This window comes from Passer domesticus, chromosome 3 (genome assembly GCF_036417665.1).
Source record: "Passer domesticus isolate bPasDom1 chromosome 3, bPasDom1.hap1, whole genome shotgun sequence".
Classification (NCBI taxonomy): domain Eukaryota; kingdom Metazoa; phylum Chordata; class Aves; order Passeriformes; family Passeridae; genus Passer; species Passer domesticus.
Window position 1 is genome coordinate 29,792,933 of NC_087476.1, and position 245,283 is coordinate 30,038,215.

The 245,283-nt window shown below is 40.5% G+C and overlaps 3 protein-coding genes and 1 long non-coding RNA gene across 11 annotated transcripts in view; 2 read left to right on the forward strand and 2 right to left on the reverse strand.

Annotated features, from left to right (window-relative positions):
- The first annotated feature begins 267 nt into the window (after nt 1–267).
- SMAP1 (small ArfGAP 1) lies at nt 268–89,997 on the forward strand. Of its 4 annotated transcripts, none has more exons than XM_064412345.1 (11): nt 268–495; nt 28,940–29,073; nt 29,746–29,831; nt 32,798–32,873; nt 41,849–41,923; nt 46,088–46,168; nt 67,784–67,868; nt 77,038–77,165; nt 85,566–85,734; nt 86,371–86,702; nt 89,009–89,997. In XM_064412345.1, the coding sequence occupies exons 1-11, from the start codon at nt 378–380 to the stop codon at nt 89,141–89,143; spliced, it is 1,419 nt and encodes a 472-aa protein (XP_064268415.1). In that variant the 5' UTR covers nt 268–377; the 3' UTR covers nt 89,144–89,997. The 4 variants fall into 4 exon arrangements, with proteins under 4 accessions (XP_064268415.1, XP_064268416.1, XP_064268418.1 ...); XM_064412346.1 differs by having other exon boundaries at nt 67,790–67,868; XM_064412348.1 differs by lacking the exon at nt 41,849–41,923 and having other exon boundaries at nt 67,790–67,868.
- Nucleotides 89,998–90,110: 113 nt separating this feature from the next.
- B3GAT2 (beta-1,3-glucuronyltransferase 2) lies at nt 90,111–109,795 on the reverse strand. Of its 2 annotated transcripts, none has more exons than XM_064412350.1 (4): nt 109,659–109,795; nt 97,210–97,354; nt 90,634–90,782; nt 90,111–90,554 (listed from the first exon to the last, which is right to left on the reverse strand). In XM_064412350.1, exons 2-4 carry the CDS (start codon nt 97,352–97,354, stop codon nt 90,468–90,470), a joined length of 381 nt encoding a protein of 126 aa, XP_064268420.1. In that variant the 5' UTR covers nt 109,659–109,795; the 3' UTR covers nt 90,111–90,467. The 2 variants fall into 2 exon arrangements, with proteins under 2 accessions (XP_064268420.1, XP_064268419.1); XM_064412349.1 differs by lacking the exon at nt 109,659–109,795 and adding an exon at nt 108,386–109,299.
- A 5,534-nt stretch (nt 109,796–115,329) lies between these two features.
- Nucleotides 115,330–182,224, forward strand: LOC135296252 (uncharacterized). 3 transcript variants are annotated; one of them, XR_010358318.1, is made up of 5 exons: nt 115,330–115,527; nt 116,680–116,808; nt 137,476–137,623; nt 160,900–161,019; nt 179,160–182,224. It is a non-coding gene; the product is annotated as an uncharacterized LOC135296252 (long non-coding RNA). The 3 variants fall into 3 exon arrangements; XR_010358319.1 differs by lacking the exon at nt 137,476–137,623; XR_010358320.1 differs by lacking the exons at nt 160,900–161,019; nt 179,160–182,224 and adding an exon at nt 138,338–138,416.
- Nucleotides 182,225–233,205: 50,981 nt separating this feature from the next.
- Nucleotides 233,206–245,283, reverse strand: part of OGFRL1 (opioid growth factor receptor like 1) — a 14,959-nt gene continuing 2,881 nt past the window's right edge. For both annotated transcript variants that reach the window (XM_064412352.1, XM_064412351.1), the window contains exons 4-7: nt 242,538–242,616; nt 242,381–242,447; nt 242,103–242,248; nt 233,206–240,145 (exon numbers count right to left, since the gene is read on the reverse strand). In XM_064412352.1, the coding sequence (XP_064268422.1) occupies nt 239,386–240,145; nt 242,103–242,248; nt 242,381–242,447; nt 242,538–242,616 (1,052 nt within the window). In that variant the 3' untranslated portion in view covers nt 233,206–239,385. The remainder of the gene's footprint in view (nt 240,146–242,102; nt 242,249–242,380; nt 242,448–242,537; nt 242,617–245,283) is intronic.

Sequence of the window (245,283 nt, forward strand, 5' to 3'; positions counted from 1 at the left end):
GCGCCGGCGGACGGATACACCATCCTGTGTGACCGGCTGACCCCTTATGCCCGGGCACCGCTCCGTGCCCTTCTAAAGCCAGGACGGCGTTTTTTGCTCTTTGGGAAGCTTCGCGCAGGGGCGGCATCGCGGCGCGGCCTTAGGGACCCGGCGGACTATTTGTCACGCCCGGATAAGGGACTGCCGTGGGCAGGGTGGGCGTGTGCGCGCGCGCCATCCCGGTAGCGGGCGGGGAGGGAGGGAGGGAGGCGGAGGCGTCCGCAAGTAGTTCCGGTTGAGGAAGTCGGCGCTCGCGGCCGCCGGTTCCCGTGGCCGCGCCAGGGCAGGAGCGATCCCGGCCCCGCTCCAGCCCCGCTCCAGCCCCGCTCAGCCCCGCCATGGCCACCCGCTCCTGCCGGGAGAAGGCGCAGAAGCAGAACGAGCAGCACCAGGCCATCCTGGCCAAGCTGCTGCGGGAGGAGGACAACAAGTACTGCGCGGACTGCGAGGCCAAGGGTACGCGGGGCGGGGGGCGCGGGGCCCGGGCGCGGCGCTGCCCCGGCGCTCCCGGCTCGGGGCGGCCGCGGGGCCCGCTCGGGGCCGCGCCACGTCCGCAGGGGCGGCGGGACCGGCGGGCGGCTCCTCCCGACAGCGGGCCCGGGGGCGGCAGCGGCGGGCGGGCAGACAGACAGACAGACAGCCTGACCTTTCCGTGCGAGCCGCGCTCCGCTCTTCCGTGGGCTCGGCTGCAGCCGCCTCGTCCTCCAGGCAGGAGCCCCCAGCCGGGCTTTATGCAATGACCGGCCCAGCCCTTTCCTGAAGTTTCACGGCCGCGTCCGCTTCCTGCGCTGCCAGGTATCGATCTGGAGCGGGCTGGGGCCTTCGGGAAGGGACTGGCCCATGCCAGGGGGAGATGCCAGATGAGTTGAATGTCGGGTGTCCAAAACAATATACCCAGCCTTGCTGACTCAGCCAGAATGCCAGGCTCTGTTAATCTGGATGTCTGAGTCTGGTTAAATGTGTCACAGATGTGGCTTTGGCCATGAATGGAATTTTAAAGATTATATCACTGGCAAATCTTACAGTGTTTTAGTCTATTTTTTTTCCCTACACAAAAGTAGATATCTATTTGTGTTTGTATTTACCTTGGATTCTGTGGCTTTCAAATGGAAAATTGTAGCACATCCCCCTTTCATCTAGAGTCAATTTGTTATGATCTTATTCTAGGTAAGGTGGCTGCACAGTAAGTTATTAAGTCTAGAGCTTCCTGAATAACAATTGGGAGTTCACAGTGTATGATTAATGCCAGAGCTGCCTTGTCCAGTCCTTCTCCACATGAAGTGAAGGTGAAGTGTGAGTGAGCTTCGTTTGAGCAACCAGAAATGGCACTGTGTTTGTAAATCCTCTTCCCATCTCTGTGTGCCACTCCTTTTCACTGTGCACTCAAGTCATGCCAGGCACAATCAGAGAGGAGACTGTATTGTCCTAAAATAAACTCTTAGCAGTACATTATATGGATTACACCCAAGATAATGGGTCTTTATATATTTTGTAAATAACTCTGCCTAACCATTTCCTAACGGAGCTCCTCTTGCTCCCTGGCAGCTGGTTACCTTGTAAATGACTCTTCGTAACCAGTGGCTTTTTGGGAGAAGCACATTTCCATGTTTTATGTATTATTGGCACTTTGTATTTCCATGCTGAATGCTGCTTGGTGTTGCTTGCTGATGGAATTCCACATGTAAGTTGTTCTCTAGCATCGACCTCAGGCTGTGTTGCTCAAGATTGGAGTCCAGAATTCTCCAATTACTTGTCCTGTCTTCTGAATTTTCTCTTTCTAACTCTTGCTTATCAAAATATTTGTAAGTCTCTCTAGCCCTCAGTGCTTGGTGTCTTTTGCCCTTTCAGTCCAGCAGTGCTGACACTTTCAGCTTTCTTTTTCTTATATTTGTGTTAATGAGTGGTTTTATTCACTGTTGTTTTCTTTGGTGCCTTCTTTCATAACATCAGGCTTTGGTGTATCTTGAATTTGTTTTTTTTTCCTGTTCAGGCTCTGGAGGACCTACCAGTATCTCGACCAGGCTGTCTTCTGCTAGTGCATATTCATTCTGTTTTCAAATTTCTAGTAGACTATTTTACTTAGGTACCTACTAAAATCTGATGGCACTTTGGAAAGCTTCTTGCTTTTCTCTTTTGCTGTCTCTCTGTATGCCAGAAGCATGGCTTGCTTTCACTCTGTCTCCAGGAAAGCTGGCATGAAAATACTGGGTGATGCAATGTGAGGGACTTGTGGTTTGGCAGTTCCTCTTTTATTTATTCTATTCTTTCCTTCAAGTTTAAGTTGCATTTGCTTCATTCTGTTGTAGCAATTTTTATTTTCAATTTTGTATCATATTAGCTTTGTAGTGCTATCTGACTTTGCCTGTACTGTGTATGTTTGGGGTGTTTTTATAGTTGGAAGGAAGAGTGTGGAATGATAAACTTGCTTTAGTTGCAGCTCTTCTGAAGACACTTGACTGAGATGTGGCCATATATATGCAGTTTGTGGAGACTTCTTGAAGTTTAGGAAGTTTTCTTCTGGGAAGGAGGGTTGTGTGAACAGTGTTGAGATGCTTCCACTATATGCTGAAGTCTGGATTTCTGTATACTTCCAGAGTATACAGAAAAAAAGGAAACATTATCAGTTGTGAAGTTGAAAATCAAGCTTGTCATGAACATGCAGTGCCACTGTTGAACTCTTGCTGAAAGGCTGCAGCCAGCTGTTTTTTCCTAATGTGTTTCATGTTTAATCCATGGTGTGTGAGTGCTCATGACTTGCTGCTGTCTGGCAAAGCTGTAGTTTTGCTAGTCCTGGAATGCAGAGCTGTCCGAGGCAGCAGCTATTAACGTGGCTCTGTTAGCTGACCAGAGCCTGTCGGCATTCCCCAGCCTGTGAGGTGTCCTTCGCTCCTTGCAATGCTAACAGCATCCCTTTCATCTCTAGTCGTGTTTGTTATTGGTCTGGAGTTCCCTATGGTCAGTTCCACTGGAGAGCCTGTTGATCCTGGGTTCTGCAGAAATTAACATGAAGCCATTTGTCATTAACATGACAAAATGTTAAGGACTTCTCTTTCGTCAGTCCTAGTTCAGCGTGTCTTTAGTTTTTTTAATGTATTGTATTCTTTTTTTCTTTGCAATGTTGTCTGCTTTAGTTTCTGTTACTTTGCTCTCTTGTGTGAGCTTTGCTCCTTTGTCTGTCCTCCTTTCTGTTGCTCAGTAGGACCCTCCAAGTTCTGTGTTTTGTTTCTTTTTCTGTGCACCTAATTGTGGGGTAACATTAACTGAGTTGCAGTTGTCTTGCATCTTATTCTGGCAGTACTTAAAGACATTGTTTCAGTATGGTCTTTCAGATAGCTGTCAGTTCAGCACAGGCGCTTAACTGAAATTAATTCCTTTCTCTTACCCTAGATATCTCAGTATCTCTTAAACTTGATTATATTTACCCTGGGCTTCTTTTCAGATAGTCGCATCCAAAGGTTGTGGAAGTCTTGAGGATTATACTTGTATATCTAACTGCTATTCTTTGCGGCTCTGGGAATTCTTAAGTATCTACACATAATTTAAAATCTTACAAATATTCTTTTGACCCTAAAAACTGTATGTGTGGTCCTATTAGCATATTTACCACTCATTACTTTCATTGCATCTATTGTAATGCTACTGTTGAACTCTTCCTTCATATCAGTAAGACTTTTCTGCTGGCTTTTACTTCTTGCTTCAGAAAGGTGGTACAGGATCCTATCACTCCTGAGTTACTTAGCTTTCCTTGCCCACAGGTAGGACTGCCATATGCATTGCCTGCAAAGAAGTTTGAAGCATGCACCTTTTCAGTATTTATTGCATGCTTGCTCTGTGTAAGAATTAGAAAAGGTATTTCCTGGTCATCCTCAAAATAATCTTTCTGTCATTAGCAGTGGTCTTGTATCAAGAACAAACCTATCCTTTGATTTGTGGTCTGCTTCTTCAAATGTGAGGTATGCAGATACATTGGGTGGCTTTGTAAGGTGAAGAATACAGCTGAGGACACATCTGCCAGAGTAGCATGAAGTAACAATTAGGATTGCTGACCCTGGCAACAGTTTCTGGAAGTGATTTTTATTCTGTATTTGACTTTAGCCTGTTTAAATAGCTGCTATGAATCTAACTGTTGCTGCTAAATTGTGTTGGAAACTACCTGTTGTAGGGCCATACGGTAGTTGCCATATGTCACCTTCAAACTGTAAATCTTGCAGCCGTCAGAAAGACAAGATGATACTTCTGTGGGGAAGAAGCCTGAAAATTAAAGGTTCTGGAACTGTCTTTGCAATCACTGAGACTTTTGAATGAGTGAGGAGGCTGGGATGACATTTGACAAGGCAGTTCTTGTCTGTGTACTGTCTGTTCTTTACATCCCTATCTGAACAGCTGTCTGCATAAGGCAGTTGATGTCTTCCCAGTGTTATGTTACTAGGAAGAAGTTACAGTACTGTTTCTGATACTTGTAGGAAATAGTAGGGTATGTTGACAGTAGCTTAAGAGACCCTGGAGTTTTGAAAGAGAGGCAACTGAAATTCCTTTGTGATCCTTTTGTTTGTATAACTAAGTAAAGCTGGCAGGAATTGGAAGGATGTAGGAGAAGCTGTATCAGGTATGTAGACTATGCTGAAAGCTATTGTAAAGCATTTGAATTTTTCTTTTCATTGTAGAGGGAGGGTAATGCATTTTTAAAATTGTTGTTTCAATCCTGATATTTGAATCCCTTAAGGAATAAAACCTCTTAGAAATCTGCCAATTGAAGCCAAACAAAAAAACCTCAAACTGTTAACATCAGTCAGGGACCCTTTGACTATTGGGGCTATAATTTGCCATTTCTGAGTAGTTGGTACCTGCTTATAACATGCTAGAAGTCTTTTAGACTTGTATTCTTATTGCTTGACAGCAAGGCTGGTATTGTTAGGACGCTGATATTAAATACTGAATCAAGTACTTGGAAGTTGAAGTGTGTGATGAAGCACAAAAAGAGATTAGTTTCAAACATGATTAGGAACAGTAATCAGTCTTATGCTCCCCATTTACAGAGGCAGTCGCACTAGGCCAAGACTGATGGTGGCCTTCAGTTTACAGGCTTGCTTGCTCAGATGGACAGTCCTTTGATTCTGATGAATATTTTGTCCCCTTCTAAGAAAAAATAACGTGAATCTTCTCTGACATACCTTTTCTGTCTGCTGTGCTTGTATTTGGATGCTGTCTCTAATACCAATGGATTGACTACTGAAGTTTGTAAATTCATCTCCCTATCAAGAAAGCAATTACCTGAGCTGTCAAGTGCTTTAGATTTTTTAAAAACTGTAATCAAGTTAAAATAAGATAATTGGAAACGTGCAGACCTTGGTGTAAACAACTGTAGATGTTTTGGGCCTTCAGAAAAGGTGAATAAATTTCTGTATCAGAGGAAGTGTTCTGAGGTGGTTTTTCTGTTTTTTTCTTTTTCTTTTCTTTTTTTTTTATGTTTACTTACTTCATGCCTGCTAGTGCTTGAAGCCTGTTTAAATGATCTGTTACCAAAATCACAGTAGAAAGCAGCACACTGACACTACTGCTTGTTCAACCAGATTAAAATTGGTTTACTTAGGTTATAACATTAATGAGAATACTTTTCAGTGTTTATAGTTGTACTGTACAGTCATTGAATATCTGTACGTGACTGAAGACTTGGCCTTCTGTCTTGAGAGTGGCAGGTGTGGGCACTTGGGAGTGTGGAGAGAGACTCAACAGGACAGGCAGTGCTATGAACGTGTGTGCAGCTAGAACTTTAACTTCCCTAACACCTAACCAATCCCAAGCATGGTGTATCTTAGCATGGGGGAGAAAAGAAATACAGTTTAACTCCAGAAATATCTGGAGTATCCTAGATATGTTTACAGCTGTTCACACTCCTTTTTGTAGACATTCAAGTCTTGCATCTTAACTCTTCTATGGCTGGGAGACCAGCTTAAATATTTGTGTATGATCATCACTTTTTATGAAGCTGCCTTGCTGTTTACTTGTTTGATGTCTGGTCCTTTAAATGTCTTAATCTTGCCTGTATACTTTAATAGATAGTGTACATCTTTCTCAAGCAGATGGATAACTCTTACAGCTCACTGCCCTCAGCCTGTGCAAGGCATCAGCTTTTGCCTCACTGTCAGTGTAAGAAAGCTTTGTGACAGCTTGTTGACAGAGATCACACTAGGGCAAGGCACTGGCTACTGTACCTCCTCAGGTGAAAATCTTTTCTGTCTTCCTCCTCAGGTGGAGAAACCCCTGGGAGTACACTATGGGGAATAAAACACAGTTGTATGGTTCTGGAGGTCAGTTTCACGCGTCATCTCTGGTACAACTTCTAGCCCTGTATTGAAGTTCAGACACAAAGTACTAGCTTACTAGTCGCTGATGGTGCTGTATGGATATTCTGTACCAGTTGTTGCAAATAGCAGATGTTACTGCAGGTCACTTGGATCAAGAAATTGCTGGCGTTTCTTTGTGTGTTTCTTTTTCAGGGTTTGCATTGCTTCTGCAAGATAAGCTTGGGAAAGATCATGTGAGTCCAGCAGACTGGAATATGAATTGACAGATACAACTGGAGGCCTCTGGCTCTCCTGTGGGGCTTTGCAATATCCTTCCATAAGGAATAATGAAAGCAAAGCATTTTGATTCAGGGCTGTTCTTACTTAAACTTAGCAAATGAAATTATATATATTGAGCTCTAATAATAGTAAGGAGCTGTATCACTGGAAGTTCTAGTGATAATCTGGTACTTAGCTGCTAGTTTTCTGACCTTTTTGTCAAAGACAGTACCTTCAGAGACCCTTAAGGGCCAGAACCACTTTAGTCTCTCTTGGGGCTGTATAACCAGGATTTTTTTTCCTGATTTCCTGCTACAAAATAAAACTACCTCAATGCTCTAATTCTGTGTGCTCTTACCTGTTGCTGACATTGGTAGGATGAGACTGAAACTTAAGAATTAGTTGCTGTTGCAGCCCTGAGAAAGATAATTATCTCCCACATGAAAAGAGCCCTTAAGACTCCTCATTTGGTGGGAAAGAAGTACGGCAGCCTTAGCCTAGGACTTTGGAATGGGGTGTGGCAGTGTTGGGTGACACTAGTGGCCCCTGTAAGGAAGGGTGTTATCTCCATCTCCTGACTCTTACAGTGCAGAAAAATATTTTCAAATAAGTCACAGGAAATACGTTTAGCTTATAGTAGAAGAGGGTTATTTGCCAAGTTCAGGGCTTTTTACCCAAGTGGATGCAATTTCCATTCTTCATGACTTGAATGAACTTGACTATGTGAGACCCAATGCGGCAATGATGTGACTTAGAACTTAGCATTGCTTTGACAAGAGGCTGGATGAGGTGACCTCCAGAGGTCCCTTTCAACCCAATTATTTATGTGCCTACTAATAGAAATATTTGTGGGTCTTCTTATTTTTATTTTTTTTATGTTGCAAATATTTAGATTCTCTGAGGCATATTATACAGATGGAGAAATCCTTATATGCTTAGTTTGCTGCCCTATGTTTAGAAGTCATTGGCAGTCTAAGCTGTTTCTGTTGTGTGAACCATAAGGATGGGACAGTTCCTGAAAAGTGATTATTGCTATTGATGAGACCATGCTCTTGCCTTTTTAAAGTGCAAAACACTCCAGTTATTTTGATCAGGTCTACAGGTGTGTATCTTCAAGTGGCCCTGAAGCTGCAGTTCTGCCACCCTTCAGTGATGTGAAATAGCTGCTGCTGCAGGATGCTGTTGGTACCACTTGGTCTTTGCTTTGTTCCTGAATTTCCTTTTGCGTAATGGAATATTGATGTCTTCCATCTTTGGTCTGAATGCTATAAAGAAGAAAGAGCAACTGTGCTGTAGCCTGTATTATGTCCTTGTACATGAGGAAGCAATTAGATATATTAATATCTATGTGAGAAGCAGACTTTTAGGGAGGTACCCTTTCCTGGAAAGGTGACTCCCTCTTTAATTCATGCATCCTATAGGATTTAGGAGAGTCAATTATCAGCTGTTACTCAGGGAGTAGTCAGCAGTTGATTTAGCTCAGGTGTCACATTGTCTTGGACTGGCTCATAAGATTCATTTGAGCATGATTCAGCTTTACTTTAAGAACTCCGTTGCTTCACAGTGTCTCTTGTGGCCACAGCTAAATTCTCCTAGACATAGTGATTTTGCCTTGTGGACAGGCAAAGTTGTTCAGTGATACCTTATTTTTATGTTGAGGTGATTCTGAAGAGTTAGGCTGATGAACCCCTGACTAGTTAAATCCATCTTCACTGTACTGTCAGCAAGTTGTTTTCAGATATTATGGCAGAGTAAAATGAGTTAGGAGTGAGCTGTGATTTTTATTGGCATTGCTGAGTTGGATAGCTCACAGCTGGAGGACTGCCATGGGGTAGGTACAGGTGCTTAGGAAGGGCAGGCTGGGATGGTGGTAAAGGGGAGTTGCTGTGAGAGCAGTGGGATTGCCTGTAGCTTTACCTGGAGATAGGTGAGCCAGTTGAGAGCTTATGGGTCAGGAGTAGTAATGAGGATGTCCTCAGACAACTCAAGCCTAATGTTCAGAGGCTTTCTTGCTAATAGGGTCCTTGGGCCACCCTTATTATTTTCTGGGGAGAAAGCACAGCAGGAAGTAAGTAATCAAGAAAGCTTCTGGTGTGCATTGATGCCCATATCTCAATACAAGTGCTGGCAAAAAAGCAATGACAAGTTGAGAATGTAAAGGTTAGGAGTAGTCTTGGCTGCAGTGGTCATAAGATAGAAGAGTTCAGGATCTGAATTGGAGACATCAAAGCAAAAAGTAGGATTACAGCTGTAATCTTCAGAAAGGAAGATTTTTCTTCTCTTCAAGGATCTTGGAAGAATTGTTTGGAAGATGGTTCTGAGCAGAGAGAGCCAGGAAAGCTGGTTGACTACTTCTTTAAACTCTGGTGTGGCATATTGCAATGACTATATGTACAAAGGCACCAGGGGTCCTGCTTGAACAAATGAGGAGCTTCTGAAAAAGCTCAGACACAAAAAGGAAGCATATAACAGGTGGAAGCAGAAACATGTTGGCCCAGGGAGCCTGGAGACATCATCAAAGCATGCAAATGTGTCTAGGTCAGAAAGCCAATGTCCATGCGGAGTTTAATCTTACAAGGTGAATAGTAACAAGGGAGACCTTTACAGATCATTGGCAGAAAAGGAATGGAGAAAAATGTAGGCCTGCTGCTGAATGGGAGGGGAACTGCTCATAAGGGATGTGGACACAACTGAGACATTCAATGTAATCTTCACTTTGTTCTTTACTAGTTAGACGTGTTTTCAGCAATTCTAGGCAAGGAAGGCGTACTCTCAGTTAGTAGAGAAGGATCAGGTTTGGGATCACTGTACACAAGTCTGTGGGCTCTAATAGGATGCAGCCAGGAGTGAGATGGGGTGGCCAAGGTAATTTTGTGGTGACTATCATTAACTAAGGTCATGGTGACTGGGGGATGGGTTTTGGGGGCTGAACTCAAGCAAATGTCCTTACTATCTCTGGAGAGGGCAAGAAGGAATGTCTAGGGAACCACGGGCCAGTCAGCTTTGCCTCTGTTCCTGGAAAAGTGACAGACCAAATAATTCTGAAAACACATGGAGAAGAATGATGGGTAGTAGTTGGTATGGATTAATCAAGGGGTTGTAATGTGTGACCACTCTGATAACAGCCTTCCCCACTGAACCAAGCAAGATGACCAGCTTGGTGGATGAGAACAATGAGTGTTTTTTTTACCTTGACCTTTCATGAGGCTTTGGAAACTGTCTTGTAACCTCTTCTTTGGTAAGTTGATGAAATGCTTTCTGCATAAATACACAGTGAGGTTGATTGAAAATAGCTTAGAGGCTAAAATGCCAAGCTCAGGGTGGTGATCAACATCCTAAAGTTCAATGGGAGGCCAGTCCCTTTTGGTGTAGCTCAGGGTTTGTTATCAGGCCAGCACTGTTTAACATCTTCATTAATAACCTGTGTGACTGGATAGACCCCTCCCTTGGCAAACTTGATGGGATGCAAAGCTGGGAGGAGTGGTTGATAAACCAGATGGATGTGCTGCTGCTCGGGAGCAGGCAAGTGAACAAGTAGAAGAAATGAGCCAACAGGAATGTTATGAAATTAAACAAAGGGAAGTGCAAAGCTCTGTCCCTAGGGAGGGGATGTTGGCAGTGCAGAAGAGATACTGTGGATCAAAAATTTGTCACGAATCAGTAATGCACCCATGCCACAAAGAAGGCAAACCACATCTCGGACTGAATTTCCAGAAGAGAGTGGTCAGTGTGTGGGGGCAGGAGAGCCTTTCCTCAGCACTGATGAGACTGCATCTGTACTGCTGTCCTGTTCTGGGCTCCAGAAAGAAGCAGGGACAGACTGGAGCAAGTCTAGCAAAGTGGCATGAAGGGGAAGGTCTGTGTGCCTTACAGTCAAGTAGAGGCTGAGAGCGCTGAGATTGTTTAACCTGGAGGAGAGAAGACTGCTGGGGGGTTCTTATGCATGTGTATAAATAAATACCTGGTGACAGAAAGTGAAGGTGATGGAGGCAGACTGTCTGTGATATCTAGTGATAAGACCAAAAGGCAATAAATGCAAATTAAAACACAGGAAGTTACACTGAAAGATAAGGTTTTGTTATTGTTGTTTTGTTTGGTTTTCTGATGTTTTTTGTTTTCTTTTGGGGGTTTTTGGTTGGAGTTTTTTCTTTGTTTTGGTTTTGTTTGTTTTTCAGGAGTTTTTCTGTGTGTGTGTTTCTGGCTTTGTTTTTTTCTCCAGGAAAGGCTGAACAGGATCGGGTTGCCTGGAGAGGCTGTGGAGCATGCAATGTGGAAGCCCCAAAAATCTGACTGGGAACAGCCCAAAGCAACCTGCTGTGCTCTCTGTGCTCTGAGCACCCGGGCTTGGACTAGCTCATCTTCTAGGGTCCCTTCCAGTCTCTGCCACTTCAGATCCATTTCAGTTGTTGTACCACTTACAAGCTGATACGGAGTCCCACTGCAGATACCGTGTAATTTGTTTCCTCTTTCTCCCCAGTGAGCAAGTACCAGTCTAGGTCAATTTAAAGCAGATTCTTTGTTTAAAGTTGAAGTCCTTTATGAAAAAGTGATTAAACAGTAGTAAGTACAGACTGTAGTAGAGCTTTGAGTTTTCAAGAAATACAGAAATTTTGCTGTCCTGTGTACATCCAGAGATAAAAAGGACCAAATTGTCTAGTCATTTAAAGCAAATTGAGATGCTGTGGTAAAAGGGTTACTCATGTATTGTGTTTGACTGAAATGTTTAGCTGAGAGAACAACTTCACAACTTTAACTGCTCTGTAGAGCTGATAGAAAGTTGTTTAGAGCTAGTGTCCCTTGTGTCAGAAATTTCCCTGGATCTTAAAACTACTGGTTTGAGCTCCATATTATGCCTAACAACAATTTCCTCTGGAAGACTGGAGCAAAAAAGATTCTACAGACCTACGAAAGATACTATGGATTCCTGCTTTTCTTCTGTTCTGCCCTTATTTGATTCACGTTTGCTGGGAGCTTGTGCAATATTAGTTCTCTTAACATTTTTCTCTTGAATTGGTTCACAAAAATCTATTCAAACAAAACTGCTTTGTCTTAGTGATAACTTGGCAAATTTAAAATGTGAATGGATACATATATATATTCATCTTTGTTTACAGTAGACTCTGATTATGTGATATACTGCTAACTCCTGCTTATCTTCCCCTGTCTTGTCTTGATCACTTGTTGCTTTCCATTACATGATAAACTTGCATGTCTGAGTGTATATTCTCAAGGAACTCCTGCCCAGTGCTATGAAACAACCCAATCAAGAGAACTTGAGTTCCTGCCTTCTTTCCTGCTTATCCAAAATACTGATGGGATTTGTCTTCCTTTGACCAGAGAAGCCAGATGCTTTTCTGCTCTGAGGTAACGATCTGAAGAGGACGAAGAACTAGGAGGAACAGAGAACATCCTTGTGCTGCAAGTCTGTGATAGACGTGGATATAGGGAGTGCTGATGTTGTAGCTTATGGAGTTTGTGATGAGATTTACGGGGGAAGCTGGTCTCTGTGGTTTTGGTGTTTTGCCTGTCTCAGTAGTCCTAAACTGTCAGTTGCCCCTTTCCTCTATTCAGGAAAGGTGTTTGTTTCTGGTAGATGATGGAAGAAAAAGAGACTGTAGCTCAGTGCTTGCCGGAGTGGAGCTGTGGACAGCCGTGTGTGAGTTGGAGGCAATGTTGCCAAGCAACAGATTTTGGAGGTGTGGTTTGGTGAAGGAGCAGATCTTTCTCTAAAAGCTGTGTCAGGCTATGATTTTTTTGTTTAAAAAAAGAAGAAAAAAAATGGAGTAGGTAATTTTCTCTCTTGCATGGATGTGAAAAGGAATGCAAAATTCCACATTCAGCGATTGATTGCTATACAAGAATGTAATGCATTTTTACTGAAGTCTTTGAATGGAAATGAGTAAAGTTTCATAGTATAGGACTTCATTGGTATGATTAAAGTCTGTAGTAGTCATATAAGAAATTGTGCAAAAGATAATGGAAGTAATTTATCATGTAACCTGGTATTTCTGAATGCAGCTGAACTTGCAGATATGGCAGTGAGGGATGGTCAGAAATGGATGATCATTTGAAATAAGCTCCTGGCAGTGTGTGCTGAAGTACTTAGGGTTTAAATTTGTCATTCATAACAATAAATAGAAGCAACCAATATATTGATAAATAATGATGCTTTTATAATATAGGGGCTGATTATCCCATTAAGATGTGTGTGTATATATATATTATATGGGGTATTTGTTCAGTTGTGTATTATCTGTAGAATGACAGAAATATCCCTTTAAACATGGCAGATGCCACACTTTATGTGCACCCTTTAGATCTTCAGAGGAAGTGTGCTTGAGCACTTAAGCAGGAGTGAAACCAAAGAGGCATGTCAGTAAGACACTGAGTGCAGGCTTTTTGTGTTTGTTCTCATTGTCAAGTGATACCTGGTTTATCCTCAACATTAAATGCGCTGAGCTGCTGTACTGGGGTTCTCTGAGAGTGGGGTGACTTTCCATAGCAGCACTCATGGTGCTGTGCTTTGCAGCTCTGGAGGGGCATTGATGGCACACCAGTGTTTCAGCTGGTGCTGAGCAGTGCAAGTGCTGCATCAAGGCTGTCCCTTCAGCCTCCCCCCAAAGCCACTGGACTGGAGGTTTGTGAAAGTTTTGGAGGAGATGTAGCCAGGGCAGCTGATCCAAACAAACCTAAGGGACAGGCTGTAACAAGTGACAAAGTAAAAGCTAAGAGGAAGCAGGGGAATGGGGAGGTTTTGTTGTTAGGGTGTTTGTCTTCCAGAGCAACCAACTGTGTACTGACACCTCGCTTCCTAGGAAGTGGATATCACCTGCTGATAGGAGAATAAATATTTTTCTTCTTACTTCTGCATATGGTCTTTGCTTTTCTTTATTAAACTGCCTTTATCTTGACCCATGGGGGTTTTGATCTTCTTTTCTCCTCTTTGGTGGGTGCATGATGACCAGACAAGCTTTATGCACCACAACCTATTGAGGGTTTCTTGTGTGTTCTAAGTACAAAGTAACTGTCACTTTCATTTACAAAGACTGTGAAGCCTTGGTTCCATTTTCTAGGTGTTCTGCAGCATAGAGCAACTGCATAGTTCTGCAGTTTTCATTACTGAAAGAAGTAATGCTAACTACCCCTTGACACTTGTATTTTTCACTGATTTCTGTGGAGCTTTCTAGGTGTTCATGGAGTCCCTGCTTTAAAAAGGTTACTCCAAACATGTATTTATGAACATGAACACAAGGATTCTGTCGAGTGTTTGGTCTTAAGTGAAAATTTGAAAAATACAACAGATCCAAGATCTCATGCCTGAGAGGCTTGCAAAGTTTTGAGAGCAAATTTGGACAATCGAGAACATCTCAAGCAACCTTAATCCTCCTTTGAACTCATACTCACAAGTCAGTATTCCAGATTGAATGCAGCTATTGCTTTGGTATTGTATTCCGTTTCTCTTCTGGCATCTGAAGGAAATGATACTTTGAGGAAAAATACTGTGCAGCTACAACTTATTTTCTACACAAAATACAGAAGATCACTTTGGAAAAATAACTTGCACAAAAAACCCTCCCCACTTTCTCTCAATTTTTTAAAATGCAAATCTAGTTAAATCAGCTGTGAAGAGCACTACTTAAAAGCAAATTTGTTCTTCTCTTTCTCAGTCACATGTAGCTGATATAATGATGTCTGAGTATTGATGATTGTCTGTCGTGCTGGAATGTTTAACTGTTAGTTTGAATTATATTTAATTTAGTATCATCATGCAGGAGACCAGCATAGTTTTAGGAAGCAAGAAGATGCCCTTAGAAAACTGCAAAGCACATTTAAACCTTGAATGTGTAGCATGAGGCATTTGAATTGTGTATAAATAAGTTACTTTGTGTTTACAAATGACAGAATTTTCAAATACTGGACTGAGTTTTTCCTCAAAGAGTTGAAAGGTGAAATACACCTTAGACTTGTTCAGAACAGCTGAACAAAACCCTAAGCAGCATGATTTAATTAGATCTGATTGAGATATGAAGTTAATCTAAGTGACCTCAGGAAGTCCATTTATGCCTAGATTATAGTTCTTTTGTTCACTGACTGAGGAAATACAGATGTTAACACCTGCTCTTTAAACGATAGATCTCACAGAGCATAGATGCCTTCAGTTGTGTGGATTGGCTCAAACCTAGATTCAGGGAGGGGTATTGAAGCACTCCAAGGTGGGATCCACTTTCTGAGACTTGGGCAGAGTGCAGTATTGGGGTGTAGCTGCCCTGACGTGCAGGTCCTGAGCATTTGTGGGGAGGGTTTGTGTCTATGACACTGGAGCTTCAAGTGGAGAAAAGGTGTGATTCTGCCTGTCCTCTTCAGCCTGTTCTTTTCCTCAGTCTTCTGTTCATTTAGTACCCTGAGCTCCACTGGAAGTTCTGCTCTGAAGATTGATAATACCATTACAGTAAACTCAGGGGTCAAGACCAGAGTTGCATTTGTGAGGTACGCTGTTCCTGTGTGGATAGATAAAATGTAGGACAATAGAGATAGTGGTGAAGGTATTCTCACCCCTAAGGAGTTACAGCTGTGCCAATTATCAAGCATTAAGAACAAGCCTGCTTTTAATGGGCCACAGCTGGATCCAATTAAGAGGGGTATTGTAAAAGAGCAGGTTGGCTGGTGGAGAGGTGAGATGGAGTTTGTTGGCTGTGCTGAGAAGAAGGAGTCAGTGCTGTGAGGAGCTGCTCATGAAAATCACCAAGAAGGTATGAAACCTTTGCAGCAAGATGGCAACAGTTGGCGGCCCCGACGTGATCAAGGACCCAGAATGGTGCTGGCAGTGTGTGCAGCAGGATACAAGCTGTGTGACAGAAGTGGCAAATGGTATGGCCACAGCAGCAGGGGGTGCCTCAGCAATAGCATGGCCCCTGAGGAGTACGGGGGGTGGTTTGCTAAGTCATTGCAACACGAGCACTGGAACAACAGCAACATGGAGCTCTGAGAGGCAGAGTCAGGGCTGCACAGACAACATGTAAGAGAAGCCCTCTAAAAATGTATAGTGGCCATCTCCACAATAATCCGACATGATTGGGAGTGGGCTGTAGGGCAAGGTGCAGCTGGAGATGAAGCCCAGTGTAGCAATGAGAGCAGCAGGGGAAGCTGCCTGATCTGGACCTGACAGATTTTGACACCTTAGGTACGTGTGAGTTGCTGGGGACACAATGAGAAATAACATGGAGTGCCGAACAGATGGTTTGTTTGCTATACGTGGAAAGGAAAAAAAAAAGAAAAAAACAAAAAAGCAACAACAACAAAAAAACCCAAAAACAAACAAAACCTGTAAAAACCTGTGAAATATAGTGTCAAAAAGGGGGCAAGGCAGCTGCAGATTTGGCTGCTGCCTGGAAATCACTTTATAAGACTTTAAAAGAATGGAAAACAGAGCAAGACAAGAGAGGCTTGCAATGATCAACTAATACAACAAAATCTGTAGAAGGAAGAAGAGAGTTATTAAAACAGCAGTGGGGATTGGGGAAAAAGTAGCTCTATTATTTAGTATGGTGTATTTGTTTGCTAATGAAACATGTGCATTTTGTTTGTGATGCAACTATGAATCTTTGATTAAGCATAAGTTTAAAAGTTTATATTCCATAAGCATAAGTACACTTGACAGATGCTGGATCAATGTTGTTCAAAGTCCTGTAGCTATAAAGTTGTACAGCTGTGGATATTGTCAATATTCTAGAGATATAAATATAAAGGTTTCTGATTATATGTAATGTAAGTTTGGGTAATGAATCAGTATAAGAGTTTCTGATGATCTGTATTGCAAGTTTGGGCAATGAATCAAAAACTTTGTAATTAAAAGAAAAAGGGGGAATTGTGGATAGATAAAATGTAGGAGAATAGAGATGGTGAAGGTAATCTCACCCTTAAGGAGTTACAGCTGTGCCAATTATCAAGCATTAAGAACAAGCCTGCCCTTAATAGGCCACAGCTGGATCCAGTTAGGAGGGGTATTGTAAAAGAGCAGGTTGGCTGGTGGAGAGGTGAGATGGAGTTTGTTGGCTGTGCTGAGAAGAAGGAGCCAGTGCTGTGAGGAGCTGCTCATGAAAATCACCAAGAAGGTATGAAACCTTTGCAGCAAGATGGCAACATTCCTGTGCCTGACAGCTGTGGTATATTAGTGTTTGAGGGTGGGTTAATGAACTCTCTGTAGGTAAGACAGATGAGATGAATGGTGCAGCCTAAAAATCTACCTGATCTGTTCTACATAACCTGAAGAGGAAGTGAGACAGTATGTGGAGGAGGATTATAGATGAATGTCTGCAGTGGATGTGGATGCCGGTGGGATGGCAGAGAGACTCAGAATAGTAAGAAGAGGGAAAACTCATGGGTTGAGATAAAGACAGGTAAAGCAAAAGCTGTGCCCACAAGCGAGGCAAAATAAGGAATTAAGCATCAGCAGGTGGGTGTTCAGCCTTCTCCAGGAAAGCAGTTCTGTCACATGTAATGGTTATGTAGTTACTCACTCCAAATGTCTCTTTCTCCTTCTTACTCCAGTTTTTATTGCTGAGCACAGTGTTGTATGCCATGTCCCTTTGGTCAGATGGGGTCAGATGTCTCAGCTGTGTCCCCTTCTGGCCTCTTGCCCACCCCCAGCCTCCTCACTGGCAGGACAGTCTAAGAAGCAGAAAAGGCCTCAATGGTATGTAAGCACTGCTCAGGAATAACTAAAACATTGTTATGTGTTATTGGCACTGTTTTGGTCACAGATTCAGCATGCACCACCCTAGGGCTTTCTATGAAGAAAATAAACTCCATCCCCACATAAACAAATATAGCAGAGAGGATTGGTACATGAAACAATCTGGCTGGTCCTTACAGATTTCAGTATATTTCTACTGTCTAGAGGCTGAAATTTGGCACTTTACTTTGCCTGCTCATGGCTGCTTGAACAGGTGTACTTTTTGCTCAGTATAAACTGATGGGGTGGCCAGGCCTAGAGAGTGGTGAATGGAGTCACATCCTTCTGGTCACTCGTGGGGTTCCCCAGTGCTCAAACTTTGGTCCAGTCCTGTTTAATATTTCTGTCAATGATCTGGATGAGTGTCTAGAGTGCACCCTCAGTCAGTTTACAGATGATTTGGATTGGGTGGGGCTGTTGATTTGCTGGAAGGAGGCAGGAAGGCTCTACAGAGGAATCTCAACAAGCTCTATCCATGGGCTGAGGTCAGTTGTATGAAGGTTCAACAAGGCCAAGTGCTGGGTCCTGCCCTTGGGTCACAACAACGCCCTGCAGTGCTACAGGCTGAGGGCAGAGTGGTTGAAAAGTTGCCTGATGGAAGAGGACCTGGAGGCGCTGGTTGACAGCAGCTGAACGTGAGCCAGGGTGTGCCCAAGAAGGGCAGTGGCATCCTGGCCCATGTCAGCAATAGTGTGGCCAGTAGGACCAGGGCAGTGATTGTCCCTCTGTGCTTGGCACTGGTGGGGCTGCACCTCAAATCCTGTGTCCAGTTCTGGGCCCCTCACTGTGAGAAGGACACTGAGGTGCTGGAGTGAGTCCAGAGAAGGGCAGTGGAGCTGGTGAAGGGTCTGGAATGCAAGTTCTGTGAGGAGCAGTTGAGGGAGCTGTGGTTGTTTAGTGTGGAGAGGAGGATGCTTAGGGGAGCCCTAATAATTTTGCAGTTCTCTGAAAGGAGGTAGCCAGGTGAAGGTTGGCCCTTTCTCCCAGGCAGCCAGTGACAGGACAGGAGCAAGTGGCCTCAAATTGTGCCAGGGAAGATATAGATTAGATATTGAGGAAAATTTCTTATCTGAAAAGTTGGTCAGGCATTGGAACAGGCTGCCCAGCTCCACTGCCTGAAGTGCTGAATCATCATCCCTAGAAGAATTAAAGATCAGGTAGATGTGGTACTTGGCCATGTTTGGTTAATGGTGGACCTTTAAGATGTCTTTTCCAACCTTAAAGACTCCGATTCTATGGCTCTTGGATAAAGAACCTTCAGTCTTTGGTTTCTCTGCATCTTTTATCAAATTTAGGTTCTTGTTGGAGGGGTTATGGGAGTCCATTTACCTTCTTTGTTGTGTTTGAGAAAGCACATCTCTGGAGTCTCTGAGGACTGCACAGAGCTTGTACAGTTTGTGGAGTGTTTACTTAAGGATCTCTTCAGTTATATTTGGAGGGAAAAGGTAAAGGAAAGCTGATTAATGCAATTGCTAGATAATGTCTTGTAGAGAAAGGTTCAATCTTGTTTATGGTGAACAGGCTATGATAAGCCTGTCTTGCAAACAAATGTTATCTCTGAGGGTTTTTGTCATAGTTAAAGGAAGAACTTCAATTACTGACTGAAGGTTTGGTTTTTTTTTTTCTTAAGCAGGTGCTTATATAATCTTTATCCTTTGCCTGGGTGTGCAGAGGGGTTGTTACATCCTAACAGTGTAGTGTAGGTTTATAAATTTCTTTTCAGTGATGCTTTTAGTTAATGCTTAGCTATCAGCTTATGAAAACATTTTATAAGGGCTCACTGTTGCCCATTTTCCTTTTATTTCTGCATATAAAAGGAATATAAATTGTAAACTTAAAACAGTAAGTGGTTTAGCATTTCCTTGCTGACAAGGGAAAATTGCAGTCAAGACCTGCCCCAGAAGCTTCCTACTAATACTGTAATATGCTACATAACCTTGTCTTTTTTAGAAAGCACCAAATGCTGCTAACAGGAAATGACAGCTTGCACACCTTATTCTTGCAGCCTGAACTCTGACACAAGCAGTCTTTCTCTTCACGAGTGAGCAGGCAGGATAAAATTGGAGTGCTACCCCTTAGCCAAATTGAAATTTTATTTCTGAGGCTCTTAGGTTCTTGAATGTACCAGGGTGGGCACCCCTGTCATCTCTGATGCTTGGGGCACTGACTTTACTTTCTAAAGGGTGCTGTAGCACCCACAAGGCTGCTAGGAGTGCTGTGGCTGTGTCCTGTGCATGTGTTCTCCCTGTGCAGTCACTGACACGTGCTCAGGCTGTCCAGGCGTGGTTGCCAGCCAAGGGTCAGGAGCTGCTCTCTTGGCAGTTCAGAAGTTGCTGATGATTCTGCTTACCTGGCTGGTGTGGGGATGGGTGAAATCTCAGGTGTGAAGTACTTCCAAGTCAGGAATGCCAACTTTGGGAGATGGTGTCAAAGGAAGCTTCCTTGCAAAACACTCAGGTATGCTCAGATATTTTTATTAAAAATAAGTGTTTTAATGACGTAGGTGTTTTTTTTTAAATTCTGTCATCTGATTCCTAAGAGAAATAGGACGTCTCCGGGGGACAGTTCCCCAAAAAACATTGTAATCTCCATTTTCTTGTAATTTACGTGAGGAGGGATCAACTGTGTATTTGTGTACATAACTTAACCGTGAAGTCTAAATATTGTATTTTATTTCACAACTTAGCTTGTATGTCCTATAATCACCTATAATATTTAATAAAATTACTTTATTTTGGAAAATGAATTTGTTAATAAGGCAAAACAAAATTCTTTCACTTTGTCATCTTACTAGATTGCTTGTGCCAAATGGCTGTTAGACAAGGAAAAGACCTGTTCATTTCAAGAATAAGCTGGCAATACCTGTGTATCTCCAATAGCTAATGTAACCAACCAGTCCTCTGATTTACAAACTGCACTTGCATATTCCACACTTCATTTTCTGTGTAAAGCTTTTACTGTTTGAAATTACTTGGATGCATTCCAGAATTAAAGTTGTTATGAAGTCAGCCACTTGTTTTTGTGGCTTAAACACAGAGTTGAAGAAACATTTATTTCACTGTACTTCTTTTCTAGGTGGGGCTCTATACAACACTTGAAATTTCTTTGACGTGCTTTTAGCAGTTTTTGATGCTACAGAAGCAAGTGACTAAGTGAGCTGAAGGAAGAATTTAAACTGGTACATATTTCTCTCTCTGACTTATAGAGGTGGGACAGAGTTGTGCAGGGGAAGAGTTTCATTCATGGTACTTCTACTGAGCCTATTTGGAGTTATGAATAGGTCTGCACTTAATGGATTTTTTGATGGCTTTCATGAAAAATGGTTATCCAAACCAAAAGACAAACTTGGAGGAATTCTGTCCATGAAACTCTTTACCACCTATGAGACACTGGTTAAAAATAGCTAAGCAATGCTTCTAAGGCTTGTCTTCCCACTGTTCCTGCAGTATACCTTGAACCACATGAATCTAGCTGCTATTCATCTGGGCTCTGGAATAGTGTACTTGAGGTTTCTGCCTTCAGAGCAATTTCATGCTGTTGAGTTGGACTTAATTTAAAAATATGAAAACATTTTTTTAAACAGTTCTTGTTTGAGCTTCTGTCATGCTTTTCTAAATGTGGTAAATTTTAAGTTGTCAAATTCTGGTCTTGACTCTTTGAACACAGGCTTACTAAGCCAGCTGTGAAAGACTGCTAACAACTACCATTTATGCCTTTTGTTGCCTTTGTTTATATAAAAAAGTATTTTGCTGCATACTTTGACACCTTAAAAGCACATAGACTGTGTTTGTGTAGTTTTCCCAGTCGTAGGTATGGAAATAAAGCAAGGAAACCTCTTCTACTGTAAAGGAAGTTATACTTAATGTTAGAAGATGTGACTGACATGAGAACATGCTTCAGGCTATTTGTTCTGTTTAATCAGAAACTAATTCAGTGGCTCAAGTGACGAGTAAATAGTCCTTTATCAGTAGTCTCAAGACTTAAGGTTCAAGGGCCTTGAAGAACATTTCCTAGAATAAAGATTCTTGTACTGTGGTTCTTGCGTGATTTCCTTTGCTTCAAGATCTTTATGCGAGATTTTTTATTCTTTCAAAGGTTTGCTTAATTCACAAAGTCTCTTTCAGTGGACATTAACATTGCAATTAAGCTTTTCATATTGGGGGTGGTGGGTGCTATTTTCTTGAAGGATTTGTTTCAATCTGCCCACCCCATCAAGCCAAGGAGTCTGTGAATCAGAAATGGAGATGGTGGATCTCCCTTTTGTGTGAAAAGCTAAGCAACCACCAATGAAATTAGTAAGAGATGGTCTTTGAACCAACAGGATTAGACTTCAAAAACATGATAGTAAATTATTTGTTTGGAGCATTTCAGTATTATTTTGATTTAATTGCTGTCTCTAATGTGTTATATTTTGAGCAGAGTAACTTGGAGGAATGAATCTCTGTAAGTTCTGCCTTGTTCTTTTATTCTTCCCTGAGGAGTCACTGGAGAAGGGACTGTTTTGTGTTGACTCTGATCTTCTTGTATTGAATTGAATTACATAAAATACAACTACTGCTTACTTGGTTTTTCTTCTTTTCTCTCTACCTGCTGTGAAAGGGTGCTTGTCTGCTGTTCACAATCTTTATTTGTATCTCAGCTTGGAGAAGTTACAGATATTTTTGAAATATATTCTTTCGTAACTTGGTTGAAATTTCGAGTAGCAGAACACTTGAGCAGTATGAATTGGGTGTAGGAGTAATGCAAAGAGAGAGAGAGCATGGGTGTGCTTGGATTGATGCAACGACTGAGGCTTTCTTTGGCCAAAAGTGATAGGTTTTGGGAACTGACTAGCAACCACTCAAGATGAGTCAGGTGTGTAGATTTTCTTGTAGTTAATTCTCTGTTCCACAAGATGGAGCCAGTTCTTTGGGAAATCAAGTCTGTTAAACAGCCGCAGGATTTGGGGAAACAAATGAGAGTTAAAGTGAATTCACTGCACTTCTGGGTAAAGGACAGGCAGGGTGCTGTTGAGCGAAAAAAGGAATTGTAGTCTGTCAGAAGTCTTTAAATAAGTTGGCCCAAGATAAGTTTACTAACTTTGCATCTCTAATACTGTCTGTAGCACTCTGTTAAGTGTAATTCTTGGTTTGCTTCTTTATAGAATTTCTAACTGGTAACTGCAAGAATGTAAAGTGAAAACTAGCTTTGTGTTTATGTACCTCTATCATACAAACCATATTTAAAGCTAGTTTTGACAAGCTTTTTTAATTTAAAATTTTGTCTCAAAACTTATTAATTTCCTGGTAAGATGGTTTTATACATATATTGTAAAAGATGCAGAATTATTCACTGAGATGTAAAATGGTTGTCCTTCCCTTTAACAACATGTGTGAAATTGAAAGGCTTCATGATTGCTTTTTCACCCTAATTCAGATCTCTGAGTTCTCTATAAGTTAAAATGTTTCGTGAGAGGTGTCAGCACCTGTATTGAACAAAAGGAGTGTTTCAGTATTAACTGCAGTTACAGAATGCTGAACAGGTGGTAGGGTACTGATGGAGGGATGGAAAATCTGAATTGGTGTAATATGAAAAGCAACAATCATTGTTCGACTTTATAGTCAAATCTGCAGTGATCTTGTTCATTTGTGGAGGTCTCCCGGTTATGTCATGTTCAAATACTTTTCATTTTCTTTTGCCTCTTTATTTAGTTTGCTCTGGTCTCCATTGCTTGCTTTTTAATTTAGTTTTTCTTTTTTTTTTTTTTCTTAGCATGTTTGTGTGGCAGGTTCTCCTACTCTGGCCCAGTCTTTCCTGATAGTGTATAATATTTCTTGCTAATTTCTTACTGCAGGTGGAAGCAGAGTAGAGGATGGAGTGTTGACTGAGATGTTTAAAACAGTTAAAAGATTTTTTTAACTAATTAAATGGAAAGCTAAAGCAATATTTCACACTGTATTGGCTGCTTGGAGTTACTGTTACTATACTATACTGTTCCTATATGAAGCTTTCATGTTTTTTCTCATGCTGATAAAAGTACTTTTTCCTCAGTATTTTAAATGAACTGTACTGTGTAAGCCTTGTTTTGTACCTGATGCAGTACTATGCATGTGCTGTGCAAAATAAAACTTAAGCAGTTGGAGTAAAACTTAAATCATGGACATACAAAACTGATGTATTTTGTGTTTTATTTCCTTTGAAAATGCACTATACCAGCTTCAGCATTACAATTCCCAACATTATTCTTGCCCAAAGATGTTTGTCAGCTGTACTCACAAATAGATGGTTGTATTGTGTAGAAGTGCATTAGGCAGGTTTGTCAGCAATGTGTGAATTTTTATTGTGGCTTCTTCAATCAGCTTATTTCTAATATAGTGGAGCAGAACACATGGTCCTTTCTGAGTGAGTTAATGGAGCCAGAGAAGAAAGTGGTATTTGGGAGTATGTGCACGAATGTATGTATGGCTTTTTTAAAGCACGTGCAAGATGGAGTGCAGCTTAAATAATATGAAGGAGAAATCTGTCATCAAAAAATTGTATCCTGAAAAAAGGGAAGTGTGAGGAAAAAGTTGGAAAGATTTTGAAATATGCTGAGAGAAAAGCTTTAGCTTAACCAGAGAGTATGTAAAAATGATGCCTTTTTCACAAAATTCACACTTTGATGTGCACTTTAGAATGAAAGTGGCATGTGAGATTGGATAACTTTTTCGGCAATTTAAAAATTGGCTTGAAATCAACTTATCTGAAGAGTTTTATCTAAAATTATGTACATTTCTTTCAAGCTCTTTATTGCTTAAGTTTTAAACAGCTGAAGTTGTTTTTTTGAAGTGTTCACAGTTTTTTAATAGCTGTAGATATTTCTGTGAGTAGGGAGAATGTTGGTGCTATACAATAACTATACTGGCATAGAAGTCTACTGTAACTAGAAATAGTCTCCAGGATTTTTCTCAAATTCATGAGTTATCTAAAACATCAGAAAACTTAAAGATATAACAGGCTACGTTGTTTCTTGGTGGCTAAGAATTTATTTCATTTTTAGGGCTCAGATAGTTTCTAGCAAAGGACTCCTTAAATACCACAAATATGTCACAGTTAGTGCTGTTTCTATGCACCTGATTGAATTCTAATATATATTTGTGATGTCCCTTTGGTCAGTTGGGGTCTTGTGTCCCTGACTCTTCCTTCCTGGCCTCTTGCCCTATCCCTGCTTGCTGGGTAGGGATGGAAAAGCAATCCTTGACTGTGCAATCACTGTCCAGCTGTAGCTAAAGAATTACTGTTACCAGAACTCCATAGGAGCTGCAGTGCAGCAAGTTAACTCCATCCCAGCTAAGCCAAATGTTGAGAAATGTTGCTTGGTGTTTTTCATTTAACATGGAATAGCTAAGGCTCCAAATTAATTTCTGTGAAGCTGTATGATGGCTCAAATCCACCTTTCTGTTTAGCTCTTACAAGAAACTTGCACTTATGCTGTGTTTAAATTTCCAGTCAAAATTCATCACTCCTTTTTATGAAGGCAGCTGAATTGCCGTTGTCAGTAAGACTAAATACATGCAATAAACTTGTGTGCCTAAAAAAATAACCTCGTTATTTTAAGGATTCTTTAAATTGTATGTGACCTAATGCATTCAGAATCTTGTAATGATTTCTCTGGAAGACAGCACACACCTTCACAGCCACCTGCTAAGAATTGAAATAGGAATTTAGGTCTAACCAGTAGATGATGTAAAGAAATATGGCAAAGAAAGTTTAGTGTGAAGAAAAAAAAATAAATTATTCTTCTATTGGAAGCAGCAATCTGTCTTTGGGTTGCTGAAGTTTATTCCTTTGTTCAGCTGGGCAGTGTTCCAGAGACTTCACAGTATTCTAGTATATAGTCTAGTATATGTATTGGTCATTTACAGTCCTATAGCTTTTTTACTAAAATTAACTAAAATTTACTAAAATTAGTAAAGGATCTAAGAGACTGAAAATATTTTCAAGCAGTTGTCTGTATCTTAGATGACTGAAGAAGTAACTTCAAGTGTATTTTTATGTTGGAATGGTGGAGCAAGCTGCTGAAGTGCACATTGGCACTTCTAGTAAAAATTCAGATAGCTTTTAGAAGAACAAAATTACAATTCTATTAAAACTTACATCAAACATGACAAGTATTTCATGTTATTGTTGGCTGGCTGAAGTTGCAGTGTGTAGTGCAGTTCTTGGTAGGTAAGGTAGCATTACTAATGACATGTAAAGGTGTTTTAAATAGTATAAAATAGCAGTCACCAAAATTCTTGATGTCCAGTCTTCATTGCTGAAGCCAAATATTCATCTTCTTAATTGGCTAGCAATGGCTAGCAAAAATATGTTCAGCACTTTAACCAAATTACTCTTGAAATTTATTTTTTTTAAAGGAAACCAAATGTACCTTTAAGGACCCAACAAAAAGAAACCTGTAAATATTTCTGTTAGTGCAAAATATTTCCTGTATACAGAAATAAGGATCCTTACTTCATATGCAATTTACAAAAATGTAAATTGTTTATTGAATCACTTTGAATTACTGTTGAACATTTTTCACACGGAAAGGTTTGCACCCTAGGCTTTAGGTGACTGTTGGGTTAAGTCAAGCATAGTTGGTATATGTTGAACACACAGAAAATATTTTGTGACTTCTCTTGCCTAGTGTTTAACTGTGGTTATGATTGATTTGGATTAATGAAAACATTTTTTTATTTTAAGTGTTTAATATTGCATATTGTCATTACTCGGAATTAAATTCAGAGGTTACACATGAATATTTTTGTTTGGCCTCAGGTTTGCCTGTTATTCCACTGTTTAATTTGCTCCTTCATTGCTTAAATATATTTGATTTCCAAAATTTATTTCATAAATAAATACTAATTAATGAAATTCGAGCTTTTGGAAAAATAAAAACTGCTTTTTTCCAGGAGAAAGCCATCTACTTCAGAAGTTGTTTTACTTTTTGTTAACAAAGTTTCAAGTGTTTGTTAACAAGGTTTGGTAACAAAGTTTTTAACTACAATTAACAATCTTTCTTAGTTTTTTTAGAGTTGAGTCATGTCAAGTCCTCCTCGTAGGAAGACTTGAGGCAGGGCAAGTCTACAGGCAAATATATAGAATTTGCCTGTCTAGGATCTCATTGCTGGGGCAGCACCTGGATAATAGGAAATTCGGTTGTGTAAACACCCTATAGGGATAAAAACCTGGGCATCATACAGGTACTGTATTTAAACACCTTGTGTCCCTGTAGTAACCTGATCAAACTGGCTCCAGTTTTTAGAAGACACATGGGTTATACTTCAAGGGGAAAACTGGAGAAGCTGCTGGGTATACAAGACTTTATCTTATCTGTTTCTAAACTGTCATGGCTAGATGAATCTTTTGTACAAACTGAGATACTTCATCTACCTTAGTGGAATGGCTATGAAGGTTTTTTTATTAAGTTTCTTCTGGTGCACTATTTTAGCTGAAACTTGATTAATAGGTTGGAGGTAAATGACCTGCAAAACTCTATCCTGGAGCACTAAAACTAAAAGTGGTATAAATTTTAAGTGAGGCCTTCCCATAATATAGGTCGACCAAGTGTAAGAGTGAGTATTTTGTGTCTGTAATGTTTTATAGGGGGAAATAAAAAGGCAGATCAATAGGTTGCTTGTTGTTGAAGTATTTAAGACAGTGCAAACAGTCTCACCATTCTAACCTGACTAGTAGTAGTAACATAAAATTGCCATGTGGGAAAAGATGTATTAGTTTTGGTGAGTAATTCCTAGATCTTTTGACCCTTGAAATCTAATTTTGTCATAATAGCATTTACTTTGAAGGCTGCCAGTCATTTTAATGATTATGGTCTTAAAGGTCAAGCAGTGGACATCGAGTGTTCTGACTTTTTCAAATATTGAGCAAGATAAATTAAAAGCAAGGTGATTACCCAAAGTATTGCTAGCATTTCCATTAGTAAGAGTAGTGCTTCTTGCAGCAAATGTGGGGATCTGTGAATGTGTCTTGGGATTTTCAAATAACAATTCTAAAGAATGGAGTCTAACTGAAAGGATTTCTTCTGCCTCCTTGTTTTGGCTGTTGCTTGAACAGTGCTTAAACACTATCAGAACTTTTCTCGTTCTGTTCCCCAGAGTTTAAAGGCTGAATGTTGGGTGGGCAGGAAGCACAGCTGAGATGTCTGCTCACTGGAATTAATCATTATATCCCATGTGATAAAGTGCTCAAGAAACAAATGCTCAAGGAAAGGAAGAAGGGACAATCTTGCTTATAGTGGTGTCCAAAACAAATGTTGCGGGTGCTGAAGCTCAGCTTTCTAGGAAGTGACTGCACAGCTGCCTGGCCATGGGAAGTAATGAAGAAATCCTTCCCTTTCTTTTTTCCCTCCTTTGTATGCAGTTTTTGCTTCACTTATAAAACTGTTATCTCAGTCTGCAAGTCTTCTCACCTTCCTGCTCTTTTCTCCCTGTCCTGTAGGAGAGGGGAGTGAATGAGCAGCTTTGTGGGTGTTTGCCAGGTCACACCAACACAGTCCTAAGCAAAAGATCAGGAGAGGGAAGCATAAAGCTCTTCTGTAGGTCCCAGGAAGGTGTTCATAGAACATATTGATTTTGAAATGCAAACAGCTGCTGTTGCAGGAGTGGTCTTGGGGCACATTTGTCATACAAAAGCAGAAAATAACTGCTTGAAATGTTTTCCAACTCTTCAGTATGCATTCTTGCTTTTGATGGTAATTATTTAATCTTTTAACTCCTTAGAGCTCAGAACTAGATGGACTTCAAAGTAGTACTTTTAACAGCAGTGATGTACAGGGCTGGAATAAAATTATATATGTGTGTATAATTAGAGAATGAATAGTAGTTTTAAGTGAAAAATCCTAAGTGTCACCGTGGTAATTCAGGCTAGCATACTTTAACTATCTCAACGTGCCAGTACAGTTGAGAAACAATAGTGGTTAGTAAATGAGCCTGATTCTGTTAGAAAATCCATTTGGCTGTATATGGTAGTTTAGAAATCAAGGATATTGAACATAATCAGTTTTCCATCATTCTCAGATGCTTATTTTTATCAGCTGGTTTTGCAAATCTCTGTATAAGCATTTCCTAAGAGCTTGCATGCTACTGTTGTAGAGTCTGTACTATATGAGATATTTGTTGCATTAATACAAGATTGCTCTGCAGTTAATTTCAATTTAAGTACTGATGCATGTCTTAAGAAGCTTTTAAATGGAAAAAAAAGGAGCAACTTCTACTTCTTCTGTTGATGCTTCATCTGAGACATAGCCATAAAGATTATTCAAGATGCAAGGAAAAATCTCATTGCTAGTAAGCCAGCTTTAGAAAGTTTGTTTCTTGTATTGTTTTGGAGGTGGGGAGGTGGACACAACATACAACTTTGTAGATAAATCTGACTAGTTAATGTTTTGTGACATTATTTAGAATCAGAAATCTGTGAATAAAATTATTAACACTGGAAATTGTTAAAAGTGATAGGTATTCTAGATAGGCAGAGGTGAGCCTTTATTCAAGCCTGTTTGTTTTGTTGGTATAGAATTAGGCCAGAGAAAATCCGCATAGTATATGGAATTTTGGAAAGAATTGATTTATTTCTCCATTCCTTTTAGGACCAAGATGGGCTTCTTGGAACACTGGTGTTTTTATCTGCATCAGATGTGCTGGAATACATCGAAATCTTGGGGTTCATATATCAAGGGTCAAGTCTGTCAACTTGGATCAATGGACGCCAGAGCAAATACAGGTAAAATATCTTGAAATATGTTTCCAGTTTGGAAGGGATGTCAGGAGTACTTGTGAAAGGATTTGCATTTATCATTATGCCCTGTTTACATGTTTTACAATCCTGTTAGCTTTTGCATGTATCATACTTCTACTGTAGTGAGCCTAAGTTCATAAAACTCTCTTCAGAAGTTGGGTACCTCTCTGTATAATTTTAGAGGTATTCTACCTTACCCCAGGGACTCTGAAAGCTACTTCTTGCTTGTATCTAGAAAAAGTGTTGTAAGCCTTTTTAGTAAGGAACAGAACAGTAGCACTCACATCTGTGTGATGCATGTTTGTGTTCTTTTGGTGTATCAAGCACTGACTCTTCCAGGTATGCTCCTCTCTGAAGCCTCTTCCTGCCATCAGGCAAATTTTATTACTCTTTGTCTTCCCGGTCTGAAGAGCCACCCTGAGAGATCAAAGCTTGTCTTTCCCTGGATGGGTTAGTTTACACTGCAAACAGGATCCATGTTGCTAGCTCTGTCCATCAAGTCTGGGCCGGCAGCCTTCCTGTACCTAGGGCCACAGGGCGGTCTCCAAGTTAAAAACTTGTAATGGCCTTTAAGCACTCCACAGTAGCATTCTGATTGTTTCAGAGTTTAAACCATTGACAGGCATGAACTAACTGTTTTCTACCACTTTTCCCTAGTGCATGCAGGAAATGGGAAATACTAAAGCAAGACTACTCTATGAAGCTAATCTGCCAGAGAACTTCCGAAGACCTCAAACAGATCAGTATCCTTTTGTTTTGGCTTTCACATTGAAGTGACTTTTAATGCAATTGAGATGTTATGACTGTTTCAAGGAACTGCTACATTTGTCAGCTTATGTTATTTATTTCATTGATATTGTTGTATGAGAAATGGCAGTGGAAGTTGAGAACAGTTCAGAAAAGATTTAAATTACTTCAGTCATAGCAAATCTACTTTGTAATGAGATTTGGCAAGCACCATTTATTTTTGCTTTCAGAGGAGCTGACTTCATAAATTCCCTGTTTGTAGGAAGTTAGAGTGATACTGGAGAGCTCTTGAATATTTTCTTTGTCTTGAGTAACTGCCATCTGAAGTTTAGAAGCATTTGATCAGGAAATAATGAGCTGAATGACACAGTAAAATAAGCCATTGCAACTTACTCCAGTAAAGCATGGATTTCTTTCTCTAGGTGACTAGCATGGGAATGCATAAATAAACCCAAGTTCTCTCAGGGCTACCAGTTGTGTTTGTGTGTGGTTGTCACTGTGTACCTGGATGGGAAGGGTTGGAAGAAAAAACGTCTGCTGGCAATAAATAACTTTTCTCATTAAATACCTTTACTGAATCACTAGGATAGTACATAATGGCATTAATTTAGGTCTGGGGTTTTTTTTCTTGATTTAATGAAGTTACTCCTTAGGTAGGATTTGCTTCACCTGATCTTATTGTAACTCTTTAGTTATAATGAGATCCTAAACACCTACTCTGAAGTGAGCTGGGTCTTTCCCCAGCTACAGGAACTGATAAACTTTGTTCTAGCTTGATCTAAATTTGCTATATACAAAGATGATTCTGGTTCTTCTGTTTATTAGATACTACACTCGATATATTATAAAAGAAGATTATTTTTTTTGGAAGAGTTAGACTCCTCATTAAAAAATGCACTGGGGCAAAACAGATTGTTTAATGCAAAAGCTACTAGAATATGAAAAAAACTTACATCCTCATAAGAAAAGAATCAGATAGCACCATAGTATTCTAGCTGCTATATTCTGTAACTATTTTAGCCATATGATTGAAATATTTTGACTAAAACTTACTCAAAAATGGATCTTCAAGATGTGTATTTTTTTTTTTGCTGCAGCTAACTTTAATTCATTGGTGCTACTACAGAAGAAGTAATAATGCTTTAAGCTTTTCTTGTCAGATCAGACCAAAAGTCTAATTTTTAGACTTTCAAAATAATTTTTTTTTCACACTGTATGCCTTGAATTAATTATGCTTTTGAATAGTTGTAGACTAACTGGTGGACTTAACACAGACAATTAAGTATATTCAGTTGACTTTCTTTATAAACACTGTATTGTCATGAGAAGTGATTGCAACAATTTCTGATTTATTTCTCAATTTTTGCATAACTTTGGCAGCTACTTACTAACTTGTCATTCATGACAAGCTGTTGTCTTATGGATGTTTTTTGCCTTTTTTATTTGCCCATTGTATCAATACAAAATAGTAGTGATGCTTAGGATGTCATCAGTGTTCTGCTTGTGAATATTCTTATATTCTGAACATTCTTTTGGATAAATGTGAAAATATTTTGCATGTAATGATCAATTTTGTTTATGTTAATCTATATTTTTTAGATTTTGAACTTCCTATAGCACTGGAATATTCTTCTAGTTTTAAGGTAGTAAAGTGGAGACACAGGAGGAATGTGTTTGTGGGATCTGCCCAAAATCTCTTGCTAAAGATCCCTCCTCATTTCTGCTTCATAATTACAAGAGTGACCTTTCTAAGCATTTTTTTTTTCCTTCCCTAGTACTTGGCAGGGATGCTGTAATGCAGAAACTAACTTTTAGGATAATTGTGATTTTTTTTTTTTTGTATGGCAGCTTTAGTTTTCTGTTGAAAAATGTTTTTTTCTAATAACAAATTATTTCCAAGTAAATAATTTTTTCACACTATTAGTACTAAGCAGTTGTATCAAAAGGCTCAGGATGCCCTTTGCAATAGATATATATTTGGAAAGAGGTACAAAGCAGTGTTTTGATTTTTGTAACTTTTATGAAACTTTTGCAACTTTTATGTCTTCGGGTGACATTGGCATACAGTTTGAAACTATGATTTTTGGCAATATAATTTGATGCACAGAATGAAGGGACTGAGTGCTCTGAATTCAGTGTTAATCTTAGGACACAGTATGTGGAGCTAATTGTATCTTTCCATCAATTGAGGAAAAATGCTTTGGAAGTTTGACACAATGAGCCTGAGCTTCCACAGTTGCAGTATCAGTTTTTGAATGGATAATCACATTGCTGGACAAAGTAGTTAAAATTTATTCTTCAGATCCTAGCGAGCCAGCTTTACTAAATGTAAAGTATTCACATTGCTTTGGATGAGCTGCTTTATGAACCTGAGAGAATAATTGAGGAAAACAACTGGCTGTCTTTTTTGCATTTGAGATAGAGTTGTCAGTTCTGATTTTCTAGGGCAAGATGCTTGCTGCTATTTCCATCTTTACTTCAATATCTTTATCACTAGTTGTTTTGACTTTTTTTCCCCGTCCACAGGGATGTTTGTTTTAACAGGAGACTCTCATGGAGGACTTAGTGATCTCAGAGAGGTGTTTATGATCAGCATTTGATAAATGGTGTAACATGCAAATCAGAGAACAGGTACATACATTTCACCTCTTTTATGAAGAGAAAGTATTTTTTCCCAAGTTAAGATGGTGAACTATAATTATTTACCATATAGGAGTACCATTGTTAAGTATTTTCAGTCCTACAGCCATGTAGATTATAAATACCAGGTGAAAATGTCCTATTTGTGAAACACTGAGTTACTTATACTCTGTCATATTGTTTTCTTCAGAGATTAAACTGATTAATTTTGTGTAGTACAAAGAAGCTCACTTTGGGCACTGCATCAGCAGTTGTTCTATGTAGAGTGGTTGATGTTACTATTTATATGAATGCATATTTTCCTTAAACTAGCTACTTCCAGAGCTGTGGAATTTTTCATCAGGGATAAGTATGAAAAGAAGAAGTATTATGATAAAAATGCAGTTAACGCCTTCAATGTAAGTAAACACAGAAAGACCTCAGAGACTAATACCATAAAACAATGTATGTATGTTTGTCCTGTGAATAACACATGGGATATGATATTGTTTATTGGAAAGAACTGGTTTTGTTCTTTGAATAATCAGCTTAGGAGCAGCAATAGCTGTTGGCAAGTAAATGTATTTTAAATATCTTCAACATAATACTACTGTCCTGGACTTAATTTTCTGCCAGACCTTATTCTCGATTTTTAGGCATACATAAGCTATGAATGGTGTAATTTGCATAGAATAAATTGCATTCCAATAGCAGTGAAACAATTAGGGCATCTTTATGAATGGTGCATCTAAGTTACAGTAACAAGAACAGTTTCCTGTGCAATATGCTGTGTTCTTTGACTTCATTTATTCTTGAAAGCTTCTGAAATGCGAGTGGGAGCTTGCATTGCTTCTGTGTTTAGCAACAGACGGTTGCCATAGGTCAAGTCACAAGAGGTGATTTGGGATGATAAAACTATCCTTCAGGTAGCACAGACATAAAACTGGGAATATCGTTCCACTTCGGAATTGTACTTGATCATCACTTTGCAGCACCTGCAAATCCTTTTATATTCGTCATAAGGTTTTTTTGTACCCAACAATCCTGGAACTAAAGGGTAGAGGATGCAGAACAGTTTTGTCTGTAACCACCTTAGTCCTGAAGACTGCTAAACCTTTTGTTTGCTTTGGACTCTCGTTAAACTGCTTACACTCCTTTAGTTTAGCTCCTGGAACGCTCTTAAAAGAGCACAGCTTGCAATTACACAAACATCTTTCCCCAAGAATCTGAACTTGTATGCTTAAATAAATGACTTGATGGGCTTCTTCAGAATGGTTGCAATAAATATAAGTGAGGCAAATACGAGCCATGGAGAAATGCCCTGGAGTGTGGTGTTTTATGAAAGTTATGTCTGAACAGAATATTCATCTTGACTGACAATCTCTGTATTGAGTCCCAAATATTTACCAGGGTTGTGCAACTGGTAATATGGAGGAATAGTTGTTCATGAGGCTCATGATCTTAGTGGCCAAGAGAAGTGGCAAATCCTTGTTTTAGGTTTTGTGGAGTTACTAAGGATCTTCCAAAATTAGTGGCCTAGAGGGCTTCAGCTTTGAAGTAGATTATTACAGTTTATCAATAAAGAGGAAATGTGTAATTTTTAGAACCAAGCTTCCAGAAAGAGTAAAATCTATCTAAAATATGCTGTTCTAGCATATGCAGTAAAAACTGCTGGGGTTATTCCTTGAGACACAGGACTGCACTAAAGTATTTTTCTGGTTCACAACCCTAATAATTGAATTTGACACTGTCTATATGCTGCAAAGTTAAAAGCTTACTAAACTTGCACAGAGATTCAGGAAATAAAGTTTGAAGCAGTCATACTTTCTCGATTTAAAAAAATAACACCTCCTCTCTCATGCAATATAAAACCTGTAAAAAGACAGGTTTCTTCAACTATTGGTTATTTTTTATGCCTTACAAGTAATGAGGAAAAGCAGTGAGGTCACTGTGTTGAGAGGATAAAGGTTAGCTATATAGGTATCATCATAAACAATCTCTACAGCTTTTAATAAAAATAAGTATATAGGAGAATGCATATAGGAATCACCTCATTCAAGTTGGATGATGATTCAGCTGAAGTAGATTTCAAATACTTTCAGTCTCAAAAATTATGAACTGGTACAATCTATTCCACTACATGAAGTGGGAATATGTTATCACATCCTGACAATGTTTAGAGAATAGGAAACGAAGTTTCTGTATTTAAGAAAGGATGTGAATTATGTATGGAGCAGAAGTTTCATGTAACTCTTAAGTTCACTGAAGGAAAAGAATTATGGGTCTACATTTTTCATGCTTTCCTAAGACATTGTGTATAATTTAAGAAGTATGAACTTAGGCAACTGGCTAAAATGTGATGTGCATTTAAAGATTGTGATGGCACACTTTCCAGAAAGTTATCTTAAAGGAGATTAAATCTGTAACACATTTACTGCACTAAAATATGTTAGGTAGGCATCTTAAGATATGCACATTGGGGTATGAAAGGGCACATGAACATTTCAGTTTATAGTAGCTAGCATTCAGAAGCATTCAGTCATTATTGTGGAGGGAGGGGTTACTAGTTACCCCTCCCAAAAGTGCAGTAAACCTACTGGGGTTTTTTGTGGTCTATGAAAAACTTTGGAATCAACTGATAGGAAGTATTTTTAAAATATGCTAGTCAAGATAGGCATCAATAGGGAGCACTGAAATATCCTACAAGAATTATGACTTGAAGGCAGGGGTAGGGAAAGCAGGGTAAATTACTTTCAAGATAATTTTGTTAGAATGGGTTAAATTACAGATTTGCAGAAAAGCTAGGATTGGAAGCAATCCTTGGACTTCATCCTGCTCCAAGTAAGCGTCATCTAGAACAGGTTGTTGAGTCTCATATACAGTTGAGTTTTGAATGTCTTCAGGGCTGGAGACTCCAAGACGTCTCTGGGCAACCCATTCCAGTATTCAACCACCTCCACAGTAAAATAATGAAATAAATTTATTCTTATATTTCAATAGAGTTTCCTGTGTTTCAGTTTATGTTCAGTGCCTCTTGGTCCTGTTTCCGAGTGTCACAGGCAACTGTCTGCCTGCCTTAGTCTTTGTTCCCTACTTGTTCCCTACCCCCCAGTTTTCTTTCCTCCAGACTAAACAATCTGAACTCACTAAGCCTTTCCTTGCCTGAAATGTGCTCCAGTCCTTTAATCATTTTAGTTTGTCTTTGCTGGACTTGCTTCAGTGTGCCCTTGTTTCTCCTGTACTTGTGAGTCCAGAATTGCCCATGGTGAAAGCTTGTGTCTAGTTTGTCCACCAGGACCTCCAGGTGCTTTTCTGCAAATCTTCTTTCCATCCACTTGGTACTGAACCCATACTGTGCATGAAGTTACTGCTCCAGCATAGGGTGCAAGGCTTGGCATTTCCTTTGAACGTCAGGTGACTCCTGATGGCCCATCCTGTCAGTGCTGCTCTGAATGGCGGTGCGCCTGTATTAATGCATGAACCATTCTTCCTGTTTGTACCCTTTGCAAACCTGTACTCTGCACCACTGCATGGCTCATTACTGTAGAAGTTAAATAGTGTTTGCCTCAGTATCAGTGCCTGGGTGTACCACAGGTGACCGCCCTTCAGCAGCACTTTGCAAAGCAGTGGAATAAATTAAGGAGTTGGAGAAGCCAGACTGGATTTTCAGTAAGCCAGCTGCATTCCCAGTAGCTCCCACATGAAGGGTCTTGTTTTCCCCACTTTATAAGTACTTCACACTGCTGGACCACATAACTACAAGTTGCTATGTCCAAGTAAACAAAACTTTGCCAAAGATGAAATCTCTAGTGACTACCTTGCCAGTTTAACATGGATCATGAAAATGTAAATGATATTGCGTGCAGCAGAGAAGCCACTTAGGGGAAAAGAAGGTGTTGTTCTGAAGTGGAGGGAAATTCTCACTAAAGACAGTTTTCCTGAGAACAAATGAAGAAAACACTGGTTAGGCTGGACAGGAGAAATGGAGGGCAATTCAGTAAGAGATTAAAAGCATCTGTTTTGTTTATCCACTGTCAACATTTAACTAAGCCGTGGTGACTCTCTGTAATATCTCACAGAGGGGGTTGTTAAAAGGAGAAAATAAATAACCTAAAAAAAAAAAAAGTGGGCAACAATAGATATGGATGTTCTGGGTTACAGTTCTGAAAAAAAATTTTGTTCTTGAGTCTATTAAATATATCTCCATTTCCCAGAACAGTGTACAGTTGTGTCTGTGTTTGATGTAAATGTTAAAAACGTCTATAGGACTGGCTTATGCATAAGCTTCATCTATTCTACCATCTATACCATTAGGATGGTAACTCTGAAGAGATGGAGGAGTGCTGAGTGTTCACTTTATTCACAGAAGAGCAGTACTGGCTTCTTCCATAGGCAACCACTGCTCTGTTTTGTGAAACACGGGACTCTGGCTCTCCCTTAGGGGTGTCCACTGTTGCAGCATAGAATAAGGGAGTGTTGTGGTTTCATCCCAGTCAGCAGCCAAGGGCTACACAGCTGCTTGCTCACTCTGCCACCAGCAGGAATGGGAAGAGAATTGAAAAGGGTAAAAGCCAGAAAACTTGTGGGTTGAGATAAAGACAGCTCAGGCAGGACAAAAGCCATACACACAAGCAAAGCAAGGAATTAATTCACTGCTTCCCTAGGGCTGGCAGGTGTTCAGCTGTCTTGTGTAATGGTGACTTGGGAAGACAAGTCATGGCATCACTCTAAATGTCCCCCTTTCTCCTTCTTGCCCACACTTGATATATTGAGCATGATGTCACATGGTCTGGGATATCCCTTGGGTCAGTTTGGGTTACCTGTCCAGACTGTGTCTCCTCCCAACTTCCTCACCAGGCTGGCAGTATGAAAAGCAGAAAAGGCCTTGGCTCTGTGTAAGCCCTGTTCAGCAATAATAAAAATATTTCTATAATTAATCAACCCTGTGTTCAGCACAGATCCAAAACACAGCCCTGTACTAGCCACTTTGAAAAAAATTAATTCTACCAAAACCAGCACAGGCATTTAGAAAAATGCCTTGCCAGTTACCCTTAAGAACTTCCAAAAATTCATGGGTAAATGTTGTTAATAGTACATTAGTATTCTTATATTCCTTGCAGTATTCCAAGAATAAACCTCTTAAAAAATGTCAAGCAGTTGATTTGTGTGTTTATATCCATCTACTAGCAGTCTATAATTGCTACTATTTAAGATAAATTACTGATTTTAGTATTATCAACATTTGTTAGAGATACATAGTAATAAAGTCAAAAGTCTGCTGAAATAAGAAAAACATATGTAGCAGCTAAACTTAAAACCTGTTAAATGAAAGCAGAATAGCTCTCTTCATTTAGGCTAATTCCCTGCATATTGTGTGTGTATAAACTGGCCACTCGAGGGCACTTTTGTATTTGGTTCAGCCGCAGACTTCCTGAGTGGTTTGATAACGCACTCGTTCTTTAATGTCTTGAGTCTTCGGCGTGATAGCAGCCTGCATTTCATATTTAAATGGAAGCTTAGTGTAGGCTTACAAAGCTTCAACTTGAATCCTCTTTAATAAAAGGCTGAATAATACATGCATTACATCAGCGCTGGATTTTGGAAAAACTACAAATAAAAGTGAAAACTTTATGAAGTACTTACACCTTAATGATGAATATGTTTATGTGACTGTTACATAGCATCACAAACATGTCTGTACAAACTAAACTAAAATAAAATCATTCTTAGTTTTTGTATGTTCTGTTCATTTAGTTCTTGTTTAAAGCTTACTTTTTTTTTTTACTTTGAATAGTAGTCTGGTCAACAGACTACATCAAGACATTGGGCCAACTACTGTATGTACTTAGCATGTATTTGGGTAGTGCCACCACTAAGTAATAAAAGATAATACAGAAGTGTTTTAGGGAGGAAAATGGAGACAGGTAACACATTTAAATGTAAAAGGGGCTGGGAACTGGACTAATACTGTAAATCTGCAGATTTGTCTTTTCTGATCTTACATTTTTTATACACCAAAGAGTTTCTCAGTGAGCACACGTGAAACTGAAATCTTACAGTACTGTTGCATGTGTGTGTAATTTCTTGCTCAGCACTAAAGATAATGCTTTAAAGAGAGTATTGAATTCCATTGTGCATAATGGCTATTTTTGCTGTAACCTCTTTGTAAAAAGAAGTCTCAAAGCACAAACAATGGAAGTAAATTCAAGAATTGCTAAAAAATAAATGACTGCAAGTCTTCTGGTCTGAAATGTGATCAAAATCTTGTGGAGAAATGTGAAAACTTGAGACAGCTCCTTGCCATCATTCTTTGTTTTAGGCAGTTCTGAATTTCTTAATCAAAAGATGTAACTACTCCTAAGTTAAAAGTTTAAATTATGTATTCATATGCTAGTGGTCATTCTGCAGTACATTGGTAATGCACACAATCACCCAACTTTATTCTTTTTCTGTCACTATGTATGATTAGTTACAGAGGTCACCATTTGATACTTTAAGGTGCCAATAATCAAAGATGTCTTTAGTTGACTGCTTTTCTCTAGAGCATAGTGCAAACGTTGTCAGAGTAGATCAGTGTGTACTTTTTCACTTGGATTCTGGAATAGGGTTGGAAATTGCTTTTTGGATTTTCATGGAGAAATTTAGGTGGCTGTCAACCAGTATTGCCAGATCCTTTTCCCCCAGGAAAAGGAATGTTGAAATTTGTTGAAACCGTGTTGAAACTTACACTGTTGGTCTCAGGCCATTGATCTAGCCTGTCCAGATCCCTCTGTGGAGCCTTCCTGTCCTTCAGCAGATCAACATTGCTGCCCAGCTTGGTAACATCTGTAAACTGAATGATGGTGCACTCCATCCCCTCATCCAGATCCTGCATAAAGAAAGATGTTAAACAGGTCTGGCCCCAATACTAAACCCTGGGGAACCCCACTAGTGACTGGCCACTCTTTGGTTGTGACTCCATTCACCACTGCTCTCTGGGCCCGGCCACCCAGGCCCTGTGTACCCAGAGAATAGTGCACCTGTCTAAGCCATGAGCAGCAAGTTCCTCCAGGAGAATGCTCTGGAAAATAATGTCAAAGTCTGCAAAATTCTAGGTAGACAATATTTATGTGTTTAGCTTTGTCTAGCCACTCGGTTTGATTTGATTTTTTCATTCAGCTTTCCTTATCTGGTGCAGCCTAGTAGATAACAAATTCAACATGATGCAGTGGTGATAAAGCAGTTCAGCAGCTCAACCTTGTGTTGTTGCTTTCATTATGTAAACTTAATCTGTTCTTTATACATTGTAATGTGTTTTCTCTTAAAGATTAGTTTCAGTCATATGTCTTTTGTTCCCTGGCTTAGTTGAATATTTGCGTGTGTGAAGTGTGCTTTCAAGTGCTCTTTTTTGCCTGAAGTGGTTGTAGTGATGCTGGTTGTCTTTAAACATTATGCTTGGGCATTTCTCAACTTGTACATCCTGTTCCATATCCCAGGCTAGACAGCAACTGCTTTTCACTCTGTCTCACAGCTCTGTCTGACAGCTTGCATGACACCTCTTCATTAGTTCTGTGATTCCATTACTTCATTGGCAAAACTATAATAATTGCTTTCAGGCCTTCATAGAATTACCTTTTTCTAGGTTAGATAATCCTTTATATTATGAAGAGGATTTGAAGATTAAGAACTATTATGGGAGGATGGAAATTGCCAAACACCTACAGTGCTGATTTTCGCCCTAACCCCCAAATGAAATTCTGCCTTCTGTGTTCTGTGTGGCAAGTAACTGTTACCTGCTGTTCACCTGTGAGGGATATCAAGCTTAAATTCTCCTAAAATCTGAAGTATACAAAAGAATGAAAAAACTCCAAACCCAAACCAAAAATCCCCCTTGTTAGCCGCTTGAAAGATGATTATTCATTTTCAGAATTTTACACATTTTTATCTAATTGAAAACTCAGAAGCATGATATTAGAGTACATAGTTCAGTATATAGTGTAGTTACCTAATAATTTTTCCAGCGTTATTTGGTTATGATGTGTTGCAGCCGGAATAAACAGGATCCCAATGTTCCTATAGCAACAGAATGCTACTGTTTGTGAAACTGCATCATTGCAGCAGGTGCATCCATAACTGCTAATAACCCGAGGATTTTAAAACAGATTTAAAAATGAGAATTCTGTTTCTATTCCTGCAGGTAAAATTTAGTTTTAATATTTAAATCCATAAATATGTTTCCTGCAGCTCTGCACCACCTTCCAGCATAGACATAGGTTTTTTTGTAAAAATACTAAATATGTAAATTCTATCAATATTCCAGCTGTATAAGTAAAACAACTGGTAGGATTTTCTGTAAGAAATATGGGGTATTTAGACATGAGATATGATAGTGTTTTTTATCAGCTTTCAGTTTCCATTTAGTGTGAGCTACTTTTTTTAAACTAAGTAAAAACATGTCATTTAAATTGCTCATTTTGGTCCGACATAACGACCTACTCTGTTATAGCTTCATTTCTTCTAAATTTTCCTTCTAGATAATAGAGGTGATACAAAATAGTGTAGAAGTGTCAGCTTTATAGCTCTGAATATCTACATATTTGGAAAATGTATTTCAGTTTTGTTTTTATAATAAGGGAAATAGAAATATAATGTTTCTATTAAAGTAATCAGCTATGCATAAAAAAATTGGATAGGAAGATGTATGAAAATGCCTTTAGAGAAATCTTATTTTTTGAGCAAACTGTATTTGTTGCATATTTAAGTTACACCTTTTGGAGAATTCTGGAAGTCTAGTGGTGCTAATAGCAATTTTACGTACCAATTCCTAGAAAAGAAGTGTCACTTGTCTGAGATTCTTCAACCTGCTGCTAAGATGTGGCTTTATATTAACCTTAAGCTCTTTATGTACTTGGAGTGTTCTTAGAGAAGAGTTAATTAGAACTTTAATTAATGTATATCTTTCAGAGTTATTTTGCATTCCTCTTAATAAAAATATTCTGTTGCATTGAACAAGAACAAAGGCACTCTCTTCTCTCCCCCTCCTCTGGGACAGTCTGCCTTCATGCTTCAGGACATTAATATTTCAGTAGTTACACTGGATAAGAGTTGAACAATGGATGAAACCTAATTATTTTTCTTAGGCCTTTGATATGATCTTATCCGGGTTCATTTTCTTCATATTCTGTCCTAGTACACTTTCCTACCTGAAACGTTTCCTTTAAATATTGCACTCAGGAAAAAAAAACAAAACACCTTTGTGTCCTCTTTATGTTTCTTCTCTGTCGTGTAACCACTACCATCAATATTATTGAAAAAAAAATAAATTAAAATCATGTCTCTTAGCGGCCTCTACTGCCTCCCTTCCCAGCTGTTCTTGCTTATTTTCTTTCTCATTTCTTTCCTCTATTTTGTACAGATATCATCTGATGCTGCTCAGCCTTTGGCATCTTCTCCTTCTCTGCAAGCTGCTGCTGAGAAGAGCAAAGCAGAGGTATATTGGTTTTGGGTGTAACTCTTATCAGGTTACTGCTTTGCACAAATGTTTACATCTCTATAGAGTCATTTCACTGAGGTAACTTGAGAGTTTGAATTGCTGTTAATACTTCACACATTTGAAATACATCTCTCCTTTTTTCTTGGACTAGCTAAATGAAAAGACCCAGTACAATTGCAAAGTATGTAGTGTGGTTGTTACTTCTTGGTGTTTATAGTCAAAATTCTGGTTCTCTTCTGATTTAGTGTTGCAAAACTATGGAAAACTCACTTAATTCCCAGTTAATGGGCATGAGTGATACTGTCCTGTCTCATCAGAAATTGCTTCTGATATCTTTTTTTGTATTACTTGCTTGTTCCAGATTCAAAATTATCAGTATTGTTCCAGACATTTAGTTCATTCTCCTTGGAGATAAATATAGAATTAATTTGACTCATTCTGGTTTTAATATCTCTTCTGGCTGGGATATGTGTGTGCTAACACATTTATTGTTTAGATGGGTCTTTGAAAAGCATAACACACAAGCCAGTAGTAAATAAGCCATCATTTATATGAACTTTCAGTAAATGTCACAATTTACAACAATAATAAAAGGCATTTTTAGAATGTGAATGTCCAGTGTTAGGTTCTTTAGATACTTCACTCTAAATTGAGACCATACAATATATTAAATAATTTATGATGTGAACATAAATCAAGCTTTTTTTTCTTCTGAATACAAAAAAATTGGACAGAAGTTACAAATTATTTTAGTTCAGCTATATTTAAACATTAATTAAAATTTAAATGTCAGTGTCATGGACTAAGACCACAAGCCTTGTTGAATTTGTCATGTGTTGTGAGTTGTACCAGGAGCAGCAGCAGCCACTAAGAATAAAATTTGCCTTTACTTTCTTATCTACCTCTATCGCTGCATTCACATTTGAAAGTTCTTATTTTTAACTAGTATGCCATGTTATTAGAAATGAAACTTGGAAAAAAATTTAATAATCTTTGCTTAGAATTTAAGACCAGTATAAAGTCAATTTAATTTTATTTTCTTCATAGTGCTTTTTGACTGCTTTTGCAAATAATGAAGCACTTGAGTTGAAGTTCTGGCATGAATGCAACATCTGAGAAATATTTTTATTTGGTCTGAATTCATTTTTATCTAATGGAGCTGAGGCAGAAAGCTTGAATATTGAAATCAGGAAGTGTGAAGATGAAAGACTCGTGGGTTTTCAAGTCCACAGTGAAAATTAAATGAATGAAAATGAAGTTGCTGGAAGACTGTTTCTGTAGACTCTGTGAGGTTTGGAGGTAGAAACATGGGAGAACAGTTTATTTTAAGTCTTAATATATTCATTATTAAGCTTTCAGAAATTTGTTAAGGGCAACAAGAGGCATATATTTATATTTGGTCACCTTTATGAAGTATTTGCCGTATGAAACTTGCTGCAAATCCTCCTTGTTCTTGAAGTCTTGAAAAATAAATATTTCCAAATACTTTGTATTCCAAAAGTGAGGTTTCTTTGACAATACATATTTTTTAAAATGTTGAAGTCAAACTGGAAATCAGGACATAGTGAAAAAATGCAAAAACTTTAATTCTGCTTTCCCTTAAACATATTCAAGGAAATTTAAGGTACTGTGATTGAAAAGTAAGAGTATTTACATGACACTTCAAACAACCTTTCCTTGGAGGAGAGGAATCAAATCATAGAATTATAGAGTCATAGAGTGGTTTGAGTTGGAAGGGCTGTTAAAGATCATCAGATCATCTAGTTCCAACCCCCTGCTATGAACAAGTTGCTCAAAACCCATCCAGCCTGGCCTTGAGCACTTCCAGGGATAGAGGATCCTCAGCCTCCCTGGGCAATCTGTTCCAGTGCCTCACTATCCTCGCAGTAAAAAAATTCTTCCTAGTATGTAATCTAAACCTGCTCTCTTTCAGTTTGAAGCCATACCTCCTTCTCCTGTCACTGTCCTGCTAGAGTCCTAACCCTTTGTTCCTGAAGCCCCATTAGGTATTACTATAGGAAGACTGTTACAAAGTGTCTCCGGAGTCTTCTTTCTTCTCCAGACTCGCACAACCCCAGTTTTCTCAGCTTGTCTTCAGAGAGAGGTGCTCCAGCCCCCAGGCGTCTTTGTGGCCCTTCTCTGGGCTGCAGTGGGTCCCTGTCCTTCTGATGTTGGGGACTCCAGCTGCAGAGGAAGGGTCTGTGAGAGCTGAGCAGAGGAGGGAATCATGAGGTCCCTTGACCTGCTGGTCACACTTCCTTTGATGCAGTTGTCTTAAGTTTCTACAGAAGAAGAGATTATGTTTACTTAAATTATTCAACTTGAGAAGGTTGGAGTGGGATGTGGGAACAGAAAATGAAAGACTTCAAGAAGTTGTTGGTCTGACTGTGTAATTTGTGTGTATACTAGAATGCAGGTTGGTACTAGGGTCACTGAAATGGTAGTGGAAGAAAAGCTGAGCTTCATTGAGAGGCATGGGTATGCATTTGTAAACCTAGTTCAATAAGACTGCAAGTCTCAGGTTATTATGTGACCTCAAAATAAAATACTGCTTTATACTTGTCCCAGTCATACAGATGTTTTTTTAACACCTTGCATTACCACAGGTGAGGTACAGCATTGGCAAGGCCTCTAGTTTGGACCACTGTGTTCACTTTTGTGTTCTTTTATTCAAGTGAAAACTATGTTGGTGTCTGTTTCTTTTCATCAAAACAGATGTTCCAAATTTCCCTATTGGGTTTTCATGACTGTGGTCATTGCTTTCTGTTGCTTGTAAGCAGGTGCTTGGTGTGATAATCTGCTTTGCCAGTAGTGTTCAAGTTAATGCATGATGAAATAATTCACATGGGTTAGTTGGGACTTGAGTAGCGCAAATCCATCTGGTAAATATGGTGAAAGGTTTGAAAATGGATTACTGGAAGTTTTGAAGAATGTGTTACTTGGATCCCCCTGTGCCCAGTCACCTCCAAAAAAAATAACCACAAACAAAACCCCCAAGCCAACAAAAACCAAAACCCTCATCTGAGTGTTAAAACTTATTAAGTAAATAGCAGGCTGTAAAAATTTTTAAATTGTATATACTGGATGTTAAAAAACCAAACCAAAACAAAACAAAAAACCTCACAAATATTCCTTATTGACATAAACTATTAACTGTTTTATTTTTATACTGGAGCTGCACAGACAGATCTAGCCTCTCAGCACTCTGCCTAATATTGGGAAACTTGTAAACAGTAGTGTTTTCTGAAACAAGGCTGTTTTGAAGCTTTGAACAAACAGGGGTGCAAGTCTAATGGCCAAAAGAACATTTAGGAGCTACAGTTTCATTGTCTTTATTATATCCATTGTCCTTGTTCATCCATTTAGTGTTCAAATGTACTCACTAGTACTGTGCTGTGGGTGTACAGGTAAATGCAGGCAGACTAACACACTAACACTTTGTCAAAGCAATTGCTTACTTAGAAAGTCTGTATATTCTTCATATTATTGCTTAAGGCATATTTTATGCTTTGCTTCAGTCAGATGGGTCAGTAATTTTGGCACATTCATTCATTAAAAAGTGAAGAAATATCTGTAATGTCATTATGGTGCATTCAAAGTAAAGGAATCTTTATATTTTCACTTTCTGGAACAACATAATGTCTCATGACTCAGCTGGTCTGTCATATGGCCCAAGGCAACTTTTTTTACATTCAGGAGTATTTTTTAGGACTGCTAGATTGGCTTTTAAAAATTAGTACCTTTCTGCAGAAAGCAGCATGCAATTTACCTTAGCCTAGTTGGTCAAAGCAGCTGACATCCACCCTCAATGACAGAGGCTATCACAGTTAATGGAGATACTTGTACTTGTAGAGTATTTTTTCTCTTCAGCTCTGCTTAGCTTAGGAGAATCAATACTGGTTCTTTTTTCCTTCTGCTTATTAAGCAGAAAAACAGATGCGCAGGTAAAAAAGTGAATTTCTTGAATTTAATCTAAAAGTCACAGTATTTTCAGTATTAGTATTTGAGCAAAATTAGTCACTTCTGGAAGGAGAGCAGATAAAAGCATAAACTATGATTTAAAAGGGAGTAACTGAAGATCTCTGTTTATAGTCTGTATGGCTGTAGACATTCAATATGTTTGCAAATTGGGTACTAGCAAAATGGTTTTTCTTTTTGCAGAAGGAAAAAGAAAAAAAGAAAGAAGAAAAAAAGAGAGAGAAAGAATCAGAAAAACCATCAAAACAGTTAACAGCTGAAAAGGTAATAAGAGTTTCTTTTTTTCCAGTTATTTAAAAATGGCAAATAGTATTAGATATGTTCAGAGATATGGGGAAAAAATGAATTTGTATGTGTATATGAGTTGTAATCTTGTTAATCCACATGAATTGTTTGCTTGCGCTGTTGCTTGCATACGAAGGTTGGTTGACCATATGACAAGGAATGTATTTAGGAGAAGAGGGAAATGGGTTAAGCTTTGTTAAAGTTTAGACTCAGACCATAAATCTAATAAAGGATTTTAAGATCACAGAATAGGCCTGAGTTAGAAGGGACCCACAAGGATCATCAAGTCCAGCTATTAAATGCATATCAAGTATGGGGATTGAGCCCCCAACCTTAGTGTTGGTGGCACCATGCTCTGACCAGCTGAGCTAAAACCTCAGGGTCATGGACCACTGCTATTCTTGCGCAGAAAATTGTCCATTTTATTGAGTCCTGTGTTATCATCTAATACTGTCTCTGATAAATTAATCCATTTTAAACGTAGATGTAAAATCTGTAGAATTTAACTGTAACTCTAAGTAACTTAAAAATTTGCCGCTAAGATCATGTCACAAAACGTGACAAGCAAAGAACTTAAGATAGTTCTTTCCACAGCTATGTTAAAGTATAATGAGCAGCCTTAGCAATGTAGGTACAATTAAAATTTCATGTGCACTTTTGCAGAGAGTTAATATTAAATAAAAATGAAATGGGTAATTTTAGTATTAAATATATTCATTTCTTTTAATAGAGGCTTTGTCTTTCTGATCTTGTGAATCCATTAATATGTTCAGGTCTGTAGTGTAGCCTGCAGAATGCGTTGGAGTCTCCAGCTGTCAGTTTATTCCCACATAGTGCTGTGTTTCAATTATGAAAAATGTTGTGTGTTCACAGACTATGATTACAGATGTATTTCTAATTCAGTTTTCTAATTTTTACATAATAAAACAAGATAAAAATAGATATATGCATACTCGGAGGGGGAAAAAAGCCCCTCCCCAATACAAATATCATTTTTCTTAAATTAGAAAGCAAGTTTGGAATGAGTTAGTGCAGAAGCACATTTTCTTAGGACAATTCATGAAGCTTCACTGAGCTATTGTTATTGATATGGTATGAGGTTAAAGTATGTTTATGGATGACAATAAAAATATTAGAATTGTTGATTACTGAAACTTTATGGGGGTGTCCAGCCAAGTTAAATGTTTTATTTTGGTCCTTATAATAATATTCTTTAGTTCTAAGGGCTGAAAACATTACTGTGGTTTGGAAACGTTATCTTTCTAGAACCCAACGATCTACTTTTGGACTGGGAGAGAAGGTTTCACTTTGTAAGGATACATGAACTTTGTTATGTGGCTGGGAATATTTGGTAAAGTGAGGGGATGTGAGAACAGAGCATAGTTGCAGCTGAGGGATTATCCTACCACTTGAAATAAAAAAACAATTCTAATGCCACTGATTAGATTTACATTTGAAAAGTGATTAGATTGCCAGTTAATGATTCGACAAATAAAAAGTATTTTGATTATAAATGCTTGTACTACAAAATGTGGAATTTGGTAAATATATCTGTATTACATAATCATGCTGTTGTAACAGCCGAAAAATGTTTGATGTACTGCAGCATATTTTATTTTATTATTAAGGTGTCAGCATTGACTGCTCAAATGGAACTCATCTCTGTGTCATCTTTTTAATTTAAGACATTCTTCAAGCTTGGGCTTTTAAAGGATCATTCATTCAAAATAAACTGCTTTCACACTGTAAATTGTATATATTTTAAAATTCTAGTTTCTTTCTGTAATCCAAATGAAGGAGAACTGTATCATATGTTTATTTCTGCTGGACAGTGTTGGTGAGATAGAAAACAAAGGTTTTATTTTCATACATGGAATAATACATTGCTGCTTTTGCTGTGTGATTCTGCTTTAGGGAGCTGACAAATATTATTATTTCAGTCATAATGATACAGGGGAGTGCAGGCATCTTGACCATGGTAGGTATCGTGTTTTCAACAATTACATCAAGCAGTGGATGGTTATTTTTCCCAGTTCCTGGAGGAGAAAACAATATGAGAAGTCTGCACACTTTATATTTAAAGTCACTGGTAGCCTTTAGTACAGGCTTGGTTGATCTCCAGTCTAGTTTTCCTGGCTTGGGAAGTTAATTAAACATATGGGACAAGCAGTTTGCCATTCCGTCACAATTTTGAGACTTCTTTTAGATTAAGGTAAGTCAGGCAGTGTTTTAGCTATCCTATAGAAGAATCAATAAAGATGGAAAACATTAGAGGTCTTTGACTGGTAAAAACAATTCATATTTTTACTAGAGAAAAACTTCAGATCTATTCTCAAGTGCCATGTACTCCTACAACTCTTCAGTTCTTCGATTTTATCTTTTGTTGAGATAAAATTTCTTAACTCTTAAAACAAGAATATGCATCCAAAAAATTTAAAATGTTCACATTAAATTCTCATGTTCTTATCTCTGCTTCATAGAGCTAATTTGCTCCTAGATCCATTTAAGAGTCTTTGTCTTGTCACTGACTGATCCTTAGCCTTTAGCAAGCTAAATGTCTAGCATGATTTCTTTTGCATTATCAAAAGAAATAAAAGTTACTTTGTTGATTACCACACTTTGATAAACAAAGGCCATAATCTTTTAACTTATTTAATAATAGTGAGTTTTCTTACTGAAATTGCTTTTGAGTAAAGAATCATCATGTGCTTGAAGTGGGTTTCCAGGGAAATATTTTTATTGTGAGCATTCACTTTGGAGATTTCAGATGCAATGTAGAATTTCCTCAAGATCAGAGAGATCTACTGCAGAATAGTGAGTAGCAAGGATACTTGCTTGACTCTGTTTTTGTGGGTTTCACTTTGATGAGAATACTGGGTAATTTGTAATATAACAAGATCTTACTTCTGGCATTCACGTTTTCTGAAAAATCCCTTCACCCAAGATTTTTCTCCTGGGAAGCTGAGAAGCCTCAGAGAAAAAGGAAAACAATTCTTATCTCATTTGCATCGCTTCTGTTTTGCTCATGTGGAATGTGTTTGGAGATTTTTTTATCAAAAGGTGATTGTTTCATTGGGTTCTGCCATGAGTTGTTTTTTCTCATTAGCCAATCAGTGCCAAGCTGTGTCAAGACTTTGAAAAGAGTCAGAAGTTTTCATTATTGTCTTTTTAGTATCCTTTCTGTATTCTTCAGTATAGTTTAGTATAGTATTATTTAATGTAATATACCATTATAAAATAATAAATTAGCCTTCTGAGAATATAAAGTCAGATTCATCATTCCTTCCTTCATCAGGGCACCTCGCAAATACAACACTTACTATGTCAGCTATTGATTGAATCTAGTCCAGTGGTTAGCATTTTATCAGAAGCAGCCAACAACAAGATGTTCCACATCTGATCTGCAGAACTCTTAAAACACATGACATTGCCAAGCTAGTGGCAGCTGTAAGGTTTTTTTCAGTCTAACTGAAGAAAGTTAAGAAACTTGCATAAGTTACCCAGGGTCTTTCCTCCCTCTCTCTCTATGCTATTTCCACAATTGTAGATCTCAAGTTTCCTTAGTGCTTCTGCCTAAAAGAACCTTATCCTTACACTTACTTTGAAGAAACAGGGAAAATACTGCAGGAAAACTGTTGTAACAATTATTATGTAATTTTTCATGACATGAAAACTGGGGCCAGGTTATTTGAAGCTGAATGCTCACTCAAAGTCCAGCTTGTTTGCAAACAACAAAATGCAAATTTTAGCAATATTTAAAATGTGTTGAATTGGAGAAATAAATAATCAATCTGAGCTAATTGTATGCTTCTTAATGTTTCCTATGGGCCAACAGCAGGATAATAGCATAAGGCAGACTGTCATGTAGTGAAAGCAAGTTTTACGTGTTCAGTACAGTTAAGATTAAGAGATTTTAAACTGACTAAAAAACTAAGTCTCACATTGCAAGAGTGCAATGCATTTTATTAGTGGGGAGGGGAAGAAATTCTGTATTTTGGCCACCAATCTTACATGGTTTTTTGGTAGTTACATAAGAAAACCTTTAATTTGTAAGCAGGAAAAATTTAGACTTTCACTAGCCAATTTTAAACTTCATCATTCTGCCTGCCCTTTCATCAGCTGCTAAGGAGTTTTCCCTCGTTATTAATTACTCTTCTGCACAGCTGAAGGTAGTGAAATTTCACAAATCAGCCATGATTTTCTTTTTCTTTTTTTTTTCCTTTCTTTTCTGTTTAAGCTGACTGAACAAGTTCTCTGTTCAGGAGTAGAGTAAACCACTGAACTCCTTTTTTATTTCTTGCGTGAGTAGACTTTTTGTCATCCTTGAGTAATTGGTTCAGTTTAGAATTGTTTGGTGATTTAAAAAGTAATATGTAGCATAAGTATTCTGCTTGTGCATGAGAGAGCTCTCAAACCCTCATACAAGTTTTCTGAAATAAAATCTAACCTGTCTAGATGGTTAAGGTAAAGTTTCTTCTTGGAGCACAGAGGAGCACTTTAGGTGAACTCCATGCTATTCTTCATGCAGGTTGGAGCAGGCTCTGTGGGCACTCCATCTGTCTTATACCCGTTTTCCACTGAAAGGAAGCACAGAAAAATGGGAGATGAGGTGCATTTAGGACATTTGGGCTGAGTGATCAGGGGCATGGCTGGGACATGGCCAGTGTGTGAGCTGAGGAGACTGTATGCCCCAAGGATAGACAGGAGCTGCAGAGTGAACTGAGTAATATTGTTCACAAGCAATCAAAGAATATAAGGAATAATATTTCATTTAGTAAAGGCATGTGCTTTGCACTATTTATTTAGAACAGGGAAGTTAGACTGATCTGTATGAATGACTTCTTGAATTTCAGAGCAACCAGGACTGTTTAGTTTTTCAAGACATATCTGTTTATGTACTTCTGCAGTACAAATTCAAATAAAAAAGGCATCACTAGGTATGATGCTGTAAGGTCCTGGAATGCACCCACAGCAAAGAAGAAGAAAATTGGTGTGCCTAAATGTTCAGATTTTTGTAGGCTTCAACTATTTATGAAGTCTAATTTTTAAATAAAGAAAATGTGGTGTACCACAGTGCTAACAATCCAGAATTAATCCAGAAGTTATTTGGAAAACTGTCCATTAAAAACTTGGTTAGTATTTCTAATATCCAAAATTAGAAAGTTCAGCTAAGTCCATGACACTGAATGCTTTGGAAGTGTTTGGATTCAGCACTGTGTAGCTTTCTCTGCTGTTTAGTTTAGAGGTTTCACAGGAGTTGAGTACTGTTGTGAAAATATTGTAATGTTTTCTCTGTAAAATACTGCATGTTGAGGACCATCTAAGTTATGTAAGTAAGCCCCTTTAGGACAAGATTGTGCTGTACTGGGACAGTAAAGTTAAATTGTTAGGATATAAAGAACTTTATAAAGAACTATAAACTACTTTTTTTGTTCCACAAAGTACTTGTGCATTTGCAAACTCAACACTCAAAAATTTTTGATTAATATCAACACTCAAAGATTTTTTCATTTTGCTGAACATACCAGGATGATTAATGGTTCTGAAGGACTGCAGCAGTTACACTTGATTAACTGAAGTTCAAAATGACACTGTGAGTTAGTGTGTTTTATTATATTGCATTTTGAATTTGAAACTGGCTCTTGTTTTTGTATAAAGTTATTTCAAGTGACAGGAATGGGTCAGTTGGAGGTTATTTTTCAATGGTAGTATATCAAATGCTGTTTTTCTTCCCCAAAATGAAGACTAAATTGGCAGATTAAACTTGGCAGTTACAGTGAGCCACAGTCTCTCAGTCAGCTGGTACCAGGCAGCACCAGATGGCCTGTATTAGAGGTACAGACATTGGTTTATTTGCCTTTATAATGTACTGGAGAACCCCTTAAAAGTCACACTAGCAGCTTTTCCCCTTTGTATAGGAAAAACATTATATCAAATACTTATTTAACCAAATAGGAAGAGCTTAGCATAGCTTGTTAGGATGGTGTATTTGTTTTCCCCCAAAGAGAGCCTAAAACCCCCACAAAAATCAAACTGCTTGGACTAGTGAGGCAAAAGAAATTATCAGTCACTCTTATTTCTCTGGGAAGTAATTTTCTTATCCAAAGTATTACACGTTCTCATCCTAATAATTTTGTACAAGGAGAAATGAGTTGGAGCAAATAGCGCTGTAGTGTTCTTCACTTTTTTAGAGCTGAGTAGCACTGTAAGAATGCATGGAAGAAATGAAAGCCTGCAGAATAGTTAGTATCCACCTAAACACCAGTTAGGTGAAAGTGATCTCTTTAAATGTTTACTTTTAACTTGTAAGATTAAATGGATTCACAAATATTGACCTGAATGATAATTTAAATACAGAATCCCGTTATAAATAGTCTAAATGTTTTCTTTGTTTTGATACTGTATTGTTGATAATTTGCTAAATCACTTAAACAGTTGATAATAACATTTCCCTAGACATCTTAGCATTATTTGCCTGAGTGATTTACTTTTAAAACATCTTTTTCTTCTGATTTTTTTATAAAATGAAATATTTTTTAAATTGTAATAAAAAATAATATATATCATGGGAACAGAAAAACAGAAACCTGTTTTGTTCTCTGATTGAATACATAGTCTTATTTATGCTCTTAGTCCTTGTTTTCATTAATTCAGACTAAGCAGATAAGAATTAAACCTCAGGATTTAGGAGTATGTGATAAGGCATAGGGCAACCTGTTCCGCTGCCTTCTGCCCCCACAACGGGTGAAGAGTTTAAGGCTTCTCAGTCTGCATTTTACAGTCTGTGGACCTCTCCCACCTGGTTTTACATTTCTAATCATACCTTCTCAGTCTTACGGAAGAGATCAGATTATTTTGGGTTCTTTGGTTGTTTTGAATGCTAATCTGGAGGAAAGCAAATCAAATTAGATTCTCCCGAAACGATGCTATTCATTCCTTTTGCAGGCAACAAAGGACTTCTTCTGTTTGAGGATTGCCATGAAAAATAGTCCTACTTAATGGAATTAATCTGGCATGGCTCTTATTACGTATTTGCAGTTGTAGACAAAGAAATTAAGAAACAGATATTGCAGGTAGAAGCAATGAAAGAAACCCCCTTTTTGTCAGGAAAAAAAAAGAGAGGTTTTTATCTTTCTGATGTTGTAAAAGGAGTCAGCGTTCAGGAAGGGTATCACTTTTTTTTTCTTCAGCCATGTGTGTGTTTGCTGTATCAGCTTGATCCTCTCTACTCTGGTCTTGCAGCAGAACAGTATTTTAATGCAATTTTTAAAAAATCTATGCAAGTAGAATCTAAAAACAATGAGAAAAAGCTTGAGATGGGGCTGCTTTGGTTAAATTTGCTTTTGTTTAACTTGCCAAACTGTTTTTTACCAGAAAGCTAGTTTAAATTTCTTAGTTTTAATTGAACCTCTGTTACACTTTTGCTCCTTTCAGGTCCAAAACATAATACTGCCTTGGGTTTCAGTTGTTAAGACTTATTAACAGATGACATTTTCAGCTTGTGATGACCTTCATCATTTTTTCTGGTGACTTTGAGACAATTAAGACAACATTACATATACTTATTTGTATATTGAACAAAATTAAGTGGACACATTTAATACAAGCATGTATTAAATCAGCCTTACTCATAGGTGGATTCTGTCTTTAGGAACAAGATGTCCTGAGACATTTGAGACCGCAGGACCATGTGTGATTAAAACTGCAAATATACAATCTCATGTAAAAAGTTTTATAAAAATTACAGTACTAGTTAGGAGATTGTATACAATCAATCAAATGTGCAGGAACAAAACAGATGCATTTACCTAAGTGGTACTGATAAATGGAACTGAATGTAAAGATGGATAAGATGAAGCTGATAAGAGGAAAAAGACTTTAAATAATGTCACTCAAAATAATAATCTTAATCTTGTTTTGAATAATAGGCTTCCTTTGTTTTCCTAAAATAATGCAAGTACTGGAGCATGGGTGAAGCAATCAAGTGCTTTTGTGTGTTCTGTTTCATTTCACCATGCTTAAGCTAGAACGTGCTTAATCTCACTCCGGTGTGTGACCATCAAGGTAGGGCAATGGCATAGTGGGAAATCCTGTCAGAAGTGCAAATCTCACTGAAGAATAAAGATACTGACTTATTTTTCATAAAAAAAAATTATTTTAGATGTCACTGCCAATATTTAATCTCCAACATGAGCTTAAGCTTTAAATGCATGATGATGATAATATGCCATAAGATGTTTCAGCAATGTTCCAGTGCCATGCAACAACTTTGTGTGTCTTACAGCTTAAACTTTCAATTGACGTAGGTATTGATTGTGTGCCTTTTTTGCTAAAAAGAATATTTCTTTGGACTGTTGAATTTATTGCATTTTGATAGTTGCTTTTGGCACTGGAACAGTTGTGTGGAACCTTTTATGACTCTGGCATTTGTTGTACTGTTGCATAATTATGTCTTCACAAAGTTAACTTAAAGGTAGGGGAAAAATAGTGCTGTAGCTGTGGTAGAGGTAGAAGCAAGAGAAGATAGAAGCAGGGTCTTTCAGCACAATTGGAAGGAAATTGACAAGTTTCTCATGCTAGATAATTTTGTCAGATGAAAATTACCAGTTGCCTAGTTGTTCAAATAACCAGCAGGTCTTTAATTCTAAATTGCTTACATATATCAGTCAGAACTGTTAACCCATCTGCAGTGAATTGCCTCTTGGCTGTGTTAAAAAAAGAATTGCAACTAGATGAGCTTGTGTTTCAGTTTTACTTGAAATTTTTCTTTTATGAAGTAGGTACCTGAAGTTAGAAGAAAATGGGGCAGTTCTGAAGTTAGTCCCCAGGCATGCCACTGTACTGTTGTAAAATAAATCTGTCCTGCCTCTCTGCTCAGCAAGTATTGTCTCTCAACTTGAGAATATTGTACTTCATATCAGAGTAAGGTACTGCAGGCTTGTGGGCTAGGCAGAAAGTATATTTTGCACAGTGTAGTAACAAGGGTGACTTCTGTTCAAGAGAAAATAGAGATTTTTTGTCTTACTTATTTAATCCTCAGTTTACACTGTAAGTAGATATCAGTGTATCTTTTTCTTCGGTTTAAAAGTGGATTATTTTCGTTTAAATGAAGCAGGTTGGGCTGAATCTTAGCATAAATGTAGAAATGGATGACAGAACAAACAAATCAGAGGCCTTGTAATATCGCTCTGAAGGGCCAGTTTAAAAACTTTGGCATTTTTGAAGCTGTGAAGATAAAAACTGTAAAAGGCTCTTACAATTTGTAAGGATGATTTAAGTATGGTATTTCAGAATATACAGAAATTTCATATAGGTTCACATTTATTTAAACTGGAGGATTAGAAGCAGGAAGAAGCTTGACTTATTTCCAGTTGAGATGGAGGCTGCAGTGCTTAATGATAGTTTATGTTAAAGATTATGATGGTATGGAGAATGAAGACAAAGAAAATGGTGCTTGCCCAAGTAAAGAGAAATCCATTTTGGTATTGCATATGATTGGTTAAAATTACTTAGCTTTTAAAGTAATTGTTTCAAAGTGATTAACTTTGAAATGAGAGCAAAATTGAGGAATAATACCCTGACTAGCAGAAGAAATTAATGCAGCTAATGATGCATAAGTATTTATTAAACATTTCTTCCTCTCACTAAGTTCTGCATTTGTGAAACAGAACTATGTATATGTACATGAGGATGATAAAGTACTCATCAACTCTCTCCTAACTTCTCTAGTAGTTCAAGAAAGCAACAAGCTGATAGAGAAGTAATAAAAATAAATCTATGGGGCTATTTCAGCCTTGTTAGCTGTCACGGAGAGGGTTGAATTTCTGTGGAGCTAATTGAGAGGCTTTTTCAAATGCATCTCTAGAGAAATAGTGTGCTTAGACTCCATAAAGTGTTTGTAGTATACTGTTTGTGATAATGACAGAAATTATACCAGCATAGAGTATGAGTCCAACACTCCGAGTAAAATGTCCTAACTCAGAGGTTGTTTCTATGAAACACTATTCAGTGTGATGTTGTAAGACTGGCTAAAACATAAAGACTGTAAGAATGAGATGAACAACAACAGTGGGTGGAGTAATCTAATCAGTAAAAAGAGAGCCAGTGATCTGCTTCTAGTACATCAAAGGAAAGTAGTGAGGTGGGTCAAGGAAAAAGGTTCTTTCCCAGGAATACCAGGCAAGTAAGGGGTGATTGCATAACAGGGTATAGGATGCAGGATGCAGAGAGAAAAGAGCTGGGGAATGGGACACAGTATTGTACACAGCTTGTTATGGGATGTCTAGGTGACACAGACCAAACCAGGAGAATACAAAAATCAAGGTGGTGTAGCAAGCTTGAGGAAGCAGGGGGGAAGTGGATAAAAAGGGGCAGTCACATATGTGCTGGTAGGTGGGCAGGTTGCTGGGCAGTCGGATTGTCTGAGCCTTCACTTATAAGACAAACATACAGTGATTGCATCTGATGTGTGTTAACAGGTAGCACATTTCACACTGGACTAACCAGTGAGTAAGAGACAAGCACCTGGAAAGTTCTAAGGAATGAGCTGATTGCTGGCTAAGGGTGTAGGGACCTGATATTGAATGAAGTTTCACATAAAAAGCATTTTTCAGCAAAAAAAGCACTTCTGTTACAATTAACGAAAATACTGAGAAGCTGAATACTGAATAGGGATGGAAAACATTTTTTTAAATTTTTTTTTACTGTGAGCTCAATCAGTTACCATGCCTGAAACAGCTCATTCTTATCTGGAAATATATGAAAAAGGAATTACAAATAAATGCTCTTTAGTTCTGATTGGTTACAATGATGTTGTATTTTGTATTACTTGAAAGGTTTTTGAAAGGGAAGTTATAAAAGAAAATAGTTTAATGTGGAACTGGAACTAATATAGCTGCATTATTGTAATCTTGCTGAGGCTAATGAGTGCAATAGAAATCAAGTAGAAATGTGTAAGCTGAGTTCATATAACCATAATATGTGATTTGAAAACTGAAGGTGTATTTAAAATAGCTTACAAGATTATAAACCATGTTTATTGCATTTCACAGCTTGCAAACTGAGATACATTAAAACACTTTGACCTTAATCCGATTTATAGCTCTCATAACGGGACACTGGATTAGCTGTAAGATGGATCTTCCGAGGTTTTCTGCTTTATAGTGATTTCTTCTAGAAGATGCAAACCCCTGGTTTTATTGGATTAAAAGCAGAATTCTTCCATTTTATCTAAATCAAGTTCTATGACAAGATAATACAAAGTAGGAGGTGGGTTAAAAACAGCTTTTTCTCTGCCTTTTGTGTCCTTGTAAACAGGTCCTTGCTTTTGGGCTCAAATGCAGTAATTTCAAAGATTTACAGATGCAGGAAACTCTGCTCAAATCTTTGCCCCCAGAATCTCTGGAAAACTTGAATACCTCTGCACTCAAAATGTGTACCTCTCCTATTCGGCAGTCTTGCCATCCCTAGCTCAGCTTCAAGTTGCTGCATCTTGTGACCTTTACCTAGGAATCATCTTGCTATCTTTTGATGGTTTTTTCAAGTATCAGACATAGAAAAAAGAGTTTTTCCTCTTTTTTTTTCAGACCCTCTTCTTAACTTTTCCACTTTAAGAACCTAATATATTTGAATGTAAATGCATAGAACTATTGTTCCAATGTGGTTGTTGCTATATAGATTTAATGCATGAGTATAAGAATAAGGTTTTTTCTCTGATACTTTTCTGTAGTCTCAGAAGTAAGTATAAAAAGAAAGGCAACTTAATTGTAGGAAATTGTACTTCTACATGGTTCATACATCGTTTTGAGCGAGGTAAAAGGGCCTCTAGAATTGTCTGATGCGTTAGAAAGGAGCTAAACCAATTCAGCTAAGTACAAGACATAAAAGGTTTTAAGCCTTGGAATATATCGACTAAAGTAAATGAGATCTGAGCTAACATTTTAAATTCAGTTAAATACAATGTTAGTACTGCTTGTTCAATAAGTAAGAACAAAGGAATAGTTTTAATCCATTTTCACAGAAATGATTAATGTATTATCCTAGACCCAGCTGAAATCATATTAACGGAATAAGATTATGGTGCAAGGTCTGTTATTTCTGCTATGAAGTTTTTAATTCAAATTACTAAAGATATAATGCATTTTACATAATCTTGCCCAAGTATCTTGCTCTAACTGTGAAAATCTAATGAAATCCACATACCCAGGCTTTTCAAGTGAAGATAGTAGATCAAGGACCACTTTAAAAATTTTTCTTTTAGGTATGTATTTTGACTGAAGGACCTTCATGTGTACAGAATCATATTTAGCAACATCAAAAGGCAGTTTGGGTTTTTTTGTTTGCTTCGTGTGAATGCCTTAATTAGGCTTACCCAGGTGAGTGTGAGTAGTTTAGTGTCTGTGAGTGATTAACTGAAATAATCACAATAGACTCTTAAATAATCAATTTACATTTTCCCCTTGGCTTGGCTCTTTGATTTAAGATAATTCTAGTTTGATAAATAAGAATGATGGCTTTTTTGTTGTTGTTGACATGCAGGTTTTTCCTCTTGATTAGAAATGCATCAGAGTTTGATTGCAGAGTCACTGTAGTCTATGGTACTTCACAATGATACCAGCATAGTTTTACTTGTGTTTCATTATAGTGCGTCAGTTTTCTGGCTTTTTTGCCAGTTAGGCAAAGTAGGAATTCATCGCTTGCTAAAAGTATCCTTAGTTCTGAAAAGTTAGTCTGATTTCTAAATTTCTGGTTGCAAGTCTGAAAAAAACAAGTGCTGGTATTTTGTAAGAGGTAAACAAAAAGCATGTTACATTTTTAATGCCGTCTAAATAAAATATTATGAAAATACTAATTTTTACTTATTTTCAGGTCAGGTATGAAAGCTATAAAAATATTCTTTAAAAATTCTAGGATGTGCCTACATGGGTAATGCTGTAAATGGATACAGACTAAACTTTTAGAGCATAAGCATCAGAAAAATATCTACAAACCTATTGCAAGATATAGTAAATTACTAACATTATTTTCTCATATGGCAATTCTCAAATGTTTATGCTCTCCTGCAAGTTTTATTGCAAGCAGGTAATGAAGAGGGAAGGAATCCAATTGCTTTATGCACAGGGCATGCAATTCCTATGTATTAAGAGCAAAGGAGAGCTTTTGTTCAGTAACCGTAGAGGCGTATATGAGCTCTAGTGAGTAAACTGGAAATTGCTTTTAAGTAAGTTAGAAGTGCTTTTCACAAAATTATTTGATGTATCTTCAGCTTTCATAAGGCTTCTTGTAGTTAAGGTAGGGCATATGAGTTACAAATACAATGGTAATCAGATGCGTTTTAAACAGACTGAGTTCTAGATTCATATGAATTTTTCATTAAAGTGGAAAATTGAGGAAAAAATGTGAAGGAAAATGGGAGCAAATAAGAGGACTGGACAGCTGATGAATCTAATTTTTGACCATGACTGATATCTTGCTTGAGAGTAGGAGAGATATTTAGATTAGTAACTTATGACTGCTCTGGCTGTAGTGTTTTTCTACTTTAGAGGTATTAATCATGTGGCTTATGTCCTGCACTATGTATGCTGCCCCTTTAAATGCTCTCACACAGTGTAAATGAGAATAAGGTCAATGATAATCCTAAATGCTAGTGTTAAAATCTGCTGAATTATTTACATTGTCATCTTGCAGTAGTGAATTTGGCAAAATTCAGCTTGTTTTTAAAGTATTTGGTGTGGTTTTTATTTTTACTGAATGACATATCTTTTAGAGCTGTTAAACCCTTAAAATCTGTACATATGATGGTAACTTGCATAAGGTTACAGAAGCAGAAAATGGAAACTTGAATCTCCTGTTTATAAAGAAAAATAATCACAGTATTTTCACTGTGTGCTGGCACTTCTAAACCAGGCCTTACCAAAAAGGTTTGTACACAACTGTCAGTTCCAGTGCAAAATGCCCTCAGCTGCCTGTCAGAGGAGAGTATTCTGGGGAACAGGGATGTGCAGAAGAGTAGCCCATAAATTTAGACCATAGGCCCTAGAATGTATGACCATATTAAACAATGTTCTGAAAGGATACCAATGCCCATACTTATTCAACAAACTTGTGTTATTTTCCTATTTTACTACAATAGTAATTTTAAAAAGGCAGTGGGTTTGACTGCAGAGCAATGTATTTGATGCTAGATCTGAATATTCTTACTGTTTTGTCATTAAAAATGTAGCCCTTATCAGAAGACCTCAGGTATGTTATCTGTTCTGTCAACCAAGCAAGCTGATGTAAAGTTTTCTACTTCCCTCTTGTCTTTCCCTGCCCATCTCGTGCACCTAATAGCCAGATGTGTTTGTGCATGGTGCTGAAAGTTTGGAATGGATAAGCTTGATTGGCAGTAAGGGAGCTTTGGTTGCAGGAGCCATAGACCCCACAGCATGGTGTTATGTATGTGAATTTAACAGGTGTGTGTTTAATAGGTGTAGTCAGTCATGGCGGTACTGACCCTCCTTTTTGTCTTGCCCATATATAACCAAATCCCCTATGGGCAACATCCTGTGTGCTGTACTATGATCTCTGTATGGAGGAAGGAGGAGAATTGACTTGGCAATGCTTTCATTTTTTTTCTCTTTTTCTGAGGCAGAATGAATCTCTCATTTAATGGTTATCTCCAAAAATAGCTGGCTGAATAAAATTTGATTAATTACCCCACTGACACACTGGACTTCCTACAGTCTGTCACTTAGACTTCAGGTTTTACTCAGTTTTCTTCAGAATTCCATCTCCTGCAGAATTGCAGCCCAAGTTTCTGTGAGAAAGCATTACTGCCCATTCCAGGGGCTTGGAGTTTGCCTTTGGATGAGTCAACTGCAAAACTATAATACTCAAATCTTTGAAGCTTGTGTATGCTGTATGGGAAAACTGAATTTGGGAATTCACTGTAGTTTGCTGGGTGAGGTTTGTGTATAGATTGATTCACTCAACTCATGTGCTCCTTGCATCTGTTTGACAAAGTCCATAGAGTGCCAGAAAAAGGGAAGAGAAGGTGGTTGTGAAGAAAATCTACCAACAGGGAAGTACTGCTGACTCTTAAGTGTGTGTGTCTGTGTGTGTGTAGTTCTTGAATGTACTTAAGGAGCTGCTTGGAGGTTGCCTTGCTTAAATTAGTAAAACAAGAAATATAATTATGCGAAGTGAGCAAAACTAAAATGATACAGTTATCAAAGTATCACCATTCAGCAATAGCCAAAACCACCAGTATGTTATCAACAGTATTGTAGCCACAAATCCAAAGTATAGCATTGTATTGACTGCTGTGAAGAATGTGAACTCTATCCCAGCCAGACCCATAAAGGCAATTAGTTTGAAAAACACATAGTATAAAGGGCCTATCAGTTCCCTTGTCCTCGTCAAAGAAACATCTTTATTCACTAATAATTTGCTTTAGAGTAACATATAAGAGAGAGAAACGAGTCTGTAAAATCAACTCTAGAACTTCAGGTGTGAAGAGAGTAGTTAACACTGTTACTTGCTGATTTATTTGGTTTCATTTAACTCAAGAAAAGTATTTCACATAAATTAGGTTGAACTAGAATGGTGTAACTAGTAGTATATTGAGAGCAATACATTGTGAGAGCTCAATGAAGGTCAATATTGATTTCTGTAAAATGGAGCTTTCTTTTTTAATTTGAGACCTAGCAGAGAACTACTTTTTTTTTTTTTTCCCGGCCTGGCCTGTGTTCTTACCCATTTTTTCGAAATTAAACCTCATATGACTTCTGTTGTCGCACAAAATTAGTAAAGAAAGAATAAAGGAGGATGGCACAATTATGCAACATTAAATGTAGGTTTCTGAGTTAAAATATGATCTTTCATGATGGAATGGAAGACTCTCATTCTGTGTAAATTGTAAGTTTTTGACAATGGTGTTCTTTTCATCTTAAAAGACAAAGCCAGTACTGCACCAGAATAAACCTCAAAACTTTGGTACAGATTTTCATACCTGATAAACTGGAAATTTTCAAAACCTGATAGGCTGGAAATTACCTTAAAGTCTTAGAGCTGATGTTGGATAAATGAACAAGATTGATAGATGACTAACCCTGCAATTCTCTAAAGGTAGGGAAATGAGCAAGATTAATTAAATCATAGACAGTATCTCTATGAATTACAAGAAGACTGGCTGGTGAATGAAGGCATCATTTCAGTGTGAGATTAAAGTAGGCTTGTGCACTTGGTTGCGTTAAGATCAGAAAAGTTAGAGATGACCTAGTGTTCTCCACCGTTGCCTGCTTTTGGATTTTGTTTGTGATGGTTTCTTAGCACAGAACATCATAGTTGGCCAAGGTGCACTGTGGAGGTATATGGAGATTACCAGCAATAAATTACTGGATATCCAGTAATTTCAAGCCAGTTGATTTACAGTGATGGTGTCGGAGAAATTAGGTGAAGGTCCAAATACTAATTTCTGGATTTCCATTTTAATTAAGTAGGAAGGAGATGCTGCTTCTTATGTGTAAACATAATTTCTCAGTTGTTCATTTTGATAGAAGTAGAGTTATGAGGAGTTCATAAATATTTTTAAATATTTGCTTTTTAGATACTGAAAGATGATTAATCTTGTTGTATGAGGACTACTTACAGATCTGGTATTAGCACCATACTGTCAATTATTGTTTTGTAGATGTACAGCAGACAAGATTAAGGCATCACTTGATTTGGGTATAAAATTGAGAGTCATTCATCACTGGATTCTAAGAAACAAATGAGAGCCGGAGCTTGAAGAGGGAATTGTTTCCTTGATGGCACCTTTATCAATTATCAATGCCATCACAAAATCTTGTTGAAGTAAAGGAAGACACCCTGTGATGCTCCACCTTTGTCTGCCAAGCCAGTCACGACACTGTTAAAAGTGTTAGTTTGGTATGTTGGCTGATTTCTCCCATTAACATTCTTGTCCTTTATCTGCCTGGAATTGATTTCCAGGTTATTTGTTCCATTGCCTTCCTAGGTATTGAGGCGAGGCAACTGGGCAACCAGTTGTTCCCTGGGTCTTGCTTCTTGCCCCTGAAGAAACAAGAGTATAAGAAGAGTGGAAGGTTGAAAGGACTGCATTGGAAAATAAAACAATGAAAGATTATTATGTCCCAGTTACCTGTCATCTACAGGATTGCAAAAATTTATAGTGTCCATGCTGGATCTGAGTAATGAGTGTGTCCCTGTTCCTGTACTGAAAAGATGTGCTTAATAGGTGAAAATACTCGTAAGAGGTTGTAAAGTTAGTTCTTTATTTGCCTCCTTAATTTGGCCAAAATATCTAATACCTACTGATCAAGGGGCAATTTAAATTAGGTTTTGTGGCTCTTTTCATAACAAGGACTAAAGTTTTTAAGGTAAAAAACTCCAAGTCATGCTGATCATGTGGAGAATGTAAAAGAATCAACTCTCTGGAAACTTGTTCTGGCTTCAGCTTCTTTCAGTGATATTTGCAAACAAATGGTTTTCAATAATCTCAGAATAATTGAAGGCAGTGGACATTGCTTGCCTTCAGTAGGTCTGCAACATGAGAAGAACCCTGAAGGGTAATATAGTGGCCATTAGTGACAACTGTGAAAAATGGCCACGTAAGACCTGCATATCAAAGATGTATTGATGTTCTGCTGTTTGCAAGGACAGTATTTCAGAAAAATGTACTAGCAGCATAAAAACGATTTTGAATGAGAAGCTGTTAATTCATGACCTGAAGTAAATATATCTAGAAATTGCTATAACCATGTACTTCATTCACTAAATCCGCATATATTACTAAGACAATCTTGGATGTCATTAAAAAACAGTAGCCTCACTAACCTTGAAGGCTTCACTTGAAAATAAATGGACAAAATTGTGTATCTGTTCCTTGTACTTGCCTTTTTCATATCAGATTCGTAATGCTATTTTTAGTTTACTTAATGCTGCTTAGTCTCCTGTTTTTAATGTGGTCTTACTCCAAAGGGCACAACAAGGAAGAGGTTATCTAGTACTGGTGTCAATACTTAAAAATAATTGCTGTGGGATTCAAGGAGACTGGTAATAGAAACTGAGATGAATCTTAGTGCAGCAAGAGTCCCAAGCATTTGTCATGCTACCTTGCATCTCTACAAAATATGGTATTTTTAAATGGAACACAACACTAAATTAAACAGTAAGTTTAAGAAATGTCACTGCCTCGTTATGTAGGTTTTTTTCGTGTTGCACACTTCTGTGCTCAGTGAGTGCAGTACTTAACATCTTGAAAGGCCACTCTCTACATAAAACCTAGTCATGAATGAGTCCTATTGGGGCAAAACTGCTAAAAAGAAATTAAACATCACATTTCTCTTTATGATTTGTAGTAAAATTTTCTAGTGACTCCAGTGTGGCTTCCTTTTTGTTCTTGTCCCAAGTTTCAATACCTTGTTTATGCCAGAATTATATGGGCGGGAAGAGACCTCTTGAGGTTCTCTCCTCAGCCGAGAAATATGGCATGATCTCTGCTAGAGAGCACTTAAGGAAGCCATTGCTTGTTGTTATATCTGCTTCAGGTGGACCACAGTGCAGAATCTATGGGACTGAACAGAGAACAAGACTCTCAAAAGCAGCATGGTAGTGAGGGTCATTGAGGTATTCATGAAAGTAATTGCGTGCAAGTTTCTTGTTCTATCTCATCCCACTGGTGCCTTACCTAGTTTATGCCTAAGTGCAGGTGACTCTAGAGAAGTCCCTGTCTGTCTGTGGATCGTGGCAGACCTTTAGCACCAAACAAATGTCTTCTGAATTTGTACAGGAGCCCTCCTATGTGCCATGAAGCATCTTAAACAGAAGTAAAGGCATATCAAATTACAGAATTGATTGAAATCTCAGACAGGAAGATAAGAAATTCCAGGAAATGGTGCTTGTTATCGTGAGAGAATGGGGGAACAAAATAATTTTGCAGGTATCATTAAAGAGGAAGATCTTCTGTTTCAGATAGCTGCTGAATATTGCTTTGTGTGTCTGCTGTTATACAGATGAATTATTGGTAAATGTTAGGTGACTAATGTGTTTTTTCATTTTTCAGACTGAAGGTTAGAATGTTGGTGAAAACTGTGTAGCTGCAAAGATGTTGAATAGTGCTTTAAGGAGAAAATCTTTGCTAAGGAAACAAATGCAGTATTAATGGCTAGAAATATTTGATATACTGATGACCTTGAAAATAATTTTTGCAGCTTTTCTTAAAGTAATTAACTATGAAATAACCTTAAAATCTAGTAGTTTACATACTGGCAAAGGGAGCAAAATGGGACAGAAACTTTTGATCAAGAAATAATAGTCATGATATTGGAAAAGGGCATTTTAAAGGATCATATTTTTGTAGAAATGCATATTTTTATACCTTGTATCTCCATTGCCTTTCTTATTTGGAGACTGATGAAACAGAAGTATGCATTTAATATGTACTGAAAACGTTTATTTGACAAAGCAGAGGACCTAAGCAGATTATTCCTCCCATATTTTTAAAATTTTAGTTTAGATAATGAGATTAAATTGCCACAGTAGTAAATACCAAATAAAAGTAAGTGTTTTAACTCTTTCTATTTAGTTCTTATTAATGTATGCACCAGTGTTTGACTTCTGTGAAAAGTTTGCATTCAAACTGACCTGTCAAGCTTTAAATTATTTCAAACTTATGGTTTTAGGTAGTTATCAGAAATCTAATACAGTGTAATAAAAATTTGCACATTTAATATAATTCTAACGTTTTGTTCTTTTCAGTTGAAAGAAAGCATTCTATATTTGTATTTTTAAGCTATTTCCAGTTTCGTGAAATAAAGGAGCATGTCAGAAATGCTTCTTTTTACAACTTCTGTGACCCCTAGTGTTTCTTACAGAGAAAACTCAAATGTTCGAGGTGTTATGGCACATTCTGTTCTGAAGTACTTACTGTTAATTCTGATTAGTGTTTATAATAGTAATAATAATTTTGTTGGTTTATGGCATATTTACTGAGATATGGTCAGTTGTAGAAAACTGCATTTTGAATTGTCACTTTTAAAATGTCTTGATATGTTGTCATGGTTTACTTTCAAAAACAATACTTCTTTTGTGTTTGGAGTCCGTGTGCTATGCTCCAGATTATAAACACAGTGTTGAAAGTTACAATACACAATAGAATCAGGGAATTCATGGACTGTTTTTTCATCAGGCTATTTCCCAAACAGCTGGATCTTGAGCAAGATATGTAAAGTCAAAGTAAGGATTTTTGGCAAGAGGGAGCAAGTATTTCTCTGAGAGATTAGCAAGATTATGTGTGATTAGTCAGATTATGTGTGATGATACCTGTTTGTGGTACCTGCAGGAGTGGACTTTGGTTAATTGGGGCTCTTTTCTGAGGGTTTTCAGTGGGGATTTGCTCATGCAAGGGGAGTGTCTGTAGTGTAACAGGCTTCTGTTCACTTGGGCTGCCTTTGAATACTCTTGAGTTTCCTCACTGCTCTTTACCAACACCAAGCTCCATACTCTATCCCCCTTTGGCAGGAGAGAAAGAAAGCAGAGGAGTACCTAAAACAGATCTTTATACAACTGTGTTGAACTTTAAAGCTCCCCTAATGCTAAACATTAAGATTCAATGACTTCTGCAACTCAGGAGCCTCAGTGAAAGCCACGTTATGTATGTGACAAAGGTGTGAGTGAAGCAGGTTCTGTCTGGGTGTCTGCCCGGTGCCCAGCCTGACAGTGTCCTGCCACTGTTGTTGGGTAGTGTCTTCTAGTTAAAGGCTGTCATTGATCAACCAGTCCACTTCAGGTTTTTGTGATAAGTATGGAGAAAGGCACATTAAGTGCACATGAAGAAATGCATTTGTCATGTCACTACTATTAACCAGTTCATCTTCATTTTAGAAATTGATGTTTTGATGGATTCAGGGGATCAGCCTGATACTGGTGTGAGAAGAACTATAAACAGATTTATGAAGTAATTTTCATAATCAAATTCCACATCAATACCATAATACATTTTGAAGTCTCTGGGCAAGAGAAGACTAGAAATTCCCTTTTCAGAATGAGAAGAATGCTGTTATTAGCATTCAGGTTTATAAAGGAAAAGGTCATGAACTCAGGTTGTGTGCATCAGTGCTCAGCATCTCAAAATTCTACAGGTTCGGGAGATGTTCTTTATAGAAAGGTGAACTGATGTCATTAGTATGCTTCTAGTTTGTAAATTTAAGCTTTTACAAACTATTTTTTCACTCTTTTTGCTACAGAACCATATTGTTTGGTTGCTGAAATGAGTTGATAAATTACAGACAGCTTTTTGCCTATTGCATGATATGCAGTGGTTCAATTTAAGAATTCAATTTATTTTAAACTATCCTCAAACTTACATTTATTTTAAAATTTAGTATATTCCAGTGAACAGTAATTTTTTACAGTCATGTGCCAGTTTGACCGTAACTGCCACGTACTTCATTGCAAATCAAATTCATTATGATAAACAAATACGGAAAAGGACTTTTACTTCTGATACTGAAGCAGTGTCTTTAATAAAAATTTTTAAGCACTGAATCTTTTCAGACATGTTACTTGTGTTTATTTTTTTTCCCTTACAAGCCACAGAAGAAAGAGGATCAGCAATCAGAAGCTAAAGCAAGTCCAAAAAAGTCATCAGAACCCACTATTGACCTTTTAGGACTTGGTAAGCAATACATAATTGCTTGATTTAAATCAAACATAGATATGCAATTTTATATATTAATAGGTATACTTTTTGGTTTTTATGCTGTGATTACTAAAAGATTAATTTGAAAACCATGAGATCGCATGCATGAATTTAAAACTGTAAGAGAAAATGCCATTGGGACGTTGGTATATCACTACTTATGTTTTGCTAGGGAGAGTAATGAGATCCTGTGGGAAGGGGAAGTTATCAAAGTGATCTTCAAAGGCCTTGTGGATTGTAGATTTCATTGTTTATGGTACAAGTGTACTTTTTAATGAAAATGGTGAGGTCATCTGAATCATGTATCTGTAAAAGACTTTATATCATACATTTCCTATATTAGTTAAAAGAATGGTAAACTGTCAGACTGCAGCTGACTAATACCTTGTAAAACTTAATATAGTGGGCATTTCAGTGTTCTGTACTGACTGCAACCATCATTCATTTTTATCTAATCTACCTTTTTATTTTCTGACTGGCAGGTATCTATGGGTTTGTCCTGTAAATAAAGTAGTTTCTAGTAAAATAATTTAATTGACACTATCTGCCTATACTGTTGTGTATAGGCCATTCTCATAAAATATGTATTTCATTTATCTCGTGTTGCTCTAAAAGTGTTTTTTTCCACTTGATGGAATCTTAAAATGTAAATAGAAGAATAAAGTATTACAGTATTTTTATTTCCTTTTGAAATTCAGTACTAGGAAAATCTTCTACAAGTTGTGAATGGATATTAAGAGTATTCACTTTCTATTCATGTAATGGTTACTCTTAATTTTCTACATGATTTCTACATTATATTGGAGGAGGCTAATATGTCTTTTAAATGTAGTTCTAAAAACTTCATAGAAAAGTGGTTTGTTTTTTTAAAATTTTTTTTGTTTCAAGAGATGAATAATTTGACAAAACAGTAAGTGTTTTCTCTGTTTTAATATTCACATTCTCATCTAAAATGTGTGGTTTTTTTCCCTCTGATGTTGAGCTAACTGTAAAGTACCATTTTTGCATGGGTTATATGTATGTTGTCCATATCTCATTCCAAGTAATTGCTACTATAGGCGTACAAATCTTAATTAACACCGTAGAACGAATGTAGAATGAGCCTATTTTAAAAAAAAGTAATTTAGACCTGAGGGAAAGCTGATTCTCCTTTATTTTCCTTTAGCAGACCAACAACCTAATTAAAACCTAAAATTTAATCAATATGTGGTTCTGAGATTGCTAGGCTTCTGTATTCTGTTGGTCATGATTTGAAAAGTATCTTGGTAACACTGTTTTATGATACAATAATGAACTCAGATTACATTGGCTAACTTGAGATGTAATGTGCAATGAAAATAGTATTATAATTGGTGTTCAACGGCTTCCCTTCTTCAGTGAGACATAAAAAGGGCAAAGTTTATAATATGTATGTTAAACCCCCATAATTTTAGAGGAGGGAATGCTTAAAGATCTTTTAAATAACAAATTGAAAAGCAGTGTAATAAGCCAGTAGCACTTGGAATCCACTGAGCTGCAAATGAGATATTTGTTAATGAGAGCAGACCTGCATATTTCATTTGAAGAGTTGTCTTTTAATTAGCACCTGCAATAGAAGACTTCAGATAGTATTAAAAGAGAGGTCACATCAGCCCAGTATATCATAGAACCATAGAGTAGTCCAGGTTGGAAGGGACTTCAAAAGGCCTTCTGGTCCAAGGAGTCCATGGGAAGGGGAGTGTAGAGATTATCCAGCAGCCTATCTGTCTAGCATCCTATCTGGGCACACAGCCTGCACACCTCCAGTGCTGGGAACTCTGCCACATGTGGAGTTGTTCTAGTAATTGATCTCATGGTAAAAAATTTCTTTATTACATTGACAAACTTGTACCTGTTGCCCCCTGTCTTCTCTGTGTGGCTCTGTGTTTAGAAGAGAGAGCTGTGTCCTCCTCGTAGCTGCCCTTTAAGTACTGGCATGCTTGGGTGAAAGTCTTCTGAGCCTTCCCGTCTCCAGGGAGAAAAGACTGGCCCCTGCAGTCTTTCCTCACAGAGCAGGTCCTGCAGCCCTTTGCCCATCTTCATGCCTGTCCTTTGGCCCTTCTCCAGTCTGTATCTGTCTTGAATTGCAGGAGCCAGAATTGAACACAGACTCCAGGTGAAGCCTGGGAAGTGCTGAGTCGAATGGGATGATCACATCTTTGCCTCAGCAAGTAACACCCCTGTGGATACATCCCAGAATTTCACTCACCTCTTTTGCTGCAGTGATGCACTGCTGATTAAAATGTTTGATATGTCATATCAAATAATATTTAAATGGATATGATTGCTTGGCTTGTTCTTCTTACTGAGCAGACATTTTTCTAAAGAGGATTCATTCTCTTAGGACTTCATTTCTGCAAGTGGAGAATAGTACTAGCTTTTAGTAGGGCAGCTTAAAATCACTTGTGATAGCAGGTTAAGTAATTTTAATGGATCAGAATTCATGCTCGAATAATTTTGGCTTTCAGAACAGCCCAGCTTCTTGGCAAAGTATTTTCTTGAGTAACCCTCACTGCTGGCTTCAGCTATGTTGTTAGTCTCTGGGTCATTGTTCTTTTTGTCTCAGTTGGTTTTGCAGTAGTGACCTCATCAGAAGGTAAACTTCCTTAGGATTTATCCTACGAAAATTGTAGCTGGGCACTTTTCTAAAAGGAAACTCTCTTGCACTTTATTTTACAAATTGCAAAATTTTCAAGAAAATATGCCTTGGGGAATTGTACCTTTAAATCTTGTAATAGGAGAAGAGACATAATATTCCCAGTGACCGTACTGTCACATTTGTGTTTGCTCTGAGCCCTTTTAAATAGATCTATGTGGTTCTCTTGATTTCCTCATCAGGGGGTTGTTATTGAGATGCTGTTTAGACACTCGGTTTTTGATGATGAAACAACATTCATGGGTTTTGGCTTTCTGATTCAGAATAGATTTTAGTTCAGAACTCCTCATACAGAAAGGTGGGGAAATGGACATGAACAAGCTAAATGTTGTTATGCTCATTACGGGCAGCAGTGTCAGTGGTCTTGCTGTGCAACCCCAGATTCCTTCTCTCTCTTCCCAAGCAGTGAGAAATAACAGCCTGTTTCTGTAGACCAAGCCTGAAGCTGCTGTTTTAGTCATCTCTACAATTATTTGGATGTTACCCATGCTGGAAGAATGCCCTGTTGGAAACGTGGAGATCTAAAATTGACACTAAAATCAATAATACAGGATGTTATAAAATGAATTTTTAATAGGATAATTATGGGAAACAGTCTTTGGTTTGAAAGTCACAGTGTGTAAACCACAGTTCTTCAGCACTTATATGATTGGTGGTGCTGTATTTTCATCTCTCTAGTGTTAATCTTGTGCTCTGTGCTTTTTTTTTTGGTTTTTTGTTTGGGGTTTTTTTTTTTACTTACAAGGCAGATGTCTCTTCTTATGGCAGGTTGATGTAAATGATTTCTTAATATTTTGTTAAAAATATCATGTAGCTATACAAATGTCCATGGAATATTGGAATGTTACACAGGCAGTTTGTGATCATTGTGTTTGCCAAGTATGCCACATAGAAATTACTTTGACATAGAGAGGAAAAAAAAGGAAAAAATAGTGGTTTCAAATTATATTACCTTACAGAATTACCAGAAAGAAGAAAAGTGCATTTTATGTATTCTGCATTGTTTGCCATGTTTAGAAGTGCCCTTCAAAAAATAAACAGTTTCATATTCTGGATTAACCACTGTAGTTACAATGAATAACTAGAAGAAAACAGATTTATTATGGCATTTACTGAATTTGATGTCAGAATTCATCTGGCATGGTTGGAGGTAAAATATGATATACTAAAAGCTGCTTATCTGCTTCTGCATGGGAAATATTCTCTGAGAGAGTTCTCTGAAGTTTTAAGAGGTTAATAGTGATATGAAGTGTAGCTCAGTGTTGCATAACTGAGAAATGTACTTTTGTCAGGACTGTTGGGTAAGTGCCAAAGCAGCATGGTTGGTCCTAAGTCAGAAAGTTGCATTTAAGAAATAGTAAAGATAGATTTGTAAATACATAAATATCATATATGCACATACAGATCATAGACTTCTATAATAGGCATCTAGTCCAACCCCCCTGCCATAAGTAGGGACATCTTCAACTACATCAGGTTACTCAGAGCCCCGTCCAACCCAGCCTTGAATGTTTGCGGGAAGAGGCAGCTACCACCTCTCAGGGCAACCTTCCATGATCCTCATTGTGAAAAATTTCTTTCTTATATCCAGTCTGAATGTATCCTTTTTTAGTTTAGAACCATTACCCCTTGTTGTATCACTACCGACGCTGATGAAAAGTCTGTCCCGATCTTTCCTGTAGGCCTTTAGGTACTAGAAGGCTGCAATAAAGTCTCCCGTGAGCCTTCTCTTATCCAGGCTGAACAGCCCCAACTGTCCCCAATTTTCCATGCAGGAGAAATTCCTCTGATCGCCCTCATGGCCTTTCTCTGGACCTGCTGCACCAGGTCCATGTCTGTCTTGTGCTGGGGACGCCTGTGCTGGATGCAGCACTCCAGGTGGGGTCTCAGCCTGTTGGCCATGCTGCTTTGGATGCAGCCCAGAATACAGCTGAGTTTCTGGGCTGCAAGTGCACATTGCCTCTTCATGTCCAGATTCCATTCATCCTCAAGCCTGCATTTATAGCATGGATTGCCCTGACCTGGTGCAGAACCTTGCACTTGGCCTGATTGAACCTCACGAGGTTTGCATGGCCCCACTTCTTGAGCTTGTAAATATAGTAACATTTATAATATTGCTGCAATGTTCAGATTATGCTTAGGTAAGCAATATAACTACCCAAAAGGAAAACATTTACAACGACTTGAGGCGTTACTAACTTTCTGGCTTTCTACATTTTATTTGCAGAAGTATTATACAGAAATGGCCTCCATGTGAATGCTTTCTCCCTTCTGCAAAGGTTTTAGCAGTAAATAAAATTTTATTAATACATTAAATAATTCTGTAATAGTTTTGACCAGACAGACCTTATTTGAATCTTTCCCCAGATTTTTGTTAGAACTATTGACCTATTTCTCTCAGTTCTGCCTTTCTAGTAGTTTTGTGTAAAAAATTGTCATATGCATATTCTCTTTATTGAAAGTCCTGCTATGGCTGTCATAAATATAAAAATATGTGGGTGCTTAGTAACAAAGTTCTTGTAAACAGTTTGGTCCATAAAAAATGAGTTTCAGAAATCTAGAGTGTAAGACCACATCTGCTTTTTTGCTGTTTCCTCTCCTGCTGTCCATTTGAAGCCTTTCTGCTGGTCTTTCTCACTATCAGTGCAGATGAAATACCAAGGATTGATGATGTATATGAAAGCTATGATGCATATGAATAACAGAAAGCAGCACTGAATTGGAAATTATCATGTCCAGGATTCATAAAATCTATACAGAAAAAGAACTGTAAAAGTAAACTTCCCTGGAACCCTTCACTATATTATTGAATACAACCTGGTAAGCAGTTCCTGTCCCTGCTATCAAACTGAAGCAAGATTTCCTAATCTGAAGTCAGAAGCATCATCTACTGTTACAGTGTGGCAGACAGCAGTCATATGTAATATTGTCATAAACTGTAAGAAGAGAAGTTTTGGAACCACACCTAAGGGCAAGGGTGAAGAACAGCATCTATTGATTCTTCACATTCCCTTCTCTGAGCATGGAAGCCCTGCTTTGCATTTGCTCTCATTGCAGTGGTTTTTGTTACATCTGACATTTCATTCCTAGCTATGGATGTGTTCTCCAGAAAAGTGATGGAAGAACTGTTTCTCAAAAGCTAATTTCTTCAAAGTAATCCTGTGATGGCTGAAGCTATAAATTTCTCAAAATACTCAGACAGGCCCATGTAACTTAGTCTGATTGTTTACCTGTTCCCTGGAAAGGCTACAGCTGTGTTTCCTTCTGTCATATACCCACCACCTCTTCTAATCCGGTTTTAATGGTAGGTGGCACATGTTGAATGAGTAGTGATATACTTAGAATAAATTAAAACTGAGAACTCTGCTGAAGTATCTTTCTTATATTACAGAAATATTTTAAATTGAGAAGGAAAAGAGGAAATACATCCTAATCCATGACCTAGTGTGTTGAAGTTGACACTATCTATAATCTCTGTATAAGAACTGTGAATTACTGTGTTAAAAAACAAGACTGTATGTGCCTGCATGCAAATATATTTAAATGGAAACACTAATATTGCTACAAGTAATAAACCGGAGTGAAAACACTGTTAGGTTTTCTTCTGTATTCTGAAACTTAGTTCTTTCAGTAGGGAAGGGAGAAGGTTTTTGGAGTCTCTTTTTAATAGCTATAAATACTCCAACTATTACCTTTTGAGAAATCCGTAAAACAGTATCATCTATTAATACTATTCATACAGGCTTAAATCAGTGTTGTAAACAGTAATTCAAAATACCTGATTTCTGCACCAGTGGAGACAAAGAGGTATTTATTCAGTAAGAGATGAACCAAATAACATCCTTACAGACAAATCTAGCAAAAATCTGAGTTTTCGTAATATTAGTTTATGAGCAGCATGTTAAACACTTGAAAAATACAATATTTTTGCAAATGAGTTCTGTCATGACTGTTCTAAATATGTGAAGCGCTTGTTTCAGTAAATGATTGCATTTAAATTTTCAGTCTTCTATGTTAGACGTCTTTACATTCAGGAAATCTAAACTACTTTGGAATATGACAAGAAAGCTTTTTTTTTTTTTTTTTTAATAAATGTGCCTGACTGAGAAAATTAGAACAATAAATTATTAATTTCTGCCAGTCCTTTTGCTTGAAAATTATGCACAGTGCATTCCTATATTTATCTGAAACAGTGAACCTTTGGGGAGATGTTTCTGGCACTGCCAGTCTGCAGAATGACCTCAAAATAAGCTTATGCTTAAATGACCAGTACTTTTATCTACACACATCTCACAGGACTAATATGCATCAAATGGTGCAGCAGATTCTGTAAGGTCATTTTGCTGTCCACTGGCTTCCATTCATCAGAAATAAGGGAAAGAAGAGACCTTTGCATTAAGGTGTAAATAGCTCTGTCATAATCATAGTTGAGTTTGTAACTGCTTTTCAATATCAGTGCAACAGCATTCCCCAGCAAGTCAAATCACAGAAGAGTAATAAAACTGACTGAGGTGGCTACTTCACATTCCTCAAGTCACTCACTTTTTACTCGGCATAGAAGATGCAGTAGTGTCATTTCATTCCCATGGCCACTTCGCCTTCACAAAGGCAGAAGAAATGAGAAGGCATCTGTCATGGTTTGACCCCAGTTGGCAACTAAGCTCCACACAGCCACTTGCTCACTCCCCACATGGGATAGGGAAGAGAATCAGGAAGGTAAAAGTGAGAAAATTTGCTGGTTAAAAATAATTTAACAGATAAAGTAAAAGCTACACTTGTAAGCAAAGCAAAACTAGGAATTCATCCACCACTTTCCATGGGCAGGCAGTTGTTCAGACATCTCCAGGGAATTTGGGCTCCATCATGTGTAACAGTGACTTGGGAAGACAAATGCCATCACTTCAAAGGTTTTCCTCCTCCTCTTCCTCCTCCTCCTTCTTCCCACTGCTTTATTTACTGAGCATGTGTTGGCATGTGTTTGGTATGGAATATCCCTTTGGTAATTGGTGCCACTGTCCTGGCTGTGTCCCCTCACAACTCCTTGTGCTCCCCCAGCCTCCTCACTGGTGGGGTGGGGAGTGGGAGAGTCTTTGACACTGTGAAAGCACTCCTTGTCACTAATGAAAGCATCCCTATGTTATCTATCAACTGTGTCCAGCACCAATCCAAATCAGAGCCCCATACTGGCTACTGAGAGAAACATTAACTCTATCCTGGCCAAAACCAGCACAGCATCCGTGGGTAATGATCTTCTGAGTGGATTGTTTCAGAATGCAGTCTTATGATGTTAGTGACAGTGTACTGTTTTCAGCATACTGTACTTTAGTGTTTTTGGAATACTGACCCTCCTCTGATGTATAAACAGCTGTACCAGTCATGGCAGTGTTTCTTCTGCAGAGAAAGTTTTGATTTAATTCAGCTAGTTTGTTCTACCAGAGAAGTCTGACTTCTGCACTGAGATTGATTCATTTTAGACTTAACTTCTTCTATTGCCTATATAAGCTTTCTTAAACTTCCAGTTAGGACTATTCAGTCATTATAAAGATCAGCAGAATCTAGAGTCACATTGTATTTGTCAAGCGCTATGTAATGGCAACCCACTTGTTATGTTTAGGTATAAATTTATTAGCCAGTTCTTATGTCTTTTTCTTGAGCAGCTTGAAATCAAAAGATGGTTACTCTGTTCCTTAAAAACACTTCTGTGATATTTTTGTCCCTGTATCTTTTAAAGTACTTTATTGCAAATTCTCTTTAAGGCATAATTCTTTTTTTGTCATACATGCATCCCCTTTCACCTAGATCAGTAAATGTGTTCATGTGTTGAAGTGGCTTACAGACACCAAGGCTCGGAGTGAGAACCATAGGTTCTTACGGATCATTAGCTCAGTGTGCCTGGCAGGTGTGCCCATATGGACCTATAAAAAAAAGGGTGTGCAAAGTACTTTTGAAGAAGGGGAAGAGTGGACCTTTTCCCTAGTGCAAAGTTTATTTGTGTACCCTTGAGTAAATTATCATATCAAGAATAACTTCATGGATTCTAAAATGCGAATTTTAATTCTGGAGCACAGATGAGTGTATTTTGTCTGATACATGGCTACCAAATCTGGACCTTCTCAGTAAGACATCCATTTAAATTCTTACTACAAATGTTGGTGTGCAGAGACTCCTGAAAAATAAGTGGTGTGTACTGCTAAGTTGGTGTGGTTGTCCTTAGGGAAGTTTTAAGTGGGTTTTTTGTCATTGGTTGTTTTTTTTTTTGGTGTTTTTCTGAAGGACAGTAATGTGCCATCTTCTTTGGGAAAGAGGTCTTTACAAAATCTGAACAATATCACAGTCTGAAAAAATATCTCAGAAATTGAGCACATCTTTGATGGAGGCAGGGTAGGAGGGAATAAACAGCTTTAATTATTCTCATGGTGTTAAGATATTCATAATTTTCACTTTAAAAGTGATTCTGTTGCTTTTTTTCAGATGGTCCAGCTGAAGCATCTGTTACAAATGGAGGCACTGCTGCTGTCACAGCACTGAATGATGACCTGGATATCTTTGGCCCAATGATCTCTAATCCTTTACCAGCAGCTGCAGTACCTCCTGCTCAGGTAAAATTTATTAAGCGTATTTAGTTATGTGTTTGTGTAAATATTTACCTGCACATGTTTATTTTCCTTCAGGAAATTGTTCATTCTCGCAGAAGGAGTACACACTTCTCAACACATCTTAAGCACCTCATGACTAGAGATGCTTAAACTGTAACACTGATATTTTTCTCACCTCTTCAAGCTTCTAGACTGCTTGGATATAGAAGTAGATGGTGTGGTCTTTCCTTCTGGTTATCCATCTAAATTGGATTCTGTCTTACCCTGGTGATGGTAGTCATGTTTTCTTTTCATTTATATTCTTTGGTCTTCTTTTTTTAATAGGTATTGCTGAATATAACCTTATATTCTCAGGTTATTGGGCATCAAGTCATCCTTATTGCTTTGCAATGCTGATATTTAGGAAAGGCTGTAGCAGATGCTTCTCTCTTAGACCTGCTAAAATTTTGGGGTCTGAGGTTTCATACTCAAAATCAAGGACAGATATCAAGAAAAATTTATATTGCTACCTGGGCTGATCTGTCTTTTGTATCATCTTGGAACTTGTACTTGAGAGTAGCATAACTCCTGCACCTGGTCTGCTTCTTCTTGTAGATGTGATGATTTGGAAGCAAACCATCACCATGCCTGCTGTAGCCTGGAAAGGCAGCTTTGGGACACACAGAGAAACTACTTGAAGCTGCAGCTCTCCTAAAGTATCCATATGACTCAGGGTGTTGGTGATGCATATGTACCCAGACTGGTTCTGAGAGGGAGGTTTTGGAGTAGTGCTGGGGTAGCTTCTCCATCTGGGGTATTTTGTTAAGGTCATTTAGAAGCTTATTTTTGTGTAGGGCTTTCTGTCTCACACTGCTGAACCAGAAAGAATTGTGTGTATTCTTGAATTTATGATTCTGGGATCTGATTATGTGATCTGTACTCTCTTCATCCTTTAGTTTTCATAGTATGTACAATGGAAGACATAATGATGAAAAGGAGTTCTGTGTGCCTTAAAGCAGACGTTATTCAACAGATTTTGTTATCCTTTACTCTCCCTTTCCCTGCTTGCTGCTGGGGGCTGACTTTGTGCACCATCCTAGTGAAGGTTTCAGAGACTGAAACCATGTTTCTTTTTAAACATAATGCTACAGATAGAGCAAACTTCCCACCATGTGTTAAGCTACCCATAAATAGTGAGGAAGTAGCATGTATATTTGCATTTAGATTTGGATGTGTTTGCGAAAATTGCAAAGGAAATTGTTGGTGTAGATTTTCTTATCTCTTGTGGAAGTCTCTGGTCAAAGTACCAGGAACAGCAATATTTGAGTGCTTCTTGTCTGCTATTCTAATGCTTTATGTCAAAATTGATCCCTGTAGAGCTAGATGTGCAAAGCAGTAACCCCTTTCTAGCTTCCCTTAGTTTTTAATTTATTACATTTGTGTGTAGATTGAGTAAATTCAAATCTAGAATCGTGAAGTTTTCACTAGGCCTCAAAAAACAGGCCAATGGTAGTATTGTACATAATTGATAGCACTGAATTCTGGCTTTCCCCCTTTCCAGCCATTCTGAAGCTAGAAATGATGACTGCTGTATGTGGTTACTGTGTGCCCAGGAGAAAAGAGCAACCTAAGAAAGAAGAGAAAAGCCTTCTTTTGTTTCTGTTCCTTGGACATGTGATGTGACCTGCTGGTTAAAGAACTGTGTAGCTGAAGAATGCAGGAAATCCAAAAGAAGGCTAAATATTTAAGAGTGAAAAAAGCAAAGTGAAGGGTGATGATGACTAGTGATGGGTTAAATAATGGAGTAGCTACTAAAGCATGCTGAATTGTATGTATATATAACATTTTAAAGGCATTTCTGTGATAAAGATTTGGTCACTGGACCTTTTGTGAGAGGAATATTATGGCATGGTGTTCATCTTTGTGCTAATTTCTAGACTAAGTATGGTACTTACTAAATTGATTAAAAAGTGGTAGAAAGGACAATACTATTCTCAATATCTGGTGAGTATCACCTTGTTTATATACTAGAAAGCATTAATATATTCACTTGCTGTAAACAAACCTGTCCAGATTTGTAGTGACATTTTTATTTCCTCTGAGTGCTGTAATCAGGAGGAACAAACAGAACTTTCAACAAGCATTTTTTTATCAAGCACATGATCCTTATGGTGTGTTGCAAGATTTAATTCTTGGTTGTCTTCCATTTTTAATCAGTATCTCAAAGAAAATGTAGTGTAATCAGATAATCTACAGAGAAGGGACAGGAACACGGTAGCAGAAGACAGGTTTCTGATGGTTATTACTTGGGTTGCTTGCTAAAGTGGGGCAAAGAGAATATTGTTATTATCCTGGGTTTTTATTATCCTGAATATTATTATTATTATCCTGTTTTTCTTCAGGATTATCAAGACCAGGATGGTGGTGTCTAGTCTGGGAACTGAGACTAGGGAGAAGTTTCCTCTCATTTGGCAGTGCTATAAGTATCTTGTAAGATCTTTCACCTTGCAACATGGAAAAAAGTTGTATGGGATTCAGAGAAGAGTTAGGTGAATGCAGGGTGCCTTATTATGGGAGGGTTTAAGGACTTGGTCTATTTAAATTTCTTTAAGTAAATAAGAGGTGTGATTATAACGTGAAATTATTTTGTGTGAGGCTGTTATTGGTGAAGTGGGCATGAACTCAGATCAGCAGTTGAGTAACCCTAACATTCAGTTCCTGTGTTTGAAATTGGAAAAATTAAAGTGGAAATCCATGGCCAGACCCTAGCTTGGACTTGTTTTAATATCTATTAACATAATATATTGAAATTTTAAAAAATTAAATAGAAGAGGATCAAATGTGGAATAGCATGGCTTGCTTTCTCACTGAGATATTTACCATTATGTTCTGCATTGTAGGTGTGTCTGAGGTGCCACATTTGGATTTGAGAGCTTTTCTTTTGAAAAAGAAGAGAATTTATTGGTGCTCCTCAAACTGATCTGTATGACCCTTGAGTTTTCACAAGATTGCGTTTCTTCTCTATTTTAACCTGAAAGCCAGCATTTAATGCTAAATGCACTCTCTTTATGGCACTGTGGAGCACAGAAATGTCTGTTTGAATGCTTTATTATGAGACTGAAACATCATGATGTCTGCAAAACTTAGGATTTATGTCCACTGTCATAGTCAAGACATGTTTTTCAAGTGAAAACAAAAGCATTTGTTTCTCCTTTTTCAAATGTGACTTGAACATTGATGATCATGAGTACTTTGACTCTGCTTTCAGATGTGTCTTTATCACAGTTTTCAAAAATATTTAAAATGTTTCTTCCCACCATTCTGTATAGCTCTGTGCAATTATGCAAACAGTTGAATTTGTAAAGGACTGGTAAAGAACAATATGTGACAGAATAATTTGTTTTTTATAGAATTTTGCCTGTTAGCAAGTTCAGGGGGGTTTAAGAAGAGTTACCTTAAACAGCTCCTACAGTAGAACTAGATAAAAGGCATGTGCTGTAAATTATGCATTATTCATGGGCAGAGAAAGGAAAGAAGAACACTTCATATGTTTAATTATGGGGTTTTTTAATGTGAAATGGGCATAGCTAAATTATAAGTATTAGAATAGGGTTTGTTGCCAAATATTGTATAGGAACTGAGCAAAGGTCTAACATTTTTACCTATACTTAAAGCAATTTCCTAAATTGTTTTAGCCAGATGTTAATTTCAAATTTTGTATGGTATGTCTTCTAGCAAAAGTGTGATCTTCATTCTTCAGTGAAATTTGTAGGGAGGAAGAAAAGGGGAGAACTGTGAGGTATTAAGTTTGGAAGTATTAATTCAGTGAAATATTTAATATATGTCTTTTTCCAAGCAGGATACTCTAATCTAGTCAGCTTAAACTTGGATTTTGTGTGTGTGTGTGTGTGTGTGTGTGTGTGTGTGTGTCAGGCTGATTTGAATTGTACAGTATTGGGAGCTGAGAATCAGTTCAGTGGCTACAAAAGTGTACATTTCATAGAGATGGTGTAAGTTTTTCATGATTCATATCTGAAAAACTTTGGTGGCATGTTTTAGATAAAGAGATGTTCATAAATACTAATTTTTCCCTGAGGTCCAGTGTGTGTATCTAGCATAGTTGCCATAGATTGGCAGACAAGTTTCAACTTATTAATGAATTGTGGTGATGTTATTGTGTCAAAGTCCTCAGATTTTATATAAAAAATGTGTTATTTCAGAAATTTGCTTGGTGCTATTTAAACAAGGCAAGACTGGAGAGCTATGTAGTCCTATTCCAGTACAATCAGTTGAAATGCTTGTAGCTTGTGCTTACGTTTGCTTTACCCATGTCTATATTTTCAGGTATCTGAAAGCAAAAGTTTTATTCCTTCAAATGGAGTTAGAGCTATTCCAAACATAACTACAGGCCTGCACAGAGGGACTTGGGGGAGCTGGTGGGTGCAGATCTCAGGATGAGCTGGCAGTGTGCACTTTCAGCTTGGAAACCCAACAGTATCCTGGGCTCCATCAGGAGAAGTGTGACAGCAGGTCAAGGGAGGTGATTCCCCAGCTCTGCTACACTCTCATGAGAGCCCTGCCTGCAGTCTGGGGCTCCAACAGAGGAAGGACATGGACCTGATGGAGCAGAGGGGGCCACAAAGGTGCTCAGAGGGATAGAGCACTGGTCCTGTGAAGTGAGGCTGAGACACTTGGTGTTGTTCAGCCTGGAGAAGAGGAGGCTCTGGAGACACCTTACAGTGAGCTTTCAGTATTTGAAGGTGGACTACAGGAAAGATGGGAAGTCCAGTGACAGGACAAGGGAAAATGGCTTCCGACTGAAAAAGCTCAGGTTTGGATTAAATATTAGGAAGAAGTTCTTTACTGTTAGAGTGGTGAGGCTCTGAAACAGGTTGCCCAGAGAAGTTGTGGGTGCCCCCATCCTTGGCAGTGTTCAAGGCCAGATTGGACAGAACTCTGAGTAACTTGATCTGGTGAAAGTTGACCTGGCCATGTCAAGGGGTTGGAACTTGATGATTTTTAAGATCCCTTCCAACCCAAACCATTTATGAATCCATGATTATACTCTCTTTAAATGCCTTAGGTGGAGCACATTGAAAGAGCAGACATCATACTCCAGAACCAGAAGGAGTCAGCTGAACAGAGGGTAGAGGAACAAAAATTTATTTTGAGTTATAGAGAAGGGAAATCTGAAGAAGGAGTTGGAAATGGGACTGCAGGGAAGATAAATGTTTTCAAGCCTAGACAAGATGATTGCAAAGGAAATGTATTGCTTCTTGTGAGTACTGGACATGCAGCAAAAAATAAAGTTGAATTTTTAATCCTGTTGTGAGGTTAATTATATTCTTGGATATGATCTGAGAAAGTGATAGAAATCTTATTCTTTTTCAGATATTGCTGATAATGCCTAAAAGCAAGAGAACAGATGAGATTTCTTAGTGTGCTTCTTTGTGAACTGAATATAGTTGAGTGCTCATTTCCTCATTAGTTATTAACAGGAAATAACAGTTGATTATTTTTAATGGAACTGGGTAGATGTCTAAAAACAAAATATGCAAAATCAGAACAGGAAGAGTTGAAATAAACATCAAGTCCATTTACAGTGCAAAGATAAAAAGGGTAAGAATTGTATATAGAATTTAAGACCTTAATAATGTATTTAGTACATTGCTTACATGAGAATAATCGTGTGCTAGGCTGTGTTTTCCCTATGCAAATAGCTCTTCCAGTCAGCAGGGAGAAATTGAAAATATTGTGTGGGGCTATTATTTATCACCATACAAATGGAAAACAGTAGAGGCCTGGCTTTTCTACAGGCCATCCCTGCTTTCCTAGATATCAGCCAGAGCCAGAGACATGCCAGTAGCAGGAAAGTGCACATGTGCTTTTTTCTGTCCTACAATCCTTCTCTCAACTCCGTGTGTCACACTGTCCCACTTCCCTCTTTCATTTCCTCTGTTGCCACCTCTCTTTCAGTTTGTAGGAAAAATTCTGTTGCACTGATATCATGAAACTGCTTATCAGTATGATCCTTAAGCACCTGATGAGCATTTAGGTTTAGCATAATGACTCTCTAAGAGCACTGTGTGTAGGAAAATGATTATATGAATGCCAGGTGTGTTTTTATAGAGGTCTTGGGTAGCATGACAATGTTAGAGATACAAAAATCACGTCAGTGTTGGTTGTTTTTTACCTTGGATGCCACCTGCTGTTTTCTTGCCATGTATTTTGCATTCCCTTCCATTTATTCAGCTGATGAACACTTCAGGGAGTACTTGTCCGGTGCTTTGGCTCCTATGAGGATCTTCCAAAACCAAACCGAATGAAGAGACATTAAATGAACATTTAATCTTAGGTTGTAAACATAACATGATCAGACCTCCAGGCTTCCAGCTCTGCCTTCTAGAGAAAAGCAAATCCCTTCCTTGCTGCCTGCAGGCAGCAGAAGGGAAGCTCCCTCTGCTCACCACTTGCAGTGCTCCTGTGTCGTCCTCCCTGCAGCCTGCTGGGCACAGCTGTGGCACAGGGGCTGTCCCAGGCAGGCACCACAGGGGATCCATGTCAGCAGGGAACAGTTCAGTAATGGGCCTTCCTGGGTATATGCACAGGAAAACAAGTACTGCTCTTCAGGATGTGTTGTTAAATCTGATTCTGGTATTTTTAAAGACTGGTTATGTCACACTGATAAAGAATTGTCTCAAATAGGGTTTCCTACTACCCACTTAAATAAAAATTGATTTGCTTTGCAACCAGAAATTATTGTGAGAAGGAAGAAGCTTTTTTAGTATATACAGAAAAAAAATGGATAATTTAATTGTACACTGGCCAGAGAGGTTTCACAGGTTTTGGGTTTTTTTGTTTGCTTTCCCTCTGTAGTACTGTCAGCCCACTCTGGGTTGCCCACTTAGTCCTGTTGACTTTGGCCCAAATTGACTGTAATATAAATAAGCAGGTTTTTCACTTTCCAGAAAGTTCCCCCCCTTTTTTTTTTTTCTTTTTTCTCCTCTTCCCTTTCTACAGCAGTTTTGGAAATACTTCACCATCAACTGTGTGAATCTGCAGTCCTTTCTCTTCTGGTTTCTTGCAAATTTAGCTGGTAACAGAATTGTTCTGTGTTGTTTTGGGTTTTTTTCCCTAATCTATGGCACTGCCTTATGCTAGAGGTTTTAGCATTCAGAAGTCATATACTTAATGTGTTTTTTGAAGCTGCATATTGAATATTTGTATTGTGTTTGTAACAAATCCAGTGTGACCATAGTGGACTTTTCAGGGCTTGGTCAGCAGCACACCAGCAAAAGCAGCACATCCAAGATAGTTGCTTTAAGGAAGATTCTAAGGGTGTTCCATATCTGTGTATTTTGTGATGCCCTTTGTCTGTCTGCTAAACTTGGGTATTGGATCTCAATAAACAGACCTGGTTACATGTTGAGTACATTGACAGTGGTATTCCAAGGAAGATTTTCCTTTAGTATGGAGAAGAGTTGAAACTCATGCAAGCTGTGGGTGCAGTAGGTGTATGGGGATCACTTAGCTGGACTAAATAGGGCCATGGTTTAAGTATGATTTGCAGTCCTGGCTCTTTCTCATTGTGCATGCAGTTGATTTGCATTAGAAGTTCCCACTGGTATCAGGATGAGTTGTGTATTTTAAGGAATATAACAAGAACCTATGTATTGCCTGGTTCCCTTAGAAAGCCCCCATATGGAACTGTATGAGTATGAACAGCAGCATAACAGCACTGAGAGTCTGGATGTAATTTGTTTACAAAACATTCTATTGCAAGAGCAGTACAAAGCCTGACAGCCTGCCTGTATTTTAGTTTTTCATTTGTAGATTGCAGTAAGTTTTAGATAATTATGCATTCTCAATAAGCGAAACGTGCTTACAGAACTCTAAGCCAATTATGAACAATGTATTTTAGAAATTTTATTACTTGAAGCAGATAACAAAAATTTTGCCTTTTCTCCAAAGATACATTTCAAAGCACTTAATCTTTTGTTTTCGCTCTTCTCTAATCTATTCTGCCTATAAGAGGATTAATGAGATGTGAATTTTAATCTCCTTATTGATTTCCTAATTATTTTTCATAATCTGACTCCAGCTCTTGATTTATGCTTCTCACTGATGAAAAATGTAGAAGCAACAGGAATGAATAATCTGTATGTGTACGCCCTGAAGCTGGCTGAAGATTTAGTTTTCTTTGTTTTGTAACCTCCATCTGGTCTGAAGGTCTTTCCATATTGCCTGTACTGCATTTTTCTGTCTTTAGTCATACAACATATTTTTAAATTCCCATTCACTTACATTTAGTTTTCGTAAATTAATGAGGTTTTATTAAGTTGAGGGGCAAGCCTGTACAGCAAATATTTAACATCATCTTTTGCTAGTTTCTTTCAGTAGTCTGTCTTGTCTTTTATTTCCCAGAGCACTTCCACTAAACCAGCAGCTGCCACCTTGTCTGGAGCAGCCGGGGATCTTGATCTATTTACTGAGCAAACAACAAAATCCGAAGAGTCAGCAAAGAAACAACTCTCCAAAGACTCCATTTTATCACTGTATGGCACAGGAACAATGCAGCAGCAAAACGCTCCTGGTAAATAATGTTGTGAAGGTTTCTGTGCAGTCCTATTTTAATCTTTATCTATAAAAGTTACCTCCTACAAGTATAAAGCTAAGTTTGGGGACCTGCTAAATATATTCAAATGAAGGTTTTTATTTTCAGCTTTTACAAAACTGAGAAAAATTACTGAAATGTAATATGGATGCTAAAGAAAAACATATATGTGATTTTAATTTATTTATAGCTGTTCAAGTTATCAAGTGTACAATTTACTGAAAGATTTGTGAAGTTGGATTCTGCCATGCAATTAATCAGTGAGGGTGTGAGTCTCCAGTGTGCAGGCAGCAGTCTGTCAGGATCTCTGCAGAACTGTCAGAGCTTTGGTTTAGCTGTGTTTGTGTGAACACAAAGACCTCCAATACAACAACTGAAAGATTCTGGTTCACTGCAGGGATGCCAGACTTTCTTATCAATTTAGCTTGTGGTGAGTCCCTTTCCTTTGAGAGTTTCAAAGTAATTTTTTTGCTTTTACCAGAAGCTAAATTGGCAACACTGACATACAGATGTACAGAGTTATCCTTACAATTATTTTGGTGCACTTCTGACTTATGGGATGGGGGTGGAAAATCACGAGACACTTCTGCTGAAATCTTCCCTTCTCTGGTACAGGTATGTTCATGGGCTCGTCTTCTATGCCATTTACCACACAACCATCAACTCACTTTCAAGGCTTTCCAGCCATGGGAGTTCCTGTGCCAGCAGCAACTGGGATGATGGGAAACATGATGGGACAATCAGTGCCAGTCATGGGACAAAACACAGGCGTGATGGTAGGAGTGGGAGTGCCCAATGGATTTACTGGTACTGCACCAACTGGTGTGATGGGACTTCCTCAAACTGTCGTTGGACCTCAAGGTGGAATGGTAGGACAGATGGTCACACCACCACAAAATAAGTATGGATTGCAACAAAACCAACAAGCTCAATGGAACCTCTCTCAGGTAAAGACTGGCCATTCCCAGACAAGAGTGATTTAGGAAGCGTGATTCTTTTCAAATACAAAATGTGTGGCTGTAGGAGGAAGGTTAAGTGTAGCCAAGCTGAAGACTTCTGGACTGTGAACTGCTCAGAGGCACATGTTAACAAACCAGTGAATAGTTCAATGAAAGATAACTACTACGAAAGCAGAGAATAATTTTGCCAAGGTAGACCAAACTCAGTTCTCTGCTTCCATAGCTCTTCTCATCCTGTCATCAGAGCCAGCCAAGTAAAAAGCTTAGCTCAGGCAGAGTTAAAAAATTTGGAAATGAAACACAACCTTATAACTAAAAGCAGAATTTTAATTTCTCAAGGATAGCCATTAACAATGAATATTTCATTCACAGATTCCAGGATAAATTTTGGTGGAATGCGAAGTGCTTTCTGCTCTTAACATTTTCTTGTAGATAATTTGCTTAGGTGCATCTGTTATTTATCTGTAGCATTTCCATCCTATGTTTTAAACATGTTTCAAAGATTCTCTAGAAGGGTTAATGTACATGTAGTACTGTATTTGCAGATTTTCTAAGGAAACATCTTGAAATCAAGTATTTGAGCATTTATTAGGGCAGGGTGAGGCAGAGGGATCAGACTCAAATTATTCCCTTGGAGTTCAGTGTGGATAGCAACTATTCTTTCATACTATTGTTTGTATTATGATAACAATATAATAAATCCAAACTGCTTACTTAGTAATGCAGGAAGAGAACCTTAGTGACTGATTTAAATTGGATGATATGAATTTTTACTGTTCTGCTCCATTTTACAGTGTGAACATTTATGAAGGTAAACAGCATTGCCTACATGGATAAAACAGCTCCTGTTTGAAAATACAGGCTGTCATTCTGCTTTGAAAAGTAATTCTTAAAGGTGAAAATTTCAAAATATCAGATCAAAAAAATCTGCAGATATACTGGTGGCAGTCTTTTCATAGGTAGCTAGCTTTAAAAAGACTCATATCAGCTTTGAAATTAAAATCTTGCTTCTCATCAATTACATTTTAAAACTTGGCTCCTTGAACAAGTTCTTCACATGTTCCTGCAGCCCTTGCACATCAGATGTTGTCAATATGATGACATTCCACAGTCTGCAGAACTCTGATCTAAACTCTGACTAGTTGAAAGGGGGAGAGCTTGCTTTACCAGAGTAACATGTTTTATATAGTCTGCTGCTTAAGAATTCTACTCCAGAAGAGATGAACCACTGGGTAAAGCATGTTTTTATCAGCCTTTTTTTATATTTCCAGGTTCAGTAGTGGCTTGTTTTCTGCAGATACACAGTTCTGTGTGAAAGCATACAGAACTTAATTTTACCCTGAAATGCTAGTTTGCAATTTACTTGAATTTTTCACCAGTGTTTCAGTTTCATTTTGCAACCTGGTATTGTTCGCTCATGTATAAATAAACTCTGACTTTTACCTAGTGCTGCCTTTAGTTTGAATCAAATGTTACTTATCCAACATTTCTATTCATTGGCTCTGATTATTAATTGCTCCAAATGCTCTTTTGCTCCTAAACTCGTTTTGACATTGAGTATTTAAAATTACAGTGACTTTTGCAGACATTTGTAAAGACTACAAATCATTTTGCAGCAGCTCTGAAGTGAATGTGCTGAATTTTGAATTCTTTACCACTTTTAGCTAGATGTTAAATTCATGCAAATTTAATTTCATGTGGATTATTTTACTTTTGTTTAAGGAATTACAGAATTTGGGGTAGATTCTTTAGCAGGGGTGGTTGGATAATACTCATGTTTATAAATCCTCCTCATTCTTTGTTGATTGTCACCTAAATGGACAATTCTGTAAAAACTGAGGTAGTCAAGATTATGAAGTCTCCAAAGAAATGTTGCAGGGAAAAAAAAATCAGGAGCTGCAAGTGCAGACAAGACTATATTACTGGCTTTGCTGTTTCTTTATCACAGTTACTACAGTTTTGTTCGTTAGCTTTGAAACTGTGAAAGCAAACTTTTACCAACCAGCCACTGGCCGCCTCCTTCACATGCTGTCAGTTCTCATGTGACACATACACCAAGTGCTGCAGCCCATTAACTGATGTATGTTGGTGGTTGAAGGGCTCCAGAAAAGCTGGTAGTATGAGAAAAAGCTTAGGAACTTAGATAGAGTCAATATTTTTATTTAATGAGAAATATTTTTAGGGAAATGTACTTGTAACTGGGTGGCTGGTTGGCAGGACTGCTTTTGGCTAGCAGCATGCTGTGTTTCAGTGCCAGTGCTAACCAGGCTCATGTGTGTGTGTGTGCTTTGCAGATGAATCAGCAAATGGCTGGAATGAACCTCAGCAGTTCCAGCAACGTGATGGGCTTTGGCCAGCCCCCCAACACAGCCGCAGGATGGACTGGAAGCTCCTCTGGCCAGACTCTCAGCACACAACTGTGGAAATGAAAGTTGCAATAGAAATCTTTCCCAGAACAGCCACCTAACATTCCTTGTTCAAATACATTTACTTTTGCTGTTCCTTCCATGTACATATATATTCTTTTTCTTTTTCCCCAGCTGTTCAGATTAAGAATATAACTGACTGACCGTGTTGTGGTCTATATTGATTTAAATTTGATGTAGTGAAAAGCAGATCAAATATATTTATACTTCATTGGAAGCATTTTCGTACAATGCATATGATTTCATAGACCATATTAAGAAGCTGCTTAACCACATACTGATTTTTTTTCCCTCAAAATTCTAGATCAAATGTTTGCATATAAGGGATGTAGCTATCATGTTAGTAATATCCAAAAATATGAACCCCAAACCCCCAAAATTACCCAGTAATCCTGTAGAAGGTACTGTATGAACAAATGTTTAATCATATATAAATAGAATGTAAATGTATCACTGAGCAATGTTTTCTAGTGTATCAAACCAATTTTGTTTCATCATACATTTCACTGTGATGTTGTTATGGTGTGCATAACAGGGAATGTGGTTATTAAAAGAAAGATAAACCTGGATGTTACTGTAGTTCTACAAATCAATAGTATATTCTTCTAAAGATGAGCTTTTGATGCATTTGATGCATTTGAATTTCCTGTGATAAAGTCTCTGACCTGGCTCAGGAGGCAGGCGCACAGTGTTAAGAGAACTGACAGCACAATATGCATTCAAGGTAACTCAGTGTGAACAGATATATTTTGTCTTGCAGAGAGATCCAGGTTTATGACAGTGATTGTGTTTACATTTTATGGTGCCTCGTAATGATAAAATGTTATTTCCCTATATTAAAATGATAAATCCGTAAATGATTGTGGGGTTTTTTATTTCATTATTGTATGACCTGTTTGACTGCTACTTTTAATGAAGTAAAGCATGTTCAGTTTGGAGGATCCATTTATACAGATATTTAGACCAACAGTTTGTGAGTTAAAATCAGTTTATAATTACACCATTAAGCTGGATAAATACAAAAAGTATATACATAAATAATGATTTTGAAAATACTCCATTGCAGCCATGTTTATCTATGTGGAAACAGCATTAAAACAAAGGTAAGTGTCAGTTTATTAAGCTGAGAGTTCAGAAATGCATGCAGACAAGTTAGAACAAAGCACACCCACTTGACTTGCTTATTAGAGTCTCTGAAAGCTTCCTTTTGTTTCCACAGCAGTCTGTGAGGTCTCAGGCAGAAGCTGATGACTTTATCTGTCCCAAGCGGGACACGCGCTGGTGCGTCCACTGTCCTGCTCTTGCGTGGGACTGTCCCCCCTCACTGTCATACCTCAATGTTGACTGTGTCCAGGTGGTACTTTGGCTCGTTAGCTAGATTCACCTTCTCTGTTCGGGTGTGCCATACAAGAACCTAGAAAATACCATGGGTGTCAGTAAAGTCATCTACGGAGATGACACGAAGGCTTTTCACAAAGTGTGGCAATCGGTACCTTTGTGCAGTTGTTTGCTTTTGGCTCCAGTTCCTCCACTGTTGTTATCTGTTTCAGGAAATCAGATTCTTGCATTCCTGGTTGAGAACCACGACGCTTGAATACGGCTTTGGGATGCGACAGGATCACTTGAAGACTCACAGCAAATCCTTGGAGAGAGGGAGACAGGGAAAAAAGTTGAGAAAAACCTTTAGGCCGTACATTTTTGTGCAGTTATACTTATGCCTAGAAATCTCCCATGTTTTTTTTTTAAATGTGTAAATTTGATTAACAGACAGTATTTGGTAGGGTTGTACATCCTGCATTGTATTGTTTTGTTTTGATTTGCCCTTAATATACTATCAGATTTTTTTAACTGCACCATTCCTTCAACATGTTAAATCTTAATTTCTCATCATGTAGATAATATAAGCTTTCTTGCCTGAAAAGTCAGGTATTGCTAAAATCTGGGGTTATTCTTCCTTTCTACTTTTAATTAAGAAATAAACTCAGTTATAAATAAAATAAAATGTTTGAAATTTATACTGTACAAACCATTCTACACTTCAAGATGAGAGTCAAGAAGAAAGGTTAAAACACCTTACAACTGTGATATTTAAATAGCTTTAGCCTGTAGATTTTTAACAGCCTTGTTGAGGAAAGACAAGTCATACTAATGCTCTGCCTTGGGAATGACTTCAGCACCAGTAGTCTGCCAAGCAGTCTCAGCTGGTCTGAGCCTAGCACAGCATGGCTCAAAGGATCTATTCAGTGTACACACCTCTCTGCAATGCTTTTCTCTACCCACATGCATCAGGTTCCTTGAAGGGAGACTGCAAACTGAGAAATCACTGGTTTGAACAAACTCACCCTCTGTGAAGAAGCTGCCATGAATCTCTAATTTGTCATTATTTTACAGAACTCTCCCAGTTTCCTTCAGCAGTGCTCAGTCATACGTATGCTTCTTTAACTATGACTCAAAAACTTGACTGATAGACTTTAAAGAAAAATGACATTTGTAACTAACTTCTTTTGTGTGATTGCCAAGCCTACCAAAGAAATCCTTTCTTCATCAGTTCAGAGTGGTTCCAGCTGTCCCTTTATGACACAAATAGTAACGGTTTTGACATCAGTTCTGGAAAACTCTTAACATTTAATTCTAAAGCCACTATTAAAATTTTATCAGTTTAAAATTGAGCATAACTTTCTATAACTTAATGTAACCCTCTTTTAGTAGAAATGTCTTGCTGTCGTATTTTCCTTGAAAGTATCTGTGACTTCTATGGGAGCCTTTTGAAGAGGAAAATGTAAGGAGGTAATTACTATATAGCTGTAAAGAAAGGCACACTGAAACCACTTTATCATGGTCTTGCTTGTGGGAAGAAGACAGCAGGAAGTTTCTTTTTGTTTTCAGTAAGAATTTGGACCCTGATGAAGTCTATGGCTTGGGTATAAACAGGTCCCAGTTCACTGATGCACACAGACAACATTTATACCCTGTGTGTTTGATGTAGCTTTATACATCCTGTCCTGCCTGAGGTACAGAGTAGGTGTCTGCATGGACAGGGCTTACCCACACCCTGCAGTGCAGTCTTGCTTCTCACTCCTTGTGGCCTGGCCATGATGGAGCACAAGGTGGGCTCTGTCCCAGTGCTCTTGGTAGCCAAATGTAATCATTTGGGAAGAGCTGAGGGTGAGAGTTTAAACTCCCTCAGCTACAGACAGTATGTACAGCCAGCTTGCTGCACCTTGAAAGGGGAGCAGAGACTTAGTCCTGATGAACAAAATGGTCTGCTTCACTTTAGTGGTTTTGGTTAGGTTTTGTTGGCCTTTTTTCCTCACATAAAACAAACTGTAAATTTTGGATGCAACTGGACTTTAATAATTTTGGGGACCAAAAAAAAAATAGTTCTTTTGCATGGGAAAGCATTTTTGGAACCCTGATCAGCTGTGTGAGCTGCTCTTTCTTTTTAAAAATATTTAAGATTCAATCTGCCCATGCATAAAGTAGAAAATGAAGTAAACACCACAATTAGTGTCCTAGATTTTAGTGCACAGAAACAATCTCACTCTAAGCAAAAGAAACAGATTTCTGCTGTTTATCTTTGCAGTGTCAGTGTGGCTCCCTGGACCCATAGCCTATACTTATCCATACATTAATTTCTCATAATTTCTCTTGTTGCAAGGCTTGCTCCTGTATTGAGAAAATTGCATTGAGCTCTGAGGGTGGATTTCTCCTACACACAGATGTTCAAGTGGGCCAGGGCCCCTGCAAGTGTCATGTGCCCTTGCTACCATGCTATTTCAAATTATCCTTTATCCTTTGAGGATGCTGTGAAAACTGTTGGTGCCATCAAGTAAAAGTTAAATTACAAACTGTGTTGCAGGTGGCAAGAATGTGAGCTACTCTGCACTGACTGGCCTGAGGTTTGTTTCTGTGGTCAGGGTCCATTCAGTCTTTGTTAAAAGAATCTGAAAAAAACCCAAAAAGCAGCATCTTAAAAAGATTAAATAATTCAAGGAGACTTATCTCCTGGCTCTCTAGTTCTTCAGCTCTGCTTTATAATGGCTTTATTTTCACATCTATGACATTTTGTAAGATGGATTTGAGAGAAAACCACTTTCTAGTGACAACTTTAAGTTGACTTAATCATATGTGTCATTTTGGTGTCAGAAATAGAAGAGACAGCTCAAGTTTTGACCAGTCTGGCACTAATTATTTCTCTCAGTAGATAATGATTCTGGGCTAATAGATGAAAAGACAGTGTTGTTTTGAAATCTATCACTAAACAGGGATTTATCTGGGATTACTGTCTCCATTATAGCATAACTGAACAGTGCTTACATGCATACAGTTATTTTACTTAGTCATTATTCCTGCAAGGTCATACTGGGCTTAACTTCACATGAAATGCCACAAGACAATTTCATAGCTGGAGTGTGAAGAGGTGTTTAGGGGTTTTTTTTGTGTTTAATGCAAGGTTATAAATTAAATCTAATTGGCTGAAGAGCCACCTAGATAGGAATTAATTTGTTGGAGGACTTGATACCTGGGAGCAGATACTACATCTGTTCTTCTTTCAATGTAAGCTGTTTCTGTTAATTCACACCTTGACTTGTGTTAGACCAATGGCTTCTGTTAAAAGGCAGAACTATTTTTCTTCATCCAGTTAAACTTCAGCCAGGGTTTAAGGATTTTGTTGCCATCGTTAATGTCATTGCTTCCTGGATGTTCTAGGTAGGCTAGTAGCTGAAGGCAAGCTGGAAACTTGAGTGTTTATCATTTCTGGAATGTATAAATGCTAATGCTCAGTGCTGGTGTTGGAAGAGATGTCCTGGTTTCCACACAGATCAAGATCCCACCTTCAGCTTGGGCTCTGCAGCTTTTGGGTTCTGTTCTCCCTGTGGTGTACTTTTTGGCTTGCAATAAGGCAGAAATGTCTAACCAGGAGATTTTGTAGTTAGGATCAAAGGCATCTGCTGACATTAATTCACCATGAAAGAGGCACTTGATTATAAGCCCAATGTTTGAAGCAGTATTTATCCTTGGATGGGAAGAAAGATTGGTGTTTTGTTTTGGTGGGGAGTTTTGAGTGCTGGCTGCCATACCACTTAAAATTTTTCTGTTTGTGACTTCCAGCAGTAGCACTTTCAATCAAAATATGCCATGGTTTGCAGTGCCATGAATAGACTGGCATTTTGCACAGGGAACCCTAAGAAATATGAGGTGTACTGAAGATCTCATGACTATAGCAATATTTTAAGAAAATACAATGAAATAGTTGGTTGCTCAGGCCCTAGCAGAGTTGCCTAGGGCACCGTGGATGAGCTCTGGACCCAAAGTCGAAAATCTGCTGGCCCAGTGATTTACAGTCACGTATTAATCTCTGTGACTGAAGTAGCTCCTGGAATGTTAATGCAAAGCAAGCATCTGCCTTCTTGAACAACGTTCACATTAGGAGAATCACAATCTGACTTTCTTCTTGACTGATCCAAAATTCTGGCAGTAAGGAACAGGCCAGAAGTAAAACAACATTTAATATAGAAGACTTGAATTCAGATCCATACTAAGTAACACAGTTTTTCCTTTCCACCTTCTCTCTCGCTTTTCTTCCCCAAGGGTAAGCAAGTCTGTGTCAAACTCTAGAACCCACCTCAATTAAAAACTGAAGCAGAACTTTGGAAATACCAGAACTAATTTGTATGGTGTGTTGGTTGCCAGGCAAGAAGCAACAAAGGAAACAGCTACTTTGCTTTCTGAATCCAGTTTAGCCTTGGAGAATAGCAGTATCAGCCACAAATGTCTCAAAATAAATAACCAATGTTTAATGAACTGACCTAATGTGATTGCCATGAGCAAGTGTGTTTCAAAGAATCTGGGGAGGTTGGCCAGCCAGGGTCATTGAGCTGACCCCAAGGAAATCAGCAGGCTCTGAATTTAGCACTGTATTTTGCTGTCTAGAATAAGAATTTTATTTGCTTAAAGTCAAGAATGTGCTTCTTCTGAACAGCCACAAGTTAAATTTGTGATCCCAAACCTTTTAAGCCATCACTGTTCATACCCAGCGTCATGATCAAATTCTTGTGAAAATCACTGTGAAAGATTGTTCGCTAAACCAAAGGGTTAGTGAACCTTACCAGTGCATTGGGACACAAGCACAGAACAGTAACTGCAGACAGCTGATACATCTCCATATCAGTATCACTGTATGCACCTATCCTGTGTGCATGGCAGTATTTTAACAGACATCCTTGATCTTCCTTATGTGCAGCATTTGGTATAACCTAAGTTCCTTGAATATGGAAAAATGCCAACAATGGTCTACAGCCTGGACTTAGGTTTGGTAGCAAGTCCCTGGAGGTGTGTTGGGAAGTCAGGAGAGAAGGGCAAGGGTAGGAAATTGCATGTTGAATGCATCCTGTAGCCTGCACCTGCTCAGACACCTATGGAGTTCTGGACTTGCAGTTCTGGTCTGTTTGTGCCCTGAAATTGTATTCCTGAGGGGAAGATGAAGATGCAAATTTCACATCATTTTTTTAGCAGTCTACACTGCATCCATTTCTCTCCTTACTAAAATTAAAAATGAAATTCAATTTCTTCAGTATTTTTTGAAGACTAATAAAAGTTACCTTGCAAAATAGTAACTCTTTGTTTCTGGTTGTGCAATAACTTCCTGTAAGTTTGGGGGGGGTTTGTCTATATGGCCCTCCCTTACGTGACTTTTGTCAAAGTACAAGCAGGGAATGCTCCTAATGGACTGCTTTTCCCTCATACCAGTGATTTAGCCAGCATCTGCAAGGTAAACAACTTAAGGACTTTCCATGTGTATCTTCATGTCTGGGTTAGAATCCCTTGGCCAATGTTGTGTAGTGGCTTTCTGCCTGCTGCTGGTGAATTATGGACCACGCCTTTATAATGCCATCAGTAATCCCTTAACTGAGTCCAGTATCAATATGTGTCTGTAAATCCACAGGGACTGTTCAGCTGCACAGCTGCAGTCCCTGACACGCTGCATGGTTTTGGGCATTGAATACCTGCTTGACCCCTGAGGAATGCCTTTATGGGAACACCCAAATACTTATTTTTATGCCAGATCATACTATTGACTTGAAATGCCTCTATAGTGCAGAAAAATTCACCTGATAACCTTTTTGTCTTTGAGGTGATAACAACCATTAGTCCTCCTTTATTTACTCTTTTTAACCAGTTGTTAAAAAGTGTAAATACTGTACATATTTTTATCAATAATTTAAATTAATGTAACAGTACTCTGTTAAGATGAGAAAAAACTGGACACTGTCCTTTTCCCTCTTTCAAAATATTGGGGTATCAGGATTAAAAAAAAAAAAAAAGTGGCTATTTCTACCCTATTCTTGCCCTTGTATTCCTGCCTTTCCCTCCTGAGTACAGAAGATGTCTAAGTGCAAATACCATATCATCTGCTGGGAAACCAGCTTCTGCTGTGTCAGAAATTGGACCTGTGCACAGTGGTGATTCATGTGGCAGTTGTGAATGTATACAAAAGATTGTCTAAGCATGGACTGTCAGCAAGACTGAGCTGTGTGGTGTGCAAACTTCACTGCAGATGATTGATTAGATTCATTTTGAAGCTTTTCTGCCTTCATCTACCAGGCAACAGCTGTCAGTGATTTTTCCCCTAAGCCCAGTGTTTCAAACTATATCCATCTACAGTTATCACTGTCATTCCAAATAACCAATGCAACATGAATAATTTCATGATAAAGTAGCGTTTTACAAGATGAGGTCTAAGAAGGTCTGCATTTATGCTGCCTGGTTTAGATTGATGCCAAAATGACAGGCAGGGACTCCTTGCAAGAATTGCTAGGATGAATTAATTTACAATTAACTTGTTTCAGACAGACAATTCATACAACATAAAAGCCGAGTTGCCACATAAAAATAAAAACAAATTAAAGTAAGTTCAGATACCACCAAGCAGCAAATTAATTAGACAAGATGTACAAGCTTAGGATAGTTAGTGCCAAAGGGCTGCGCACTCTGCCAGCACCTCAGAAGTTTAAGAAGCTGCTTAAATGGAGAAATGGAAACATTTGTGTGCCGTGAGGGAGGCTCACCTGCCATGTCGATCGCGAAGGGCCTGTCGGCTCTCCAGCCCGTGTACCAGCCCACCACCTTGCCGTTCTCCACCACGGGCCGCTCGTAGCGCCGGCCGCCCACCAGCCCCACGGGCCACACGGACACCTTGCGCGTCGTCCGCATCTGCAAGAGGCAGGCACAGCGTCACTGCCTGCTCCCTGCGCTCTCCGGCACCGCTGCTGCGCCCAGCAGTCACCGAGACTGGCAATTCAAAAGCAATTCCAGCTCACACGCTGCGGCCCAAGGGCTGCGTGTGCCCACTCCGTTTCTGTGAAGTCTGCAGCTCTCTAGTCCATAGGCATCTCAATTCTACTTTAAATACCCTATTCGTGGTATCTTTTATACCAAGAGTTTTTAAAGCTGTGAAAAAACAGGAGGTTTTGTTCTTGTTTTTTTGGGTTTTCAAAGGCATAGTAGATCTTTTTTATCTGCGAGACTGCAGCATTCTGGCAGTGGGCTAACGTCTATAGATACTGTAGAAACCCAGTTAGAGAAAATAGAATAATAATGATTAATACACACTTCACTATGACAAGTACAATTAGTTTGGGACTTGTTAAAAATGCATTGAATAGAGGAAATTATGACACACAACTCTTTCCTACCTGCAGCAGACCTGAGGTGCAGCTCAGATCTATTAAGGATTCATGAAAAAAGATTGCTAAGGCTAAGTCCTTTTAACTTCTGTATTTTCCCTTTAAAAGCTCTGCTAAATTTCTGAGAAAGACAAAAAGCAGGCCAGGCAGGATGCTTATTATCACCAGCAACAGTTTTTCCCAGTGATGATAATTAACTAAATGCAAAACTGGAAGTGTGATCCTTATCTAGCATAAAAGAAGCCATAGGTATGAAAAAATTACTGTAGCAAGAAGTGACCATGATTGGGAGTCACTTCAAGAAGGGCATGGAAGTGCTGGGGCATGTACAGAGAAGGGCAGCAAACCTGGGGAAGGGTCTAGAAAGTGAGTTCTGTGAGGAGCAGCTGAGGGAGCTGGGGGTGCTTAGCCTGGAGGAAAGCAGGCTCAGGGGGGACCTTATCTCTGCAGCTGTCTGAAAGCAGGGTGCAGCCAGGTGGGGGTCAGCCTCTTTCCCAGGTAACATTGGGAAACAGCCTCTGGCTGTGCAAGAGAAGGTTCAGGTTGGCATCAGGAAAAAAATTCTTCACTGAAAGGGTGTCAGGCACTGGAATGGGCTTCCCAGAGAAGTGATGATGTGACCATCCCTGGAAGTGTTCAATAAACTGGATATGGCACTTAGTGCTATGGGTTAATTGATGTGGTATTCAGGCAAAGGCTGAACTCGATCTTGGAGGTCTTTTCTAACTGTAAAGATTATGAGTCTGATTCAATGACTTCACATAACTGGTTCAGTGGTGCATATTCTCCAGTAAACAGGAGATGAGATGACAAAAACCTTGACACACTGCTCCCCATGGGAAAATCAGACGGTCTGGCGTGAGAACTTGAGCAGGCAAGTGCACCAGCACAGCGACTTGCACAACGTAACCACACTGGTTCAAAAGCCACTGTTTTAACACTGTGCTTTAAATGTGGTTCCATTTAAATGAGAATTAAACTCTTTCAGTGTAATGTGGGCTTCATTTGATCTATTCTAAAAACAGTCTCGTCTTTTGTTGTAATTGAAACTTATTCCTTTGGGAAAGGTTATCCCTTTTTCCTTCCAAGCACTCTTCTCAGCAAAAACAAACACAGTTTTACATATTTGTAACTGCAGTCCCCTATCGATGGATGCTGAAGTAAAAGACAACCTTGGTTAAATATTAAACACTTCCCTCTCTCTCTGCCAAGGTGAAAGATTTATCATGCATATCATCAAGACTCACAGGAGTCACACCAGAAAAAAACAAAGACATCACGTCAGCGTGGTTCACATTTCTAAGCCAGAAGTATTAGCAGATTCTCAGAACTTTCACAGAAAGTATAAAATACATATTTAAAAATCCACAAAAATGTAGGCACACACAGAAGAGAGACATGCACCTTCTCTCCCTCCAATTATTTGTGTATCTTCAAATTTGTTTATCAGAAATTTCTCTCTTCCACCCTAATAACTGTTGCAAGCTGGAACACCTCACTTAGCAGAGTAGCAGCAGCTCACAGAGCTTAAGAGCAGGGTATGTATTCAGCTGGCAATATAGGGAATTCTTGTGATAAAGATTATCTCCAAGCCATTGCCTGCTTAATTGCCAGTGAGAGGCTGCCATGAATCTTTCTAAGGTTATTGATAAATGTCTTTACCTGTAACTGTTCTCCCTGCTTAAGTTTAACTTTCTAATCTCTCCCACTCCTCCCTGTAGGAAATGCAAAGTTAGCTATTTGGGTATGGACATTGGCCAAACCTTCTCATTAAGATCTTTTAGCCCTGGTTTTAATGACATGTCTCTTTTGCTTATTTTGCTAACAGCATGTTTATATAAACATCCAAACATACCAGACATGGACACAGGGAATCATCCTGTTGGGCATGTCTACACAGCACCATCAAGCTACGTTCACCCAGCTGTGCCACACCAGTAAATACCACAGGATAAACACACATGGTGCCATTAATACTTCCTGGAAGGTGTGGATACCTGAACAAATTATTAGTGCTCAGAATTGCAGCACTTTGGCCATCCTGTGCCAACTGTCTGTACCTAAACTCAAAATGCCACAAGACAAGGGCAGGCATACTCTGACTGCAAGAGAGTGGCCAGGGCACAGTGCACCCATGCCCTGCCTGTGTGCACAGTAAAAGTTTGGGCAGCTCTACTGCAAAATGAGCCAGGTTACACAGGACTTCTGAATTGGGTCAACAGCAGCCTCAGCATCTATGCTGGCAGAACCAGATGGATTTACATTAACACTCTGTGATACACAGTGTTTTGGAAAACCTTGTCAATGGAGAGTATCTCACTGACCTGGTAAAACCAGCATGAAATGACCCAAGAAGTTTTGAACTAATAATCTGGGGTCAATCTCAGTGTCTATGAGTTATGTCAGTAAAGCCACCATATGGCAAGTTTCCCCTTACAGAGTTCCTACTTCTGTCCTTGGGTGTCTTTATTCTTACAGGTTACATTTTTGAAGAATGACATAAGCAGGTGTCAAAAATACAGCAATTCCTTTAAGTAAAAGCTGAAAGAGCACATCTAGACCAGTACTTATGCTAATTCTGAAATACCTCACAGCCTTGGGATATGCTAGGCAGATGAAAGTAGGAATATTTCTTTTAATCTTCTGAGAATAGCATTACTGCAGTTAACATACTGATATGTGAAGGCTGTATTTATGTATGATGGGGAAAAAGCTATTATTTGGATTAAAAGGCCAGCTTGCACCTGGAATTTTATGCTGCTAATCATCAGGACACAAAAAAAGTGATTCAAAAATGTGTTAAATCTGAATAACTTTAGTGCTGTGGGTTATACAACTGCCAAAAATCCTAGGACTTACAAACAGCTTCCCAAATGACTGTTCTATCTGTCATTGTAATGACAGCAGTAGCACAAGCTGTGTTAACACTCAGCATTTAAAGTCCTGGTTGCTTACATGAATGGTATTCATCTTACACTTTACTCTCTGCAAGTCAAGCATCCGCTCTGTCCTAGTTAGACTTCTGTGGTTAAGGAGCAGAGATGGGAGCCCACTGGCAGGATTCATCCTGCCTGGCTTGGACAGCTCTCTCAAGGTAGAAGTGCTTTTGTCCTCCATTTACTTTTTGAAAGGGTGTCTTGGGCATAGATGGAGAGTGATGCTGGGGTGGGGAAGATGGTAGAGCAAACCTGAATGAAGTAGGAGGGGGAGGAGAACTGGGAAGGAGTGGGCAAGGAAATGACAGGAGAGATGAGTAACAACTGATCAAAGAAATACCAGTGAGGTGATGGGCATGCAACAGTAAATACAAAAAAAGCAGAATAATCACTGAAGAATAGCAATGAAATGCAGGAAATGGAGCTGAGCAATAAAAGACAGTGATAAAAGCATTGCTAAATTTAGCATCTCATTAGTCAATCAAGAAAAGCTGCTTAATGGGATGCGCTGGACTGATGGATAGGGAAGATACCAAGCCAGTAACAAAATATAAAAGCCCAAGGGGAATGAAGGCAAATGACAGAGAAAAGGAAGCATGGCTGCACTTCCTACAGTGAAAATGCTTCCAGACTGGAACAACAATCCTGCTGTTTTTGCAGCATGATGTCAATGTGTTTCTGTTTGGGATTCCAAGCCCTCTGCAAGGGCAAACCTGCTTCCACGCCTTGTAAGCTTTTTCTCCCTGTCATTTCAGTCCCTGTGTGATTTGTGATCTGTCCTGGTCAGGCTACAGGTTCACATCCGTGCTCACCATCCTACCCCACACCCCTGCTCATCCCAGTGGTATTCCAGCAGATTTCTATGCAAAATTCCAATTTATTCCTACCAAAGACAGGATCTAGAGCTCCTTCACTACAACAATTCCTCAGGACAAAATGTTATGGGTGAAAGCATAAGCACAGCCAGGTTCCCTGTCAGTTCTCACACAGTTCTCTGCACTACTCATAGGCCGTTTAAAGACAAATTCTTCTTCAACTAAACTTATGTGAGAGCCCTACAGCTCAGCCTGATGCTGTGCCTGTTCACTGAGGCTTTGGACAGAGCTCCTGCCCCCATTGACCTTCATTTCAAAGGAGGTACCCAGTCATAGAAAACCTGTGCCCGTGGCTTTTGTGGTTCAGGGACTGCGATGCTTAGGGGTTAGCAACTTCAAAAGGCAAGTTTGTTGTTGGCAAATCTGACTGTGAAAGGTATTCTCCTGGGAACACTTGTAGAAGGGATCTACAAATCAAAAAATTGTCATTCCTTGATGCAGCCCCTCTGCAGCTCTCACAGGTGATCTGCTTCACCATCCTCCCTGCTAGAAAGCCTTTTTTCCAAGCATCTGCTTTAAACCTCCTCTGCTGTTTTGTACACAATCTACATTGCAGAGAGAGGATAGTTTAATTCCCCCTTTTCTCCAGCAACATTTTATATATAAGGTACATGACTAATGTTTCTAAATTATACCAGCATCTTTGGGCACAAATGTCAATATTGCTTCCCTGCAGAAGAAAACTGTACCAAATTTAACTAAAGCAGTTTGCAGCCAATTTCTGTGGACTGGGACAACTTCCAAAACATTTGCTACTCATTTTACTTCTGGGCCCTTTTTACTGGTTGCCTCATTCTAGTCCCTATCATTCCACTGGGTTGTGTTCACTGCACCTCTGAAGAGCTGCTGACCCCATGTAATTAATTTCCTAGCGACAGTATCAGTTTCACAGGTAAAACTGCTGCTGCCAGTGCAGAAACAGAGAGTACTTGGTACTTTGTAACCAAGCAAAAACCTGTTTCAAATAGCCCTTTTTTTCTTCTTTTTGTCACTGTTTCCTCTCATTTTTAAGCTATTTCATTCCCTGCCAGTCTTCTCTAATCCAGCCTCTTTAGCATAGGTATTACATGTCTATGTGGAAGAAAAATGTCAGTGTGCATTTAAAATCTGTCATGTACTCCTAAATCATTTATATACTAGAAAGGTATTTAATGCACTGCTAACTCATATTTGGATCACTTTTTATTCTGAAAAAAATAACTAATGACTGCCAGCTAATATTTAATTCTGCCGAGACTACTGAATGTTATTTTTAAGACTATTATAAAAATCTGATTTTTTCAACCAGCTCCAAGAGATACAACAAAAGATTTTCATGTTTTCAAAGATAAAGAGATTCACTTATACTACTTTTAAATCTTTTGCACAAATATATCCATTAAAAAATACAAAGAAGTTAGCTTAATACAGTGTATAAAAATTAGAACAGTTATGTAAGTGTTATTGAAGGAGCACTAACCCTTCCCTAGTCAAAGCTGGAAAAAATAGTAAATATTCACCTCTTCTATAATGCATTTTTGAGTTCCCCTCAAAATATTTTATAAATATGATCACAGGAAAACTGAAGCCTGTGTGACATGCAATGCCTGCAAGTATTTCCGTTCTATTTTTAATAACAAGGAATTATTTTTTTAGGCTACTGAAATGGCTGTTAAAAGCCATTAGAATATCTGCCACCTTCATACATACCTTTTGAGAGTTAAGGGCAGGAACACAGAAAGAAAATTCTTACAGTCTGAATCTGGGGCTCTTTGAATCCTGAGCTACCTGTAAAGGGTACCTCAACCTGGGGAGAGCAGGATGAGCTCTGTCCTCTCACACCTCCTTTCCAGCTTCAACTCTACCATCATATTCAGGCACTCTTGTGCAAGCAACAGCTACAGCAAACTGAATTCTGGTCCACAGCTCAGTGGGCAATAGGACTAACTGCTGAGCTGCTGAAGTTTGGGTCTGGTTTCTTTACCTCAAAAATAACAATCAGGGCTGCGATCTACTCTGAACCCCACGCTGCAGGGCTGTATCCACATCACACCTTAGAGTGTGGATTTCTCTAAGGAGACCCAGTCTGCACATCCTCTCCTTGCACTCAGACAAGAGAGTGGAATGTGCCACACTTGCATGCACCCAGCAAATAGTGCCAAGAAATTCTGGCCATTGATGACCAGGAGGGTGGCAGAGAGGGGAAACATGGTTTTAGATAAGAGCACTTTAATTTCAAATATATCTCAGTTTAGATGTCTGAACAAAACACAAGCAAAAGTGTCAGAAATAACCTAGACAGGAATCTAAAAAACTCAGTATGTTTTTGAATGCAGCAAGCTCACCGAAGACCTTTACTCCTCTTCTTGTACTCCTCATGCTGCTCACCTTTGAAGGTTTCAGGGCAGTCTGCACAATCAACAGCAGAGTGGATCTCCAACACTAATTCCTCAATTTGCACACATATCCAAACACGGACCATGGAAGTGATGGCCTTTGGCCAGCTACTCGGCATATGGAAAATGCAGAGAAAATGCCTGAGACATAGAAACATGAATTCTGTGAAGAGTTAAGGGAAGTGGAACTCAGCTGTCTGTCTTCAGTTTCCAGTGCTTAGGTTAATCCTGTTTTCAAAATCTCTCTCTGAAGGTGGAATGCCAGTATTAGCTAAGGTTTTTTTTTCTTCTAGAAGTTTAAAATGTGAAATCAGCAGTTGCTAGGCATCAGTCACAATATTACAATAACTTGCATTCAGGAATAAGATGAAGCACAAATGCACCAGAAACTATAAGAATCACTCCAAAATGAACAGCATGTGGTAAAAAATAGAAGCTATGGTGAGTCATGTAGAAACATTTGTAAAACATCTTAAATATAACAGTTGGAATTTCAGGCCTTTCAGTGGCTTTTTTATGAAGGCAGGCTGACTTTTAACATAACAGGATTTTCAGAAAGCAGACTTGTTTTTGATGGAGAGATGCACAAGAAAACCTCCAAATGAACAGACCATACCTGAACAGAAAATACCTAAATTATTTCTGAGGTTTAAATCCCAAAATAATAAATGGCAAAATACAATATGCCAGAACCACAGGCATTAGAGTAAAAGCACAATTTTTCACCTGATCACCACTACACTCTCAAGCAGAAAGTGTAAAAGCCACGCCTCTACTCCTGGAAATATTTCTTCATCATTGTGAAATTCTTTAGAGTACTAAAAGGGATGCAGCAATCAGTGAATAGCTTGGTTTCCTCTCTGCAGCCTTTCCATGGAAGGTGAACCTTTTCTAACAAAATGCTAAACTGAGCCATTGCTGTAGCAGCAGAAGGACAAACCAGGCTCTCCACCTTATTCTAGAAAGGACAACTAAAACTGTTTAGACCCTGCCCAGTTGAACTTTGAGGACATAGTTTCACCAGTCAAAAACTGTCCTATCTACCCACATGCCATCATAGGTCTTAGGAAAAAAGATAAACAGCAGCCAAGGGTTCCAGACTTACTACAGAAGGTGACATTTTCCAGACTATAAGCTGGGGTTTTTTTCCTGATTTCCATTAAACACACTTAGCTTAGGTCTACTGGGCCCAGCTCACTCCACATCAAATATAAAGTACTCATTCCTGTAAGCACCAGGCAGAAGTGCTTTGTGCAGAGATTAGAATTTCTTCATCAAAAGCTCTCAGAAGTATCCCATGGCATTCCATGTCAAAGCATGTTCGTTTTTGATCATGGCCTCATGGTTTATACACTACAGCTCACAGAAAAGCCTTTGCTGACCTTGCTTTGTTAAAAGGCTCCATCTCCTGTAAGGACACCAGAGAAACCCACAGCAAAGGAGCTTCCTTAAACCCCAATCCTTGACGACGTGCAGTTCCCTTGCTCGCCTTCTGCTCCGCAGTCCTGCTTGTTTGACCTCTGAGCAAAACATTTTCCTAACTCAAATGTTCCTCTCATGCTGGCTTTCCAGTCCTAACCCATCTTACTTCCCATCTCCCCGAGGCCCCACTGGTGCCCTGGAGCCAGCTTTGGCTCAGCAGCAAGCATCACAGAGGGCAGAGCTGCTGTCCCACAGTGCAGCAGGTGTACAATGTGCACACCTGCCTGCAGTGCTGCTGGCCCTGGGGGCTGCACGCCCCTGTGCCCGTGTCAGTGACCTGCTGGAAGTGACACAGCCAGCACAGGATGCTGCTTGGGTGAGAGTTCAGAGCTCCTGTCTCGTCCTACATTTAAACTACTCCCTCCTAGTGAGCAGACTACAGTTTATCAGTTTTTCTCCTTGGGGAAAGCAACTGCTGGTCTGGAGAATTGTTCCTGGCAGGGCAACAAACTGAAAAAACTCCCTCTCAGGTATAGTTACCACCATTTTTATAACAGCAATTACTACCAGATTTCATCTGCAAACAATGCATTCTGAAGCTGTTCTCTTCATGCTTGGAGAAGACAAGTATAATTTACGTTCATAAATCAATCAATTCCTGAAGGGGAGATCAGGATTTACCACAGGGCTGTCAAGCCAGAATCCATGAATACATAGATTTTCTTTTATCGAGTCAAGAAGCAACCAGCCCTCTAGCAGTGCCTCGACTGCAAAATCAGGCTCCTGGCTCACTCTAAATGTAGCCTCCCACACGTAAAGGCGCATCCCCTTGGCAGAGTCTGCCAGTGGACTTTGCCAGGTCGGCAAGGCATTCCCACCCAGAGACCCTGCCAGCGGCTCCTCAGTGACCCCAAAACAGTCACAGGAACTCACAGCGGCAGCTGAAGCAAAAGCTCCTTCTCTGCTCCTGTAACTGAGAGTTCCCAGCTCCCCATTTCTCAGGGAAAACTCATTCATGCATGTGTGTCTGCCTGGGAACACCAGGCTCAGAACAAACAGCTCTTTCCCAGCAGCTCAGTGCAAGGGGAAAGGGAAGCCTTAGGGTTGCAGAGGTTCATGCTGGAGGTTACAGTCCTTGTTTGCAAGAGGAAACACAGGTTGCCTGTTGTGCTTGCAGATCTCAAGGTTAACCCTTCAGACAGCTTTATCCCTTAATTTTGCTGCATTTCCTAGCTAATTAGAGAGGTAATTTGTACCTTTCTGTTTCATAATTCACAGCAACTAGTAGAATAATGATAGAAATTTTAAAAGAATAAATGTGACCAGACTCCTTTTCAATAGCTATGGAGCAATCAAGAGAAATGCCAGCTAATACTGTTCCTTCAGCTTGTCCCTAACGTTGGTACTCGAAAAAAAAAAAAAAAAAAAAAACCCAAAAAACAAAACAAAACAAAAAAAACCACAAGAAAAAAAAAAAAACAAAAACAAAAAAAACCTCCCAAACAAACAGTATATATTTGCCAAATATCTTTTGTCCCACATTCCTCATTGTGTCAAAGTGTATTTTCTGTTTCTATTAACTGACTCCCTAGGATTCAGTCAAATTAGCCTTATTTCTACAAATACACGTGAGCATTCCTGTAACATCAAAGATGGGTATGTGAAATTACTCTGCATTATATTGCACTGAGCACAGCTATGAGAATTTTTTAAAAATCAATTGCAACAAAGGTTTAGCCTCGAGGCAAAGGTCCTTAAATTAGCAGCTTCAATGCTGAATGCCAAGTGGGCAAAAGAAGTAGGGCATCCCTGTTGAATGGGGAGCCCGCACCTGCCCACACACTGGAAATGGAAAGGGATGCGTTATGAACCTAAACACAAGCGAACCCAAGCATTTCTAAACCAGCTTTCCCTACGGGATTGCGTGCGCTCCGCATCTCCGTGTATCACGTTCACTTCAGCTGGCTGTGAAGCACGCGAGGAAGGGCGCAGCCAGCGGCAGGGGAGGGAGGGGGTTCGTTCACCTCGAGCACAGCTCTGTCCCCGGCACCGCGCACACACCGCAGCGCGCCGCAAGTGCTCTGCTGCCAACTCACTTTCCTGCTTCCTCCCTCACTTCCCCGCCAGGGTTACTCTCCTAGCTGTCACAGAAGATCTTTCTTCTACTGTTTTATGTCCACTTATTAAACAACCTCCTTCCTGCCAGGGGGAGCCCAGAAAGCAAGCTGGATATCCTCTGCCCCGAGCGTTTGCCAGTTCCCACCACAATGAAACAAAGCCCTTCACCAAGGGGAGGCAATGAAGGCAAAAACAGGTCCCTTCACAAAAGAGACTCCTGAAAGGGCGTTCAGTCGTTACACGAGCGATTTGCTGCTTCTAACAGCGAAAGGCTTCAGAAAGGCAACTAACTCCACGCGAAGAAGCCAGCTCTGGCTTAATTCATTAGGGCCAAGGTAAAAACTGAAGGATGGCGAGTCCTGATGTGAGTTTGCCCTACAGGGAGAGGGGTGCAGCCTGAAAAAAGGAGCACTTTTCAACCCAGTTTTGACAAAAACACAGGATACCTTAAAAAAACCTTAAACTTGCCTCGCTCGGCAGCAAAGTGAAAAAACAGCAGTAAAAAGTTGGGGGAGCATGGAGAGGAGGGACAAGAAAGTTAAAACCAAGAGAGCGGTGGTCACACAGAGGCAGCCCCGGGGAGCCCGGGTGAGGCACGGGCACTGCAAGCTCTCCGGGCGGGGAGAGGGCTCGACTCCCCCGTGCCCGGAGTTTTTGGTCAAGGGACACCGAGTTCGCCGCAAAGCGATGGGAACAGCCCGGCGCGGGAGCCTGGGGAGGGGGAACGGCAGGAGCCAGAGGGGAGGCGGGGAGCGGGCATGGGGACGCGGCGGGCGGCTGCGGGGAGCGGCGGAGCGTGGCGGCCGAGAGCAACCCCCTGTCCCGCACGCACCTCCTGGAACAGCTCCAGGCTGTAGGTGTTGTCGTCGTCGGCGAAGAAGAGCACGCCGGGCTGCGGGGGCGGCAGGTGCTGATGCCGCTGCCGCAGCCAGGCCAGGCCGGCGTTGCGCTGCTCGGTGGCGCGGGGCAGCCCCGGGCGCTTGTAGCGGCGCGGCGTGGGGACGTGCAGGTGCGTGCAGGGCAGCCCGGCGCCCGCCACGAAGCGGGTCACCAGCTCGCTGCGCGCCGCCGCGTCCTCCACCAGGATCCAGTGGAGCCGCGACACCTGCCGGAAGGTGTTGGCCAGGCGGGTGAGCTCGGCCTTCTGCACCGGGCGGCTGTAGGTGGGCGTGATGGCATAGATGGTGGGCAGCGCGGCCTCGGGCCGCCGCCGCGGGGCGGGCGGCCGCGCCCCGCCGCTACCGCCCTCGGCCCCGCCGCGGGGGGACAGCGCGGGCAGCGGCGCCCGGCTGCTGTCGATGTCCAGCACGATGATGACGATGAGCACCCAGGGCAGCAGCAGGAGGAAGCGGCTGAAGAGCAGGGACTTCATGCTGCCCCCGGCGCCCTCCCGCCGCGCCGCCGCTCAGCGCCGCCCCATAGACGGGCGCGGCGGGGCTGCCCCACCGCGCTGCTCCGCGGGGCGCCGGGCGGCGGCGGCGGCGGCCGGGGCGGGCGCCGGGCGCTCCTTCCCTCCCTGCCTCCCGCGGGCGCGGGGCCGCCGGCGGGGCGGGTCGGGGAGCCCCGCGGGGCAGCTACCGGCCCCGCTGCCGCCGCTCCTCTATTCCGCGAGCGGCCGCCCTTCGTCCTCCTCCTCTTCCTCCTCCCGCTTCGCCCTCGGCATCGCCGGACCGGGGCTCGGCGGGGGGCTCTGGGGAGACGCTCCTTCTCCTCCGCTTCCCCGGGCGGCTCTGGCGGTGCGCGGGGGCGGAGGGGAGGGCGGGCGGGAGGCGGGAGGGAGGGTCCCCGCGGCGGGGGCTCCCGCCCCGCCCCGCTCCGGCTGCCGGCCGCGGGCAGGGAGCGCCGGCTCGGGGAGCTCCGCGCTCGGCGTCCTCGGGGGCCGCGCCGGGCTCCGGCCGGCGGGGACGGGGCTCGGCTGGCCACGGGGTGCTGCTGCTCTCCGCGGCGGGCGACAACTTCGGCCGGGGCCGGGACGCCTTCCCCGGGACAGCGCCGGCCGCCCGACGGGCAGGGCAGGGTCCGTGTCCGAGTACTCACCCCTCGGAGCGGCGCAGAGCCGCTCGCTTCAGGGCTGCTTCGGTTTGGTTTTTGGGGTTTTTTCCTACCTCGGCCGAAGTAAGAAGTTGTAAATAAGGCGGCGGTTTGCCGCAGATCCCCTCGGTGCCCGTCAGTCGATGTCGCCCCCGGCCCCCGCCCCGCACCGCCCGCGCTCCCTGCGCGGCATCTCCCCGTTGTTCGGGCGTGCAGCTTCCCCGGAGACCACATGGAATTGAGAGCTCCTTCTTAAAAAACATACGTATATCAGAATTTCGTAATAATCTGCCTGTCCTTATTTTGAGGAAAAGGCATTCATCAGGTGCTGCAACACACATGAAATGCACAATCTAAAGCCTCTTACAAATCCTTTCCTCACAGGGAAGTTTCCGATGCATTTTTCAACACTCCCTGCTGTCATAACTAAACACTTCCTTACAGCTTGAATTATGCTTTTAAAACTTCATGCTGCATAAGAACACAGAAGCACAGCAGTAGAGTTTGCAAATTACTGAGTTCTCCACGATTCTCTGATTAAAACGTAGAGATCGATTGATGTTCTCACTGGCTTCTGAGCTATTTGAGATAAGAAATAGAATGATTCGTCACTGATACTTTGATTTTTGGTAGGAATAGCATGGCTTGCAGAAAAGGGGGATGCCTGCACGCCAGCCTCCTGGGCTTACACCACTGCTTTCTTTCCTGTTTTATATTCAGCCTTCACATTTGCATGTGTATAACAAATGTAGATAACGTGGACACTGTCTATCTATCATTCATATCTATCCCAAATCGATTTGTTATTCAAAAGGACACACACACACAGAGGACATCGATCTGACGTAATGTAAGCTGGAATTCATGAGAAAGTGAGGGCGACACCTGGCCAGGCACTGAACATCTGAATGAAGAAACATCTGTGTAGCAAAGAGATAATTAGAGTTAGCATGTTTAGTGGAGGAGTGGAAGGGTTATTATGTGATTAATGAAATAATATGGAGGAATGGAGCAAGCATAAATAGTTCAATATATTCAAATCAAGAACATCTCAGACACAACATTACAGCTGCCTAGTTTATGCTGGTGCTGTTTATCTAGAGGACGATCACCTAAACTGTGTCTTTCCAGTGACTGAGCACACCATTGTTTTCTCATTTCCAGTGCAATTCTATTTACAGAGATAATTTGTTCAAATAATGCAAACATGTGTATCAAAGCAACATACCAAGAAGATATTGCTTGGTATCATTTGCAAGTCAGCAATCATTTGGAGAAGTTAATTCTAAGCTTGCCACTTCTAGATACTCTATGATACCATGTCAGGATTCTTAAAAACTTGTTGGGACCTAGAACCTAGAAACTAAGGGTTACAAATGTATGTGTTTAATTGGCATTTTTTATAGCAAAACATATTAAAATATTTTTAAAATACTGTTTTTTCCCCTTTATATTACCTTTCATCCAAAAATATTATCTTTAGTTAACTTGTGTGTTGTATTCAGAGCCTATAGAGGATACTTAATAGTTTATGGCTGTAAGACCTTAGTAAAAGCAGAATAAGAATAGCTGAACATAATTGCAGCAGTTTAGGAAGGAGCACAAACAGTAAGCACCAGGGAGGTATCCCGATGAACTGTGATCTTCCATCTCTTTAATTGTATTCCTGAATGCTGGCAACTCTGTCTCTCTGTGCTTGCTAGCAAATACTGCCTTTACTCCCACCACGGCTGCTGTAACAGCAATATGAGACACGTGGTTATTTGATAACAAATTGCAATGAATACATTTTCCCCTCAGAAGCATTGTAACACTTTCAGGTGCCACAGAACAGGCTCGGAGGTCATGAGGCAGATACATCAGGTGTGATATCAAATAATGCAGCAGCATTTTCCCGTTAGCTTCACGTGCAGATTATTTCAGATGGAATGGTAAAAGATAATGAAGGCACCACATACAAGCCAACTGCTATTTATTAAATTGTTGTTTCTTGATAAGCAAGGCAGAATGTTCTTCCTCTGGAAACTGGAAGAACCCAGTCAAATTACCACTCCATTTGTGGGGGCAAACTGTCTACAAAGATACTTTTTTCAGCTGAACACCTTAGCGCTGGTTATTATAAAAATTGTCACATTTGATTTGAGGCCTCAGGTGCAACTCTGAAATAAAGGACGAGTTTCTAACTTGTGATGGATGGTACCAATCACTGTGTGACTCAGGCTGTTCCTATGGTTTCACACATAGTATGCAGCACAGTGCATATTCTGGGTAGTATCAGTGTGTGTGGGCAGGCATTTCTCTTTAGAATTTGGTCCAGAATTGTTTGTTTGCAGTAGTTTATGGTTTGGGTCATCTATTATGGTGCTGTGATTGCTGCCTCCATTCTCCAAAGATTTTTTTCAGAGATGTGTCAGGACTTGGCATCCAATTTTTCATTTGTTTTCAAAAAAAGCTACCTCTACTTCAATTTCTTGTGTTTCTTACCAGCAGAGGATGCGTGACTCTGGCAGGAGAATGCCTAACACAGTCCTAGAGAGCAGCCTGTGTGTGCAAGTGTGCTATGCACACCCATACTAAAGAAATCCCATCCCTAGGAATGCTCTCCTCAGGCCCACGGAGGCTTCCTGTTTCAAAGAGGAGCACACAGCAGATGCTGGCTGGATGCAGTCACAGGGGGTTGTGTAATGCTAGCCAACAATATTGTGCCCTGGCTCCTTTCTTCTTCATTGCTTTCAGTCTTTCCAATGTCTGTGTAAAAGGATAGGTGTGGCAGGGGAGTTGCCTTAGCTGTGCAATGGATGTACAGTTCCAGCATTCTTTAAACAATTTAAAACAATTCAGCTCTTTGCCTTTCTCCCCCTGCTGGGTCAGGGTCACCCACCCATCAGGCAGCTCTGTGCAGGGGCTTCTGCTGCGCTCCCATCCAGCCCCTCAGCTGGCCATGCCTGGCAGGGGACAAGCTGGCCAAGCCTTTTGCTTGCTCCATTGAATTTCCCCAGTTTCTGAACATCAGGATTTGCTAAAGCTAGGTACAATAAAAACTGTGTTGTTTGCTTTTGGTTTTTTCCCCCCAGTTATTGGAAAGTTGGTCTGAGTAATACAATAGCATTTGAAATAAAGCTATTAAAATTTATTGTTTCATAGGTTCTGCAGCTGATAGAACCATTACAGTCCCGTGGGAAGCAGAAGCAAAATCAGCTGGATAAACATATAAAAATGTGCAATTATTTTTAACTAGTGGATGAAACACTGGAGAGAAATAGTTTCTATTTCACATGGCTGTAATTGAATAGATGAAACCCAAGGATGGTTCAATTCTTTGGGCTGTTCCATATTTTTCTTTCAAAAGCAGTGATCGTTGGTGACTGGAGGTGGGTAATTAGCTCTGGCATGCAAAGGGGTCTCATCATCCTGGCTTCTGTGATGGGTAAATCCAGATGCCAGGTGACTCAAATCACAGCAGGCAGAAGACTAGCCTGCCTGTCTGAATGAAATATAGGCAGTGTAGTTTCTGTGTTTGCAGTTACACCTTTTGGCATTGCTCAGTCAATCAAAATGTGTAATTAGCCAAAAAAAAGGGCATTGAGGCTGCATCCCACAGGAGTGTCAGAGAACATCCGCTGTGTACTGCACACTGAAGTGCACAAGGCTGACCTCAGGGGAGTCACAGTGTATCCAGGGATTCAAATGGGAACAGATTTATTACACGTTAGTGAAGGCCCAAAAGACCAAGGTGTGAGCCAGGCATCCTGCTGAGAAGGTGATGTTCTGCCATGTGACAGGCACAGATCACACTCCGAGTGTCTGCAAGAGGTATCTTGCCATCAGCAAGGGGCAAAAAAGGTACAAAAAAATGAAGCTTCAGCACAGAGCACAGCAAAAGCATAATTTCTTCTGTCCTCTTCTGCTCCTTTACACTTATTTCAGCCTCATTAGACCACCTAACAGTTTTTCTAAGACAGCACATTTTCCTATACTATCCAGTTATGGGAACCCCTGAGAAGTTTAATCATCCAGCTCAGAAGAGAAAGCCCCACACCCTCACACAGGACACTGTGTCAGAAAACACAGCCTGTGGAGACTGGGCTGGACTTGCTAAAATAATGTATGAGGCGTCTGTGCTGCTCCAGAAACAGGAAACCAGCTGCCCAAGCTGACAGTGAGAAGTGAGACTACATGTTTATCTATGCATGTAGGCCATTTTGAAATAATTTTCTCTAGTTCTTTGTTCCTTTTCCTAATAAGCCAACTTGTTTATCACTATAGCAACCAGTGACAAATTCCTGGAAAGAAGAGCTGCAAATGCCCATTTGGACCTCTGTGGTCACGGGTGGTTGGTGCGAGCAAGGTGTCACACCTGCCCGCAGAGCTCTGAAATGCCGTGCAGGGAAAGGGCAGGGTGAGGCAGGCATGACAGGGTGTGACACAGTGTGAGGGGGATGTGCAGAGTGAACAGGGCTAAGCACAGCTTGAGGGAAGCCATCACAAAACTAAACATTTTTGTTTCAAGTGAAAATAAACCTGTTAAACACAAGGCAAAGTAAGTTTGAAGTGGAGAACTGAATCCTGAACTGGAAAGGCTGAAATTCAATTATCCTTCTGTGACATGGGCTCTGGTGATGAGAATTGGGAAATTGGTGTACAAATAACCTGCTCAGAAGAGGTCCTGCAGGCACAGGTATGGATGGAAATCAACACTCTCACCAAACATCTGCTGACAGCAAACACATCTGAAACCTGCACCAGTGACCTTCTTGCTGGCACTGAGCCACATTCCAGGTGACATCTCACAACTACAGCATTTGTTCAAGTGGCAAAGGTGTGGGGTTGAGCAAAACGTGTTGTCCAGAGACAACCCTCAGGGGCAACATAGTTACACAAAAATTAAAGCGTTTCTTTGCTTATCTACCTAGAAAAATTCATGCACAACCTATCCCCCCAACTTTCCCTCTCCTTCCTCCCCCCCCACCCCATTTACAAGAATATTAGCAGAAATGCAAACGCTTCATCTTCTTTTAAATCTGCCTTTTTGGATAATGTTGAAGAGGACCACTCTTATGCTGTTTGCCTGCCCCTCCCCTGTGTTCACTTAACTCATATCAGAAGCCCCTGAGCTCTCCTTATGTTCTGGTACCTACTCAGTTTGTTTATATTTTGAGTAAGCCCTGAGTATGAAGAGATGAAAGTTAAAAGCTGTATAAGCTGTATGGTTGGAAAAGGCTATTTGACCCTTGGTCTTCACATGGAGAGGGTTGATTCCTTTATTCAGTTTTTTTTTTTTTGTTTTGTTTTGTTTTGGTTGTTTTATTTTTTTGTAATATAATATTGTATTAATGAGGTAATGTTGTTGTAGCACCAGTGTCCTAGTGAATGTCAAGTGAGCTTTTAAGGAGACATATCTTCTAGTAGACTACATGATACAGTAAAAAGGAACCCAAGCAGATGAGTGTTCAGGCATACAAATTTTTCTTGGGGTCTCAAAGAGCCCTCAAAAAAATGCGCTCAAAAGATGAACAGTTTCAAGACACTCTACGGAATTACTCCTCACAAAGAAAATGTTTTCTTTCACGGTGTTGAGATTTTTTTCTAAGGACCTCAAGCTGATGGTTTGTGTTTTAGCTTGGTTTGGCTTGGTTTAGTTTGTTTTTTGTCCTTGAGAAGTCAAAGATTCTGCTCCAGTTTCTCTTGAAATCATAAAGGAACCTCCCACCTCTTTATGTTTCAGATCTGCTTGAGGCTTTATTGACAGAATGAATAGTTTTGGCATAACCAGGCACGAACTTAAACCAGCACTGCCAGATGCAATCAAACTTCTCAGCAAGCATGATTCTCCCTACCTGAAAACTAAATCAGTGCTGCGTGAATCTGTTATCTTCCATCTCACTGTTCAAAACCGGATCTGGGCTGACAGCAGTAACACTGAGACAGCTTGCAATCACCATGGTAAGTGGGTATTATATGACAAGGCTTGCAAACTCTCCTGCAAGGCAGCTGGGTGACATCTCATATTGTGAGCCCGCAGATAGGAAAGTTTCTTGTCTTGGCTAGATTTCATAACATAATATTTAATTCTGGATTGGCCCTTACCATACAGAAATAACTGGCTGACACTGCTCTGTTTTTTATAAAGATTTTCTTGAAAATAGGTGTTGAGGATGTATCTCTGAGGTGATAAGTGGTTTATGGCATCTCTGAGTGATTTATGGCATTGTAGTGTTTGAGCAGTTGGACACTGTCACATGATTTCAAAAACCTAGGGCATACACCTGCCTCCCCAAACTTGAACTTTGGGGAGCTAGTTGGAAAAACTGAGGATATCTCTTTATCTGATATTTTTATGTGTGTTGTATAAGTAATTGTATCAGATCCTGGGAGACATTAGGCACGCAATGTGAAAAGGCACATATGAAAGCGTGATCTCTGTCCAGTAACCCTATAGTCCCAAAACAACCAAGGATTTATTGTGGCTAGGGAAGAGCAGGCACCTTTCAAATAATCTCCTCCCTAAGCTCACATTTTTCTCCTCTCGACAGGCTTACCCGTGCAGATCCAATACAAAAAAGAGAGAGGACTTTGCTGCCTCCTGGTGCAGACTGTGAACTGTGGTTCTTCTAAGGCAGTGAAGATGGCATTCTTGTCTTGGGCAAGACAGGCCATGAAAAAAGGGTCACACTATATCAACACCAAGCAGAAACTCATGGGTGGGGAGTTACTTGAAACTCTGCCTCTTTTTTCCTCTCAAATACTCTAGATGAAAAAAAAGGGACAGCTGGCCTTGGTCAGCACCCAGTTGGCCTGCATGCCTTGTCAATATGTCTGTGGATTACTGCTGCCTTTCCATCTGTTCATGGCATCTTCTCCCATGCCGAAATTCACATTGAACCCTAGCAGTGGCCATGATACAGTAAATATAAAAGTTACACAGTACCCTTGCACTGAGCTCGCACACTGAGCTGAGATTAGCTGGGCTCAGCAGCCCTGAGGAACAGGCTCTGGGCTGGTGATATTTGTAGCACTGCCACTGAGCCACAGAGATAATATATTGCTCCTTCCCCCTTCACTCACCTTCCCAATATTTCCTCTCTGTCCCAGCAGGACGTCTCTGGAGCCTTCCAACTCAAGCTCAGCACAGTGCTCTGTGTTTGAAAGCATATGGCCAACAAAACAAAGAGCTTGCAGCTGGAATTTGAATGTGGCACAAACTGAATGGCTTTAAAAATCAAGGTATGTTGCTAGGAAGAAACAAATTGTAAAGGTGCCTGACACAAAAGGAAATGTAGACCAACCACTGGTCTCAAGCTAGGAGCAATTGTCTAAACTTCCCATGATGGTAATGCAGCCATCTCCTGATGCAGTACCTCACTGTGCTGATGGTAGCAAAGTTCTCCTGATATTTTACACAAACCTTGTGTTCATAGGTTACTGTCTCCTTGCAAATCAAAAATAGCTGACCACTTTCCTATTTTTAGTAACATTTTAGACAATTAGCACCCATACCTCCCCTTCATATCTGCTTTTCTACAGAAAACATTTTTTAATAATAATTATTCTTTAAACTCATAATAAATAAAGGTCTTTTTACTACATCTGTATATTTCCTAAAATGTGGACTTTAAGACAAGAAATATTGTTCTGATCAAGATCTTATCAGTGCCATACCAAAACCAATATTTCGCATCTATGCCTTTCATATGATAATTGGAAGAGTTAGATTATTTTTATTATCTGTTATTCCTATGGTAGTCTTCCATAGTCAGGTGTTCCATACATAATCCTACTCCCTCCTTTCCAAGGTGATATGGCTGTGTTTCTCAGGATTGTTCTTGTTCATGTCCTTTTTCCTTAGACTTTTCCCCTTTCCTCACAAACTCATAAAATGTTCAGTGATTTCTGTGATTTTTTCCACAGGAAAAGCAATTTAAGTAATTTCAGGTCATCCAAGTATTCCTTGAAAGATTATTTTCCTATTCCTAGACTGTTCTTTTGTTGTTAATTTTAAAGATTGTTAGCCAATAGATCATAGTTAATGTGTAAGGAAAGATTAATTCAGTCCTATTTAGGCTATAATTTTTGAAAATCTATCTTTAATATTTGCGTTAATTTAGTGTAATTGTAAAGATTTTCTAAATTTCCCTTTTCAGTACCTGCAAACTGTGTAAAACAAATCATGACCTTTCTCCTCCTCAAAACGTTCTGATTTTGAAAACTTGTTGTAAGCTGACTGTCACTCTGAAGTATGATCAACAAATTCCCCACAGGCTCATCACAGAAGGTGTGATGGAACATTTCTCATGAAAAGCTGGGATAAAATACAGCAGCAGAGACTTTTTCTGTAGGTTGCTGATAGGCTCATACACTCACTCCCTGGTGATTCGATTTGCCTTTGTGCTTGCAGTTGATGCACGAGTGCAGGAAAAGTGAGAATAATACTTCAGTCAGGATGCAGGAATGCTCATTGGATGAAAGAGCAGACCAGGGATGGGAGAGCTCTCACAACCTCCCAAACCTGTGGTACCTGGGATGTAACTTAGGAGGAAATTCCTGCACAGATCCCCCCAGAAGAGCTGCATAGTGCCTGTGACAGATTAGTGATGCAGATTTTGGCTTTCCAAGGGTGAGAGGATGTCCAGAAGCTGTGAGCAAACATGGGTCAGGTGGACTTGCAAACACTCAGGATAGCTTCAGGGGGTGGGGAATGGGAGGAAAAGGCTCTTCTTCATCACTAGGCAAAGGATGAGGACATGCTATTATTCCCAGGAGTTATTTTTTCCAAGGACAATTTGCCCTCGGGCACTTTTGTTTTGTTAATAAGGATGCAGCCAAGCTAAGCAATTTTCTCTAAGTCATTGTGTGCATTTCTTTCTCAAACCATGTCCATGGCAAATTATGTATAATTGGTCTGTAAGGCTCTCTGTGTCCTGCCTAATCTGCTGTTTACTGATATGGTCTTTATCAACACTGACAGTTCTTTTGGTGATGATTTTGTCACCTCTAACAGAATGTAAATAGTGATTATGTAAATAGCTTACACTCCTATTCACCATGTTCGAACACTTTGATTTCTTATCTCTTCAAGGGTGAGGACTGTATACAGAAATGAGGTAGCACGTACTGCAGGTCACTGGGGCTGGATGAAAGCACAATCCTGTGTTAGGGATGGGCCACCCCTGCTGTGCTCTGCAGGGCTCCCAGGTAGGGCTGTGACTTTAGATGGCACTTGGGGCTTTTTGTCAGAGAGATCAGTCCCTCCTTCAGAGCACAGGTCTGTGCCAGATGTTGGCATGCTAGGGGACTTCTCTGATAGGCTCAAGAAGCAGGTCCCAAATTAAAATATACCCTCATCCAATCCCATGTGCCAGTGTAATGATACCAAAGCTTTCAGAGACGTGCACTACCAAAATTAGGTATTTTCAAACAGATTTCTTGCCCTACAGCTTGCAATTCAGTACATATCACTGAGATACTATATGCAGAAACTTTGGGGGTTTTCTTTCCTGGCAAGTGGAACTTTATGTTTTAAGGAATATTATTCTTTCAGAAATCCTTAACCAGTTTTGGCATTTGAAAAGAGAAAAACATTTCATCCTTTTTGTGAAAACAAGGCAAAGTTGTATCTGTCACAACCTTCCTCTCAAATTACTTTTTGTAATTCTCAAGTAATCCAGCTTAACATAGTTCAGCTATTTGCCTGAATTTTTCACTAAAGATGAGATACAGTATAATTCTCAAATAGCACAGTTGAACACACCAGCTCTTCCAAATCTGCATGTATCTGTTATGTATAGTATAAAAAGAAAACTCTCATTAACTTGCTCTCTCAATACTGGATACTGGAACTGCACCATTTTTAAATCTATTTTTTGTTCTTCCATATTTAGTCCTGCTGTTATTCCAAAGAGGAGTGAAATTATTCCACTACTTCATAGAAATTTCTGCAGTGTAGAGGTTGAAAATGACCTCAATAAATAATTTCATCTAGTGATTCCCACATGTTTATAGCTAGTGGGGGATAACTTCACCTCAATTCTATAGCCAGTTATAAGCAACTGAACTCCAGGCTCATGGGCCACCAGGTAGCCCAAGATTTCAACACAGTTATCTTCAGTCCAGGAACATCTGCTTATTACCTCCTCTTGCAGATTTGGGTGTATCCTACTGCCACCTCTGCAATTCATACAACTCGTTCTGGCTCCTTCATTTTCAAGGTGATCCTTGAGGAGAGATTGAGCTCTGAGCAGACAAAGAGCACGGGCCACAGCCTGCTCACAGCCATCCCCCTTCTTCAATAGCTCTGGTCCTTCCTTGGCCAGGGAAGATGACATTCACCCACCATATCAGAGATTTTCTATGCAACTGTGAGCTGGTCAGAGGCTGCCACGCGCAAAGGTTCAGCCAGGCCTCACTGGCTTCTGGCTGGCAGCACACTGGACATACTATCCAAGTAATCAATGGAGGGTCATCAGAACAAGCATCCTTGATTTAGTCTATCCCCATCCTTGAGGCAAAATTGAACAGACTCACACCATCCTCATCTGCTCTTAAAAAACATTCAGTGTAGAGGATGCTGGTCACCTCTGCAGTAAGCAATGCTCAACTGGCCTTTCAACTAAAAGGACAATGTCTTATCTATATTACCTTCCCTCAGCAAATGAGATTACTTGTTTATCTGATGATTTTGGAGAAAGAGCACATATCTCATGCATGTGAAGATTCACATCATCCTTGACTTTCTAGACAATAGATTCAATTATTTCAGCAATTCCCAAGAAGTCACATGCCCTACGATATGTGTTGCTCCCCTCTGAGCTCTGTGATTCACAGAGCTACATTCTTCTAAAAATACCTAGTCCAAAAATGGACACAGTTTTCCAGCTGAGGTCACTAATGCCAAGCTGAGTAAAAGAACAAGTTCCTATATTTTATACCTGTTAATGCATCCCAGAAGGGTATTTGAATGTCTTACAGCAGCACTATATTTAGCACCAATTGCAATCTATTGTCATCTTCTGAATCCTTTTCTGCAGCAGATAAGAACAAACACATTAGGACAACTTCTACAGACCCCTAATTCTTGACTCATCACATTTAAAGACACACTGAATGACAAACTCAGACAGTAATTTGCAATCAGTTGTACATACACCTCATCATTTTATCTGAATCATTTTTCTTCAGCTTGATTCTGAAGACATTGTGTGGGATTATCAAAAGCTGTGATACAGTCAATGTAAATTCTGTCTGTGGTTCCTCAAGGTTTTGCTAGGTTTCTATTAATATTTTAGATTTTTTAGGATGGTGTCATGTGATTTGCTCTTTAAAAACCTGTATATTTTCTGTTTTCTTGGTCATTGACTGCTCAGTGAGAGTATTTCCAGGTACTGAAGTTAAACTCATCCATCACTGTATGTCTCATAGATTTCTTTCCAGCCTTGCCCTAAATATAGAGTTTTTTTTCACTTTTCACAGTAAAAACCTCCCTGTCCACCTGCAAATGTCATAAATGATCATTAACAGTTGAGAGGTTGCTCAGGATAAATCCTGAAATACTCTTGGAGAAATTTCCTCAGAACAAGCTCAAGTGAACAGAGCTAGCCTGTGCTAATCTATCCTGTCCTCTGGTTGCAATTAATTTCATGGATGCACCTGGTCAAAATTAACTTTATTTTGTGATTAATAAAGGAAAAAAGGAACTCCATGGAGTGTCCATCAATCATATTGCTCTTAAAATAGTATGCATTCTTAAGTAGATTTTTCAGAAAACCTCATCTACGATGAAGACCCCCATGAACAAACATAATTCATTGATTTCAAATTCCACCCTGAGCTCTGTCTGATAAATATGCTAATTTCACTATTATAACAAGATTGCAATGTAGAGATGGAGTCACAGTCACCAAATTCATCCATGAGACTAGTCCTTCTTCGATCACTATTTAAAGTTTGAATTATTTCTCTTTCTCAGAATCCTTTAAAGGATTAAGTATTAAATTATATATATTATTTTAAGAGCTGGATTTGCTAGTCCTTTCTCTCCTCATAATTCATTGCCTTCACTTCTACCTGTATTTATAGTGTGCATGAATTACTTTGCTCAGGCAGAAAGCAAGATTAAAATACTTTTGAAAATCAGTTAATATCTCTGCTTGGATGCATCACATAGCAATGATCATCCCTATTTTTTCAGCTTCCTCATGTTCTTGAGAGGTTTTTTGTGACTGATATAAATTTTACTCTTCTACATTTTTATACAGTTTTTTTAAAAAACGTTTAAACAAAGCTCCTCCTTCTTATGCCAGAGTTTTTTTCTCTGATAGATGCAAAACATCACCAGGGCATGCTCCTTTTGCTCACACACAGGTTCTCCATACAGGTGTGTATTCACAGTGCCAGGTCAGATGACAAGAGTAATTTTAATTTCTAAATGAAATTTTTGCCATTTGGTAGCTTGGTGGGGGCACTGCCACTGACTTTAACAGTGTCAGACCATCAGCCACTGTTTGTGCAAAGCCTTCCAAGAAACATTCCTGTTGTGTCATTCAAATGACTACAAGGTAAATACAGACATTTGTCCTCACTTGCTCACTATTTCATTTCAGGGAACAGGAAGTTTCAGAATGCACCAGGATGAAGGTCTCACAGCACTGGTTGCACATAAAGAAACTCCAGTCACAGCAAAATCTAATTTCAGAGACAATAAGTGACTTTAGCACAGAGGTAGAAAACTAAAGGAAGGTTGAGAAGGTTTTAAGCTCTTACAGAAAAGTAAGATACTTCCCTCAATGCTAAGTATGTTTTTTTGTGTGTTTAACAGACCTTTCCTCCTCAAAAAGTAGCTATGTGCTTTTTATACCTTCGAGGAACTGCTGCTTTAGACAGAAATGCAATAAACCAGGCATTTTCATTATGAAAATGTCACCTTTTCTTCAGCTGCTTATAGCTTTCTGGAAATAAAACTTGTGTGATTTCTTACCATCACAATTAAGAGGAAACAAACAAAATAGAAACAGACACTAAAGTGATATAAGGAACACTTGAAATATTTAAGAAGCAAAAAAAGAACCCCAGAAATAAAGGTGGTCCAGTCTCTCAGATTTCAAAACATAAAGTAAAGTAAGTTTAGGGACAGTGATACCACTTTTCTGACAAGAGGCTTCTTTGCAGAAGATTGCATGAGGTTAAATTACCTACCTGGTACCTCCTGAAAAAATTAAACAGCACTGGCTCAGAGTACAGCCTGGAAACCCAGGAGACCAAATTACTTCATCTGCCTCCCCTTGATGAGAAACTCTTCCGTAGTCATAGAAAAAAGAAATATTTAAAGACAACCCTTAAATTTTGCAGGGCTTTGCCTCCTTCTTGCTTCTCACCTTCTTCAGTGAGCCCTGGCCCAAGGAGTGTTCCTCAGACAGGGCTGCTGTGCTGGTCCCAGCTGTGCTGCCCTTTGCTTTGTCACTGTTGGTGACCCAAGAGGTGATGCCTGAGTGCAGAGCACTCAGACAGACACACAGCCCTGCCTAAGGGACACCTTCACAAGGAGAAGCCTCATCCTTTGCAATTCCCTATTCTGTTTTCCTGAGGTCTCGTTATCAAACCTTCCAAAACAGAGTTGTGCTCAATGCTCTTGTTTAATGCAGAGCATAAAAGGACAATAGAATTTTATTAAGCCCAAATATGAAATGCATCTGCACCTAAGCAAGAGCAGTCCTACCAGTCTTACAAAAAAACAGGCAAGTGAGTGCTGCACGAGTGCATTTTCTTCTCCTCCAGCTTCATCAGAGGCTGGCAAAGAGCTCCCTCATCTGTAGGTATGTCTGTCCCCTGCAGCTCCTCAGCACTCTGCTCTTTCCTCCAACAGCTGAGGACTCTTCCAGGTAACTGAGAGGCTCCCTGCATCAACTTGCAGAGGGTTTGGCCTTGCATGGACTTACATGTCCAGAAATGCAGACAGACTTTTACACTTGCACAAGGTTCATGGCAAGGTTGGGGTCAAAATAATTCACACTGAGAAATATGTGTGTGCCATAGTCAGGCTCAGTTACTCATTCCAGCCTCACACCAGAAAAAGATCTAGGGGTGAAACCAGGAGGAAGAAAATCAAATTAAACATCCAGAATAATACAATTTTCTTACATTGTTTTCTCCATGTCTCTGTCTTCCCCAAGCCACTTTTGTCAAATGCCCTATCTGATTGGTGCAGGATTGTTTGGCATGAGCATGGTCTGAAAAACAAACATTACCCCCTGGAGAATTTTGCTGAGAATAATAGATCTGTGTGGAGGTCTAAATCAATAGAAGTCTTTCTGAATGAATTTCTAGGAAACCTAGAAATATCACCAGTGACTTTGACTAAAATACAAGGTGCTATTGTTTGGAAAGCAATTTATAGTTAAGTAATTTAAATTTCATAGCAAGGAAGACCATATAGTTCTTCACCCACCGCAGGAGAGGGAAGATGGAGCTGTTCAGGGACTGAAAATACTAGCACATTTAGGTCTGACAGGGGGTTTTTTTGAGGTTTTTTTTGTTGTTGTTGTTGTTTTTGGTTTTTTTTTTAATGTATGATTTCTGGATCCTATTTCAATCCCAAAGGGATACCCTTTTCTGTCACACTTGAATTTCAGCTTTCGCATATTTTTTCTCCCTAAGGTTTATTTTCTGTCAGAGGATTACTTTCCCCTCTACCAAAAGCTTCTTTTAGGTTATCAGAGTGGGTGTTTAAGGTCTGCATTCTGTCACATCTTATTTACATGTTTTTAAGTGTTTGTCCTAAAGCTTAAGCTTAACTGAAGGAGAAATAAATGTAGAGGCTATACTACCATACAGTCAATTGAAATGCACACCAGGGATTCTTCCTCTTTTTCTACTATTAGGACTAGCATTTATGAAAGGTCTGATTCTCCTAACCTCAATTTTGCTACCCAGTGCCACCCACAAACCTTTCTTTTGAGCTTCAGCACCATCTTGTTGACACCTAAAGTGGGGATGCATCCCCATGTGCCAGAGCCAGGATTCAATGAACCAGTTTTACTCTTGCATCTCTTTGACTGAGTAGCTCAGCAACTACCTTCAGTCCAAACCCAGCTGAGATGCCTCAAGCCTTCCTTTTTCACCTTCCAGGAGCATGTCCTCTCCATGAGGATATATGCTAGTCATGTCAGGAATGAAGGGAGGAAAGAAATTGTCATTTCTATAACAAATTTTGATGTTCTATAGAATTTGTGATTTCTAGACTGACTGAAGTGATGCCAGCAGGTGGATGGCAGTGAGGGCAGGAATCACAGGGCCAGAGAGGGAGCAGAAAGGGATTTCCTATCACCTGGTGCTCCCACCTGATATGATGGGAAGTGTTGTTCAGAGCTCTCCCATGCTGCGCAGTTGCTGACCCTGCATTTCTCTTTCTAAAACTGAGGTTTCACTGATCACCAGGGTATTAAATAAAAGATGGGGTCTGCTTTCTCCAGCCATTTTAGTTCTTTCTTTTAGTTTATGAACTAGTATTCCTAGTGTTTCTCTTGGGAGACAGCCTACATGTCTACAGTGTGTTCAGGAGGAGGCATCATTCCCTTGCACCCTGTGCCTTCACATCCCTGCCCATTCCTCTGTGACCAGCCTTTCAAGGGGTTGGGCTGGCCAGGAGCACAGCAGAGGAGTGTGACCACAGCACTGGCTGCAGGGCCCACTGCTGGACCAGGATCCCCGTGGTCAACATAACTTGATGGCATACATGTACTCTGGGAGGGGGCTCAGTTAGGTCAGGCCTACAGCAAAGCCCTGTGATCTGAAGACTAAAGGCTGGCTTTACCACCATGCTGCTATGAGCTGTGTGTTGATGACTTTAAGTGTTAATTACACTTCCTTTTGTCCAGGTTTGATTGATACAAATTCATTTCGTTGATACAAACTAATTTGATTCCAGGGATCTCTTATGGGGGGTCGTCACAGACTTGAAAACCTTAGAAAGAAATTCAAAGTGTGAAAACCCATTGCAGCAGCAGAGAAAACAATTTGCAGGAAAACAGAAAACACCAGCAATAAAAGCAGGCAGGGGGAAGGGATGCAGCTCTCCAAGGCTCCCCCAGGGCACAGCGAGCTAAAATCAAAAGAGAAAACAGCATGCAGGACCAAATCCTGCCAGTGGCGAGTCCAACAAACAGCTGGAGCAAAAGGCAGCTCTTAGAAACAAAGCTGCCGCTTACCCTCACCCCTCCTAAGTATCCCCCACATGAAAAACAAGATACTATGAAACATTAGACAGTTCTGCTCTCATGAATTTCTCCCACACTTTTCTCTTGGGTCTGACTGTTTTTTTTACCCTTGGCAGCTTCCTCACCAGACCTGCTGTGCAGGGGCTGGGACACCAGTGGGGTGTGCCAGTGCATGCTCCCTCAGCAGCCTGGACAGGAATGGAGGTGAAAGCAGTGCAGAGGTCACAGCTCCAGCTGGCTTAACACATCCTTATACTCAGATTCTTTCTCTCTTCAGGATAGGAAAGGCAACTGGAGAGAGAGTATTGCATATCTGCTGTTCAGGTTGGAAAGGATCTTCAAGGATCCAGCCCTCCTGCTGTGAAAAGGGGCACCTTCCACTAGACTGCATTGCTCAATGCCCCATGCAGCCTGGAGCTGAGAAATTCCAATGATGAAACATCCTTGTACTTGGTTTTGTTGAACTTCATGAGGTTTGCATGGGCTACTTCTCAAACCTGTCAAGGTCCCTCTGGGTGCTGTAGCTTCCCTGCAGTGAGTCAGGTGCACCACTCAACTTCAAACTTGCTGACGGGGCATTCAACCCCACTGTCCATGTGTTAAGTTACCCACTTTTCTTATTGAAAGCAGCATTCCATTCACATATATGTAATCTTTACATATATGTATTTATATAGATGGGACTCCTCTTCAAAATGTTGTGCTGGTTTTGGCTGGGATAGAGTTAATTTCCTTTACAGTAGCCAGTGTTAAGGCCATGTTTTGCATTTGTGCTGGAAACAGAGTTGATTACACAGGGATGTTTTCATTACTGCCAAGCAGTGCTTGCACAGTGTCAAGGCCTTTTCTGACCCTACCTCACCAGTGAGGAAGCTGGGGCTACACAAAGAGTTAGAAGTGACATGGCCAGGACAGGTGACTCCAACTACCAAAGGAATATTCTGTACCCAACTCATGATGTCATGCTATATATAAAGTAGTAGACAAAGCAGGGGGAAGAAAAAGGCAAGGGAGACCTTTAGAGTAAAGGGGTTTATCTGCCCAAGTCACTGTTATACATGATGGAGCCCTGATTTCCCGGGGATGTCTGAACACCTGCCTGCCCATGGGAAGTGGTGGATGAATTCCTGGTTTTGCTCTTTTCCTTTACCTGTTAAACTGTCTTTATCTCAACCTGTGAGTTTTCTCACTTTTACTCTTCCAATTCTTTCCCCATCCCACTGAGGTGAGGGGCAGACCAAGCAGCTGTGGAACTTAGTTGGTGGCTGGGCTTAAACCACAACATTTCTTTTTGGTGCCCAGCAAGGGGCTCAAAGTGTCCACGATAATGACAGATTTCATTAGAATGTGCTGGATTGAATTTGTAGCTGTTCTTGCTGTTTAGCTATTAATGGGCAGGCTTCTGTGCTTGCCATGAGGCTCGCTTGCCTGACTGTGTATCAGAGCTGAGTGCTCGTTAGTGGCTGCTTTCTGCTTTCGCTGCTTGCTGCGCTGCTGTGCAGCTTATCATCTTACTCTGCTGTGCTTGGGAACATTTTGATAACAGCCTGGGCTGGCTGATGGCCAGGACATTGCTGCTGTTTCTGTGCTGCCCTACTGGACAGGCTGGAATTCTAGTGAGAGCTTGAGTTGAAGAGACTCTGACTAGTGGATGAATGAATGTGGGTGCAGGACACCTGGAATATCTGTGCTGCAGTAGTTGTACCTCTGAAGGGATGTGGCTGAGGGATGAGGCCACACCCAAGAAGGTACATGTCAGAGTGTCACCGGCTGTGACCAGTGAGGTCATGCTTGAACACCTCAAAGCATGTGGCCATGGATAAGTCGATGACAGTATTCACCATCTGAAAGTAGAGAATGGTACAGCAGATAAACATGGAGGCAGTAGTTTTCTACATCTAGAAAGTGCACAGAATGTGAGAATCTCCTACTGACGGCAGATGCACTTTTAACAGTGTTGAAGAAGGTTTTGGAAGGGCTATGAAGGTCATTGGGAATGCTGCTCTCAGCCCCAACTCTGTATTTTTAAGCCTCCCTGGGTGCTTAACATTCAGTTTAAAGCAATTTGTAGATGACCTGTCATTTGGCACTGTAGCTATATTGTTTTAGAACATTATTGTAACGGTAAAAAATGAAAAAAAAAAAAGGTGAAATTTTGCACTGGCATCCTTACCTTGGGAATTTGTAGTTGGAGAATTACAGCTAAGGATTACAAGCTCCCAATATGAATGCATATTTGAGTGTGTGCTTATAATATATACCCACAGAGGAATACACGGAAACAACATCTATTTTGGCAACCCTTGCACTTTTCAAATTAGATGCAGAAGAGTTATTCTAATTATTTAAAGGTCTGTGAGCCTCAGCAAATTGTATTGACAGAGCTTTCGCTTTCAATAAAAAACAGACCTGAAATGCTTTCGTAAATGTGTTGTTTTCATCAAAATTTTTATTTCACTGTTATTGACTTTCATATAGGGCAAAAGCTGTGCAGGCAGCCACATTTATGCACATCCTTATCCCTAGTCCCCTTCTTGCCCACCACAATGTTCCTGATTTCTCCCATCTATTAACACCCCCAACTCCTGACAAAAGGTGATCCAGCTGCACAAGGAGCCAAGTGCATTGGGCTAGCTTCTAATTAAAGCAGAGGCAGGGAAAATAAACTGAAGGAAATTATTTTGGAGTGCAAAGCATGAAACTGGGACAGGCAATATGAAGAGAGCTGAGTACTGGTGAAGCAGGAATCAGATGAGCTAGGATGATTGAAGCAGAGAGGAGCAAAGATTTTGCTCCAGATTGTCCTGTCATGAAATTGAAATATAGGGCTTTAAATTGCAAGGTAGGTGAGGCAGAATGAGATAAAAGGAAGGCAAGGGAGTAGTAGTGAGCAATAAGCCGTGCTTTGATGCACATGTGCCATAAGTGCATAAACCAATTAATGAAAATATTGCATTAGCATCTGCAGCAGGATTATTCTTTCTTTAAATCTGTGTAGAGCTATCCTGGACATGGCTGCCTCTTACCAGTTCGGTGTTGCTCATGTCCATCCAAAATTTCCATTAAGAGGAGTGGTACTGCTCTGGTTTTAATGAGTTTCCTAATAAAGAGATGATGACTGGCAGTGTAATTTCCCTTCTACACTTTGTGCTTTCATGACGGGAGTTTATTATTAACCTTACTACTACATTTTCTGTTATTTTACTCTGGTGGTTTAATTGTATTTCCACCTCAGTCATGTGCATTCATTTTCTAATAGTCTCCTTTCCCAGACTGCTTTCATGTGAGCAGCAGGGTTTTTCAGTTAAGTACTCTGTGATGGTTTTAGTATGCATTTCTTTCTGGTTTAATCTTTCTCTTTTTCCTCTCTGTCTGTGTATTAGTCATCCTTAATGGGGTACAGCACCTTGTGCTCTCTGACATGGAAAACAGGGACAGTGTAAGCAAACATCAAGGACAAAGCATAAAAATAACAGAGGCAGTCTCCGTAAAAGGGGAATTAATGACTCAGGCAAATGGATGCCACATGTTAGTAATTTTAAGGAAAGAAAGCATCAGCCATGCTTAGAAATGCAGATGTATTTATCGCCTTTCAGCCCCCCTATTTAGCTGTTACTAATGGTGTATTGAAAGGGAACAAAAGAAATTTCTGAATGCAGAAGCAAGGATGTCTTAGCAGGTGGTCTGGGGTAATGGAAATTTAGGGCACAAGCAGCAGATCTGATTCTTATTTTATTAATGCTGACATAAATCAGGCATGTGTATCCACTGAAGGAGTGAAAGAAGTTATGCCAAGGTAGGGTTGGACAGAAGTCAGTCGGGTCTCCCATATCCAATCTAACACAGAGCAGCAGCCCCCTCAGGAACTGCACCTTTGCTCTCACTAAATAAGACAAGATGGAAATAAATCTTTGTATTTCACTACAAAATACTAGGCTGTGTGCACAGACAACTCTTGGTATGTGAGTGCCAGCCTAATAATGCAAAGGAGCAATAGTGCAGTAACCCTAGAGGTACGGTCAGTGGTTTGGTATTCAATCAATAAAAATAATTGAGAGTCGACTCTTATTTACAGTCTGGCCCCTTTCCAACACCAACATTTTAGGGGAGCTGTACATTGGATCTAAATGAAAAGTAATTTGTCAGAGTTAGTTAGAGGTCTCCAATGTGAACAGGAATCAGGACCTTTGATTTTACATCCCGGTGCATGTTTCCATTTGGCATGTTACACGCTAACACTGTTTGCAAGGAGTGAGGGCAGTCATATTCATTTGCTCAAAAATTGTAGGCAGTGCAGAAGGCCTCAGGAAGCTGAAACAAGGCTCGAAGGGATTGCCCTGTGGCACAGGACAAGCCTTGCTGCTGATGGGGTTATGAGAGAGATCCAGAGCTGTCTTATAAATACCTTCATGAGAAGAAAATTCTGGGTGCTAAAGAGCTCTTTGAGCTACTGGGGAAAGGTATTCTAGGAACCACAGGCAGGTGGATAAAATGTAACAAAATCAAATGGAAAATGAAGCATGTCTGAAATGGCAAAGACGAATAAGCTTGTGTCGATGTGGGTTGAGATGTGGGTTGTGAACTCTCCATTTTTGGTTGTCCATGCTGGATGTCTTGCAAGAAAACATACGTTAGCAAGGAATATACTTAGAGTCCAGAAGAGGAAACCCTCAGCAAAATAAAGGGCTCATATTAAACGAATATTTGCTTAGGTGTTCTAAGAGCCTTGACGTTAACCCCTGTGAGCCATTTGCTCGGGCTGTCCATCACGGCCGGGTGCCCTAGAGCCAGACGGGCTCGGTAGTTCAGCCTCCGTGTGCCCGGCCGCCTTCCTTAGGCTCTCCCTAAAGCGGGGCTGGTGAAATCCTGCCTCAGAGCTTTGCACAGCGCAAGGCTGCCGTAGTTAGGCTCTCGCTAAAGCGGGGCTGGTGAAATCCCACCACAGAGCTTTGCACAGCGCGGAGCTCCATAGGCTTGCGTGCCCAAAGAGCTCCTCAGCCTCGGAGCACAGGAACCCCTGCTGATGCTGAGCACTTGGCCAGCATCCTTGCCAGGCCCTTGGCGCTGCTGTGCCGAAAGAGAAGCTCCAGCCCCACTTTCCAGGCAGTGCATGGAGCCCAGAGCCCACACCGCCCGACCTGAGGTCTTCAGCACTGTCTGCCACACCACCCTCTTCCCTCGACCACCTCCCCGGGGAGACTGATTGGGACACGTCCTGCAGCTTCCTGGAGTTACTGACAGCCCCTTCCTCACGCCTACAGCGAGACGAAACAGATGGGAACACAAATAAAACGGCTCCAAGTAAAACCCTGTCCGTGCCGGGCCGGGCCCCTCAGCCCGGGCGGGGAGGGGCGCAAAGGGCGGGCGGCAGCGCCACCTGGCGGCCGCGGCGGGACCGGCGGGGCGGGGAGCTGCGCGATTCCCGCAGTTCCTGCAATTCCTGCAATTCCTGCAGTTCCTGCAATTCCTGCCGTTCCTGCAACTCATGCAGTTCCTGCAACGCCTCCAATCCCTGAAGTTCTTGCAGTTCCTGCAATTCCTGCAGTTCCTGCAATGCCTGCAACTCCTGCAGTTCCTGCGCTGCTGAACCCTGTTGTGGGAATGGAAGTGGCGAGGTGAGGAGAAGGAAGGAAGGAAGGAAGGAAGGAAGGAAGGAAGGAAGGAAGGAAGGAAGGAAGGAAGGAAGGAAGGAAGGAAGGAAGGAAGGAAGGAAGGAAGGAAGGAAGGAAGGAAGGAAGGAAGGAAGGAAGGAAGGAAGGAAGGAAGGAAGGAAGGAAGGAAGGAAGGAAGGAAGGAAGGAAGGAAGGAAGGAAGGAAGGAAGGAAGGAAGGAAGGAAGGAAGGAAGGAAGGAAGGAAGGAAGGAAGGAAGGAAGGAAGGAAGGAAGGAAGGAAGGAAGGAAGGAAGGAAGGAAGGAAGGAAGGAAGGAAGGAAGGAAGGAAGGAAGGAAGGAAGGAAGGAAGGAAGGAAGGAAGGAAGGAAGGAAGGAAGGAAGGAAGGAAGGAAGGAATTTTCAGTCCTGTCACATTAAGGGTGGAGCTGCAGCCATGTGTGACCTGTGCCGCCTGCTACAGTGGAGCCAATGCTACATTTTGATCAGTGGAAAAATCAGTTATTAATCAGCAAAGAACTATTGATTTTCCAGCTGCTCTTTCCATAGAATAGGAAGTCAGCCATTGCAGCTGGGGAGCGCTGAACTGTGGAGTGCCAGCGGGAGCACCTCTGGCCCAAAGGAGCGAGTCGATCCATGTTGGGAGCTATGGGCTGTTTTGGGGTCACCGCTCAAATAGAGCAGCTCCCAGTTGGCAGGAGACATGGAAGTACATTTCATGGTTGTAGTTAACAAATTAGGGACAATTCACTGTTGAGCTGGGAAGCAGAAGGGAAGATGGGGCATACCCCTCCATGTAAAACCGTATGTTTGGTGGATGTTGGTAGTTTTCCAGTCAATTCATAGTGGCCCTGAGAAATGTATCATTTTCCTCTGATAGAATTCAGTTAGCAAAACAAGCTTCTCTCTTTTTTCTTTTTCTTTACTTTTTTTTTTTTTTTACGCAGTAGAAATATTCATAAGGTATTCAATGAGATAGAGTCTTCTGATTGCTTTTCTTCTCTGTATAGATCAATTGTGATGGTTCACTCAGGCAAACATGTGCTGATCTGGACCATATAGATTTGCCTATTTATTTTAGTTAGGTCTGTAATGGAGATTTTTATCACCATCTGCTGGGATTTGGGATTCTTTTTATGAAGCCTGACCAGAAACATAACATTCTGATACCTGAAATTCTTCTTTTATAGTATTTTCCCTAATTTTCCTGAGTAATATACTCAAGAACATCATTGAAATACATCCACAATGCTGAGCTTACGCTGACATTTACCCAGGAGAGTGTCAGCATCAGCATAGTGCTGCATAATAGAAACAGGGCAGTGTTCTTTCACACTTTTAAGTATGAAAATTATAATTTCATGATCTCGAATATGCTCTGCTTTGGATCAGAGTTTTAGCTGTCCAGCAGTCAGCAGAGAGTGAGGGCTGGCTCACATCTATTTTAGGTACCTTGACAATATGCACACAGTCCCAGTTACTCTGCATTTCTCCAACAGATCAAATTGTGGTTGTTCCTTCAGTCATGGTCCAGCAACACAGTGACAGCAGCAAAGATGTGAGCTCTCACAGCTGTCATTAAGAATCACAAGTTCATTTACTCACTACTGAAAATTTTATCTGAAATAATCCAATACTCTGCAACCACTCCATGAAACTGGAAAGAGACAAAAAGTCTCTTTGAAACCTGAGCTATGAAAGAATTACGCTGGAGCTTGACACAAAGAGCACTGTGCACAGTTCTAGTGATCACCATCAGGAGAACATTAGAAGGTAGGTTAGATGTTAAACTTGTTTGTGGAAGTTAGTGTTCCCAGTGTCACAATTAGTGTTGCCACTATGGCAAAAACAGTCCTGGTTTCATGTAGCACCAATGGCACATGCAGCCCTGCTGCAAGGAAAAACTGGTCAGCTTACATGGATTAAGTCCAAGTGAAATTAAAGCAATTTATTGGTTTATTAGCAGTGCATATTTAACCTCTTAGCAGTGACATATCATATAAACCACAGCACTAGACCCTTGCAAAATGTTAATAAAAGCCTGTAGATTTCTAAGCAAGCCCTTACAGCCCCAGCATTTAAGAGCTCCCTCCCAGGAGGGAGCATCACAGTGTGCATCAGTGTGCATCACAGCCCCCGTGCTTTGTGTGTGGGTGCAGGTGCCCATGTGCAGCCCTTCTGTGGGGCACAGGGTGCACCCGCTGTGCCCACGCCAGAGCTGCTGCCTCACCCTGCCCAGGGCAGTGCCCCTCACGGCCCCACTGCACCCCCAGGAGTGGCCTACCCCCCTGCCAGCCCGTGCTCTGGGACGGGGGCTGTGAGCTGCTGGGGATGCTGTGGGGCAGTGCCCCAACAAGGTCACTCCTCCTCCCCTGCTCCAAGGCATCTACCTGGGGTCTCCTTGTCATTCCCTGGTTATTGATTAATCAGGACAGTCATCTCCCTGGTTAGTGCTACCAGTGTCAGGTGCTCACTCTCAGGTGGTTTTGGGTGTCCCAAAAGCTGCTTAAATGGGGGTGCTGTGGGCCACCCCATCTGGGGATGTGCTCCTGGGTTTCCATGGCTGCCTGTCCCTGTGTGAGCTGGACAAGCTCACAGCTGACACTGCCCTTGTTTCTAGGTGCTGAAGGTTCAGCAGCTGATACTCCTTGCTGTCCTGATGTGCTGCCTCTGCTGGGAAAGGCCCTCACTTCTGGCAGGGGGTGCTGAGCAGGTCTCCCTGTCTGCTCCTCGTCCAGTCCAGGGGACTCCCAGCTGACTTCCCCATGGCAAAACCTTTAGAGACATGAAACCTTTGTTTTGCTCTGTTAGAAGAGTTTGCAATACAGCTAAAAAGGTCCACATTTACTGGTGGTTGGTTATATGGCCCTGGCCTGGAAGGCTATATGAGCTTCAGGTCCTCTCTGAATAGGGCTTCCTAAAAGACTGCGGGTTTGTTGCAAGTGTTTCTCTCTCTCCCCTGTAGTGATGTACTTCCTGTTTAGATAGTAGTAATCTATATTTCTAGGTATACTTATTTGTTTTCAGTCTAATATTTCTCTGCCTTTTCTTCTTTTTGTATTTTTTTTCCTTAAAAATGTTTTGAGGACAGTGTTCTGCTTTTATTTGGTTCATTCCTTTTCTATGCAGTCTCTCTCAAATGCTTTCTTCCTCTACTGTTTTCCAAACTGTGTCAATGCCTCTTGTGCTTGATATTTCTCATTTTGGGGTTTTAAAAAATTCTTAGAGATTTCTTAGAGCTGTTTAGTCTCAGTCACTGCCCAAAAGCAACCAAGAGTGTTCAGGTGGTGCTGGGGTGCTGGAGTGCTTTGTGCAGTCACACCCTGTCTGCTGCCGGGTGAGCCTCCTTGGGGCTGTGCCGGAGCTGATCTCAGCATCTCCTCTTAGTCTATAATAGTGCACAATAATGTTGTGACTCTCAGTGTGCAGCTGTTTGCATTTGACCAGGACATGGAAAAAGAAACAGTAATTTGGGAGCGCATTTTTTCCCTTTTTTTTTTCCATCTGAAGAACAGCAAGTGGTCCAAATTTAGCCAGCTGTGGCGCTTCTCTCTGGTGGCTCTGCAGCACAGCTTGATCAACAGAAAAACAGGGAATTGTAGAGAAAAATAAGTAGCACTAGTGGTATTTTCAGATGTGAGAAGATCTTTATGACTGTAGGGGTTCACTGTTCTCCAGCTCAGACAGCATTGACTTGTCCTTTACAGTGAAAAAAGGAGACAAAGGATGGAAAACAATATTTTTTGGGGTCCCTTCTTATGTTTCATGTGCACCCACATTTCCAGTTTTACAGACCGAACCAGATGGAACCAAGTCTTGTGTCAACTTCTTCCACCCTTTGAAAGATGTAAAATGCAAAGTCCAAATAAATCAAGAAAATTAGATAATAATCATGTTTGCAAAGTTGTATTTACAATGCAACTTCTATACCTCACTCCCTGCAGCCCTCCTGCTCTTATGTTTATACACTGTGTGAAGCTTTATAAAGCTGACATTTGGGATCTATCCCTGGAGGATTATCTTTGAAGCAACATACCACTTCTTAGTACTAAAGATATTTTCTTTTAACATCCTGCATTCATAATTCTAAGACACAAATAATACTATCAATATTAATGCTCTGAAGACATTTTCTTCTGTACCTGAGGATATGTTACTACCCACAGAGATAAGTAGAGTTTCATAAATGCATAAAAAATCTTAACTTTTGTCATCATGACATCTTCAGAGCTGTAATTGTAACAACACTCCAGAGCACAGTATTGTTACTAGCTGCCACAGAGCCAGAAGTTGCCTCTCAGGAAAAATTTACTCCACTGAATCATGCATCTCTACTCATGCTGAGAAGATACTGAACACATACACACACACATGTTTATGTATAAATAAATAAATAAATATATGTATATATATAAAAATAAATATATCAAAGTGTGGTCATTAATTTAAGTGAAAAGAATTTCCTCTTTTAAAAAATATTTCACTTTCTCTTAATGATAATGATAATAATTATAATAACAATGTGATTTAGGAAGAAATGGTTAAGTAGTTGTGTAAGGATATGTTTAGGCTTCTCTTGGCATAATGATTTTGTAGGCAGCCCTTCTGCATTTAGAATGTACCATTTATTCCTCTGTGTGCAGAAGAATGCTGCCATTGTTTTGTGTCTAGACACCCCCGTGTAAGAGGTGAATTATCACTCAGAATTCCTTGATCTGAAACAGATCTACTGAAATCCCTAGAAAATTTTGAGTAAAGATGAAAGAGTGACATTTAAATCCATTCATGGATAACTGACATGAAGGACATAGGCTTATTTTAATTATTTTCTGTTGAAAAGAGTGGATTTAGTTATGTTCTCATTCTTGGATGTAAAACTGGAGCTTCTTCACCAACCCTGCTAAAACAGTTCTACATGATAAAAAATAAGAATTGATAAAAAAATCAGGTCACTCATGCTCATAACAGAAGAAACATATTTTACAGGGCTAGACAAAGTCAGTGATGATAAACAGCTCTTTGTTATTCTTGTACACCTCTTTCTGTCCAAAAATGTTGATCTGAAAGAAGAGTTTGCAGTTTCTGGATAACTTTATGTGCCTCAAGTACAACAGGGATATTGTACTATTATCCACATTTAAAAAGAGTTGGGTAAGATGCTTAAATTATTTCCCTAACATTGAAGAAAACACTAGTGTCCCTTGCAACAGAGTGTTATTTATGCTTCCTTTATCTCTTTGTAATTTTGTGTAATGTTTGCTGTGGAGTCCTCAAGACTTTTCTTCAACATAATTCTTAAATAGTAAGTATAGTTTTTATTAGTTATCTAATTCTCTTTTAGATACCGCATAGAAATTAATAAGCAAGGGTACTTGACAGAGGTATTCTGCATTTTGACTATAAAATAGATAGAAATAATTGATGTACTGATTATTTATTTACATATTTCAAACAGACAGCAACAGAACTAAAGAGGGCACACTTAAAAGCCTTATTAAAGGCCCTAGGCAACAGATTTTTTCCTGTGGTGTATTTTTGTATGCTAACTGATTTATGGATAATAGAGCTGCATGAGGTGTTTTCAATGGAATTGAGGTCATTTGAAATTTACCTTGGTATCATCACAGAATAAAGCACCCTTCACCTAGACATCACCAGCTATAAACACTAAATCATCTGCAATGGGCTGCTGAGCCTGTGACATGCCTGTGTGTACAATCCAGAAAGGTTCTTTGCATTGTCTCCTCCCTTGAGACTGCCTTGGCCTCACTTTGTGGCTTTTGTTGGCTCCAGTGGTCAGACACAACTTCCTGATTTCAAATCTCATTTTTCCCTGGTTGGTTTGTGCCTTTTGTTGTCTTTGTACTAATGTTGTATTTTATCTGAAATAGCTTTTCCCTTTTCAGAGTTTACTCATCTGAGGTAGAGGAGCCTTGTCCTTCCTGCAGGTCTTGCTCAGTGAAGCAAACCAAGTTGCCCTGGTCCTCTCTACTAAAGACAGTGATGAACACTCTGTTCATCCTAAAAAACTCTCTCCTGTGCCTAGTCAGCTTAAATTCATCTTTCTTGTATGTAGGTGGTTGGAACAGTGTGAGACCCCATGGACAATGTGTGTTTTGCTGGAGTCACTACAACCTTTCACTTGCCTTTGTCGTGGCTGCAAGGTGTGGAGACGTCTGTGAATACACACGATCTTGTGTGCATGCACAAGTGTACATGTTCATGTAAGTACTCATGTGCCTCCACACACATCCACACATTGTTTTATGTGTGTGTTTCCAGCTGAGGAGCTCTCAGATTGCCGTGCATGTTTTTATTACTATTGCTGAAGTGCATGTCCTCATGTCCTCATGTGTTATGGCATTCTGTTGGGATTTCTCCTGTCCTCATGACTCCCTCTCCCTGTGTGACAGTCTCCTCCATACTGAGGACAGTGTACTTGGCAAGTTTTGTTACCACCTGTCCACTTTTCGCACTAATAATATTGCTAAAACAAAACCGGATCCAGTTCTTGAAAAACTTTGCTCATCATCATCATTCCAGCCCATCACATTGACATTCTCCCTTCAAGCATCCTTACACTACATGGCTTCTACTTGTTCTGCTCAAAATAAAATTATCTCATGTGTGGCTCTATAGCAGATGTTTCGCAGATGTTTCGATAAATTAAATATTGGTCTTAGTGTTGCATAGTAATAATAGTTAAAAATATCAATTATATTTTCTAAGAAACACTCTAGGCTCATCTAACATATATTGCATTGCTCTTCCATCCATTGCTCTTTCCATCCATACACATAGTTAATTAGTTTTTCTTCAAAACTTATTTCATGTTCTCATCTCTTTTGTTTAAGTTTGCTTAAGACCTCTACTCTCAAACTTATGACTGTATGAGCCCAGTCTAGCATGGACTAATTCTGGTTCTGGCTATCCTTCAGATACTGAGATGATGTCTACTTCCGTCCCTGTGTGTGAGTTACAAGAGCATATCCCTAATGTGTCTGTTGCCCATTAAAGAACAAGCAAATCTCTTGATGTGATCAAAGACTTAGATTTGTTTGTGGAGAAGCTGGAAAAGGCTCTGATGAAGGTCACTGTTTCTGCAGGCAGGCAATGAATGCTGGAGGTAATGGAAGTTGGGATGGACAAACCACACCTGTAATTTCTGTCATTAAGTTCATCGCATTAAACCTGAAATGAAAATAGCCTTTTCCCATGGTCCCCATCCCAAAGTAGTTGTCAGTCTTTTTTAACTGTGTTTATGTTTGTGCTCTGGCTCTGCTCCTCACCCCTGTGCTTCCCAGACACACAGCCTATGCACATGGCATGGGAGAAGGATGGAGCTTGGTGTGGTGGTGCAGGCAACACGACTGTCAGCACTGATAAAGTAGCAAACATTGCTGCTGAAGCAGTAGAAACCTTTAGGCTCAGAGCAGGGCAGAAGCTGCTCAGACTCTTTGGAAGGTCAGGGGAACACATATTTGCCCTGTCTAGCTGTTGGACCTGGACAGAAAATAGAGGCCTTTGATTCTAATGGGGATTGTAGCAGCCAGACACGGTGGTGGGATGTTGGATCCCACCAGGTGGAGAGGATCACTGCACCCACAGGAAGCTGTGTGGGGCCCTTTGAGAAAGTCTGCATAATGGTATCCCAAAAAGAGAAATGAAAGTGGATTCAGGAAATTAAAAAGCATACACAGCTGCTTCAAAGAATCTTATACCTTATTTTCAGCACATCTCTGCAGTATCAGTTGTGGTATTGGATCTGTCTGAACTCTTTAATTTCCCTGTTGCGGTGTAATGATGGTATGCTCCCCCAGTCAGTTCATTTTTAATCCTTTTTTTTGGCCTGGCAAGCCTTTTTAAATTTTTTTATAGTGCTTAATAATCATGTATGTTCAGTCCCCTAGGTGGTATGTTAATTCTTTTCTTTCATCTACTTAATTAGAAGATTTTGTTCTGCATAAAATATATGAGGCAGCTGGGGCAGGGTCTTATGAACTGGTAAGCATCCAATAGCTATATTAAGCACTTTCTTAAGGCTTTGAAATTGTCTTCAGATGGTAGCTGTTGACAAACCCCGAAGTGAAGCACTACTTGAATATTCACATTAAAACTGCCATTGCAGTGAAGTTAGTGATGCATGATTGCCTTAAAAGCAATGGATTCATATGGAGTAAAATGCCCCTATGAAAATCAATAACATGACTACCATTAGCAAGAGCATTACTTTGAAGATATTAAGGGCCACAAATCAAATTTGTTAGCTGAAGAGGAACAGTGGCTGTGTGTACAAACAAAAGGCAGTTGTGTCTGCAACACAGCATGTGGGGTTTATGGTCCTTTCACATATTCTCTCTCTTCTCTTAACAGCCACAGTGGTGGGATAGCATGGTGGTTACTTAAGGCAAATAACAGAGACAAAGGTGCTGCTTTGCTTCCCCCACCAGGTTTGGCCAGAACCTCTAAGTCCCTGGCACATGCAGGTGTGCAGGACTCAATGCTGTCACCCAAGACTGGCTCCCTGTTCTTTCCCATCCACATTCACTCCCATTTTACCTGGTATTGTCAGCCTAGGCCAGTCCCACCACTCACACGTAGGCAACCCCAGTTTCACAGGGGTCTTGCTCATCTGTATAAAAAATAAATTAAAAAAAAAATATTATATAAGCATTATAAAAACTGCTCCTCTCTTCTTGCATCCCCTCAAAGTCCCTTTGATACCGTTGCATAAAAGCCTCATCAGGACTGAGAGTTGATTCCATAGGCAAATGAAATACTGTATTGTGGTCATGTTTACAGTGGTACACAGGGAAATGGTACACATTTCAGAATCTTCCTGGGGTATGTGCCCAGAATTATAGAAAAAAAAGCAACCAAACAAAAAAAACCCCACTCCCCTTGGGTGCATTTTTATGTCTTTTACTCACAAAAATATGCTGAGTGCCCAATTCTGTGTATCACTGCAAGAAGTAGAAAGCTGCCTGTCAGTTGGGGCACTATTCTCTTTGCTCAAAGCTGACATAAATGATGATAAGAATTTTAACTTGGAAAAGAATGGAGCTGGATGGAAGGGACTTCTTTTATCCCTATGCCCGAGGATCTAATGTAAAAAAAGGGGAAAATCAAATAAACAATAGTATATCAATAATGGAAATACAGAAGATGAGAGGCTAGACAGTATAAAGAGTGAAAGTGCTAATACTAAGGAGAACAGGGGGGATAAACTGCTTCAGTATTGACCTCAATATAAAATAACCTCAGACATAAAACTATCATTACTCTTTAAGGAACAGAATAAAATATTGATGCTCTTAAAAAATTAGGAAATACCTAATTAAGTAAATTTTCAATTAACATGGTAAAATTACTATAGAAATATTAAGTTGGGATAGAGGTTCATGAATGATCCTTAAAACTAATAGTAAGAGGGTTTTTCTGAAGTTTGTGGGTGACAAGGTGGGAGTCATCCTCAATATGAGAAGATGAGGATATTAGGCAGAAAAAAATGCCTGTCCCAAATAGTCAAACAATGTGATAAACATCAGTGGAATTAAGGGCAATGTCATTTAAAGACTAGTGTGGAGAATTTGCACTAAAATAAATGGGATTTTGTCAGCTGGAAATGGAAATGGGTAGAAAGCACTGGGTCACTGAGCCAGTCAGGATGAATATTGTCATCAGTGTGTTCCAACCATGAAGGGCAAATCCAGGCTGAGGATATATATCCCTGATGACTTGTTTCCAGTGGAGCAGAAGTAGCATTCAGGCTGGTGGTGTCCCCATTCATGAAGGCTGGAGGAGCTGCAGAAGACAGCCCCTGGGATGGATGTGGTAGGAAAAGGGCTTGGATTAGTCCTTCCCTTGTGGTAGGGAAAAGGGCTTGGTTTAGTCTTTCTGAAGCTGCAAAGAGAAGTAATTATTCCCTGCAAGAACATCATGATGCTAAATTCTGGAGAAACAGGAAAAGAAAAGCCATTTAAGTCAAAGAATATAATTCACATAAAAACAACTAGAAATACACTTATGCAGGATAAAAAAATTATTTTTCCTTATCAGTGTACTGAGGATCTGGAATAGGATAGTGGTAATATAAAACCTGGTCATCATTAAAGCAAAGTTTTGTCAGCTCATGAAATATTTTGACCAGCATATTTGGCAAATTACTGGTGTTGTAGGCTCAGGAGCTCCTTTCCAGGTTTATATTCCTCTGACTGGCACTGCATAGGAATAGGTAGAGAGTCTCATATCCCAGAGGAGTCAATGCTGCTGGTTGGTAACATCAGATCTAGCCTTGTTGGTTAAAGCTCAGCCATCGTGGTCTTCTTCCTTGGAGCTGGGCTTGCTGTGGGAACTAGAAGAACAGCAAAATGGGTTCAATCTCATTTATCCACAACCCAGCTGCTGTTTATCCCTCTGAGACAAGTGCCAAGCACCCCTCCTCCAGAGCTGCAATAGTCTGGTACCTTTGTCCTCTGCTGTGTCTCCATGCTGCAAGTAGCTAGTGGGCTTTCTGTGGAGCATGTGCTATGCAAAGCATCCCAGCATATCAAACTTCCCAGAAATAACCCAATAAAATTGTCCAGGAGCTAGGTGAAAAATTCAGATCTGGAATCTCCTCTCCCTCACTGCTGGATTTCCCCACTCCAGAGTCAGCTCCTTTGGCATCACTAGAGCTTGGTTGGCCCAGCACTCAACTGCAGGGAGAGGGAGGAAGAGATCATAGACCTGTGCTGGTGCTGCAAGTGCCTGGCCTTTCCTCTGCAAGGCAGTGTCACCTCAGACTGCCATCATTCATGTCTGATTTCTTGCACATTGGAGTGTAGAGACAGACAGGTTGCACTCTGCTGCAGACATCCCTTCTGCCTTCCCAAGCCACGCTGGGAGGCACTCCGCCCTTCAGCCCCAACCCGTGCCACTGTCACTTGTTAACAAACCTGCCCCACTATTTAGTCGTCCTGGTTTTGGTGACATAAGTGAAGCAGGAAACAGATTTCAAATTATCATGGGGTGGGTTTTTTTTCAAACTCTTCTGAATTAATTGCTCCACCACAGGACACAGCAAGTGCAGTCATCAGGCTGGCAGTGATGCTGCAGCATTTTGCATCTGAGGACCTTTTTTGAAAAAACCCTAGTCATTACTGAATCCTGGCGAGGAGGGAGGGAAGACAGATTTAATAAATTTTTTTGTCTTCTAAAAAAAGTGTGATTCGTTATGTGAAGGCAGTAATTCTAACTGGTGTTATTGGTATGCGGCACGCAGGGATCTTAGTGCTAGCACATCTTTATTAATGTTGTTATAAAAGCTTCTACTGGGATCCTAGTTATCAAATGACTCTGACAGCAATTCATCCACAAAGCCCTGTGTTTTAATTTCTCACTATCTGAAAAGAAATGGGCTGGGTGGGTGGAAAGACTCCTATTTTCAGCTGCTTTGTCCTTTGCTTTAAAGCCTGGCACATTGCAAGTGTAAAGGAGGAACATGTAGGATTACAGCTGGAGGAATGCATCTTTGAAAAATAAATATCTTGCCATAAAAAGCATCTTACGAAGTGACAGGTACCATCTATTGATATAATGGAGTCTTTGATTCCCATAGTACCAGCCATTATAAGAAGCTGTACACAAGGCTGTGAGCCAGAGCCTTGAAAACCTCGTTGAATAGCAGCAGAGCCACAAATAGCAGCAAGGGATTTAATGGTAAAACACTTTACAAAGATTTTGCTGTGTGCACTGTGAAACAATAGAGACTTAATGAATTACTGGAACCAACAAATGTTTCCTTTGACACAAATCAGAGACTGATCAGGGAAGCAGCTAATTTCTAGGACTTCTTCCCCTCTTTAGTTCACTCTTTAGTCATGGTTATAAATAATTGCACAGGAGGTCCAGACCCAGCAGAATGTTTGAGCAAAAGTGATCAGCTAATCTAAGTAAGTAAAAAAACCCCAAATTTTTAATAATTTCTCATGGCAAGGCTCAAAGCATTTCCATATGCATGATGTTACAGTAGAGCATCATGTGAATGTAGCAAAGTGAGTGCTGAGTGAATTATGCATGAGCTGAAAGTGGAAGTGGGGAATGGTCTTGGTGGTTCTCAAAAAACATAGGCATGTGTATGTCTGAACTTTCCTTCCTCAGCTCATTGCTTAGCATTTGTCCAAGCAAATCTGTCCTCATATCTCTTTTATCAAATCCTGGAAGGACAATGGATTTTCTAGATTATAGCTTTGGGGGCCAAGCCTCTCCCACATGGATCTTTTTGTGTGGCTAGAAAATGCGATTTCAGCAACACTGTGGTGTGATGGCCCTTGTTTCTGAGAAAGATATATTGTTGCTTGCCTGCATCCTGGGAGGATAATTCCCTTTTATTAAAGATGCAGGATGATGCCATCTTTCAAAGGGCCCCTTGCCTATTTAGAGGTGAAAGAGGTAGTAAGTTGTGGGCTGAGTGAGATTGGCTCTAATTGCACGACCAACACATAAAACATATTTGCAAGGATGTTTTTTTCCAAACAGAAATTTTTTTCTCCCACTGTCCTGTTCCAAACACTTTTTCTTTCCAAAATGATACCAATCCCTCTAAGTTTTCCCTGTTGCAAATGCAAGGCCTTTTAAATTATGCTCTAATAAATGATGGCTTTTTTGTGGCTTGATTTGATAAGAACAAGATGTAGGTGTCAGGACTGAGGCCAAGCTGGGGTCCTGTCACAGTGTTAGTTATAAACATATATGTGTCTGTGCCAGCATTTTGCCACTTAGGTCAAGAAGTTTTCTGCTGGCAATTGCACTAGGGGCAGGTGTTCAATCCAGGAACTTTCATGATTTAACCCTGTAAACAAACTTGACAAAGCTATCTCAGGATTCTACACAAACAAACCATTTTGGAGTTGCTGTTTGACTGTCCCGGGTGTTCTCTTCTCTTACCTAGCTCTGTGTGAAGCCAAGGTTTCTGCTGAGGTTTGGCATTGACACTTCTGCCGTGGGTGACAGGAAACTGAAGCATTCACAGGATGCCTTGTCTGGGCACAGGAGAGACAAACGTGGGATCCCCTCCAGCCCTCCTCCTCCTGCTGGCTTCTCTCCTAGATCCTTTCACAGAATCACAAGATGGGTTGCGTTCAAAGAGACTACAGTGGGTCACCTGGCACAACTTTCCTGCTCTAGCAGAGTCATCCTTGAGCACATGGCACAGGATTATGTCCAAATGGCTCTCAAATAGCTCCAGTGAGGGAGATTCCACAACCTCTCTGGGCAGTTTGTGCCAGTGCAATGTCACCTGCACAACAAAGAAATTCTTCCTCATATTCAGGTGGAACTTCCTGCACATCAGTTTTTGCCATTGCCTCTAGACCTATTGCTTGGCACCACTGGGGAGAGCCTGGAAACATTGTCTTGACATCCTCCCTTCAGATACTTATTATAGACAGTGATGAGGTACTCTCTGTCATCTATTCTCAAGGACAAACAGGCCCAGCTCCCTCAGCCTATCCTTGTAAGAGAGATGCTCCAATCCCTTCATCATCTTTGTTGCCCTCCACTGGACCTGCTCCAGGATCTCCAGGTTTCTCTTTCACTGAGGAGCCCAGAGCTGGACACAGCACTCCAGATGTGCCTCACCAGGGCTGAGCAGAGGTGCAAGATCACCTCCTTTGACCTGCTGGCAATGCTCTTCCTGATGCACCCCAGGACACCATTGGCCTTCTTGGCCACAAGGGCACTGCTGGCTCATGGAGAGCTTGTTGTCCATCAGGATCTGCAGATCCTTCTCTGAAAAGGAAATATAATTTCAATAGAACTTCATAATGAATATGGATTCCACTTCAGCCCTATATCCATCATAGGGGGATTGAGAAGCCCCTGGGGGGCTGGGTTTGTGTTCAGGGTGAGACCAGCCCTGGCGCAGAGTCTGGAGAGCAGTGCTCCTTGGAGAAGGATTCTAGCTTGGAGGGCTGTGGCTCGGGTGTCCTGAGTGGCACTAAGCATATTCCTGGTATTTAACAACCTAAGAAATAATTACTAGCTGTCTGCAGACCCCCAACAACTCTAAATGGCTGAGGAAGTAAATAAGGACCAAAGGGCAGTAACGCTACAACAGTTTTGTTCAACAGCTCTCTACAATTAAATCCCCCTGTACAAAGGGAAGGCAAGAAAACTGGAAATGAGCTGGTGAGTGAGGATCCCTGCAGTGAGCCATGCTTTAGAAATCACAGACAGCCAGTGACTATGGAAACCTTACACTATCCTAACAGGAATAAATAATTTAGGAAAGACCCATATTAAAGACTGAATTTCTCTCCTGGGCTCAGACAGATAGATGGACTTCTTCCCTTGGGTAGATAATTCCTGTCTTGTTTAACAAAGTGCAGCCCCATCCGGCATTTCAGCAAGAAGTAGCACCAGACACACAGAGCTTTTCATCTTCTCAGCAGCCAGTGCTTCACCCACACAAAATAAAGATAATATTGAATTAACCTCATCTGTAGTAGAGCATGTGCAAACAAGCATGCTTTAGCTGCCTAGCTAGCGAAAAATGAAGGGTTTTTTTCAGGATAAAAATGTATCTAGTAAAACAAGTGCACTGGCTTGTGCCTTGCTGTTGGTTACATGGCAGTCCAGTTGAAGCCCCTCCTGCCATCGCTGCTGCCCCTGGCTGAACTTGAGATGGATGAGGATGGGCACCGAGGCATTGCTGAGTGCCTCTGTGCCTGCACAGCCCCCCTTGCCTGGCTCCAGGGCTCTTCTGCTCCTGGCACTAAAGGATACTTGTGATGGGGAAGGGGAGAAGAGGCCGCTGCTCTCAGGGAGTTAATATTTCATCCCTTGTGGCAGAGCAGCGGTCCAAGGGCAGAGGCCAGTGCCCACCATGTGTTGTCACTCAGGGATAACAGAACACCACCAGCAGTACAGTTTCTTTCCCAAAGATTCTGTCTCTCTGCAACACAATAGACTTACAAGCTACTTTTCTACAGATGAATTGTTTTTCTTGGACTACATGCATTAGTAGCTTCAGTGTGTGCTGCCAAATGAAGAGACTGGGGGGGGAAACCCTGTGAATGCCAAGCAATCCATTTTAAAAAGCCACCTGCATGTAGGAAATAAGGGATCCAGGAGTGCCTGAAAGCTAAATCTTACCAAAGGAGAAGGCAACATGTAGAGTTTCAGCAAATTCTTACCTCTGTACTGGTTATCTTCTTTTCTCTTTTGAATTGCCCCTTATATCCCTGTCCACCTGCCCTTTTCCTTTTCCTTTTCCTTTTCCTTTTCCTTTTCCTTTTCCTTTTCCTTTTCCTTTTCCTTTTCCTTTTCCTTTTCCTTTTCCTTTTCCTTCTCCTTCTCCTTCTCCTTCTCCTTCTCCTTCTCCTTTTTCCCCTCACATTTGCATCCTTAAAATAACAACCATAGTAGCAATAACAGTGCAAATGAAAGGAGGAAAGGTAGTTCTGGAAGGAGGGTGCATTTGACTCATCATGTAGCTCATTTACATGTTTTGCACTGCTCTGGGTTTCTCCAGCTGGACGCTTGCTGGAACAGGATGCTGGTAGCACTGGCCAGCTGCACTGAATTATCCCATTTTCTAAGTTTTAAGGCACTGCTGTAGTAAGAGCAGAGGTTGTGTTTTACGTATTACCTCCCTCCCATTTCCAACACACCCCATCCCAAAGGTTCTGCTTCTATTCCTCTGGGGAGTTAAATCCACAATGATCCTCCTCAGACAATAAGTATGGTGTTATTCAGGTCCCTGGGAAAGCAAGGAAGGGAGCAGCGGCACTGGGGGTTAAACAAATGGTGGTAGCATGAAGGCAATGGGAACCCGGAGAGTGGAAAGTTGCTTGGCCTTGGGGAGCAGTTTCTGTAGGCCATTTTGAGGTAAGGATGTCAGGCTGCTTAAATGGGAGCAGCTGTCAGACAGTTCCTCATCCCAGAGGTTTGCCTGTAATGTTGGACTGAATTTCTTGATTAGGAAGTCCATTGCTGTGAAGGGACTAACTGGGAGCTTACATTGCATTTTTATTACCTGCAAAAAGCTGTTAAAACATTTCCTCCTGCAATTCCAATTTGTGCAAAATTTTCAATATTCTCTCTTGAAGTAGATTAAACTGCATATAGAGTCCTTAAAAATCAAACATTGGGTAGTTTCCAAAGAGCCATAAAGCTAAGGTTGCAGGATGATAACAGTCATTTGTAAAAGTAAATATGATAAAATGAACAGCTGCTTGCATGAAGTAGCACCACAGACTTCCTAATGACTAGATCAGTTCATTTGGGGTTTCAAAATAATTTGAGTTCTGCTTGTCTGAGTGCTGTTAATTGATCAGAAAGTAAAGCTGATCACTGCTTGTTTTTCCCGTGACATATATGCTTTGATAAATGATTGCTTGCAACTCTTGCAGTGTTACTCATTATTGACTTCAGATACATCAGCTCGATGGATGGAAAAGATTGCTTACCAGAACCATTAATATAATTCTGAGGTTTTCTGAGGTTCTCTGCAGGACCTTTCCTCTATAACAAACTCCCATCAATGACCCAGCAGTTTTCAGAAAACTGCCAACTGTTTTTCATTATAACGTGTTGCAGGCAGTGCTTCCTAACAGAAGAATTTTCATGTGCTAATCACGTTCTTTTGGCTGTAGGTAACTAATAAATATATATCCTTGGATTTCGGTTGCTGGCAAAGGCTTATGACATTCTTGAAAATAGCACACACTTTTAGGTAACACTGGCGTGTCTGAAACATTAACTTCTGTTTTCTGGACTTTCTTAGCAACTCTGCTCTTGTGGCAGCCTCCAGAGAAGAGACACTTGACTTAGGAAACCCTCTCTTCTTGGAAGAGTTCTCATACAAGTGTGGAAAACTTGCAGAAAACACATTTTTCTAAACTTCAATGACACTTGAGAAACTGTTGGATGGAAGACTGGGGGAGGATGGAATGAAATAGGGACAAGGAGAAAGGAAAAAGAAAAAGAGGCACTTAAAAAGAGAGGTAGGGGGAAAACTGCTGAAAAGGAAATGAGATAAGAAAATATGAAAGGAAAGCAGAAGAAGATGAAAAAATAAGTAGCACATATGTTTATTTTATAGGAAGTTGGCTGACAGGCTGAATTTCTGGTCTGGTCAGGGAATCAAAATTATGGTGGGATCTGGATGAAAAATGAATAGCAAATATCCTAAATTAAGAACTCAAGAGACTGAAATCTGTTTGTAAAACTGTTTCAGAACAACAAAATACCATATTTTAAGACTGAAGTTTGTTGACAAATAATTTGCAAGCAGAAAGCAGGCTAAATGTCTTGCATAAGAAAGGACTAGAAAATACTTGCTCAGAAACACTGATGAAGTGAAAGACCGTGTTCTGTTACCAACTCTTCTCATCTCACATTTCATGTGAAATAATGAGATAAATAACTTTATGCCATTAAAATTATATCAGATTTTCCTCTCCTGAAAGCAACTGTACAGATATTTTTATGGCTGGTGCTGGTTGACATGATCCTTGTAAACTTCTGGCATGACAAATGGTAAATTTATTTTTCAGGAGTGACTTCAGCTCCGCTTGTGATGGGAATGTGAGGATGGGGTAATAAGAGGAAAGGCTGTGTGGAAATGAGGGTTGGTACCTGGGAGTTTTGGGCAGTACTGTTGTGAGACTTACTGACTTTATGCTCCCTGGAAACATGACATCTTGGAGGAACCATACAACTACTGTAACATTTATTAAGAAGACATGGTCTTTTCAAAGTGCATCTGAGAATTATAGTGATTTTCTAATAAAGAGGATGTTTGAAGAGAAAAGAGGAGGAGTATTGTATTTGATAGCAATATCAATCCCAAAACAAGTAATTGACTCTGCTGTTATCATCCTGGCATGAAAAGAAGCATCTTTCAGAGTCTTGACAACAAATAAAAAGTGCTGGGTTTAAAATTGGCTATTTTTGTTATTCAAAATTTATCAGAGGGGATCCTAAAAATGGGACAATCTCTCAGGACACTGAATTTACCCACTGATGCATTTGTGGTCAGGCGGGTGGTGCTGCAGGGAGCTAGGGAGCTGGTGACATTGGGACCAAGCCAGCAGTGGGGACTGAACTATGGAGCCAGTCCATCCCATACCTGGGTGCAGCCCAGCCACGGCACTGTGGGATGGCTCAGCCCATTGGTGTATGACAGTATCTAAGTTTGGGAGGGATAAAAACTGCCCCATGGAGCTCATCCAAAAGGATGCAACCTTAATACCTCAGAAATTCTTATCTCTTCTTTGTCTATTGTCTCATATTTTACCTTACTGTTGGTAATGGTAAGACAGTGCTAGGCTTTCCTACACTGGATATAGACTCAGGGCAGCAGTGTGGAATTTTCACCCTAAAATTAATCTGGGATAATTCCTGGGCATCCCTCATTGAAAGCCTCTTTCCCTGATTTTAGCCCATTTTTATTCTATCAGCTTCAAAGGAGATGTGCAGTCCTGACTGGCATCACTGGCTCTAGAGCAGAAATGCACCCCTCATTTCTAACAGAATGGTCTCCATATTTCATCATAAAGTCTTCTACTAGGAAACTGATTGCTTGCATGATAGCACTCTGATTTATAAAATCTGTGAGAAGGGGTATCTGTCAGAACAGATCTGTGGATTTTTTCTAATCTATAAATCAAGCAAAGCAGTGAGGAGGTGAGGAAAAGCTTTAACTCAGCATGATGTTTCCACAGAAATAGAAAAATTCAACACTGTAAACCACAAACTGATCTAGTATGTGCTGCATGCCAGGCTTTGTTACAAGGTGGGTTAGAGCTCCTATACATCTCTGGATCATGGTAGAGACAGGTAGCCACTCTGCTATACTTCAGAGAGGTTTGACATGTCAGTGGGGAGAAGGCAGCTAAAATAACAGCAATGTGCTTTAAAGACATCAGCGCTGCTGCCCAGATCAAGGGTGTATGCAGAGCAAATGGCAGTGACGGTGTTTAACTGGTTACCTTTTGTGAAGGTCTTTGTGTCTTTGCAAGAAGCTCTAGGAGGAGCAGAGGCACTCAGAGAGAAGGCAGCAGTATTGGTCCAGCAAGGGAAGCTCTGACTCAATATAACCAGGAAAATAAGAGAAAAAACAGCAGGAGGGTGATCATTAACTGCCTGGGCATTCCTTGCATTACTTTAGAGCCCACAGAAACAGAACTTAGCCAGGTCTTGGTGAGGAAAAAAAGTTGCATTGACACCATCTGACTCTATCACAATATTGTCTCATTGATGATGTTAAACTGCAGTCTGGAGTCTGGTCAACAGATTGGTTGAGCAAGTTGTAAGAGCTCAGAAGATCAAAAGCATAAACAGAGTGTGAAGAAGTAATGAGATTCAGATATCCTGGATTCCCACCATTAGCAGGATATTCCAGTTCATGGGTGGTTTAAAGCACTGCTGAATTCACAAAAACAGAGAAGTGTTGAAGTTGGTCTCTGACAATAACGTTGTCCAACCTCCTGCTCATGCAGGACCACCTAGACCAAATTTCCCAGGACTGTGTCCAGAATTTCCAAGGAGACTTCTCAATCTCTCTGGGCAACCTGTGCCAGTGCCTGGCCATTCTCACAGAGAAAAAGTGTTCCCTGATGTTCAGATGGAATTTCCCATGTTTTGGGCCTTCTGCCCCACTGAACACCACTGGAAAGAGCCTGCCTCTGAGCTCTTTGCACCCTCCCTTCAGGTATTCATACACATTGATGAGATCCTCTCTCCCCCAGGATGAACAGTCCCAGCTGTGTCAGTCCTTTCTCACAACAGAGATGCATCAGTCCCTTAGTGATCATCCCAAGGTGATGGTCACTTACTGCTGCAGAAGCACTGGCACTGCAGTATGGCCTAACATGGACAGGCTGCCATCTGCTACACTGCAAGGTAGGGACCTACATTTAATGTGTCTGAAAAATGAGCTATAGTTCAAGAGTTGCATGTCACAGAAGTGTAACAGTGTGCTCTGTGAAGAATTTCCTTTCTGCCTCTTGCAGTCATTAATTTCATGCATGGTAATCAAGGGCCTGCCTGAGAGAAGAGCTGAATTGTGATTCAGCCAGAACTTGTGCTCCATTATTACCATATGTTCTATTATTACCAAAATATAGAGCCTGCTCTGGAGTTAAAACTGTTTCTGTGCATCTGGATGGAGATAAATAATCAGGGGAAAAAGAGTACCTATTCAGTAACTAATTCTAAAAAAATCTGTGAATATTGTTTCTTCAGAAAGAATTCTTAAACCTGTTACATCTTGTATTCATGAAAAGATTACCACCAGCATGTAATTGAGATATATAAAATCTTAATCACTTTATCATTTATAAATATGATTTGAGATTTTCATTACACAAAATTTCATAAAATACAGGTGAATAGTTTATCACTTACATGATCCAGCCAGAAACAGATATTTCAAAGTGAATTGTAAAAGCTAATTTTAGTTGGACTTTTTAAACAGCAAGAAACATTTTAACATATGATCCTCTTAAGTTCTTCCTGATATTCCAAAACATAGACAAAATAAGTACTACCAGTTAGTTTGGGGCATACTAAATCTGAGAGAGGAAAGGGGAAATTCTGACACTGGCCACAAGTTAGTGTTAGGGTTGGTGTTCAGGGATCCACCAAGGCTACAGCTCCAGGGGCTGGGGCTGGAAAAGGTATAGAGCACGACACTGCACTAACATTGATCTCCACGTCTATCTAAACCAGACCCCCCATGGAGCCTGGGGCTTCAGCCTGCAAATTCAGGTTAGGGTTAAGGTTAGGCTTCAGAGAAGCAGAAAACCCGTATCTCTAGGGACACTGGGCCTGGAAAAGTTATGACATGGAGAGCATGGTACTGCACCAACATTTATCTCTCCACATCTTTCTCTTCTAGGCCACCCATGGAAGCTCAGGATCTGTCCGAAGCTGCCATTAGGGTTTAGGGTTCTGGTGCAAGGAGGGACCCATCTGCCTAGTAAAGGGTGCATCTTTATTGTATGAGCTTCTGCAAGCAGACAGTGGTGGCTTTGATTTGTCACTGTCTGTTCCCAGACAGAGAGTCTACCAACTTACAGCAGCAATCTGCAGAATATCAAACAGAAGAGACAAAATAATGGCTTTCCTTCACTTCATCAAAGTCTTTGGTCTGATCTTGTTACGCTTGCAGGAAAGGGAAGTGTACATTATATTTTAATGATTTTTTTTCTTGATAGCATGTTCTGTATAAAAAAGGTGTACATAGCACAGCCAGCTTTTAAACCATTACTGGTCTGAGTAGAACTTGATTACCAAAATACAATTTTAACCTAAAAGATAAGGAGGCGGCTTTGCAACGGCTCATACACTTACGTGTTTCATAAGTGTATGACTGTAGTTTATTTACCCGGATTTTCAATCTGATCAATATATTTCATGTTAAAGTTGACACTTACTCTAAGAGATCCCAAGCAAGATCCTTGAGAGAGACACAAAAGGAGAGGAGTGGGAGCAGTGGGTGCTACTGAAGACCATGGCAGAACTCCTCACTAGCCCTTCCTGAGAGGGGATGTGACCTTCTTATGAAGACTTTGCCTCTTACCAAGGCAGGAAACCAAGCAGATTTTAGGTGGAAATTGGCTGAAAACTGGGGAGGCTGACCCCAGGAGTCATTGTTAGCACCAGTAACCATGGATATTTACATCCTCTCTCATGTGCGTTCTTTCCCTAGCTGCTGTGCCTCCTTGAATTTCATTTGCAACACTGTAGATCCCATTTTGCTGTCTTTGGGAAAGCCTGTGACTCGTGTCCTCTGGGACACAGAGACTGCTTGATTTGTGACTTGACCTTGCATGCTGCTTGTTACGAAGAAGAAAGGCTGCAAAGTGGTGTGCTCTGAGAAGAGCTCTTGAATTCTTGCATTTCATAGGGATTCAAGAAGTGTAGATACCTGGTAGGGTTTATTGACCACATTCGTGGCAGCCCCCAAGGTGTGGGGTGGAGATGAGTTCTCTCATCTTAGTAACTTATGACTTGGTAAGTCCCCAAGGTACTGCAGAGGGTGAAGGGAAATCATGCTCCAAGAGGCAAAAAAAATGTATCTGTATGAACTGCTTTTAATTTGCTTCCTTAGGCCTTTATAGCACAAAAGGAAATGCTCATTTAGGCACACAATATTTATAGGAAGATTGCAAAATCTATTAAATACTTTCTGTTCTAAATTAAGATGGACCAAAGTGCAGTGTCAATTTTTTTTCTAGATTTTATATTTAATTAATTCTTTATTTGTCTGTTTATTTCTGTTTCTTGAATGTTCACTGAGTACATTAGGAAACTGTATGAAATGTATTAACTGAAAACATCCATCTCTGACAAAACGTTATGATATTAATTCATAGCTTCCCCCTTTACTGGAACTGAGGCATTTCTCATTTTCTTCATAGAATAAGTAAATAAGAAACAAAAAATAAAGAAAATACTATTTACAAATTATCAAATAACATTTCATCTAAATTCAGCTATGTGAAACTACTCATATATTTAAAATTATGTGCACAGTCAAGCACACATCTAAACTTAGGCCTAGAAAATATGTGCACTCCAAAACTCTCCCAAACCTGGATCTGTCTTTGCAGCCTGCCTGGTGCCCAGCTCCTTCCTTTCCTTTGTTCTGCCTTCCCCCCAGGAGATTCTCCTGACTGTGAAGGCTTGTGTGCTCCTGTCCTGAATTACCCCACAGCCTACTGAGCTGGAAACCCAGGATGGTCAGCATCTTGGTGGGTAATGCCCATTTGCATTGAGTCAGTGCCATCTCAAAACGTTTTCCCCAGTATGATTTTTCCATGTTTGCAGTGGATTCAGGCAACATGTGCAGGATTTTCTTTAAGGTATGATTAGACATGTAAAAAAGTGAGTGTGAACTGGAGGGTGACCTTAAAAATTTGTGGCACTGACAATCATTCCAAGAAGATTTAGAAATTCGAAATACCCCTAATATCTACCACTAGGTTGCAATCTGAGCTGAGGGGAGGTGTTTCTTTAAAGTAAGAAACAATGATGAACTGCATCTCTACCTAATGCTACTATTATTTTTCCACATTGAAATGCCATGTTGTCTCCCAATAGGAATGACTGATTAAAAAAATATGGCATTTATTTTTGTCTCCAGTTTTGAAACACATCACTTCTGGACTCATTCTTTTTTTTTTTTAACTTCTGTATGTGGGCTTGCTATTTAAAAGGAGGTGAGTGAATTAAACTTGGCACTTATTTCCCATTTGTCATGCCTGCTGCTTTGAGAAATACTATTTCCCTGCAGTTTTGAAAAAACTCTCTGATTAAAGGGGGTACTATTTTGTTTCTTTAACTGCAGTTTCCACTGACTCCTTTTATTCTGTAGTGTGCAGAAGATGGTCAGCATTTTCTTAGATCAGCATTTTACACAATTAGACAATGTGTTGGCTCATCAAGAAGGTGAAGGTCCCAAACCTCTGCCTATACTGATATATTTTGAAGTATTTGGCTAGTTCTGGTTGTGTATTTTGTGTATAACCCTTACTGTATGCATAATAAGAATATGTGAAAATTTGCACATTTAGAAGTTCTGAACTTCAATATTGCCTGTCTTAAGCAGACCTAATAAAAAGCTACTATTTGACATCTTCTCTTTCTTCCTCTCCTCCCTGTGGCTTTCATAATTAGAAGTGTTTTTAAAAGTGAAATGTGCATTTTCAGACAATATTTCTTAAATTATGTGTGTTTTGATGTTGCTTACATCCTCCTTTCCTGTTTGTTTCTGAATATTCAACTTTACTGCAAGTTTCCTCTTTCTCCTGTGCTTATGTTGTTTTTGCTTCCCAATCTCTATTGTAAACTATGTACCCTGGAAAATCTTTTCTTATGGTATGCACTGACATAAGTATCATAGATTTATAGATGAGTATCTGCCTACAAACTTACAACATGTTATCACTTTTCCTTTATCTGAGACCTTTGAGTAGGTATTCAGAAATTCTGAACAACCCATATGACTTTGGGTAGATGCCCTGAGGATGCATATCCAAATAGCTGTGCTATTGCTTATGCCGCCTCAAGCAAGTCACAGAAAGAATCTTAATATTAATAATAAAGTTAGATATCAGTGTCAGTCCTCAGTGAGACCTTGCTTGAGCAGTGAAGCCCTGTCAGGAATTTCCTGAGGGCAACAGCGAGGTGAGTCTGGCAGCACCAGCCTTGGAGGACATCAGGGATGGCCACTAAGCTGAAGGCTGCTTGACAGTGCAGGCGTGGGGGACTCTGACTGGCACCCTCTGCATGCTGGGCTGGTGCTCTGCCACCAGCTTTGGGCTCTGTCTCTGCCCCTCGGTGCTTTGCTACAGGCAGTGCAGCCTCCCTTCCCAGGGGAAGACCCAAATGTGAGCTCCTGGGTTCCTGTCCTGGGCCAGGCTGCCTGCCAGGGCAGGCAGAAGGGGGTTCAGGTACAAGCCTTTTCTTCTGGCACAAACTTCCCATAAACACCAGCACCTGGAGCGTCTCCAGGTGGCTGCCATGGCACCAGGTGCTCCACAAATACCCAAAAATACCACAAGTATCCCAAAAATGCTACAGCCATGTCCATCCCCCGGGTTAAGCTGGATGTGAGAAGCCCCACAATCATCCCCATCTGTGGGACACACTCTTTGGGAAACTTTCTGCTTTGCCCTGGGTCAGCAGGTTTTCCAGATGGATGCAGCCAGCAGCTTTCCCTAGTTTTGAAAGGATCCCAAAGAACAATCTTTAAACATTTCTCTTTCCACTCTTCTGCTTATCAGCTGTCTCACACATCAATCCCTCCTGAACTTTTGTCCTCTATTTTTATCACATACAATATTTGTCTTGACTTATGTAGAGTGCAGGCTGTCTCAGGAAAGGAATGTGCTTTATCTGCTTGCAAGAAATGGCTGTGGAAATCTATGGCACCATATAAATGCTTTGTAATACTAATAACACAAAATGTGTGTGAAGTTTGTGTGGTTTATGGTTAATAGATTTCATGGTGACTAAGTTCTTTCTATCACTTCAGATGACAAACACCGTTCTTAATGCTCTCAAAGCATCTCAAACCCCTCCTTCAGTTTCTTGTATTTTCATAGGAAGATAAGGCAATGCATCTTTTTTATTTTTATTTTTTTAACATGGGAGCCTGAGGGGAGGACAAAGTGTTGCATCTGAGCTGGATGTATCAGCAGAAATCACCCAATAGAATTTTTAAGTGTTAGTGATGAGAAAGATAGGAATCATGAGACAAAAAGCCTGAGGTCATGTTTTATTTATACCACTGTAAATCAGGAATCAATTTTCTAGTGAAAAATTGTCCAGCACAAAGTGTTATCAGACTTAGGCCCATAAAGACCTCAACTGTAGGCAAAGCTTGCAAAGGGCAACGAGGAAGAACAGGGAATTGTAGGAGAAAGAAAAGAAATATGAAATATCTATTACAATAAAGATGGCTGGAAATGTATATAATAAGACAAATTAATTGGAGCTGTATCTATTGCAGGAGGGGTATTGTATCTTTGGTATTGCCAAAGCATAACAGCCAAGAAAGATATGGACTTAAAAGTAGAACTTACAGAAAGGATAGGCCAGGTGATGTGGAAGTGTCATTTAGCCAAAGAATAATCTTATGTTTGATGAAAGAATATTAGAGCTTTATATGCCACAGAAGACACTGACCAAAGTTGTGATAAGAAGGAGAGACATATTAAATTTAGTTTTAATTGGTTCTCAATAGAAACTTACATGAAATTATCACACCTCCACAAGTTATAGCAAATCACTGCCACAGGCTGTTTTTCAGTAATTTTTCTGCATAATAATTTCTGTATAATGCAGCAGTAATTAAAATAATTTCTCTGCTTACTGAAGTATCCTTGCTCTTGTGTATTTTTCATAATTAAAGAACAGGCATGTCAATGGTAGATGTCCTTTATAATACAGTTTAGTATTACTTAGATACCCCTGCTCAAAGCTGATAACATAAAGGCAGTAACATGGAACATTTATTTCAGAATATATCTTCTCTATGCCTCAATATCAAGAGCTTATTTTTCTAGTATTTTGTGCCAGAATTCATCAACCAGATGTTTAAAAATATGATGTTTAAATTTTATGTTTTATAATTCCCAATGATAGGCTGTTGCTATTTGTTAAAACAAAACTACCTTGTTTTTTAGAAATTCTCCAAAAGCTCTGACTGACAGCACTAGAAATGTTAACTGCATATTTAAAATCATATTTATTGTAGGTAGAAAGTAATAAAATTTGCCTTTTAATCTATTCCATACTTGTTCAGGTATCTGTTTCTCTGTTAAGGTGCAGTTTTCATTTTCCATCCATTGAGCCTTTGGCCACTTCTTGGAGTCAGCAAACAACAGAGCTTACATGAAACACTAAACTGAGACAGTAATCTAATTCTTCAACAGACAGTAGTGATCTTTGCTACTGGCATTCTCAGAATCAGTGACTCTCTGGTGGGGGACACTAAGCTCAATATACAGTCCTGTTATCAGTCCCCTGAGCCAGACACGCCACTAACAATTTTTATTAATTTATGTCTGCATTATGGTACTACTGCTAATTATAGGGTCTACAAATTGTGGTTTTACTATCACTTTGCCCCCTTTACTACCTGCAATTTTCAGCCTGTCCATAACTCTTCCTGATTCCTGTTCTAAACTGGCTTTAACACAAGACCCCTTTCTTTTCATATACAGGCTCAAATTTTCCAGTTGTATAGTCAAAACTTCCTGGGCATTTTTCTGTCAGATTTATTTGCCTGTAGCACCTGATACATCAGAAATGCAGAGGAGGATTTATATGGACACTTACCCTTGCATGCTTCCAATTAGTGTTTACAAACTGGGATTTTACAGGGCTAATTAGATAAGGAGTAAGACATAAAGACACTTCAAACCACGGATAAGATTCAAATTAAAAGAATCATCTGTGACTTCTTTTGGACCATGACTTTAAGAGATTGTCATCCAAACTGATGCTTAGGAGTAAACAGAGAGTGTACCTCCAAGCAGCCAAATCTCTACCTGTAATAACTGAATAGATACTCTCTCTAAATATGCACCCTGTAGATAGACACACACCACGGCTCAAACAAATCCAGGGAAAGTAGAAAGCTGACGGGCCATCAGAAAACACAACATCAGTCTCCCAAGGGGTGTATTTGTAATAAACCTTTACCTCAGGTGCTCCTGTCTATTGGGAAAGCAAATGGAGAATTCAGTTCATTCACTGCCAGCACAGAGGGAAACTTATCTTAATCTTTGGGAAGGTGTTTTTATACACCAGTCTAATCCATTGTTGTCTCCCTGCTCCTACAGTGCAGCTTGTATCAATACATCATGCAGATTTTTTCCTTCTACAGCTCTGAAAGCAAGCTTCTGTGCACACTGCATTTTGATCTGAGGGGAATGACTTTTCCAGGAGGTCAGGACATTTTAAAATGTTTTTGACTTACTCTCATTCAGAGCAGTGGCAAGATGTCTGATCCCTGGGGAAGGAAGGTAAACCCCAGCATTTCTGGCAAAGAAATTAATGATGTAGAAATTAAATGCATAATAAACTTTAAATTTTCCTCCAGTGATAATTTTCCTGGGAAATCACATACTGTGCCTGGCCCATTCTTACATATGCTTTATGAACAGAAATGGTCCACTGTCCTCATCCAAATTGTACAGACAGGTGTCAGTACATGCAACAGCCATAAAGGGGCTGAATTATCACAGGGTAATAAAAAAGGTGTGAATGGGCTTTTTTTTTTTTTGGAATATTGCTACAATCAGATTTCCCCTAGCCCTGAGCAGCTTACATACATACATGTATTCCGACCTTGTGTCACCCCTGGGTTTTGTCTGTGATCCCTGCTGGTGCTTTCTCCATGGTTTTGGCTGCTCCCAGGCAGAGTCCCTGCCTGCTCTTTGGGGCTCTAAGGACCCCACACTGCTCTGCTGCTCTGTTCAAAGTCTCACTGCTGAGGAACCAGGCTCTCTGGTGCACCTTATCATTCTGCCACAGCACAGTGTTATCAAAGCAGGGATTTTCTGTGCCCAGCAAAGAAGGCACAAGCTGTGGTCATTAGCTCTATCAATATACCAAAGCAAGCAAAACAGTGCAGAACTACAAAGAGTGTTTGTTTTTCTGTATCAGAGCATTATGATAAAATATGCATCCTCAGTTATTAGATAGCTCATGAATAAATATATTATTATGCTAGGCATCACACGCTTGCTCTGTTAAATGCAGTCTCCAAGTTATTGTTCTTAAGACCATGAGTTTCAAGTTATGCGATGATTTTATGCAGAATCAGCTTAGAGGGAGAGGGAATTGCATGAGCAGCAAAAAAGTTTGCTCTCTGCTGGAGGTGCTGATTTGCATCTGTCCCTAAAGCAAAGATGACCTCTGGGAAATAGGGATTTTCTTTTTGATACAATTCCTGCAAGAAGAATTGCCTTGCATGCCTTCTGGCTTCTTCTCAAGATCACGGATTTGTGTAAATAAGGCGAGTCAAACTATATCCACAGTGCAGCTTGCATTGTAATGTAGAGATACTTCAGTAAGCTTTAAAAAAACTAGCTCAGCTCCTGAAAGCTGTCTGCTGCAGTTTAATCTGGTTGTCAGCTCTGTAGAGGTCTGCTGTGGGTAACAAACAGACCTGGCCTGGAGCTGAAATGCAGATTAAGCCAGGGCAGAAGGAATGCTTCCAGGACTTGGGGTAGCATCGTGGTGCTTATCCTTGAAGAAAACTGCACCCCTGACATCTTCAGTCCTTAGAGGCTGCCTGCATGGTGATTCTGTTCTGGAGCAAAGGCACAATGCCTCAGCACAAGACCTGAGACTTAGGTAGAGACAGCTGCATGTTAAGGTTCAGCTCTATTAATTTTCTCTTCTTTCTTTCAGGCTAAGGAGCACTGGCACATCAAAACAATAGGAAGCAAAGTGTTTGTAAATAAAGTAAGGTTAATGCAGAGAGAAGGAATTTATGTGCAATCAAAACAACAACAAAAATTAAAAAGCCAGGTGAAGCAGAGCACCTTTGATCAGGGTTCACATTTTTCTGTTTTTTAACATATGATATTTTGGGCTCTCCTATGCTTTTGGAAGAACTGCAAGATTATTGTTATCACCTTTTGTGAAGTCCTGCTTAAAAATTCTCCTTTTCCTCTGCATGGTATCAGGGCAGCAATCAGTATTGCTATTTTCTTGGACTGAATTATATGTTTGCTGTCTGTACTAGCCTGAGGAGGCTTTGTGAGTTATTTGCAACAAAATGTGTAATTTCATACCTCTTAATTCTTTCCCTTTAGGGCTGGAAAAAGGTAACAACCATTTCTCCACAATATGATCAGCAGCCTCACAGGTGATGGGGACACTGCTGTTCCCTGTGATCTCTAGTTCCCACCGTGGTTCTGCATTGTTTCTTTCTGACGCAGAGACGGGGTTTTCTGGGATTCTAAGTCATACCCACATTTTTCTTCAGGTTCCTTGTGGCACTGGAATTGGTTTCCAACTGGCATGTATCCTTATTTTGAATTTTCTGTTGGCTGAAACACAAGAGAGGACAACTTGTGCTTCCCTGCTGCTGCTCAGAAGTATAGCCGTAAGTACAGGCACTGAATTCGGACTGTGCTCTGCTCCCCAAGGCGCCTCCGTGGGAAAGGCTCTGTGCCCAGCCTGAATGAGTTCCCACTTTCCCTTGAATCGGGGCATTACAAAGATTTCTTATTTCTAAAAATTACAATTATTCTGGGTTTTTGTTTTGTCTCTAACCTGTGGCCCAAGCAGGTAGTCCTGGCTAGCTGAGCCCTAGGAGAAACAGAGGGAAGCAGCTCTTAGACAACTGGATTATATTGTTCCAAAAGCACAACTAAATGGATTTTGCACAAATGACTTGATTTTTTTCCCCCCAGTGTTACCAGTCCAGGATTTAATACATTCCTTGATCTCTTCTCTTTGGCACATGCAATAAACTTAAGCAAGTCCTTCTACATTGCTGTCCATCTAAGACTGACAAAAAAAAATGGAAATAAAAACGTTCACCGTTTCCTCAAAAAATTATAATACTTTAACATTTGCCATTTTGTTGCCTTCAACCCAAATTCTGCCTCCTTTTCAAGGTTTCTTTTTACACTGATAAAAATTCTGGGAATATGCTACCCCAGACACCTGCTAAAAGCCTTAATTGCCCTCTATATTCTCATCCTACAGCAGCTGTGGCAACCAGCGATTCACATTTTGGCTGGGCCCAGACAGGTTTGGGGATTTTTTTAAAGAAATTAGATTGACTTGAACGCTGTTTGGCTCAAGTGTTGGCTCCACTGCATTTCTGTCGAGCATTTTACAACCACGCCTGTCTTTCCCAAACCCTCCCTAATTTGTATTCTATTTGTGTAGGAATTTTCCTACCCCAGGAAGTCAGAGCAGCCACCAGCCAGTCTGCCCTTCTGCCTCCAGCAGCACATTTTGCCAAAGCATTCAGGGATGCTGCATCATACTTTTTCACAATGCGTGTTGGAGGGCCCCTCACTATGCATATTTCAGTAACGTGAAGAATATCTTAACATAGATGAATGCATAGAAGTGCAATTTCTCCAGAGTCTGGCTGCCCTCTTCTCCTCACCCTGTCGGTGTTCATACTCCTTGTAAAGCCCTATGCAGTCAGCCATACAGGGAAACAAAAGGATACAACCTGTACCTGCCAACCCTGGAGCTATTTTCATGGCCCTTTATTTTCATGCCTCCAGGAAAGCATCACTGAACACCTCCAAGGGGTGGTGGTGCTGTCAGACACGCTCCATTCAGCACTCTCCCCCTGTCACTTCCCACTGAACCTCTGACCCAGCTGATACACCTGGGCTTCATTATTCTCCAATTCAATGAGATCTCACTGTTTTCAGGCCAGACGTTAGCTCATCCTTCCATGGTAGTTCAGTGAGGATGATGAAATACAGCAATTGTGAAGAGAAAAGGCAGCAGGGAGGTGAATTCCTTCCTCTTGGTGTGTCCTGCCAGCTTCTAGCAGCTTAGTGGCATCCTGGGCTGGAGTTTGTGTCTGAAATACGGTGTTTGATAGGCAGCAATAGTCAAAACCCCCATCTGTTCTGCAGAGCAGGGGTCGAGCATATGGCTGTGGCTCTAGGTTGCTATTCTATAGCACCCCCATCATTGCTGGGGTGTGGCTTCAGGGTGAAGAACAGCTGAGCTCGCCCCTGGAAGTGTCATTTTATTTCTCTCTCTTCCTCCAAGGGTTTGGAGGAGATCAGCACCTGCAAACCCTGCCCTCTCTCATCCCTGCCTGTGCCTTCCTGGTTCTCGGAGAAGGCAGCTCTGAAAACAGCAAACACTGTTGGCTGGCAAATGTGTCCACCACCTTGTCTTTGTTCTGGTGGCCACGAGGAACTAAGTTGAGGCAGTAAACCCCTTTTTGTGGGTAAAGCACCTTCTCTTTTTGTATACCTATGTTATAAATATTGCTGCTGGCACGGTGCATTCTTATTCCTTGACCCTTGCTTTCAGTAATTGTTATCTCAGCCCAGGGTCTCTGCCTTTGCTCTTCTCTGACTGGAAGGGGAGGAGGAAAGGGGAGTGGCTTATTTGAACCTGTATTTGGTTGATGCTGAACTACTTCACCATTCAGTCCTTTTTAAAACAAATTTATATTTTTGGCTTCCAAAATAGATCATAGTGTTTACCTCCACAGCTACGTTGTGTGGCTTGTGAAAAAAAACTTCTGCTGGTGTTAATGCAGCTGCATGAGCATCGCAATGGTGCTCTCTTATTGAGTGTGGTAATGCATGGATGCAGCACACTTTAACCAAGAGTCAGCCAGCAGGTTGAGGGAGCTGATCCTTCACCTCTGCTTAGAACTGGTGATGCCACACCTGGAATGCTCTGTCCAGTTCTGGGCTCCACAGTAGAAGGGAGACATGAACAAACTGGAAAGAATTGAATATGCCATTAGGTGCCATTAAGATGTTTTAAGGGAGTGGAGCATCTGTGACATGAAGAAGATATGTGAGAACTGGGTCTGTACAACCTGGAGAAGGCTTAGGCGAAACCCATCAAACCTCATGCAAGGGTACAGAAGACAGAGACAGTCTCCTGGAGAGTTCTTGGTAACAAGTCAGGAGGCATTGCTTACAAGCTGGAACATGGGATGTTCATCATGAGGGTGGTCAGACACTGGACCATGTTGCACGGCAAAGTTGGGGAATCTCCATCCTTGGAGGTTTCAGCTCTTAGCTGAGAAACTCCCTGAACCACATGGTCTGTCTGGACCTGCTTTGACCAAGGACTTGGACTTGATGACCTTTAGAAATCCCTTCCAACATAAACTATTCGGATTCTATGAATGATAATTTTCTTCTTAAGTCCTCAACTATGTTCATGATTACAAGAGTTCTTGGTTGTTTAACTGTTCCTCTCGTGGAAGTCACTTGGTACCTTCCTCTCCATTTTTGTATCATTTCTAGTTCTCCTTGGGAGAAGTGGGTGATGTGCACCCAAAAGTATGTTAGTCCTGGAGAAAATGAATCATTTTATCCTCAGATCTTGAGCTGGTGCTGGTCTCTTTTTGGTACTGGCACTTACTGTTTATGATCAGTTTCAGCAACACATGGTTCACATAAAAAAAAAGACATGAAAACATACAGAAAAAATCCAAGACCTCCTCCTTGAACAGGCCCACAGCCTATTTTTGGCAGAACTGACAGCACATTAACCACCAGTCTTCAGTTTTGACCTCACAATTGCAAGAGGAGGTGAAAATATTCTGCATGGAGGCATCCATGTACAACTTTCTGGTGCTTTACAGCTTTGAATTCTTCCATCGTCTTCTTTCACTTTCCGTGAGAAGCTGCCCATCAGAGTCATCACACACCTGGACACTTATAGGACTTAAAAAGCACAATTCCCTGTCTCAAACACTGTCAAGGCTACAGAAGGAACTTACCAGAAGATAAGCCACCACAGTGACAACTTGAGATAAGCACAGAAGGGAGGAACTTGTGACGGGAGAGCACTAATTCCAGGCCTGACAGAGGTGAGATCTGTCTAGCACAACCTGCTTAATGCATTTGGACAAAAATTCCCACTGACTAAACTGTGGGGAAGGAAGCAAATGTTTAAATGCATATCACCAGTCAAAGATGACCCCAGGTTATGGGAATGGCATCTGAGACCACCCTGTGGAAACCCAGAACTTGGACTGTACAAAGGTGATACCCCAAGAACAGCTCCAGGAAACCCACCACTGAGAAGCCCAGGGTATAGAAGGATAAATAGGATGCTGCTGGATCCATGGGTTGTGACTATTTTCTGCTTGGTCTCCCTCCCTCTCTGTTCTATTTATTTTATCTCTCTGCCTTACATTTATTAACTAATTGATTATTTTATTGTTAACCTATTGTTGACTTTGGCAAATGGTCTCTTTGCACCTTAATTCAGGCAGAGGCATTTCTCACTATCTGGATGCTAACAACACTGGCAGTTATCAAGGGCTGAGTTAGGCTGGGTGTCCACACTTGTTTCACCACATGGAGGAACCATGACATGTTCCCTGTCCTGTAAAGTCCTTTTACTAGACATGGTCTTAAGTGCCCTATGAGCTCCCCATACATCCTACTGTGTTTCCTTTTTTCCCCATATATGTTATATAAAGGACACTAAAGGCAGAACGTAACTCAAGGCTATCAAAGTGCAGATGTCTGCATGAATGCCTTCCCAGGCACAGTAAATAGTCTGAGTTCCCAGAGGGACATTGAAGGGCTCAGTACAGTGGGCTGCTCATGAGTGTTAAATGCCATTTGGGAACTCCTGTCACAGCCCACAAAGTGCATCCAGAAGCCGCTCCTCTGGTGTGAGGCATCACCAAAAGCTTGTGTAATTTTGAACAGCCTTATGCAGATGGACCAGATGCCCTGAGGCACCTCAGGTATTACTCAGTACTTGTGTGTTACCTCCTATCTCTAGCTTTCTGCCTACATTGACTACTTTTACTAGTGGCTTGTTCAGTCTTTCCTCAGACAGGCACCAAGGGATGCTGGAGGCTCATTGGCTTTGACTGGCAGTCCAGAGAGAATGCCTAGTGAGAAAATGCCACTGTCCTGATGCATGAAGCATAGACAAATACCTTCCATTTCTTTCAGCTGTTCAAGAGTTATAGTTGGAGGAAAATTTTTATGCACATACTGATTTAAATCCTTCTGATACCATGCATCAATGAAGAATCATGTCTTTTTACATATATTCAGCATTATATTTCTGATTCTTTAGCTCTGATGTCTCCAGAGTAATGAATCCATCCTCTTTTCTTACTTTTGCCTTACATAAGAATAATGCCCTTAAAGGTGGCAATCACATGGCAGATGTTCTTTCCAGGTTTGCCCTGTGCACTGCTAGCAGATCCCTTCTTCCCTGGAATACATTCCCACATCTCTTTGTGTCTCTGGTTCCTGGCTTCTCATATGAGGACATGTTTTTAAAAGACCCAGGGACAGACATGTTTCCATCAGAGGAATGCAGACATGTCCCCTGTGTGTAAGCTTTTTTCTGTTTTTTCACCTGAGGCTTCCATCCCACTTCAGAGGTGCTTGACTTATCAACCTCCGTCCTGAACTTTAGCCATTTGCCTTCTATTCCCTGTATTTCTTTTAACATTAGTATCAGTGCTTTTAGCACCATGTTGGTTTTACTCAGTTAAAAAAGAATTAAAACTCCACTTGCTTCCAGGCTCTATCTCCCTGCATTGTGTCCATGGCAAAAAGGTTTTCAGTGAAATTGATGGTGGGTTTTTCTTTTTCCGTATAGTCTGTGCACCCTTATAGAGGCTTTCTATAAACTCTCACTGAACAATATACTCTGCCATAATTCTTGTATTATTTTCCAAAGGTCAGACCTTGTCATAGCTTGTGGTGTTGGCTAAAAGAAATCCAGATTTCTGAAAGTTCCAGCTTCAAGATTTGCTTCCTTTTTATTAAGGTATGTGACTCTTAGCTGTCAAAGAGGTACCACATTTTGGAGGCTTCATACCAGACTGGACTTCAATTTTACTTGGAAATATCTAAGCTTATTCTGTTGAGAATTAATCCTGTGTCTTATTGGAATTCTGCTTTAAATCTTTTGCTCCAGTTCCCTATCCTGATGTCTCTGCTCAGGAATATAAATTGCTAACATTATAAGATGTGATGCACAATCACAAATCTGACACAAAGTCTGTTTTGTACTCTGCAAGCAAATCTGACACTTCATTTCACCACTATTCCTCTTTTTTTTAATGCAGTAACATGATTTCATTATCAGTCTGAGTTAATTGCAAGCTATTAAAACCAGAAAATGCTTCAGAACCAGCAAAAGTCACAACTGTAGTCTTTTAGTCTCTTAGCATCTGTAGTCTTTTTCTGCACCAAAGTCAAACCTTCTCCAGTCATGTTCCACATTTCTGGATAATTTCACCAGATATTTTTAAAATCTGTTCCATTCTTCTTCTGGGAAATTTTCTTACATAATTTTTGTTTTGTACACACACTGTATGCATTTTGCTTTAAGGTACAAAAGACAGCAGAACAGTTTCATTTGGTATTTAAGCTTTGTCTGATCATGCTTTCAGCTCATGAACCTCTGCCTGATGAAGGATCTGGCCCTTGCAGCATCTGCTGAGGTGTGGTTCCATGCAGCCTTCCTCCCTGCTGCTCCTAGAAGGGGGATAATAACAGATTAATACAACCATGGATGTTTAGGAGACCACAGGAGACAATTTATAGACTTAATATGTCACCTCCAGGGTTACAGATCATCACACATCTGCTTTGTTGCCATAAGCATTATTTCTTCTGCCTTCCCTAAATGTAGTGGACCTTTTCTGCTAAATGAGTCCATCAGTTTATGCCAGGAGACAAATGACTTTCTCCTCCTATGTCTGTGAGTGCTGTGGAGCCCAAAAACTGGTACAAGGCAAGAATTTAGCAGTGTATAGGGTAAGGTAATTGAGGTATGACATGAAGTCATGAGCTGCCTCTTTCACAGAATTCAGGCTGTACTGTTATTTGTAGTGGAGAACTGAAAAGGATAGGCTTTGAATTTAAAAAAAAAAAACCACCCTATGTCACCATTTCTTCTTCAGTTGTATGTTTTAGTGTAATGTATCCCTGTTGGTGACCAAGTCAAGGAGCAAAGACATGGCTCGCTCCCACTTTAAACTGCAGACCAATTATTTTACCAGTGGGAAATAAGGCTTTTGCAGTCTGTGATGGGAAGCAAAATTGCTTCATCCTCAGGAATCTAAGTATTTCATGAGCTAGCAATAGGGAGCCCATACAAAGCTATAATTTGCAATCTGAATCTAATTTCAAACTTCATCTCACCAAAAATGAAAATTAATGTATAAAGGGACTCCTTGTATCACAAGTGCTCTCTTTCTGAATTCTATTACCTTCTGAGTTAACCCATAATTTAGCTTTTTTAAACAAATTAAATTGAAATTGATGGATGCTTTAAAGTTTATAGTTTAATTTCTTTGTGTACTGTATCTTAACAAATTACAGTCAGCTTTGGATAAAACCAAGTGTACCTAATATGAAATAATCTTGTCAGAAGCCTACTTGCTTAGGCTGCAGAGTTTTCAAATCTTCTTAGCATAAAGGAGAACTTTTAATAGACCGTATCCAAGTGTGTTGAGACCATGCAGTCCTGCAAATCTCCTGGAGATAGATGGTAGGGACGAATAATCACCCTCCCAGACATGGTTTAAACCTCTAATTCAATGCATACATAATATATATCCTTCTAACCTGAAGAACACTGCATTGGAGAAGACAGGCTAGACACAGCCTGTCTTAACAGGAGTGACAGGGACGATTTTGAGGGAGCAGAAAGACGATGTTTCCCAGGTGGTTACAGGACAGGCAGTTGTGCTTCTGTGCAGATGGGAGTCTTTTGAATGTCACGTTTACAAAAGACTTAAAGACTACATTGGCTTGAAGTTTCAATGAACCCACGTACAAGGGGGCTTCTGTCAGCAGCAGGAGCCTGTATGGGCTGTGCCAAGGCAGGGCCCTCTGCTACAGCAGTCCCACAGCCTGGGGTCACCTCACTGGAGACCTGGAAACAGATCCAAGCACGGGAGAGAGTTGCATGTCAACACACACGGGCAAGGAGTGAAGGCATGCCCTGCAGTAAGGGTGACCCTGAACCATCTCTGATTACCAAAGGACCAGGTCTTATTTACTTGCAAATTAGCCATGACATTTTTCATGTCAGCCAGCAGCCCCATTCTACCTTTTTGACTTAAAAAAAAAGGAAATATACACGTCAGCTGTTCTAAGAATAAGCTCATTGTAAATGCTAAGGAAAGTAAATAATGATCCTAAGTAGTTTCTTGACAAAGCCTGGCAGACACTTGGGGTCTGGTGTCTGATCACACTCATGCCAGGCATATGCACTTCTCTGTCGCTGTGAAAGCTTCCTTGAGTGTGCCCCAAGTGTCAGACACTGTGGAAAGCTCTGCCCATGGGTGCTCATGGCAGATTTAGCAGCCCCCAGCAGCAAAGATCTCTGAGAGCCTGCTGGCACTAGGCAGGGTGTGCTCCCTCCACGCTGTCCTGCCCTGCCTGGTGGGGGCTGTGAGAGCTGGCCAAGGGCTGGGGGGCACTTACAGCAGCTGTGGCACCCACCAGTGCACTCCTTGGGGATGTCTGAGGTAAACAGGGAAGGCAGAAATGCAAGGAAATACTCAGAATTATGCAACAGCCCGAATTCAGTCCTGACACATACATATTCATTAACTTTGGGGACCTGGCATTGAAAACTTATCAGCAAGTGTCTTTTCTTACCTGCACCAAAGATAATGCAGCTTCCATGTCTTACATTTCCATAGAAATTTCAGTGAGCATGGATTTTCTCATGTTTACTTTGTGTTGCTGTTACTTAGACACTTCCACTTTTCAGGTGAAACTGGGAAAACAGTCTGTCTAACACGGATTAATGAATCTATGTCTCTGTGGAGGAGGAATAATCCCATGAAACATGAGTTATTGTTTTATTGTTGCTTCCAAGGGTCAGGTGTTACTTTTTTCTGACTTGCATTACCAATTGCTTCCATTTAAGTTCTAAGGACTGAAGAGCTCACATTCTCACTCTTCATGCATCCCCATAACTGAGCTCTCAGACCTTAGCCAGCAGAGTAACAACATGATCCAGTATAAACCAGGATAGACAAATGCAAATTATATATAAAAGTAATAGAATATGCTAATTCTTATGGTAAAGAAGCTGATTATTGAGGAGTAAATCAAACTGACCTAAGTAATTTTCCAGAATCCTTTAACATTGGGCTGGACAACATGTGAAGTTCTTAAATACAGAAAAGAAGCCATGTGAGCAGATAGCAGGAATTTATATGAAAAAAAAATTTCTCTTGGAAAGCCATGAAAGATCCAGTTTGCTTGTCATCTATTGGGGCCTTCAGATGTCATTCATTTAGGGTGATCCTAAGCAGAGCAGCTCTACTGTTTTGAACATTATATTTTTATGTGAATATGTAGATAACTGTATAGTAGATTGGCCTTGTCTACTTTTATGAACAGCATTTTTATTGTGCCATTAACAAATATTTTTCAGAAGCAAAGGAAAGAATGCAAAAAACATACCTGCTGCACATTCTTATTTATGCACATGTATTAATGCTAAATAATGCATGTTATTTGGCAATGGAAAGTTATTCTTGTGCCTATTGACATTAGTATTGCTATTTCTGCAAACAGCTGGGTTTCTCATACATATTCATTGCCTTGCTTTCCTTGACACAGACCCAGGTAAGCAATCATCATTCAGTATTTCATTGCGTGAAATGGCAATAAGAGTCTTGCAGCACCCACCGCCTTCGCAGCCTCTGGGTGAGCCATTTACACACTGCCGTTTTAAACATTGTTTCCCAGAGGCATAAAGTCTAGGGAAAGCAGGTCCAGGAGCAGAAGTTCAGCTCTGAAGCTGGGGGCGGAGTGGTACAGGAGCCCATCCACACATGTTCCTTCCTTCCCCTGGGGGGCAGCAGAATATTGCTGTTAAGGGCAGTTCCCTTGATGCTGAACCCTTGGGACTGGCAAGCACAGCTCCCTTAGCTATGCTGAACTTTCCTGCCATGTACTCCTGCCATCCTGGAAATAATCTGTCGTGCTACTGGATGGGAAGAACATTACCAGGGGAGGAATGTTGGTTGAAATAAGTTCCTTTGATGGAAAGCATTAAGTGAGACAACTTTATAACCTGTAGGTAAATTCAGATTGTAATTTGCCTCTCACGGTCCTTAAATTCTACATCAGCTCTAGGAAAGGTCATGTCTGGGATGATGATTTGGCTTATTGAATTTTGTACTTTATACTTTGGCAGGGATGGAAAGTAAATTCTGCATTGCCACAAAGGCAGACCTGGACCTACAGACACTCCAAGAAGTCTCTGTATCCTCTTTGTGCTACAAAATTAGTTTGTCTTTTCACAGGCAGGTGCAGTGCAGGTTGTGTTGCTTATCCCAGGACACCCAAAGCATCAAATATTCCATCTGGTTGTTTGGATGTTTGGGAGCAGCATGAATGTTATTCTCAGAGCACCTATGGCTCAAGCTGTTCAGCACAGGTTTCCACACTGCTTTGCCAATGTCTTTATTCACCTGATCTACAAGCACCACCCTTTAAAGAAAAGTATCTCCATCCTTTCCTCCTCCCATATTATGCTGTATTGTTCAGAAGCAAAGGCAGCCTCCTAAAGCAGTTATACTACCTGGCAAACCACTAAAATTTTGAAAATGCTATACATTTGAAAAATCTCTTTATTATTCATCCTTTTTGGGACCATACTTTATTTTATAATAAAGAGCCAACCAAACCAGAGGGTACTTCCATATGCACTGTAGGGACAAACCCTACAACAGGCTGCACGCATAGCCCTTTTCATCTTCACCTGCTGCCCCTTTCCTCAGGCTGTGGCATAACTCTGCCCATTGCAGTGGCAGGTATTTCTGCACTAAGCATCAGGCCTTAAGAAAATGAAGGTGAGCACATTTCTGATAGCTTTTCCAGTCAGAGTGGCCTCAAGAGTGTTGGTGGCTAGCTGGCAGCTCGAAAGTGAAGGATGCCATATCCCATTATCAGTCTCACCACATCCTCCCTTTCAAGCACTCATTGCAGAAGCCCAAGGCAATTGAGAGGATATTGAATCACTTCTGTTAAAGCTGGACTTCCTAAAGCTGACTGTGGTTTATTAAAAAAAAAATAGCACTGGAAGAGGTTTAAAGAATGCATAAATCGTATTACCTTGGAAAGTACTGGAAAGAGTGTTGAGGTCCAGCAAGGGCATATAGTGTAATGTATTAAATATGGTATCCTACCACAAGCAAGGCTTTCTTTGGCTCTAGGAGATATGATGAAAAATAGGGCTAAAAGAAGGTTAAGAGGCTCTGGATTCTCAATTACTTTGTAACAAAAGTGTCTTGGGATGATTTATGAGAGATTCAGGACTTTTATTTCTTCTGGGAAATTATTTTTTTTTAAATGGGAAACTATTCTGAATGCCATAAAGCCCTAATTTAGGGGTTTTTTTTGTACTAAATGTATTTTGTACCTCCAAGTATAATGTGGTAAAATTAATAATAATAATAATAACATCAACAATAACAATAACAATAATAATAACAACAAAACAACAACAACAACAGATCAGATCAGATGAAAAACCTCATTTCTGTTGGATAAAATATCTGCAGGAGAGACTTCTCAACACTGTGTGGTGGTTCAGGAAGGCAGCAAGATGGTCTCTGCATGTGGGGATGCTCTGCCATGAGAGGTGTCCTGCACACCTGAAGGTCACAGTGCCTGGCTCCCCACAGTAGCAGAACTGCACACAAGGGCAGATTGCTCTCCATAAATCTTCATCTCCCCAGGCTGAAGGCAACCTTCCACAATAGCCACATGCTATAGCCAAAGAGGATGTTATAACAACGTGACAATCATTAGCCTTACCCTGCTTTGAAAAGCAACTGTACACAATAACCATAAACACAGCCCATTTTTAAGGCTCATCAATGCTTCCTGGAGTGTTACAACTACTTTCATTTTTTACAATTTCATTCCTGTTGCCCCAAAAGATCCAGCATTATGATGGGATATTAGCCGGATGCTTTTCATTGTGAAACATCATCAACTGAGTCATTTACTGAATCCTAACATTTTTGCATCTGGGCTGCAGGAAAACAGATGTACACAAGTGACTCTGAGGGCTGCAATGACTCACGGCACTTTATGACTAGACGTGGTAAGTGAGAAGGAAAGACTCGAACCACAGAGCCTAGTGTGAGCCCACGGGGCTGGTGAGGTTTTATTTGTAACCAGAGCACAGCTCTTCTGGAAGCTGCTGAATGATGGCAAACTCTTCTGCAGTGTGCCACTTTCTTACAGAGGCACTTCACCCTCTGTAAGGGCATCATAAGAGAAATATAATTTTCTACATGTGCAGCATGGCTCCTGACTCTAATATTGTCTTTTCTGTATATCAATGGGAGTTCTCAGCATATAAAAGAATAGTACCAGAAGCAAAATGTCATTTGCAGGTTGGGAGCATAAATTTTGCTCTAAGACTGATTAGAAATGAAATTTAAAAGATCCAGAGATTTACTGGTTCAGCCTACAGTCAAACTGCTCAATGCTGCTGTGCCAAAGAGAGTCAACTACTCGTAGCCATTTGCTTATCCTCTTAGAGCACCAAAATCAATCCCTGAAATGAAGTAAACATAGCTGCATTGATCTGGCAATGACCTAATTTTTGAAAGTCACTAAGAGGCTATAATGGTGTTTTCATAAAATACAGCATTTGTTGGAGTGCTGACATGCAGGCAGTGGGAGGGTTAAGTGATTGCTCTGATAAGTCTCGGCACTGGAGAGCAAACAGTAGCAGGAATTCCCCAGGGTGCAGAAGAGAGACAAGATCATTAAAAAACTTCAAGTGCTGTTCAATTAAATGTGACAGGCTTGATAGTGGCATGATTTTTCTGGATAACTTTGACATCAGAACAAAAAGATGTATTGCTTTTCACCTCTTGCAGAAAGCTTAAAAAAACAGTGCCCTCTTTGTTTGGACAGCCTATTTATTTGCCCTTGAACTGAGACTCACTGAGCCTGATGAGGGCAAACCTATGTCAGGTGACCCTGTTGGATTTGCTCTGTACCATGGGTGAGGTGTGCCAGAGACACCTGCACACGCTTACACTGAGGCTCCTGCATGAGCACAAGGGCTGGTGTCACCTCCTAGCAGTTGCTGGAGATGCAGAATGTGGTGGCCTGAGACCCCTTGGATGTCCTCAGAACATCCATGCACACACAGCAGATGCAAGAGGTCCCAAGGAGAAGGGGAGGAAAAGATTGAGGCATGCACATGGTGCTAAATATTTATGCTCAGCCAACTGAAGCGAGCAGTAAATGTTCTTCTGCAAAGTCCCCAGTGAGTCCTGGGTGTTCATATAAATGTTTGTGGTAAAAGTAGGTACTCCTTGAGGCAAAGAGCAGGAATAACTGTAACACAGTGGCTAGCACACTCACAGAAATGCCAGCCCCTGTAGATATTCATCTAGGTGTGGACAGAAACCTGGTGTCTCCGGGTAAATTTCTCACCACTTTACCTGCAGATTTATGTTGATTCGTATTTCTTCTCACTCTCCCCTATTTCTTTTTTTTTCCATTCTTTCAGCCCTTTCCCTCTATTCATACATTCATGTTCCCTCTCTCTTTCAGCAGCTCTTGGAAAGGACGGTTCAGGCAATCAGCACAGTAGTCCCAGGTGTGAATCCAGATTGGAGGCTAATCTTCAGGCTCAGAGTGACAAAGCCAAAGATACACATGCACCTTTCTTCAGCCACTTCCCTTTTGGCTGACTTTCTGCTTGGCTTTTGGGCCTTTTCAGATTTTCTGCCCTAGATAAGGTGCCTAGAAGCTCCTTAGGTGCTGCCTGGGGAGCTGTGCATGTGTGGAGATAACATTCATGAGGCTCTTCTTCAGCTTCATAGTGCTGCCGCTTCTGCACATGGCCCAAATGTGCCCCTCCTCACTTTCAAGTCTTTACCTTTCAGCAGTTCTTTTGGGTCACACAAAAGATTTTAGGGGGAGCATGTGAACCAAGTGCTTAAAGGATATAAGTGAGCAAAGCACTCAAGCTGATGAAGTTGACTCCATCCTACATCCCTCATTGAAGTGTACAGTAGATTATGTCCCTAGAAATCAGTATTCAGCTAAGAAGTCCTTTTTTTACTTTCTTATAGTATTCACTATTTAGCTATTTAAATTTCTATTTCTAAGACAAGCTTTCTGATTCACTGTTACTTCAGCTGTGTAAACAACTTCCTTCCAGTACTACAGGTTGTTGTAGCCCTCTATTACTATGACACATTTTGTGTTTTACCAGAGTGGGCTTGGAGCACCCTCGTTGCAGTGCCTCAGCAGGGTGCCTTGGAAAATCATCCCTTCAGTTCTCTGTTTAAATGACTCCATCCCTAACAATCCAGATTTAATAAAACACTTTTTTCAAAGGCTTGATTTTGGCTACCTAAAACAACTCATGCTCTTTCTTTTGGTATTACCTTCTGGATACGTTACTCTGCCTCTTTGGAGTTGCTGTTCTGTGCTGCCTTTCTATGTCCTGCATTAAGTTTATTCTATTTTGCCCTGGAGGCCGTGGGTCTACTTTGTAATTATAAGTCTTTGTTGTCTTTCTTTGAGTGCTTTCCAATGTAGCAATACCTCCCTATTTTTAATTGACTTGGCAGAGAATAGATGTGAGCCTGAAATGCACCACAGATTACAAGAACATTATTTTTTCAAGTTTTGCCTGAGCAAGAACAAGGTAGATTTTTGCTCAACTGGCCAAAGCTCAGATCACCTTCCAAGTCTGATCAAGATCACTGCCTGCTCTCTGAAAAAAAATTCCAAAATAGTTGGAAAGTGAGGCAGCCACAAACTCTATAATTCCTCTTCTCAAGATGAACATGGGCTTTTTTAAGGTCATTGAAGCCAAAGGACTCTATCTGTCCTATATCTACTCTATTCTATAATCCTAGAATCATGGAATGGTTTGAGTTGGAAGGGACCTTAAAGATCATCTAGTTCCAACCCCTTGCAGGGACACTCCCACTAGACCAGTTTGCTCAAAGCCCCATCCAAACTGGCCTTGAACACTTCCAGGGATGGAGCAACCACAGCTTCTCTGGGCAACCTGTTCTAGTGTCTCAGCAGGCTGACATTAAAGAATTTTTTCCTAACGTCTGAAGCAAGCCTACTTTCTTTCAGTTTGAAGCCATTCCACCTTGTCCTGTCACTACATGCCCCTGTAAAAAGTGCCTTTCCTTGGAAGTGCCCCCTTTAGGTATTGAAGGACTGCTTTAAGGTTCCCCCAATGTCTTCTCCTCTCCAGTCCTCTCATCTCTGACAATTCCAGTTCTCTCAGCCTGTCTTCATAGGAGAGGTGCTCCAGCCCTCTGATCATCTTCATGGCCCTACTCTGGACTTGCTCCAACAAGACACTCCAACAGCTTCATGTCCTTCTTGTGTTGGGGGCTCCAGAGCTGGACACAGCACTCCAGATGGGATCTCATGAGAGCAGAGTGGCAGAGATCACCTCCCTTGACATGCCGGTCACACTTTTTCACCCAGGATGTGTTTGGCTTTCTGCGCCATGAGCTCACATTGCCGTATCACATTGAATTTCTTGTCAACTAACATCTCGAAGTCCTCCTCAGGGCTGGTCTCAATCCATTCTCTGCCCAGCCTGGATTCGTGCTTAGGATTGCCCTGATCTGGGTGCAGGACCTTGCACTTGGCTTTGTTGAATTTCATGGGGTTCACATGGGCCACCTCTCAAGCGTGTCAAGGTCCCTCTGGATGAAATCCCTTCCCTCCAATGTGTCAATTGCATCAGAGAGTTTGGTGTTATCAGCAAACTTGCTGAGGGTGTGCTTGATCCCATTGTACCTGTCACTGACAAAGATAAATAGTGCCTGTCCCAATACTGACCCCTGAGGAGCACCACTCATCACTGTTCTCCACTTGGGACATCAAACTCTTGCCTGCAACTCTTTCAGTGTGACCATTAAGCCAATTCCTTCTGCACCGCATGGTCCATCAATCAAATTCATGTCTCTCCAGTTTAGAAATATAGATATCATGCAGGACAGTTCAAAATGCTTTGCACAAGTCCCATGGACTATCCACACGTCCCTTTTGCACTTTCAGGTTACTAAGATGGTCTCAAACATCATCTTCTGCAGTGGGCAGTTTTTCATTCTCCTGGTTCCCACCTTTGCCCTCTGCAAATTGGGCAGTGTGGCTGGAGCACTTGTCAGTGAAGACTGAGGGAAAAAAAGTCATTGAGTGCCTCAGCCTTCTCCACATCCCAGGCAACCAAGTCTCCTCCCATTTTCTTCTGGAGAGGGCCTATGATTTTCTTAGTTTCCTTGTTATCACTGACATACCTGCAGAAGATTAATTTTGTTGCTTTTAATATCCTGGTTGGATTTAATTCTATCAGGATTTATCTTTCCCAACCTGACCCCTGTCTGTGCAGGCAACTTCTCTGCATTCCTCCAAGGCTACCTGTCCTTGTTCCACTCTCTGACCTGTCCTTGTTTCCACCCTCTGCAGGCTTCCTTTTAATGTTTGAATTTGCCCAGGGGCTCCTTTGTTCATCCATGCAGGCCTCCTAGGGATTTTGCCTCACTTCTTCTTTGCTGGGATGCATGACTCCTGAGCTGGGAGGAAGTGATCCTTCAATACTGACAAGCTTTTTTGGGCATCTTCTCCTTCCAGGGCTCTATCCTATGGCACTCTACTAAGCAGATCCCTGAAGAGCAAAGTCTGCTCTCCAGAAGTGCTGGGTAAGAGGTTTGTGCTGTACACTACTCCCTGCCCTAAGGCTTTTTAAAACCCACCATTCCATGGTCACTGCAGCCAAGGTTGCCCTTTTGAGATTCACATTCCACACCAACCTCTCCTTCTGGTTGAGAACAAGGTCCAGCTTAGCACCTCTCATTGTTAGCTCTTCTCCCATTCAGAGAAGGAAATTATCATTAATGTGCTCCAGGATCCTCCTGGATTGCTTATGCTCTGCTGTGTTGTCCCTCCAACAGATATGGTTGACAGATATGTGGTTGGGACAGATATGTCCCAACCACACGGTGGTTGAAGTTTCCCATGAGGAATGGAGATCTTGCATGAGAGGCTGCTCCTATCTGTTTACAAAAGGTTTAATTAATTAGAAATTCAAATAATTAGAGTCTAGTAAGGAACAAGCAAAAGAGTGAATGAATTTTAATAAATTACACCTGAAGCAGAAAATATATCATTATTAGACATTTTTGTAGACTACCTTCTATTGATTATAATGCATCCTGTTCCTACATTTACTTGTCTTTGCTTTTATTTTAATCTCAGTGATTAAAAATGAAGGACGTAAAAAATGCATTAAAAATGCAAAATGCTAGAAATGCAATTTCTAGCAAGTCACTTTTTAGAGAGTAGTAAAAAATACTGGATCATCCTAATAGCTTAACAGAATAACATGAAAGCCACAACCACAGCTGATTAGCTCTTTTACTCAGATGGGGAAGGATGGATGGATGGATGGATGGATGGATGGATGGATGGATGGATGGATGGATGGATGGATGGATGAAAATAGGTATAAAACCCTTATATGCATTAGTGTGGATGCACCTATCAGCATATACCCCTCCTATAAAAATACAGCAGCCCCAAGTTTAATAGTCTGATGGACAGTGGTCACTGGAGCATATAGTGTTTCTGCGTAATATGAATAATTTTGAATGATGTGACTTTTATTATCTACAAAACTCTTTCCACTTTGTGTTCAGGCTGAAGTGATATTCTATATTCTCATTCAAAATGCCAGGGTGCTGTGGAACCTCACTGCTATGCCCCTCTCTGCTCACCTGCACAGCCTGCACCCCTGTGGAACTGATCCTGCAGAAGCTGAGCAATCTGCTGGGAGCAATAATGCTCTAAAATACAAGCTTATGGCTTAGCCATGCAAATTACTCCTCTGAACCTGAAGCACAAATTAAGCACTTCAAGCTAGGGCAGGTCTGTGGGGAGACCAGAACTGGGGTGCTCTGCCCCTTGCAGGACGCTTGCTGTGCGGTGGTACTCCCACATGCGGCAATAGGTGTATGCAGGGCTGGATCCTGCATTTGATCATGCTATTCATCATGTAAGAGTCCACTCAACAAAAGAGCAGATTGGCTGCATGAAACACAAATGTGTTTTGGGAGCATTTTTGGAAGGTAAAAAGTTCTTCAAAATATGTAGGCAAAAGGCCAGATGAAGAACTGAGCTTGTTAAATGAGCTGCTTTTCAGCTGGCACTGCCAGCCAGAGCCTGGTACAGCATCTTTCAGGCACATGCCCTAATTTGCACTAGCTTGGATTCTTGTTGTTCATTGTATAGCATTTGATGACAGTCTAGAAGATCTTTGTGCCTACAAGACCAGTGTGAGATGGTGGTAGAAAAAACTGCCAAGGGCATCAGCTTGGTGTACGAAGATCTGCATTCTGGGGATGAGAGTCTTGCTGGCATCAAGAAAAAACATTTGGGGTGGAACGTGCTGGACTTGTGCTGGCTTTGGGGTAACATATACATATCCTGGTCAAAACCACAAATATCCTCTTTTGAGTTTTCTTTTTTTTTTATCCCACAGGAAGAACTTGTAAATAAGATGTCAAGATTGCAGTGGACCCGTGGGCTCTGAAGACAGCTGTGGGAAATGAACTGCACAAAGCTTTACCATGTGCAGACTGTCTTAATGAGTGCAGGAGAGTTAACAAATGCAGCTTTTAAAGCAAGGACAATCCAAATGAGCAAGCAGTGGGAAGTTTACATTTGAAATCAAAATGTGTTTTTTACTTTAAAAATACTTGTTTCCGAAGGAGGAATAATTCTGCTGGGTGTCTGGTCTTTTCTGTTTAAGCAGGAATTGTAACAGTAAATGGTTTTACTGGAGAGAGTAACATTTGTTAGCAGTCAATATAACAAGTAAAGGGAAAAGGATCCTGATTTTAGCTTACCAAGGCAGTAGGTGGTCACCAACATAGAAAATGTTAATATTCTACCCTTCACAGATAGGCTATGTCTATCTATCAGTGTATTTCTAAGTACCCAATCATTGTCACATCTCCCTGGGTACTTTACAAAATCAGATAAACCATGGCAACTGAATAATAATGTGGCTTGAAAGAAAAAGCCATTAACAAAAAGAAATGCATTCTCCCCCTCTAGTTCCTTAATTTAAAATTCACACCAGGCTCCAGCAATCTGAATATTAGAAAAAAATTTCAAAGAGAATACACAATGACTAAGTGGTTATATATTCCTATCCCCTCCCCGAAGAATAAATGACAACTGTGCTTGGCAGAAACCTGAGGAGTTGCACTATATGCAATCAGACCAATTGTATCCAGTTTTTTTTGCCTCCAGGCATGGCCAGCAGCAAACTGTTTTTGCACAGCATGTTTGGTCTTAAGCTTTGTAGCTCCAAAGGAAGGCTAAGCAACTACAGTGCAACTCTTCAGTGCGAGCCACAGGAAAGTATATTTGCTTTGTGCATTTTCCATCCATGGAGAACAGGAAGGCATATTTGCCTCTTGCATTTCCATCCATGGAGAACAGGAAGGCATATTGCCTCCTACATTTTCCATTTTGGCCAACAGGGCAGCAGTCAGTCTCATTAAGGCTGCTGGCAGCTGTGGTGTGTCAGGGACTGTGCTATAACTGCAGAGCCCTTCCCCATCACGTGGCAGTGCATCAGAGACTGATAGAGCCCACTTGCTCTGTTCAGCATAGAAGTATCTGATTATTGCTAAGCTTTCAAGAGTGGTTTGGTGGTGGCAAACTGCACATGACAGTTGTATAACACACAGACAAGAATTATCTTTGAGCAATTTCTGATCTCTACAAGGGTGGTTTCTTTTCTTAAGTTTGAAAGCATCAATAGTCAACTCCAATTTCTACCCTATTTTCTGCATTATATGCTTGCTCATTTTCCTGTCCTAACTTTTAAAATCTCACTCATATAGAAGAAAGCATTCCATGCATATTTTTAATATTATCCTTTTCTCTGGCTTCAGTTATAGTGTTTTTAGTTGGAGTATTTGAAACTATACACCCTAGAGACCTCCTTCTACATTAGTTAATAGGGCTCCAGTGCATTTGGTGTTCTTTTGATTTGGCACTATTCTTTGTCTCCTTCTTATTACAGCTTAACTTTCATTTGATCTGCTTTCTTATTTCCTGTTGAAACTTTTTCAATGAAATATCCATGGTAGTGCTCACGTTCTTTCTTATGATTTATTTGATTTAGAGAACTGTAGTGCTGAGGTAGAGAGAGCTGCCTTCTGCCTTGCATTTCTATCAGTTAATTTAACAGCAGCTATCTGTCCTACATTCAATTTCATCTTTCATTATGTGACATTTTAACAATGTTGTGAGATTATTTGGAAATTCTACAGCCTTTTGGTTTTTTATTATGAACTCGTGTCAGCCTGAAATGATGTCATTTCATTCACTTCACTTCAGACTCTTTCTTGGATATTATAACCCACATCTGTGGATGTTTCTCTGCTTACACCCCTTCTTTTTATTGAATAAAATATATAGGCACTTCCTTTGCTGACAACTTTCCACGTTCTTATAAAACCAGAAAACAATGATTCCCTACATCAGGTTTTGATTCCATCAGTAACAAGAATATTTAGAAAATTTGTATGAGTAAATGCAATAATTTTATTTTTATTGTATTTTAAGGGAAGAATAAAAGTAAACATGGAGCTGGACTAAGGTCACATTCATTCTGAAATAAATATCAAAATATGCAAAATATATAAAAATTATAACCAAATATATAAAAATTATAACAAAGTAGTTATCTTCTCCTTGCATAGCACAGAATAACAGGCACAGCTTCTTTAATGGACTATACCTACAATGTGCCATCAAGAAGGAAGCTTACAAAGCAGGCTTTGTATGCTCTATATAATTAGAGTGATTAGGAAGAATACCTATGTATCAGGAGAAGCAAATATTAGAGTAAGGGTAAAAAAAAGGTTTTTCTTAACAGCTTCAGCCCGCAGAGATAAGGTAATCCTGCATGTCAAACACACGCCACAAACCGATCCACAAATACTATCGGCTATCTGCTAAAAAGTATAAAGCAAGTCATTCATTTACAGCAACCTGCTAAGGAGGATAAATCCTCAAAGGCTAATGAAGTAAAGGGCTCTGAGCAAGGATTTAGCTAGTCTGTGTGCCTGGGAAGGATGCTCTTTTACCACACATCCACCCCCTGAGCAGCTTATAGACGGCCTTCGAAGCATCAGCACACACAAGCACACCTCCTGGTGGTTCTCCTGTGCAGCCCTGCCACCAACAAGCCTCGTGGGGCTCCCCAAAACCCCACAGGGTCACCAGGCTACTGCAGGCTTTTCTGAATGCTGACATATGAATTTTAAAAAATGGGCTGTACAGCCTTGTATTTCTGCTGTACTGACAAACACAGGTAGATCTGATTTTCCAAAATCCTGATTTCAGCGCACCAAACCATTCATGTGTTTGTATCAGTCCTGGGAGAATGTTTGCAGAATATCCTTGAGCCCAGGGTCTTGAGAACTCCAGGGCTCACCACGGAGTCACAGCTTCACCATGTCCTTCCAAAAAAGCTGCAGGCTCACTGCCCAAATCACTGTTGGATCTATAGTGTTTACATATAAAATTTTAGGGTTACTTATTACATAATTTAAAATAAAGAGAGGAAGGGGTGAAACCTTCTAAACAAGATACACACATGGATATGTATGTGTCTGTGTATGTTTATGTGTATATGTATATGTATATGTATATGTATATGTATATGTATATGTATATGTATATGTATGTATATGTATATATTAAAAGTGAGTTGATTAAACTTTAACCCAAACCTTCAGCAATCAGTTTCAGCCTCAGGAAAAGACAGACTAAGCTGTATGCCCAGAGGACTAGCACATCTCTCTTCTGGCAAAGCAGAAAGAGAGAGGAGATGTTCTACAGCCGAAACCCCCTTGACTGAAATGGGATTTCAGGTTCCCTGGAGACACATCTGAAACCCAGCAAAGTAGAAGCTGCTTGTGCAGATCTTTCCCAGGGCAATATGGCCTAGGGGAACTGATAAAAACAAAGTTGCAAATTTTTTTAGGACTTAATATATTAGTGCTGTCATGGCAATTTCAGGCTGTAGTCTACCAGCTCCCAGAAAATTCCCGAATCACTGTTACTCTTGTCTACTTGGCACCATGTTGCACTTAGTGACAGGGCAGACACAAGCCTGCACTTATTTCTGCAAAGCAGCCGAGTGTCAGGAGAAGTGGCTGCTGCAAGTCAGTTTTGGTGCAGAAAATCACAGATTTCTGGGGCCAAATGCTTTTGAGACTGGACAAGTTGATTCTTCTGAATGTGTATAGCATATGAATGAAGAAATTTCATTCTTTGCAACCAAGTTTATTTGATATCATATAATTATAGAATGGCTTGGATTGGATTGGATTGGATTGGATTGGATTGGATTGGATTGGATTGGATTGGAAGGGACCTTAAAGATCACTTTGTTCCAGCACTCCTACTACAGGCAGGGACACCTTCCACTAGACCAGGTGGTTCAAAACACCATCCAACCTGGCCTTGAATGCTTCAAGAGTTGGGGAATCCACATCTTCTCTGGGTAAGCTGTGCCAGTGTCTCACCAGACTCACAGGAAGAAAAATTTCCTAATAGCTAACATTTGCGAGATGGTTTGTTGTTAATTACTGAATTATTTTTTCTGCTTGAGTTTTTTGCTCACTCAAATCACTCAAATTGCATTTTGCATTTGACTGCAGACAGAGTTTGATGCTCTATCACAGTGTGGGAATCCTGTGGGGTCTCCTACTCTTGTTTTGGATACTGGGCATGATCCAGACCCTCCTTGTGCCAGGGACACCAGCAAGCCAATTATCTGCAAAACTGTGCAGTAGACATTTGCACTTTGGTGGCTGCTGCTTATACAGTTTTTAATAACCTTGTAATCTCAGCTTGGCAGGACAGACAGAGTTTTTTCCTGTCTCTGGACTGTGCCTTGCCAGAAGTGCCTCTGCCAAGATGCAGCTCTAACAGGATTAGTGTGGAGCAGGTGATGAACCTAGGGAGTTGGTGTAATCAAAAAATATGGCTTTCTTTTTTTCCTAGATGTGATTAGACGATGAAATACGACTGGTTAACAGCACCAGATAAACATTCTGTAGCACTCTTTAAACAGTATAATGAACCATTAGCAGCTCTAACAGGCGTTAGCTCAACGCAGCTTTGTCTGATACAATACCAGCAGCCACTCTCTAGCAGCAGCCAAGTAGCAGGGATCACATCATATTTTTTCTGAAGTAAGCTTATAGCTCAGCCTTTCACTGTTACTAAAGCAAAGACATATTGAACCGGGCCCCTGAAAACCCCATTACAGTCAGCAGGATTTCCAACACTGTGTTCACCCAGAGCCCTAAGTCAAAGCATCTTTTGGTAGAAATATGGTGGCAATGTATCTGGAAAAAAAATTATTCAGGAGAGAAGGATTGTGAAGTACTCATTTAAAAATGGAGGCAGACTATCAGGATAAGCTTCCCAAAAATCATACAATTGTAACACTGAAAGAAACTAAAAAACCTCCAGAGCCAAACTCATGCTTTAGAGCAGAACCAAGTATTTTTGTATGACCCATGAGACATGTTTAATCTCTTCTTAAATGTCCAGTGAAGCTGATATGGAACCTGTCCTCAAAATTCCAGTGCCTTACTAAAAACTGGAAAATGTTTCATGATATGGAACATAAATTTGCATTACTGCAAATCTAGCTGTCCTCTTGTTTTCAATAGACAAGAAATGCAGTTAAATACTATCCAATTTTTCTTCAGTATTTCAGGACCATTATTATATTCCCTCTAGCTTCCATTTTCTAATGAAAACAATAATATATTTCAGCCTTTCCTTAGAAGTCAAGGTGTCCAAAATGCATTGCTCTCTTTCTATGGATCCTCTTTTCTCAAAGGAGAGTACTAAAGCTGGGCACTGTATTTAAGCAACACTGGAAACGGCCACATTTTATTAACTCCTTTTAAATATTAACTTCTACATCTTAGCTGATACTTCTGACAATATATCTCATGACATTTTTCTTTTTGAGCAGTAGATTACTACTTTTGTTTCTTGTTAAAGTGTAATGCTAGACCCTTTTCTGCAGAATAATCACAGATCCTCCCTGTATATAGACTCAAGCTTGTATTTGTGCATTTGATTTTTTCTTCTCTAAGTGCAGTAGTCTGTACTTGTCTTTATTTCAGTTCATCTTATTGATTTCAGGTCATTTCTCCAATTTGTCAAGGCCATATCAAATTCTAGACTTGTCCTCCACAGGTTTTGCAACCCCTCCCAATTTGGTGTCATCAGCAAATTAGTATACATGTTATTCCATCTTTTAAACTGCTAATGAAATTATTGAACAGAACTGGCCCAAGATAGCCCCCCACAGGAGCCTGTATAAAATGCTTGTCTGGTTTTATAGAGAGTGTTGACAAGAATGTGAATCATTCTGACTATGTTTTTTCAAGCAACATATCTACTGTACAGCAATTTCAACGAGGCTGTCTCCCACTGTGCTGTGAAATGTTGGAGAACATTATACAGAGCAGTGTCTAAAGCCCCACTGAAGCCACCACAGTGACTGTTCTCTTCTCCTGCAGGCTTGTAAAGAGAGGAATCAGATAGGTTTAACATGACTTATTTTTCACTAACCCATGCTGTTTCTTATCACCTTGTTATTCTCTAGGTGCCTATATGATACACGTAATAATGTAGTCACATAATAATTTGTTCCAGGATCTTTTCAGATACTGAAATTATGCTGACTTCTCCAAATATTTCAACAGCTTCCTTTATTCCCTCTCTAAAGGCAGAAACCATGTCTGTTGTTTTCTGTCCTCTGACATTTTTTCTGCACTCCATGTGTTTTCAAAGACACCCTCTTCAGACTGTCTCTGTTGGCTTCTGGCTCAAATTCACCCTGACCCACAGTCTGTGGCTCTGCAGTGGTCCTCCAAGGCTGTCCATGGTCTTCCCCACCACATCCCTGGTGCTGTGCCACAGCTCTTGCAGATGAGGGAGGCATCCCTGGCTTTCTTCCCCCTGGAGCTCCCTCTCTCCCACAGCTTGGGGGCTCCCACAGCAATCCAGGCCTCTGCTACCTGTCAGAGGGTATTACTGGGTTCAGTAGGTGCACTCCAAGGAAGAATTTAATATTGAGCAAGTGAATTATTACATGCCATAAATTCTGAGAGAGAACTTTGGCTTTTTAGCCTTTTAGGAAAGCTTCTTGGATAGTCTTACTACATCCCATGATTCTATATATTCAGCCTAGTATGATAGGCAGGAGAGTATTTCAACACGACATGAAAGATTGAATTTGACTAATTATTGTTCAAAATACTTTTTCCTTGGCTCAGTTTTGTATATTTTTTTAATAAATATTTATTGGTTTCTGGAAACAATTGCATTTGCGAGAACCACAGCCAAAACAAGAAAATACATTAATATATCAGCCTTCAAGGTGTCATTTGTTGTATGCTCTCCTTCTGTTAAGTATAGCTTTTCTTTCTCCTCCATCTGCCTTCTAATGAATTTAGAAGTAAAAAAAAAAATTTTAAAAAAATCAGAACCCTAGGAAAAATACAAAAAACCCACAACCCCCAAATTTTTATATTGCTTACTTTTTCAAAGTGCAAAAAAAATGGAGATGACTTTCCTGGAGAAGGTGATAGAGCTTCTTGGGACAGTTATATCTGTAGTGTGGAAAACATAGTAGGTGTCCTACAGGAAATCATCTCTGTTGAAAAGGAAAGATTACAATCTAATGTGAGTTCTTCTTCATTCTCCAATCATATCATTGTTTGATCATAAGAAGGAACATTCTGGTAAAATCAGAATTTGGTTAATTAGGTTCTACTTCAGCTAAGGAACTTTATTTTCAGACACAAACATCTTCTTACAGGGTTACTTCTGTTCTGAAATCCTGCCGTGGTGTTTCTCCTGCAGCCAAGAGCTGACAAGCATCTGCACTTGCAGTGTGCCTGCCAGGCTGCATTGTGTTCTGGAAATGGGTGCTGGCTTAGCAGAGAGAGGAGCACAGAGCCCTCTGAGAGACTGTCTGTAACATCCACCAAAGGAAGAGGGAAAGTGAAATGATGTGCACCTTCCTCTTATGTGGAGCTGAATACAGCCAAATCAACAACTTTCATATTGGCTCCGTAGTAGACATGACATTTTCAAGGTTTAATGCCAAATGCTTTTCCTCTTCATTTCTGTTTTCACACTGAGAAGTGATCAGCATATTGATGCAAAGCACATAGCTCCTCTTTTCCTCTAGCTTTGCACTAAATATTTCAAAGCTGGAGTCATAGGTGCAGGGAGACCTCTCTTCCAGGAAGAGCCGTTGCACTTGACAGCCCCGACTGCAGATGTTTTTATTTGGGAACTTTTCATGACCAGATTTTATATACAGCTACACATAGATCATAAGGTATTAACCAATTCCCCAGGGAGTCTGTGCTTGGTGTAGTACATGAATGTGATGCCTTTAGCTTTGAACATGGCTCTCATTATTGCAGCTGGGCATGAATAGAGCTCCACGAAGTCACAGTTCTTCCTCAACCAAGACCTCCAGCACATCTGCCACAGAAAACTAAAAATAAACACACTCTCTCTTCCATTAGAAATACATGGAATTTTTCAAAGTTTGTTTTCATCTTACACTGGGACAAAAGGTTGAACACTTTTTTTTTTAAAATAAAACAAAATATATTGATTATACTGATATCATAATTTGTGATTTAACATATCCTAAAGGTAAACTTAATTATTTTCTTTTCACATATTTTTGAAAACTTAGTTTTTCAGTGTGAGTGACAGACTTTTGCACATTTTAAACTTCCAAATACATTTTTTACCCACTTCAGATACCTCAAGAGCAGATACCACCAGTATCTGGCTACCTCCCACTTTTTAATGAATTCACTTTCACAGGTTCCATGTTTATTAAGGAATTGGTATTACTGCTGCTATACATACAGTGGAAGTAATAACTCAAGGATAGGGAAAAACAGCGTCTTTGAGGTCCAGTTAAAATGTCCTTTCTGACACATCCCATATACATTTGTAGCTCCAAATATCAAACCACAGACTCAGACAACTGCAGACAACTCCTGCATCCTGCTCCTCTCCTCCCTTTTTGCCTACTGCAAACTCCCAGCCTTATTCCTCAGCAACACCTGTGAGGACAGCATAGCTCTGGCACAGAACTTAATTCTCTTCTCTGTCCTTCTTGAATAGATATGTATCTCATGCTGAAACCAGGGACTTAGGAGATGTGCAAGCCTGTGACAGGTGTCCTCAAAGCTCACACAGCTCATACAGCACCTGCAGGTCAGTAGGTCTGAGCTGTCAGCTCATCTGCCCCAGCTGTGCTTTATTGTTACTGACTGGGAAGTGAGGGGATGCTGCTGGAGAATGCATCAACTCACTTGTGCTCAGCACCTTAGGGGTGAAATATCCTGGCACAGAATTGGAAAACAGAGGTATGTCACATAGAGAAATGGTCTGTAATCTTTCATTACATACTGCAAAAATGCCATATCTCAGGCACAATCATCTAGGTGTTGTCCCACATTGCTCATGTAGCTATGCACTGATTGCTTCTCAAACTAGTGCGTAAGTGGCACCATTTATGTCATTTATAGTGATTGTGCAGTGATTTACCATTCTGCAGTAAATATTAGTTGGTGGTGGTGAACTCCAGGTCTCAAGTGTTTGTTTATCATGAAAATAGGAAAGTTTTCATCACAAAATTGTCAAAATTTATAGGTTGTGACTTTTGTGTGTGAATTTCTTCTTCAACAGCTATAGGAAAGAGATATTCAGAAAGGTTCCCTTGCTCTACACAAGCCTTACTTTTCTCCCTAGGAGAATTAATTTCTATTTAATAGGTGGAAACATTTATAAAATCCCACAGTGAAGTAAAAATGACATAATTTCTGCCATCGACAGAACCCCCCCCCACGGCTTTCTCAGGAGTATTTGCCCTAAGGAAATACTGCTGCAGAAGTATAATTACAGCAGGCTAATGCATACTGGAGAGCCAAGTTCTAGCAGCTTTATCACACACTGCTTTATACCACTAAATCAGTTTTACTGCATGTTTTACTAAAGATTTTCCTTAGAAACTGAGGAGATTGTGACAGGGCTTCTATCAACTGATCTCAATCCTATGCACAATTCAATAGATTGATATTGTCTGGGAGACTGATATACTGGGAGATTTAAATGTATTCTTTAGTATCGACCAGGCTTCCCTTCTTTTTCTGCCCATTTTCTGTAAGATTTGAAACAGCCCTTCCATCTCATTATCCATTTGCTTACTCTCATCATCCTTACTGACACCATGTTGTCTTGTGCAGATGCTGGAAGTGGAGGGTACTGTTTTGCTGTGAGTTTTGGTATCTTCTTTTACTCTTATCTTTTCCTAGTTATGCCTGGGATACTGCAGGGTTATTCACAACCTCCCCCTGTCCAAGTCCTAGGTTAATACCTGGGGCTCAGTTTCTGTATCTGTCTTCCCAAGGACATGTGGAGGAGTGGGGAGCCTTAAAATGGCAACTTGCACCTGCTCTTCACTAAATGCTCTTCCAGTTCCTGGCATCTTCATTTCAACAATGTCCTGCAAGGATGAGCCACCTCTCCTCACCCACTTAAAGCAAAACTCTACATTTTCCACAACCAAGTGGAACTGCAGCTTCTATCAAGGCTACTGAATTTAATTTATAATCATTTTGAACAACAGAGCTCAAAGTTTTTGAGAAAACCCCCTTCTAGAGGAAGGTGGCCAGAGCCATGTGCCACATGCATGTAGGTGTGTGTGTGTAGCTTTGGCTGTGTTCCCTCCCCACTCAGCTTCCTGGCAATTCCAGGGCAACTTCCCTGTCCATGGGAAAGTGTGACAGAAACCCTGTCCTTTCCTTGTGCCATGAAGGAGCCCAAGCAGACTTTTGGTAGTAAATTCCATTTTCCTGTCCCAAGTTCTCTGCATTGTGCACTTTTTGACTGATGCCATGTATGTGCATTGTAGGAGGTTTAGCCAGAGGTTTTTCATGGTCAGGAACTGCATCAGGTGGGTTTCAGATGAGCTGTCAGCCTTTAGGGGCTGTTTTGTCATGGGAAAGAACAGGACAGAATGTTTCCTCCCCCCAGCTGTACATCTGGGAGTCTTCTGCTGTTCTGCAACTGCCCCTGGTGCCTGCAGGGCTGGGGACAGCTCAGGGAGCAGCGTAAGAGGGAGGCTGAAGGCAAAGTGCCCTGAGCTTCCAGAGGCTCCAGCCACGCACCTTGCTCTTGTTTGCAGCTATAGGTAGAAAGTATTTTTAAATTAGCCACATTTATATCTAATTCCAAGTTGATGCACTAAGCAGAATCCACGTTTTCCTAACCAAACACCTGTCTGTCACTTCTGCTAGGCACAGGATGAAGTTCCAGGTGACAGTCACCTTCCAGCAGCACCCACCTAGTCCTTGGCAGAGAGTGCTTCTGAAATCCCAAGTTACAGTACTCCAGGGCAATTAGAGGAGATTGGAAACATGTGCTGAAGATTACAGGAGAGAGTGGAGAAGCAGTGGTAACTATTGAATAACTCCTTGGGAACTCCTGCTTTTTCCCATATCTAACTTTGGTTGGTGCATAGAAGGATATTTGCGGAGTAAGGCTGATTCAGGTGGCAACTTGTACTGGGATCCTTTACTTTTCTCTGAAATTCAACAAGCCACAACAGATTAGGAAATGAGGCTTCCTGTCTTTACTTTCTTCCTACTAATTATGATGGGCTGTGTAAAATCACTGCTCAGTCGAAGATCAGGCTACAATTGTGCTAAAGCTTTGCAAAAAGATTTTAAAAATATCTTTCCTTTCCAGTGGAGAGGGCTGGTTTTTTTTTAACTCCAGGTGCAATGGTTCATTATGATACAGATGATCAAAGAAGGACTGGCTGTCTCAGAAAAGGAAAACAAGTACCAGGGTCCCAAATAATGTACTTAATGAGACAAAATGAATGACCGGATAGGAGGATTTTTTCAGGAGTCTTCTTCCAATTTGAAATCAGTGAATTTATCCACTGCAATGAAAATCAGAATGGCTGTTCCTGGTGAGATCAAGAGCTCAACTTGCCCAGTATCCTATCTCACAAGTGAATCCCAGAGAATGTGGGGACAGAAGAGGAGAATTTGACACCTTGAGTCAAATCTCCTGTTCCACAACTATTTTCAGCTGAGAGAATTTTCTGAGCCTGATGTGTTTTCTGTGCTGAGTGATCCAAAGTGGATCTCTCCTTCACGAGCATTTGTTCAGCCTCGCCCTAAACCTATACAAGCACTTTGGCTTCCACTGGCAGGAGGTGTCCCAAGCCCACCACCACAACTTTTCCTGGTTTTGTTTTGCACCAAGTTCCTGTTAGCTGTATTTATAGGCTCCTACTTCTTTTACTGGAAGAAGCAATTGCTGCTTCATCACTTTCTTTTTGCCATCGTGATTTTATACATCCAGATTATTTCTTTTTACTCCTATTTTGTCTTTTCAGGGGTATGATCTTTCCCTGCTTGCTCTTTCAGCCAAAAATGTGGGAGATTTCCCCAGATTTGGGCCCCCATGATAATCTTTCTTGAACATTCCCCCAAAATAGAGGACCAAAAGACACAATAATACATCATTTTAATATCTTCCCCTGTCCATTGATGATATCCCTTGCAGACTGCTGATCTTGTTGTCATGACCTTAAAACAGGAAAAGGATGGCTGGCCAGACTAGGGAACAGCTAGGATGCTTAATTAAAAACAGTAAATCTAAGGTTTTAATGGTAGTTGGAGTAAATGATGAACTTTTACAAACTCTTCTCTCCAAACTTTAACCTCATTTTTCATTTGACTTTACAAGTTGAATTATCATTGGATATAATTCTTGTCTGTAATGTGCTTTATTAAACCATGCAGGCAGGTTTATCCCAATGGGATAATCTGCTTGGTAAGAAAAATTGAGCTGATTAAATGATGCCCACTTTATCCTTATTACAAAGCTCTTTCAGTATAATAAAGTGCAGCCATGTCACAGCTCCTGGCTATTTGCAGCGCTCGGTATTATCCTTATTACACCTCTTCATAATTTGTTTCAAGCATTTACTGACATTTATTAATGTATGTGTTCTGATTGCAAAGTGTCCATCTCAGGTTTTACAGCCAGCACAGGCTCAAGCAGGGTGTCTAAATCCATCCACCTGGCATCTGACCTACACCTGTATGTCAGGGAAAAGGCATTTACCATCTGACATTTCAACAGTCCCAGAGCTCAAAGCACCTTTCTGCTCCAGGTATGCTGCAACACACACCAGCAAAATGCTCCTGGTGTGGGCTTAGCTTCATGCTGATAAAAAATCAGCTCAGATATTTTTGCTCAAATGATTTTCTATGGTCCTTCAGGCTGATATAAGCTGGTCTAAAACAGCTTCAAACCACTTTTGCCAATTAAATGAGCAACTGCTAGAGTGTGAGTGGATATCCATAGTATTTTTGTGTTATTCAGAGTCTGAAAAGCATAAGGCTGTGTCTTAGGGGTCCTGAGCAAGCATTTAGCTGATTATGTCTCATTTCAGGTTTTTTCCCCCCTGTTTCAAGGAGTGGTATGCTTACAGTTAGATTTTTAAAAGTTTTTATTTATTTATTTCCAAGTATGACTGGAGCTTTTCTTGCCAAGTCATCTGCCTTGTGACAGTCACTGAGCTGATTAGTGTAATTAGCAGGCTTTGTTCCTCGCTTTAGAAGACGTGCTCCTTTCTCTTAAGCCCATCCCTCTCCTCCACTGTAGTATTTCTTTCTTTCTGGGTTTATTAATTGGCTTTGTAGTTGGATCACACAATGGAATTGTGAGACACATTATCCAAAAGAAAGACTGCAATCTGAATGTACAAGGGAATGGGGAGCTCCTTCTGAGGTCTCACTGGTTCCAGGAAAAGCTACACTCAAATTCTGGAGTGTAGGGTATTAGAAAATTGACCTAGAAATAGTTGCAAACAATTACTGTGCATGCACACATGAACATATTCAGACAATAGGGAAAATGCAAGAAAAGTGATATAAATGAAAAATCAGAATTCTCAAAAGATAGTAAGAAAAAGAAAACCAAATATGGATGAATCAGTGTCCAGGTAAGGACACAGAAGAGTCATTTTCTAAACATAGTGTGAGTAAAAGGAACAGTGATCTTTACTCATTACTAAATTAGTATGAAATAAGTTTCTGTTTAGTAAGGATGTAGTGGGACTCAGGTCCTGCCCTAACTTTTTCATCAGTGATCTAGGAACAGATATCACCTTATTGCCAAAAACTGTTCAGGTGATAGAAACACATAATCTTATATACATGACCAAAAAAAACCCCACAAAAGGACAGTAGTTAGAGATCTGGATTGCTTACAAAGGAGAACAAAAATACCCTCTATGTAACTTGCTGTGGACAAGTAGAAGTAATGTTTCAGCATAAAAAGAATGTAGGAGTGTGAGATTTATGTGGGGAAGTCACAGGTTCTGGAAAATGGGTTGTGATTGTCAGCAAGCTGGGTGCAGGCCACAGCTTTAGGTGTGGTACCAATGCACATCTTGGATGTGGAAAGGAAGGCATACCAAGCAGAACTTGAAAAAATATATCTGACAGTAATTCAATTTCTTCTAGGCATCTTTACATCGATAGAAACACTGAGAAATTGGACATAACTCAGAGAAGAAAGCTCTGATAATGATTAAAGGATTGAAAGATATGCCTTGCAACAAGGCACTCAAAATGTCAATATATTTGGATTATCAAAGGGTAGGTTAAGGAAAAGTCTGTTTTCACTTCAGAAGTACCTGCAAAAGGAAGAAAATGTTGCTAATGGAGGATCTTTAGAGTTAGTATAAGAAAATGTGGCTGAAATTTGAGGTAAAAGAAATTCACAAGAGAAATAACTTGGAAAATTTAGCAGGCAAGATAATTTGATCTGGTAGACCACACAGAGGTGCTAGAGCAGCTTTAGGTATGTCTTTCTAAAAAGTTTGATCTTTAACAACTGATACCAAATGGATAGAAGCAAGAAAGGGTCAAAATAATTTTTGATGGCTTTTGAAAATTAGTAGAATTGCAAATTACTGAAATATAGCTATATATAAATTTTACACATTTTTAATGAAAAGGCTACATTTTTAGAATTTGATAACTTTTAAAATTCTCAAAAACAGTGGGCATTTTATTTTTGCAATATTTCCATCAGAATACTCCAAATTTCTCATTCACTTATTTTTTCATTAAACCCTAGAATCTTGACGATTACTTCCTTATTTTTACCATTTCTCCTTCCCTTCTTATTCTAATATTCAATAAATTGTTTCAGGGAGAAGAGAGGTGAATTAATACTGATACCATAAATCATTGTGTAAGAAATAAAGAAGTCCCTAATTAAAACATATTTTATCTGTGGAGTGTTCTTTTTTTTAATATATTGAATGTAAATCATTATCCAGTATGTCTTGCAATTGCTCATCTGATGAGCCTTGACCTGGAACTCTGATGAAAGCATTAAGGGATTTAATGACACCACAAAATTGGTTCCAGGAATTAGCCATTACATGGAGGAAGGAAAATGCAGATAGCAGTGCAAGACTTTGTAGTTCCCCATGTTACACTGCAGGAAAATAATCTGGTTTTAGTATGACAGCTCAGCCACAGGATAATTGTACTCTTTAATACACAGAAATGCAGTGCACCTTGCCTGGGAAGAGAAGATTTCATAACAGCTTAGTCCTAGCTATGTTCAGTGACTCAGAGAGTGCAATGACATCCGTAAAAAACTCCTGCAAACCTGGAATCAGCTGTGGGGTTGCTGATGAACTGAGCTATGGAGGCTTGTACCTCACTGCTCCCTGTGTGCCTTGATGTGCCATGGAAATTCCTCCAGACTGTAAGAACACTAACATTCATACTGGGAGCAGAATGACCCAGGTAATTATGTGTGGGCTGTGCCTGACATCAATCTGACAGCTGTTTGGGACTTACCAGTTAAAGAGCTACGTGTTGACAGTATAATTAATACTGGTAAAGCATGGGAAATAGGCTCAGTCAAACACAATTTCCTCTTTGATAAGCTTGCAAGTTTAGTTATTAAAGATACCACTTACCTGTAATCCATCCAGACTCTGTAGTAAAAGACACCATTAGGTAAAAAAAATGGAGCACACTATACTGCAAAATATATCTTAGAAGGGATTCAAAGTTGTCTAGCAATCCAATTTTAAGCAATGGAGATTCTCCAATTTCAATGGAGAATCACTGGCAAATATTCTGCAAGCTTTGCCTGTAGACTAAATACTACCAAAAGTTGTGCAAAGATCTGAAGACAATCCAGAGATCATTCCTGGCAGAAACTTTGGATGATCCCATTAAAGTGGCAAATATTGAGGAAGGCTAAACAGCCTTTTGAGAATGAATCTAAATCACTCAATATGTAAGCCCATTCACAAAGTAAGAATTTTCATGCACCTAGTACATCCTAATATAGAGGAACAAAAACTTTAGCCCATACTAAGAAAATGGGTATTTATTGGGCAAATCATGGACTCCTTAGGGATTAGGAAGAGTGAAAAAGTAAAATGAGGCCACTGTGAAGAAAAATGCCAATCTTTGTGTTAAGAGGGACAAGTGGCAAAGAGATACTTTCACACCAAGGACAAGTGAGCCTGGTAAGGGGCTGTTCCACATGTTTTGGCATGATGTTGAAATATTAGAGAATGAGCATAAAAGTTTCCTACTAATGGGAGCTAAAGCTTCTTGGTAAGGAGATTTTCAGTATTTTACAGTCTAGTTACTGTGCTGATCTTTGTGTCACAGTTCCTGTTGTTTGACCTAATTCTTCAAAAGGTCTCTCTGTGTTGTGTATCAAAAGGGAGTTTGAGAAGCAAATTAACTGCAAAGTGTACATCCTTATTAGGAAAAAATACTGAGGACTGCATCTTCAGCCATTCTGGGAAAGTCATGCCAGGAACCCAGGCAGACAAATTTAAATGGGGAACAAGACAGATTTTTAATGATGATTCTTAGCTTGGCCATTTCTAAAAAAATTCTCAGTGGTGGTTTTCCCTCTCTCATTATATTCACATCAGGACTTGAAGGCATTTAGGAAAATCATTATATTAAAAATGAGCTATTTGGCTTACTGTAAAATGCAGTGGGGAGAAAACCTTCAGCCTGGTCATACAGGAGGCCACTCTCTAACAATGTAATGCTCACTCTGGCCTCAAATTTGGTAGAGTACTGCCACTGATTTAAGCTGTTTGAAAAAGGAGTGATCTGGATGCAGTATCTGAGAAATTGTATTTTCCGTGATGGGCTAATGAGGGTATAAAATTCCCCTGATCATTCCCTTGTGTTGTCAGACTGTTATGTCTAGCAGTTATTTTTGAACTCTTGCTAATAGACAAGAAAAAATATAGGGGATTAATCAGAGGAAATTCAGGAGGCTCTTATTATTTCCTCTCCTCTTTATTCCCATAGCAATGACAAAGATGAAGCATCCTCTATAAAAATGCCAGAACTGCTAAACCAGGACTCATGTGAACACATTTTTGCTTAGTGCTGCCTTTGTGATTCTCCTGCTGTTTACGTGGCTTTTATAATTGAAATGATATTGCTGAAATCATATCTAGCACAAGAGCTTCATGTTTATTCTCTCTCCCTAACACTTTGGTCTCAGCCTTCTCTGATATATGATATGAAGCAGTACATTCTCTTCCTATGCAAACACTCATTCTTTCACACATCCCCAGATACAGCCATTCACACCATCACCAGGGCCCTGGCCTGTCTTCATTTGCTTGTATCATTAAAAGAAGAGACAGAAGCAGCACCCATATCAATGGAAGGAGTGCAAATACCAGTGCATCAAATGACACAGAATATTGTACAGCAAACTAGAAAGTGCTAATAGAGACTTTATAACCCCTACCATGCTCATTCTCTTCCACCTAGACCTCTGGCAATCTCTGACTGGTTAGAGGGAATGTTCTTTGCTCTGTAGGATCTCTGCCACCAAGGCATCAATGTGTCCAGTCTGTTTATTCTAGAGTAGGACTCCAAAGGTTGCCTAGGTTCAAAATCTTGTGGAACACCTTCCTCAAATAACTGTCTCCATATTTCATATACAATTTCTGCCTTTTCTTCCACTTAGTGAAGCAAGTGGGAATGCACAGGTAGCATCACTCAACCTTCACATCCAGCCAACATTTTGCCGATTTTTACATGAAGGAAAGTCAAAGTCTTACTCATGGTGACACAGAGTGTCCATGTCAGGTTCAGTCAGGAGCTCATGACTCCCCAAGATGTCTGGCATGACAGATACATAGTCTAGCATACCCTTTTTTCTATTCCTAATTCCCACTCAAGTACTGTACAGAACTCAGCACGTGAGAAGTTTTGTTTTGAAATTTAAATGAACTGCAGCACGAGTGTGCCCTGTTGCATTTTTGTCGTTTTCTTTTTTGTGTTTGATTTTGACTCTGGGAGTTTTACTCTGGTCTGAGGTGACACAGGTTTGTTGGGCAAGTATAAACAGGATTGCAAGAATTGTAGGTTCCTATTGATTCCAAATGCCATCAATTTGCATTGAAATCAGGGATTCTCAGCATTTTACAAGACTGGGTTCTATATTTGCACGCTACATTCCATAGTCCATTTTATATAAAACGTCAAATTAATTTTGGTGCAGCAATGAACAACCACTTAGCTCAGAATTTGTATTTGATGCAGTACTGAAGACCTGTTTCAGTTTACTGGATAACAGAGAAATATAAACATAAAAATTTTTGCTTTCTGATGTAAATAGATATATGTAAAAAGATCATAGGAAGGAGATTTTACTATAGTTTTGTTAATACATAACGTGTTTTGTTTCATTTGTGTCACGCTTGCTTTTATTTTTTAATCAAATCTTATTAAAGTGGTGCAGAAACAGGAACTGCAGATGATATTTAACAGACCTGATAAGTGAGGTTACAGTTTTGGAATTAATAACCAGATTAAAAAAATATATAGTGTTTTATCAGGATCAAAAATTGCATTAGCCAGGATCAAACCATTTTCCTTTCCAGAACCCCTCTCAGTGTCATACTGAGCTGATTTTCCTTGGCACATCAATTTCCATTTTGGTGAAAAGAAATTTAGTGGTTGCACCTTGGATCCATCAGGCCACTGAAAATTAATGCTATTTTGAAAAAATCCACCTGACTATGTCTGGTCTGTAACACGAGCGGAAAGGAAAAATTAACAATTGCAAAACCACATTTCCATTAACCTCAGTAATAAAAATGCAACAGTATCTTGAACACTTCTAATGTATTAAATAGATAATAAATGAGCAGTGAGCAGTGCTTGTCACCAGGAGAGCAAAGTACTTGCAAGGAAACACCAGAAAAAGAGATTTTTCCTGATCTTTCCCCATAAGCCCACTTCTCAACAGTGCTCTGTGATTGTGACGGGGATGTGGTGCTTTTGTAAATGTTGTATTTCAGATGACATATGTGAGTCCTGACCAGCTGTATATGGGACTTGGCAAAGGAGTCAGAGGGGAAGTTATAAGCCAGAAAACCAGGACACATTCCATCTTGGGTGATTTCTTTACATTTAGAAGTACCTTCAGGAAATTAATTTGCTCTTCTTCACTTCCTGTTCTAAAATAACAAGCTGCTTTAAAAAATCATTGGTGTGGAGCTGGATTGTGTTCCCCCAGAAAAAAATTACTGTCCAGGAACAGGTCCCTTGTATAAAGACATCCTTTAATTTAATGTATTTCCCATTTGCCACTGAGTTTCCTACTCCTCTGGCAGGCAGGCTGTGGTGAGTCCAGGATTGATCAGCGATGTGCCTGCCCAGTCCTGAGGTTTTGCTTGTTGTAGAACAGCACTGTGCCTTGTCCCCCTGCATTTACACCCTCACTGAGCAAAGCTGACACTGAGTGCAGGAATAGATACAGAAAACACACTCTGTGAGGAAGGAAATGTCATATTAGATCCATATTGGCTTGGCTTTTGATAGGAAGGGACCATGAAAAATGGCATGAGAAATAAGGAATGAATGACAGTGAAGGAAAGGGAAGTGAGTGGGAACTCGGGAGTGGGAAAAGGGTAAAAAAAAAAACCCAGTGAAGCTGAAGTAATTGGGAGATGTGAGATGGAGAGCTTGCACTCAAAGCTAGGCAAAATTACACCATGTTTTTGAATGGCCAGTGATTTCCTTTCTGCTCACTGTGACGATTTTGCAAGTACTGTTACTACCTTGTGAAACTGTAAAAACCTCAAAATGAAACTTTTAAAAGAACACATTTACAAGGTATTATCTAAGACATTTTGGGAGCTTTTAAATTGAAGAATTCTACATTAAAACTAGGTTATTAGCAATAATTACATGTTAAAATCTTGCAAACCTCTTGTTTCTTCATTCTCATTGCCAAAGCTTTTTATATCACAAATTTATTAATTTTTTACAAGTTTTTATTAATTTAATTGTAGCCTTATGCCAAACTTGTTCTGCATTTTATCTAGCTTTGGTTTCTGGAACAATAGCTTATCCTTTTAGCTATGTAGCTTTCATATCCCATTGTAGTGTGAGGGAAAGATGAAGATGCTGAGCTGATCCACAATAATTATATTGTTCCTTTGTAGAATCACAAAGCGCTCTCCTTGAGTTCCTAAACAAAGACCTACATGTTTTTAAGTAAGACCCATTAAAACAGTCAACCTGAAAGCTGGTATCCCCACAAAAATACTTATCTTTGACCTCCACTTTGATCACTGTTATATTAGATGCTTTCTAAGCAAATTAATAAATTTTCTTTCTAAAATATTTTCCTCCTTTAAGCTTTCCATGATCAGACAGAATGGTGACTTTCCAGCCAAATATACTTTAGCCTTTTCCCTCTGCAGTTCACTGCAGTTCAAAACTACCTCTTCCATTACCCACTTTCACCAGGCTCTGAAATTTGATCTATATTCAACATCTCCCCTTGGAGATACCTAATCATGGGCTTAACTGAGAAAAAACAAAACTCGTCTTCCCTGTCAAATCCTCAAACTCTCATAATCTACAGCTGCTGCCACTGCCACTCTTCTTTGGACACTGCAAGCTTTATTTTCCTCGTTTCTCCAAATACACAGACCACGTTCAAATCCAGCAGGAACTCCTTCTAGAGCAATCACCACTGATACTTTTTCTCATTGCCATTCAGACCCTCCTCACCTCCCATAACAGCAAAGCCTACAGTAATACATTTGCTTCCCTTGCCTGTATTACTTTCAAACTATAAAAAAGTAAGACAAAAGACTTGTGTTCCTGAGGCAGCAGCCCAGCTCTCCCACCCTGCTGAAAGTCTTCACAAGTTCCCCTTTCCTGCTGCTGAGCTTGAGATGTTACACCGCAGCTTTGTACAGTTTTACCCTGTCCTACTTTACTGTTTTTATCTTAGAACCTGTCTCCCTCACAGCTTTCATTATCATGCTACCAGCACTGAAGGCTCCCTTCACTGTCTCGCTCACAAAGGACTGCAATCTTTGCACATCTCTCCTTGTACTTGCTGTGCTCACCCCGTGGTGAGACCGTGATCCTGCCCAAAACCCTCCTCAAGACATCACTGCCTTCTGCAGCCTACATGTGGAACCTTCAAGAAATTCATCATTTATAGCCAATACACACTGAAGCTGGTATTCTTGGGGTTTTCTTATATTATACTTATAGATTCAGACTTAGTCACCCTGGAAGCACATATATGCTTATGTGCTTTGTGTAACCACAACATTGTGATTATTCAGCTCACCACCGTGCTCATCTTTCATCTGGTTCTTCATCCTTATAACTTGTTTTAAATTCCATTTTAAAATTTTGGAACACAGACAATGTCTTCACATGTGTCCGCAGTCTTTCCAATTGTAGGGGATCTTGTTTCCAGTTGAAGTAAGACTTTGGATGCCCTCACATCTCATATTAAGAAACAATAGTAACAGTGATTATGTTCCAGAGTAAGAAAATAAATAAAAGAATAAGTAGCAAACAGGACGGAAGTCTAAAGTGTGTTTCTGTATAAACAGAAATTAAGTCAAGTTCTAGTTTTCTTATTAATAGTTAGTAAAAATATTCCAGGATAAGTGATATCCCACAGCTGCTTTCTTAGCAGTGTTCCAAATACCTAGAACAGAGAGACAGGCATATGACTGTACAGTGGTCATAAGGCTAGGCATACTTTAGTAGTAAATTTCCAAGCGAATTGTTCCAATTATGATCATCATTTCGTACTCATCAAGATACTTCAGATAATGTTATGAAGCAGAACTTTAGGAGACCTAATAATACTGAACCTATGCTGTCATATGCTTAAAGGTAGAGAATTTTTATAAGTTTTTGAAAAGAAAACTGCTCTGCCTAGGCTCTGTGTAGATTTGATCATGGGAGAAGACAATTTCCATACAGAGAAATATGCAGCCCTGTGTGGTGCTGGAGAGGGCACATGTTGGGAGCCAGTGGGACATTCTGTGGCACTGAGGCTGTGCTACAGCCTCAAGCAAAGAGCATCTCTTGTAGCTTTGTCTGCTGCATATTTCAGGGACTAAATCTGCACTAAAAATAGCACAATTGGGATCTAAAACTGTCATTTTGGCTGAGGCTGTAGCACAGCTGTAGCAGGTTGGAGGGATAGCCTACAGTCGTGCTACCATAACGAGATGGGCAGACACATGGTGGTACAGGAAAGCCCACGCTGGCACAAGAGGAAATGCCAGAAACTACTTTAAAGGGCAGCCCTTTAAAAGGCTAAATAAACCAATGTGTTGCTGAGTGTGAGACACAAGTCTGCTTTTCCTTCAGGAGAGGTAGTGATGCCTGATGGGTTTAGGTTTTAAGGTTCTGCTTGCTACTAGAAGCTGGGGCAGAAGTCACATGCGTCTTCACACACGGTGCCCTGAACTGAAAGTTTGTGTGGCCTTAAGTTGAAGTGTTAGATTTACACTTGAAAACAATATTTAATCCTGCTTTTCAAGATACTATAAATGGAAACAAAAGGTTTCAGGTTGACTTTTGGCAAGAGGAACTCCCTTTGAATGGCATCAACATAAGAATTTAGTTTTGGCTGTTTGCAGAGCTGCTGTTGTCATTGGGTGAGCACTTGTGAGCATTTTCCCAAACATTATGCCTTATTAGAATATAGAATATACTGAGTTGGAAGGGACCCATCAGGATCATGGAACCCAAGTGGCCTTGCCCAGGACAGTGTAGGACAGCTCCAAGAGTCACACCCTGTGCCTGAGAGCATTGTCCAAATGCTTCTTGGACTCAGTTAGGCTTGGAGCTGTGACCCCTTCCCTGGGGAGCCTGTTCCAGTGCCCAGCCACCTCCTGGGTGAATAACCCAACCTAAACCTCCCCTGACACAACCTTGGGCCATTCTCTTGGGTTCTGTCACTGTCACCACAGAGAAGGGATCAGTGCCTGCCCCTCCTCTTCCCCTGATAAGGAAGTTGTAATTGCAGTGAGGTCTCCCCTCAGTCTCCTCTGGGTCAAACAAGCCAAGTGCTCTCAGCTGCTCCTCATGTGGCTTCCCCTCAAGGCCCTTCACCATCCTCATTTCCCTCCTTTGGACTGTCTCTAACAGATCAATGTCTTTTTCATGTTGTGATGCCCAAAACTGCACACAGGACTCAAGGGGAGGCTTCCCCAGTGCAGAGCAGACTGCAGAGTGTTCTCAAGACTAATCCTCGTGCTTTTTCTCCCAATGAGTTTGCATGTAAATCATGCATGTTTGCATGATTTCCAACCACTGTCTGTGACTAAGCAAAGCACAGTTTATAGGGAAATGTCTCTTTCATTGTGGAAATGGATATAGTTGAGAAAAATTAGCTGGACAAGTTTGCCACTCAGTTCTTTTTCAGGTGATGAAGGGTTAGAAGATTCAGGGAGACCTGAAAGGAGAACTAGCCCAGCAAACAGCTTTGGATAGGGTTTAGTCAGGAGAGAAAACTCTGGAGATGCTATGAAAAGGAGCTTCTGTTTGTTCTTTCTGTCTACACAATGAGCTCCTAAACCTCCCCAATCTCTCTAGAATGCAGATGATGCTTTGTGAGCTTTCTACTTTGAGTATAGCCCAGTGATAATTTCTGATGATAGTTGCTCAGCTTGCTAAGATTTGACCTTTTCTTGCAGATAAAAGCAGTAACCAAGGTAATTTAAAAATGCTATGGTCATTTACTTTAATGATACAACATACACCAGAAAATAACATCCTAACTAACCAAATATCTATAGAATGCAATCATTTAGGACAAGTAAAATTATATCTTGAAGGCAGTCCAGAGTAAGTATTCTTTATTTTTTTTTTAAGAATTGTCTTGGTGGGCTTTGTTCTGAAACGTGTAATTCATGCGACCATGTTCTATCACTTGTTATTATAGGCAAAATTATTAGCCTGGGGACAATAACCTTTTTATAAGACTGTGCATTCTGGGTGGAAATTTATTGCTCAATAATAATGAGCGGTAAGAAGCAACTGTTTTATAATATTACCTTTAAAAGCCCCTTACTCAATATTTGCTGACACTGTATTATATCCCATAAATGTATTGCATATATTTGTAATAAAAGAAAAATTTAAAGAAGATAGTGAATTGCTGGTGTCCGTGTTAAGAAGTAGTTTTCTTTGGCATCATCAGAAAAAGTACTAGTCATGCCAGTATTCCCTTTTATACAGAAGTGGGGGGTAGAATTCACTTCTAATTCACTAAGAATTCACTTCACTCCGGTGGCTCAGCTGGAATGCAGTAGTGGCATCCCTTTGGATGCAGGAAATGAAGAGAAGCACAGAGCCCAGTGAGTGAATCCAGCTCTAACTAAGAGCTCTGCCTGGGGCACCTCCTCACGCTTCCCAGGAAGTTCCTACTTCCCAGAAAGTTCTCAACATAGGTAAGATCATGCTACTTATTCCTGGTTGTGATATGATACATACAGGAAGAGGCGCCAGCTAAAACCTATCTCTGTTGTGCAAAAATAGCAAACGTGCTTGCCTGCTCAAGACTGAGAATCCCACAGCCTAAGAAGCAATATAGAACATATTTACATCTTCCCAAAGAAATCCCTTTGCTCCTTGTATCAGAGGCTATTTCATTGCAGCTGTGAAGGATTACAGGCTGAGCTGATTAAAAAACTCCCCCACAAGTCCAAAGTACTTGAAGAGCTCACTGTCCTTGCTGCACAGCAGAACTAGTGACCAACCTCAAGAAGAGTGCAGAAGCTGCTCACAGGTCTCTTGCATGTTTCCCAGGAGTTGTACAAAAGTGCAGGTTTTACTGCTGTGTGCAGGTGTAGATATAATTCAGATAGGAAGTTTTCTCTCCAGAGATACCCTGGTTCCAACATAGATTATTTAGTTGCGTGTTGACAAATCCTGCTGCTGCTGCTTCAGTGAAAGCTCAGCAGAATCTGGAACAAAGACGATGCTTTGTCTTTTCTGTTTGTGGTGGACAATACCAAATTAACCTGTCCAGTATTTAGCTCTGCTGTTTGTTTGGTTGGTTTTTGGATTCTGTAGCTGAATTGTGCAGATTAACCCCGCAAAATGCATGAGATTACTCTGAGATTTGTAAACAGGGTGTCTGGCTTGGTTGAGATGTTTTGCTTACCCCACACCCCCCCTTAGAGAAAGTAGCAGAAGCTAATGAAGAGATGTGTGGGTTTGGATCTCTTTGTGTGACTCATGTATAATGAGAAGGAAAAGGGGAAAGAACAAGCCTGTGGAAGCTGCCAAGGTTGCTAAATTGTGCAGTGGCCAAGGCAACGTGAGGCTGCCGAGTTGCAGAGCTGCTGCATGCACCCTGCCCAAATCTGTGTTGGATGGAGTTAACAGGCATATTGTCCTATTCTTCCTGCACCCCAGCCATGACAGTGGGTAAATCACTTAGCCCTGTGCCTCCCAACCCATTTTTTATTATTTCTTTGGGTCTGGAAATGTTTCATACCCTGCTTTTGTGTGCAGTGCTAGTCTTTGTACGGGGCTCTCTCCTTTTAGCTGTCCCTAGACAGACAATATTTTTAATACCTCTCATAAGGACAGAAATGGGGGGGGAGGTTTACACATAATAGGAGAAAAAACAGCAGTAAATACTAAAAGCAAGGCAGAAGACTGCCCATCATTCTTTCTATCTACTTTATTTTAGACTACTACTTTATTTATAATAAAGCAGTAAATTTTTATGAATTCTGGTGGTTTTGTTTCACTACTGATTCAAACTTTTGAAATGGGTTTAGTAAAAAGAGAAACAGAGAAGACAATCTATACAAGTTCTAGAAATAGGAGCACAGGGGAGCAGTTTGAATTTCTGCTTTCAGCTGTGCAAAAATGTGATTTCTACCCCTTTAAATTGGTCATAGTTGCAGGGCTCAATTCACAGACTGGACCTGTATGCCAGTCCTCAGTCCTGGCTTTCTAAACAATTTAAGTTTAACTCTGTTTCCTCTGCTCTTTTCATCTTTCTACTACCATAAGGAATCCTTGCTGTCTCCCTTTGTGGTCCCCTCCCACCCATCTAGGACCATCTTTCCTTCTGCCCATAACTGTGTTGTCAGTGCTTTCAGGTCTTCCAAATTTCTTTGGAAAACACCTTTCCCAATTTTGCCAAACACCTGTCTTAGCAACAGCTCTCATCCCTTGTGTCTCCTCCACTCTTATCTCATAATCAACATTACTCACTGGATTGTGCCAAATATGGATTTGAATTCTTGGCAGGATCTCTCCTCACATGTTTGTTTGAGGAGTGTAGTAGGCACTTGACAGCTTGAAAAATAAAGCAGGTGAACCATATTAATCTATTAAGGCATGACTTTTAGAGAATGGAGAGTTGGAAATTTCTCCAAAACTCTGTGGATTTTGCAGGCCACTCTCAACCATAAATCTCTTACAAATCTCTCAAGGATCTCACTCTGTGTCTGGGGCAGGGCTGAGGAGATAGTCCACAGGAAACCTGCAGTTAGGACAGGAGAGCTACGGCTCTGGGTGAGAGGAGGGAGCCTGTCCCATTTTATGGAATTCATTTCAAAAGAAAAAAACTCTTGAAAACTGCTTTTTGGACAGCCAAGGGCATGGGATTTCCCCAGCAAAGCAGGGTGCCTCCAGCAACAGGTCCCATTGCTGGAAGCCACCCCCAGGTATAACCAAAAATTTTAGCAAATTTGGAAGAGGATCTATGTTGCTGACAGATGGACTCTGGCAGAAAAAAAGCACTGGCCTTGTAAAAGAAGTCTTATTTTTACCATGAGTATGAAGATGGACCTTTGCTGAACACAGGAGCAAAGGAAAGGATGACATGCTGGAGGGCAGCAGGGGATGTACCCATGCTAATAAGTAGCTAAAAAATGTTTTAAACCTTGGCAGCAAAGACGTGGAGATTTTAATTAATAAACCCAAACCTATTCTCTTGAGGCACAGGTGAATTTGATATTAAAAAGGGGAAAACTCTCCAGCTTCTGTTGCACTTTTTTGCCATATCAGAGAATACTTTGCTGTTTTGGCTAAAAGGCAAAAACCTCAGTTTGTTCAAGGAAGCTGCAAGAATAAAAGATCAGTTACAGCATCAACGTTTTGGTTCAAAACCTAATCTTTGCCCTGTGTCTCTGCCACATTTTTCAATTGCAGAGATGTTCACTCATCTCCGCTAACATTGCTCAAACGCTTTCAGATTTTATAAAGTTCTGGGTTTTAATTTCTGCCAATTTTTGGGTAAACTCTGATAAATCCAAACTGATTTCTAGTTACAAAGATGATTCAAAGTTTGAAAGTACTCTAAAATACACTGGAACAAATAATTCTATTTCCTCTACTGATGCCCTAAGCCCCCAGGGTCTGTGCAATAACCACTCCTTTATTCAATCTGCTTCATCCTTCAATGAAGCAGATTCATTTAATAATCTTAATATAGAGAATTTTGTTTCTTGCTAGTCCCTACAAGCTGGAGTTCTCACTACATAGGCCCTAGACACTGACAAATTGTACATTCACTCAAAAGCAGAGCAATGGAATGACCAAGGGAAATCATGACACTCATCAGTTCCCGTGGCAGCTCTGCTGCTCGCTGCACTCAGCAAAGCAGACAGGGGGTCAGATCTGAAGACATCATTCTCTGAGACAGACCAAAATGTGCAGGGAAGCTGAAGACATTGAAGAACTGTGAACTATTCCTTTGGACATCATACTGTAAAGGGAAAATAATTGAATTCGTCTGAGGCTTGGCTGATGTTGACATTTTCAGTGAGAGGAGTCAACTTACAAGTGTCTGCAACTTTCAGCCCTTGCTGACATAAAGTAATAGTTTGTCCCTTGCAGTATTTTAGTCACTTAACATTCCAGATACACTGTTTGAAATACCTTGGGATCAAAACCACTCCCTAGGCAAGCACAGGCTCCTAACACAGACAGATACAATTTACTAGTGATGCTCTTTCTTCCAGTCTCACTTTAAAATAAGATGTCTGTTGGTAAAAATCCACCAGACAGACAGCTTTATAGACTGCTGCTCTTACTCACATGACAAGAATATTGCAAATTGCAGGACCCTAGTCATCCTACTCACCACACTGTCCAAACAAGTGCTGACCAGGAAGGAGCTGCCTCACAGGAGAAAAGTTCTCTCCTTGCAACGCTCATTCAATTTCTAATTGTTTTTTTTTAAAGGTGTTAATTAGAATTCTAAAGTAAGCAACAAGTTACGTTGAGATTGGAATTGGAGCACAAAAATGCAGAAGACAGCACCAGTATAGTATTTAAGTTTTTATCTTACCTAACTTGAAATATCCTCACCATAGAGATGAGTTACTTGTCCAGAAGCCCCATATAGGGTAAGGACTAAGGAGAACTCTCTAGAAGGATTTGTCTCAGGCAAATTGGATCTTACATGATGCCTTGTTTACATGCAGATACCTACATTGCAAGAACCTGAATTTGAACTGATAAATCCCATTCCAAATGTCATTTAAATAGACAGAAATTTTTTGTTTTAGTTTTGCTGGTCTATGTCAAATTCAAAGTTATGATTACAAAGGAAGAAAAAATAGTATGCTGCAATTAAACTGTGCTTTTGATAGATGCTGTTAGTCCACTTGAAATGTTAAGCTGCCTCTTCAAAATGGATAATAATAAAAAGCAAAAATGAATATATTTTGCAGATAGAGTGCCCAGTGTTCAGAATCTTAAACTGGTATTATTATTACTTATTATTCTAATTTTACCTGCAGAGTGCAAATAATGTTCACGCAACTTCACAGACAAATAAAGGTGACAGGCCTTGACTTCAGACCTCAAAATAATAATGAGACCAAACATAGAAAGTGATGACAATAAATGAAGGATAAAGTGGGGCATGGAAGAAATAGGTCACAACAGTGTAACGACACAAGAGAAGCACTTTGACTTTTCTTCCAATCACTGCTTTTACACATAGAAAGTAGCTGGAGGAGCCAAAGCAGAAGTAAAGAGATGTAGCCACCCCAAAGACCTTGTCCAGGAAGAAAGAATGTCAGTATTGTGACCATCAGTTTCAGGAGTTCACCAGTCTCACCTCAAGCCACTGTACCAAATTACTTTCTGAAGAGCTCACAACAGTGGAACAAGTAAAACTCTGAAAGCATATTAAAGTAAACAGTTCACTGTTCCTCTTCTTATTGAAAGAGGTTAAAGCAACTTAAATAGAATTTCAATCAATCATTCCCATCCTGACGGACAAATTTCAGTCCAATGTAATTGGAAATGGCAGTTAAAAAATCTTGATAAAAGGGATTTAGATGAGAATGCTAACAAAGAGCAGTAAAAACTGGCGTGTCTAATGCAAGATTGTTTTTCCTTTTATCCCCACAGTAATTTTCTAACTCAACTATTGAATTTCTCATAATATCCTGAGGGATACTGAGAAACCTGCTATTCAGCTGCTCTATTGTCTGAAACAAGGAGACACATTCAGTTCATGAACCAAAACCAAGTTTCTTTTTTTTGCTTCTAAGATTTTCTGGACAATGTTTTCCTCACATAATTTCAAATTACAGATCCATTTCACCTCAGGCTTACAACTACGGTTTCAGGATGTTCTGGGAGAAGATGATTGATTAGGTGTCTGACAGAGCACATGCTGAATTAAGCAGAACCATCTAACCCCTCCCCAGTTAATTAAGAGGTCTTCTGGGATGATTTGTTGATGACTCCCCTCACAGAGCAGACAATCCTCTTCTCAAGTCTTTAGGATCACCAGCATTTGTGACCCTTCTATACTGATAGTCCTTGAAATGACCTAAGACCATTGTGAAGGAATCACACACACGACCTTCAGTGAGGGGTGACGACACAGGATTACAGATACAGCTTCAATCAAAGGATGCACAGCAGCCTGTGTGATAAACCAGAGTATTGTTCTACAGCTTTATTAGCCAGACAGCCACAGGCAGCAGCAAAGAGGGCAACAGCTGTGTATGAACTGACCATGTGCTGATCAACAGCAGCTGAACACGAGCCAGAGTGTGCCCAGGTGGCCAAGAAGGCCAATGGCATCCTGGCCTGTACCAGCAATAGTGTGGCCAGCAGGACCAGGGCAGGGATTGTCCCCCTGTACTCAGCATTGGTGGGGCTGCACCTCCTGTGTCCAATTTTGGGGCCCTCACTACACAAAGGACATTGAGGAGCTGGGGTGAGTCCAGAGAAGGTCAACAGAGCTGGTGAAGGGTCTGAAGCACCAGTCCTGTGAGGAGCAGCTGAGGGAGCTGGGGATGTTTATGCTGGAGAAAAGGAAGCTCAGGGAGCCCTTATCACTCTCTACAACAGCCTGTTGTAGCCAGGTGGGGTCAGTCTTTTCTGTCAGGCAGCCTGGGACAGGACAAGAGGACACGGCCACGAGCTGTACCAGGGAAGGTTTAGTTTAGAAACCAGGAAAAAATTGTTAATGGGAAGAGTTATTAAGCATTGCAGTGGACTTCCCAGGGAGATGGTGGAGTTGCCATTCCTGGAGATGTCCAAGAAATAAAGGGTTGTCACGCTCAGTGCCATGGTCTCTTTGACACAGTGTTGCTCAGTCACAGGATGGACTCAAGGATTTTTGAGGTCTTTTCTGACCTAAATGATCTTGTGATTCTGTGATATGTGCAAAGTGGGGATATGATGTTGTGAGAAGATAGGTGACAGGAGAGATGGAACGGATGTGATTAAGGTATAAAGCATATGTATATATTATGTTTCCATATACCACATGGAAACTGAAAAACCTGGTTATTTCTATGAAGTAGCAGAAATAATGTCTACATTTTTAAGGAGCGAGTGAAAAGCAACAACACGTTGCTCTATAGAGTGAAACTCTACAGCATAAAATAGATGGTACAGTCATGAATTCTATTTCTTTGTATCCTACATGTTAAAATAAAAACTAATCAGTGAAATCTGAAACCAAAGCAGCCCACATTGCACTGTATTTCTTGTTGCTAGGCACCATTTGTTCATATTGTGATGCGAGGTGTTTTGCCTCCAGTGTCAAAAAAGGTGTTAAGATTCTCCCACCTTGTAAACATTTAATCAGGCAGTAGAACAGATAAGCAAGTGCTGAAAAGAAGACTGACTAGATTTATCTTCCTTTTAAATTCCAGAAGAATGCTGTAATTCAATCCTGTGAAACGGACCGTTCCCTGTTCATGCCTTTATGCTACTGTCTTTTTTCTCAAGCTAGCAGGATGGCTCCTATCCACTTAACCTTGTTTTGAGCACAGTAGTTTGGATTTCACTGTAGGAGGTTGTTGTGGTTTAGTCCCAGCCAGCAATAGCTGCTCACTCATTCCCCTTTGGTGGGATGGGGAGAAAACGGGAAGGGTGAAAGTGAGAAAATTCATGGGTTGAGATAAAGACAGTTTAATAGGTAAAACTAAAGCCATGAATGCAAACAAAACAAATCAGTGAATTCATTCACCAGTCCTGATGGGCAGGCAGGTGCTCAGACATCCAGGGAAAGCAGGGAACCCTCACATGTAATGTGACATGGGCAGACAACACCATCACTCCAAAGGTCCACCCTTCCTTCTTCTTCTCCCAGATTTACATGCTGAGCATGGCATCAGATAGCGTGGGGTAACCTTCACTTATGGGCAGTTGTGGGCAGCTCTTCTGGCTGCGTCCCCTCCCAACTCCCTGTGCACCCCCTCCTTGCTGGGGGGGCGGGTGGCGTGAGGAGCAGAAAAGACCTTGACTCTGTCCAAGCACTGCTCAGCAATGATTAAAATATCCCTGTTATTAACACTGTTTCCAGCACAAATCCAAAACAGCCCCACACCAGCTGAAGAAAATAACTCTATCCCAGCCAAACCCAGGAAGCATGTACTTCAGCAAGTCGTTTAGCTCCAACCTGAATGTGCCAAGAAATGGAGAAAACACCCTTTCCCTGAAAGTTGCTCCCAAATTATTCATTCAGACTGCCTACAAAACCAAGCAGAGAGTGAGGGTGACTCACTCTAGGTTCCAACTACCTGCTCCTTCTGCCTTCTCTTTCTCCTGAGTAGAAAACCTTTCAATATCTAATCTATTCCCTTATATAATTACACTACAATCCTCCTATTTTGAGTGTCTCTTGGATAAACTAAATTCATCAAGCTCTGTGTGAATATCACAAAAGGCTTTTCCAGGAGTCGCAAAATAATTTTCGTATGATCTCCATCATGTCAACATCCTTTAGGAAATGTGGACATTGCAAATAGAACTCAAATAATCTAAATTTAGTTGTCTAAAACACAGGTCTAATGTAACAGTTCTGGGTCTCAATGCAGCCAACAAAGTGAAACAGACAGTGCCAGGAGACAATTATTCCACCTCTTTCAGGCATCTAGGAAGGCTGGATGCCCTCTGAAAGTGTCTAATTGAATGCACAGGATGTCTGAACAGCTAGTTTCAACTACATTCCTTTCTGTTAAATTATGAGTGCTAGTTGAGATGTGTAGCAGCACAGAACTGTACAAATTCTCATATCAAGCAGAGAAGATATCCTCACCCACTCATTCTACTACTAATACACCCATCGACAGGAGTAGATTTTTCCACTTGGAATTTGTATTCAATTTGTCCTTTGCTACAAGCACAAAATCCATTTTTAGAGTCAAGTTTACAGCATACATTCACACATTCTGTAAATAAGCCTATGCACTCCCAGCTTCTGGAAGTGGGTGTCTGTTTTTGAATTCAGTTGTTACAAAAATTCATGCTGTGTAAAGAAGATCAGTTTCTCAGACAGCTCCATCAAGACTCCCTTACCACTGTGTCCTTCTTATTGTCACACATGTTTGCCAACTCTTCGTGCTGAAATGCAATACACACAAGGCTGCAGGGTGCTGCCAGTAACATTCACACTGATGTCCCTGCTTTGGAAAGATTACAAAATGAAACAGTTATTCTGTTCATCATTCATTGGAAATGGTGTAAAATCCCACACTGCTTCACTGGTTCTGAGAAGTTTAGAAAGAAGGAAAGAAACAACCTCACCAGTGAGTTTGAAGCTTGTTTCACACATTCAAGTCTTTGAAAGGGATCACTATTCCAAATCTATAAGAGAGGGTTTAAATGAGAAAAGGATGCAGTAGTCTCAGATCAGTTGGAATGATGACCACGGTAGGATGGCTTTTCTTAATCCAGAATTTCATACAGCAAGAGCACAGTTGTTATGGTCTTGCCCAGACAAAACATCTGCTGAGATAACTCCAGCTTCTTTCACATAATCCCAGCAGTTTAAGCAGAAAATACCAGAAGCTGCTGCTGTTAAAAATATGCTCTGTACAAATAAAGTGGCTTGCAGAACTGTGGCTCCTCTAAAATAATACAGAGGACTAATATTAATCTGACTGCAGCTCCTCACAGATAAGCCTGGAAAAGCTCCTACATTACTTCACCAAACTGAAGCTCATTTTGATATGGAAAAAATGTAGCAAAAGTGTGCAGAAATGCTACTTAAGTCAGCATTGTCAGATATCTGTGTTGAACATCTCCACGCTCAACGGTGACACTGTCAAAGCCCAAAAGAGCACTACTGAAGCACTTTACATGGTTTTTAAAGGCAGTCTCCTCCTCACTGAAAGGATTAAAATTATTTAGATGAATCATCTCTACCAGGGCAAGAAAAGGATTGATATGTATCTTATTTTTATTTACTAGACAGAGGACAGTTTCATGATATAACTTCTTGATGGCAGCTCTTTTTCACATTACAGAATCACCTTTAAGAAAACAGCTTGTCTTTCAAAATCAAATTTGCCACTGGGGGAGTGTTTTGCTGTTGATTAGAAAACTATTTCTGGAGAATAGAAGTGAAACTGAATGTAAGTGAAAAAATTCAATTCCTGTGTCTTTTTTAATGGGGCCAGAAATATGTTGTTTACATAAACCACCAAACTGAGAACATGAATGCCTAGGTGTCTGAGTTAAAAGGTTTAATCCACAGTTTAATATTGGGTACAGTTGTACTTTTGTACTCAGGAGCAGAGCTGACATTGCACTTCATGAAAATGTCTAATGTGACAGGCACACAGTGACTCTGGAAATATGCAACATGATTTCTGGCACCAGTACCACAAACCTCTGCCCCTGCAGCCACTCCTGTGCCAGAGATGGCTGAAAGGACGTGTGCAGTCCCCACCCATTCCCCTGCAAATTCTACATTTTTAATTGCATGGCAGATCAATCTGGTTTGGAATAAACTGGTGGATTTTGGTTTAAAGTGAATTTGGCTTAAAAAGAGCAATCTTTTTCTGTAGGAATTATAGAATTTCTTAGAGATTCTAAGTGGCTCTGCGTGTCCCAGGAAAAGTATAATGGACAAATGAATGAATCACTGCTTTTGTTGTGGTATGTAAGTAATATTACCAAATCTTTGAGTACCATAAGTGGAAACAACCCTACTAGCTACCATTTAATCTACCCTGTGATTCTGCATCCCTGTCTGTGCATGGCAGTAGTTGCTCTGCTTAGATGTTGGTGTTCATGACCATGTCAGAAGTAACAAATAATATGGGCAAAGGGCTATTTAAGAAATGCTCTTTTGTGCCAAAGCAGGGTGACTTTACCCAGTGTGTTGGGTTGACCCTGGACGGGAACCAGATGCTCACCAGGTGCTCTATCACTTCTCTCCTGAGGTGGTCAGAAGACAGAAAATATAACAAAAGATTAGTGGGTCATGATATGGGCAGGGAGAGATCACTCACCAGTTCCTGTCATGGGTAACATGGACTTGGGGAAATCAATTTAATTTATGGTAAGTAAATCAGAGTAGGGTAATGAGAAATAAAACAAAATCTTAAAAAACACCTTCCACTCCCTGCCCTCCCACTCTTCTTCCCAGGCTCAACTTTGATTTCTCTACCTCCTCTTTCCCAATGGGGCAGGGGGACAGAGAATGGTCAGTTTATCACTCCTGATGGGGAAGACTCCTCACATTTCTTCTCCTGCTCCAGCACGGGAGAAAATCCTCCATGAATTTTCCAGTGGGGGTGCTCCCTACAGGCTGCAGTCCTTCATGCATTGCTTCAGTGCGGGTCCCCACGGGGTCACAAGTCCTGACAGCAAACCTGCTCCAGCATGTGCTCCTCCCTCTGTGGGGTCACAGACCCTGCCAGGAGCCTGTTTCTGGAAAGGACTTCCCATGGATCACAGCCTCTTTTGTGCATCCCCCTGCTCCAGTGTGGGTCCCCTCCATGGGCTGCAGGTGGATCTCAGCTGCCTCACCATGGGCTGCAGGGAAGCCTCAGCTCTGGCATCAGCAACACCTCCTCCTCTTCCTCCTCTTCCTCCTCTTCCTCCTCTTCCTCCTCTTCCTCCTCCTCCTCCTCCTCCTCCTCCTCCTCCTCCTCCTCCTCCTCCTCCTCCTCCTCCCCTGACCTTAGGGCCTGCAGGGTCATTGCCCTCATATCTTCTCACTCCTGTCTCTGGCTGCAGCTCTGCAGAGGTTTTCTGCCCCTTATCAAACACCTCACTCAAGAGGTGCTACCACTGCCACTGATGGGCTTGGCCTTGGCCAGCAGTGGCTCCGTCTCAGAGCTGGCTGTTGTTGGCTCTGTTGGATGGGGGGAAAGTTTCTAGCATCTTCTCACAGCAGCCACCCCTGCAGCAGTCCCACTACCAAAACCTTACCATGCAAAGCAGACACACCCAGAGTGCCCACTGGGAACGTGCACTTGAATGAGCTGAAGGTGTTCCATGAAGCATGCTTAATAACTAAAGAAGAGAGATGGCCCTCCAGAGGGTGCTCAGTTCCCTTGTGTCTGGCTCTGTAGGTGTAACCTGGAGGACCTGAAAAGCAAAATTTCTCCCTGCTGAGCAGAGCTGGATGAAAGAACAACTACATAACCTGCAGCATGGCTTGACACCTGCTCCCTTAGAAAATTTGGGTTCTAATTTTGCTTCCATTAGAATCTGCTCAGACTTACAGAGGACATGTTTGTCACTAAGCCATTTATTAATGTTATTGACTTTGAATCTCTTAGTTGTTTGAAAGTACTGTCTTAGCTGATCCACAAATAACAGACACATACAGTGTGAGCATTAACTTTTATTTTGAACCTTTACATTACATACAGAGACCTTCAGATTACATAGGTGTGCATCTATGGGGATGCTGAATAATATTCCATCCCTCTTGTTCTATGCTCTAGCTGTGGAGCAAGGTAGTTGCATTTAATATTGATAACATGGTATTAAAAAGACTGGTTTTAGTGGCTTCAGCATGTGTTTCTTAAAAATTAAATTATGGGGTTTTTTTTAAAGAGACAACAAAGAAATAGCAGTGTGTCCTGGTTTTACCTAGCGTAGAGTTAATTTTCTTCAGAGTAGCTGGAATGGAGCTGTGTTTTGGATTTGTTCTGGAAATATTGGTAGTAACAGGGATATTTTAGTCATTGCTGAGCAGTGCTTGGACAGAGTCAAGGCCCTTTCTGCTCCTCATGTCATCCCACCAGTGAGGAGGCTGGGGGTACACAAGGACTCTGGAGGGGACACAGCCAGGACAAGTGATGCCAGGTAGCACAGAGCCATCCCATACCATATGGCATCATGCCCAGCATGCAAAGCTGGGGGAAGAAGGAGGAAGGGAAGGGACCTCTGGGATGATGGCATTTGTTTTTCCAAGTCACCGTTACGCATGATGGGACCCTGCTCTCCCGGGGATGGCTGAACACCTGCCTGCCCACGGGAACTGATGGATGAATTATTTGGTTTGCTTTGCTTACATATGAGGCTTTTTCTTTACCTGTTAAACTGTCTACCTCAACCCACAAGTTTTCTCACTTTTAGCCTTTCGATTCTCTTCCCCATCCCACTGGGGAAAAGTGAGTGAGTGAGTGAGTGGATGTGGGGCTTTGTTGCCAGCTGGAGTTAAACCACAACACAGTGGCAAAGAAAATATCCCTAGGGAAGCATGTGCATGAAGTTCCAGATGGAATTGAGAAAGGCAAAATGCAGCTGTCACAGTCTCACACAAAGGGACTTGATACAGTGATATATTTCTCATCTTGGTAGCTATTGCCAGACTTCACTTTATTCCTCTACACAATTTGTTTCTCCTAGAAAGCCCAGGCATGCAGCAGAGCAGCTATTGTGCCAACACAGAACAGAAAGACAGTGTTCATCCCAAGAGGTTGAAGATGAGATCTAAAATATATGCATCTATTTTTTTAGGCAGGATGTAAAGAGGCAAAACACAAATGTCTACTTCTCCTTGCAAACCCTTCCTTAGGGACCCAAAGCTGGCTGAGGCACACCTCTGACCTGTGTTACATGCTTTTACACACAGGCTGATAAGTATCAGCCATAGACACTTCAGCTCTCGCCAGAGCTCCACACCAAGGCCTTGTTTTTCATGCTATTCAACAGCTAATACATGCCCTTCCTGCCCCCAGGTTGTCTTTACTCAGGTAATTACTTTCATTATGAAAAACTAAGCATGGTATTTTTTTCATGTTAAATCTATGCATTCACTTGTCAGGTGGGTCAACAACAAAAGAAGGTTATGCATGTACAATAATTGGTTTTTGCAGGTGAACCATGCCCTTGATTTTCTTCTGAATGTAGATTTTACTTCAAATATTTTGCTCAGTTTTCTTTGTGCTTTTTTTCTGCTTCCTGCTGTAAGAGTTAAAAACTCAAATTTTCTTTGATTTAAGCTGTAAACAGACAGATGAGAATAAAGGAAAGTATTGGGAGACACCAAATGAGCCAGTTTTCTGTCACTCTTTTCAGGCTGATTACAAGTCTCACACTGTGCTATGCGCCCTTGGAGTATTTTTACAAAAGATTTAAAATCCGTTGAAAAGGTAAATGAAATTCATCCTGGAAGAAAAAAATAAAAAGAAAAGAAGATTTTTTTTGACAGTCTTTGTTCTACCCAGATAAGGTACTGCTTTGGTATCATTTACAGCCTCCATGCACAGTGAAGCATGCTGGCATTCTGAATGGCTTTAATACAGTATCACTGTACTTGGAGACATCCTAGCCTGCACCAGGCTTTGCCATGTTGGAGTCACACTCCCCTCCAAATGGTTGTTGCTGCTTAGTGATTAAAAAAATTTTAAAAAAGAAGAAAAAAAAAAAGCGCAAGCTGTTACCTGTTTTTTCAGCCTTCTCACAAAGCTTGCATATTTTTGTATGAAAAGTCTCATTAAAAAATAGGACTTTAACCATCTTTCATTTGCCAGAGTATAAGACTAAAAAATAACAGGAGTGCTACAAAATGTGTTAATACAATTTTAATCTCTGGTTTCTTTTAATCTGCCACACATCTGAGACAGAATTGCTTCTCCTGAAGAATAAAGCATTCAAGTACATATTTTGTGTTTTCCCTGCTGTGTTAATGAAACCAGGCAGGTTCTAAGGAAATTGAATTAGTCTCATCTTTAAATATTCATTAATTTAAACAGGAGGACTGGAAAATTGGTCACTAGCTATTCAGTAAATAGCACTCTCAAATTGGCTGTCTCTAGAATTGCTATGATTTTTTTTAAATAACATTGATTTCTTTGTGCAGTGAAATAACATATTGATACAAGCACATTCAGGACCATTAGTATGATTATTGTTCAGCTGTTTTCTGTAGGGCTCCTGCTTAAAAAAAAGAGATTGAAATGACCTTGTACATATTTTGAGAAGATATTGAATAATATTTCCCTATCAAGCAAGTAGCAAATCTCAGGGAGCCCACAGCCATAAACACTGTAAAGTTTAAAACACAAGTGATATAAGCATTTTGGGAAAACATACACTAAATCCTATTCTGATGAAAAAAAACTATTGAATGTATGATTGTTGACTATGCACCTTATGCTGTTATTTAGTTGCTTTTTAAAATGTGACTTTTATTGAGTATAGCTATATCACAGACCAGACAAATTTCTGTCCCAGAGTTCCTGGACAAGTTTATGAACATGCCCACAGAGTCTGCAGTGGCCAGGGTGTACCCAGGCTGCCACACATCTGCTGCTCAAGTGACAAGCATTTGCAGAGTTAGTCTGAGGACTCCTCCATGTGTTGGGCTTACTGAGGAAGCACTGATCATCTATCCAAAAAATGAGCTGTATTCTCTGGCCCCTCACCTTTCAAGCACCAAAGAGCTCAGCTGTGTATGTGTAAGGGACACCTGTGAGCAATTGGGGAAGACTGGAGAGGTGTCTGTCCAATTTTTTACTTAGCTGGCTCTTTGTTGGTCACTGGCTGCTTTCATACAATGATGAATGATACTGTCCAGTATGTTAAAGGGAAATTTCAGAAGACAAATGAGAAAGACAAAAGTAAGTTACAAAAATAATCCTATTTCCTAACCTTTACAGGAACACACTGCTAGTGAAAAGAAACAGGAACGTATACATTCCATTATTATGTTTTCTGTTCTGTATATTCTGTTCTATTATATTATGGTCAGCTGCATCTACCCACAACAGCTTCTTCAACTTCCTGCACAGAAATACAGGAACCTTTTTTAACAGCAAATTTGAACAAGTTGGGAACGGAGGAGTGCAGCTGAAGCTGAGATGAAGGGGATTTTGGATTGTTTAGGTTTTGTCTCTGCTTATCATCATTCAACTCTATTGTGGCTGGCAGTAACTTAAATTAATTTTCCCCATGGTCAGTATGTTTTGCCCATGATGGTAAATGGTGAGCAATTGTCCTGTCCTTATCTCAACCCATGAGCATTATTTTCCCTCCTGTCTTGTTGAGGATTGGGGAGTAAGAGAGTGGCTGGTTCAGTATCTAGCAGCTGGCCAAGGTCAACCCATCAGACAGGGGTGTGGAGAAAACACAGGGTCTTCACTCAGCTAGATATTTACTACAGGGGGTGAAAACATACCCTAACAACTCCACCTCTCTTTAACTAACTCTCCTAATCCCTTGCCTCACTTCCCCTACGTGTTTGTTTATGTTTATGGAGGCAGTGGTTCCACGAATATTCATTTCCTTCTTGTGCTGAGGGTTCTGTTGATGAAAACACGTAGCCTGGTAATGCTTTGAGATGCCACCATCTGCCTCAGCTAAAGAATACTGCTGCAAAGCAATGTGGAACCTGAAGGTAAAACAATGCTTCCCAGGTATCTGTGGAAACAGGCAAACCAAGGGGACAATTCATTTCCACAAGCAAAAGGCAATTATCCAGGTCTGTAACTCAGGTAAATGTAGCAGATTATGGCATTTTGTTCAGTGGGTGAAAACACTTAACAAAAACTCCTTCCTTGCTGCTAAGGGTTTTCCCTGTGATAGGCTGCCCACATGGCAATAGATAAAGGCTTTAGGAGTCAGTGAAGATTTAGAATGCTGCGTTTTTGCAATATCTAGCACAAGTGTAGACTAGGTGATTTCTTTCCTCTTTGGAACTGTCCAAGTATAGTTGAAGCATTTGCAGACTCCTACAATGCTTTTTCATTCAATTTGTCTTCTTTTCGTTAACAGTGTGAGACTGTTTAATATTTCTTTGCAAGTTATATTTTTAGCCATCTCAGCACTCTTGCTCCACATCATCCTCAAAGCCGAGTACAAAACCTTGGCTTGAGACCTCTAGGTTATCCTTTCAGCATTATTCAGTGTTATTAAGGTTCAGTTACTGTAGCTCTACAAATCTGTTCATACCACCTATCAGTAAATTACCTGTGCTCACAGTTTCCTTCATGCTTCTGTGAAGGTAGGTCTGCTTATTTTTGCTTGTCCTCATATCATAGTTCCATGGAATAATTCCATTTAGAAGGGACCTTGGGGCTGTTCAGCCTCTGCAAAGAGCCTGTCCATCTCTTGCTCACTCGTCCTGACAGTGTGCAGCTGCTCACCTCCTCTGCAGCTCCTTTGCCTGCCAAAGCTCCTGCTGCATGTCCTGCCACAAGGACACCGTCACTGTCCCCAGCCTGAGCCCCAGGGCAGCAACCAGGCACTGCCTGGTGCTGTGCCTGAGACTCAGCATCCTTGGTTCTGTGGCATCCTCCCACACAAGTCTACCTGGAATGTGGTCTCCAGTTGCTGGGGGCCAGGCTTCCTCCCAGACAGGAGACCACATCCCATGGTGCCTCACCGCTGTTTGGAAATTTTGTATATAAAACCTTTTTGGTTGTGGCTACATATACACACCATTCATATGTTTTGATTCTTCCAGTTGCCTAAAGAAGGCTTTTTCTACTTCTTCCTGCTGGCGTGGGCTGTAGCAGACACCCATCACAATGTCATCCATGATGATGTACCTTCTAACTCTGACCCATAAGCTTTTCGCCCAGCTCATCACCCTCCCCAAGGCAGAGACAGATGCACCCTTCTTGCTCGCTCCTTTAAGGCAACTCCCACTTGTTCTGATTTCCCAGAAAATGAATGAGGTCTTGCCCCACCATGCCATCATGCACACTGACCTTATTTGTGTGTGTACCATTAGGATGGCCCCATTTTTTCTCCTTTGTGCCTTATATTGGATGTAAGATCTCTCATCTGTGTCACTCCACATCCTTTCCTTGCCAATCACTTCCTCACTTTATTGTAAGTCATCATCACCTCTCTCCTCCATCACTTCCAGTGTAAAACTTCTCTTCCCCAAGTTGACCAGCACATTGGCAAAGACATTTTTTCCCTGTTTGGTCAGAGGAATCAAATCTCTTCTCAGAAATTCTTGATCATCAGAAAGGCTTCCAAGGTCTTGAAGACAAATCTTTGTTGTTGCCACCAGCTGTGCAATCCCTTGTGGATATATAGGATTCCTCCACTCTGCCTCAAGAGCCTCCCCTCACTGATGGTACCAAGAATACACTGCTTTGGCCCCCGTGCCCTTGGCTACCACCCTTGGATCCATGTAGTCATGCCTGATATGCTCCTTGTCTCCCCTGACCTCACTGCTGCCCCCTTGGAGGAGCAGCAGGAGGTGAAAGTCCCAACGCTGACAAGACTTGGGAGCATCTCCACAGCACCCCAGATCAAAAAGTCCCCAGCAAACCTCCTCTAATTACCTTGCAGCTTTATCTCCAGGGAGCTCCCAGGAGTCTCCCTAAAATCCCAGATTTCACAGATCTCAAAGCTGAAGGCAGCAGCTGCTGTTGGCTGCCTGTGTTACCTGTGCTGTCAGGTGTCTCCTGCTCTGGCTCCCTGGCAGTGCCATGCACAAGGATGAGGACAGGAGATTTGCACCTCTGAGGTCTTTGGGCAGTAAGAACACACTGGGTGGGAGGGTCTTTGTCCTCACAGTGAGGCTCAGGCTTGGCTCCACAGCTGGGCTGGCCCCATCTTTGCCCCAGACCAGAGGAAGAGCCAGGGCCCATATGAAAGGAGAAGAGTTGGGGGTTTTTTGTGAGCCTTCTTCTTCTTCATTTTTCATGACCTTTTTTGAATAAAAAGTTATGAATTTTCTTCCCAGTACCATTTTGTTTTGAATGGTTGGCAATCTGTGTTGGTACTTGCCTAAAGGAAAAGGATACCCTGATGGGGAGGGGAAGTGTTTCAACAACAAGCTCATGTGCCATCATGTCCAATATTCTTTTTATCTTGTACAAATGTAGGTGAGCAACTTCTGCCTTCCAGACCTGACTGAAATCAGAAAGGACAACCAGAAAACTAAGAAGACTGTAACCTCTTTCCATGATAGAATTGAAAGAATGGATGAAGAACAAATGCATAACATAGTTCAAAGTTTTGAAAAGAGATAAACAAACTGGGAAAGTGTGGAGGAGATAATTCTGGAATTACTGCATTTAAGTACAGGCTCTATTTGGGATGTGTTGGGACTCCACTGATCTCAGAAGGCCTGTTTGGTGAAATGAAACAGAGCCAGCCAAGTGCTTGGCTTAGCCTCTGTACTTCTCAAAACACTAGGAGGTATCTCAAGCAAACAAAAATTCAATCACTGGCTTTCCTACAGCCCGGGATAAAGTTTTTAAAAGATGATGATTCTGAAAACCTGAATGCAGAAAGCCCTGGGCTGGCTGTTATTCTGTGAGGTAGTTATGATAGAATTGTCTGATTTAGACATAAACAATTGAAGAGATAACCTTGTTTTTAGATTGAAAAAAATGATATCAGATGTGACTAATTGGAGACTAGAGGCAGGGAAGTGCTTAGAGGCACAGTAATTGCTCTTCTCTGATCAGAAGGATCACTGTAAAAAAAGAATCCCTTAGAGAGATAAATTAAAAATAAGATTCTTGTGGCATATTCATCATAAGACTGATTTTTTCTGGACATGCCTGGACAATATGCTGAATATCTTTAAACACAATCTTGTTACCAAGGATCTGAAGGATTTGTTCTCTTAACTACACATCTTGTTCTATATAATGGTCACATTTCAATTTGTCTGCTCAACAGCAGCACTTAAAAAGAAAAGATACAACTCCTCTATTCTTTTAGGAATAGTGGAAATGCTATCTGCTTGTGGAATACCTGCATGTATAGGAATTTCAGTGTTATGGATCTGAGTGAATGATTGCTAACAATGATTTTCAATTGAATAATTTTGTTTCAAGACCACATTGACCCTCTGTTTAATGGCTGAGGACACATAAAGACCCAATCACTCAGACACTGAGTCTCCTGTGGTATCAAGCCCAGACTGCTGAGGTGAAGGAGTGGGAGACCTTTGGGAAGCCCAGCACAGCTGGATGGGCTAACACCAGCCTGCCCTCTTCATCCTCTGAAACCTGTCACAAGTCAGGACTTCTGCCTGGGAATGTCTGAGTTGCTGCTGGAAGCTGGGGCTCTGGGTGAGCTATCTGATCAGGAAAAAGAGAAGATGCTGCTGTCCACTTTATCTTTCCCTCTGTCTGCACATGCCAGCATTTCTGAAATAGGACCATTTTTTTTCCCTTCTGCCACAAAAAGCAATACAAAGTGAATAAACTTAGAGTTTTGTGATGGAGCATTGTTCAAAATACCCTTGGGAAATTCATCATAAAGGAACTTCTTTAGTATTATACAGCCTCATTCAGGAAAAGCCTCTGGGAGGGACAGATCCTGGTGGACACACATGAGGCATTCAGAGTGGGAGGTGTTCTGTGCCCAGGAAGAAGAACTGGAATTCCCTTCTTTAATGTGTGCCTCAAGATTTGCTATTTTTTCAAATACAATGAGATTCCACCAGAGGGACATAAAAACTAGTAAAATGGGTGAAGTCAAAGTCAGGCTGAAAAATTCCCAGTCCTTCCTCTTGAAGTGGAAGAGTGATATCACTCAGTAAGGGAAGAGAGATTTGAAAATGCTTTGTCTCTACGAGCACTCTTGCTCTGTCAGGGCTCTTCTGACACCTTGAGAAAGGGATGCTGAATATGTACCCACACAAAGCACTCATTTCAACAGAGCATTCCTCTCTCACAATGGTTTTCAAATCTTCTATTGTGCAAGCAGCTGCTTTGAGTGGCTGAACCTGTCTGAACCTTGCTCAGGACCCACTCTTCTCCATTTGCCTTCACAGCTGCACAGATGCTTTTCAGAGACAAACCCTGATCCTGGAGAGTGGAACAGGCACTCCAGAGCGGGACCATCCCAGGCACAGGCTGGTTTTGCTCTGGGCACATTTGGAGAAGTGTGTTTCACATAGGCTGTGCCTTCTGATCCTCTTGCTGTTCCTCTAGCTGAAGTCTCCTGTAAGAGTGAATTCTTTCCCTTTTTAATGGATGCACACCAGCTCACCCCATGCTGAGAGAGCTGACAGAAGCAGCTGAGTTTCTTTCTTTTTTACTTTTAACTTCACCATGGTGCCTTAGTTAGAAACACAAACTTGTCCTCTTAACATACTAGTTACAGAGCAGTCTCAATGCTGAAGACATTTCTGTCCCTACTGCAAGCTTTTCTAGAAGGTATCTTGTTAACATCTGGCCAGTGCCAGATCTTTTCATTCATCCCTGCTGTTGCTTTTATTACACATTTCTGCTAACTAAGGACAGCAAAGCCAGTGCCACTCTCTGTCCTTTTGCTTTTGAGGCATTGCAGTCAGCCTAAGCAGGACATAAGATGTTATTTTTGTCTGCTGCTTAGCTCTCCATCTTCTCAGGCATTAATGTTCTCACTGCACTATTCCTGGGGAGGGAGGGAGGGAGGGAGGGAGGGAGGGAGGGAGGGAGGGAGGGAGGGAGGGAGGGAGGGAGGAAGGAAGGAAGGAAGGAAGGAAGGAAGGAAGGAAGGAAGGAAGGAAGGAAGGAAGGAAGGAAGGAAGGAAGGAAGGAAGGAAGGAAGGAAGGAAGGAAGGAAGGAAGGAAGGAAGGAAGGAAGGAAGGAAGGAAGGAAGGAAGGAAGGAAGGAAGGAAGGAAGGAAGGAAGGAAGGAAGGAAGGAAGGAAGGAAGGAAGGAAGGAAGGAAGGAAGGAAGGAAGGAAGGAAGGAAGGAAGGAAGGAAGGAAGGAAGGAAGGAAGGAAGGAAGGAAGGAAGGAAGGAAGGAAGGAAGGAAGGAAGGAAGGAAGGAAGGAAGGAAGGAAGGAAGGAAGGAAGGAAGGAAGGAAGGAAGGAAGGAAGGAAGGAAGGAAGGAAGGAAGGAAGGAAGGAAGGAAGGAAGGAAGGAAGGAAGTGGCGGAAGGAAGGAAGGAAGGAAGGAAGGAAGGAAGGAAGGAAGTGGCGGAAGGAAGTGGCGGAAGGAAGTGGCGGAAGGAAGTGGCGGAAGGAAGGAAGGAAGGAAGGAAGGAAGGAAGGAAGGAAGGAAGGAAGTGGCGGAAGGAAGGAAGTGGCGGAAGGAAGGAAGGAAGGAAGGAAGGAAGGAAGTGGCGGAAGGAAGGAAGGAAGGAAGGAAGGAAGGAAGGAAGGAAGGAAGGAAGGAAGGAAGGAAGGAAGGAAGGAAGGAAGGAAGGAAGGAAGGAAGGAAGGAAGGAAGGAAGGAAGGAAGGTAAAAACATTTGAAAGTAAAAGCAAGACCAGATGAACTTTGATATTGTGGTATCAGGAGATTTTCATACCTTTCATACTGGAAGACTTTCACACCAGATTGTGGTATCAGAAGAAGAATAATTTATCCTTTGCCTGATCTGAAGAAAGGAAAAAAACATGTTATCCCATTTCACAGATGAAGAACAGAAACATAAAAGCCTAAACTCTTCCTGTCCCAGTTTGAGCTTCCAACTGGGACAGCTGTGCTAGGAGCAGCAGTGTTCCCTTTGGCATTCATGGAGCAAAAAAGGCACCTCAGAGAACAGTTTCCTAAAGCAGCAATCATGCTACTTACACAAATATGCTCAACACTGACAACCCACTGTTTCCACAATCACACATAAGAATCCCAAAACCACAAATTGTCTCAAATCAGAAGACTTAAAAAAAATGCACTCAGGGGTTTTTCAATTTTCTGCAGCTTTTAGGCAGAGGTGGGTCACAGATTTTCTTAACCATAAGGCTCAAAAATAATTTTTTCAACTGTTAGATTCTGGAGTAATCTGACATTTACTGATGTTAAGGTTTGCAGGAAAAAAATGATGTGCCTCTCACAAGCTTCACACAAGACTGAAGACAGAGAGCTGGCAACTTCATATCTCCCCTCTCCAAACGATAGATTTGAAATGCCAGTTTTCCAGCAGGGCTTCCCTTGCCTGACTGGCAGTGTTTCTGTTGTTGTTTCACATAGCCAGCCTGACCAACGAAGTGGCACTGCCTGCCTGCCTGGCTGGTGTCAGATGCTCCCGCTGCCATGTGCTCCTGCCAAGGCTGCACACACAATCCACTCCTTTGAAAAGCCAGCTCGTTTCCATTTGCAGCCAGCTCTATTCATATTCCTCTCAGAGTTAGTGACAATAAATATTATAAAATCACACAGATCCAGATGGTGTGGGTTGGAGCTGCCAGCTGTTCTACCACTTGTGAATTGCCTCTCTTGTCCTGCAGCTTGGCTTCCAGAGAAAGCATCTCATCAGTTTCCTATGGTCTCATTGCATTTCTTTACAAGCCATCCCCATCCTGAGATATTTTCAACTTTCACTGTAGATATATATAAAGGAGAGAGAGGCAAAGCAAATTGGAGACAGAAAATCAAAGAATCCTTTACCTCAGAAATTGAGGATTATTTTTCAAATAATGACCTTAACCTCTCAACGGCTTCCCAGTTTTCAGCCATGAAAAGAGACCACTTCAAGGGTTCAGCTGATTTTCACTAATTCTCTCTCACAGAAGACTTACATCTGAAAGAGATGCAAAAGTTCTCTTATCTTGCCATAGCTATCCTTGCAAAATCAGGAGGAAAACAGTGCCAAATGAACACAGAAATAGAAATGCTGACATGACCTGCGTGAACAGCACTGTGTAAATCCTAAACATTGTCACAACTACCTTGTTTTTCTGCTCTGAGTTTTCCCATGAGTTTTGACTCTTTGAGCCTGGGCTGGTATCTACAGGCCTGATGCATTCTGCAGCTGAGTGGAACTACCATCCAAATGATTACCAGGGCTGGGAGAAAGGCTGTAACACAGCAATGGTGTACAGGAGAAAGGCTGTAACACAGCAATGGTGTACAGGAGAAAGGCTGTAACACAGCAAGGGTTAACAGGAGAAAGGCTGTAACACAGCAAGGGTTAACAGGAGAAAGGCTGTAACACAGCAATGGTTTACAGGACAAAGGCTGTAACACAGCAAGGGTTAACAGGAGAAAGGCTGTAACACAGCAATGGTTAACAGGAGAAAGGCTGTAACACAGCAATGGTTAACAGGAGAAAGGCTGTAACACAGCAAGGGTTAACAAGAGAAAGGCTGTAACACAGCAATGGTGTACAGGAGAAAGGCTGTAACACAGCAAGGGTTAACAAGAGAAAGGCTGTAACACAGCAATGGTTAACAGGAGAAAGGCTGTAACACAGCAAGGGTTAACAGGAGAAAGGCTGTAACACAGCAATGGTTAACAGGAGAAAGGCTGTAACACAGCAAGGGTTAACAGGAGAAAGGCTGTAACACAGCAAGGGTTAACAAGAGAAAGGCTGCAACACAGCAATGGTTAACAGGAGAAAAGCTGCAACACAGCAATGGTGTACAGGAGAAAGGCTGTAACACAGCAGTGGTGTACAGAACTAGCACTAACATAGATGTGAACATATGTGACTGCCACTGGTTTCATCCTCATATTGGGCTGTCTTCTGAGACTTTTTGTTGAAAAGGAACACAGACAAGAGTGAGTGGAAGGCAAGGGAAATGGGACAAGCCGAAAGTCAAGCAGCAAGGGCAAGGAAAACTCAAATTTTCCAGTAAGAATAGGGAAAAAGAAAGCCTGAGGCCAGAAGTGCAAGTAAATCCACTAGCCATGGGCCATGATGTAAGTCAGCAGGCTCTTGCTGTGGTGCCAGAAGGGAGCAGGCACCAGTAGTGATGCAGATGCTCACAGCCACTGCTCTGGCTGCTGCCATGGTCTGGGGCTGTGATGGTGGGACAAGGGTGTTTGAGGAGCAAAAAATGTTCTCAGGGGTTCTCCAGGCTGGTGTCTGAGGCATCAGAGTGTTTTACAAGCAGTCTATCTCATTACATTTGCAGCAAACACTATTTAATTGCTTTGCTTAATTTCCTCTTTCCCTTGTCTAGTCTCCAAAAAACAAAAAAGTTAACAAAAATGAAGAGGCAGGTCCATGGGCCAAGCCATCCTGTTAGGCTCAGTGAGGAGCATGGTTGGGCACAAGTCAAGCCCAGGAATCTGTGCCTGAGCTTAATCCCAGCTCAGTGGAGGTGCCCACTGGGGGGGTCTCATGGTTTTCTAGCATAGCTTTTAGCAGTGATTCCATGTTACAGCACTGCAACAGGTCAGGGCTGCATTGAACACAGACAGCTAAACCCCTCCTGCAATACTGCAGAGACTCTTGGTGCATTCAGGACCAAACAATGAAGAATCATAAGGATATTTGTTCTGCTAGGGTTTACAAACTTCCAGCCTTGCAGAAATCCTGCACAAGGTAGGCTCAGGACTTTCGAATAAAGCCTTTAAGTACAAGTTACAGGAAGGTAAAATTGTATTTGTAGAACCATAAATGTATCAAATATTGAATGCTGCATAAGCCTCTTGAAACACTCATCATTTCTACTTATCTCCATGTCAATGATATCCAGTCAGTTGTGGATGAGAAAGAGAGTATGAGAGAAGGGGAGTGCCCACCTCTAGTCTGTACACACCCCATCTCACAATGGCATGAAAGCTCCTCTTCTCATTCTCAGCCCATTACTTTAAAAATATCCTTGGGTCAGAAACTCTCCAATTCAATACACTCCTTTCTGTGTCTGCTCTCTCAGCATCCCTTTGTGTAGAAACATTTGAAATGTTTCCTTAATTCCCAGTTGCCTCCTGATGCTGGAATTTTACCATCAGAGACTGCCCACAAGTGGGATATCAGGGATGCTGGAAACATTTCACTTGATAGATAAGACAACCACCAAACCGGAATTATCTGGTCAAAAATTTCACATTTTATGTGATATTTTTAAAATTCCATATTTTTATTTTATACCAAAGGATTCAGTCAGCAAAATCCTAATTTTACCTTTGCTCTCAGTCTGCTTATACCAAAACACTGGGATTTGTACAATTTCCCAAATTATTTCTGAAAAAAGTGTATGATGCTCATTGGGAATTACTCAGGTGCCAATGGGAGAATCGTCTCTGCCACAGCTTTCATCCTACATCTAATTTCAACAAACATGTCCCAGAGGAGAAAGATTCTCTCCAGCAAAGATCCTTGAACTACAGTGTGACTTTTACTATATAAATTTATCATTCTTCTGAGTTGATATTGAAAACTTTGCAAAGTTCTGTCCAAACTCTGCCTTGAATTTACCTGGTAGGAGCCCTATTATCTCAGTAGAAGTGCAGCAAATGAGTCAGCAGAGAATGTGCCACTGGGTATGTTACTCAATCATCCACATCTGCTGTGTTTGGGGACACATCTGAAATAGGCAGCAGCTTCCCAGCCGTGCCCCAGGGAGGCACTTATGCTAAGAGGGTGTGACTCAGCAACATTTCTTAATTATCTGATGGTTGCAGGAGACTTCAAGATTGAAATGTTGTCAGCAGCATTTTATCCAAAGTGGTGAAAAGCTTCTAAAAGGCACTTTTGGGACTTATTCTTGCCAGCTTTATGGCACTGGGCCTCTATTACCATAAACAAACTCTGATACCTGAGTGTGGCCTTCTGGGAAATTCCATATAAAGCCACAGGAAAGCTCATTTTTGCAACCTCCTACACCTCTGTCCTTAGAAGCAATGGCATTCCCTGTGTAGGCTGGGCCTGGGCTGGGCTCTCTGTTTCCCAGGGGATTGTGCCCTTCTCTTGCTGCTCTTCAGTGCTGGCAAGGCACAGGGTCACGGGTTTGTCACCATCTCTCCGGGTGAACAGAGCTTGGCACCAGGTGTCTGCACGGTCTGAAGGTGGGATAACAGCCAAGGCCTTGAAAAATATGGACAATGATTGAGTAAAGATGTCGCAAACCACATAACAATGCACAGATGGGCTGCTACCTATCGTTTGGACAGGGCAATGTGGGAAGCTGGGAGAAGCTGCTTGTGCTTTGGAAAAGGGAGCAGCAGCTGAGCAAGGAAAGAACAGTGAGCAACAGGTACCTGCTGCAGCCTGGAATGCAGTGTCCCCTCCAGGACCAGGCAGTGTGTAGCCTTGAGAGGAGGTCAAGTGCTGGGAATTGCCTCAGAATTCAATCCTATAAAAGGGTCAAATTTGGGGAGGAAGAGGAAAAACCAGATGCTTACTGTAGATGTAGCTTTCCTCATTGAAGAGCAGGGTGTGATCAGCTCCACAGCAGTGCCTGAGGGCACACAGGACATGGCCACCAGTGCCAGTCACAGGTCACCTCCATGGTGCTGGGCACCCACAGATCCGGGCAGGATCACTGAGAAGCGCCAGCTTTGGGCGCGGTATGGTGGTGACTGAGGAGGAGTAAGAAGCAACCACCAGAGAGGATGTTGTTAATGTGTGCCAGCATAACGAAGGGGTTATTTTGACATTTTAAACTGAAAAAAAAAAAGGTTCCATTATCACAGTGTCCTTACCATAAAAGAGAGAAGGGGTCCATATTAATATTTTCAAATCTGACTGAAGAACTGCTTCTGAGCTTCCTCTTGATGCAGAAAAACCCTTCACAGACTTCTTAAGAGCACCTGTTATTAAGTATCAGCATTAGGTGCCTTGCAGTTTTGAACAATTTTACTAAATTTCTGCATTTTCAGTTAACTAAGCCCTACAGATCTGCCTACAACAGACTGAGGATCCCATACAGGACTGAAGATCCCAAGTCCTAGTTCTCAGAAGTAATTCAAGACTCTAATTTCAGCTGCCAGTTTGGATGCTGAGAATTCAAGGCTTCCTTGTGTAAGCTTTTAGTGGAAATTGGAGAAATTAAAATGTAAGGTTTCTTTTTTTTTTCTTTTCTATTCTGAAATTTGAAACAGCTGTCACAAAATGTTTATAACCATAACATAGTGCTCAATAAATGTCTAAACCTGGAAGGAACTATGCATGAATTATGTCTGATTTATACATTAAATAAAAATAGAAAGAGCCAGTTGAATTTTAAACATTTCCCCACATTCAGTAAGACTAAAATTACAATGTCTATATAATATTTCCTGCAAAAATGTCTCATGCATCGCACATACAATATAAAAACATTTTAAAAGCTTTCTACGAGTTTATCAGGCAAGGTAAATACTTGGGCCTAATTAAACCTTCTTGAATTGGCTTCTCATAGTGAAAAAATAGTTTTATTTTTAACCTCACCCCATAAGGTGCAGTTCAAGATTAAACATAGGAAAGATCCGAGTTGCCATTAATTGCTGCAAGTTACTGCTCTTGGACAGGTCAATAAACTCACAGGGCACATAACAGCCTTCAGGAATCGGAGCCCAGGGGTGAGGCAGGGCAATCCTCACCCAGCCCTGGATCCTGACCAGATCCCTCTGAGAAGGTCCAATCTTCAGCTCGTCTCCTTTTGGGGCCTGTTGGATTAGAGTATCTCTGGAGAGGCGGGAGCAGGGCCATGACTCTGCCCCTAGAGCCTGCAGGACTGGCTGCCTGTGCCAGCCAGGAGTGCCACCTTCCAGGGTGCAGATAGGGCAGGGCACACCAGTGTTCTAACATCCCACCTACCTGCTCCCACTGAAGAGAGACACTTTTTAAAGAACAGGTTTCACGGTGCTGAAGCTCCACGTCCCTTATAGGTACAGATAAAGTCAATAAAAGTCATGCTAAGGTTTTGTCTACAAGGTAATGCAACTCTGAAGGTACACGAATGTAACACTCAAAAAGCAATGCCATTAGATGCCTTTATTTAGTTGCAAAATACTTTGGTGGATACTTTTACTGCTTCTATGGAGGATTATTTTTAAACTGCAGATACTCTCCAGTCATACTTACTGATTTAACCTTGCAGGGATAACACTTGGCCTGATTAATCCCAGAGAATAAAGATATTTAATATTTTTTTCTTTCAGTTTATTACCCATCCCTGGCAAACAAAGCAAAATAAATCAATTAAAATGTAATTTTAAGAAGAGTATTCCCAGGTTTGGTTAGCTAAATCACATTTTTGCAGTTAATGTGGCCTTTATAGATGTTTTAGACCTTTCTCAAGATCATCAAAATAAAACATTCTCTTCCCAGTTTTATGGCATAGCTCTCTTAGAAAAGTATTTCAGTGGAACAATTTCAAAACAAAACTTTGTGGTGTAGCTCCCTAAACCACAGAGGTAGTTACCATTTATTTTGGCTGTCTCCACCACCGCTCTGTGCATAACAAAAGTGCTTCCCAGCTCTCCTTGCTCAAACACAAGCCCTGCCACTTCAGTCCCTCCTTGTGTGCTCTCCCCTCCAGTGCAGAACTGAGCTCTGTGTGTCACCACCACTCCAGCAGCTGGAAATTCCCTAGATTTTACCCCCCAAAATAAAGCAGAGGAGGTGAGTGGATGAGAGAGATGCAGTGGGAGGCACAGAGCAGGCAGCTCCCCTGAGCCTGGGTGCCTGCCCCAGGGGCAGGCAGTGGGCAAGGCACAGGGTGCTGTGCTCATCACCCCCTTGCTGCACCTCCTCCAGAAGCTGCTCAGGCTTAATTCAGCTAAGGGCCAGCTAAATTTGGGATACCAATTTAAGCTCTTACTCTTGGAATGAGCCCCAACAAAACTTCTCAAGTGGCTCTGGCACCCATGAGGCTCTGTGCTCACACAAGAGCAGCATTTTTACTGCAGACATGCTCGAAGTCTGGAGTTGCAGGTGCTTCATCCAGCAACATCAGGGTGTGCTTCCACAGAAGCCCTGCCTTTTTCGGTGAGTTCACGGTCCCAGGGTGAGGAGGGTGACTGCCAAGGGGCAGATGAGCCACAGCAGCTGCCTCAGGGAGCTGTAATTGAGTTTTCTGGGGAGACCAACACACTGACAACCAATGATATTGGCCACGAGTTCACTGCCAACCCTGGGTGACCTGACATCACGGAAGTAGGTTTATAGAGCCATCTTAACACCAAGCTTGATTTGAGACACAGACCACATGGGAAGTCCTCCTTCAGCGTGAGGAGAACCTGTTTCTCCTCTTTAAGAAGAAACATGTGAGATTAGGAAACCCTTTCCAAATCTGCTGGGTCCCTTATAGAGCTTTATACATCTGCACTCACACCATGTGACTAACAGCTTACTGCAAAACCAGAACTGAAGCCATCCAATCCTACAGCTTCAGCACAGGATAAAAAATAACAGCAGGTTAAATGTTTCCCTGCAACACTTAAGCAGCAGCAGCCTGGTTTTGACACTGCTCCAGACAGTTTATGCCTGCATGATCATAGCGGATATTTTACCCTTTAATGTTAACAGTGTTTTGATAGTATACATTTTTCTTATTTAAAAAAACTAACCATGGACTTTTAGAAAAGCTGACTCTGGGCCTTCCCTCATTCCTCCACTATCCATGGTCATTTTGTCACTGACAAAAAAAGAGGAGGACCAGAGCCTTTAATTCCCTACTTTTTAAGTGTTAATATATTTACAGAAGACTTTACAAACAAGCGCCAAACAGCAACTGCACATTATTAGAGTTACACAATATTTGTATATGTTGCTAAAACAATGCTGCTGAATGAAGAAGCTTTATTAGTTCAGAGTTTTTGCCTGCTGTTATTAAAAATATATTTACCTGAAAGGAAATCCAAGTATTTAATTTTACAAATTATTTAAAACATAGCAGTAAGCAACATAAACTATTGCTTTTTATGTTTATACAATTTTTTGGCATAACACTGCCATACAGATACAGAATTATAAAATATCTCTTTATAGTGCATTACAAATCCAGAAACTGGTTACCACTCCTACCACATACACATGGTATTGGTACTACCAAACATGCATGGCATTCTGTGATTAAACACTGCAAAGGAATACAGAGAAGAGAGCAGGACCATTCATAAAAACTGACATAGAGCTGTTCCATTTTGCAAGTAAAAATTGTTGGGCATTGGGGATTTTCCTTTTTACTGCACTTTTTTCTTAGAATACACTTCAACAATGAAGTCTATGATATTTTCAAATTTTATCAGTGCAAAACTACACTTAATATCTGTTGCCAAAATCAAACTGCATAAAGGGCAAACAACCATGGAATACCTTAAAACACAGAACAAAAAAAAAGAGCAACTAATGATTAGCAAACATGCTTCAGCAGATCCAAAAAATATAAGTGCCATAACCTTTTTCACTGCAAAACAATAATTTTCACATGGTTACCCACAGCAGTAAGTACATTCAGTATATTTCACAATAAACTTTAGTTGATGAATACACCACTGAACTTGTAAGTGTGGAAGAATTAAAGAGCCACATTTCTAAGAAGAAATGAGGTCTCTATTGAATTGATCTCTATAGCTTTTGAACTGCATTTTAGTAGTCCATTATGTACAGCATGTAATAAACCTGTTCTTTAAAGTAAATTCTTGCTTTCACCAAAGGTCTTAAACTAAATGTACTTAAGAACAAGGGCTGAAATGGGAACACAGCTTTCAAGAAAAGAAACAGCTCACAGTGAATACTGAGCACAAAGATATTCCAGAGACACAATGTGCACTCCCCTTGGAGAACTGCATCTAAATATCTGCAAATATTCACTATTACCACACCATGGTGTTGACCATAATGTGAATTGTGGGGGATTGTATCTGCTTAGGCCTTTTTTGACCCATTTTCAGACTCCGACAGCCATAAAAAATACCTTTTGACCAGTTACTCCAATTACAATTGTTAACTGCGAACAAGTATCAAAACAAATTACCAAAATGTGGAATGATTTCCATCTTCTACATGATCACAATGTTAGATTCACTGATGCTCATTGCTCCAAATCCAGAGGTAGCTCACTCATATGTGGGCTAGGAATAGGTTTTCCATTTGACTCATTTTGCTTTTACACAGGTAAGAAAAAAATAAATCAACCCTGTTCTGCAGTTGGAATCTGACTTTTAACACTTAATTTACACTTTTAGCACTAGTCTACAAAAGGATTTATGTGCAAATATGTATTCAGAAGGAATAAATAAAGTAGCATTGTCTTCAACTTAGGACAAGTTTCTGCCTAAGCAGACATCTTCCACTTAAAAGCAGAAGAAACATGGGACATTTTCTGCCTAAACAGGTATTTTGTCATTAGAATCTCCCATGGCATTTAAAAACTGATTTGAAGTGGATTACTCTTCATCTTACAGTACTTTTAGTACTGAGTTCAAATGCAGCAGCAATTCCTTAATAAATAGATATCAGACAAATAAAAGATCACCTTCTCCACACGAGCCTTATTAAAACATGGAACTCACAGCCACAAGAGATTGAAGATACTGAAAGAAACCGCAAGTTCAAAACCAAAAAATTCCTGGAGAAAAATGGGGTTACTGTATAATTTCTTTGTTTCACAACATCTTTTGGTGGCCAGCACTGGAGGCAGACAAAAGGCTAGAAACATCTTTGGTTCTGATCCCCACTGGCAATTCTGAGGACAACATACATCATCAGCATGATATTGTCACACTTTTATTAATGGCAAAACTTGCGTCACATACTTGCATCTTACTCATAAATACAGCTTTTGTCAAGGAAATTCAATATGATATGTTACCTGCAAAAGTGTGGTGTAAAAAATTACACTTTCACCTATACATACATAACTATAAATTGTGATCAGTACCATCACAACAGTCAGAGAAGAAAGAGGTAAAATAACCTCTCAATTAAACAGATAGACATAAATTTTATTTAAAAACAAACAAGACCTGTTTTCCATTTAAATCCAGTAAATGTCACTTGTCTTACCTCACTGGATCATCCACCAATATTGTACAAAGCTTTTAAGGTCTGTAAACCTTCTGTTTATAGTACAGATATATGTAACTGCAGATTACTAGAATTATCCTGGAATAGTTCAGGGAGGCTTACACTAGGTTACATGAAATATTAACAATGATTATACAAATACCTAATACATTAGAGTGCTGCAATCTTAGAGCAGGAAACTGAGGAGCTGACCCAAGCCAGGGAACAGCTCTCAAAGGATTATTGCACTTATTTTTAGCATCCTTCAAGATTTTATTTGAGCAACATGAACACAAAGTCCTCAGACCTGCTCTTAGATACGTGGACAGATGTAACTACTCTTCTGCTCTGAATGGTCTGTGCTGCACACCTCATGTACCCAAGCCTTCAGTCTCTACGCCAACACAGTATCAGGTACCGAGGCACACTTGTGTCTGGCATAGTAGGGCACAGAGCTGTAACTGACCTTAAAGTGCTGCATTTTTGCATGATTTGTATGATTGCCTTGTGTGTACTCATCTGTGTACTCAGTAACATTGTTCCAAGTTGCACATTCGTATCCCCTCACCATAAGATCCTTAAAATCAAATTCACAGGTATGTGCACGTACACACTACTCCCACTTAACAGTGCCAGAGGCTACTCAGATGTACTTACTTGGAAAGAACCTTCATATGGAAGGTTCTGTGCAATTAACATATGAACAGCTCAGATTCTAGTCTAACACTAGGCCAAAATACACTATTGTAGTAAGTACAAAGAAATCCCTGAATACTTAAGCATATAGCAAGACAAAAAGAAATTTAACAGTAAGCAAATGACTTGACTTTCTTTGCATACTCTCAGTTACTGAAGCAATGGTTAACCAACTGTGTACTGGCATCTATGAGAATACAATCATTTCAACACACATATATACTGTACATATGCTGTAAACCTGAAAATCAATACTTAGAAACTTCAAGCACAGGGTGCTTCCGGTTGCTAAGGCCATGATTCTGTAACAAAAATGTATACAGTGCACCCACTTGATCCTCACAAATCTCAATGGGACGCTATGCTGTATGATTGCCCTGCAATAAACCCTTAAGTACTTGCAAACTCAGAAGAAACATTTCCTCTATGAAAAGAATGATAAATTGTCATGTTTTATATAAAGCAAAATTTGTTAGTTAAAGATGAAGTGTCCCTTGGGAGTGATTCTGTGGATAAAGCTGTAAAACAAGGATTAGTGAGTGCAGGAGCCCACCTAACACAAAAACCCTCACTTACATAGTCCCCATATGTCTTTGTAGGCAACTGATATGCCACTACTCTTCTATGAAAATGGAGAGAATATATTGTGTTGCAGATTAAAAAAAAATAAACCAAAAAACATTGCAGAGTTAATACAGGTGTAAGTACCAAAGTTCTTGACAATATTTTCAGATACCTTGGCCCCTTAATGCAGACAGCTCAGTCAGATTAAAAGTATTTTAAGTACTTAATTATGAACATTGAAGTTTAAGTGAGAGATATGTCATGATAATAGAATACTGCAGAGTAATTTTCTGGATGCACATCCCAAGAACTTTGTTTAAAATCAGGGCAAGATTTCTCTTTTTTTATTCAGTAGGCAAAAGATCTCCTGAGGTCATTGATGTTCAATCAAATGACACTATAAAGACAATAACACCTCTGTCATCCCTTATTTCATGTCAATACTCCACATTTTCTGTGAAGTGTTTAAAATTAACACTAAAGTTCATAAATTGAAGGCTTTGTATAGCTTCTTATGCTATAGTTATGTTCCCTATACACAAGGTATCCATTTTCCCTACGATACTCAAAAAATAACTATGTAAGAACAACTCTATGAAGTTTGCACAGTTAGGCACTCAAGACTGAAGAAGTCATAGGCAGAAAATGAAGTGTCCTCCCTTTCCATGTGGAGGGGCAGAGTCCTTTACTACACAGACCAGTTTTATCACAGCACTTCCTTCCCTTCTTTCCTGAAGGTCAGAGGCGAACACGAACAAGGGGATCCCAGTTCATGTCCAGAGAATTGTGAAAAGCTTCTCAGGATCTTTCTGGCCTTCAAAAGGTAGTGGCTGGAATTCTTTAGGGCATTTCTGCTCAGACAGACTTAGTGCCTACTTGAATAATCCAGGTTACCCTAAAGAAAAATCCAGGTATGTAAGTTCCTTTCCTCACAAGTCACCACAAAAGGAGAAATACATCTTCCTTCTTCTCTGCTTCTTTAGGAGGGAAAGAGCCTGATCCTTTTCCATAGTTCCAAGATCCCTAACTGCCACTCTATTTGATCCCAAGAACCAACCCTACCTGGAGAAATAAATGGATGATGCATTGCCATGATGGGCATTAGCAAAACAGAATAGAAGACATTTTGTCTATGCTCTGAAACCCCTGAAAACTTCATCATTTAGAGTTATAAGACTTGAATAAAGTCCTGTAGCATTTTGACACTCAAGCTGTAGTCAGCCTCTTGCCTTGTAACATTTAATCACCAATACATTAAAGGCAGTGGATAATATGTACACTTTTAAACATAAAATACATACAGAAGTTTTAGAGTATTTTAGAACTGTAGGAAGCGTGACTTTCACCTGCATTACTTTTTAATTCATATTCTGCACAACTAACTTGCTGGGTACTACCATTTGACTTGAACAGCAGAAAATCAGAAGAAGCTACTCAAGGAGAGCACACAGTTCTTTGGTAGAAGCTGGGAAAGATCTTAACAGTGAAAATCCTACTTGTGGGGCTCCAGCCCAGCCAACAGACTGGCCTGCCTTAAGTTTACATTGCTTATCAAAATAACATAAAACTGTGAGACTTATGATAGAGAGCAAAGAGAGGGACACAGACATCTGGAAAGAAGTATCAGGACTGCCTTTGTCTCTGAGACCAGCAACAGGTGACTGCATTGTGCAGATTCTACCCAAAACTGGCCAGGAAACATTGAAGTTCAAGTAAGATCCAATTTGCCATGCCTGGCGACCTTTTCTCTGATGGCTTTGCTGATAAGGCAGTGCTCTGTGGTAAAGAAACTGCTTTTCAGCTGCCCAGAGGCTTTCCAGGTGCTGAACCCAGCTGGGGCAGTCGTCTTACTACAGCAGAGTAGCACAGAGCTTTCAAACTGAGACCAAATCTGAGAGATCGCAGAGATCCCTCTCCCCAGATCAGTTGTAACAAACGAGTCAAGAGAAGGGAGAATTTAACAGGGACTAAAAGAAGTCTAAAGTGCAATGCCCCTTGTATCCAAAAGCTGTGGATACAGCTTTGTAAGTTAAATTTAATTCGTAAGTTAAAACTTTGTAAGGATTTGTAAGCTAAAACTTTTATTCAATGTACAGTGATTCCTAGCTGTATAGGACATGATACATGCTATCCATTTTTAAGTGCCTCCAACAAAGATGCTAATCTAAGCTAAAAGATACTGTGCAAATACTGCTATTAATCATGACCACAGTTCCTAAAAAAAATCACCACTAGGGTAAAAAAACTGTGGTTTTGAAATTATTTGAAATAATTTTGAAATAATTTCTAGTAATTGCCTAAATGGAAAACAAAACTTAAAGCAAACTTAAAGTAAACTTAAAAATTTTGATGTTCCAAGGCATTTTAGTTGTTACACTTTATTTTTTTTTTTTTAATACTGATGAATTTAAAAAAGTAGATAAGCTTTTCTGTGCAATCTGTCTGGAAAAGATAATGAACTTCTTAGCTTTCAATATGCATGATTGTTTTAAAGAGACACACCTGGCTGACTGCTGATAAACTGAGGTTGGAAAAACCAAAACTCATTAACCTAACAGAAACCTAATCTGATGCATTTGCAACAAGCATAGTCTTGTAAACTAACATTAGATGGAAATTTCAATCAAAATTAAGAAGCAATGAATAATTTGCTTCATTCAAAGTGAAACAAAGATTTTTTTAAATCTCGGACTCATGGTTTGAGCTCATCCTTAGTTTTTGTGGTGGTTCCCCCTGAAAATGTATCCTTATCAAGATTATCTTGTAGATCTGCTGATGGGTCATTTGAAGTATTCTCAGTGTTACATAAATCTTCCTCTATAATGCCTGGGTGATTTCCACAGTCATTGTTCAGATTTTCATCATCGTTTTTGGAATAAGAAGCGTCCTCCTTTCTGTCTGAATTATCATTAATTTCTTCTGATTTTGAAAGTTGACTGGTATCAGTGTCACTGTTCTTTTCACTGTTGTTCTGCCTAACAGCATCACAGTTCACTTCTTGTTCATCTTGATCATTTTCTTCCTCAGTTTTTGTGATTTCTACCTTTCTTTCTTCGGTTATTTTACCAACTGAGCTTCCACTTGCCAATGTATTCTTAGGCTCTTTTGGTTTCTTATGCTTAGAAATATGACTGTTGGGAATAGAAACTGGAGATGCTGGCTTTTTATTTGTTTTGCTTGCCTCTGACTTCTGCTTTCTTGGGGGTCCCCAGATAAAATGCTCTGAGGGGGTATAATGTTGCTGGGCAAATCTCAGCAGTTTCCTCCTTTCTCTTCTGTCTCTAATAGTATACACAAAATATTCTAGAGCACTTTGCTTAATGTTGGGAATGGTATCTTCCACAAGAGCTTCATGCAGAATAAATTTTACCAGTGGAGATTTGAAACTCTCATATCCAAGTTCACCAAGACTTTTCAGAATTCGAGTGATTCTCAAGTAGTTATGTTGAGACCTTTGAAAGAAATGGGTAAAAAAAATCTATTGAATCAGAAAAAAAACCAACATTTATAAATACAGAAGTGGAACTGCAATTCCTCAGTCCTTTTTATCACTTCAGATATGTACTTCAGACTCCCTATATTTTCTCAAAGCTGCTGAAGCTTACTAGCACCTCCTTTGTGAGTGAAAATTAATGTTTGTAAAAAGCACTGGGGGAGAGAGCTGAAAGCAAATAAAATCAAATGTACTGATTTTGATTCCTTCTGCTGTATGAGAAGGGCAACAAAGCTGGTGAAGGGTCTGGAACCTGTAAGTCCTATGTGGAGCAGCCAAAGTTAATGGGGTTCTTTATTCTGGAGCAACAAAGGGGACACATTGCTCTCTACAACTGCCTGAAAGGAGGCTGTGGCAAGGGGGGGTTGGCTTCTTGTGCAAGGCAACAAGAGACAGAAGAAGAGGTAACAGCCTCAGGTTGCACCAAGCTGAGGTTCAGATTGGGCATAAGGAAAATTTCTTCCCTGAAAGAGTGGTTAAGCATTGGAACAGGCTGCCCAGGGAAGTGGTGGAATCACCATCCCTGGAAGTGTTCAAAAGATGAGTAGATGTGGCACTTAGTGCTATGGTCTAGTTGGTATGTGGTGGTTGGTCAAAGATTGGACTCAATGATCTCAGAGGATTTTTTCCAACCTTAATGATTCTATGCTGTTCTCCTTCTGGGGAGAAGAGCCAGTCACTTTGTAAACAAAAGGGTGTGTAGTGTATTTACAGTACAGCCACAGAACAGGGCTCATTGCACTTCACTCAAGTTATTTCAAAGCTGGGTCTCCAGTCTAGACTAGCACCTGCACTGCTGATACAGTCAGTGCTGGGGAAAAACAGGCACCTCTGGAGAGTAAGTCCCACTGTTGTAGGAAATATCAAAGAGAAAATGAACTAATTGTCTTCTGCCACTGATCATGAAAAGGTCTTTTCCTTGTGAAGCACACCTTAGTATGCAGTAAAACTTTGCACTTTGAATTTTAGATGGATAAAATTAGGTAAAGAGAGTCCCAAATCCTGACTTAAAACTGAAGCTACTCACTGGAAAGGACAGGAGTGAAAGCATGCAGTAACATTTGGGCTTCCTGAAAACCTGTTTTATCTGTGGCCTGAGTCTGAGCCCACACCCATATTGGCTCATATAATATTTATGTAAAATTATTAACAAATTATTCCCATTATTCACTTGGAATCCATCAGCAATTGTACCTACAAGGTTTTCTGATGACAGGAGAACAAAATGCTGCAAGAAAATATCCTGCAGCTCTAAGGTCACAGATATTAGGAAGGTGAGCACAAGACTTGAAAAGAGGTTTTGGTACAATTAATCTATATGAGACAAAATTCAGTGCAAACTTAGGATCCACACAATACCAATGTAAAGCAACTGATGTAATTTGCTGAACACTGGGCCACGGCTTGACATAACATGTCTAAAACTTTCCAAATCAGCATTTCAATTAAAAATACTTAAATACAAAGTATTTCATGTTTTGAGGAGGGAGGGAAATCTTGTTACTTAACCTTCATACAGGTGTGGAGAATTTCATCTTTCTCAAAAAGAAATGTAAATACAAAGATAAGCCACTTTTTTTTCCTAAGTGAGAAGCAGCACTTTGGGATTGGGTGAAAACAAATTCAGTACCATGACAAATTAGTTTGGAGCTGTGATCTTGCTCAGCACCATCTAAAGTTGTAGTTTCAAGCAATTAATGATGTCACTCCAACTGGCAATGGGTGAGAAGAACAATCAAAAAAAGGGGAAGGAGGAACATACAGCAAGAGGCACAAACTAGGCATCAACTATTTATTTTTCCCTTTTTTTTTTTCCTGGCAGTCCTTGGAAAAAATCTCTTTGCTTTCTCTAGAAAACAAAAGGATAAAGAGATTCTACAGCAATTCTAGCAAGTGAAGTGCATGTCATTACTTACTCATTCAAATGCTGAAATCTTTCTTGCCAGTTAGCAGCTCGTGCTACATTTCCAGTTTTATCAATTAGTTTTATTCCAAAAAACTCCAACATCATTTTGTAAGCCAAAAGGAATCTTCTAATGGCTTCTTTTGTTTTCTTGAATTCCTAATGGACAAAGAATATGTCCAAAATTCTTAATGGCACTAAAGCAAGTACTTTTGCATCATAAGACATAAAAAAATGCAGTTATGTATTAAAATTACTGTGATGGTTTGTATGGAGCTCAATTTGAATTACCTCAATTTCATATGTAGTTAATTCTTTAGCATAGAAGTTCAGACCTTGTTCCCTTAGTGGAAAAAGCCTGTTAAAAGAAGAAGTGCATTATGGCTCGGTATAAGAACACTTAATCAAATTAATGTTTTGAAACAGAAATAGGTAATAATTGACCAACCACTGTATGTAAGTGTGGTTATGTTCCAGTTTTTCATAGTCTCCTTTCCATTTATTTAGGACTTCTTCAATATAAACCCCTGCATAAAAATAATTTGAAAAACTGTTAGGTAGCCATCAAAATCAGCACTCAGCTACATAAAGAACATGTTAAAATAATTATAGAACACATACTTTAATTGTCTTTCATATACTACGTGAAATAAGGTCTATTGCAGTCATAAATAAATTGATTTTAATTCAAAACTAATTTAGTTACTAAAACTTAATTAAAAAATAAGGTACTTGTAAAATGTCAATATAAACAAAACCAACTGACTTGTTATCAACAAGTGAAGGTAAGTGGCAGCAACCTATGCAAAACATATCCAAGAGTTCTCATGTCACAGATCCCTTTATCACACTGACTGGGAATTAACAAACTTCTCCCATAAAACACCGCACTGTGAATCACCTGTCATTGCTTTTACACGACAAAACTCTGCATCCATCTATCTATCTATCTATCTATCTATCTATCTATCTATCTATCTATCTATCTATCTATCCATCCATCCACCCACCCATCTATCTAATCCTTATAGAACAAAGCCTCAACTCTTTAGAAAATCTCCCATACCAGGGATCTCTACAGCTGCAAAATACCATTATGACTGGGAAGTCTTTCTCAATTAATAGTGGCCAAGCACAACATTGAGACTGTGCTCATGAAAATTCAGTCACGGGCCAGGTCACTTTTCCAGGTTACTACAGGGATATACAAAGTACAGAAAAGGATGATCCTTGTTCCCAAAGCTGTACAGTATCTTTCCATGAATGAGCATTATGTTCATCTGTTTCTTTTCTGAAACCAACAACAGTTTCAGTACTGCTGCACAGCATCACCCAAAGTCAAACAGCACAGGAGCAACCTAAAAAAACCAAAGCTCCATGTATATTGTCTCCTACTATACATTTAAGATGTCTTTTTGCCCCATTTGGGTCTCAATGGCAAAGAAGGACACATTTGATACTTTTATTTAAGAACTAAAGAAAGCAGCTAGTCTAAGGGGTTGCTAAGTACATGGGGTTTCCAGTGTACGCAAAGCTGGAAAAGGACCTTGGAAAGAGGACCTTCACCATTGTGAATACAATACACTGCATTGTATCCAACCTGTATTTCAAGTATTGGAAAACTTGCTGCGCAGTCTCAGGGCAGAGAGACAAGCAGGCCAGCTCTGGTCCAGAACCACAAGCTAAATCTGTAGATCATGCAACTAAACTTCAGATCTAGTATTGCACTAGAAATTTTTTTGGAGTTTTTTAACAACATCCTCCAGTATTTCAGTCCTTAATCTGGTAGCTAAGACTCCCTCTGAACATTCTCACAAATCCACAGACTTGGGTCAAAGTGATAGTTAATCTTTTCCATTCTCAATTCAAACTTCTGCAAAACCAGAGCTCACAGCCAACAACATGTCAGCCTCCATGGCTTATCAGCTACATCTGACATTACTAACTGTGGTTTTCTCCTAGAACACTAAGAGAAATGTAATTCTTTACAAATTTTGGGAGGGAAGCCCTCCTACAGCTTTCATGACTATCTCTTCTTAAAGCTAATCCTCTTGACTCACCCCTTCATTTTGGACTTTAAAGGAGCTCTTCCTCACAACCTTTTCTGTCTTCTAGTTTCAGAGCCATATGGTCCCCAGGTTCACACAGACCTCAATGCCCTTAGCTTTCTTTCTATTTCTGTTCTCTATGTAATGTGTCCCAAATCTGCTACTTCTTTACTGGCAATTCCCAGACCCACGCCTTCTTGCAGTCAAGCTAAAACTGACTAAAAGCATCTGCCTTTGGGTATCTAGATAAAGTGCAAGCCGGTTAAAGCAAAAGTCTTATCTTCCTTTTACAACCTGAGTTATCTTCTCACTTGCTAAGGGTATTACTGCTATCTTGTCTACAAACAGTTCTCATCTTCACCTTTCCTGTGTGTACATTTTTACAACCTTCTGTGTAACATTCCTTTCCATCCAGCCTCCTATCTAAACTCACACACTTTGCATCTCAACTTTTTTTTCCCTGTCCTTGAAAAGTGCTTTCTTGTCATGCTTACACCTACCCTGAATGTTGCTGAACGCAGCTACCCTGAATGCTGGGAAGATCATCTTTCTATACTGTTATTTTTTTATACTGACCCGTTTTTTTTTGCTTCGCATTCTTCCACTGTGAAACCCTGCTCTGTTACATCAAACAAAAACAACACACCTTCACTTCCAAAGCCTTTGTGACCTGTCCCTCATTACCTTATCAGAACCTATTTGTTGCTATGAGACTGATCCTGCTTCCAACAGGATCCTGCCTCAGAGGCAGCCTACACATCTCACTCCTTCTGCACTCCAACATGCACTTCACTATTTCCTACCAAGCCGCTCTCATGCTGAGAGGATCCTTTGGCAGATACCTTCAAAGTAACCTTGTCATCATCCTTTTAAAACTCAGAAAATCTTATTTTTGGCCTTCAGTTTGTCTTTTTTGCTAATGGCTAAGCTCTCATGTGCTGAGACTTCTGTCTATCACCCTAACCAAGACTGCTTTATTGCCTCCTCCTGCTTCCCCATCTGTCTGCTATCCTATTGTCTCATACGTCAACTGCAAACTCTCTAGAGCAGGGCTCGTCATCTTTCAGCTTCTCCTGTGTTTGTGCAGAATGCTGCATATGAGGTTCCTGCTCCACTACCAGAACCACTAGGGACACTGAGAAATGG

Coding starts and splice junctions, on each gene's coding strand:
- SMAP1 (XM_064412345.1), top strand. CDS start 378: ATGGCCACCCGCTCCTGCCGGGAGAAGGCGCAGAAGCAGAACGAGCAG. Junction 496..28,939: donor CGCGGACTGCGAGGCCAAGG/GTACGCGGGGCG, acceptor CATTCCTTTTAG/GACCAAGATGGGCTTCTTGG. Junction 67,869..77,037: donor TATTGACCTTTTAGGACTTG/GTAAGCAATACA, acceptor GCTTTTTTTCAG/ATGGTCCAGCTGAAGCATCT.
- B3GAT2 (XM_064412349.1), bottom strand. CDS start 108,925: ATGAAGTCCCTGCTCTTCAGCCGCTTCCTCCTGCTGCTGCCCTGGGTG. Junction 97,355..108,385: donor GCCTGGAGCTGTTCCAGGAG/GTGCGTGCGGGA, acceptor TGCCTCTTGCAG/ATGCGGACGACGCGCAAGGT. Junction 90,555..90,633: donor AAGCAAACAACTGCACAAAG/GTACCGATTGCC, acceptor GGTATTTTCTAG/GTTCTTGTATGGCACACCCG.